This window comes from Pipistrellus hanaki (assembly GCF_964339955.1).
Source record: "Pipistrellus hanaki genome assembly, chromosome: 4".
NCBI lineage: Eukaryota > Metazoa > Chordata > Mammalia > Chiroptera > Vespertilionidae > Pipistrellus > Pipistrellus hanaki.
Window position 1 is genome coordinate 30,436,256 of NC_140506.1, and position 288,358 is coordinate 30,724,613.

Here is a 288,358-nt window from a genome sequence, read left to right on the forward strand (position 1 = left end):
CCGCCGCCGCGGAGCCTGGGAGGCAGCACCTCCCTCCGCCCGGCCCCCTCCCCGGCTCCCCTCCCCTCCCCGCCCCTCGCGCTCTCTCGCTCGAGTGAGTGTGGCGCGGCGGCGCGGGACGCAGCCTCGGCCCCCGTCGCGGCCCCGCGAGCTCGTGAGGAGACGCAGCCGCCGCCCCCTCCCGCCCTCGCGCCCGCCCTCCCTCCCCTGCGCTTCCCGGGGGAGCCGCGCCGCCGGGAAGAAGGACAAGGAGGGAGCGGAGGCCCGGCGGCGGGAAACCGGGAGCGGGACAAGAGAGCGAGTGGTGGGGAAGGCGGGGCGGGGCGGGCCGCACGGGAGGACGATCGGGCGGCCCGACCGACGGCCCCTCGGCCCCGCGCGGCGGCGGCGGCACGGCGAAGGGCGCGGCAGGCGCGGTGGAGACAATAACCCCGCCGCCCGGCTGCTCCGGGGACGGCGCGGAGCCGGAGGCGGCGGCCTAGCGCGGCCGCGATCCCCCCGCCGCGGCGTCCGTGCCCCCCGCGGCCGGGCCCCGCCGCCGCCGCCGCCGGGAGAGCCGGGCGCCCGGGCCGAGGCCGCCGCCGCCCCCTCCCCGCGCGGCGCTGGTTTTCCGGGTTCCCCCGGACCGAGCAGGATCCCGCCGCTCGCGCGCCGAGGCCGGAAGTGAGTTTCGCACGGTAATTCCGGGCGGTGTCACGAGTGAAAAGTTTTTTTTTTTTTTGGTTTTTATTTTCCGGCGGAGATCGTCGTCGGGGCTGGGAAACTCCTGCAAAAGTCGAGGACCGGACGCCAACCCCTTTCCCAGCCCCCGCCCCGCCGCCGCCGCCGCCGCAGCCCGCGCTCCCGACCGACCGACCGACCGACCGCGGGAGGCCGCCGCCCGCATCCGCTCCCCGCGCCCGAGAGGCCCGGCCGCGGCCCGGCGGCGGCGGCGGCGGAGGAAGTCATGTCTGGCGGAGCCCGGAGAGAGCCGCCCCGCGACGCCGTCCGGCCGAGAGGTAACTGGCGGGGCGGTGTGTGCGAGCCTCACGGCTCCGGGCAGGAGGGAGCGTTGGTTCTTACTTTTCCTCCCCGGGCTGTCCTCGTCTCTCCTTTGCGGTGGTCGAACTGGGTAGTGTTTTAGGTGCTAAAGAGGATAATGGGTCCCCCCCGATCCCACCCCCACCCAGATCCCATCCCCACCCCCGGCCACCTCCACCTCCACCGTCGGACTCCGGGATCTCAGCAGAGGTCGCCCAAGAATGCGGTGGGACGAAAACTTGCAGGCAATGGGAAGAAAGGCTGCCTTTGTTCGGCGCTAGGTCCAGAAGTTGCACTTTTCCGGAATACATACACAGGGCACATACGTATTTTTTTTTATTTGTTAAGTTGCTGAGCCTGGCGCCTTCTGCTGCGGGAGAAAGTTAGGTAGGCGGCTGGCTGCAGCCAGGGCTTGGCTGCTGGTGAGATGGCTGCCGCGTTTGTTCATGGTGTGACCGATTATCTGGCGTTTGCGTTGAATCCTACATACTAGTTTGTTTTGTTTTGTTTTTTTGTTAGTTCTAATCCTTATACATATGTCCCATTGGATTTTTATAAGCAAACAGACAAAGCCATTCTTAATTGTTTTTTCTAGATAGGTAACATATTTCTTCAGGATCTGGTTCCTTTCAGGCATTCAGAACCTTGTAATAATCGTTCGGTTAATTAATGGAAAGCAGTGTGTGCTGGATTTTTCTGTGTAATTGACTTAGTGGGGGGGGGGGAGGAAGGAGTAGTGTTATGGATAAAGAGAGTTATACTGAAAAAAGAAGAACTCTTGTAAAGTGGGTGGGTTTGTTAGGACTTCTCTGCAGCTGAGAACAACATACAGGAAGGGAAGTTAAGACGCTTGAAATGATTTCCCTGGGAATCCTGCTGGCCGGTCAGCAGCTGTGCTTTGGTAATGGCACAGTGTTTACATTTTTGTGTTCAACCTAAAGAACTGACAGAGGCGCCCTACTCTGGGGGCAGGAGTCAGTGAAGCCCGGGAGACATTCCACCAGTCAGAGCTACGAACACTTCTGCACCAGTGGGCGGTCTTCACCATCCAACTAGTTTTGTTCGCAGCAAACAGCGAGTGTTTCTTCAGTGGGATCTTTTAAAGTTTATCTCCCCCCCCCCCCCCCCCACTTTTGAGGTAAAAGGAGGTGAAAGATAATACGGTGCCTTTGATTAGTTATTCTATAAATTTTGATATCCTGTGGGTAGGTATATCTTAAGTATACATTGTTTGGTTTGTCCATGCTTCCCCAAGAAAAACTGTTGGCTTAAGTTCAAAGAAAAAAAAAGGTCTTAAAGAGCAGGGTCAAATTATTTCACGGCTTGTCCTTTGTTATTTAGTAAGTACATTTCAGAATGGAATTCTTTTTTAACTGTTTGTTAGTGTATATTTCTATTTTTCCCCCCTCAGAGCTTAGTTTCTAGGGGGGGGAAATTTTTTTTTTTTTTTTTAAGTTGGTAAGATTTGGGAGCCACTCAGAAATTCCTTTAAGCCAAAGTAGCCTTATCAAGGAATTTAAGTGCATAACTGGTCTACTTTATGATTTTGGAACATATCCGTAGGCAGGGAAAGGTTATTCTTGGGCACCTGAAAGAGTGGAACAGAATAGATGGCATTGAACCCCAGTTTCCTTATATGGCCTATTGTTGGCCTCCGAGCAACAAAGCCTTAATGGAGCAAGTCTTTTATAGAGAATTATCACTTTCCGAAGATGTTTCTCTGCACTAAGTAAATTTTACATATGAAAAGTATTGCAGCACTCAAAGCAGAGACACGTTTTTTGGAAGCGAGATATTCATCGTTGTAGTTGCCATGAATGCCTCCCAGCCCCTCCCCCTGAAAGGAAAAATTTACTTTGTGGATTACTTATTTTGTTAGTTTAACACTGAATTAACGTAATGAATATTAGGCCTTTTATTATTGTCACAGTGTAAATATTTTCAAAGCCTTGTTTAAATGTGACAGTGGTTTGCAAAAAAATTTAAAAAGGTGATAAAGTATTTCAAAATGACTTTAAATTTTGGATATTCTTAGTATTTGTGTGGGTTTTCTTAGGGTAAATAGTCAGATCTAGAGTATTTCCAGTATTTGCTTATATTGCATAAAATTACATTTAATAGAACTGTTTTTTGAAGGTGCTAGTTTTCAATAGTGATAAACTTAATCCTTCAAGTAATTAATTCAAATATGATGTCAGTCAACTGTTTGAGAAACTGTAGCAAATTTCTCATGTATTTTTCTAGCTTACATGGAAAACAACATTTTATTGTATGTAATAACTATACACATTTTACATTTATCATCAGTAAGTCTCTAAAATTCAGCTACTTTAGAAATATTGGTGCTGAGCTCTTGATAGTAAAGAATATCATACTTTAATAAACCCATTTAACTTTTCAGAAAATTAGATGAACATTTAGGCACTTATCTTAAGTATCAATAATTGCTTATAGATAACCTTTTTTAGAGTTTTACTGGTTTTGGATGGCAAAGCACTTTTTTATGTAATTGTTACTTAGCTAGAATTTTTTAACATGTTTCTTGCTTTTGACTCTTTCCCATCCATTTCTGTTACATGCTTTGTTTTTTTCTGGGAACACTGGATAAAAGCCCTAAAGATTTCCTGTTCTGACAACATATTGTTCACAATAGGTTATTCCGTTTTTGAGTGCATATTATTTGCTCTTAAATAGAAAATGTGTACATGAATTGTTGCTCTATTATATTTGCTTTTGAATTTTCTAAGGAAATAAGCCCAGCACTTCTGCTTTTCACTAATCTTTGATTTATTCCACATTATTTGCTTTTTTTTTTTTTTGGTGCCTATTATCACTAATTATTGAACCATACTACATTCATGTTTTGGTTTACCTTTCTATTTTATGTTTCCTTCTTGTAAGAAAAAAATCTTTTCCACTTTTTTTTTTTTTTTACTAATTCCTTTAGTTTCCTATTTTTAGTTAGCTTCATTTACTTCTTCTATTTTAGCTTTATTTACTTCCCCTATTTTCTCTATGTTCAGCTGATGTTTCTTAATTATATTTTGTCCTTCCCCTCTTCTAAACTTTATTAGTCCATGTTTATCACCTAAAAAAAAAAAAAATGTTTAAAACAGGAGTAGATAAAGTTTATTTTGTCAGCCCTGGGTAATTCTGAATATCCCATTTGCATTCCAACTCAGTTTATATACCAGTATTTTAATCCGGTATTTATTAATATGTTTTGCTTTTATTTGTACTTTTGCTAAGATCAGGTTGTTATGGACTGAATATCCCATTTGCATTCCAACTCAGTTTATATACCAGTATTTTAATCTGGTATTAATATGTTTTGTTTTTATTTGTACTTTTGCTAAGATCAGGTTGTTAAGACTCTACAACCACCTATTCTTATTTTATGTGTTTGGCCTCTTAAAACACACAAACTTTTTATCTCTGTACCTACCTTCTGCATTTTGTTCTTTATCTTCCAGTCTTATCTCTCAAAGTTAGATGTCTTCTCTGTCAGTGTTCCTAAAATTTGAAATTGCCTTTCTTTGTCTGTTTTTATGAAACAAGCACAGTGAATTTTGTTCCAAGTGCCATTGGATGAAGAAGGCCTTGCCAGGCTTTATAAATAAATGATAGCATGTAAGACAATAAAAAAGTTAATAAAAGAAGAACCTACTTACATGGAGGTTATTTCTATGACTTTAGGTAGAGGATGTAGTAGAAAAACTAGAAAATAAAAAGACATCTAAGAAATCAAAACAGGCATAATGATGTCTGAGGACTTCATTCACAAGGCCATCCTTACGCAGAGCCCATTTAATTTTGTACACAGTGTTTCCTGCCTTTTTGGTGTACCAGATGGGGTGAGGAGACAGTTTGACAGCATCATAAAGTAAAAAAGACTGAAAAGCATCAAAAAGGAACAAAGACTGAAAACTTTGAAAACAAGGTAGTCTTGGACAACTTGCTTTGGAACACAGTGCTTTATGTATTTCATTTGTCCTTAAAAAGAGACACTATTATAGCATAGTATAATTAGAAGAAAATAGCCCTAAGGTCTTGGGATCTCCTTATATTCTTTCAAATTACTGAGAAACACCAAGTTTGGTTTATGTGGGTTATATTATATTTCCCGTATTAGAAATGTTAAAATTTGAATTTAAAATAACAATAAACTATGCATAACACTATCTTAAAAATAACTATTTTTCAAAACAAATTTTAAGCAAAAAGTGTGGCATTGTTATATATTTCTGCAAGGCCCTTATGCATGGTTGATTAGAAAACAGCTTGATTTGTCATATTCACTTGTACATTCAATCTTGCAATATGTTTTGGTTGAAATATATAAAGAAAATCCAACATTATACATATAGTGTTTGAAAAGAAATTTGAAAATTTGATCTTATTGTACTTAGTATACCTATCACGCTTTTGTTTTTTCCTCAGATGTTAGATTTTGTTGTGGTGGTGGTTCAAGTTTCATGTTATGGTCCAGACTATACCATATTGGTTATTTAAGTATATTTCCTCCACCTAAGTGAATCCCTATTCTTCTGGCTTTGGTTTATTTAGCTAATGGTATTTGGGTTCCTTGTCCTCTAACACGTTTCTTGTCCCTCAGGACATAATATTCTCCTGTTTTCACAATTATACTGCCCAAGTTTCTCTACCTACAGTATAATAGAGAGCTGTGGTGGAGGCCTTAAACATGGCAGCTGTTCTGTGGTTTTATTACCTGGCTGACTGCCCGGGACACACTGCTCCCAATCCTCCTTGTTAAGAAAACTTACCCTTCTTTTGGAGATCCCACTTTATGCTTGTTTTGTGTATCTGGTTCCTCGGATGTGTTGTGCTTTATTATCATCCCCCTCCCCCCAGCCCCCAATTCATTTTGTATTAGCTAACCCAGTGGTTGGCAAATTGCGGCTCTTTGGCCCCTTGAGTGTGGCTCTTCCACAAAATACCACGGCCTGGGCGAGTCTGTTTTGAAGAAGTGGCGTTAGAAGTTTACATTTAAAAAATTTGGCTCTCAAAAGAAATTTCAATCATGTACTGTTGATATTTGGCTCTGTTGACTAATGAGTTTGCCGACCACTGATGTAACCAATTCCTTTCTGTTCTCATCTGTGGATATACCACTCCCAGGATTTTAGTACTGGTATAATTTTTTTTTTTTGTAATTCTTTTTTTCATCTTTTAAAGTTTGGAGCAATAACATATAGGAAAGTTGGAAGCATAGAACAAAGAACATTTTTGTTCTGAACTACTTGACAGTAAGTTGTCCACAAGAAACATCGTTAACCCCCAATACTTTATTTCCTACAGTAAATAAGGGCGTTCTCATACAGAATTACTTCGTAACAATCAGAATTAGGAAGTTAATAAAGAATGCATAGATTTCACCAGTTGTGTCCCATTCTTTTAGAGCAAAAGGATCCAGTTTAGAACCATGCATTACATTTAGCTGTCATATTTCTTTAATCTTTAGTCTGGAACAATTTCTGCATTTACTTCCAGGGTCTTGACACTTTTGAAGATTATAGATCAAGTTATTTTGTAGACTATCCCTAAATTTGCACTTCCCTGATATTCTTATGAGTATATCTTTGATTACGTTTCATGACTAGATTTGTATTAGATCTTCGACACGGTTATCCTGGAAGTGGTACTGCATTCTTCTCTTTGCATCTTACTAGGTTGTAGGTAGTTCCAGCTGTCCACTGCTGTATTCATTGATTGTGTGTGTAAGGGTTATAACTGCTAGACATCTATGTGAAGGTAATCTCAACTCATTTGTAATTAGATATTTTAGGATAGTTTTTTTTTTTGAAACTGCAAACATTTTCTTTCTCACCAGATTTTGTTGATTCACTTGCTTACACATTTATTTACCTACTAGAGGCCTGATGCATGAAATTGATGTATGGGTAGGGTCACTAGGCATGGCTGGCGATCAGGGCGGATTGGGGCCTTCTGGCTGCTGGCCAGGGCCTTCCTTCGTTCCGTGTCGCCCCCTGGTGGTCAGCACATATCATAGCAAGCGATCAAACTCCCGGTTTCTTGGTCAAACTCCTGAGGGGACACTTTGATATTAGCCATATATATGATTGGGTTGTACTCCATTATCTTTTTTTTTTTAATCCTCACCCAAGAATATGTTTTTATTGATTTTGTTTGTTTTTGAGAGAGAGAGAGGCAGGGAAAGGGAAGAGTGAGGGGGAGAGGCAAAGAAGAGGTGGGGGGGAGAGAGAAGAAGGGGGGGGTTGTAAGGGGAAAAGAGGCAGAGAAACATAGATGTAAGAGAGAAACATCAATTGATTGCTTCTCGTATATGCCCTGAAACCTAGGTATGTGCCCTGACCGGTAATCGAACCTATAACCCTTTGTTTTATGGGACAACACTCCAACCAACTGAGCCACCCCGGCCAGGGCTCCATTATCATTTATTTTGATTAAATTGTTCAAGAATCAGTACTTTTGTCCACATGGATAAGTTTCTTATGAAGATAATGTTGTAGCTCCATTTTAGTGTGAGTACAGTAATTTTGATGCAGCTGTATTTTTCCGTATTGAAGTTACGTAGTTTGCATAATCCCAAAGTTTGGACCATGTGTCTATCCTCCTGAGAATGATGTCCTTGGAATGCCAAACCTTAAGAGGAATTCTACTAGTAGAACCTTTGTGTATCTGGTGGTGGGATGTGGAGGGTAGGTTGTTTTTGTTTGTATTAGCCAGCAATAAACCCGTAATCTAAAAATGAATCTCCTTGACAAGGCTAACAGAAAAATATTTGACTTCCCCATCCCTGAAGATTTTGGAACTGGTTTAAGAGGCATACTGGGATATCTTTTTGTGACTAGAATAGACTTACTCTCAGTTTTCTAGGAAAAGATAAGGATCCTGGCTGCAGCAAATGGATTCTTTGGGTGCCCTATTAATCTCTGGAGACTTAAAAAGCTTTAGTTAATTGTTCTGAGGCTAACTGCAGAATAGCAGAGACTGTGGATAGTAGATACAGTTAGATTTGTTAGATACCTGATATATCACCATAGTGTCCTACTTGCTCTTTCTTTTGAAAACTCTGGGAGTCATCTTCGTTTTCTGCCTAACCTTATTAAAATTAATACGATTTCTAGCAAGTCTGTCTTTTAGGTATTTATCGAGTGAAGATACTTTAAGGTAGGCTAGGAAGGCTGGATATGGTACAATCCCATTTCCCAGAGATACTCTTGTTAGTGTGTTTTGTATTTTTGGATATTTATGTGCATTACAGCATAACTGCGCATGTATATACATGTACATTTATAAGTATCTTTAAAAATGGGAGATTTATATATAAGGGAATTTAGTGTGTGTGTGTGTGTGTGTGTGTATGCGCGTTAGCATTAGGATTGTTTCTAGGTTATTATGACAATGCTGCACAGAATATGGGTTTATTTTTTAAATATAATTTTTATTGATTTCAGAGAGGAACGGAGAGGGAGAGAGAGATTGAAACATCTGGGATCAGAGAGAATCATAGATTGGCTGCCTTCTGCATGCCCCCTGCTGGGGATCAAGCCCACAAACTGGGCATATACCCTGCTTGGGAATCGAACCCTGACCACCTGGTTCATAGGTCTACTATCCTCAACTACTGAGCCATGCATACTCACAATTATAAACCTACCCATAGACATGAGAATGGCTTCTTGACTTTTGTGGTTCCTTAACTTTTTTTTTTTCTTTCTTTCTTTGAAAAAAACAACCCATACTAATTGTAAACATTTTTCTTGAACTGCTTAGTATTTAGTGTGATGCACAATAATAATTATGTATATCGTTAACAGTTATTTTGGTCTTTTATTTGATTATAATAGTAAATTCTAGTTATATAGTTTATATAGTTTATATAGTTTAATAAATATTTCCCAAGAAACCTTTGCCACTACTTACACCCTAGGACTTGTTTTTGTTAATTTTCATGTTTCATTGACCTTGGTATTGTCCTTAATTGTAATATATTTAATAGATGATTTAGTATAAATGAAAAATATATTCTCCAGAATGCTAATATTTTCTTCATATTCAGTAGATTTTATCACTGAAAGTGACTTAGAAATAGTCTGTTCACATAACCTCCTTCCTTTTCTTTTTAATTATCAGAAGAGGAAACTATTGGCCCAGAAGAGGAAGTGAAATCTTAGAGGTCATCTAGTTTGTTAGCGACATAAACGAGATTAGAAAAATAAATTCAGGTTTCCTAATTATTGGTTTTCCTTTCATATCAGCATTTTCCTAAGTATGTTATGAAGTGTACAGTTTCTTTGGAATAGCACTGTTTTTTATGTGCCAAATGTTCATTTTTATTTTACTTTATTTTGTACCTCCTTTCAGTTCATTTCTCCTCCTGTCCCCCAGCTTCATTGAGATATAATTGACATATAATATTGTGTAAGTTTAATGTTTATAACATATTGAATTGGTGTACTTTGCAATATGACTACCACCATTGAGTTAGGTATCACCTCTTATTCCACTGTGTCGCATAATTGCCTTTTCTTTTTTTGTGGTGAGAATATTTAAGATCAATCTGTTAGCCACTGCCAGGTATTGTGAACTGTATTTGATCCCCAGAAATATAATTTGTTTGTTTTTTTCTTTCACAACTACACTTCTAACTGGAAGCTAGAATAGCACTATTTTCCAAATGCTTTCAATAGATGTTATATAAAAAAAAGTTTTGAGTACATAAATAAGGAAATCTTGTGTTAATATACTTTTTTCCCTCTTTGGCAGATGTCAGTTCTTCATAGATGATTGTTTTAAATTTTAGAAATAACTAGAATAACATCTCAATTTACAAAAAAATGTTAGCATCAATATTTGAGCCAAAAAGTTCTATGAAGCCCTGGCAGGGTAGCATTGTCCCTGATATCCCAGGTGTGGGTTCAATCCCAGTCAGGCCACAATACAAGAATTAACCAGTGAATACATAAATAAGTGGAACAAGAGATTGATGTTTCTCTCTCCCCCTTCCTCTCTCAAATCAATAAATTAAAAAAAAAATTCGCATAAGACTTATCCTAAAGCAGTATGTAATTTATAATTTTAGGTTTTAAAATATATACTTTATTTTTAATAGTTTCATCTTCATAGGAAAATTGAGAAAGTATAGAGTTCCCATAAACTTCACTGCCCCCATTTTTCCTGCTAATTTACATATTTGTTATAATTGGGGAATATTTATTGGTACATTATTAACTCACATTATATTACATTTCCTTTAGGGTTTACTATTTGCGATAAACATTCTATGAATTTTGAACATGTGTAATGACATGTATCCACCATTGTTAGCTAGAATAATAACTATTCAGTGGTGGTAAATGTGTGGATGAGTGAAATTAAAGGAGGAGAGGGAGGAATTGGAAATACTTTGTTATAAGGTATTTGAACTATTTGAGAAAACCAAATTGCTTTTTTACTGGCACATATTCAGAAGTAATGTAAAATTGATGTTCAAGTTACCTATATTGAATCTTTGGAAACTAATTTTTAAGGAGATGATAAACTTTTGGTAATTTGCATTAACAATTTCTGGAAAATTTAAATGTCCTGTTTTATATCTGAGAAACAGGCAGAAGTGTAAGCATTCTCTTCTCTGATTCTTTAGTAAGTCTCTTTCCATCACCATCTATACCTCCCTATAACCCCTCCCCCCCCATCCTGTTTTTCCTCTGGTAATCACCATACTGTTGTCTGTGTTTATGAGGTGGGTTTTTGTTTTTTTGTTGTTGTGTTTGTGTGTGTGTGCGTGCGTTCGTGCGTGTGTGTGCACGAGTCTGTGTTTGCTTGAACACATAACATAAATTTTACTTTGTTAACTTTTTGTGTTTCCACTTGGGTGGTATTAAGTACACCTTGTGCCAATCAACACCATTCATCTTTAGAACTCTGCATCTTGTAGAACTGCAAATTTTTACAGGTTAAACAATAGCTTCCCATTGCTCTCTTCCTCTCAGCTGGTAGCACCCACTATTCTTTCTCTCCATGTGATTGTGATTACTTGAAGTGCCTCATATAAATGGAATCATAAAATATTTGTCTTATTTTACTCAATGTCCTCAAAGTTCATCTGTGTCAAAATTTCCTTTTTGAGATTTAGTATTCCATTGAATATACCTTTTTTATTTTTATTTTTTGCTTAATTCATCTGCCGAGGACAGTTGGTTTGTTTCCATGTTTTAGTTCTTGCTTAGCATCACTTCGAATATTTCTTGCCACTCCCTTCTGGCCTGCAAAGTTTCTGTTGAGAAATTAGTTGTCAGTGTTATAGGAGCTCCCATATAGGTTACTAACTGCTTTTTTTCTTGCTGCTCATAACTTTCTCTTTTTGTCTTTAACATTTGGCATTTTGATTATGATGTGCCTTGATGTGGGCCTTGTTTGAGACACTGTGCTTCCTGGACTTATATGTCTGTTTCCTTCAGCAGGTTAGGGAAATTTTCTGTCATATTTTTCACATAGGCTTTCAAGTTCTTTCTCTCCCTTCTCCAGTGTTGGTACTCTTGAAGTTGTCCCTATGATAATGAATGTTGGTACTCTTGAAGTTGTCACAGAAGCTCCTTATACTATCCTCATTTTGGGGGGTTCCTTTTCTTTCTAAGTTGTTGTTTTGTTTTGTTTTTTGTTGTTTTTTTTTAATTTTTAGAGCAAGAAAGGGAGAGGAAGAGAGAGAAACATAAATTTGAGATATTAATCAGCTACCTACTGCATGCCTTCCACCAATCCCCCTAGGATTGAGCTCATAACCAGGGCACCTTTTAAATCAAAAAGTGTCACCTTTTGGTACACAGGACAAGGCTCAACCAACTGAGCCATACCAGCCAGGGCTGGGTTCTTTTTTCTTTTTGCTGTTCTGATTGGATGTTTCTGCTCCTTATCTCTGTCAAATATCTGATATGATCCTCTGCTTCACCTTCTTTACTGTTAATTCCCTGTAATGTATTCTTCATTTCTGACTGGTTCCTTTTTGTTTTTAGTTTTGTTTTTAAGTTTTCTATTTCTTTGTTGAAGGTCTCACTGAGTTCAACTACTGTTCCCCTGGTTCATTAAGCATCCTTGTAACCAGTGCTTTGAACTCTGTTTAGTAGATTGCTTGTCTCCATTTTATTTAGTTCTTTTTTGGAATTTTGTTTTTTTCTTTCATTTGAGACATGTTTCTTTGTCCCTCATTTTGGCAGCCTCCCTGTATTTGATTTTAAGGAATTAGGTAGAGCTATAAAGTGTCCTGAGCTTGGTAGAGTAGCCTAAAGTAGTATGTGTTTCCTCCCCATTCACCTGAGTTGGGCATTCCAGGTGTCCTTCTCCCCCATCCCCCCATGTGCTCTGTGTGTACCCTCCTGTTGTAGGTGACTGTGAAGCAGGGCCAGCTTGCCACTAGTGCTGGGCCTGAAGCTACTTATGATTGGTATGAGCATACCAAGGCAACATGCTGCTTGTTTGAGAGATTTTAGAAAAGTCTGAAGCATTCAAAGACAGGCCCCTATACATGGAAAGGCCACTGGAAACTGCTTGGGTCAGTCATCAAGTTGGGTTTGGCAACAGTGATAGCCAGGTTGATGGAGACTCAGTTAGGGCACCTGTCTACCAGCTCTGTGGGGAAGGGCTCAGGGAAGAAAAAAAAAAAAGCCCTCTGCCAGTACTTCTGTCTGGGAGAAATCTGCCTGTCCAACTGGCATCCTGGTGCCAGACAGTTCAGTTCTTCCCTGTATGTCTCTGGTTCCCTCTGGGAGCTGCAGCCTCCTTGCCTGGGCCCTTTAAAAGGAACATCTGGGACTCCAGCATCCCTCTGTCTCATTCACCCACAATCCCCACTGGTTTTAACAGCTAGAATTTATAGGGTCTCTTCTTCTTGGCACTGGAACTGAGGACTGGGAGGTCTGGTGTGGGGCTGGGACCCCTCACTCCTCTGGGGGGTTCTCTGCAGCCCAGATATCCCTTCAGATATTTATGTGGGTGTGGGACCAGCCCCTCCTACCAGCCGTGATGTGGCTGCCCCTTTATATCCTTAGTTGTAGAACTTCCTGAACAGAAATGGTGGTTCTATGTGATGGTGGTTCTACAGTTGTAATTCTGATGTGGTGTGGGAGGATTCTAGTATTGTGTTTACCCTACACCATCATCTTGACTGGAAGCCCCCTTTCATTCTTTTAATGAGTTTTTTACAGAGCAAGATGTTTCATTTTATAAGGTCCAATTAATTGGGATTTAAAAAAAAATTTCTTTTACATTTTCTATTAAATTATTATTTGTGTACATATTTTAACATTGTCCCCCCCTCCCATTCATACCCTCCCTCCCCAGAGTTTTGTATCCATTGGTTGTACTTATAATGCATGTATACATGGGATTTTTTTTTTATTGTGCTGTTTTTAAATATAAGATGCTTTCCTTATCTCTGTATTCTGAAAATTTTCTCCTATAAATTTTTCTGAAAGTCTTAAAATTTTACATTTATTTTTCTTGTAGTCAGTATATTAAGGAGACACCCATAAATTTCAAGAAATGCTTAATTTCTGATACTCAGTTTTAAGTTTGGGAACATGACTTTTGGTTGATGTTAATCTTCATCTGAGGATTATTTTTCCATTACTTTTCAGAGAGGAGAGAGGGAGAGAGAAACTTCTATGTGAGGCAGACATACTGACTGGTTGCCTCTAGTATGCATCCAGACCGGGGGAAAGGAGTAAACCTGCAACCCAGTTATGTGCCCTTGACTGGGAATCAAACCCGAGACCCTTCATGCATAGGACTAGTGCTGTAACCACTTAGAAACACTGGCCAGGGCAGTACATGACTTTTAAACTACAATTCAGGCTATTTATAATAATTTGTTATACTATCAGCATTCAATCACAATTACTTTGAAGCACAGGTTAAATAGTTTAAAGCAGTGGTTGCCAACCTTTTGGACCTCACGGACCACAAAGTGGTCTGCGGACCACCGGTTGGCAACTGTTGGTTTAAAGTAAACCTGTAACATAATCTAAAAAAAATCTTCATGTCTTGGACATGCAAATTGCCCATGTAAAGTATCATCACTCTTAACTTCTAAGTTAGCCTGTGTAGAAGTCACTACTCTGAGGCTTATCATGTTGCAAAGAGAAGGTAAACATGTAACCAAGGACTTATACAGTTACTATATTTTTAAAAAGATGGCATAGAGAAGGGATTCATAGGTGAAATTCTACAAGTGCAAGCCCTCAAGAAGCAGCTTATTATGATAAACCCCTTCTTTTGAAAGGTATCATTTCTATCACTGAAAGCCCAGGGTAAATTATATGCCATGCCATCTTCATATAACAGTTGAGGCAATAGAATAAATGCAGAAGTATCACAATAAATCCCACTTAATGCAACTATACAGACTAACACTTCTCTACAAATTAAGTTCTTTGTCTTCTGACTGCCAATTAAATTAAGGGTTATAGACCAAAGTCTATTCATATACCTAGCATTTCAGTAAGCTATTCCATGTACATAGTCACCCCTAACTGCCTTCCCTTACAGGCTTGATTGCCCCCAACTGCGCTCCCTTGCAGGCCTGGTCCTTCCCAACTGCCCTCCCCTGCTGGCCTGATCGTCCATAACTGCCCTCCCCTGCTGGCCATCTTGTGGTGACTATCTTGTGTCCACATGGAGGCAGCCATCTTTTACCACATGGGGGCAACCATCTTGTGTGTTGGAGTGATGATAAATTTGCATATCACTTTTATTAGATAGGATAGAGGCCTGGTACACGGGTGGAGGCCAGCTGGTTTGCCCTGAAAGGTGTCCTGGATCAGGGTGGGGGTTCCCTTAGGCTGTGGGGCAGCCTGGGTAAGGCGCCTGTGGTGGTTTGCAGGCTGACCATGCCCCTCTTTCCCCCGCTCCCCGGCAACCCAAGCGAAGGCTCTGGGATTTGGGATTTATTTATCTTCTATAATTTAAACTTTGTAGCCTTGGACAGAGGCCTGAGCTGGCCAGGGTGTGAAGGAAGCGTGACTTCTTCCATTGCCAGGGAAACCCAAGCCTCCTACTTGCTCTTGATTGGCTGGTGGGCATAGCTTGTTGGTGTGGCAGAGGTATGGTCAATTTGCATATTGCTCTTTTATTAGATAGGATTATGGTTCTTTTTTAAAAATATGTATTTTACTGATTTTTTACAGAGAGGAAGAGAGAGAGATAGTGTTAGAAACATCGATGAGAGAGAATCACCGTTCAGTTGCTTCTTGCACACCCCTACTAGGGATGTGCCAGCAACCAAGGTACATGCCCTTGACCAGAGTCGAACCTGGGACCTTTCAGTCCACAGGCTGATGCTCTATCCATTTAGCCAAACCGCTTTCAGCAGGATTATAGTTCTTAACTCATTCACTACTGCATATAAGATGCCAACAGTGAGTTTTATTCACTGGCCCCTTTAAGAAGTCTGATACTGAACACCACTTCTCTGATAAATTGGCATGCCTTCATTTAGTATGCACTTGATGACTCTGTTTGACAATCAGACCTGGATGAAAGGTGATGACTATGGTTTGGTTATCAAGAGCAGCTGTGGCTTTTTTTTTTTTTTTTTTTTTTTTTTAATATGGAACTCTACGAATTTGTGTGTCATCCTTACACAGGGCCATGCTAATCTTCTCTGTATTATTCCAGTTTTGTATATGTGCTGCTGAAGCAAGCACAGCTATTAGCTTTTGAAAGGCACACAGTGCTTCCACCAGCTATATGTCCATACACACAGAAAGGTCATCTCCTTGTCTATGAAAACAGCATGACCCTTCTGATCTAAAATAGTGATAAAATTTCCTGGCTCTAGTCTTGGCTTTTGGTGTCCTTCATCATGGAATGTTACCTTCTGGTCATCTTTCATACCTTTGTCAAATGTAAACTTCTAGAATCTTCTTCTCTCCAACTGTCTTCCATCCATTGCAGCTTTTGCATCTGTCTCCAGTACATCTGGCCTGGCATTCCATGGCACACAGACTGAATTTGCTAAAGGTCCCATCTGAGGAATTCTCATTTGCATCCCAGTACCTCTGAGATTGGGCCAGTACTCTACTGATCCTTTCTTCTCACCTGGGTCTTCACATGTGTTACAAATCATACTTGTTTGCTGAGCTAGTTTTCTGGTTGCACAATTATTTAAATCTAAGGTTATTGAGAGCTGATGCTTCTTTTTATCTGCATCCTTCCTCCTCCTCTAAATATATCAAAGATGTCCATGGCAGAGCCAGAACTGCCCCCTCTCCACCTTCTTTAATAGCCTGTTCTCCTTTGTTACATAATTCCCTTTTCTTTGCATTAGAGCAGTGTTTCCCAACCTTCTCTCATGATGAGAATCACCTGGTGGAGTTGTTAAAACACAGATTCCTGAATCCCAACTAAGAAGTGCTAAACTAGAATTTTTGGGAACATATAGGTAAAATTGCATACTTAACTAGTGCTCTAAGACAGATGTTATATACAGAGCACTAAGTTAGGTATGCAATTTTACCTATATGTTCCCAAAAATTCTAGTTTAGCACTTCTTAGTTGGGATTCAGGAATCTGTGTTTTAACAACTCCACCAGGTGATTCTCATCATGAGAGAAGGTTGGGAAACACTGCATTAGAGGACACTTCTTAACTTAAGAAATCTATTTAAACTTCTCTCCTTCATTTGGATTCTTATCAGGTGGTACTTCAAGGCCAGCTTCCTGTAAGCCTTTTCAGTTCTTCTTGGGTGGCATTGGGTTTGACTCCCAGAAAATCATAGTAAGTGGTTTCTTTTACCATTTTTGACAGGCAGTGAGCAGTCCATGGCCAGTGTAGGGGAGTGGGAAAGAGCCCATTGCTTTGTGAGTTTGGGCAGCCGTGCTCCCATTGAGCATTCTGGAAAGCTCCACGGACATTTTACATTCAAATCTGTGATCCATTTTGAGTTAAATTCCAAATAAGGGGAAAGATTTAGGTTAAGGTTTTTTTTTTTTTTGTTTTTGTTTTGCCTCTGGATATCCAGTTGCTTCAGCACTGTTTCTAAGAAAGGCTGCATTTTTCCTCTGTGGAACTGCCTGCATCTTTGTTGAAAATCATTTGGAAATATTTGCGTGGGTAGGCATTTTTTAAAATAAGGAAATGTACAAAATAGAAAGTAAAAATCACATGCAATTCCACCCCTCTGAGATAATGATAATCTTCTATCTATAATAATAAAAGCGTAATATGCTAATTAGACCGGATGTCCTTCCGGATTACCTACTGGACGAAACTGGGGCTGCAAGGGAAGCCTGGGTCCTGGGTGCTAGAAGGAAACTTTGTGCATCAGGACTCTAGTCTACTAATATTTTTTTAAAATATATTTTATTGATTTTTCACAGAGATGAAGGGAGAGGGATAGAGCGCTAGAAACATCGATGAGAGAGAAACATCGAATAGCTGCCTCCTGCATACCCCCTACCTCGGGGATGTGCCTGCAACCAATGTACATTCCCTTGACCAGAATCGAACCTTGGACCTTTCAGTCCGCAGATTGATGCTCCATCCACTGAGCCAAACCGGTTTTGGCGTCCAGTCTATTAATATTTTGTTGTATTTCTTTCTAGTCATTCCTTAAGCCTGTGTGTATGTGCATAAGATGATATATTTTTTTGTTTTGAAAAACAAACTGTTCCTAGTTTTTTGTTCTTTTATTATGAGCAATTTTGTTTTATGTAGCTCTGCTGTAATTTATTATTGATGAGATTTTCTAGTATTTCCATTTGTTTTTTTATAACATAATATTCAACCCATAATGAATAGGTTCTCAGTTTTAACTTGTTAAATTAACTTAGACATATTCATCATTTACCTTAAAAAAGACAAAACTCTACTTTTTGTCTAGTCTTTAACCTATTTTTGCCAAGCATTGCAGTATGTACACAGGGGTCTTCAAACTACGGCCTGCGGGCCACAGAGGAGTCTGATCCGGCCCGCCATGTTTTTTGGGCAGTGAGCGCAGCCGAGGTGTTACAGTAGGAATTAGTAGTTCATATAGTCCGGCCCTCCAGCTCTCTGAGGGACCGTGATCTGGCCCCCACTTTAAAAAGTTTGAGGACCCCTGTAACTAGTACAATGGTCGGCAAACTCATTAGTCAACAGAGCCAAATATCAACAGTACATGATGGAAATTTCTTTTGAGAGCTAAATCTTTTAAACATAAACAAGTTCTAACGCCACTTCTTCAAAATAGACTTGCCCAGGCCGTGGTATTTTGTGGAAGAGCCACACTCAAGGGGCCAAAGAGCTGCATGTGGTTCGCGAGCCGCAGTTTGCCGACCACTGTACTAGTATATAGTACAGTCTTGGGCACTTCAGAGTAGAGTATTTCTTTGGATTGTATAAGGTGAAGAGATTTCGGTGTATCAATTTACAGAGCACAGTTCCTTTCTATGCTTCAGATATCTATCTACCTTGTCTACTTCATAAGGAGGAGCAAGGATTTGAGGCAGGTTTCTGGAGATTCTATTCTCCTAGCTTTAGAAGTTACATAGAGCAACAGCATTTACACATCTACCTTGTGCTAAGGACAGTTCTAGGCTCCTGGGAGAGAACAGATACTATATGAAGTCCTGCTTGATTATGTTGTAGGCTATAAATAGCACCACTTTCATTCTAGTAAGGGAAGAAACCGAGACATTCTTTTCTTTTGTCAGGATCCATTGTGCCATATGGCCTATTTATTTATTTATTTATTTTCCCAGGAGAGCTAAATTTTATTGGATGCTTAACTTTTAGTATAAGTGCTCTACTGACAGGCCTGAAGAGGCCTATCACTGAGTCCTGTCTCTCCTCACCTCTGGAGAAAGAATCTGCTTTAAGCACGTCCTCTTCCCCTTTTGGGATTCTTTCTTTTTTTTTTTTTTTTAATTTTTAATTTAATTTTTATTGTTTGAAGCATTATAAATAGTAGTACATATGTCTCCTTTTTTTTCCCCCTTGACCTCCCCCCAAGCCCCCCACCCCACATATGCCTTCACCAGCCTCCTCCCGCCCCTCCCCCCCAGTGTCCTGTATCCATTAGTTATGTTTGCATGCATGTAAGTCCTTCGGTTGATCTCTTACAGCCCCCTTCCAACCTCCCCTGCCTTCCCGCGGTGTTTGACAGACTGTTCAGTGGTTCTTTACCTCTATAACTACTTTTCCCCCATTTCTTTAAAAAGTCTTGCAACTGAAGACTAGAAATAAACATAATAACAAAAAATGTTGAGTCCCAATTTCAATGTCCAACAGTTCTGAGACCCAGTTTCAGTGTCAAATAGTTCCTTATGTGTACATGTCAGCAATGATATCTGGATGATGGACAGATGGTGGCAATGCAGGTCCATCCTCTCTGGTTTGGTCCTGGGCAGCCTGCGTTGATGCACAGCTGCTGACTGCCAGCGTGGCCAGGCGTCGTCAGCGTCTTCCGTCCCTGGACTGTTTCTCCTTTTGTCTTGGTGGTTGGAGCAGACCTGACAACTCCTCTCTGTTGTAGGAATCCCCATGGTCTTGGAGTAGTGTTCTGAAAATATACAAACGTATTCTCCACCAAAAGTTAACAAAGGAATCTTTTCTATAAAATTGACTTGGGATCCTTTTTATTTTTGCCCAAACGATTTTCCTTTGGCTTATTTTGACGCCCATGTGTGATTTTCATAGGTGTCTTGCTGTTACCATTAAAAATGAAAATTAATTTTCTACAGTAAAAAATTTCTAGATGTAATGTACTTACCGGATATTTTTCCTTACATGATATTACCCTACTATCCCTCCTTTTATTTTAATGGATGCTTTTGTAAATTTTGTAATGCCGTCTTGATAACTTTAAATTTTAAGTTTTTGTACAAAAATAAGCCAGCCATGTACTCAGTTGCCAGCCCTTTCCACGTGTTCACCCCTGTGCCTCTGCCTTCTGCACCTTCTCTGAGTCTGTGTGCTTTTCTCTTTCCTTCTGGTTGTGGAATTTCCACTCAGCCAGTCCTTTTAAAAGTTTTTTTTTTTTTTTTTTTTTTTTATTGTTTAAAGTATTACATATAGTAGTACATATATCTCCTGCTTCCCCCCATTTATCTTCCCCCAGCCTCCTCTACCCCTTGTCACATGCCCTCATGCCCCTCCTCCCCCCAGTGTCTTGTACCCTTGGTTGTGATGTGGTCCTGGATGATGTCCATTTTGTCTTTTAGTTGTAGTTTTGAAGTTTTTGTGAGGCCTCTTTATTTATGTAGTTAGCTTGCTGTGTAACTCCCTAAGTCTGTTTGCTTGTTTGGTTGGCTTGGGAATCTTTTGAAATGATACTTAAGGGCAAACTTTAAAAAAAAACAACCAAAAAAAAAACCTGTCATTTTATTTGTTCACTATATGATGGAATTATTTAAATAAGATCTCTGTATGTTCAATTTGACTATTTTGACTATTGTTTTAGTATCTTTTTAAAAATAAGATTTTAGGTGATTTTTAATAGGATGTGAATACTATAGTTAATAGGATTGGAAAATCATCCAAAAAAGGAGTGAGGAACTACGTAACTTTTAAGTAATTTAGCTTCATTGCTGTGATAGAACATCTGATTCAACTAAGCTTCCTGTGAGCCAGTATTCTCATTACCCCAAATAAAGATACATCACAAGTTCTTTAGAGGAGATGAAAGATTTTTTTAGTGTTTAAATTATAAATGATTTTCAAAATGTCAACTCCCTTATGAAAGAGCTGCTGAGTAATGAGTGGATAGTGTTGACAATAATTCAACAGCGTATATTCTATAGCTCTCAGGCTCTTTTTCATAATGATTTTTTAAATAAAAAAAGGATACAATATATAAAAACTCAGCAAAGGTGGATTATATATGACAGTAGGCAACTATGTCCCAAATAATAGATTTTTAATATTCTAACTTGATCTAAGGGTATAGTATTTTCAGTCTCCCTTAACCATTATTGTTCTAGTTTGCACTTTTTCTAGCTGAACAGAAGACAATTTCAAGGTTTTGTTTTCTAATGAAAAACTAGCATATCAAATCTATTTTGCTTATTGATGCTCTGGGAATCAGTTGAGGAAATCATATGTGTTTGTTTATTATTATGTTAAGAAAATTGAAGTATTTACACCTGACTAAAAGACTGTTTCTTTTCTTTAAAAGGGTACTTGTTATTGTAAAGCCTGTCATTTTTCTAGGAGGCAAGTGTAGATCTGCTCCTAGCATCTAAATGCAAAGCTTGACTGAGACCACTAACAGCACCAAATAATGATACAGATGATTTTAGCTTAAGAGATTTTCAAGATTTCCATTCTTGAAATAAACATTTATATGTCTGTTATGAATAATGTCCTTATTGTTCCAGGAAATGTCAAATTTTAGACAGCATGGCGTCCCAGTTTGCTTGACTGAATTAGGTTAAAAAAAAAAAAAAATCAAAACTCAACAGATAATTGATAGAGGTGACTAAAGGTGAGCTAGTATTCAACACTAAATGTTGGAATAAGCGTTACTGACACAGATCAGAGATGGTAATGTACAGCCATTCCTTTTTTTCATAATAAGTTAAACATCAGGTTCTAGTTACTTTAATAGACTTGATTTTTTTTCAGAGTAGTTTTATGTTCATAGCAAAATTGAGTGTAAGGTAGAGAAATTTCCCATGTATCCTTTGTCCCCAATATGCATAGCTTCTCCCATTATTCATTTAACTCTAACAAGGGGAACCACAATAACAAATAATTATCACCCCAAAGTTAGTGGTTTATTTTAGGGTTCACTCTTCATGTACATCCTATGAGTTTGGACAAATGTATAATGACATGTATTCATTATTATGGCTTCACCAACCTAAAAATTATCTGTGCTCTGCCTGTTCATCCTCTCCCCACCCCAACTAGAAACCTCAGATGTGTCCATAGTTTTGCCTTTTCCAGCACATTATGTAATTGTAATTATATGTATGAAGCCTTTTCAGAATGGCTTGTTTTTTGTGTTTTTTTTGTTGTTGTTGTTTTTACTTTGCATTTAAGATTCCTCCATGTCTTCCTGGCTTATTAGCTCATTTCTTCTTAGCACTTAATAATCCATTGTATAGACTTATAGTTTATCCATTTGCCTTCTGGACATCCTGGTTGCTTACAAATTTGGGCAATTCTGAATGAAACTGCTATAAACATTCATGTATAGGTCTTTGTGGAGAGGTACATTTTTAATTACTTGATATAAATACCAAGTAGCATGATAACAATATGTTTAATTTTCTAAGGAAGCACCAAACTGTCTTCTAAAGTGGCTGTACCATTTTGCATTCCCACCAGCATTAAATGAGTTTCTTGTCCTCATCATCATTTGATGGTATCAGTGTTACAGATATTGGCCAATATAATAAGTTTACAGTGCTATCTCATTGTTTTCTGATGACATATGATGTGGAACATCTTTTCATATGTTTACTTGCCATCTCTATATCTTTGGTGATGTGTTAAGATCTTTGACCAATTTTTTAATTGGATTGTTTTCTTATTGTTGAGATTTCCCTTTTTTTTTTTTTTTTTTTTGTATTTTGGATAACAATTATTTATCAGATGTGTCTTTTGCAAATACTTCTGCCAGTCTGTGGCTTGTCTTATTCTCTTGACATTGTCTTTTTCAGAGCAAAAGTTTTGTCGTTTTAGTGAAGTCTAGTTCTTTCTTTCATGGATTGTGCCTTTGATGTTTGTATCTTAAAAATCATCACCATACCGAGTCATGTAGGTTTTCTTCCACATTATCTCCTAGGACTTTTATAGTTTTGTGTTTTACTTTTAGGCCTGTGATCCATTTTGAGTTTATTTTTTGTGACAGGTGTAACGTTTGTGTCGAGTCATTTTTTTTTTTTTTTTTTTTTTTTTTTTTTGCATGTGAAAAAACACCAATTGTTGAAAAGGCTGTCTTTGCTCCATTGAATCGCTTTTGGAGCTGAAATATTTTAAAATTACACCTTCCCTCTGAGTAATTACTCTTTCAATATTCCTATTGAGAAAACAAACACACACATACACACACACACACACACACATTTGGGAGTCCTTTGCAATTAAACCTCATGGCCTGTGGATGATAACCCTTCTAAAATTTTAATACAGATATTCACATACCAAAGTGGATGACTGGAAAAGGCAACATCAGACACCTTTCTCTGAGAAAAGGTGACCACAAATTCATAAAATACTTCTGTGTAATTTTAAAATATTTTAGCTCCAAAAGCAATACCAATTTCAACCGTTTTCATCACATGGCACACATAAACTATTAAAATTCTGCAGTGCATCAAAAATATCTATTTTTGCTGATCTGACAAAAAAAGTTATAATTTTGATGCATTTACATTGGACTGTTACTTTTGTGTTGGCTGTTATATTTTTATTTGATAATCTAAGGGAGAAGAGGTCAGGGTCCCTAATTAAATAGTCAGGTATTGCATACTTTAAAAATTCTTGCGGTTAAAAATTGCTGCAATATAGCAAGATAACATTCTCTACTATAGTGATTTCTTACTAAGACTTGGTACTTCTTTAAAGCTCAAACATTGTTATGCTACATAACAACAACAATGGCAGTAGTTTTCTTTCTAGTGTTCATATATTTTACCAAAATATTTATTTCTTGCTTTCTAGCAGATTCTTAACCATGTGCCATTTTAACTATTGTCTGACTTTTTTAAATTAATTTATAGGCCGAAACCGGTTTGGCTCAGTGGATAGAGCGTCGGCCTGCGGACTGAAGGGTCCCAGGTTCGATTCCAGTCAAGGGCATGTACCTTGGTTGCGGGCATATCCCCGATGGGGGTGTGCAGGAGGCAGCTAGTCGATGTTTCTCTCATCGACATTTCTATCAATAGCAATCTATCCTTCTCCCTTCCTCTCCGTGGAAAATCAATAAAATACGTTTAAAAAAATAAATAAATAAATAAAATTAATTTATATTTTGTATCCCCTATCCTATCTAATAAAGAGGGAATATGCTAATTGACTGTCCCTCCCTCAAAGATGGTGGCACCATAGCCAATAAGGAGGGGATATGCTAATTGACTGCAATGCCCTCAAAGATAACGCCCATAGCCACAAGTTGGCAGTGTCCAGTCCCCTCAGCCCCGCCAAGGCTGCAGGCACACTGCAAAGCCAGGCTTGCCCTGCCCCAACTGCCTGCCTCTGGAGCACTTCAGCCCCTCCAGCCGCCCAGGGCCAGCCCGAGGTGCAGGCAAGCCTTGGATGGCAGCTGCTCAGCCGCCCAGGGCCGGCTGAGGCTTGTGCTGCCAGCAGTGGCAGCAACAGAGGTGTGGTGGGGTGTCACCTTCCCCTGATTGCCGGGTCGCCTCCCGCCCCTGAGGGCTCCCTGAATGTGAGAGGGGGCAGACCAGGCTGAGGGACCCTCCCTCCAGTGCATGAATTATAATAATAAAAGCATAATATGCTACATCCGGCATCCTTTTGGACGACCTTCCTGACAAAGCCCGGGCTGCGAGGGAAGTCTGGGCCCCGGGTGCCTGCCAGCAGCCAGAGGGAAGCTGGTGCCAGCAGCCAGGGGAGGCCTACTCTTGCATGAATTTCATGTATCGGGCCTCTAGTATTTTATAAGCCCTTTGAGTGCAGAGAGCCACATATTCTACTTAATATTCTCACAGCACCCTTAGTAGTGAGGAAGTGAATAAGTAGGTGACTAAATTATGTAGTTAAGAGCTACAAGAAAAAGTAATGCTTGATTAGTAGAAGAAAATTAAATTTTTGTTTTTCTTCTAGTCTCTACATATATGATGCTATTTTACTTAAAAAGTAAATGGGTCTTGAGCTTTAAAGGATGCTTAAGATAGCTTAATAGAATCATAGGTGCTATACCTAAAATATTCATCTGAATCCTACTAAAAATGAATCTCTTAATAGATAAGGCTTTTATCATGTGATATTTTTAAGCTTTACTTATAGGTGTTAATCTTTCTGTAACAAAGTGTTAATAGTGATCTGGTTTTCTTTGAAAGGTTTGTAATGTTTATAATCATACCAAGGCTAAGGTAAACTCAAAACAAACACATTAGCATTATAGAAAAATGAGGATTTCAAGCTATTCTTTTTTTGGTAGTTTCTTTGTTCTGTTCTGTTTTTCTGATTCCTACTTTGTTCTTTTTTTCTATTGGTTTTTTCTCTATTGCTGGTTTTTTTCTCTATTTCTTCTCTTCTCTAATTTAGTGGTTTTTTCTCTATTGCTTGTGGTTTTTTTCTCTATTGTGGTTTTTTTCTCTATTGCTTCTCTTCTCTAATTTAGGACAAAATATACTTCTAAAAAAATTCATCTAAAGAAATAAGAGCCTTCACCAGACGAATTTGCATTTTAATAGAGGTGTTTGGAGAGGGTCCAAAATAAATAAATACTGGTGGCATTTGAAGCAGTGTGGCACAGTGTCCAGAATCCTCAAATCAGGTCATGCTTTCCAGTAGGTTGGGCTCAGTTTCTAGGGTGGTATACACACTGCATAAAAAACATGCGAGTGGCTTTAGCTGGTGTCCTGGTATGTTTCCTTTTTTAAAAGCTATTTTTCAATTGAACTATAATTCACATGCAGTAGAATTCACCTGTTTAAAATGTACAGTTTGGTATTTTTAGTACATTTGTAAGGCTCTGCAACCATTTTTACTGTCTGTAACTCCTAAAACATCTTATTATCCCCCCAAAAACCCATACCTATTATTAGCCACTCCTGTATCCCCTGCTCCTAGACTCTGGAAACCACTAATCTACTTTCTATTTCCATTAATAATTTGCCTACTCGGAACATTTCATAAAAATACAATCCTGCAATATTTGGTGTTTTATTTCAGGTTTCTTTTTTAATTTTTATTGATTTTTAGGCAGAGGGATAGAGAGATAGAAACATCGATGAGAGAGGAAATACCATCTATTGGTTGCCTCCTACCTACCCCATACTGGAGATTGATCCTGAAAAGTGGGCATGTACCCTAATCAGGAATCAAACTATGATCTCTTGGTTCCTGGGTTGACACTCAAACCACTGAGCCACCACAGGCCAGGCTGTGTCTGGCTTTTTACCATTGCATAATGTTTCCAAAGTTCATCCATGTCATATCATGTATCGCTTTTTACAGCTGAATAATCATCCATTGTGTGCATATACATTTTATTTATCTAATCATTAGTGGATGAATACTAGATTGTTTCTACTTTTTAGCCTCCCTGGTTAATTCTGTTGTGAACGGTAGTTGCTGCAAGTTTTTCTTGAAAGCACGTATTTTCGATCCTTGGTTATATACCGAGGCGAGGAATTGATGGTCATGTAATTATGCTTAACTTTTTGGAGGAACTGCCAAACTATTTTCCAAAAGTGATTATATCAATTTACATGTCCCTCTGTGATGTATGAGGGTTCCAGTTTCTCCACACCCTCCCTGACACTTGTTATTGCATGTCTTTTTCATTATTGTCATTGCTAGTTGCTGTGAAGTTTTATCTCATTCTGGTTTTGCTTCATATTTCCCTAATAACTATTGATGTTGAGCCTCATGTGCTTATTAGCTATTCCTATATTTTTGAAGAAATGCCTGTTCACATCTTTTGCCATTAGTTTTATTTGTTTTTTTATTGTTGAGTTTTAAGAGTTCTTTATATATTTTGGATACAAGTCTCTTTTCAGATAAATGATTTAAAAATATTTTCTCTCATTCTGTGGATTCTCCCCCTTCCCCCCTTGTTTGCTAGATAGGGTTGATACTTTTCAAATTTCAATGGGAATGTCTCTGGTAATTTCTTCTGTTTTCTTGAACATGATGCTAATAGTTGGTTGGTTTGTTTTTAACTGAGGAAATGTTTCTAGTTTACTAAGATTTTTTCAAGAATGTTAGATCTCGCCGAAACCGGTTTGGCTCAATGGATAGAGCGTCAGCTTGGGGACTGAAAGATCCCGGGTTCGATTCCGGTCAAGGGCATGTACCTTGGTTGCGGGCATATCCCCAGTAGGGGGTATGCAGGAGGCAGCTGATCGATGACTCTCCTCATCGATGTTTCTAACTCTCTATTCCTCTCTCTTCCTCTCTGTACAAAATCAATAAAATAATTTTAAAAAATTAGATCTCTTTTGGCAGTTTCAAGAGGGTTCCTCCACCCCCACCCTTCATCTATTTGTGATTTTTAGTAGATTTTTCTCATGTTTATTCATTTTGGCATTCCTAGAATTTATTCTCCTTAGCCATATGTGGTATTACTACTACATTTGAGTTTCTCCTCAAATCTATACAAATGTGTATTTATGTTAATTTATGGATATTTGATAGGTGCTGGTATTTGAATTATGTTGACTGTGTATCATGAATTGGGAACATAATGAATCTTGTGATTAAATTCCATTCCTTGAAAATTTGCAAGTGACAGTACTGAGTGATTGGGACTAGCGCTAGGTGTTGACAGTGGGTGCAAACAGTGGCTCCAGTGCCAGCTATGGGTGCGAGTGGGGCTGGTGCTGGCAGTGGGTGTGAGCAGCAGCTGCCAGCCCCGATTGCCCCTCAGGAGCAGGAGGGATGGAAAAGCCCTGAGGGGGGCATCAGGGCTAGCACCTGCTGCCAGTGCCGAGTGATTGGGGCCGGCAGCGGGTGCCATGGGCAGCTCCAGCACCAGCAGCAGGTGCAAGCAGGGCCGGTGCCAACAGCAGATGCAAGCGCTGGGCGGGACTGTGGTATACAGGAGCGAAGAATTTTCAGTAACCACCAGAGGCTCACTCTGATGACAGCGACCTGTGCCCCTCCTTGGTCTGGTGCCCCGTTCACCTGCTCCACCATCCCCCTGTGGCCGATGCCTACCATGTTCCACACTCTGCTGCCTGCTACCGACACCCACCATGTTCCTTGCATGCCCCCTGTGCTCAGTGCACATCTTAGCAACTGGTTGTTTGGTTGCTCTGCCATTTGGTCTATTTACATATTAGCCTTTTTGTTTTAATGTTTTATTGATTTTTTACAGAGAGGAAGAGAGAGGGATAGAGAGTTAGAAACATCGATTAGAGAGAATTATCGATCAGCTGCCTCCTGCACACTCCCCACTGGGGATGTGCCCACAACCAAGTACATGCCCTTAACTGGAATCGAACCTGCAGGCTGACACTCTGTCCACTGAGCCAAACCGGTTTTGGCTACATATTAGCCTTTTATTATATAGGATAGTGGAATGAAAAATTGTTTTCTGTAAAAATAGGCTCTCTTGTTCTACAAATGATGTCATTCTTTTGAAACTGACATGGAGATTTCTGAAGATTTTCTTCTACTTTGAGCAATTTTCAAAGAATCTTGAGTTTTGAGGGTGGGGGAAGAATCTTGAGTTGTATATCTAATTAGAGGTCTGGTGCACAACATTCGTGCACTGGGGGTGGGGGTTCCTCAGCTTGGCTTCTGGCTGAGCGGTGCTCCCCTGGTAGTCAGTGCACATCATAGCGACCGGTCATTCTGCCATTCTATCGATTTGCATATTACGGTTTTATTATATTCCTCCTAAATCAGAATCTCTTAGAAGGTGTGGTAATATAAAATACTCTACATGAATTTTATTCAGTTAGTTCCACCATTGCACCCCAGGTTTCTGTTTTCCTTCTCATGAGCAGCTTTTTTATTGGTGAGAGATTTTGCTAGGACTGTGTGAATTGTTGCCTAAATTGCTTTATAAAAAAATTTCAATGGGCTCTTCTCTTTCGTTAACTAGATTATTTCCATCTGCCTACAGAACCATTGTTGTGACTCATTCTTCCCTCACTGCTGCTCTATTTTTCTAATGTCCTCCTTAGCCAAACAGCCTGAGTTGTCCATATCTGTTATGTCAAGTTATGCTGTTCTTACTTCTTGAATCCCTTCCAGACCGTTTGGTCTCCACCACTCCACAATAAATGATCTTGTCAAGATAATAACTTTTGCATTACTATACAGTGGTAATTCTCATTAACATACTAGTAGCTGATAACTTCTTAAAACTATCTTTTTTCTTTCTACATTTATGCTCTTGATGCTTTCACCTAATTTTATTGCTTTAAATATCATCTGTAAGCAGATGACTTCCAAATCTATATCCTCAGCTTGGATCTCTTTCCTCCATCTCTGAACACCCATATCCAACTGTCCACTCAGGATCCCACTAAGACATGTCAGGTGTTTTACACTAATGTTTCAAAGCACAAGCTCCTCTCATCTCCTCTCCAACATGCTCCTTCCATGGTAGTCCATCTCAGTTTTATTAGCAGTTCCATTCTACCAGGCTATCACATAAGTGGGAATATGTAGAATGACAAATTTAGTGGCCATCCTTTGCTTGCTACATACAAAGGTATTGTTTGTGGCATGTACTATAGAATTTGTGGAGAAGATTAAACAGCTTAGTAGTCCTAAAAACTACTTAGCATAGAGACAAATACTCTGTTACATTAGAGTTATTCTATAAAACTTCAAAACACATTTATTAATATCTCTGAAATCTTAAGAAAGATTATGATGTATATGCTTTTTAATGCCATTGTTTTGGGTTTCAGGTTATCTCATTTTGGAATATGTTGGTTACATGTATAGAAAATTTAGCAATGGTTTAAGCAAATAGAAATTTTGTTTTTTGTTTTTGTTTTTGTTTTTTTTTTTTACAAACTAAGAAATCCAGAATTATATAGTAGTTAGCATTGCTTCAGCTAATTTTAACAGCAGTGCTATTAGAAACTCCATAGCTGGTTTTGTGCTTCTACACTGTCAGACTTATTGATTTGGTATAAATCCTCTTGCTTTTGCTGACTTTTATGGTTTTAAGATGATGGTTGTATGATAGACATTACATTCACATCTAGTCCTGGATATAGAAAGCACATTTAAAAAAAATTTTTTTTTAATAACCAACCCTCCTCATTCCACCTCCAAAGCAAACTTCTGAGTGTATGTCATTGGTCTTAATTGTTATCCATTCATTGCCTTTCCAACCTTGGAAAGCTTAAAAGTGGGTATTTAGTGGTCTCCATTACCAGCCTGAGAGAAGGAAAAACTGGAAAGGAGAAATAGAATCTGATAAGCAACTAATACCTTCTGCCAAATAAAACCATCAAAAACTACTAAATTTCTATATAATTGATTATTAGCATTTATTTGCTTGGAAAAACTTGATCATTTCTCAGTAAGTTCATATAAATGGGATTATAATGGTAGGTTGAGAGATATTTGTTATTTGCTATAGAGCAAGACTCTAGATAGCTTACAAATGAATTAAGAATAATCCAATGACTGACTGAAAAGTTAGTCATTTAGCCCTAACTGGTTGAGCTCAGCGGATAAAGCATTGACCTGCAGACTGAAGGGTCCCAGGTTCGATTCCAGTCAAGGGCATGTACTGTTGTTGTAGGCACATCCCCAGCAGGAGGTGTGCAGGAGGCAGCTAGTCGATGTTTCGAACTCTCTATTCCTCTCCCTTCCTCTCTGTAAAAAATCAATAAAATGTATTTTAAAGAAGAAAAGTTAGCCATTTATTTGGAAGTTAGCAAGTTTACATGTGTCAGTTTACACTGGTGAATTTTTGAGAATTTTATTTTACATTTTGAGGTAAATAAGAAATTTAAAAATATGTTCCTTAGAGTCATAAAGATCTAATTTTTGAGTTAATTTTTGTTTGTTTGTTTTCATAGAATGTTGGCTCAATTAAGAAACAGCAGGGAGATAAATTCAGCCAAGTGGTAAGTGGCTTTAATTTTTGTTGTTGTTATAAAGTGTTTTGGGGGAAGAAAAAGAAAGTGTTTTGGCTTATTATTATGCCTTTTTTTCTTGGATCATTCCTCTTCATTTGATTAGAAAATTTTTTCATCTACCATGTTGTCTGATTTATGAAGTGACTCTTGCTTATCACAACACTAAAGTTCTAATTAGTAGTCCCCATGTTGATCACTTCCTGTTCAGACCAGGCAAGGTTTTCTCTCTTTGGTTTGCTTTCTTACTATATTGTGTAATGGTGGATCTCTTTGTGTATTGTCACTCACTTATTTCCTCCTCTACCCTCAATAATTAAGGTTCCCTTATTTTCAATCAGCAGTATTTAGTCTGCTGAATTGGGTTCATTTTTTAATTGGCTCAAGGCCCACTGTATTCAATCTGAAGTATAAACTGTTCTCTTCATAGCCTCTGTTCACAGAAAGTTTTCATTTGAGATATAAACTCTTTTTGTAGATTCCTAGAGCTATGCATCTAATTCCTTTTCTGAGTTAATTGTCTCTACTGACTTCTGCAGTTTCTGAACATATGTCTGGGACATGATCTATTCATGATTTGCAATAGCATTCAGTAAACTTTACTGAATATTTGTTGACAAGATTTTTATTACTCTATTTATTTAGTATAATTGACATGTTAATTTGAGGTGTAGAATGTAATGATTTGATATTTTGTATATTGCAAAATGATTACCACAATAAAGTTAACATCCATCACCACACATAGTTACAAATACTTTTTCCTGCGGTGAGAACTTTTAAGATCTATTCTCTTAGCAACTTTAAAAATGCAGTACAGTATTATTAATTATAGTCATGATCCCCATGAGACAAAGATTTTATAGAACATTTGATGTTTGATATCATAGAGTAAGGGAAGAGAAAATTTTCCTTAACTATCTCTGGGTCCCTGGCTGCATCTGAAAATTAAACTAACAAAGACAGATTAACAGGAGAAAAGCATACACATTTATGTAATACTAGAGGCCTAAAGCCCAAAATTGTTACAAGGGCCTCGGTCCTCATAGCCCTGGCTTCATCCTGAAGGTAGTTCAGATGGTCATTTTGCTGTTCGGCCATCCAGTCTAATTAGCTTATATTCCGCTTTTATTATTTATAGATAAGTTATAAATGGCATGTGAGCCTTCATATAGAGACAAAGACCCAAAGAAACTGATTTTAGTGTGTATTTCTTTAAGAGAGAAAAATGGGGAGTGGAGAGACAGACAGACAGACAAACAGGCATGGGTTCGTTGTTCTACTTATTCTGCATTCATTGGTTGCCTCTTGTATGTGCCCTGACTGGACATCGAACCCAAAAATATTGAGATGGCACTCTAACCAACTGAGCTACATGGCCAGGGCCAGAAGTGCTTGAATTTAATTTGAATGTAATATATATAAATTGTATAATACAGCAATGTTAAATGCATTTCATTGAACGTAGGTGAGGAGGTATTTATCTGTGATACATAAATTGTGATAAATGCATAATTTGTTTTGAAAAATTGTTTTAATATGTATGTTTTTCTTTTTGTTAATATGTATGTTTTAACTAAATTTATTGTTATTTGAATATTGCAGTGTCTAAAAATGACTACAAAACGAAGTTTGTTTGTGCGGTTGGTACCCTGCCGATGCCTACGAGGGGAAGAGGAGACTGTCACTACTCTTGATTATTCTCATTGCAGTTTGGAACAGGTTCCCAAAGAGATTTTTACTTTTGAAAAAACTTTGGAGGAGCTCTATTTAGATGCTAATCAAATTGAAGAGCTTCCAAAGGTACGTTCATACTGTCTTTAAAGGATTGCCTTGTTATTTTTATACCTAGAAATATGATATTCCCAATGTTGCTATAATGCTGCAGTTGTATAAGGTACCCCCTAAAAATATATGCAGACAATAATTATAAAGGCAGTGTTTATTAAAGTACATTTCATTTTCAAAATTGAGCTCAGCTATTGAAATGTGTATACTTTTTTGGGGACACCCTGTATTTGTGTGCACTGTTTCCATTTTTTTTGTTTGTTTGTTTAATTTTATCTTAGGGTATGCTGCACTATATATATATATATATATATATATATATATATATATATATATATATATATATATATATATAATATATTCCTCAGTCAAGGACATACTTAGAGGAAGGGAGAGGTGATAGGTGGGTGGATGAATGGACAGACAGACAGACAGATAGATAGATACATGTATGTATATATGTGAAAGAGAAACATTGATCACTTGCCTTCCATATGCTCCCAAACTAGTGATCAAACCTGAAATCTAGATAGGGGCCCTGACCAGGAATCGAACCAGCAACCTTTTGATGCACCGGATGCCACTCAACCAACTGAGCCACTCCAGCCAGGCCCATCCATTTTAAAAATAGAATTTTTAACCTCTGTCTCTTTATGTTAACTGCTTGAGTCGTTGTGTAAATAACTGAAGGTGTGGTAATATACACCTTTTTGTATTTTGTATTTAACATTTTGTATTTAATTTCAGTTTTGTTCTAGCCACTAAGATAGACAATAAGACTACACAATTTCTGCAGCCAATAAATTTAACTATAATAGACTAAGAATTGAAAACATCTATCCTACATTATTATCATTGGGGATAAATTGGCATTTTTGTTTGTTACATTTTAATTTAGTTGTTAAACAGCTTCTTAGAGATAGCATTTTGTTTACCTCATTTCAGTTTGTTTGGAAAGGTTTTGGAGGACTTAATATTTCTGAAATGTAGAAACAACTAGAAGGAGAAGTTGGATTGTTGCCATGAAATGTCTCATCTTATCTACTTGATTAAAACTTTTTGTGACTACTTTTTCCCTTAAATCTTAATCCTCTTTATTCTCTACTCAATTCTTCTTCTTTTTTAAATGCAAAAGCTGCAATAGCTTTAATTTAATTGTTAGAACCATTTGCCACCCAAACAACAGTACTTTTCTAACTGTTGGTAGACACATGAGTGGCTTAAAAGTCAATTTAATATGTGTGCATTTCTAAATAATAAGCTATGATTTTTACTGGCAAATTTAGAAAATAAAAACATAGCACACCCAGTTAAGCAATTTACAGATAAATGATAAATAATTTTTTATTGTAAGTGTGTCTTATGCAATATATAGGACATACTTTTACTAAAAAGTTATTATTTACCTGAGACCTAATTTAATCAGGCATTTTATATTTTAACAGCAATGCTAACTAATGGAATAGAAAATAGAGTGTGTTGTATGTATCCATTGTTACATGCAAAATTTTAGATTTGTGTCTGTGTGTATACCTACTGGGTGGCAGTTTTGAAAAAGGAAGGCTTGTATTTCAGTGGCCATTAGTAAAACAGAACATTTTAAAATCCATTGCCATTCTAGGTTGTCTTATAAAGAAATCATATATAGCTATGGTTAAAATATTAAAGGTTGTGAGTTTCCCAGCTGGTGTGACTCAGTGGTTGAGTGTCAACCCATAAATCAGTTGGTTTGGTTCCGAACAGGGAACATGGCAGGGTTGTTGTCTCGATCCCCAGTGTGCATGAGTTAGCTGTTTCATTGATGTTTCTCTCCCTCTCCTTTCCTCTCTGAAATTAATAAAACATTTTTCAAAAAATGTTGTAGGTTGCATGTTCATGAATTATTTCCCTATGTTGTGATCAAGTGCTGTGTAATGTACTTTTTCCATGTTGTTCTTCAGCAAATAATTTATCTTTCTTAGCCAATTCTCCTAGAGGATGTGGAAGACTAAGATTAGTTTCTTTCTCTAATCACCACCAGTGGGGTATCAATCTAGGGATTGTTGAAAAGAGAGAGGCTTGTTATGATAGTGCAAATAACTGAATCACTTATACTTACCATTTTTCATTTTTGGAAGAATGCCCTTCTTAAATAGGGCTTATTCATAATGCCATTCTGTTTTTCTAAACGACTTTACTTTGTTATAACAGTTTTTTAACCACAACAATATTAACAGGAAGGTATACAGATTTCCCATATACCTACTCTGTCCTCACACATGCCTCCACCATTATCAACATCTCCCACCAAAATGGTACATTTGTTTAATTGAGGAGTCTGCGTTGAAAAATCATAATCACCTAAAGTATGTAGTTTACATTAGTTTTCACTCTTAATGTTACCTATTTTGTGGGTTTGGACATAGGTATAATGAATGTCATATATCCATTATTATGGTTTCATACAGAGTATTTGCAATGCCCTAAAAATCTGTGCACAATACAAGTTTTTGTTGTTTTTTTGTGTGGAACTTAGAAGTGGCCCACTTACCTATTTCTTTCGGTAAATATATTTTTAGGTCACATTTAATTGTGATTTTAGCATAACAATATATTTGCCCCCATACTTATTTGTCCTCCCATACCAGAATTCTATATTTTGAGTAAATTTTAAGTTGATTGCACTTACTTAAATTTAATTTATGCAACCTTTCATTTTGGAATAAGGGTGTTGAAATACAAGTTCCAAAATTTACAATATTTTATAGCCACTTATTTTTTTACTACCTCAATAGAGAATACAACCATATTCTCACTTAGTGCATTTTGCTCAAGGTAGAAGTGTTAGGATGTAAATCATTTTGAGTAGGTTGATTTGTGTTCAGATTTATAAGAGCATAAAATAATAAGATCTTTCTTGGTATTTGTATAGGTATACTAAACTGATTCACTTTTAATAATACTGTTTATTTGTATAAAGGTTAATAAATGAAAAATTAAGGAAACTTAAGAAATGATCAAAGTCCTTTCTTCCCTTGTTTTAATAGCAACTTTTTAACTGTCAATCTCTACACAAACTGAGTTTGCCAGACAATGATTTAACAACATTACCAGCATCTATTGCAAATCTCATTAATCTCAGGGAACTGGATGTCAGCAAGAATGGTAAGATTCCCTACCCCACCCTAAGTTTTTGTACTTGGGAGCATGTTATATTATTAAGATTTATATTGTGTTTTAACAAATAAAAATACAAAATTGAAAAGTCATTATAATAATGTATTATTGTTTTAGTTTTCGCATATATAAAATTTATATAAGTGACCTATGAGAGCTTAAAGGAAAGTAGAGAATAAGTATAAAGAAAATGAGCCTGGCCGAAACCGGTTTGGCTCAGTGGACAGAGTGTCAGCCTGGGGACTGAAAGGTCCCAGGTTCCATTCCAGTCAGGGGCATGTACATTGGTTGTGGGCACATCCCCAGTAGGGGGTATGCAAGAGGCAGCTGATCGATGTTTCTCTCTCATCGATGTTTCTAGCTCTCTATCCCTCTCCCTCTCTGTAAAAAATCAATAATATATATATTTTTTTTTAAAAATGAGCCTGGCCAGCATGGCTCAGTGGTTGAACATGGACCTATGAACCATGAAGCACATGCCCGGGTTGTGGGCTTGATCCCCAGTGGCAGGTGTGCAGGAGGCAGCTGATCAGTGATTCTTTTCATCATTGATGTTTCTATCTCTCTCTCTCTCTCCCTTCCTCTCTGAAATAAAAAAAAAAAAAGTACATTTTTTTAAAGTATAAGAAAATTAAAATGTCCTTTTAATTTAAATGCTGGGATACATGTATGTACATATTCATATATCCTTAAATTTATATATTTATTTATATTCATTGCCTTGTTGTTTGTAATGATGAGAAACTAGTAACAACTATGTTGTTGATTACACAGTTACAATACATATATCCATAAGAATGGATGTAATGTAGCTGCATCATTACTGACAAGAACGATTTAGTATAAAGGAAAAAAATTGTGCAGCATTATATATGAATTGAACTTGAACAAATTATTTAATTTATTGAGAGACCACTCTGTACCAAATACTTTATTAAAAGCTGGAAATACAATTAATGATGAGATGTAAAAAGGACATGGTCATTGTTCTCCTGTATAATCTTCTTTAGTTTAGTATACATTGAAGAGAGTGAAAGATCTATTCCAAAATGTTAAGTGCTTACCTTGGAATGAGAGAAAAATAGACACTTAAAAATTTTAGAATGAGCATGTATTTATAATTTATGAAAAAAGGAAATGTAATAAGGATAAATTCTAAATGCTCTACCCAAAGATACAAGACTTCAGTGAACATTTAATACTCAGTCAATAAAAGGCTAATATGCAAATAGACCAAACAGTAGAACGACCAGTCGCTATGATGAGCACTGACCACCAGGGGGAAAACGCTCAGTGCAGGAGCTACCCCTGGTAGTCAGTGCGCTCCCACAGGAGAAGCACTCTCAGCCAAAAGCCAGGCTCATGGCTGGCTAGCACAGCGACAGTATCAGGAGCCTCTCCTGCCTCTGTAGGTGGGAATTTAAAAAAAAAAAAAAAAAGTGCTCAGAGGAGCCTGACTAAAATTTGGTCAAGTAGAGAGTTTTTATTGCCTGTTTTCTGGCACTATCGATGATTTAGGAGATATAAGAAGGAAAAATATAAACTTAGTTATTTGTATTTAAATTGCCATTATTCCCTGTACAACAGAATTAGGAGGCAGGTACCTAGGACAGTCCTAAAAGCCAAAGGGAGCTTTGTAATATACAATGGGAGGAAGCTATTATGGATTCATTTTTTTTTTTCATCCAGACAACATTAACTGAATAATTCTGTCTCTACTCCATGTATTTAAATGAATGATTATCAATTAGCATTCATGTACATATATTGATAGAATGTCCCTACCCGGCTTGAAAGAAAACGAGTCTAATTGTGGAGCCCTGTAATAATCACTAGCTCTTTAGCATGGTAACTAGATAAGTAAAACTGGGAATTAGAATAATACATATCACTTGAAGTGGTGAACACACAATACAATGTGTAGATGATGTATTATAGAATTGTACCCCTGAAACTTATATCATTTTATTAACCAATGTCACTCCAATTAATTCAATTAAAGTATTTTAAAAATTAAAAATGAATAAAATAATTAAAGAGAAGAGATTTAAACTAAAAATAAAAGAATATGCAGCAGGAAGTAGTAGCACAAAAACATTCTAGAACTAACAATGTTAAGAAAGGTCTAGAAGCATAGGAGGAATTATTAGAATGTTATTCTGGTACTTTCTTTTCCTGACTTCTAGAATACTGGCACATAGTAGATGGTCAAGAAATAATTGCTAATGAAAAATGGTAAACACAGGGAGGGCTCTATGCAGAATTAGTGAGGGATAGAATAGTATAGTCCAATATAAATAATAAACCACCACATAACAAATGCTGGTGGTTTATTATTAAATAAATAATGACATATTAAATACGTCATTCCACGTATTATCATAGTAAAAGAAAAAAGAGAGAGGAAAGTTAATAATTGAAAGATCATTCATCAGATTTTTAAATAATTTAAAATTTTAGGATTCAGCCAAAGCCGGTTTGGCTCAGTGGTAGAGCGTCAGTCTGCGGACTGAAAGGTCCCAGGTTCGATTCCGGTCAAGGGCATGTACCTTGGTTGCGGGCACATCCCCCGGTAGGGGGTGTGCAAGAGGCAGCTGGTCAATGTTTCTCTCTCATCGACGTTTCTAGCTCTCTATCTCTCTCCCTTTCTCTCTGTTAAAAATCAATAAAATATATTTTAAAATTTTAGGATTCAGATGACCACTGATTTTAGAGATGCATGAGAGTTTCACATGTTCTGAGTGAGAAGTTTGAATTACCCCTTAAATTTTTCTGTATTGTAACATTTAATCATGTTAAATCTTGAATAAGATGTTGTAATCTTACATCTAAGCTCTTGTGTTTTCTCATTTTAGGTGTTCATATCAGTTCAGTCTAATAATATTCTAGTATATCTCAATATTCTGGATATTGTTTTCATATTCATTAGCTGTATGCCCTGCTTGGAAGAAGGCAGGAAACATTGTGGCATACTCGATCTGTGTTTCCAAAAGCTGTATTTATTTAAAAGCTATTGTTTTAAGATCTTTGCTTTTATATTTTCTTAGTTTCTAGTCTTTTGCATAGTACAGTATTTTTCAATTGGCCAGGTAGTATGTTTCAGTGATTAAAACCCTTTTCTAAGAACAAGACTTGGACTCTAATCATTACCTCTCAGTTTATTGTTTCCATTATATTGGGGAAGTAATCTAATTCTCAATTAGTCTATATATTATACTAGAGGCCCGATACATGAAATTCGTGCACAGAGGGGGGGGAGGGTGTCCCTCAACCCACCCTGCACCCTCTCTAATCTGGGACTGCTAGCTCATAACCACTCACTTGCTTGCCTGCCTCATTGCCCCTAACCATTCTGCCTGCCTGATCACCTCCTAACCACTTCCTGCCAGCCTGGTCTCCCCGAACTGCCCTCCCCGGCCATCCTGGTCACCCCCAACTACCCTCCCCTGCAGGCCTGGTCCCTCCAACTGCCTGCCCCTGCAGGCCCGATTGCCCACAACTGCCCTCCCCTGGTGGCCCTCTTGTGGTGGCCATCTTATGATGATGTGGAGGTGGCTATCTTGTTACAACATGGGGGCAGCCATCTTGTGATGGCATCATGCAAGGGCACTAGGGCCATCTGGGCTTTTATTAGTATAGGTCAGTGGGTGGCAAACTCATTAGTCAACAGAGCCAAATATCAACAGTACAAAAATTGAAATTGCTTTTGAGAGCCAAATTTTTTAAACTTAAACTTCTTCTAACGCCACTTCTTCAAAATAGACTCGCCCAGGCCATGGTATTTTGTGGAAGAGCCACACTCAAGGGGCCAAAGAGCCGCATGTGGCTCACAAGCTGTAGTTTGCCGACCTCGAGTATATATTATCAATATTGCCATTTTCCTGCCTGTCTCATGAAACTGCTAACCACATTTTGGACCAGTCTATGTATAGGAAGTATATAAATTTAAGGTATTATTATTATTCGTCATTATTTCTTAAGGAAATCATTTTTATTATCTTTTGTATTCTGTGATAAAACTGGAGTGTTAATTTATGAGTCTTTCTAGTAATTTGCTTTTTCCTTTTGTCTCTATGAAGTTTTGGTTTGTTGTTATCTTTTTAAAGCAATGAAAAGTTGGCCAAGCTGCTATCCTAAGCTTTTGCAAATAGCAACTGGTGTTAAAACAATTATCTGATGCATCCAAAAGGCCTATCTTCTTGAGAAGACTAATGAGAATAATGATTAAAACATATCAAAGTGGGGTGGAGAAAGCTTGTGGGGAGGGGGAGATAAAAGAACTGAACACTATATAGTTATTAATTCTTCCTGTATGTGCACACTGAATAAAAAGCCAAGAATTATAGGGCAGAGAAACTAGAAAGAATAGCTTAGATAAGCTATTTTAAAATGTTGTACCACAAGAATTTTTAAAACAAGCAATACCTTACTAGTCAAGGGCACTGATCTCTTTTCCCTTGGATGTCAAATAAAAAAATGACAACAGCCAACACAATAGCCATCTGGTGTGAATGAATCAAAATTATATCTATTTTTTGACACATCAGCAAAAAAACATTTTTGTGTGTGCTGCAAAATTTAAGTAATTAGTTCATGTGTGCTATCAGTTGATAAAGGTTGAAAATTATGCTTAAATCTTTCTGATATGGGAATTTACTTGGAACTTAAAAATTGTTTAGACTGGTTTCATGTAATAGATTCTTTTAATTTGATAATTATTTGTTCATTTTTTAGGAATACAAGAGTTCCCAGAGAATATAAAAAATTGTAAAGTTTTAACAATTGTGGAGGCCAGTGTAAACCCTATTTCCAAGTAAGTTCTTCTCTGTTGAATTATAAGTTACTTTTGTAAATTACTATCAAAACATGAATAGTAGTTTAATATACAACTATGAAATAGTAATAGAATGTTACTCTCTATATTGAAATGAACTTTTAGTATTAGTCTTAAATCTATATAAAATTTGTTTTAGATTAAAATGGAATATTTTAAATCTTTCTAGCCCCATATTTTGCAAAGGTAAAATTGACATTCAGACAGATAATGCAAGTGTTTTGCTCCAGATTTTACAGATGGTTAATGTCTAAAATGTGATTAGAATTCAGATCTCCTCACTCATTGTTGCTGGCACAAGATAAGAATGTCTTCCTTCACCTGCAAATCAAATGTGTGGCACACTCAGTCTTTTGAAAGTAGTAAGCTGAAAGGTCAAAGAGGGAAATACAACAAAAAGTAGGAAAACTATATACCAGAGGTCATATACATTCTTTTATGATGGTGATGGCTAACCACAGAACACTTTCCTGGTGCCAATGCTGTTAAATTTTGTAAAAATAGAGTGGTGAAGCAAAAGACGAGCAGAGTGAAATGAAACATAGGCTAGGATTGCTAATTGAAAGTTGAAACCAGCTTTCACATAGTATAGTAATGTACTTAATGAGTTTTTTTTTAAATACCATTTCTTTACTTGCTGTGGAAGATGGAGGAATGTGACCTAGGAGAGAAGGAAGATGAGTCAAAGACTGATGAATCTACTTCAAGAAAGTTTTGTACTTGATAAAATCCAGGACAAACATATAAAGATTGTTTTATCCTCATATGAAAATATTGCTCTTGCATCAAGTTCTAGATCTGTGATTTCTTTTGTAAGTCATAGGGAATACAAATTAAAGCTAATACTTAAGAAATTTTCATAGGGCTTTAAGATGTCATTGAGCTTTTATATAATTTTTTGTGCTAATTATAAAATTATAGGATATTTGATTATTTGGGGGTTAATGTTGAAACTGAAAATGATCTAAACCTGTAGTTATCAAATGGGGATGATTTTGCCCTAAAGGTTTATTTGGTAAATTCTGGAGACATTTTGGGTTTTCATAGCCTGTGGTGCCACTCTCCTGGCTTCTAGTGTGTAGAGCTAAATATCCAACAGTACAGAATATCCAGTAGTGCAGATGACAGCTTCTCACAACAAAGAATTATCGAGCTCCAACCGTCAATACTGTCAAGGTTTAGAATTCCTTATCTAGTCCTTTGAATTGATGTTAGCCAAGGAGAATTTTAAGAGTGCCTACAGATGTCATAATTATGTCTTAAATTCTGTGTATTGTGGCTCATTCATAGCTGACAATTTTGTGCAGATTTTATCTTAAAGACAAATATTGCCTTACTACCCTTTAACAGAGATAGAGATACAAGCTTTGAAACAGGTAAGTTATTACAAAAGGCAAATTTCAATTTCAGGATCACTTGAAAAAGTAAAGAGGGGACTATTATCTGTTAAGAATGTGTGTTGGTTAGACAGATTTGTAGATTTTAATAAGAGATTGAAATTGTATATGTGAATTTAACTTAAATTCTGGTATATTTTGTATAGGCTTCCCGATGGATTTTCTCAGCTGTTAAACCTAACTCAGTTGTATCTGAATGATGCTTTTCTTGAGTTCTTGCCAGCTAATTTTGGCAGGTAAATTACAGTTTTTTCTAAAACCTTTTCTTGTGAGCTTATGTAAAGTTTTTAAGACTACAAATTGCTTTAGTAATACTGTTAATTATAGTTTCATAGGCTCTTTTGTAATTATTTTTAAGCATTGTGGTTTTTAGTTTCTTCAGAACTTATTTTGACTTTGAATTTATTTTTTCCAAGTTAGCAATAAACAGTGAAATATTTAAAATGAAGAGTAATGTGAAACTTGAATTGTTTTTTAAAATATGCAAAAATATCCTGGCCAATGTGGGTCAGTAGTTGAGCATTGACCTTTGAACCTACAGTTTGATTCCTAATCAGAGCATATGCCTGGGTTGCAGGCTCAATCCCCAGTGTGGGGCGTGTCGGAGGCAACCAATCAATGATTCTCATCATTGATTTTTTTTCTCTCTCTCCCTTCCCTTAGTCTCTGAAATCCATAAAAATATATTTTAAAAATGTAAAGTATGCAAAAATAGAGTTTAAATGGGATAATTTCTGCATATTTGAAATAACTGCTTCATTCTTAGCATTTATCATACTTTAAAATCATCTGATTATTGGTTTATGTCTTCTCACTAGAATTAAAATTCTAAAGAAAAAAAATGTGTTTCTGGGTATTCTACCACATTGTTTCCTCCTCCCCCCAATAACTAAATGTTTTATAGTTCCGCGGTAATTTTTTTAAAAGAGAAGATGAATCACTACTATAAATCAAATTATAATTTTTAAATTAATTGCTAGAGAAACTGCTAGCCAACTACATGTTAATTTTAGAGTCTTCTTTTTTTTGTCTAAAATTAAAGAAAAATATCATATGATTTCACTTATTTGTGGAAACTTTAAAAAAATCCCAAACCTCCAAGCTTATAGATAACAGATTGGTGGTTCCTGTAGGTATGTGTGGGTGAAGGTGATAAAAAGGTAAAGACTTTCAGTTAATATTCAATTGTGCACATTGTAACTAACAGATAAGTCATGGTGAATAATATACAGTGTGATGACTATATTTAGTAATTACTGTATTGTATATTTGAAAATTGTGAATAGAGTAGATCTTTTTTTTTTTCTTTTTTTTGTTAATCCTCACCTGAGGATATTTTTCCCTTTGATGTTTTTTTTTTTTTTTTTAAGAGAGAATGGAAGAGCTGAAATCGGTTTAGCTCAATAGATAGAGCGTCGGCCTGTGGACTGAAAGGTCCCAGGTTCGATTCCAGTCAAGGGCATGTACCTTGGTTGTGGGCACATCCTTTGTAGGGGGTGTGCAAGTGGCAGCTGATCAATGATTCTCTCTCATTGATGTTTCTAGCTCTCTATCTCTCTCTCTTCCTCTCTAAAAAAATCAATAAAATATATTTTTTTTTTAAAGAGAGAGAGAGAGAGAGAGAGAGAGAGAGAGAGAGAGAGAGAAAGGGAATATGGAAGGGAGGGAGGGAAGGGGATAGAGAGAAATATCGATCAATGAATCAGTGCCTCCTGCACGCACCCTAACCAGACCAGGGAGTAAGTCACAAGTCAGGTATGTGCCTTTAACCATTGCCTTTAACCATGAATCCAACTGGAAACCCTTTGGTCTTCAGGCTGATGCTCTAACTATTGAGCACATCAGCAGGGCATGAGAGTAGATCTTAAAAGTTCTCATCACAAGAAAAGAATTTGTGATTATGTATGGTGATGAATTTTAACTAAACTTATTGTGGTGACCATTTTGCAATATATACAAAGATAAAATCATTACATTGTATACCTGAAACTATGATAATGTCACTTATCCTCCACTAATAAAACGAGAAACATGCAAAATTGACCATACCTCTGCTACAACCACCAGCCAATCTGGAGCGAGTATGCAAATTAACAAATATGATAGCAGTCATGGAGCTGGAATAAGCAGGTTTCCTCCTGGTGATGAAGGAAGCAAAGTTTCCCACCTGCCCTGACCGGCCCTGGCCTCTGCTCAAGGCTACAGAATTTCAATTATAGCCGAAACCAGTTTGGCTCAGTGGATAGAGCGTCAGCTTGGGGCCTGAAGGGTCCCGGGTTCGATTCCGGTCAAGGGCATGTACGTTGGTTGTGGGACACATCCCCAGTAGGGGGTGTGCAAGAGTCAGCTGGTCGATGTTTCTCTCTCATCGACGTTTCTAGCTCTCTATCCCTCTTCCTTCTTCTCTCTGGAAAATCAATAAAATATATTTTTTTTTTAAAAATTTTTTATTTCAATTATAGAAGATGTGCAAGAGTCAGCTGGTCGATGTTTCTCTCTCATTGACGTTTCTAGCTCTCTATCCCTCTTCCTTCTTCTCTCTGGAAAATCAATAAAATATATTTTTTTAAAAAAATTTTTTATTTCAATTATAGAAGATCAATAAATCCCAGATATCTCCTTCCAGCTGGCCCTGGCCTCCACTCAAGGAGGCGCTGGGGAAAAAAGCAAAACAAAACAGGAGGAGCTGGGGGCTTGGGTCACCAAGGTGTGTGGCCAGCCTGCAAACAGCCATCAGTCCCTCACCGAGGCTGGCCACACCCCCATGGGGTGAGGGTCCCCTCTGGGGGGCTTGGCCAGCCTACAAACAGCCCTTCACCCAGGCTGGCCTCACCTACGCTGGCCAGGCACCCCAGCGGGAATCCCTACCCTAAAGGGGGTGTGGCCAGCTTGAAAGCAGTCCTCAGCCCATCACCCAGGCTGGCCACGACCCCCCCCAACGGGGATCCTCACCCCATGGGGGCGTGACAGGCCTGTAAACCACCACAGGCCCCTTGCCCAGGCCGCCCCACACTCCAAGGGAACCCCACCCTGATCTGGGACACCCTTCAGGGAAAACCAGTTGGCCCCCACCCGTGCACCAGGCCTCTTTCTATGCCAGTGCTCAGCAAACTGCAGCTCACGAGCCACATGCTGCCCTTTGGCCCCTTGAGTGTGGCTCTTCCACAAAATACCACGTGTGGGCACACAGGTACAGTGCAAGTGAAACTTCGTGGTCCATGCACAGAAGTTGGTTTTCGGCTCTCAAAAGAAATTTCAATTCTTGTACTGTTGATATTTGGCTCTATTTACTAATGAGTTTGCCGACCACTGTTCTAATAAAAAGGTAATATGCTAATTAGACTGGGAGATCTTACAAAATACCTTCTGGACAAAGCATGGTGGTGGGGCCGAGGTAGAGGCAGTTAGAGAGCAAGAGGGGAGGGCAGTTGTGGGTGATCAGGCTGGTGGGGGGCAGTCATTGGGGGTAAGCAGATCAGTAGGGGGGCTGAGCAGGATGTCAATAGGGGTCAGTTGGAGGGGATCAGGACGGGGGGAGGGGCAGTTTGGAGTGAGCAGGCCAGCAGGGGGCAGTTGGGGATGTGCCCACTGGCACAGGGGGCAGTTGGGGGTGATCAGGCTGGTGGGGCAGTTGGGGTTAAGCAGGCTGGCGGGGGGGGGGCATTTGGGGGCAAGCACACTGGCAAGGGGGGGCAGTTGGTGAGCAGGCTGGCAGGGGGGCATTTGGGGGCAAGCAGGCTGGCGGTGAGGGGGAGTTTGGAGCAAGCAGGCTAGCAGGCAGAGTGGTTAGTGGCTATTAGGCAATCAGGCAGGCAGGTGAGTGGTTAGGAGCCGGTAGTCCCTGATCCCTGTAAACCAGCAGTAGGACATCCTTCAAGGGGTCCCAGATTGGAAAGGGTGCAAGCCAGGCTCAGGGGCACCCTCCCACCTCACCTCGTGCACGAATTTCGTTCACCGGGCCACTAGTATATAATAAAAGGTTAATGTGCAAATCGACCAAATGGCGGAGTGACCGGTCACTATGACACACTGACAACCAGGGGCAGACGCTCAGCACAGGAGCTGTCCCCTGGTAGTCAGTGCATCCTACCAGGAGAGCGCCGCTCAACCAGAAGCTGGGCTCACAGCTAGTGAACAGTGGAGGTGACAGGAGCCTGGACTGCAAGAGGGTGCAGGCGGGGCTGAAAGACCCCTTCTCTCACACACTCACACACACACACACACACACACACACACACACACACACACCAGTGCACAAATGTCATGCACCGGGCTTCTGGTATTTCAGTAAAGAAAAAAATAGTTCTGGGTAGTGTTGCAGCCCAATGACTACATTGTCATGCTCCATATATTTATATACATAAACATATTTGCATGTGTTTCTGCACATAAAGATAAAGGTTATATGCTTGTTGGATTCCTCTTCTGTATCTGACATTTGGACCATTTTTATTTTTATTGAAATATATTTGACACATAACGTTGTGGAAGTTTAAGGTATACAACATGTTCATTTGATATATTTATATACTATGTAACATTGCTTTGTAGCATTAATTAGTAACTCTGTACCACCTAATCTAATTATTTTCCCTCTAAATTTATTGGGAAATGCATCTTAGTAGTGTTGGAAGATATCTCCTTTTCCATGTCTCCTTGTGTTCCCTTATAGTTTTCTCTCTGAGCCAAGCTCTGGAGTTGAATTATTATTCAGAGATTCTTAATAATTTTGGTAGGTATTTTCATAGGCATAGAGTGCTCTAGGTTTGGAATTTAGGGACAGTCACTTTGTGCTGTGAATATGTCTGGAAGTATTTATTCCCCTCCCCCTCCAATAATTCTGAAGAGCAGAAATAGCCTTTTATTAGTTGGTATTCCTGTGTAATTTTTAATACAGTATTCTGCATATTGTAATTACACAATAAATATTGATTGCTTTAAAACTTCAGAGTATGATATTAACTTGTTAATTCTTTGTCTTTGTCACAGATACTTGATTTGTTTTCTTTGTTTTGCAGATTAACTAAACTCCAAATACTAGAACTTAGAGAAAACCAGTTGAAAATGTTGCCAAAGTAAGTAGAGGTGCTATACTTTGTAAAATTTAATTTAGAATTTTTAATTAGGTCCTTACAGAAATATTTACTTTTTAATATCTGAAATGCAAGTGCAAATTATTTTAAAAGACTGGCATTTGTGGTCATATTTATATTAGTTGTGGTCAGTGTAAAAATCTGTGCATCTATATTTGGCATCTATATAGTCTCTGGAACACAGTCTTGTGTGACAAAAGTCAAAGTAATAAGAATGTAAAACCCGCTTGAGTCCCAAATAAAAGTCCCAATTCTTATACCAGAACTCTTACATGGTACTCACTAGAGAAATTCAAAGGGTCTTCATGTGAAGTCTGATAACTATAGTTCTAAAAGCCTATCTGGTTTTCCAGTCTATTATAAATGAGAAATGAGGTGAGGGCCCCCTACTGGTAAGCAAACATCAAGAAGAGATGGCAGTCCAAGAGCAAATAAGATAAACAGATCTACAAATTCAAAATACACTGTGCAGTCTGCTCATTTATTGTAGAAATGTCCTAAAACATCCTGAATTCATTGCTACTTTTTTTTAATAAAGTTCATTGGAACCACTTTCATTTATTGTACATATTGCGTATGGCTGCTTTTGCTCTGCAGTGGTAGAGAGAAGTAGTTGTGACAGAAATTACATGTAAAGATTAAAGTATTATCTGCCCCTCTATATAAAAGAAAATTTTGTTGTCTCCTGTTACAATTTGTTTGTCAAAGTTAATTGTCACCTCTTCAGAGAAGTATCTCCAGTTTCCTAGGAATTAGTTGTTCTGTTTACTCAACTTCCGGGCACCATGTTTACTTAATTGTTATATGACTTTTACCACACTAGTCCCATTTATTTTTATACATTTCATTCCCTTCTTACCTGACCAGCATATGTAAATATGTATCTTGTGCTCATGTACTTATAGCTTCTTCCTTCCCCTAACCCCCATGACTATAATCTGAGGGCAAAGAGCATAACTAGGTTTTTTTTTTAATATATATATATTTTAATGATTTCAGAGAGGAAGAGAGGGACAGAGAGATAGAAACATCAATGATGAAAGAGAATCATTGATGGGCTGACTCCTGCACAACCGCCCCTGGGGACTGAGCCCACAACCTGGGCATGTGCCCTTGACTGGGAATTGAACTGTGACCTCCTGGTTCATAGGTCGATGCTCAACCACTGAGCCACGCCAGCCGGATGAGCATATCTAGTTTTGATTCACAAAAGACATCATGTATTCAGTAATTGTTTAGTGCAAGAATGATTGGCATTTTTATAGTGATAGTTGTGATTATAAATTAAGTGGGAATTAAAGTTGTGAGTATAAATTAAAGTGGGAATTAGACTAAGGTTTAAATATGTTACATATTTGGTATTGTTATTCTATCCTTAATTCAAAACTTGGACTTTTTTCTAAAAGGTTTGAATACTCAAAATGTAATTTAATTACTGAAATATCCTACAGTTAATATGATCTATCTGATCATAAGGACTTTACTGATTTTAACTCAGTGAATTTTAACTCCTTAGCTTCAAATTTGCAAATATAATCATTTTCTGTTTGTTTATTTATGACTTATGATGAGAACCTTGGAAGCTTTACAAACTCACATCAAATGTCAGAGCAGTGGGAAAGCTGTTTTAGATTCATAGTCAAGGGAAACTTAATACCATCTTAATAGTGGAGGGCATGTACCAGTAACACAAAGGATGTGACTTTTCCTTTGAGACAGAAGAGAAGATAAAAATGAGTTAAACACAAAAGAATTTTAGAGGTAAATATGAGGAAATTTGAGGGATATTGTTTCTACTTTCTTCTTGAAGTGGGAAGCTGGATCTTAAATGAAAAGAAAATGTAATAAAAATAAAATTGTGTGTCTTAGGTAGATTTTTGAGGAGGAGGAGTAGGACCAAAATTGCCAGTAGTAGCTAGCTACAACTTGACATTATGTATTTTAGGACCTGACATTATATTTCCTCTTTTTATTGAATATATGTGCATTCACATTTTCCTAAATCAGTTTTAAAACAACTTTCTAAGGATGTCATTTCTAATGCATTGCTTCTCTTTTTGTTCCTTCTTTTGTAACCTCCCCTTGTTGATATGATTAATTGGTACAAGTGAATTTTCGGTTATCTTGTCACAGCCCCTCTTTACTTTTCTGAAATGTCCACCTGATAACAGTATTATGGACCAAGGAGTTAAATATCATAGCTTCTAATCTTTCTTGAGAAAGATCCTGGAAACACCTTTTGCTTTGTTATGAAGCAAACTAGAACTGGCTTATAGATTTCCTGGGACAAAGACAGATAAGAGTAAGGGAAGTGAAATGTAGTACCTCATAGTATCTGAAAACAGACATCAGTAAATCTAAGTTAAATAAAGCAGCATTGAGAAAAATTGCTTTTGTGAGATGAATTTAATTAGAATTGATACAATGGCATATTTAAAATGAAAGCATTGAGGAAAAGTAATGTTAGGTTCATAACACAGTGACATTACAAGTATGATATGTGTTTTATATTTTTTTACTAAAAAGCCAGAAAAACATTTGTTAGTTTATTTACTAATTACTGTTTCTAATATGTTAAATTTCCAGCCATGATAGAATTGCACATGCACATTTTCTTTCATACTGTATTTTTACTGTAACTTTTTCTATGTTTAGAAATACCATAGTGCTCCAGCTACCTAGAGTATTCATACAGTAACTTGCTGTATAGGCTGTAGCCTAGGAGCACTAGGCTGTACTATATAGCCTGTAGGTGTAGTAGGCATAACTATCTAGATTTGTGTAAGAATACTCTGTGATGTTCAAATAATGGCCAAATCATCTAACATTTCTCAGAACATATTCCCGTCATTAAGTGAGACATAACTGTATGACGACTTCCTTTTCTTAGAAAACTATTTTTATTTTGTCAACATATGAAAACTATACATAAGTAGAGATTACATAAGAATGTTTTACACTATTCTTTTGAAAGCTTCCATGTAATTGATATTTTGTATACTTAATTCTTTATTAATCCATTGTGCACAGAACCATGAATAGACTGACCCAGCTGGAAAGATTGGATTTGGGAAGTAATGAATTCACAGAAGTGGTAAGTTCTCACCAGTCATACTGTCCATAGTCTTATATTTCATCAAGAATAAAATGTGAAAATTAATGTATTCTCTGAATTTTTTAAAGTATGAAATTGGGTAAAGATAAACACAATTTTGAGAGACAAGATATGAAAGTTCTTAACAGAGAAAATTAACCAGATAGAAACATTTGACAGGTGTGAGGATAAAAGTTAAAATTAACGAAAAACCCATGTACAAAAGTAACCAAAAGTTTTTAGGCATAGGGAGTAGAAAGTTTGAGAGATTGTAAGGGAAAACAGTTTCATCAGACTAGAATGCATGACAGAAAAGTGCTACTTCTGGACAAAATTCTCAGGGGTATTGCTTAGGAATTTATTCAGTGCTAAAACTGAATAAAATTACTTAGTAGCTAAAGGGAAAATATTGAGTGAAACAACGGTTATTGTTGAGTTGTTAGTGAGATCTCTGGGTTGTTTCTTGCTTTGTATACTAAGTGTACTATGATACTGAATAAAAAAGGAAAGGAATATGTAAGCAGTTCTTCAGCTTTAGTCATTTCTCCAAGAGAACTCAGAAGTTTGCCAGATATATTTTTTGAAGAAGTTACTTAAAATGTTTACATTATGTCTGTGAGTTTATTTTTTTTTTTTAATTGTGGTAGATTTCAAATGATGTGTTGAGAACAGGAATTCTGCAGCACTGCCAACTGCATGATTGCCCTGTGGATATTGTTTTGTACATTTGCTCACTAAATACACTCAGCTTCTCAGTGAGGCTTTGGGTACCTCGTTTTATCTTAAAGACTTTCATATTCTTATATTTTAATTGAAGGTGATTTATGATTGGTTTTACTGTGTGTTTTGGAAGACTTTACTGCTTGTGAAAAATATATATTCTATGCTTCCCAAATTAACTACTGTACTCTCTCGATATATGTTTTATATGTATTAAACTATTTCCATATTAACTTCGAAAATTCTTTTTTTTTTTTTTTTTTTAATATATATTGATTTTTTTTACAGAGAGGAAGGGAGAGGAATAGAGAGCTAGAAACATTGATGAGAGTTCTGGGGATGTGCCCACAACCAATGTACATGCCCTTGACCAGAATCAAACCTGGGACCCTTCAGTCTGCAGACTGACACTCTATCCACTGAGCCAAACCAGTTTCAGCTGAAAATTCTTAATTATTGTTTTTTTTATGAATCGGCAGCACTCAGAAATCATTAATTTTTGTACCATTTTGGTCTTCCAACAATATATATACTTTATAAAAAACATACTGTTAGAATTATAACAGGTAAAGCTCAAAAGGAATTTTTAAAATATCCATGTTGTACCTAGAATTCTTACCAATATTTATATGTTAAAAGTAAATCTGAATGATAGCTTTTTATATATTACTGATGTTATTATGGTGATTAGATATGTTGGTACACGATGCCTTCATAGTGTCAGTGATTGGACACAGGCTTGTGGGGTAACAAATACCTTTGAAGGATGAATTCAGAAGAGTCTCCAAGGGTGAATTGAATGCCCCTGGTCAAATTTTGCCTAAATACCAAGGACCACTGCAACTCTGATTGATCTTTTGGGTCCTCAACATTATATTATAAACAATCTTCCACCATGTAATTACTGGGAGTTTAAAATAACTGGGCCACTCGGTTGGAGTGTCGTCCATACACCAAAAGGTTGTGGGTTTGATTCCCCATCAGGGCACATACCTAGGTTGTGTGTTCCATCCCCAGTTGGGGCACATATGGGACACAACCGATTGATGTGTGTGTTCTCTCTCTCTCTCTCTTTCTCTGTGTCTCTTCCTCTCTTTCTAAAAATAAAAATAAAAATATCCTCGGGTGAGGATTAAAAAATAGTAATTTATAATAATAAAAGTATAATATGCTAATTAGATTGGACATCTTTCTGGACGAAGCCAGGGCTGCAAGAGAAACCCGGGTCCAGGTGCCAGAGGGAAGCCGGTGCCAGCAGCCGGGGAAAGGAAGGCCTGCTCTTGCACGGATTTCGTGCATTGGGCCTCTAGTAATAAAATAAAATAAAATAACAGAATGCACTTAACGTGATTATGCCATGGTTTATTTACCTTTCCCTTATTGTACGTTTAAGGTGTATGTTGCCCTACTTGTTTTTTTCTTTCCTCTTCTTAATAGCCTTCATGTTTTACAGGTGATGATTGAGAGTAGTTTTTTATTGTACTCTTGAAAGCAGTGGCACTTTTATTTTTTTATTGTATAAATACGTACATCTGTTATGTAATCAAAAGCTTACATGAATGTTATTCAGTCTGCTGTTAGGGATCATCTATCTTTGTGTTCTTCTGTAGTTGTGATATAGAGGGAAAGGCTTGACTCTCAGCTCTGCTTTATTTCCTCCTCATTTTTTAATTTTAAATTAAAAGTTGTCATTAGACATTCCCAGGGGCTTTTTTGTTTTCCCCCCCAAATCTAAACATCCAAGTAAATAATTGTATTCCTTCCTCTTCCTTCTAAATTCAAAAAGCCTGAAGTACTTGAGCAACTAAGTGGATTGAAAGAATTTTGGATGGATGGGAATAGACTGACATTTATTCCAGGGGTATGTATGTCAAATTTTAAATGGCTTTCCTTACTGTTCTGTATCCTTTGCAGTTTTATTAATTGTATACTTTGAAATCATTTTTACTTGGTGAAAATATGGATGGTTACTTAATTCTCAATATTATTAAATAGTTATATAAACAACTTTTTATTGTTAACACATAGTTAACTAAAATCAGAAATTTTTCACGATAAATAAACTTTTGTAAAATAGTCTTTTTTTAATACCATGCAGTGTGTCCTTCTCAGTGCACAATTGACTTTGTAACCTAATTCAGTTTGCCCATGGATTTGTTCAAGTAGAGTATTTTTCATGTAGTTTCTGTCTTATCAACTGACATTTTGTTCATTCCCACACCTAAAGCATAAGAATCCCTGTATGTGTTATCTCCCTTGTCAGTGATGAACAGCTGAGTTCCAAAGAAAAGTATATGTCCATTGCTGCTCTGCTGGACTAAAATTAGTAGAACTTTTAGCTTTATTACTGAATACATAACTAATGGTATATTTTTAAATTGTGTTTCCTCTCTCATATAAAACATTTAATTATAAGGTATAACTTGGTATTAGGTCCATTACCTAAACGTTTTACAGATTATTTACTGTTGATAGTCATTCGGTCTTCTTTTTTTACTTATAGTTTATTGGTAGTTTGAAACAGCTCACATATTTGGATGTTTCTAAAAATAATATTGAAATGATTGAAGAAGGAATTTCAGCATGTGAAAACCTTCAAGATCTCCTATTATCAAGCAATGCACTTCAACAACTGCCTGAAACTATTGGTTTGTATTGCTTTGTAATTCATTTAATTAATTTTTTAAAAATATATATTTTATTGATTTTTTTTTTTTTTACAGAGATGAAGGGAGAGGGATAGAGAGTTAGAAACATTGATCAGCTGCCTCCTGCACACCCCCCACTGGGGATGTGCCTGCAGCCAAGATACATGCCCCTGACCGGAATCGAACCTGGGACCATTCAGTCCACAGGCCGATGCTCTATCGACTGAGCCAAACTGGTTTCGGCTGTAGTTAATTTTTAATAATGTAGAATCTGAGAAATTAAGTTTTTGCCATTGTTGAGATAGTTTACTGTACTGCTGAAGTCACAAATCTTACTTAAACTTTTCCTAATTTACTCCTTTGTTGATGTTATTGTATTTTTTCCTGAAGGAACTTCATTTTTATTACTGTAATAAATTTTTTTTAAAGAGGTTAATTGATCCGATCTTGGTTTAATTTTTTATCATAGCCCTTAATCTGATAACTCTTTTCAGTCTTCATTTTAGACTCACAAACACGAGAGACCTGTTTAGCAAATTTTATGAGAATCTATTTATTCATCTAGTTGCTTGTCTGATGATGCATCAAAGGAATTAAATAATTTTGATTAAAGAATCAAAAAGTTAAATATTGGCTTCTTTGTGATGATTAAATATAAAACCAAAAAATATTTTTACATGTTTTTCCATTGAACTACATAGTGGGGTTTTTTTTAGCTCAGGTTACATTTTTAAAATTCCATAATTTATTCAGTATGTTTATTTTAAAATAAGCTCCATTTTCTTGCTTTAGTATTTGTTATTCATAGAATAGTTTGTTACACACCTATGAAAGCTAACTTCATACTACCATTTCTTTAATTTATTAATACCACATTTGTATTACATGTTTTTACTGTGCATGGCATTATTTTAAGGAGGAGGACTATAACAGTGAACAAAGCAAACAAAAAGTCCCTACTCTAATGATGCTTACATTTCAGAGGGAGTTAAATAGGTAAATATACACTAACAATTAAAAATAAATATATGCTAAGGGAATAGAGTGAAGGGGTTTGTATAGTATTGCCGGGTTAATTAAGAAAATTTTATGATTAATGTCAAATGTCATTTGTGCTCACATTAACTTGCTTATAGTTCAAGCTGGAAAATTGTGTATTATTTCTTCCCTCAATAGGTTCATTGAAGAATGTAACAACTCTTAAAATAGATGAAAATCAATTAATGTTTCTACCAGACTCTATTGGAGGGTAAGATTTTTGTGAATTAATAAAACTAGAAGATTTTACTTTAAAAAACATGCCATATATATTTTCAGATAATTGCATAAATACAGTACCTTCTAAAGGAGATTTCATAAACATTTTAAAAAGCAACTGATTGCAGGTTGGGTATATTTATAATAAAGATAAATCGATTTTTTTATTGGTGAAGTTTATCTTAGTGGAGACAGTTTTGCTAGTTTCATTAACTCAAGTTCAAAAGTTCCTAGGTTCTTAAGTTTTGGGTTATAGATAAGAAATATTTTTTAATGCATTTTTTTTTCTTAAAGGTTAGTATCCATAGAAGAACTGGATTGTAGTTTCAATGAAGTTGAAGCTTTACCTTCATCTATTGGGCAGCTTACTAATATAAGAACCTTTGCTGCAGATCATAACTTCTTACAACAGTTACCCCCAGAGGTACTGTATTCTAACTTCCTTTTGAATTTTCATTTTTTTTCTAATTATTTATTATAGGTATCTAGTATGGTTTTATTTTCTTTCAAAAATAATTATGTAACTAAGTTATTTTGTTAGCTACATTGGTTTACAAGAAATACCATAGTACCTTTCTTCATACATGAAAATTAATAAAGGGAAAATATAAAATTAATAAAGGGAAAATATTTACTATTATAAATAAGAAGAGTATTTTTCATAACTTTTGAAAATATTTTACTTATGTCTGTTTAGCAGAAAGCCATATTTCTGATCTCCAGTTTTATGTTTCTCTTTCAGATTGGCAGCTGGAAAAATATAACTGTACTCTTTCTCCACTCCAATAAACTTGAGACACTTCCAGAGGAAATGGGTGATATGCAAAAATTAAAAGTCATTAATTTAAGTGACAATAGGTTTGTAATATGTATTCATTGTTTTTTTTATAGGATAAATTGATTGGATAAAATTGAAGTTTCAAATAGAATTTTTATCTGAAATAATGATGTAACTTTACCTGATTTTAATTATATATATTTGTCACAGTTCTTTTTTTCTAATGTTTTTATTGATTTTTAAAGAGAGAGTCAGGGAGAGGGATAGAGTGATAGAAACATCAATGAGAGAGAAACATCATTGATCTGCTGCCTACTGCACACCCCCTAGGAGGGACATAGCCTGCAACCCCTGACTGGCAATCGAACCAGTGATGTCTTGGTTCCTGGGTTGATACTCAATTACTGATCCACACCAGCTGAGCTTCATGATTCATTTTGTGTTGACTTTAGTTATGCAACCTTTATTCTCTCCTTTATAGCAAACTTTTTTATTCCTAAAATCAGATCTTCACCTTAAAACTGCTATTGAGCAAAGCAGCTTTTAATGTAATCTGCTTTTTGTATTTTTCTGAGCAGAGGTGTGATTAGACACCCCTCATATAGCTTGAACAATGTAGCCAAGGTGTAGAGCAGATAGATCACGAGGGCTGCTAAATTGTAACAAAGTTTAAGGTAAGAACAATAATTTTCCCAGAGGTAAAGGTAAAATACAGTAGTCCCCCCTTACAGTAGTCCCTCCTTATCCATGATTTCACTTTTTGCGGTTTCAGTTACCTGCGGTCAATTGTGGATCGAAATATTTAATGAAAACATTCCAGAAATAAGCAGTTTATAAGTTTTAAATTGTGTTCTGTTCTGAGTATCATGATGAAATCTCAAGCTAATTCAGAGCATGAATCATCTGTTTGTCCAGCATATCTACACTATATATGCTACTTGCCCTGTTCATCACTTAGTAGCCCTCTTGTTATCAGATCAACTCTCGCCATATCACAGTGCTTGTGTTCATGTAACCCTTACTTTATTTAATAATGGCCCCAAAGCACAAGAATAGTGAGGCTGGCAACTTGGATATGCCAGAAAGAAGTCATCAAGTGCTTTCTTTAAGGGGAAAGCTATGTATGTATTGGGGGGAGCGGAGTGGAAGTAAATACAGGGTTTGGTACTATCCTTGGTTTCAGTCATTCATTGGGCTCGGGTGGGGGTGGAACTTATCCTCTGTGGAAATGGAAACTTCTGTAATGATAAAAGAATGTTTCCATAGCATTTTTACATTTTGTTTTAATCGTTTCTTATAAATTATTCAAAACAATCCTATGAAATAGTATAACAGGTATTCCCATTTTGAGAAAATTAAGACTCAGATTTAATGAGCAGTGAAAACCCACTTTTCTGACCAGATAGGATATTCCGACTTACTTTTTTTTTTTTTTTTTTTTTAAAGAAGAACCACTGCCTTAAAAAAATATATTAAATCTTTGTTTTAGCCCATACATTGTACCCTAAAACTAGGGCCCGGCCCTAGGTTCCAACAAATTGCCTTGGAAGATGGGTACAAAAGAGTAGATAAGTGTAAGACAGAAGGTTTATGTAGACATTCTATTTTAAATAGGATTCTATTCTAATTTAGCATTCTAATGAGTTTTATATTACTTTGTTTTTACTTGTTATAATGTTAAAATAGTACTCGAGTATGAAAGTGCTGGCTCACAATGAAATATAGATCAGTGCAGTTTCTATAACAAGCTGTCACTATGAGTGCTTCCTGTAACACTTTTTTCTCTATAAATACAAATAATACATCCAAAGCAGTTTTATGAGACATTACTTAATGTGTTCTTATCTTTTCATTAAGGTAAGGATAGTTAATATTAATTCTTATTAGATAATTTTTTGAGGTTATTGGATTATGCATTCCCCCTCGACCAAATTGATTCAATTGAAGAATTGTATCTTAAAAACGGATTCTTACAAAACCAAATAATATTTTGTTTTATGTCCCATTCAAAGATCTATATTGGGGTTTTTTTCCTGAATTAACTATTTTTCTCCTATTCTCGTATGCAGTACCATGACATTTTTTAGAAAACCATTCAATTTACTCTTGTTTTAACATTTCTCATGTTAAAATTTAATTTTTTTTTGTATATTTCCCAATAGGTTAAAGAATTTGCCCTTTAGCTTTACGAAGCTACAGCAGTTGACTGCAATGTGGCTCTCAGATAATCAGGTGAGCATTCTGATTTTGTAAATTACTGACGTTTCAATTGTTCTAAACAGTTATGTACTCTAATTTACATAGTATTATTTGAGAGCAGTTATACTGGTGAACACACATAAAAATGTATTATATTTTTTTAAAAATCTTAGAAAATATTTACATGCAGATAATTTTAGTGAAATATGTGTAGATTTTTAAATAGTAAATTCTGTGGGACCTGTCTGATTTCTGCTAAATCTATTTGAAAAACATATTATTAGGTTAGGAGGTCAGGCACAATACTCACTAACTTTTTAGTTTTTATAGTAATTCTCTATGGCATATATCTGTAGAAATTTGATAATTTAAATTATACTTCTAATTAAGCACTTTCTCATACTACCTTAAGGAAGTGTTTCTAAGTAAGGAATTAAGAGTTATACCTTGGGCTTTTTTTTGTTTGGTAAACATTTATTGAAAGCTTACTTCAGACGACGAACTACTCTGGAAGCAGGAGATACGTTGGTGAAGCAAATAGACTCTTCTTACATGCTATTGAGTTTACATTCTCATGGGAGATTAACAAACAAATATCTGTGTAATGTTTCAGAGCTAAAGAAAAATCTTGATGGGCATTAGAAGAGTACCAGGGTTGAATATACAATGTATATGCTGATTTTTCTCATAAAATAAAGCTTAATATTTGACTTTCAGCAATGCCTTATAATAATTTATCTAAAGCTGTATTTTCCTGAGGTTTAGATACTCTGGTCTCATGAGGTATTTATAAGTTCAGTAGTGATATTTGCTTCAGGGACTGTATTATGTCTCTCTTTTGAAGTATATTAACAACCCTTTTGTGTACTACAGTAAAGAAATCCACTTGTCTGTGTATCAGGATTCTCCAGACTTCTTAACTGAGGATCCCTTTCCACTTACCTCTTACTAAAACCCTAAAAGTCTTAAGTTGATGTTGATCCACACTTATGAATTGGACTGTAGTATTTACTTGTTCAGAAAATTAGGAAAGGAGATATTAAATTGATGATATCTTTGTTTTTATTATAGCTTGAACACAAGTGTGTCCATGTATTTGGAGCTCTTAACTATCTGATCTTTCTTAATTGAATTATTTACATTTGAACCTGATTTGAAATTTTGCAGCTGGATTCACAAAACAGGGCTCTGTCATATGTGAATTATTACAGTGTGAATGAGACATAACTCCCAATCTTGGGGACACTTAGGCTGTTAGTTAATAACACTGTGGTGGATAAATCATTGCTAGCAGATTATGTCAGGTGACTCAGTTTAGTGAAATTATCTAGTATCTAATATAGTTTCTTCATATTTGCATTGTTCTATTCTTGCTTTCATTTGTTAATTACTTCAATACAAAAATTATGGTGATGCGGGTCTTGTGTTTTTCTCAATTTGACAAAATAGTAAATAGTAAAACATATCTACATAGCTATAAAGCCTCCCTAAAAGTGTGTCCCAGATGTTTTACTACAAAAGAACAAAGTGTGGTGGAGAAGGTATGTGACAATGGTTTGACTATGAATTACAAAAATAAAGTAGACCTGAATATTTCACTGACAATGTATGGGAGTATATCTATAAGCAGTATATGCAATAACACAATTTTTCACAAGTCTCTCTGATGGCTTGAACAGAACAATTGATTATTCCTCATTCATTTTGCCGTTCTCACTTAAGAACCATTTATTGAACAACTGCTTCATGCCAGGCAAACTAAGGTCACTTTAATACAATGTGGTAAAGTAGAACTAAGGCTTCAGCATCAAAGAAAGGAAGCATAACTTGGGGATGTAAAGGCAGGTTTCCCAGGGGAGGAAATGCCTGCAGTGCATAATTACTTTTAAAAGAGTTATAGGGATTTAAACAAAGGAAGGGGGCCCTAGCTGGTTTGGTTCAGTGGATAGAGCATCGGCCTGCAGACTCAGGGGTCCGAGGTTCGATTCCGGTCAAGGGCATGTACCTTTGTTGTGGACACATCCCCAGGAGGTGGTGTGCAGGAGACAGCTGATTGATGTTTCTATCTCATGGATGTTTCAAACTTTCTATCCCTCTCCCTTCCCCTCTGTAAGAAAATCAATAAAAATATATTTTTTTTTTTTAAATAAAAATAAACAAAGGACGGGAAGAGTGTTCTTGTTAGAGAGAATATCATGAGCCTAAGTATTTACTGCTGAATCAGTCTAATATATTCGGTAACTCTACAAGTAGTTCATCGTGACTAGAGCATTACCTATTAGATGGAAGAATAGGAAATGAGGCCAAAGAGAAGTATACAGTGACCAGATCATAGAGCATGTTGGATGTTATGCAAAGGAGTTTGTATTATATTTCAAAAATGGTAAATAGATTTTATTTTCTTGCACATCAACTCTGATAAATTAATAAGTGTCTCTGAAAGATTGTTTTAAAGATTCTAAAGCTATATTCAGGCTCATTTGAAAATTTCTGTGATTAGGGTGACTGTAAGTTATTGTCCATAATAGGATAGGATACTTGATAGTGAAAGAGAGGCATATAGTCCTTGATTCATATATGTCTTCAATTTAAGAAGAAAAAGTGATACATGTGAGTCCGCCTAGAGGAGATAAGGAATCAGTGTCATACATGAGCAGGCAAATGCTCTGATCAGATTGATATTTTAGAACAGTAGTGGGGAACATCCGGCCCACAGGCATGTAAGACCTCAGAAATAATTTGTATGGCCCTGCCAAGGCATTAAGGGTGAGTTAATTAAATGTTTGAACTCATATAACAGGCAAATTTTAAAGTTGATAATTTTATATGGTCCACAAATGATGTTATAAATATTCAAATGGCCCTCGGCAGAAAAAAGGTTTCCCACCCTTGTCTTTTTGGGCTGTGTTATGAAAGATGGATTTAGCAAGGATGATCCCAGGTGTGAAGGCACAGGTGACTGGTTGGAGGGCATTGGCATACTTAAGACAACAGAAAATGCTGCATTGAAATAAAGTAATGAGAACAGTGCTAGGGAAGAGCCAGTATATTTAAGGCATAATTTAAAAAATCATGTCAGTACAACATTTGAAGAGGGCATATATGTGAGAAAAAAGGAAGTAAAAGCAAAAATGATCCTCAGCCAAAACCGGTTTGGTTCAGTGGATAGAGCATCAGCCAGCGGACTGAAAGGTCCCAGGTTCGATTCCGGTCAAGGGCATGTACCTTGGTTGCGGGCACATCCCTAGTAGGGGATGCGCAAGAGGCAGCTGGTCGATGATTCTCTCTCATCAATGTTTCTAGCTCTCTATCCCTCTCTCTTCCTCTCTGTAAAAAATTAATAAAATATATATTTAAAAAAAAAAATGATCCTCAAAAGTTTTGCTTGAGTGACTAGGTGGAGATTAATTAATACCACAACCAAAATAAGGAACCACAGAGGAGAAAATATATTTCTGTGAAGATGTTAAGTTCCAGTTACTGCATTTGAAGGACCCTTAACATTGAAGTAGGCATGTATAGAACAGTTTTAGTTGCCATGAGACCTTGGAATTTAATTTTAGACTATGATTTCTATGTACTTGATTTCTCCTTTCTTTTAATTTCTAACTTCCAGGGATTTCTCAAAATTCTTAAAGGCTTAATTTCCTTTTTCCCAGTATCATAATATATTTATTCCGTTTAACTTGTAAAAATTTTTATTAAAAATATTTGTGGCACAAGAAAAAATATAAGGTTTATCCCATCGTCTTAATCATTTTTTCTGTGGGCAGTTTCATGACTTTTATTGTTTTCTCAAAATTGATTATTTAAAATATTTTTAAATGCTAGGGATGGATGAATCCTGAGGACTACTACCATGTAAGTGGCAGGTGAGTTAATAGTATTAGAAATAAAGAATGACCATAGAGGTAGAAGGAAAACTATGTGGTGGTGGTTTCAAGTGAACCAACTAAAAAAAAAAGGAATAAAATCAAATACTTGGAGGCTATTGCTATTCAACAATGACTGGGTAATCAAAGAGATCAAAGAAGAAATAAAAAGCATTCTGGAAACAAATGACAGTAAAAACAGAACAATTCAAAATCTATGGGACACACAGTGAAAGTAATTCTGAGAGCTCTACAGTCAACCTCAAAAAAACAAGAAAATACGGTAATAAGTTATCTAACCCTACAACTTAAAGAATTAGAAAGAGAGCAACAAGAAAAGCCCAGAGTGAGCAGAAGGAAAGAGATAATAAAGATCAGAGCGGAGATACATGACATAAAAGACCAAAAAAAAAAACAATACAAAGATCAATAAAACTAACAGCCAGTTCTTTGAAAGGATAAACAAGATTGATGAACCTCTAGCCAGGCTCCCCAAAAAACAGAGGACCCAAATAAACAAAATCAGAAATAAAAGAGAGAAAGTAACAACTGACCCCACAGATACACAAAGGATTATTAAATAAATAAATAAATAAATAAACACCTGGTGCATGACACGTGCTCTGGTGGGGTTACTTGGCCTGGCCTGCAGGAAACCAGCTCTTCAACATCCCACATAGGCTAATGGGACAGAATGGAGAAATCAGAAACCAACTCAAGTCTTTATGCTCAGTTAATATTTGATAAAGGAGGCAAGAGCATACAATGGAGTCAAGGCAAGTCTCTTTAATAAATGGTGTTGGGCCGAAACCGGTTTGGCTCAGTGGATAGAGCGTTGACCGGCGGAATCAAGGGTCCCAAGTTCAATTCCGGTCAAGGGCATGTACCTTGGTTGCGGTCAAATCCCCAGTAGGGGGTGTGAAAGAGGCGGCTGATCGATGTTTCTCTCTCATCAATGTTTCTGACTTTCTATCCCTCTCCCTTCCTCTCTCTAAAAAATCAATAAAATATGTTTTGTTTTGTTTTGTTTTTTAATTAAAAAATAAATAAATGGTGTTGGAAAAATTGGACAGATACATGCAAAAAAAAAAAAATGAAACTAGACCACCAATTTCCACCATACACAAAAATAAACTCAAAATGAATATGTGACTTCAACGTAAGATGGGAAACTATAAAAATCTTAGAATAATCCATAGGCAGCAAAATATCAGACATAGCTCCTAGTGATATGTTTGCTGATACATCTCCTAGGACAATGGAAACTAAGAAAATAAACAAATGGGACTACACAAAAATAAGCTTCTGCAAAAGAAACATAAACAAAACACCAAGAAAGTCCACTGCATGGGAGAACATATTTGCTAATGTTACATCCAATAAGGGACTAATCTCCAAAATTCATAGGGACGATAAAAATAACCCATTAACAAAAGGGGCAAAATACTTAAATAGATACTTTTTGGAAGTGGACATACAGAAGGCCAAGAGACATATGAAAACATGCTCGAGTCACTAATCATCTGAGAGATGCAAATCAAAACGACAGACACCATCTCACAACTGTCAGAATGGCTATTATCAACAAATTGACAAAAGACAAGTGCTGGTGAGGAGGTGGAGAAAAAGGAACCCCTGTGCACTGCTGGTGGGAATTCAGACTGATCCAGCCACTGTGGAAAACGGTATGGAGTTTCCTCAAAAATTAAAAATGAAACTCCCATTTGACCTAATGATCCCACTTCTAGGAATTTATCCCCACTTCTAGGAATTTATCCCAAGAAATCAGAAACACCAATCAGAAAAGACATATGCACCCCTATGTTCATAGCAGTACAATTTATAAAAGCTAAGATTTGGAAACAGCACAAGTGCCCATCAAGCAGATGAGTGGATTAGCAAACTGGTACATCTACACCAGTGTTTCCCAAACTTCTCTCATGATGAGAATCACCTGGTGGAGTTGTTAAAACACAGATTCCTGAATCCCAACTAAGAAGTGCTAAACTAGAATTTTTGAGAACATATAGGTAAAATTGCATACCTAACTTAGTGCTCTGTATATAAAATCTGTCTTAGAGCTCTAAGACAGATTTTATATACAGAGCACTAAGTTAGGTATGCAATTTAGTTAGGTATGCAAAATCTGTCTTAGAGCTCTAAGACAGATTTTATATACAGAGCACTAAGTTAGGTATGCAATTTTACCTATATGTTCTCAAAAATTCTAGTTTAGCACTTCTTAGTTGGGATTCAGGAATCTGTGTTTTAACAACTCCACCAGGTGATTCTCATCATGAGAGAAGTTTGGGAAACACTGATCTACACAATGGAGAGCAGTATGCTAAGCGAAATAAGCCAGTTAGAAAAAGAAATATTATATGACCTCATTCATTTATGGAATGTAATGAACAACATGAACTGATGAACAAAAAGATCGAGAGAGAGAATCGTGGAACAGACTGTCGAACTTCAGAAGGAGACAGGGAAGGGTGATGGGATGTAAGAGATCAACCAACGGACTTGTATACATGCCTAAGAGCGTAACCAATGAACACAGACACCAGGGGGATAAGGGCATGTACTGGGGAAAGGGATGGCTGGGGAGAGGTCAATGGGGGGAAAAGGAGACTTATGTAATACTTTAAACAAAGAATTTAAATTTTTAAATAGGGAGTTGAATATAACAGGATAAATTCTGTTTAGAGGCCTGTTCAAATGAAATCTGACTGAGTACACAATACAATAGATTTTGTGTCTTAGAATTGTGCCCCTGAAACTGTATTAAAAAAAAAAGTCAATAAAAACGAAAAAAAATAAATGAAGTCTGAAATATATACATTATATTTTGGCAAGTTCTAGCTAATTAGTTACAACTAATTTAAATTTAGAGAGATGTCAAAACCCAAATTGAATAAGAAATAAATGAAGTAATTGAGCCATGTGATTGTTGATTAGACTGAGGGTTGAATGAGAAAAGAATTGAAACAAAGTAATTGGTAGTTTAGGGGTAGGGTGAGAAGGGATCCTTGAATATTAGAGAGCATGTTTTTAGGCTGTTGGAAATACACTGTGTGGAGAATGAGATTAAGGACAGGAGGGGCTTTGATAGCTGAAGTGGAATCTGGTAGAACCAAAAGCTCTGGCTGGGATTCTTACCTTGAAGGGAGCTTGAGTTAAAGTTTGTAAATGATAAAACTCTTGGAATGTAGCCATTTCTGAACTCTTAGCAGTTCTTGATTTCTATTTTAAAAAAATATTTATTGGTTGATTTCAGAAAGGAAGAGAGAGAAATATTAATAAGAGAATATCATTGATTGGCTGCCTCCTGCATGCCCCATACTGAGAATCGAGCCTGCAACCTGGGCATGTGCCCTGATCAGGAGTCAAACTGTGACCTCCTGGCTCATAGGTCAATGCTCAATGCCAGCTTGGCTTGAATCCTATTTTTATATTTAAAAAATATTTTAGGAGACATATGAAAACCTGCTCAAAGTCACTAATCATCCGAGAGATGCAAATCAAAACAACAATGTGGTACCATTCACATCTGTCAGAATGGCTGTCATCAACAAATCAACAGAAGATAAGTTCTGGCGAGGATGAAGAGAAAGAGGAACACTTGTGCATTGCTTTTGGGAATGCAGACTGGTGCAGTCACGTGGAGAACAGTTAAAGTTTCCTCAAAAAAAACTAAAAATGGAACTCCCATTTGATCCAGTGATCCCACTTCTAGGAATATATCCCAAAAAGCTAGAAACACCAATCAGAAAGGATCTATTCACCCCTATGTTCATAGAAGCACTATTTACCATACCTAAGATTTGGAAACAGCCTAATTGCCCATCAGCAGATTAAGTGGATTAAAAAACTGTGGTACATCTACACAAGGAGTTCTTACCATTTGCCATAACATGGATGGAGCTAAAAAGCATTATGCTAAGTGAAATAAGCCAGGCAGAGAAAGATAAATATCACATGATCTCATTTATGGAAAATAATGAAAAACATAAACTATTAAAAACAGATCCAGAGACAGAGAAATATTGATCAGAACATCAAACCTCAGGAAGGTAGGAAAGGGTGGGGGTAAGGGTGAGAGATCAACCAAAGGACTTGCAAGCATGCATATAAGCCTAACCAATGGACACACAACGGGGGGGAGGGGGGGTGGCATGAATGGGGTTGGGGGGTAATGGAATAAGGATACATGTAATACCTTAGTTAATAAAAATTTTAAAAATAGTCAAAAAATATTTTAGAAGATACTACCTTTTTTAGACTGCAATTTAGAAAATTAAGGAAGGATTTTCAGGCAACTTTGAGAACTGTTGAAATTAGTTACCACAAACTTGTAAACAATAATTTGCTAATTTGTGAGATACAGAAAAAGCACATGATTATAATGATTCTACATTGCAGCTTTGCCAAGCCAGGTGCAAGAGAAGGACATTGTAGGAAAGTGGTTGTAATGAGATAATGGTGAGGTACAAAAGGAGAAGCAAAGATAGGAAAGAATGCTGGTGACATAGTTGAACGTTCAAGGGAATGACAGTCTTGGTGGTGAGGTGCGTTGGCAAGTAATGTGAGAGCTGCCTAGGGTCTGTGTTGCCATACTCTGTGGCTGTCCTTTTCACTGGCCACTCCTCAGCTTCCCTTTTAGGAATTCTCCTTATACTTATCCCTTATGGTAGTATGTGGTGTCCCTCATGGTGCTCTAGAACAGCAGTCACCTACTGGTGGTCCACAAACCACTAGTGATCTGTAAGGTCCGAAAGTTTGGCGACCGCTGCTCTAGACTATGCTTTAATTTATTTCCCTATACTTTCCTCTTGGAAATATTAATTTACTAGACTAAAAGTATGGCTATGTCCTCTACATTTTATGTCTGTTGAATTACCCATGATTGTGGAAAAATTGGCATGAAAGATTTAGGATAGATTCATTCTTCTAGAAGCCGCTTGGATATGAGAAAAGGGCATAAAATGATAGAGGCAGGATTTATGTTCCTCAATAGAACAGGTGTTTATACTTAGGGAGATATGGATAATGATCTCACAGCATTTGTAGACACTAACTCACCTCCTAAGCCAGGGTTTATGAGATGGAGAATAGCAACCCATACTTGAGGAGGCTTCAGGGAAACCCTGTCTTATGAGAAGGAGTAGATCTACCATATCCATTGACTGTAGAGGCCAAAGGGAAGTTTTCAGTGAAGAAGGAATTTGAGATGCAGGGGAGTTTGTTTACTGTAGAACAAGGAGGGTCCACAGAGGAAATGTTTGAATGGGAGTAATATTATAGCTAGCTGCAGAGTTTTCACAAGAGTAAGTCGAAAAAAATAATTGATAGAGAGGCAGGAGCAGGGAGGTCTGGGTAGTTCCCTGCCTGTCTGGGATCGGCTTGGGTTGGTAGGATGTTAAGTCAGTAGGGTGGCACAAACATTAATATTAAGAAAATTGAAAACACCAGTTAGGGAAATAATTTTAAGAAAAAACGAGGTCCAAAATAATGGGCTTCCAGTTCCTTTGTTGAGTAACTTGTGATGTCATTAATAGAAACATTAGACACAGAGAAGAAGAGAGAAGCAAGTTACAATTTATTGTTTTAAATACTCCCTTTCAGTTGAAATAAACCTGCCTAACTAAACTAAATCTTCAAAATCATTTCTACAAAAGTATCTTCTTAAATGAGAGTAGTAGAGGGGGAAATACATTGAATGGAAAGGTTTATTTTATAGCTTATTAAATCATATGGTAAGTAATTATTGGATTGTGGATATGAGATCTTTTAAAACTATTGATAATCAGTGATAATTTCAATACAGTATGAGTTTGCTTTATACTACAAACTAAATTTTATATAGATTTCTATGCGGTCTAAAAGCAATGCTTAAAGTTTTATTATCTATAAATTTGTTTTTGTAATCTATACATTGAAGCATTATAGAAAAAAATGGTGAGTACTTATTCAAAAGAATTGCTAGATATGTATTTGCTTTAGGATTATTAAAAATTAAATGCTAATTTTCTTTCTGTAGTCCAAACCCCTGATACCTCTTCAAAATGAGACTGATTCAGAGACTCAGAAAATGGTGCTTACTAACTACATGTTCCCTCAGCAGCCAAGGACTGAAGATGGTAAGAATTTAAGAATGTGTTTAATATATATATATGTGTGTGTGTGTGTGTGTGTGTGTGTGTGTGTGTGTGTGTGTAATAAAAGGGCAATATACAAATTGACCCTAATGACGGAACACCCAGGAACTACGGATCACTATGATGTGCACTGACCAACAGGGGGCAGACGCTCAATGCAGGAGCTGCCCCCTGGTGGTCAGTGTGCTCCCACAGAGTGAGCTCTGCTCAGCGTCAAGCAGGCTGATGGCTGCGAGTACAGTCATGGTGGCAGGAGCCTCTCCAGCCTCCTCGGCAGTGCTAAGGATGCCCAAGTGGGCCTAAGCTGCAGATGGTCATCCCCTGACGGCTCCTAGGCTGCCAGAGGAATGTCTGATTGCCAGCTTAGACCTGATTCCCCTGTGGAGCAGGCCTAAACTCAAAGGTGGATATCCCCCAAGGGGTCCTGGCTGGACTGAGGGATCCCTCTAAGTGCACAAATTTTCGTGAACTGGGCCTCTAATATATATATATATTGTGTGTGTGTGTGTGTGTGTGTGTGTGTGTGTGTGTATTGAGGCCTGGTGCATGAATTTGTGCATTGGTGGGGTCCAGCCAGCCTGGCCAGGGGGAGGGGACATGGGGTATTGGCTGACCTGGCCTGCCTGCTGGTCGAACTCCTGGTCGAGGGGACAATTTGCATATTAGCCTTTTATTATATAGAATATACACTTAGTGGCCAGATTATTATGATTCAGAGATCATAATAATCTGGCCACTGTGTGTGTGTGTGTGTGTGTATATATATATATATAGTGGTGAAGATCTAGGGGGAGGCTACATAGGGGATGGGCAGAGGAGAAGTAAAGGGGGTGAGGGTGGAAATGGGAGACATCTGTAATATTGTCAACAATAAAAAATATATTAAAATAAGGATAAAACAATAATAATACTGGTAAATCACAACAAGTTTTGAAGTGAATTGTAAGTCTCCAAGACTTACTGGTTTGAAGGGAATTTGGAGAATCCTATATAATAAAAGGCTAATGTGCAAATTGACCAAACAGTGGAACTATGATGCACACTGACCACCAGTGGGCAGATGATCAATGCAGGAGTTGCCCTCTGGTGATCAGTGTACTCCCACAGGGGGAGTGCGGCTCAGCCAGAAACTGGGCTCACAGCTGGCAAGTGCAGCTGTGGTGGCAGAAGAGGCAATAGAGCATCCCCCGAGGGCTCCAGTCTACAAGGGGGCACAGGCCGAGCTGAGGGACACCCCCCCTCCTGAATTTCTTGCACCAGGCCTCTAGTTGGTTAATAAAGTTCTCTGAAAAATTGGATAATAAAGCAATGTCTCAGGGTTATAGATAGTGGAAGTTAGAGGTATCTGCATATAATGTACTTCCATAAATGATCCTTATAATTAAACAGCAAACATCTATTATGGATCTCTCTATTCTAAATCACATTTAGGTAAATGTTGGGAACTCATGTTAAGTGTTATGTGATTAGGATTATTAAACCAGGAAATATTTTGTTCACTTCTGTTGTTGGTTGTAGAATTAACACTACCCTGGATAAAGATACAATAGGTAAAGATAATCTGTAAAATTCTGAGTATTAATGTTACTTCTTCTAAGTTCTTAATTACATTTTACCAAGAAAGGGGAATATACCAGTTACTATTCCACAAATGTTTTCCAACAATTATGGCATTAAAGCCTTCGAAATTAAGGAGCAAATTGTTTCTGTATGTGTTGTATTGTGTGTGTGTGTGATGTTTATTATATGTGGCACTTAAAAATATAACTTTTATGTATTTTTCTTAAAAGTTGCTCACTTTTATAACCCCAAATTCATGATAAATTATCTCTCCCCCCCCCCCAGATTATCTCTTAATACATAGAGACACTAAAGAAAAAAATCAGTTTTATTTTTAAAATAGACTATAAGCAATTTACATAAATTCTTAAGCTTCAGTTTTCTTATCTTAAAATAATAAAACCTGCTTTGCAGGGGTTTTGTAAAAAATGAAAAACACTGGTTATAAAGTGCTTAGCAGTGAGACAAAATCAATTTGCCTGTTAATATTCTTACATTGTTTTGTCAGGTTTAGTACACAACTTTGAAATACTTAAATAGATTAAAACTAAAATAATTTCACTTTTGTTCCATAACTAGTGATAAATAATTAGAAAACTCATTACTTCACTATGTATGCTAATTATTTATTGCTTTTTGCAAGAAGAAATAAAAGATATGCTTTGGTAAGTTATTTTGTGGGTATATTTAATAAGATTTATTTTGATTAAACAAATGTTTAGCTTTAGAATTGAATTATCAAGTAATAGTTTCTCATTATTACTCTAAAATATAGTGGATTTTTTGTTTGTTTTTCTAGTTATGTTCATATCAGATAATGAAAGTTTTAATCCTTCATTGTGGGAGGAACAGAGGAAACAGCGGGCTCAAGTGGCATTTGAATGTGATGAAGACAAAGATGAAAGGGAGGCGCCTCCTAGGGTGAGTGTTCTTTCCTCCTTCAATATATATATATATATTTTTTTATTATTATTATTATTAATTTATTTTTTTACAGAGAGAAAGAGAGTGGGATAGAGAGTTAGAAACATTGATGAGAGAGAAACATTGATCAGCTGCCTCCTGCACGCCCCCTACTGGGCACTTGACCAGAATCAAGGTACATGCACTTGACCAGAATCGAACCAGGGACCTTTCAGTCCACAGGCAGATGCTCTATCTACTGAGCCAAACCAGTTTCGGCCCTCCTTTAAATTTGAAACAGAACTGCTGATACTTATTGGGTACTGTATACCCACTAGAGGCCCAAGGCATGAAATTCATGCAAGAGTAGGCCTTCCTTTCCCCAGCTGCTGGCACCAACTTCCCTCTGGCATCTAGGACCCAGGCTTTCCTCACAGCCCTGGCTTCATCCAGTCTAAATAGTATATTACACTTTATAACTACTGGCCTGGTGCATGAAATTCATGCGGGGGGGCGGGGGGGGATTTGCAGGATGTTCTGTTCTTCAACCTGGCCTGCTCCCTCTGAAATCGAACCCCTCGGGGAATGTCCAACTGCCGGTTTAGGCCCGACACCACCCAGCAGTCAGACATCCCTCTCGCAATCCAGGACTGCTAGCTCCTAACCACTCACCAGCCTGCCTACCTGATTGCCCCTAACCACTCTGCCTGCCAGCCTGCTAGTCCCCAACTGCCCCCCTTGCCAACCTGATCACCCCCAAATACCCCCCACCAGCCTGCTCGCCCCCAACTGGCCCCCACCCCCACTGGCCTGCTTGCCCCCAACTGCTCCTCGCTGGCCTACTCACCCCCAACTGGGCCCTCCTGCTGGCCTGCTCACCCCCAACTGCCCTCCCTCCTGGCCTGATCACCCCTGTCTGCCTCTGCCTCAGCCCTGCCACCGTGGCTTTGTACAGAAGGACTTCTGGAAGATCTCCTGGTCTAATTAGCATATTACCGTTTTATTAGTATAGATAGATTCTGTGCCATTTTGGGAGATACAAAGAAATATATTGTTTCATTCCTTTCTCTCAAGGCACTTGAAGTTTTACTGATTATGTAACGTGAAATAATTTGAGAACAATATAAAAATTATGTGATTAAAAGCCAGGTTTTATAGTGTATCTAACTATATGGGGGAAAAGGTTATTACTTCTCACTTCCCTTTTATTAATGATTTTTTATATGTATATTAGGAATAAAGAACGCTATTATAAACCTTTTGTTTCTTTTTGGGATTGAGAGTGTGTGTCAGTGGTAGAAGTAACAAATACCATTTTCCAAGTTACTTACAGATATAATTCTTTTCCCCTTATATATGCTAGCTGAACTTCAGAAATGAAAGATTGACCTTTGAAATGTTTGGTTCACTGCACATAAGACAATATGTAACTGTAGGAATTTTATATGTCGCTGGATTAATACCTAACTGGAAAATGTATTTGTTTCAAAGACAAGTGGCAATGTTGGCAATATCCACACCATATATGCCTCAAGTAAAATATGTTTTTGCCTGTTAAGTTTTTAAAACAGTGAAATCTATATCTAATCTTTAAATAGTGATAAAACCAAACTTTTATTGAGTCTAGAATGCTTTTAAAGGTCTATCATCTGTTTATTAAAAAAAAGGTCTAGCATCTGTTTTCACAGTTGCCTCTATGAGTCAGATATCCAGTGTAATTAAGATGGATCATAGATTGAATTTTGATGTATCATTAGAAATATTTATATTTTAATTTTTCCTCACTTTATTTCTTTAGGAGGGAAATTTAAAGAGATATCCAACACCATACCCAGATGAGCTTAAGAATATGGTCAAAACTGTTCAAACCATTGTACATAGATTAAAAGATGAAGAGACTAATGAAGACCCTGGGAAAGATTTGAAACCACATGAACATCAACAAGCTGTAAATAATGATGTGAGTGTGAAGGTTAGAAAACTCAATTCAAAAGAATTAAAATCTACTGTCAAGTTATTTTAAAATATTAAATGATAATTGATATAATTATACTTTTTTATACACTAAAATGTACTCTTAATATAAGACACTGTCTTATTTTCGGGGAAACGGGGTAGGCATGGGAGTGTCAGCATAAGCTTACAAAAATAATTATTTCCTGAGCAAAGAATAAGATATTGGATGTCAGAAAATTCATTGTAATGAAAACACTTCCCACCACCACCACCCATAATACTGATTTATTCTAATACGAATTGTAAGTTTATTACTATGACATACCATTGGCATTTCCTTGGGATATTTCAGAAACTACGCAAATCCCTAAATTACATTCTTTAAAGGGACTTTTTTCTCACATAGTGTCACAGAAACAATTTTTATTATGTCACTAGAGTTATTACACATTTCACAATGAGTAGGAAACAATCTAGCCATTCTGAATTTGACCATAGTGAGCTAAGTGACTCACTCATGACCATCAGTTTTGCAATTTCTAAGATGGATATATCCTCAGCTAAAGTGTGAAGTTTATTGGGGCTCATGGACCTTTGGGTACCTCGTGTCCCCCAAATCAGCATTTTATCTGAGTGCTGCAGATTTCTATGTTTAAAGTTCCCTTGATTTATCCAGGATAAGAATACATTAAATTACCTTTAAATTTTCATCTGAACTTTAACCCAAGAATAGATATAAAGCATAAGGAAAATGAGTTCTTTATCTTCTCTTTTACCTAGACTTCAGAAAGTACTCCTCTGGTAAGAAGCAAAGCCGATGAAAGAGAAAAGTTTATGATAGGAAACTCTATACAGAAGACTAATGAACCTGAAGCTGAGACCAGTCCTGTGAATCCACTAGTGACTACAAATATGAAAACCTCTGAGAACTTGAAGCATGCTAATCATGATGCTGTTTTTGAGGTATGGCTTTATGATTATTCTGGAATGATCATAGCAACTGAAAGAATTCAATATTTCATTGTTACTAAATGAAGATAGGAAAGACTTCATATTGATAGCAGAAAATATGCTAATGCATTTACCATTGAGAAATTTCATAATGTTTGCAATAATATAATATCACTCATTTACCAGTTTAAACTTACATTTTTTGACCCAGTGTACTCAGATATTTACAATGTAAATTAGATTGTGGCAATTATATTTGAGTTCTGTAAAATATATAATAATAATTGCTTTATTTCTATAACTTGAAAATGAAAAGGCTGCCCTAGGTACACTCTAATTATTTGGTTTATTTACCAGGGGTCCTCAAACTTTTTAAAGTGGGGGCCAGATCACAGTCCCTCAGAGAGCTGGAGGGCCGGACTATATGAACTACTAATTCCTACTGTAACACCTCGGCTGCGCTCACTGCCCAAAAAACCTGGCGGGCCGGATCAGACTCCTCTGCGGGCCGCATGTGGCCCGCGGGCCGTAGTTTGAAGACTCCTGATTTAAGCATTTATCATTGGTTATGAAGTATTTTTTTTCCTTGAATATCTGAAACATTTTTCCTTGGAGTTTCTTCTAGTAGATTAATCAATGAAAGCTGTAGCTTTTTTCTTTTTTCTTTTTTATTCTTTTTTTTTTTTTTTTTTTAAAGCAGCTTTATTGAGGCATATAATTCACATATGTAACTCACCCATTTAAAGAAAGGTACAGCCAAAATCGGTTTGGCTCAGCGGATAGAGCGTCGGCCTGCGAACTGAAGGGTCCCAGGTTCGATTCCGGTCAAGGGCATGTACCTTGGCTGCGGACACATCCCTGGTAAGGGGTGTGCAAGAGGCATCTAGTCGATGTTTCTCTCTCATTGACGTTTCTAGCTCTCTATCCCTCTTCCTTCCTCTGTAAAAATCAATAAAATATATATATTTTAAAAGATACAATTCAATGGTCTTTAGTATTCTAAAAGTTGTGCAGCCTTCACCATAATCACGTTGAGAACATTTTCATTACCCCAAAAACAAAGTTCATATTTCTCAGCTACCATCACACATCCTCTCCCATCTCCCTAACCCCTAAGCAGTTAGTAATCTACTTTATCTGCCTTTATAGATTTGGCTATTCTTGACATTTCATATAAATCTAACCATACAACTTGTAGTCTTTTGTGATTGGTCTTTCACTTAGCATAATGTCTTCTCTTTCACTTAGCATAATGTCTTCAAGATTATCCATATTGTAGCATGTGTCAATACTTCATACATTTATTACGTCTGAACAGTATTCCATTGTAATGGTGACTAATGGACATTTGGGTTATTTCCACATGGGTGTGATGAATAAGTCTGCTGTACCTATTTGTATGCAAGTTTTTGTGTGGATATACATTTTTTCTTTTGGGTAAATACTTAAGAGAAGAATTGTTGGATCATATGATAACTTATGTTTAATTGAGAAATTTCCATTTTTCCAAAAGGGGTTACATCATTTTATATTACCCTCATAAGCTGCTGGAGGTCTTAGAAAATGATAACTTGTAACTTTTAAAAATGAGATTCTAAAGGGTTTTTTATTTATAGGTACATTTCCCACTATGTGCCTACTAGCTCCAATTGGCTATTTAAATTTAATTTAAATTAAGTAAATACAATTAAAAATTTAACTTCTCAGTCACACTTGCCACATTTCAAATGCTCAGTTTGACACATCTAGATAGTTAGTGGCTATCATGTTGTTTGTTTGCTTGTTTGTTTATTATTAGAAGCATTTCAAATAGTAGTACATATGTCTCCTTTTTTCCCCTCTTGACCTCCCCCATCCTCCCCTGGCCCCCAGCATATGCCTTCACCTGCCCCCCCACCCCCCGCCCCAGTGTCTTGTATCCATTGGTTATGTTTATATGCATGCATACAAGTCCTTTGGTTGATAATCTTACATCCTCCCCTTCCCCCAACCTCCCCTGCCCTCCCACTGTAGTTTGACAGACTGTCCAATGGTTCTTTACCTCTATAACTATTTTTCCCCATTTCTTTTCTTTAAAAAATCTTGCAACTGAAGACTAGAAATAAACATATAATAACAAAAAATGTTGAGTCCCAATTTCAATGTCCAACAGTTCTGAGACCCAGTTTCAGTGTCAAATAGTTCCTTATGTGTACATGTCAGCAATGATATCTGGATGATGGACAGATGGTGGCAATGCAGGTCCATCCTCTCTGGTTTGGTCCTGGGCAGCCTGCGTTGATGCACAGCTGCTGACTGCCAGCGTGGCCAGGCGTCGTCAGCGTCTTCCGTCCCTGGACTGTTTCTCCTTTTGTCTTGGTGGTTGGAGCAGACCTGACAACTCCTCTCTGTTGTAGGAATCCCCATGGTCTTGGAGTAGTGTTCTGAAAATATACAAACGTATTCTCCACCAAAAGTTAACAAAGGAATCTTTTCTATAAAATTGACTTGGGATCCTTTTTATTTTTGCCCAAACGATTTTCCTTTGGCTTATTTTGACGCCCATGTGTGATTTTCATAGGTGTCTTGCTGTTACCATTAAAAATGAAAATTAATTTTCTACAGTAAAATTTTTCTACATGTAATTTACTTACGGGATATTTTTCCTTACATGATATTGCCCTACTATCGTTCCTTTTTTTTTTTTTTTTTTTTTTTTAATTAATGGATGCTTTTGTAAATTTTGTAATGCAGTCTTGATAACTTTAAATTTTATTTTTTTTTTTGCACAAAAATAAAACTGCTTTAGGTTCATTTCATTTTAAGCAATTTTACCATGAGATGCACTACCAATAGAAACTTTAGTTAATACTTTAGGAACTGCTTTTTATCCAATACACTTAAATTTTCTTGGATGTTCACTTATTTCTATTAACCAATTTAAATTAACCTGAAAATTTGACTACTATGTTACTGTCAAACTTAATACTCTAACAACAATCTTAGTTTACCCTGTAAATATTAGTGGAAAGGATTATTTACATTCTTGAGTAGGCCCTGAGCATTCCTGGTGCTAGGCTGGATTTAGATATAGGGCAGCTGCTGTCGGCCAAGTCTCTGCATGTTACGTGGGTCTCAATCTGAGCTGGGCCAAGTCTCTGTCTGTTACTTGGGTCCCGGTCTGAGCTGCGCATGGGAAGCGAAGCAGCCATGGGGGCAAGAGACCTCCCTCAGAAGGGCTGTGGATTCAGGTCCCTGCAAGGGGTGCGGTGGGGTGAGGGTCTGTGCCCCACCTCTGTTTATCTCCATGTTCTCTCCTGACGGCCCCGCTGCGACTGTGCCTATCTTAGGTTGTTCCTTCTCTGAGGAATCTTACCTGTCTAGTGGCTATCATGTTGAACCACATGAATTATTTCTATCATTACAGAAAGTTCTATTGGAAATCACTGACATTGATGCATAGAAATACTGACATTGTGGGTTTATTAAGAGCCTCTGTATTCCTGAAAATTTAAATGTTTTTAAAGCACGTCATCTAATGGTTATCCTATGAGCCAATATTTACTACAAGAATAAACTCATCTTTTGAATGTACTAAATGGGTCACATTATTTAATAAATTATTATATATAACCTAATATAACAGTCTATGAAAAGTTTTTTGGTTTGTCCCAGTGAAGTTATTACTCATTTAGTATAATTTCTATGGGTAAGGAGCTATACTGGCAGAATTTCAAAATGGGCAAAAATCATAATTAATTTATATTAGTAAATTAACATCTCAGTTCTTCTAATTCCTTGGAACCCAGTGATCCTTGGAGCAGTAAATTTGAGGATTATAGGAAGAAGAGTAAATTCTATCCCAGAATTTATTTTTATTGGAGCAAACTGTTTTTCTCTGTCAGGGATTGTGTTTTATGTATTTTTATTTATCTGGCACCTGGCATAGTACTAGACACATAGTAATCATTAATACATTTGAATTAAGGAAATTAATACGTCTGCCTCAGGAAATTATCCCAAAGGTGCTTTGGAATATTGTTAATAACTACCACAGTTTTATTGCTGTATCTTAAATTTTTTTAATCATATACTACTTTTAGTCACTGTTGCTATAAAAAGGTTTCATATATGTTCTAAATATTCTTTTCTCTTTATAAAGTTCTTATGACTTAATATTTATTCATTTAAAAAAACAATTTATTTTCATAAATGTTTTCACTCTTTTCTCTTTAAATTAGGAATCTGAAGAACTTTCTTCTGATGAAGAGATGAAAATGGCAGAGATGCGACCACCATTAATTGAAACCTCTATTATCCAGCCAAAAGTGGTAGCACTTAGTAATAGCAAAAAAGGTTAGCTGTGAAGGAAAGCACTAAGATTAGAAATGAGCAGAATAAAATGTATAATTGTTTTGTAATAAATTTCATTAAATGTCATTATCTTATTTAAAACACTTTTTAGCAACAATTTTTAAAACATACCTTTTTGAAAGGTCTTTTTCTTCTCTCTCTTATTTTTAAAGGAAAATCTTGATAGACCTTTTTTCTTCCCTCATGCATATCTACTTACAAGGACATGGATTTTATAGGGAGACAAACCTAGATTATGATTTCCGTTTCTACCACTTATTTACTGTATGGTCCTTGAGCAACCTAATTTTATCCATGTGTACATATCTAATTTGACATAAAATGAGGCTAATGAAGGAGTTTGTTTATATTAAATGCACTAGATTATTAAGTGTACTGAGATCTAGCCCAATACTGGATGTATAGTAAATGTTTGTTGTTATTTTATCTATCCCAGAATTTATTTTAAACCATTCTTTTTCCCAGCCATTCCTTCATTTAACATAAAAGGGGACTTGAAGGATATCTGTCTCTTCCTTGTACCCTTCCCTCATTCCTCCCCACTAGTGTCTGAACATCTCTATATTACCTCCACCAAGTATTGATCCAGCCATTGCCTTTATGGCATTAATGAAGTTTGCTTAACAAGGTGCTCCTCAAATAGCTTGGATTTCATCATAATAATGGTGGTAATATATGTTGAATACTTACTAATTGCTACTTGCTATATGCTAAATATTTTTCATGTTATCTAATGATCACAATTGTTTCATGATTTGGAATTGGAAGAAGGGGGCTAAATCTAGGAAAGAATTTGTTACATATAGTTTAACATTATTTTAAAAATTCATAATCCGAGACCCTAATACCTTAAAGTTGAATTAGAGAGCCCTGTGCTACTGTTTTTAACTATAAACACAATCTAGACTACTTGAACTGAAATATTTGGAACAGCAAAAATACCCTTAATTCGGATTAATGTAATCTCCTATGACTGTGTCTATATATACTGTTTCTATGATTTGGCTAGAGTTGAGTTAGTTAAAAACATTCTTTAGGGTTCTAAGATATTATGTGATCTTTTTTATCATTACTTTTAAAAATACTATTTATACTATACTACCTACCTATACTGGAATATGAATATTGTCTATTTCTGTCTATATTATTGTTACACATAAAACCATCTCACATATGAAAAATTCAGTATTCATGTACAAGTTTTTTAAATGATTTATAAATATGAAGAGAGAGCTGACCTTGTGAAAATTTCTTGATTTGTTTGGTGGTTGTTTTTTGATTGACTGCATTGCTTATTTTTATTGTCAGAATAGATAAAAACAGTTCCTTACATGTGTAATATAATTTCTCTCCAAGAAAAGTTTACTTACGGCTATAAACTGTACTTTGTAATTTTTATTTATTATGACTTTCTAAAATTGTAAATGAGTGGGAAAGCATATTTACAAAAACTGATAGCCTTAGAACACATCACATAATATAATCCTGTCAGGAATTCAAACTAATAAAATTCTGGGTAACCCTAACTTTGGTTATATTTTTAAAAAGTAAAGATATCTATCGTTATTTTAAAATTCTTTCATATTTGTGTGTATTAAGACTGAATTTTTATAGGTGCCTCTGGTTTTGTACTTATTTATAAATTCTTTACCTTATATGTTGAAGTCATCACTGGGAAGTATTTCACACAGGATTTTTGGTGACTTTATCAGTGGCTTCAGTGTTTTGTTTTTCTGTTTGTTTGTTTCAGATGATTCAAAGGATATAGATTCTTTATCAGATGAAGTTACACACAATAGCAATCAGAATAATAGCAACTGTTCTTCTCCATCCCGGATGTCTGATTCAGTTTCCCTTAATACTGATAGTAGTCAAGATACCTCACTCTGCTCTCCAGTGAAACAAACTCATATTGGTATTAATTCCAAAAGAAGGTTTGTAAATATCTTAACAAAATAATTTATTTGTACAAAAAATAGAGCTAGAAATGCTAATAAATACATATGACCAAAACAAAGGATTTCACAAATATTATAGAAGTGGTTCAGGTAGCATATGGTTTCTCCTCTACTTTATTACTAATTATTTAGCTTTTATAGATTTCCATTTTAGTTTTTTAGGGGCGGGGGGAGAAAAGTTTAAAAATATGTTCTAATTTTCTTCAGTAAAATGTTGAACAGTTCTAGATATTACACCATAAATAACCTATTTGGGGTAGTTCAATTAGAAACTGATATTTTTAGGATTAGAAATGCAAGATTATTTTGGGGCGATGCCATTAAAGGATTTATTTAAATATTTTTAATTAGTGATGTATCTTTGTCTTAGACCTAAATTTATAGGTCAACTTCTATGAAAAAGACTTTCCTACATGTTGAAATTTAGCTGAAATTTAAAACAAATATATTATTTGGGCTCCCAAAAAGTTTGGTTATCAAAGTACCATTTTACTTTGATGATTAGAAATACAACACGGCCGAAACCAGTTTGGCTCAGTGGATAGAGCGTCGGTCTGCAGACTGAAATTCTGGTCAAGGGCACATTGGTTGCTGGCACATCTCCAGTAGGGGGTGTGCAGGAGGCAGCTGATCGATGATTCTTTCTCATCAATGTTTCTAACTCTCTATCCCTCTCTCTTCCTCTCTGTAAAAAATCAATAAAAATATATTAAAAAATAAAATAAAATAATGTTTAATTTATTGAATAATAAAATTTTACTGATGTTGGGAAGTAGTTTAGTAATTTCTAAATCATGTTTTTTATGTAATGAAATAAAGACTAAGAAAGGGATATAGCTGCACCTCTGTGTTGTATTTCTAATCATAAATATTATTTGTCACCTAAGGGAAGATTAATACTAAGGAATATTTGTTGAAATATTAACCTATTTTTTGAAATACAACTTGAACACACAATTATGTTTTCATATTACCAAGCAGAAATAAAATGTTTTCTGTAATTTTGGAATGTCACCTTTAAATATTTCACAAATCCAATGTATTTCCCAAAAATTTACTTTCAGGTTTTTGTATGTTTTATTTGTTTGTTGGTTTGTTTTTGGTTTTGTTTTTGTGTGTGTGTGTGTGTGTGTGTGTGTGTTTTATTGTTGTTGTTGTTAACCCTCCCTGAGGATTGAGGATATTTTTTTCCATTGGATTTTAGAGTAAGAGGGAGGGAGAGAGGGAGGTATAGAAGGAAGGAAGGAGAGGGAGAGAAGGGGAGATGGGGAGAGAGAGAGAGAGAGAGAGAGAGAGAGAGAAAGGGAGGGAGAGGGAGGAGAGAGAGATATCACTGTGAGAGAGACATCACTGTGAGAGAGACACATTAATTGGTTGCCTCCTACATGAGACCCCACTGGACCCGGAATCACACCTGTAACCAAGGTAACATGCCCTTGACTAGGAATAGAACCCGAGACACTTTGGTGCACAGGCCAACACTCGAACCATTTAGCAACACCAGCCAGGGTTAATTTCAGTTTTGATCTTCATATTTTGTAGAACTATTGTTTAGTTCTTTATATCATTTCCTTATCTATATATTTGAATCTAATAACTTATGATAACTATGGCTAATAATAATAATGTTTCAGAATCTTACCTAATAATAGACAAACATGTAAATAGACTGTACCTCTGCTACACCACCAGCCCACCAGGAGTGATATACAAATTAACCCAACAAAGATGGTGGTTAATTTGCATACTTGGGTGCCTAATGATGGGGTGGGCAGGATGCAGGTGTTCTGCCCCACCCCCAGTTTCTCAGGGCCTCTGGGCAGTGTGGGAAAGCAGGACCTGAGCGGAAAGAGGTGGCTCCAGGGCTGGGCCGGAGTGGAAAGGCGGTGCTGGCAGCCAGGGAAAGAAATGAATATTTGTGCATCCGGCTTCTAGTTATTCATAAAAATGTTCTGTGTGTTTTACTCACCTGTTCAAATTATTGGCTCTTTATCTGTGTATCTTCCCATCTTTCAAGCATTTCATATTTTAAAATATATTTTTATTAATTTCATAGAGGAGGGGAGAGGGGAAAGAGATAGAAACATCAATGATGAGGTGAGAGAACCATTAATTGGCTGCCTCCTGCCTGCCTCCTATTGGGAATCAAGCCCGCAATCCAAGCATGTGCTCTGACTGGGAAAGAACCGTGACCTTTTGGTTTATATGTTGACACTAAACCACTGAGCCACGCCAGCTGGGCAGGCATTTCATATCAGCACATTTGTGAAAAGCTATACCAGAGAGGACACATAATTTTTTTCTTTATTTAGCTCAAACTATATTGTGACTAAGTGACTTATGATATTGATGAAAATTAATCTTGATTATAAATTTTCAGATAGTTTTACTTTTCTCTATTTAATATAAACAACTGGGCTTTATGATTTTTTTGATAACATTATTTTTGTTTTAGGCAAGAAGATGAAAATTTTAACAGCATTTTACAAAATGGAGATATTTTAAACCATTCAACAGAGGAGAAATTCAAGGTTCACGATAAAAAAGATTTCAACTTGCCTGAATATGATTTGAATATTGAGGAAAGATTAGTTCTTATTGAGAAAGGTATTGACTCAATAGCCACATCTGATGAATCTCACAAATTAGACCGTATCAATATGAATCTTCATAAACTTATAACCAATGATACATTTCAACCAGAGAGAATAGAAAGATCAAAGGCGCAGGATATGGTGCTTGGAAAGGCCTTTTTAAGCATTAATGCTAACGGACAAGCTGAGCGCTTGGAAAATGGAAACAAGTGTCCTAATCTGGAATGTGTAAATAAGGTGAATGGACATTCTGAGGAAACGCCACAGTCTCCTCGGAAGACTGAGCCCCACGACACTGATCCTTCTATTGATATGGGTATTTCCAAGAGCACCGAAGATCTCTCCCCTCAGAGAAGTGGGCCAGTTGGGTCTGTTGTGAAATCTCATAGCATAACTAATATGGAGACTGGAGAGCTAAAAATCTATGACATTCTTAGTGATAATGGACTTCAGCAGCCAAGTGCAACAGCTAAAGTCACATCTACTATTGATGGAAAAAATATAGTCAGGAGCAAGTCTGCTACACTTTTGTATGATCAACCATTGCAAGTTTTTACTGGTTCTTCTTCATCTTCTGATTTAATATCAGGTACAAAGGCAATTTTTAAGTTTGATTCAAATCATAATCCTGAAGAGCCAAATATAAGAGGCCCCATAGCAAGTGGTCCACAATCTACACCTCAGATATATGGTCCTCCACAATATAACATCCAGTACAGTAGCAGTGCTGCAGTCAAGGACACTTTGTGGCACTCCAAACAAAATCCTCAAATGGATCATGCCACTTTTCCTTCTCAACGCCTTCCTCGATCAGAGAGCACAGAAAACCACAGTTACGCTAATAAACATTCTGCCAATATGAATTTCTCTAACCATAACAATGTTCGAGCTAATACTGGATACCATTTGCATCCAAGACTTGGCCCAGGAAGACATGGGGAAATGTGGGCCATCTCACCAAATGATCGACTCATTCCTGGAGCAACTCGAAATACAATTCAGCGACAAAGTAGTGTGTCCTCTACAGCCTCTGTAAATGCTAGTGAGCCAGGTCCCACGAGGCGGGCCCAAGTCCCTGAAGGAGATTATTTATCATACAGGGAGTTCCATTCAGTGGGAAGAACTGCTCCAGTGATGTCAGGATCACAGAGACCTCTTTCTGCGCGAACATATAGCATTGATGGTCCAAATACATCTAGGCCTCAAAGTGCTCGACCCTCAGTTAGTGAAATACCAGAGAGAACTATGTCAGTTAGTGATTTCAATTATTCACGGACTAGTCCTTCAAAAAGGCCAAATGCAAGGGTTGGTTCTGAGCATTCTTTATTAGATCCTCCAGGAAAAAGTAAAGTTCCTCATGATTGGCGAGAACAAGTACTACGACACATTGAAGCCAAAAAGTTAGAAAAGGTAATTAAACATGAATTTTTTCATTCTCACAAATTTACTGATTTTCCTTTAAAAATTTGGCACTCGTTTTTTTTTTTTTTAATCAAGGTGAAATACTCTGGATTATTGAATATATAGGATGTCCTCAAAAATGTATGCGTACACTTTGAATAATTATAATGGCAGTGTTTATTAAAATACATTACATTTTCAAAATTGAGCTCTCAGCTGTTGAAATGTGTATACATTTTGGGGGAGATACTTTATATACTTATATTCTAGGAGTTTTTTCCTTGGTGCTGACAAATGGAGTTTCAAGTTCCCACTTGTCAGACTCGGAACAATTGAGATGGTAGTATAAGCTTTTCTCCCATCTCATACTCCCCCATATTTTTTGATAGGTTTACATTTATTTTATATATTTTTGTATATATCTTTTAGATTGTGCCTCTGTTTAGCATTTTCTGACCTCTTTTCATCTATTAATAATTGTTGAATATATATGCAAAAAATAAGCAGTTTATTGTACAGTTAACAGAAAAACAGAGGTGCTATAAGTATAAATATTTCATCTAAGATTTTTTCCCCAGTTATATGACTAACACTGTCACTGACACAGATGGCTTCTGGCATGGCATTTACTCTTCGAATTGCATTTGTGACCTATTTAAACTCACTTGTCTGGCTCTACTATAGTGTGTAATGTTTGTTTTTTTAAAGGAGTTACGATTTTTAAAATATCCTGTAAAACTGATATATTAATGTCACAGTTCTGTGCTCAAGTGTATAAGGCATATTCTTTCTTTAGGATTTAGCTTGGTACATCTCAGTGGATTTTACCCAAGAATTATCTTACCTCTGTTTATTAAATATTAGATACTATTGTTTTATAAATATACAACCTCAATTAGTCATTATTTTTAAAAATTTCTTAAGTCAAATTTTTCAGAAATAAATACCTAAAATATGATTAGTACCTTGTATCAATCCACATTGCATCTCTGCCTGTAATTGTTAGCTCTATGCAATGTTGTCCTCTCAACTTTAAATAACTAAGCCATCTCTAAGGTTAGGTAACTTCATTCTCATCTATTTTCATTCTCATCTATTTATTGTGTTTCAGCTATAACTTTGTACATACAGTTGAGGTTCTTTGAACTTGTATGTTTTTGCTGACAAGTTAAAGGAGAGGAGTAATATAGCTGTTTTATAAGTAAACTTCGGGTGTGGAACGGGATTTGAGGAGAGGCTACTGAGTTAAGTTGACTGGGTGATGAAGCATCTACTATTCATCCAGAATATACATGAGAGTGTATCAATGGAATTGAGGCAAAGCAATGAATTTAAGAGGCAGTTCTGAAATAGACTTCATAAGAATTTACTTTTGATTGTAATATTCCTGTAATCAGTCATTGAATCAAGAAATTAAACTTGAGATTGGTGCCTGGAATAACTGGTTTTGAGGAATGCCAGTAACTGCTACTGAACATAGAGGAGCAATAGCAGATTTGGAGGATGAGATGAGTTTATTTACTTTACTATACACTAACTATACTACACTACACTATACTATACTATACCAATACAATATTATACTATACTATACTATACTATACTAAATATTAATATTAGTTGACATCTCTGATGGCTATTCTCCCATTACTTTCATGTCTGACACAGAGTGCCTGGACTTTAGTAAATGGAAGCAAGTAGCAGCCACTACATTGTTCACTGTGCTTCTCTGCTTTTTACATTTAGAAATTTGCCATTTGGTTGCTTGGAGATACATGAAAGTAGCGTCTCAATTTTGCTGCCCACTGGTAATTTAGAAATGAGAATTTAAGTGAAACTAAGAAATGCACAGGGAGATGTGATGTACACTCCAAACTTGAAAGTAATGATTGACAATGGTGGAGGTTGATGAAAGATCTCTATTTGCTCCTCTGTAATCCCCCTCTCTCCCCCAAAAATAATTCTGATGTTATGGTGGACATTTGAAAAACTTCTTCAGGGAATTGCACAATGTCTTTCCTACCTTTAGAGATAAGTCCCCAAATCAAAAGTTGCTACTTTGCCCAGCTGGTAGTTTACTAATAATACAGAAATGGATAAGTTATTGACCCTTACTTGGTTTTGAAACCTTGTGGTAGTCACACCTCTCCCACTCCAACAAACTACCTAGAATTCACACATATAAAATAGATTTCAAAAATCTCAAGATTTATTTATAAGTAAAATTTAACAACACTGACAATGAATAAAATTTTTTATTTCAATGTTGAATTATTACTAAATGTCAGCATGTGCCCATATTATTAAATTAAAAAAAAATTAGATATGTAAACACTCAACCAGAAATGATTAAAAATTAACACAACATGATCATTTTCATGTTCATTTACTCTTATGCAACTGTTTGCATGTAATGAAAAACAATGCTCAGGACATTTGCCCAGCACTGGTCTGTTCAGTGTTTCCATGTGTTGTGATGGACTGCAGTTTTATATAAGTGTCTGAGCACAAACCTGAATTAAAAACCAGACCTGTTCTGAGCATAAGCTTTCTTATTCAATGAAGTATTTACAGAACGTCATATATGTTCAAAGATGACAATAAATAGGCTTTTTTTTAAAATCTACATGTCCTTAAACAAGGTTGGTCAATCCATTCAAGTTAAAAACATGTTAAAACAAACCATGTGTGTATGAACTATGTGTATAATTTTTTTATTTTTACATTCTGATCAGCTTTTTATGGAACTCTGACTTGCCCCTGCTAAATCTTTATCATGAAATGGTTTGGAAAAGTACAGGCCTAGCCTATTAAGTTAGCTCTTTCTTTAGTCATTACTTTAAAATCCACAAAATTAAAGTATACCTTGTAATTTTATAGATCAGTTTCATTCTGGAATGCCATGTTAATGTTTCTTAATAGTAGACATCAATTTCATAATCTGGAAAAGGTATATATTCCCTAAGAGTAACATAGAAATCCTTGTAATGTTTTCATATTTCTTCTTTACATATTTCTTCTTTTCATATTTCTTCTTTACAAGCCATGCTCAAAATGTGATTTCTCTCAGTTTTACCATCAGACTCTCAGTATTCAGGGACATGACTGAAAGCATAAACTTGAAAGAACAGCAGTTAATGACTCTGGAAGTAAAGAAGCAGGAATAATGAGAATCAGGCAGTGCATTTATTTAGGTACATTTTTCAGGCAGCCCTAGGATTAGTGAGTAGACATTTACATAAACTCAGTATTTGGAAAGATTCTATCAGTGGTTCTTTGTACTTAAGCAGCAAAAGGCACTACAAACTCCTAAAATATAATGGTTTTTAATATATATTTATTTGGATGGGAGAAAGTTTTTATATGTGCACTTTCTAGTTTTTGTCTTTATTTTGGTAATTATAGAGCAGTGGGAGCCTTTTAAATGTTATTGTATATCCTAAAATTCTGTGTTTATATTAAACTTTAGCAATGGCCGAGAGCCTAGTATGTTTTGCCCAAATATAATTTGTGCTATATTATATATTTAAACTCTGCATTTATTTAATAAGATAACTTTTATAAAACGAAGCAGACTCTTGAAATTTATTTTGATTTAGAAATAACTGGTTGTTGGTAAAATTTATCTTTAGAGAGGAATTAGTTTGTGTCCCATGTATAGCTGTACAGTTATATGTAGGTATAACATCAATTCCTGTTTTTTGATGTCTAAACTTGAATGGTAGGATTACATATAATTTGTGTGTATATTTGTATGTTGTCATGTTTCTATATGGTAAATAGTGCCAGTATCTCTCAATGGCACTGAAATTCCATGTTGCATGTTATTTCTGTGTGGTATTGGGCTTACTTATAAATGCATCTATACATAATATGTCTTGTGAATTTTGCATGCTACACTAATCTGTTAAATCTATCCCCTCTTTATTCAGAGCATGCTGTCAAGGTCCTTTAGTTCCAATTTTACTGCTGTAAGCAGCTTTCACTGTGGCAGCTCTAGGGATCTGCATGGCAGCCAAGGCAGTCTTGCCTTGAGTGTTGCAGACGGAAGAGGTTCTGGTGGGCACATTTTTCGAGTGAGTACCTGTAGTAGACCAGTGCTTTTAGTGAACCGAAGAGAAATAAATCCCACATTTTAATGTTTTGACATTTCTGGAAAATAAAATTTGCTGTGGGTTTAGCTCTTTTTACCTCCCAGTTCCACCATGGCTTAGTGCTAAAACGTGCTGATTTAGTCTTTATCTCTTAGGTTTCTATGGTCATAACTATAGAAACTCTTTTTTATGTAAAAATGGGTGAACAATAGAATTAACTGAGAAGGGTTAAAAATTATTATTTGTAGTACTTTTTCTCTTAAAATCAGCTTACTTTCCCTAAACTCAAGATTTTAAGATTGTGCCATATGTAATCCATAGAGGAGTTGTGGGGAACAGTAATTTTCATGTCAGTGATTGAGTATTGGCCAAAAAAAAGCACTAAGAACTAAGTGGAACTAAGTTTGATCATAAGTAGCTAAATATGATTAAAATTGAGGCTGAGAAATTGTAATAAGTACAATGAAAAGACAAAATGCAAATTCTTTATTACCCACATTTCAGCCATAGTCATTCATGGTGAAAATGAAAGGTTTATTCTTTTAATAGTGAAAATTAAGGATAAGGTGTAAGAATAGCAGAGAAGGAGAAGGAGCAGAACAACTCAGGCCTGGCTGTTTTAAGGTTTTCTCTTCCTAATAACTTCAGGTAGTAGCATAGCCTCCAAGTAAATTCCTCTGCCCCTCTCCTTCTATCCTGAAAAGACCTTTCTCCTGTATGACCTTGTTTTATCCCCTCAGTTTTGTTTCCATGTTGACTCTGCTTACTTTGAGGTGCTTTGCTTTTTCCTGAGCATCCACTCTCCCCACCCTCACCCCCTCTTAATATATTTCTGGTTTGTTCTAGGATAGGAGCTTGGCTCTAACTGTAACTCACCCATCTTGTTTTGCCTTCTGTCACCTGACAACACTTGGTTTCCATGTTATGTTCTAAGTGGCAGTAATCATTTTGTAACTTATCAGATTGAAACAGGGAGAAAGAAGGGTGATGGTTATTAAGCCCTGAATTTCTGGCACTATTCCAGCTGAAGTCACAAAGTAAAGACAGGGGCCTTTATTAACTCAGGGGTAATCTTATAGTCATCTGGAACAATTGTTCTTTACAAATTCTTATAGTAATATTTTTTGCTTGTTATTCTTAAATTCAGAGCCTTTGAGTCCTGTTGCATTTTACTTTTTCAATTATACTTGTTCTTTTAAAGATTAAATAAACATAGTTGAACTTTATGCATTCTGAAAGCATATCTGAAGAATAAAGTAAGAAAATAAAAGTTTTCATTGAATAAATACACAAAATTAGACCAAACTAAATCTAAAAATGCTAAGCCATGGTTTGAACTACCAACTAACTATACATGATAGATCTGTTGCAGATACAGTTTCTAAGATTACATTATCCTGTGGCATATCATAATGAAATAGATTCAGATTATTTTTCAACATGATGTAATTTGCATATTTATATTGCTAGCCATGTACTGTTTTGAAAGTAACAATTTCTCTAGTTTTCTCAAATATAGCTAAGTGTATTCAGAATGAAATTAAAATGAAAATTTTAGGTATCTTGCATCCCAGCATATTTTTAAGAAATGTTTAAGATAATGAAATTGAGTCTACTTTTAATCTAAAGCTGTCAGTGAGATAAGCTATAATATAAGGGTATCACTTGACATATAAAAATAGGAATTCTGGTTAGTTCATTTTAAAAACATTTCCTCAAACCAGTGCTTCTGAAAATATGGAGCTGACTAATATTAGTATGATAAAATTAGGGTAAAATAAGTTTTATTTAACAGTATGTTTATTGGTACTGCTCATCATTTATTATAAAAGAAAATCCTCCGTTATACTATGCTGTTGAAAGAGCATCAGGTAATTTTTTTACCAAAAAACTTTTTATTGTTCTCAACATGAGTATATTTTAGTTGCTCTTAAAATTTGGGACTCTTAATTGGATTAAGAGTGTTGCTCAAAGTATTCAAAGCTAGCTATTATTGTAAATAAAACTAAAAGCATTATAAAGAAATAACATTGTGTATCTGTATATATGTTTTATATATTATAAGAACAAACAGCCCTAGCTGGTTTGCCTCAGGGGATAGAGCGTTGACCTGCTGACTGAAGGGTCGCGGGTTCATTTCAGTCAAGGACATGTACCTGGGTTGTAGGCTCAATCTCCAGCCCTAGTCAGAAAAAAAAAAAAGAACATTTTGCCATTAACTTCGGAAGACGACTAAAAGTGCTAGTTTTGTTTTTGTTTTTTCAGTTTTATTGAGGTATAATTGGCATAACATTGTATTAGTCCAAGGTATATATCTTGATAATTTTATGTATTTATGTATGTATATATTGCAAAATGATTACCATGATCAGTTTAGTTAACATCAGTCATAAAGGTACTCAGATTGATGGCAGTTGTGATATTAATGTTTTATTTGGTTCTTCATCTTTCTGTAGCCCTATTTTTTTTCCTAATTTCTCAAGTGTCATCATCATTTTGGTTGTACATCTTAAAGATCATTACTTGTTTACTCTTTATTTTCCCCTAACTTGAAGCATCCCCAGACATCCTGTCCAGGAGATCCTTGTCAAGATGATATATTCATTTCAGGACAGCACAGCTACTCGTCAGCTACACTTAGTCACAAAGATGTTCCTCCAGACAGCTTGAAAGTAGGTGCTCAGGAACTAAAGTGGTATCTGTGAGCTTACTATGTTTGTGGTATTTGAACTAGAAATATCATAGGTGCTTTAACATTTAAAATACTTTTTTGAGAACTTAATTTCCTCCCTTGCTTAGTTATTAGTAGGGATTTATTTTTTAAATAATTGAGAAATAGAAAATTGTATTCTACTATTTTTCAATTTATTCCATGATTTTTTTTTTCTATACTGGTGAATTATTTTGTTGTATTTTTTTGCATTTCTATAGTATTACCTACTTGTTTTATTATTTGAATCAGAGGGATTTTGGCAGTCATGAGAAACCTATTTAAAGAGCTAAACTTGAACCAACCTTAAATTCTTCATTTGAGATTGTTTTACTATTACTAGGAGCATATTAAAATACTTTAAATGTAACTAAAAGTAATTAGAAAGGCTTCTGTATGTGGTAGAATAGATGATGGCTTATTCTTACTAATTTTATAGCTAAAGTGTCACTCAGAGTGACATTTGGTGTTTACTTTTCTGTTACCAATGCCAGATAGATAATTCTTTTCTTTATATATATATATATATATATATATATATATATATATATATATATATATATATTTTTTTTTTTTTTAATTGATTTCAGAGAGGAAGGAAGAGGGAGAGAGAGATAGAAACATCTATGATAATAGAGAATCATGGATCGGCTGCCTCCTGCAAGTGTGCCCTTGACTGGAATCAAACCTGGGACCTTTCAGTTCGCAGGCCATCGCTCTATCCACTGAGCCAAACCGGCTAGAGCGATAATTATTTTCTTTAGTATGCTCTTTTTCTTAACTAATTCCAGATCCTAGTATAACCAGATATAATTATGAAGCATAGTTATATATGATATAAATTTTTATATTGTTCTTGAGAGTAGAAACCCAGCCACATAACATTTAACTTCATATGTATCTATCACTTTTTGGTTTTTCTTTTAGTTGAACTCTGTTACCAGGTTTTTGTTTTGTTTTTTTTCATTTTAAAATCCATTGTATGTTTTATGTTGCTGAGTTTGTTTTATGCTTTTTATTGCTCTGAGCCACCTGTGTATTACACATAGCTTAATATATTACATGAGTACGTTTAACATTGATGTAGAAAGTCAGGCACTAACAAGTATCTAGGTGTCAAGGAGCCTTAAGGATGGGTCAGAAGTAATTATTGTCTGGAGAATTCTCCACAGGAGAAAAGTGTTGAGTCTGCACATAGGAAAAAAATGGTATAAATATGGAGAAAAGCAAGTGCTGTCTACCGAGTTGTGTGTAAATAATAAAGTAACAGTACAACTACTTAAGCACTCCTACGCAGATTAATCACTTCAAATCTACAGTGACCAAGTGGTAAATACCCAACAAAAGATTTTTCAGGGAATTCTGACATCTTTGTACCAATATCATCTGTCATAAAACACTCACATATGTGTCTAGTCTACCGAATTAACTAGCTTCTCAAATATAACACAGTGAAAAACAGGACTCTTAAAAAGTGAAAATCATCTTTACCAAAGTAAGGTTTACAAAGAAAAGCATTTCCAATTTTTCTACTTTTGGATAATTTTAGGGAAGTAGGGTTCAGATATTTCCCTCACAATTTTTCCATGGTTTCCTTGTAGATGAGGTCACCTTTTATTAATAATCAATAGTGATGTTTAAATGACTGAAGAGCTTAAACATATTTATTTCCTCTTCCAATCAGAATCTTTCACATTCAGATATTTACAATACAAATGTAACCTTATTTGCCAGAATAAGCTATTAGCCAAATGCTACAAAGGTGATTTTAAATTCAGATTTAATCTCTAAAAATGAAAGACGTTAAAACGAAGATAATTCTTTTAAAACACCAAAATAATCTCACATATTTTGTTTAGCATGTTTAGAAGTAAAAATAGTATGTCAAAGCTTCATTTTTGTAGTTACTATTATATGGAATTAATATTTAGAGAGTTTTTAAATTGCTAACTGATACACACACCATACTGCATAAATGAATTGGCTTATTAATTCTGGAAAGAAAGTAATAAAGATAGAAAAGATACAGGATTAGGAAGATATTTTAGCAAAAAATTAGTTTTAAAGAAAAAACATTGGCAAATGCATGTTCTATGTGCATGTGAGAAATTAAAGATATTATAGGAAAGGATACCCTTTTAATGGGCTTTCTATCATCAAGCACTCAGACAAGTTGAGAGTTAAAAGATAAACTTTTTTTAGTGTAAAATTTAAAAAAAAAAAAATAGTATAAGTGGCATGACACTGTGATTTAGAATGTTAACCTCTAGAGCTTTTGAAATGCTCCAAGAAGAAAATCCAACTATTTGTATTAAGACATCATTATTGGTCATTTTAAGACACTTCATGTTTTTCTTAGATGCCTTTGAGTAATGGACAGATGGGCCAGCCTCTCAGGCCTCAGGCAAATTATAGTCAAATACATCATCCCCTTCCTCAGGCATCTGTGGCAAGGCATCCCTCTAGAGAACAACTAATTGATTACTTGATGCTGAAAGTGGCCCACCAGCCTCCATATACACAGCCCCATTGTTCTCCTAGACAAGGCCATGAGCTGGCAAGGCAAGAGGTAAGAATGATCAAGAATATTTGAAATATGAGACTAAGCTTTTATTGTATTTTATAGGTTATTTAATTATTAGCAATAAATCCATATAGAATTTTAACATAGTTTTTTTTTAACCATTTTGTGTTTAAAGGACTTGTTTCCTGTTAAGTTTATAAAGTATTAAACTTTGTGGTTTATTTTGACTGTATGACTCCAACCCCATTCTCATTAATTGACGTAGGATATAGTGTTTTAGGCATGATTTGCTTCCTTTCCTAAGGTGGTTATATTCCCCAAACTGGTTAATGAAAACAAGAATTTAAGAATATAAATAAGCCATTAAACTTTTTTTCAATATATATTTTTTAATGTTGACAGTATTATAGGTTTCTCCCGTTTTCCCCCTAGACCATTAAACTTGAATTGGCATGTTGTGGTTTTCTATTGTTATTTGACACTCAGCTTGTAAACTTGACGTTAGTCTCCAAACTACTTTGAGAATTAAATCTTACAGATTACTTTTTTTTTTTTTAAGTCATATATTTTGATAGCTTATTGATAAAGTGATATTATTAGAAACTTAGAGAACAAATGCTTTATTCATTTTTGGATCTATGTAATGCCCAATAGACAGAGATGCTATGTAGTGTAGATGTTTCATAATTAGAAACTAAGAATGTACATGTTTTATGCTATATGTCTTTAAGACCTATGTCTAAAAAGTACAATAGGGTTAACATTAATTGGTTGCCTATTCTCATAAAATACCAATAGATTAAGTTATGAGCCTTGCTTTATAATCCTAGCTGTGCTGTTAACTCACTAACTCATTAACATAATATTCCATGTCATAGTTTCACTTCATCTGCCCAAATATTTGTTGTAGATGAATACTTACATAGTTATGTTTGTTACAACTTAATATACCAATATTTAACTATAGGTTTTACTGTGTTGCAACTTACCTTATTTTCATATCTCAGATTCGAGTGAGAGTTGAAAAAGATCCAGAACTTGGATTTAGCATATCAGGAGGTGTTGGTGGAAGAGGAAACCCATTCAGACCTGATGATGATGTGAGTTTTATTTATATATCCTTTGAAAAACTTATAAAGTTTTATTTGCTATTAATACCTCTTATCCTATATATTTAAAGCCTATATGCAAATTGACTGCATGGTGGAATGATGGGTTGCTATGACGCACACTGACCACCAGGGTCAGGCGCTCAATGCAGGAGCTGCCCACAGGCCCCAGGCCAGCCAAGGCGGGTGCCAGCAGGGCCCCCCCTCAATCATCCCGCCAGTCACCCTGCAGAGGGAGGCAGTTGGCGGCAGCCACAGGGTGATGGGGGGGGTGGGGCGCTGAGGGAGGCAACCAGCGGTGGCTGGGGGGGCAGGGGGGCAGGCCAGCCAGCAAGCAAGCCGCACCAGGCCATCCAAGGTGGGTGCCAGCAGGGGCCCCCAACCGCCCCACCCCCTGATTACCAGCCAGGCCTAGGGACCTATCCATGCATGAATTTTATGCATTGAGCCTCTAGTACATATGTAAAAATCTAACAAGTATTTCTGTAAATCTAGACAGACATCACCTTGTTATTTCCTTTGGTATTGATCAGCTTTTTGTTTTGAAATGTGATCAGTTTAATTGTTTGAGGAATACAAATTTAAACAAATATTTCAAATAATCCTCATACTGTAAAGTGATTTTTAACTTTGTAATTATTTTTCTGTACATCTCTAGAAGTAACTTCATCACTTAAACAGAAATAACTATGCTGAATTATCAGAGGCAAAAATAAAAATAATAGAGTTGGGTTGCCCTGTCAGTGTGCTCCGTGGTTAGAGCGCCGGCCTTCTCACCAGAGGGTGACGGGTTTGATCCCCATCCCTGCTCGGGTCATGGGTGGGAGGCAACCAATCAATGTGTCTTTCTCACATGGATGGTTCTCTCTGTATCTCTCTATCGCTTTTTCCTCTAACCCTCTCTTCCCCTCCTTTCCAATCTTTCTTGAAAAATCATTGGAAAAAATATACTCACTCTTTGGATGAGGATATAAAATAATAATAATAATAATAGGGTTGGTTGTCACAATGTGTGTTGGTTGTCCTTTCAGAGAGGACAAGGAGAAATCCTCACAATTAAATATTTGCATACTGAGGAAGATTGCTTCTTGATACTCTGTTATTTATGCATACTGCTTCCCATTAAATAATTTTTTTGTTGTTGTTAAAGGGTATATTTGTAACAAGGGTACAGCCTGAAGGACCAGCATCAAAATTATTGCAGCCAGGTGATAAAATTATTCAGGTAACTAAGATACATCTTTTTATTATTTTCTTTACTTTTTACTTTGTAAATAATCTGCCTTCTCATCAAGAAATTATTAAATGCCTAATTTGAAAATAAGCACTTTATGAAGTTTATCTTTAAATATTTATGGATAAAAAGAATGATATTTCCTATATGCTACTCTAATGCTTTAATTGTTTAAATAATTTCCACCTTGTACTGTGGAAAATCATACTGATATTTTTAATACGTGTTTGATATATTTTAGTTCAGAAATGGTAATGTCTCTAAAATAAGGTGATGAAAGAATTTTTGTTTAATTCGGAGAGTTACAGTAGTTAATTCATGAGAGCACTTAAAATTGTGTAGCTAGCACACAATAAGACCTCAATAAATATTTAGCCTAAATTATAGGAAATGGTGTTCTTGATCTGTTACCTTGCAACTTGGTGACTTCAGTCGCACGGTAGTGCGTACACACAACACTGACAGCACTGTGTCCTTGACAAGTGTTCCTGGCACTGGCTGTTATGTAGGAATCATCTGAAAATACAGGTTCCTTGATTCACCTTCAGAGATTCTATTTTAGTGCTCAGGTGTCTCAATGTTGTTTTCAATTGCCAAAATCATTCTTATTTTCTGCAAATAAATTACTATGAAATGTGTTTGTTTGTTTTTTAATATTTTTCTTTTTTCTTCTAGGCTAATGGCTACAGTTTCATTAATATTGAACATGGACAAGCAGTGTCCTTGCTAAAAACTTTCCAGAACACAGTAGAACTCATCATTGTACGAGAGGTTTCCTCTTAAGAACTGTGGACAAAAAGGGGAAAGGAAGACAGCAAGATTTATTGGAAGATATTTGCAGGGGAAATTAATATTTTGACTATTTTTATATATAAAGAAGAACTCAAAAAAAAAGTATTTCAAATTTGTACATTAATGAAATAATGGAACTTGTGGCTAGAGGGAAAGAACCACTGTACAGTATATAGGGAAAATTGTTGAATTCAAACCATATAAAACTTATTGTTAGGTTTTTTAAAAACATAGCAATCAAGGCTACAAAAACAAACGTGTGTTGTTTTTGTATAGATTGTAGGTTTATTTTTGGATTTCATACTGTAGCCCAGAGACAGATGGCAGAGCTAGCTGTCCCATAGCTCTTATGCCCTTATTTTTATTCAACTGATTATTAATGTTTTTCTGCTGAAATTTTTTTTTTTTTTTTTTTAATGTGGGCAAGAGATTTGAAGTGCTGGCTTTTGCTATGTGCATATTGAATCGCAGAGTGAGCAGGTGAAGGTGGTGCTGGTGGGTTCACTTTCCAAGGCCTGATTAAGTTAATTCCTGTAAAAACCTAAAAGCAAAGAATGAAAAAACAGCTATCTGTCCATGTGTTTTTATTAACAGAATAATGCAATAAAAATGTAATGTCTTTTTAAAGAAATAAAAAAGACGATGATTGCATTTTATGAGCTCTACAGGATCTATCCTCGTCATAAACATTGACTAGATAAATTTCCTACTGGTGATTCGATTTTCCATTTTTTAGTCACAGGAAATTTTTAACTATTGTAGATGTATGTCCATGTTTTTTCTGTGATACGAAAATACCTTGATTTTTTTTTTTTTTTTTTTTTTGGCAAATTATATTTGCGATTTGTTTTATAAGTAGTATTCCATTTTAATCTTAATTTATAATTTTTATTTTAAGCAGCAAAGGAAACTAAAATGGCCAGTTTTAAGATTGTGTTGCTATGACACAAAATGTAAGAAGATTTAGGAAAGCCTCTTGCTTTTGTGTGGCCTCACATTGCCTTGGTAAAGGAAAAGGAAAGTACGCATGGAGCTAGGAAACCAAAGCAAGTTTGTGAAACTGGCACAGTGATGGAGCATTGCTGTGGAGGGTTGTAGAGCAAAGGGATGGGTCCTTTGGGCCTACCAGTGTGTAAAGGTGTTCAAACAAAGGGCTGTTCCTACAGGTAGCATTAAATGTGAACTTGACACTTCAGAGTCTTTAAAGGGTTTCTAAGTGTATCAGTGTAATAGTGTTTTACCACCAACTGCCTTTGTTGTCATTGGTGTAAGAAATATTGGGTAGAGGTTTATTAATTTTGTTTATCCAAACAAAATTTTTGTTTTGTTTTGTATGTAATCAAATAAAAATTGAGTAATATGCAATGGTAAGAATGAATGCATGGATACTTGGACCATAAAAATGTGCCATAGAAGACCAATAACTGTTTTTATTCAAGCTGATCTAGAGCCTTTCAATAGAGCAATATTCAATTATTGCAATTCATTTTTAATTACTAAGAAATATAATTTTGGAATTTTTAATCTGTTATTTTTTGTTCTTCAACCTTGTTTTAATTAAGACTTTTATAGGACTAGCAAAAACAGCAATCAACATTATTTTGCAAAAGTGAGTTAGACTCCAATTCCTTTCTTGCTAGTCAGAGTCAATAGGTAGTACTTTCAAAAAGATGTGAACTCAAATATTGCACTTCTTTCAAGATGTTATCAATTGGTTATTGTACTGTGTATAGTTTTAATAATATTGATTGAAACCCTTTAACAACTCTTTGTAAATTTTAACTCATTTTTGTTGATTTTCAGTACTATTTACATAGGAATTGATTTTTATGGATATAGTAGAAGAAATGTGCTGTATTTTGATAAAATTCATTTATTGTATGTATTGTAATCCCTAAAAAAAGAATGACAAACAGCTTCTTTAAGATAAGCCTTGGTGTTTCTTTATTCATAGTTGATTTTAAAATATTTTGGCATTGTAATTTTACAATGTAATTTCAATACATGTAATTTTACATTGTATTTCACATCATCTTTAATTTCAATTTTTCAGTCAATATTCTGCTTTTGCTAGGAATACATAAAGTAGATATAATTATTACATTTTTCAACTACCTTGAATTAGATACATAAACTATAATTTTAGAAAAGGAAGTAAGCCACAAAGAACAATTGATTTGTCAATTATCTAAACTTGATTGTCTGCTTTTTTATTGAAATACTACAAGTGCGACAGGTATTATTGTATACACTAGTATTTTTTCTACTCTAGTTAATTTAAAACATCTTTTAATGTTCTTGTAACACAAAGTTGAATAAGGAAATTTTTGTTACCAAGAGGAGTAATACGATACATGATATAATGTTAAAAACTAATAGCAAAAAGTTTTGCACTTAGTGTAAATTAATAGCTAAAGTTCTCTTCTAAAATACTGGAAAGTTGAAATGAAATAAGAAGGGCTCTTCATTAGAACTTTTGGTAATGATAAAGTTTCAAAATTTAAATAAAAAGTAATAATTCAAATCTTTTGAGAACATAGAAAAACATTTTTAGTTTATATGAAATTGAGTGACTTGCAGTAAAGGCCTACACCCATAACAGACTTTATTTTAATAAGTATCATGTAGCAAACCATCAAAACTTATTTTTAGTAACAGTGTTTAAAATTGACTACCCTAAAATTTTAAACCATTAAAAATTATGTGTTAAGGGTAATTTACTCAGTACAGAATTGTATCCATAAAGCTAAAGTTTTTTTCTTATTCATTAAAGAATCATTAGTTTACTAAAATCCATGAAATTCTAAAATTCCCAACGTTTTTTTTCTGATCTTTTTGGACTTAAATGTTTATATACTTTTTAAAAATTTAAACACAAACATTGCTATAAATAGAACTAAACTTTTAAACATTAATTTGCTGTTTAAAAAAAATCCCATTAGCAGCTATGTAATATTTTTATCAATCAACATTTATAAAAAATTCCAAATTTTTATATATATTTAGATTGTTTTAGGTAACCACAATGACTAGGTAATAAACTAATGCTATTTAAAGTTGTGTGATTTTATGAAATTCAGGGTGAGAAGAATTGTTACAAAGAGAAAGATATACAATTATTTTTTTGACCACTGAGAAAAAATATTTCTGGGTATGGAGGAAGTATTGTATTTTATTTTAAAGGAAACCAGTGGAGCCGGGACCGGTTAGGCTCAGTGGATAGAGCTTCGGCCTGCCGACTGAAAGGTCCCGGGTTCGATTCCGGTCAAGGTTGCGGACACATCCCTAATAGGGGGTGTGCAGAAGGCGGCTGATCGATGATTCTCTCTCATCGATGTTTCTAACTCTCTATCCCTCTCTCTTCCTCTCTGTGAAAAATCAATAAAATATATTTAAAAAATAATAAAATAAAGGAAACCAGCGGAGTATGAAATACTTTTCAGTTAGGTTGAAATTGGTGAACAATCCAATCTATTTAGGATATTTTTTCCCATTCTTTTGAAATTCTTATAGCTTATCATTTTGGTTTAAGGTACATAGATTTCTTATGAAAACGACATTGAAATCAAAATTAAAATAATTTCATGTGTCATCAAAAGCATAAATACACATAGTTGATGATGTACAAAGGGGAAAAGATCACTTTTAAAAAGTAATAATAGATTATATAGGCAGCAAGTTCAAGCCGTTAGGTATTTCCCTTGTCTACACTAATAATAGAGAAATAAACAAATTGTACCTCCCCAATGCCCATCAGCCAATCAGGAGTGGTTGTGCAAATTAACCCAACAAAGGTGGGTTTAATTTGCATATGCTGGAGAGGCAGGGCAGGGTGTCTGCTATGAGGGGGAGAGGGAGGGGGTGGGGGGGGCAGAGAGAGCTAAAGGAGCTATGTTCTGGCAGGGAGCAAAGATTTTCAGGCTCCTGGACAGCCGGGAGCAAAGCCAGGGAAGGAAGGCCTTTTTTTCTTTTTTTTTTCTTGCACAAGTCTTCATGCAACGGCCCTCTAGTTTCTAATGAGAGGTTCAGGAAAGGTTGGCATGTTTCTTTAGCTCTTTAAATCTTAAAGCCCTGTGGATAGTAAGCATGGTTACTCAGTTTTGGAAAACTCTTAAGAGAATGATATCTTCTTTTTAGTACTATGCATTCTCTTTGTGAAGTTACAAAATAAAGTTTATGGTCTTCAAAACTGTACAGTCCCAATAACATCCAAGCATCTGAGAAACTCTAAACTGGGAGCTTAGGGGAAGCACCTCAGTAGATTCCTTGGGTGTTTCGTTTTGTTTTGTGTTAATACTTATTGTTGAAAGTATTACATATGATGTCCCCTTCTCCCCTCCTCCCCCCTGACTTCTAGCCCAACTTCACCCTCACCTTCACCCCAGGCTTTCATTACCCTATTGTCTGTGTCCATATGCATACAAGTTCACTGGCTGATCTCTTTCCACCCACCTCCCCTGCCTTCTCCCTGAGTGTTGGTGAGGATGTGGAGAAAAGGAAATCCTTGGTTTTATGTTAGAGAACTATAAAGCTGCTCCTGAACCTTCCCATAGAATTGTTAGGAAAGAGGCTGGCAAAAATGATCCTGCTACTATAATTACCTTTTCAAATAAACACCTAGGGAAAGTTTTTATCTCCCAATTGATTTCATGTGGCCCATCTAAGCTGCTCATTTGGCCCTCAATTTCAGGATCAAGTCTGAGAAGCTCATGAATGACCGCAAAAGGAAGAAATCCAAGCTATAAAATTATGCTCACCTCCCCAGCCCCACTCCCCTGAATTCAATAAAGCTAATTTCATTTTGCATGAAAATTAAGTCTAGAAATATTTTTCGTGATCTGACCTTCCTTTAAATCTATTCAAAACAATTTTGTTTCTCCAAAGCAAGGCTTTAGAAGCATTTATTTTATTTATTTATTTATTTATTTATTTATTTATTTATTTATTTATTTATTTATTTTGAGAGGGAAAGGGAAAGAAACATCGATACAAGGGTGAAACATGGATCAGTTGCCTCCTGCACATGCCCCAACTGGGGGTCGAACTTGCAACCTAGGTATGTACCCTCGCCAGGGAATTAACCCACAACCTTTCGATGCACACACAGGCCAACAATGCTCCAACCTGATGAGCCACCCAGCCAGGGCTAGAAGGATCTTTTTTCAAATGAGCTTTTCCCATTTCCTTGTTCAAAAACAAACTAAAGAGAAGTCAGGCCTAGCTGGTTTGGCTCAGTGAATAAAGTATCAACCCACGGACTGAAGAGTCCCAGGTTCGATTCTGGTCAAGGGAACTGACCTCAGTTGCAGGCTTGATCACTGGCCCTGTGTGGGAAGATAGCCAATCGATTCATCTCTCTCACATAGATGATGTCTGTCCCTCCCTCCCTCCCATCCTCAAAAATCTGTGGGAAAATATGCTTAGGTGAGGATTAACAACAAAAATAGAAACTAAATGTTATGTATTTTTAACACAATTTTGTTTTTAAAAAGTCAGGTCCAAAGGCAGAACCTTATATTTATTACTATTGAGTTTCACTTTGTAAGCTGGGGTTTACCATTTATTCCCATTAGGACCTTTCTGAATTGTTCTGCTAGCTAATGAAGTTGCTATTGTTTCTAATTCCTGCACTCAACAAATATGAGGTCATAGGGAAAATGCACCAGGATTTGCTTTTCATAATCCCTCTTGCATTCCTGTGTGGCATTCATAGGTTCTCCGTTTTAACAAGAGCCTCGCCCTACACGTGCTCTCGTTGTCTCTGTCCTGGAGATCTGGTTTGAATGGCAGGCACCAGGGAGATTTCCTCACATTTCAGAGGACACCCCAAGTTGACGTCACCCACATCTCCACCTCTACAAAGAAGGTCAACTCTCTCCAGCTGCTCCTCCTGCTGCTGCTTTTTTATTCACTCTGAGCAGGACACAGGCTACCCAACTGTCCCCTCCCCAGCTGTCTTGGATTGCAGATCTATTTAGCTAATACTGCTTGGGAAGTAAGGAAGTTATTTCTTAATTTGTGAAGCAGCTATAGTATTAGTACCTAGTAAATAATTATTGGGTGACAGTTACCAACAAGTTATCAAAAAAGAAGAATTCCCTTTTCACAATGTGTTTTTATAGCTGGTATCAGAGGAAAAGATGGTAAAATGGAGGATCCAGAGGATCAAAGGGATATGGTTGGAGAGGAGACTGACACCAGGCTGACGCCAGGCAGACTTGAAGCAAGAGCTGCTCTTCTGTAGACCTTGAAGAAGCTCCTTATCGAGAACTACCAATGGAGATGGGCAGCTTCTAGTAGCTGAGGGCCTTAGCTCTACAACTGCAAGGAACTGGGTTCTGCTAACAACCTGAATGAGTTTTGGAGAGGACCCCAAGCTCCAGGTGAGCGCACAGCAGCCTGACGGACCCTGAGCAGAGTTCCCAGCTAAGCATCGATGGACTCCTGACCATGAGAAACTGTGAGGTAATGCCCTAGCTGGTTTGGCTCAGTGGATAGAATGTTGGCCTGGGGACGGAAGGGTCTTGGGTTCGATTCCAGTCAAGGGCACATGCCCGGGTTGCAGGCTTGATACCCAGTAGGGAGTGTGCCAATCAATGATTCTTATTATTGATGTTTCTCTCCCTCTCCTTCTCTGAAAGCAATTAAAAAAAATTTTTTTTAAAAAAGAAAAAGTGTGAGGTAATATGGGTTGTTTGAAACTGCTAAGTTTCTAGTCACAGCAGTAGAAAACTAAAACAACTAGTCATAGTTCAGTTTCTACTGCCACTCCCCATGGGCCCTCCAACTCAGAGCTAGAGTGGACCCTGTCTGAGAGCCCAAAACCCCAGCCTTGGTTTTGTCTCTAAAATCCCATTTTTTGTTTGTTTTAGAATAAATCCCTTTATTACATGAGCTAAGACAGGAGGAAAGAGGATTTATTTGCCTTTTTGGGCCTTGATTTTCCTCAAATAGAACTCCAGCTCCCTGCCCTCGAGCACATAGGCATCTGCTCGGCCACAATGGCCTGGTCTTGAAGCGATGCATACAAGAAGCTTGCCCTGCTGGAACTGCTCCTCGAGAAGCCTGCTGATTTTGGCATTCTTTTTCCTTTCATCATATTTCTTCTGCATTTTCTTTTATCGTTTTTTGTTCAAAATCTCTTCCTCTTCAGGAGTCAGCTTGGCTCTATTCTTGGGGCCCAGGGGCAGTGACTACCGTGTTTCCCTGAAAATAAGACATCCTCTAAAAATAAGACCTACTTACAGGTTTCCTTCTGAGTGAAATATAAGGCATCCCCCGAAAATAAGGCCCCCCAGGCTCTGTCTCAGAATGAAAATTAATTTACAGTAAACTGGTCGCTAGGGCCGCCCCGATAATGTTCCAGAAGCTGATGACATGATTGTCATTGAATAAATGAATAAATTCTTGATACTGTAGGATTCACAGTTTGGTTTGTGTTGACAACTACTGTACTACTGTACTGTATACAGGTAATAAATTTCCTTTATTTTCTTTTAACAATAAATGTGTACCATATTCTTCTTCATGGAAAAATAATACATCCCCTGAAAATAAGACCTGGCGCATCTTTGGGAGCAAAAATTAATATAAGACACTGTCTTATTTTCGGGGAAACAGGGTAGCAGAACTCGCACCACTGTCAGTACGGTGTGCTGTCCATGAGCACAATGCAGTTCTTCAGTAAGGTCTTGGTGAGGACCAGTTCGTTGTTGGAGGCATTGCAGACAACATCAATAAGACTTGTTTTGCACGTACAACACTCTGAGCCCCAGGAGAAGTTTCCCACGTCCAGCCTCGAGGCGCGGTACTTCTTGTTGCCTCCGCGCACTCGGACTGTGTGGGTGCGGCGGGGTCCAATCTTAGTGTTGGCAGCAGGGCGTCCCAGCTCACATTTTTGCTTCTTATGGTAGGGCTTCCTCTTGCTCCCGGTCTTGCAGCACTTGTGCCAGTTGTCCCAAGAGATACCCATAGCTCGGTGCCAGCTGGAAAGAGAAAACGCTAGAACCCAATTTTGAAAGTCCCTTCCCCGTGCCCCACTCCACTCGCTTCGTTCAGACCCCCTGAGCTAATACTGGCCCTAATGGGACTTGTTAGATTTGGTGATAAGGGAGAGCATTCCATTCCCTTCTGTCAGACCTGAGAGCATCTAGAATACCTGGGAAAGATGTGAAACAACAAGACTATTGGTGGCATGCAAAGGATTGTATTCTGAGGGCAATAGTGAGTGATACAAGTAACTTGACTTGAACTTTATAAAGATCACTAATGTAAAATGGATGTGGTAGCAGTAGCTGGGGTAAACACACACACACACACAGTTACTGACATGTTTGGAAGGTATTGTAAAATCCAGAATAGAGAGAATATTGGCAGAAGCCATGATACTGGAAATGCCAGATTAATAAGATACAGTAGAGGGAGGAGGCAGTTAGATGGAAGAATTAAGAATGACTTCCAAGTTGTGACTGGATTTGAAGGATAGGTGTTGATGCTGCTAGTTGACTTCAGGAATAGTAAATGTCTTACACTTGCTTAATTTGGAGCATTTAAAAATCCCACCTGGTGCTCAGGAGAAACTGGTGAGAGAAAGATCCGAGGGCCTTCAGTCTGTTATTGTTTATGATGATAACTGGATGCCAGGAGCTAGTCTTCATGCCTTTTCTGAACTCTAAACTTGCCTATTCTTTGATATTTAAAATTTACACCACATAATTTAATAACAACTATTGATTCTCATATTGTTTTGTGTATTACTTAGTCTTATTTGCAAAACCATTGAGAACTCCATGATGGAAGAACCTTTTCTATCTACTCCAGTGTTCTGGATATGAGCAGGTACTCAACACAGTGGAAAGGACCACTTGTTCCCCTGGAATTTTACATTTCATCCACATAAGGAGAGAAAACAGGCCAAGAGGTCAGACATGTATGGGAAGTTGTGCAGGGTCTATTCGGCCATTGTAAAGGTGATTTTGGTTTTTACTCTATGGGAGAGAGTATAAAATGAAAGTGTGAGAAGCCCCTTGCTGACTTGCAGCATAATCAGCTTCGGAAACAAAAGTTTTGTCATGTATATATTAAAAGTACTCAACATCTGAGTCCAATAAATATTTGTGGATGATGAATAACTTCTGCATGTGCTGTTCAGATGGTGACACAGTATCATATAAATAGTAACGTTTCACATTAGCAATATTCCCTGGCATGAACATGCATTCATTGAAAAGCCACAGTCAACTGTCAAAAGTGAATCCTAAATTGGCTGCTTTGCCCCATATGAGGCTATGATGAACCTACTCTTGACGTTCAGAAAAAATAGTTATCTTCTGATTGGCAAATCCTGGTGGCATGTCTTTACTTGATTGAGGTGTTACCAGCACCATATGCTAGGCCATTAGCCAACTCCTGCTGCCATCAGACTTGTGTACTCTTTGCCAAAAATCCCATCTGTTCTCCATCCTCAGTTTCTTCCCAATTCAAAAGCATGTTTGTTATCTTTAGGAACAAAAACAAAAACATCACTACTATGATCATATTCGTAGTTTTAAAATGAATCGAACTTACCTGGTTAAGTTTTTCAAGTATTATTTATTGATAGATTTAGGCAACTGTATAGATGTCAGGGTACAGAAAATCAGCTTTTTTACCTCAATGTTTTTGAAAGCCTTCTTGCTACTGTGTTAAGAAAGTTGTATATAGCTGTATATAAACTTCCCTTTTTAATATATCTTTATTGATTTCAGAGAGGAAGAGAGAGGGGGAAAGAGAGAGACATCAATGATGAGAATCATTGTTCAGCTACCTCTTGCATTCCTCTACTGGGGCTTGAGCCCACAACCCAGGCATGTGCCCTTTACCAGAATTGAACCCGGGACCCTTCAGTCTGCAGGCAGAAGCGGTTAGGAGCAATCAGGAAGGCAGGCAGGTGAGCAGTTGGGAGCCAGCAGTCCTGGATTGTCAGAGGTATGTCCCAGATTGGAGAAGGTGCAGGTTAGGATGAGGGACATCCTCCACCCCCATACATGAATTTCATGCACAGGGCCTCTAATCCTATATACTAAAAGGGTAATATGCAAGTAGACTGAATGGCAGAATGACCAGTCACTTTTACGCACACTGATCACCAGGGGAAAGATGCTCAATGCAGGAACATCTCCCTGGTGGTCAGTGAGCTCCCACAGGGGGAGTGCCACTCAGCCAGAAGCTGGGCTTATGGCTGGCAAGCACAGCAAGCAGGCCTAAGTCATCAGTCGGACATCCCCCGAGGGCTTCTAGACTGTGAGAGGGCACAGGCCAGACTGAGGAAACCTGCCCCAGTGCATGAATTTCAGGTACCAGGCCTCCAGTTGTATATAATTAAAAACCAAATACAATATTTAAGATAGTTCTTTTGAAATTGACTGGAATATTTCATGAATATGCCTTTGAATTTACTAGGCAAGAAAGGCAGTTATTTTCCATACTAAATGGTTTTCTCTTGATTTCTCTAATATTCTTTATATTTTCATTTATCTGTAAGTTAATATAGCCATTTTATTTTTATTTTTATTTTTTTTATAAACAAAGGTTCATAGCAGCTTTATTCTTTTTCCCCCCCATTTTTTTAATTAAATTATTATCTGTGTACATATTTTAACATTGCACCCCCGTTCCCATACATACCCTCCCTCCCCAGAGTTTTGTGTCCATTGGTTGTACTTATATGCATGTATACAAGTCCTTCGGTTGATCTCTTATCTCCCCCAGATCTCCCTACTCTCCCCGCTGTAATTTTACAGTCTGCTTGTAGCTTTACTGTCTTTATATCTATCTTTTGGTTTGTCAGTTTACAATGTTCTTTAATATCCATAAATGAGTGAGGCCATGTGGTATTTCTCTTTCATTGACTGGCTTATTTCACTCAGCATGATGTTCTCTAGTTCTATCCAGGTTGCTGCAAATGATGAGAATTCCTTCTTTTTTATGGCAGCATAGTATTCCATTGTGTAGATGTACCAAAGTTTTTTGATCCAATCATCTGCTGACGGGCACCTAGGCTGTTTCCAGATTCTAGCTATTGTAGATTGTGCTGCTATGAACATAAGGGTGCATATATCCTTTCTGATTGGTGTTTCTAGTTTCTTGGGATATATTCCTAGGAGTGGGATTACTGGGTCAAATGGGAGTTCCATTTTCAGTTTTTTGAGGAAACTCCACACTGTTCTCCACAGTGGTTGCACCAGTCTGCATTCCCCCCAGCAATGCACGAGGGTTCCTTTTTCTCCGCAACCTCGCCAACACTTGTCGTTTGTTGATTTGTTGATGTTGGCCATTCTGACAGGTGTGAGATGGTACCGAATTGTTGTTTTGATTTGCATCTCTCGGATAATTAGTGACTTTGAGCATGTTTTCATGTGCCTTTTGGCCTTCCTTCTGTCTTCTTTTGAAAATATTCTATTTAGGTCCATTGCCCATTTTTTAATTGGATCATTCATCTTCCTTTTATTTAGTTGTATAAGCTGTTTGTAGATATTGGAGATTAAACCTTTATCAGTGGTAACATTTGCAAAGATGTTCTCCCACACAGTGGGCTTTCTTGTTGTTTTGTTGATGGTTTCTTTTGCTGTAAAAAAGCTTTCTATTTTGATGTAGTCCCATTTGTTTATTTTCTCTTTAGCTTCCATTGCCCTAGGGGCAGTATCAGTGAAGAAGTTCTTTTGGCATATGTCTGAGATTTTGTTGCCTGTGGATGCTTCCAGTATTTTTATGGTTTCCCGTCTGATGTTTAAGTCCTGTATCCATTTTGAGTTTATTTTTGTGTATGGTGTAAGTTGGTGATCTAGTTTCATTCTTTTGCATGTATCTGTCCAATTTTCCCAACACCATTTATTGAAGAGACTGTCTTGACTCCATTGTATATTCGTTCCTCCTTTGTCAAATATTAATTGAGCATAGTGATTTGGGTTGATATCTGGGTTCTCAATTCGATTCCATTGATCTATATGTCTGTTTTTGTGCCAGTACCAGGCTGTTTTGAGAACAGTGGCTTTGTAATACAGTTTGAAGTCTGGTATTGAGATCCCTCCTACTTTCCTCTTCTTTCTCAGGATTGCTGTGGCTATTCGGGGTCTTTTATTGTTCCAAATGAACTTTTGGAGAGTTCTTTCTAGGTCAGTGAAATATGCCTTTGGTATTTTAATGGGGAGTGTATTGAACCTATAGATTGTTTTAGGAAGTATGGACATTTTGATGATGTTGATTCTACCAATCCATGAACATGGTATGTTCTTCCATCTCCTTACATCTTCCTCTGTCTCTTTTTTCAGTGTCATGTAGTTTTCCATGTATAGGTCCTTTACTTCCTTAGTTAAATTTATTCCTAGGTATCTTAATTTTTTTTGGTGCAATGGTAAATGGAATTGCTTTTTTAGTCTCTGTTTCTATAAATTCACTGTTGGTGTATAGAAATGCCATAGATTTCTTGGCATTAATTTTGTATCCTGCTACATTGCCAAATTCATTTATTAAGCCAATTAGTTTTTTAATGGAGTCTTTTGGGTTTTTTATATACAATATCATGTCGTCTGCAAATAAGGATAACTTTACTTCTTCTTTTCCAATTTGGATGCCTTTTATTTCCTCCTCTTGTCTAATTGCAATGGCTAGTACTTCGAGTACTATGTCAAAGAGGAGTGGCGATAGTGGGCATCCCTGTCTTGTTCCTGTTCTTAGAGGGAATGGTTTTAGTTTTTGCCCATTGAATATGATGTTGGCTGTGGGTTTATCATATATAGCTTTTATTATGTTGAGGTATGATCCTTGTACTCCCACCTTGTTGAGAGTTTTTATCAGGAAAGGGTGTTGGATTTTATCAAATGCTTTTTCTGCATCAATTGATATGACTATATGATTTTTATCTTTCAACTTGTTTATGTGATGTATCAAGTTTATTGATTTGCGGATATTGTACCAACCTTGCATTCCTGGAATAAATCCTACTTGGTCATGGTGTATGATCTTTGTGATGCTCTGCTGGAGCCGATTTGCTAGAATTTTGTTGAGGATTTTGGCATCTATGTTCATGAGGGATATTGGCCTGTAATTCTCTTTCATTGAGTTGTCTTTATCTGGTTTTGGTATTAGGGTGATGCTGGCTTCATAGAAGGAGTTTGGAAGTGTTCCTTCCTCTTGAATTTTTTGGAATAGTCTGAGGAGGATAGGTTTTAATTCTTCCTTGAATGTTTGTTAAAACTCTCCTGTGAAGCCATCTGGCCCTGGGCTTTTGTTTGCGGGAAGCTTTTTGATGACTGTTTCAATTTCTTCCCAAGTCACTGCTCTATTGAGATTTTTAGATTCTTCCTGATTGAGTTTTGGAAGGTTGTATTTTTCTAGGAATATGTCCATTTCCTCCAGGTTGTTCAGTTTGTTGGAATAGAGTTGTTCGTAGTATTTTGTAACAATCCTTTGTATTTCGGCGGGGTCTGTTGTTATTTCACCTCTTTTGTTTCTGATTTTGTTTATTTGGGTCCTCTCTCTTTGTTTCTTGGTTAGCCTGGCTAGAGGTTCATCTATCTTGTTTATTCTTTCAAAGAACCAGCTCTTGGTTTTGTTGATCTTATGTATTGTTTCTTTGGTCTCTATTTCATTTATCTGTGCTCTGATTTTTGTTATTTCCTTCTTTCTGCTTACACTGGGCTTTTCTTGTTGCTCTTTTTCTAACTCTTTGAGTTGTAGAGTTAGATCATTTGTTACCATTTTTTCTAGTTTTTTGCAATAGGCTTGTAGGGATATGAACTTCCCTCTCAAAACTGCTTTTGCTGTGTCCCATAGATTTTGGATAGTTGTGTTTTCATTGTCATTTGTTTCCAGGATGTTTTTAATTTCTTCCTTGATTTCTCTGGTAACCCAGTCCTTGTTTAATAGCATGCGGTTTAGTCTCCATGTGTTTGATTTCTTTGGATTTTTTTCATTGTAGTTAATTTCCAGTTTTATGCCACTATGATCTGAGAAGATGCTTGATATGATTTCTATCTTCTTGAATTTGAAGAGACTTTGCCTATGTCCCAAAATGTGGTCTATCTTTGAGAATGTTTCATGTGCGCTTGAGAAGAATGTATATTCTGTGGCTTTGGGGTGGAATGTTCTGAAGATGTCGATTAATTCCATCTGGTCTAGCGAGTCATTTAGGATTGATATTTCTTTGCTGATTTCTTGTTTAGATGACTTGTCAAAGGGTGACAGTGGGGTATTAAAATCTCCTACTATGATTGTATTGCTATTAATCTCTCCCTTAATGTCCTCCAGCAGTTTTTTTATATATTGGGGTGCTCCCGTATTGGGTGCATATATATTTACCAGGGTTATTTCTTCTTGTTGGATTGCTCCCTTTAGTATTATGAAGTGGCCTTCATTATCTCTTGTTATGTCCTTCACTCTGAGATCTAGTTTGTCAGATATAGGTATTGCTACCCCAGCTTTTTTTTTCATTTCCATTCGCCTGGAAAACCTTTTTCCATCCCTTCACCCTCAGTCTGTGTGCATCTTTTTTTCTGAGGTGGGTTTTTTGTAGACAACAGATATATGGGTCTTGTTTTCTTATCCAATCCGTTACCCTATGTCTTTTGATTGGAGCATTTAGTCCATTTACATTTAAAGTTATTATTGATAGATACTTATTTGACGCCATTTTTATTCTATACCTCTGTGTTCCTTCTTTGCTTTCTATTTCTTTAATTTTACAGTAGACCCTTTAGCATTTCTTGCATTGCTGGTTTGGTGGAGATAAATTCCCTTAGTCTGTTTTTGTCTGTGAAGCTCCTGATTTCACCTTCACTTTTGATTGATAGCCTTGCTGGGTACAATATTCTTGGATTCAGACCCCTCCTTTGCATGACTTTGTATATTTCATCCCATTCCTTTCTGGCCTGATAAGTTTCTGTGGAGAAATCAGTTGCTAGTCTGATGGGGGTTCCTTTATATGTAACTTTCTGTCTCTCTCTGGCCGCTTTTAAAATTCTTTTTTTGTCGTTGGTGTTTGCCAGCTTAATTATAATGTGCCTAGGGGTCGGTTTTCTGGGGTTCATTTTGCTTGGGACTCTGCGAGCATCTTGGATTTGTGTGGGTTTTTTCTTCTCTATCTCAGGAAAGTTTTCTGTCATTATTTCTTGAAATACGTTTTCCATGTCTTCCTCAATTCCCTTTCCTTCTGGAATCCCTATTATTCTAATATTGTTTTGTTTTATATTGTCCCAAAGTTCCCTTAGACTTTCCTCCTGTTTTTTAATTTTTTTTTCCAGAAGCTGTTCTAATTGGGTATTTTTTTTCCATCTTGTCTTCTATTGATAGCTCGCTGATGCAGTCCTCTGCTTCTTCTAATCTACTCTTGATGCTTTCTATTGAGTTCTTTACAGTAGCGATGTCATTTTTAATTTCTTCTTGGTTCTTCTTCATTTCCTCTTGGTTCTTACTCATATTGTCAAATTTGTCTTCCATTCTTTTTAGACATCTTATGATCATTACTCTGAATTCTTGCTCTGGTAGGTTGCTTGCCTCTATCTCGTTTACTTCCTTTTCTGGTGAAGCCTGCTTTTCTTTCATATGTGGGCTGTTTTTTGGTCTCCCCATGATCTAGGGTGTCTGGTTGTATAGTTCTCTCTCTCCTGCTTTGATTTAAAGGCACAAAATACAACACAACCAGGTACAACACACAAGGCACTGAATGGAGATGTGTTTGCGATATTAATAACCACCAGTAAGGGTGACTAGCTAACAAAAACATACAATCAAACAAAAAGCATAGGCAAATCAATCTTATATAAAAAAAAAGCATACAACTTCAGTATAGTTAACATTCAACATACAACTCAAAGAGTTAGAAAGACTTTGTTTTGTTTTGTTTTGTTTTGTTTTTAGGACAACTGCGAGGGAGGTGTGAATGGGCTTGGAGCAGGTAGTTGGAAATTAGATATATACAAGTAGGGTGAAATTTTAGGAGGGGGTAGACAGAAGGAATAGGGAAAATCTAGAGCAGGAAAGGGTTAAGATAAATGGGGTGCCAAAGGAAAAGATCGGAAAGAGGGTGAAGGCATAAAGGTAAGGTTGAGATAGAATAAAGCTTTGGAGAAGGAAAGATAAAGACTGTAGAACAGTAATCCTGAAATAAAAAATAAAAAAATATATATATATATATATATATATATATATATATATATATATATATATATAATGAAATGAAATAGAAATAATAAAAATAAACAAAAGAAAATAAGATGAAAAAGGTAAATTAGTAGTAGTAATAATGTTGATTACGTATACAATATAATAATTATAAAGATAAAATCAAATGAGGAAAAAGAAAAAAAATATTTTCTTGAGTAAACGTTGCAAATAATGAAAACAAAAATAAAAAACAAAAATTTAAAAATTAAAAAAAATAATAAAATTTAAAAAATTTAAATAAAATTTGCAGTAATGAATGTCATTCGCTTCCTCTATTGTTATGATCCAGTCCTGATTTTTAGGCAGGTTTTGCTTTGTTTTTATTACACTAGACTCAATTTGTGAATTAGCCTCTGGGGGCAGTGTTTCTAGGTTGACTTCCCAGACCTAGAGCCTCTCCAGCTTTTTTTTTTTTTTTGTCCTCTCTGCAGCAGGAACTATGGGGGGGAGGAGGGGGCAGGTCCGAGCAACTGCAATCTCCAGCAACTCTCCGATATCCTTCCGAGCCAGATCCAAATGTGTTGCTCTTTAGATATCTCCCCTGTTAGGAGCCCCGTCCACTTTCACGGGTGACATCCGCCCAACAGCGGGGGCTTCTACTTGTAATCACCGCCTTGTCCTCCAGCTTCCGTGCGCTCTGTGCGCACAGGCTTTGTTTTCGCCCCGAGCGCTCTCCACCCTCTCCCTGCGAAATCTGACCTTTTCGCCGAGCAGTGGGGCACTCCTGTGAGGCCAGGTGTTCGCGCTGCCTGGGATCCACGTCCTGGGGGTCACAGCTGCTTGGTGGTCGCTGCGGCTGTGGATATTCAGGCCTCTGACACGATCCTATCTTTCTCTCAAGATGGCGAGGTTTCCCCGTCCAAGCCGGTAGGTAGCTCCGGGCAGGGACGTAGCCCGCGTGGGTGCTTCCCTGTGAGGGGTACCTCTGTCAGCGGCCCCCCAGCAGTTTCTTCTGGTGTTTGCTGTCTCCCAGCTTGCTAATAAACACTCACAGCTCAAGACCATCAGTTGCCCTCTCTTTCTGCTTCGGGAGAGAGCTCAGAATCCGCCCATCTATTCTTCCACCATCTTCCACCTCCTAATATAGCCATTTTAGAATTAAATTGAGATCATCTTGAATGTGTACACAAACACCCTCTGTGACACATAAGGTGACCTTTGGTTTATTATGATCCAACTCAAAGCCTGAGGGCTCTCCCACATGTCATCAGGAAGTTGTTTTTTGTTAGATTTACATTAGATCTTCTCTGACCTGATTGTAGTAAAGATGCTCCTGAGGCAGTTTCTAAAACAAAAAGGAAAAGTAATTTAGTTTGTTTTATTGTGCTCCCTTAGATTCCAGAACACAGTTAAATACTAGACATTTTAAGAAATTTCAGGAGGGACACCTGTGTGTTAAACCAGAATGTGGCCCTTTTCCATCTCTGACACAGTGGTCAGCATGTGTGCTGGAGAGCTGTAATCTTCACAGGTATCAAGAGTAAATGGAGTCTATTTTCAAGTCAATTTAATAATCTCTTAATGAGATGACAGTGACTCCTACTTCCTGGTTTGTCTTTTGGCAAATCATTTTCTGAGCTTTCCTTACTTTTGTTCACTTTGGTAGGTGATTTTTCAAATATAATGAATTTATCCTTAGCAAATTATCTTTAAATAAATTTACTAAACTAATAAAATTAGAGTCACCTTATTCTTTTTTAAATTTATTTTGCCAACACCAAACATGTTATCTATCTTCTATGAAAGGATGAATTAGTAACTGTTAAATTGAGTTGTGTCTTCAGGAAAGAACTTTCACCCCAGCTGGTTTGGCTCAGTGATTAGAGTGTCAGCTGGTGGACTGAAGAGTTTCAGGTTCAATCCTGGTCCAGGGCACAAACTTGGTTTGCTGGTTACATTCCGGATAGGCCCTTTTCAGTAGGCAATCAATTGATGTGTGTCTCTCACATTAATGTTTCTCTTTCTCTGTTTCTTTCCCTTCCACTCTCTCTAAGAATCAATGGGGGAAAAATATCCTCTGGTGAGGTTTAATAAGAGGGAGAGAGAGAGAAAGAATTGTCCCCTTAAAGGCATTTTACTGTCTAAGCCAGCACTGTCTAATAGGACTTGCTGAAATGGTGCACATGTTTTATATGCGTCCTGTGCAATACTGTAGCCAATAGCTATCCTAACGTGTGGTTCTTGAACATTGAAACATGGCTAGGATGTGGAATATGAAAAGGATGTCTGTTCTCCACAATTTTTTTCAGTGTCGTACTGGAGTTTCTAGTCAGGGTAATAAAAAAAAAAGACAAAACCAGTTAAAGGCATACATATTAGAAGGAAAAAGTTAAATTGTTCCTATTGACAAATGACATAATTCTGTTTGTACAAAAATCCAAAGGACTCAACTACTAAAACTAGAAAGCTCTCAAGATATAAGACCAATATATAAGATAATTTTATTTCTATATACTAGCAACAAACAGTCTAAAAGTGAAATGAAGAAGACAACCCCATTCCCAATAACAAAAAGAATAAGGTACTTTGTAATACATTTAACAAAGAAGTGCAAGAACACTATAAAGCACTGGTGAGACAAAGCAATGAAGATCTAAATAAATGGAAAAAAATGCCATATTCATGGGCTGGAAGTCTCAGGGTTGTTAAGATGGCAGTTCTTTCCAAAGTGACCTATAATTTCAATGCAATCTGTCACAATCCTAGAAGGTTTCTGTGTTTGTTTTTGTAGAAATGTTGCAAGCTGATCCTGAAGTTGAAAAGAAAATGAAAAGATTCTAGAATAGCTAAGACAATTTTGAAAAAGGATAATAAATTTGGATAGTTTATAGTAGCTGATTTAAAAACTTCTTATGAATATATAGTAATTAAGACAGTGTGGTATTGGTGTTAAGATAGATATATAGATTAGTTGAACAGAATTGAAAGACTAGAAATAAAATCGTTCAACTTATGGTCAATTGAATTTTGACAAAGATTCTCAGACAATTCAATGGGGAATACATAGTCTTCAACTAATGGTGCTAAAACAATTTGATGCCATGTTAAATAGGTGGAGGAGGAGAAAGAATGAAGGGGAAGAGGAAGAAGAAGAAAAAAAGAGGAAAAGGATGAAGCACAACAACATAAATTCTTACATCAAACTATACATAAAATTTAAGGATATATCAGAGGCCTAAAAGGAGGAGCTAAAACTAAACATTTCTAGATAAAGACACAAGAAAAAAATCTTTGTGACCTTGGGTCAGGCGAAGATTTCTTAGGTGTGGCAACATAACCACAATCCATAAAAGAAAACTGTGATAATTTGGACTTGAAAAAACAAAAAAAAAAACTGTTACCCTTTTAAAGACACTATTAAAAATGAAAAAACAAAACATTGATATGTGTTCAAAAATAAAAGAAGTTACAGAGTGAGAATAAACATTTGCAAGTCACATGTGTAATAATAGGATTTTATCCAGAATCAAGACTCTGCTCTAGTCCTATATACTAAAAAGGTAATATGCAAATAGACTGAATGGCAGAATGACCAGTCGCTATTACCCACACTGACCACCAGGGTGAAGATGCTCAATCCAGGAACTGCTCCCTGGTGGTCAGTGTGCTTCCACAGGGGGAGTAGATTCCAATATTTGAATTGGAATATCACCTGAAAAGATATATGAATGCTAATGAGCACATAAAAAGTTGCTCAACATTAGCCATTAGGAAAATTAAAATTAAAACCATAATGTGATACCTCTACATACCATTAGCATGGCAGTTATAAAAAAGGGTGACAATGCTAAGTGTTGGTAAAGATGTGGAGCAATGATAACTCTCCAGTGTTGGTGGAAATATACAATAGTACAGCCTCTTTGTAAAAACAGTTTGGCAGTTTCTTAAGAAGTTTAACTTACGGTATGAACCAGCAATTTTACTCTCAGGCATTTCCTCAAGAGAAATGAAAGTTGTACAGGAATGTTCATAGCAACATTAGTTACAATAGCCCCACACTGCAAACAATCCAGATGTCATCAACTGTTGAACAAATAAAATATTGAATATTCATGTATTAGTCTGCGATTAGCACTAAAAGGGAATAAATTACTGATAACATCTTCCTGGTGAACCTCAAAAACATTGCGCTCAGTGTTAGGAGCCAGATACTAAAGATGATGTGTTGCATAACTACTTTATGTATAATTCCCCCAAAAGGCAAATGTATAAAGAAAGGAAGCAGAGCATGGTTGCCAGGAGCTGGGGAGTTATTGGAGCTGATTCACAACACTATTGAGATGGTCTATGAATGTTTGCTGCTGAAGTTCCCAGAGCTGCTCTGTCACTTCTCTTTCTAAGATTTCTTTAGGCAATTCTTTCTGAAATTCCATTAAATACCATCGTTGTCTTCTGACATATTTTCTGTTTTATTTAGATTATCCAAAGTCTGTTCTACATATACCATAGTCACACCCCTTCTCAGGATTTGGTTGTGCAATTATTTCTTCCACTCCATAAAATAAACTTTCCATCTTTGTCTACTTTCTGTTTAAGCCAGCTAGAATAACTTTTTGTAATTAAAAAAGAAAAGTTATGCCAATGATGGGGCTCCAGAGCTAGCCCATTGGGAATATGAACTATCATAAATGAGAGTTCTGAATACAAAAAAGGTCAGGGCAGTGTGGGTTAGCACAGGGAAAGACTGAGAGAGTTTCTGCTTCATTTCTGGAAGCCCTATTTTGAAACACACTACTGCACCCATATCTACACTCAGGTGCACTCCAAATGCATAGCTCACACTCCTCTGATTCTTTTTAGTATAACCTATTAACTCCCCTTCCAGGGCTCTCTTTAGAATATATCAGCACTCCTTTAAAGAGGGAGCCACTTACAGATTCTTCCGTATATGAAATTACTTCTAAATTAGTCTCTACTGTCAAAAAATTAAAAAATATATATATTTTATTGATTTTTTACATAGAGGAAGGGAGAGGGATAGAGAACCAGAAACATCGATGAGAGAGAAACATCGATCAGCCGCTTCCTGCACACCTCCCGCTGGGGATGTGCCTGCAACCAAGGTACATGCCCTTGACCGGAATCGAATCTGGGACCCTTGAGTCCGCACGCCCACACTCTATCCATTGAGCCAAACCGGTTTCGACTCTATTGTTAAAATTTACTTTAAAATTTCATAGAGTGGATTCTTTGCAGATCTCACTTGTTTGAAAAGCAAAACAAAAAGTAAACGGAGACACCAAAATCTTTTCTTGTAAATACAGTACACACTCATCTGCATACCTTCACACCACAAGCATTCCCTGTCTGTCTGTACTCCCTGGAACTGCTCTCTCCAAAGTCACCTCTTGGTTCAACACCCATAAGATTTCTCTCTCTCTCTCTCTCTCTCTCTCTCTCTCTCTCTCTCTCTCTCTCTCCTAATTTACTTACTGGAGTTGACCTTCCTTATTTTTGGTTTCTGGTATGCTCTGTGAGCCTCCTTGTAAGAAGTCCTTTGTGTGCTGAAGCTTTCTTGTCACTGATTGTCTCATCTGAGAGGACTAGTGCTGAAGAAACATATGCAAATTGGGACTATGAGAAAGATTACAGAACATGGCATGGAGGTTGGAACTCTAAAATATCTCAGACACGGGCTTATGGCCAACATGGCAGAGTAGGTAAACGTGGTACTCACATTCTCCCAGGACCCCATCAAAATTACATCTAAGCTGCAGGACAACCATCATTCAGAATTGCCCGAAGTCTAGCTGAACAGAAGTCCTATAACTAAGGATATACAGAAGAAGCCATGTCGAGCCTGGAAGCCCTATCAAAAAAGCATTCAATTATGAGAATTTGTGTCCTACCCAAAATGGTTAATTTAAGAATTCATGAAGTATTCATCCTTCCATGAGTTCATATGGAGAAAATGATATCAAGAGGCTCTATCTTTTGGAAATCAAATGGGATTGGAGATATAATTTTGCTAACAACCAAATGCTTGTTTATTGTTTGCTTCCTGGACCAAAATAAGAGTTATGAAAGCCAGTTTTGTGTTAATTGGGAAAATTTGAAAATGGATTATGACAGTATTTTTAAAAAATATATATTTTATTGATTTTTTACAGAGAGGAAGAAAGAGGGATAGAGAGCTAGAAACATCAATGAGAGAGAAACATCGATCAGCTGCCTCCTGCACACCCCCTACAGGGGGATGTGCCTGCAACAAAGGAACATGCTCTTGACTGGAATCGAACCCAGAACCTTTCAGTCCACAGGCTGACACTCTATCCACTGAGCCAAAACGGTTTTGACATGACAGTATTTTTTTAATATTCTTGGGTAAAATAATATCATTGTGCTTTTCTGCGGGGGCCTGATGTGGCGGGGATCTCCAGATGAACAAACCGGTTCTAAGTGGAGGTGGCCAGGGATTGAGAAATAATAGAAATAAAGAGAGAAGACACAGAGATAGATTTTAAGCTGGGAGCTGGGAGGGCCTCCGACCTCCTCTGCTGGAGAGGCAGATGACAACCTCCTGAGCCACGCAGCACATCTATTTATTCTCCAATCCAACAAGGGATTTCACAGGAAAACAAGGAGCCTGGAGGGCCCAGGTTCCACCCACTCCGTCCTCCCGGAGGAACACAAGCCAGGAACTAAGAACATCTCCACCTTCCCAGGAATGCAACTGACATGACTCTGCCAATATCCCGGGCCCAATCAACAACAATCTAAAGAATGTCCAGGTGTCTTCCCAGGTGGCCCTCTACACTTTTCTATTTGGAGAGGAATGTCGAAATATCAAGGATGAAGTGTCAGAGTATCAAATGATTCAGTAAAAAAAGAAGTCTGAAGATAGAGCATATGTAATAAAACTATGACAATGGGGAATCTAGGTCAAGATTAAATAGGGGTTGTTTCTTTCCCTCTCCCCCAAGAAAACAATTAAATTATCTCAGAGGTCCAGGGAGGAGCAGTCTGACATTTCCCAGAGTGGCAGGACTAGGACAGGCCCAGGCTTGGGAAATTCTGCTGGGAGATTCATAATGGATGCAGCACTATGACCTTTGCTTCTCTAAACTGGTTCATGTAGCCGAATCCGGTTTGGCTCAATGGATAGAGCGTCGGCTTGGGGACTGAAAGGTCCCAGGTTCGATTCCGGTCAAGGGCATGTACCTTGGTTGCGGGCATATCCCCAGTAGGGGGTGTGCAAGAGGCGGCTGATCGATGACTCTCACATCGATGTTTCTATCTCTCTATCTCTCTCCCTTCCTCTCTGTACAAAATCAATAAAATATATTAAATAAAATAAAATAAAAAATAAACTGGTTCATGTAGCTTCCCCCCCCCCACCCCAAATAGTCACATTATATCTATCAATTGACAGATATTATCCTTGATTTTATCATCTTTTCAGAATTTGACACTTTTCATCATTCTCTTCTGACCACTCTTCACTTCTTCCTTAAAACTTTTCCTCCCAGAGCCGAAACCGGTTTGGCTCAGTGGATAGAGCATGGGCCTGCGGACTGAAAGGTCCCGGGTTCAATTCTGGTCAAGGGCATGTACCTGGGTTGTGGGCACATCCCCAGTAGGAGGTGTGCAAGAGGCAGCTGATCGATAATTCTCTCTCATTGGTGTTTCTAACTCTCTATCCCTCTTCTTTCCTCTCTGTAAAAAACCAATTAAAATATATATATTTAAAAAAAAACAAACTTTTCCTCCCAGAATAATCAACAGAAAACTCACAGGAGAGAACCCTGATACCCAAGGACCAAAAGTGGAGACTGCATAGAGACTGGTAAGAGGGGTAGAGGCACGAAAGAGCTGGCTGGAATCCCACAGACAACAACTGAAGTTCCAGAGAGATATCTCAGCTGTGTGTGTGTGTGTGTGTGTGTGTGTGAAGGGGGCCACTGAGAACTCTGGGATCTAATCCCAAAGCTGGGCTACCCAGCAGAGAACACCAAGCTGAGGAGGGTTCCCACATAACATCTAGCTGTGAAAAGCAGTGGGGTGCTATCTGCCAGGGAGTGGCAGCTGAAAGTTCGTACACCCTCTTTTTTTATTTATTTAATAAGTCTTTATTGTTTCTCCTTCCCCCTCCCCCCCCAAAAGCATTTTCGCTGTTTCCCTGAGTTGGTAGGGTGGCTTTATGTGTTAAGATGTCCTATATGGTTCAATGGGTCAGCCTCCCTGTTACCTGAGGTGGAACCTCTTGGTGCACCCTTTTGTGGACAGTGAGCTCAGCCTTGTTGTAGTTAAGTCTTGACTATTGTTGGTGTCACTGGAATTGACCTCCACGTAACAATTGGTTGTGAGGACACTCTGTGTCTATATGGAAGAACACTGCTGCGCTGGAGACATGCTTATGGGGCAGTACTTGCTTCAGTGAGACTTTGGTGCTCACTGAGTCTGCCTCTTGAATGTGTCACTTACGGATGTGAGTAGTTGAAATCTGGTGTCGTCTCACACTGACCACTAGATACACTAGCTTCTGGCTCTCCAATGGGGTGCAAGTCAGCTACTGTCTGAGGCCACCCAACAGGAAATACAGCGTGAACTACAGTTTTCTCCCGACAGCTTATGATTAAGTGATCTATAGGTATGACAAACCCCACCTTTTATCAGGGCTTATTATTCTGTATGCTTTTCTAGTCAGTCTCAGCCTTTGGTCTAGCAACAGTAAATCTGAATATTCTGGAACTCATTTAGGCTCTCAGACCTCTGCCTTTGTATATTCTGCATGCGTATTCTGGAAGGCCCCTCACTACTACTCCTCTCTCCTTGCGTGGCTAATTCTTACTTATTCAAGATTCAGTGCAACATCTCTCCTGGGAAGTTTTCCATTCAGACTAAGTTTAAGTGGCCCTCTTATGTATTCCCACAATCTGTGCTTATCCCTCTGGTAGTAGTTCTCAAACATCTTTATACTCTTGAAAAGTATTGAAGACCCTAAGAGATTTATGGATTGCAGAGATCTTTCCAATGTTCACATATCTATAACAATAAAAGCATACTATGTTAATTAGATGAGACAGCCCAACAACCTTCCAGATATCATCCCAGATGAAGCTGTGGTGGCAGGGGCTGAGGCAGAGGCAGGCAAGCAGAGTGGTTAGGGGCAATCAGGTAGGCAGGCAGACGAATGGTCCCAGATTGTGAGAGGGTACAGGCCGGGTGAGGGACCTCCCCATCCTATGCACAAATTTCATGCTTCAGACCTCTAGCTTTCTTATAATGTCAAAAGTATGCTTATTAACATTAGTGGTATTTACAGCAGAAAAGTCTTTAATTACTGGAAAACTCTCAAGCTCAAGGTGGTGGATGTAAGTTTAACAAAATTTGGATTTTTGTGTGAAAACACAAACTTACAAATGCTTATTCTGGAGACAACTGTTTTCCTTGGGCATGAGCAGAAATACTTAGCATTTCTTTACACATATTAAAATTACATGTCTGCTAGGGTGGAGACTTAATAAAATCAGTATTTCTTACTTGTCATTCTTAATTAGTTAGCTTATTATTTTTAAAAATATATTTCTAATGATTTCAGAGAAGAAGGGAGAGGAAGAGAGAGATAGAAACATCAATGATGAGGGAATCATTGATTGGCTGCCTCCTGCACGTTGGACAGAGCCTGCAACCCAGGCATGTGCCCTGGACCAGAATGTAACCTTGGACCCTTCTACCCGCTGAGCCAAACCTCTAGCTTATTTAAAAAATCTTACATTTTGTATGCGATGAGAGCAGGTGAAGAATACAAAATTCTGGTGTTAGTAGTTTGGTGCCACTGCCTTTATTCCTGCGGGAGTGCCAGCAGTTTCACCTATTGCTTTTACGCAGTCAGTGCAAATGTAAACTAAGAGAAAAAGGTAAACAAAGCCTTAATCTTATTATAAAATGGTTTGACCTTGTGGACCCAGTGAAAGTTGCCTCTAGGCCCCTCAGAGTTAGTTCTGGGGTGGCATTTTCACGTGCTTCTGTTGCACATACTGCCGTCACTTCCTGTCATCAGGTTGCACGTTTTCTACGGACCTTGTAACTGTTTTCTGTGTACCCCTCAGTGTCTGGTGTATAAAACAATAACTATTAATACCTGCGGAATGAGCGCATAAATGACATTATAAACAATGACCGCATAGCCTTGATCTTACTACCTCTGTACTTAATTTACACGTTTTGTAAGACTTTCCAAGTTTTTTTTTTTTTTCTTTCTCACAATTATGAGGCCGGCCAATTCTTTAATTAAATAGTTGGGGCGAGGGAGCTGCCTGTATATTAAAATGACGCGTTTATAGTTTGGCCAAGTATTTGATATCAGAATCATTTCTCTCCTGCAACAGCAGGCCAGGCTTTCCGTCCCCTAGTCCTCTCTAGCGGCCGGAAAGAGCCGAGTTTCCTACGTTTATAGGAGCACAAAAATGTGGCCCCTTTACATCCGGGTAAAAAAAGGCCCTACATCCCTTAGGAGAGAAGAGGAGCAAGAGCCCCTGCCTCACCGACAGTAAGCCCCAGGCCCTAGCCTCGCGAGATCAGCCGCGTTGCCAGAGCGACGCTTCCGGCGGCGCGCGCAGCCCCGGGAGCAGGCGAGTTGGGAAGTGGGCGGCTAGACCTGCCCGCCGCCGCCGGGAACTCGCCAGCGGGAGCGCGCTCGCGGCCGCGCGTGCTCCGCTTGTTTCCCGGCTCCGTCGCTGACGCGTCGCAGACGTTGGGGGAACCGAAGGGAGCAGCCGTGGGAGCGGGATGAACAGCGGCGGCGGCTTCGGTTTGGGCTTGGGCTTCGGCCTCACCCCGACGACGGTGATTCAGGTGACGAACCTGTCGTCGGCGGTGACCAGCGAGCAGATGCGGACGCTCTTTTCCTTCCTAGGAGAAATCGAGGAGCTGCGGCTCTACCCCCCGGAGTGAGTGCTCGAGCGCGGCGGGGGGAGGGGCGCGGGCGCCGTGGGGACCCGGGGGCCGGCGCGGACGGGGGCGCGCGGCGCGCGTCACGTGACCGCCGGGCCTTACCTGGGTGCCCACGTTTGATGAGGGCGGCGAGGGCACCGTGGCCCCACCTATTTTTTTTTTATTTTTTTTTTTGAGTCCGGCTTTGGGGGCTTAATCTCTGCACCGAACTCTTTCAAAGGCTGCCTTTTTTTTTTTTTTTTTCCTTCGTGCCTCCAGGGCTAGTGGTCGCCGCCGAATCCTGCCATTCGGGGTCTCCCCCTCCCCTTTTTTCCAGAACTTAAGATGGCCGCAGGTGGGCCCCGAACTGCGCTCCGGGCGGACGCCTGGGGCGCGATGCGAAAACCGCGGGGCCTGCGCCTGGGGACGGTCCGTTCTCCGGGCCCAGGGCCAGGCCGCCGCCGCCGCCGCCGCCGCCGGGGAGGCCGGGAATGGCTTGGGATTAGGCTGCGTTTGCCCTCGGGCGGCGTTCACATAGTTAGCATCTTCTCGGCCAGCTTAGCCGAGCCCATCCGTGCGGCTAGACATCAGGTCCAGCCAGCTTTTGGCAGCAGATTCATTTTCCCTCCTGGAAGGTCACCCTGTCCTAACCCTTCCAGAAAACGTATTAGTTGGTGCAGGATTATCTCTGCTGCATATTCTTTAAAAAAGTCCAGCTATGCCAGGTCGCGGACACTTCCCAAGTAGTGTGTTTTGAAGCAAGATTTCCCTTTTACAATACTTGCTACTCAGAATGTGTAAGGGGTTTATGGGTGGTTCTAATTCTTACACGCATAAAGTGTTGTGTGTTTTTTTTTTTTTTTTTTAATGATACAGCTTAGTCTCTTGAAGTCTTCAATATTTTGTTTATTTTGTCGAAATCCTGTGAAAGAAGGGAGAGGAGTTGCCCAGTATTTTTCTTTTTTAAAAAATTTGTATTTGACTTTATATATATATAATTGATTTTTTACAGAAAGGAAGAGGAGAGGGATAGAGAGTTAGAAACATTGATGAGAGAGAATCATCGATCAGCTGCCTCCTGCACACCCCCTACTGGAGATGTGCCCGCAACCAATGTACATGCCCTTAACCGGAATCGAACCTGGGACCTTTCGAACCTGGGATCTTTCAGTCCGCAGACCGACGCTCTATCCACTGAGCCAAACCGGTTTCGGTTGTATTTGACTTTTTGCTTTATTTCAGTGAGGCATTTAAATCTTTCTTTAGGTTTTCTGTCTATTTGTATATCGCGTTGCTACTTCCTAGGTACTGATGAAAGTTGGCCCAAAAAGCCCTCTACTTTTTGTTTTGAAGTAATTTATGCATACAGGAAAGTTGAAAGAACACCCAGGTTTCCTTCACCTGCGTTCATCGCCTGCCACAGTTGATTTCTGTCTGTCTACCCCTTCTCATCGCCACCTCTCCTCTTTCACCTTCCCCTCTCCTCTCCCACCTTCCCATCCTTTTAGAAGTATGTACACTAGTTGTAGACACCATAGCCATTCATCCCTCAACATTTAAGTATGTAACTCTTAAGAAAAGCGCACACTCCTACAATACCACACTATTTACATGCCCAAGGAATTTAACATTGATAAGTAATATGTTTATAGTTAAATTCTCCCAAATATTCTAATAACTTTTTTTCTTTTTAAAAAAAAATCTAGATTGTAATCAGACTCCACCCTTTGCATTTGGTTATCTCCTTTAATCTAGAACAGCCCCCTGTCACCTTTTTAAAAGTCATGACATTGATACTATGTCTTGTAGTTTGTTTTGTAGAATGACTCATAATCTGGGTTTACATAGATTGCTTCTACATGAATACATTCAGGTAGTACTTTACCAAGCATACTTTATAAGTGTACATACACGTACATCTTTGTTGACTAGCTGTGGCATATATAGCTTTGAACATCTTAACTTTCGAAAATGCTATCCATTTTAGCACTGGAAACTTCTTAATAATTGAGAAGTGCTTGGAGGAGTGCTGTATCCTGCAAGAATTGGAAACATGCAGTAAAGATATTTTGTATATAAATCTTTGTAAACTAACCTTGCTTGTAAGGTTGTGGTAATAAGGTATCTAGTAGGTAGAACTACACACAGAATAGTCCCCATTGTCAACATGGTACCACTTACATAGTTGAAATGTGGGCTTGGATGGCAACATGCTGCCAGTAATTATCTGATACTTGGTAATGAACTGTTTTTTGAAATCAAGTGTTAATTACTTGCCCTTTAAAAGTCAAAGAGAATAAAGAGCTCGTTATTTAAACACTAGAGGCTCAATGCACGAAATTTGTGCATGGGTAGGGTCCCTAGCTGCTGTCGACCACCTGCAGGGGCCTTCATTCTACACTGCCCACTGGTGGTCAGGGCACGTCATAGCAAGCGATGGAACTCCCAGTAGGTTGAACTCCTGAGGAGACACTTTTAATATTATGTGTATATATCTATATCTGTATATCTATATATGGTACATTAATACGAAATGTGTCACAAACTGTAATATATTTAATGAAACTAACAAATATAACACATATGGGACAGGCAAAATCCTTAACCAGTTTTTCATAAGTGCAATCCCTTATTCCTGTTTTTAAAAACATTGACATACTTTACTAACAGCATGTGTTCTGCTCTGTAATGAAGTCATTATAATATGGTCAATACATTACAGATGTGTTTCCAGGTTTGGGCTGAAATGGATAAAAATGCAATAGTAGTGTCAAAACCGGTTTGGCTCAAGTGGATAGAGCATCGGCCTTTGGACTGAAAGGTCCCGGGTTCAATTCCAGTCAAGGGCATATGTACCTTGGTTGCAGGCACATCCCCAGTAGGGAGTGTGTAGGAGGCAGCTGATTGATGTTTCTCTCTCATTGATGTTTCTAAATCTCTATCCCTCTCCCTTTCTCTCTGTAAAAAAATCAATAAAATATACTTTAAAAAAAATCCAATAGTAGTTGTATGGAAGATATACATTTGAGTGTTAATGACAGTATGAAATTTTTGCAGCAAGCTTTTTATTGAGGTATAATGTGCAACAGAAGAGTGCATGGATAAGTTTCTCTATCCCAAGTGAACATTTGTGTAACCAGCACCCAGATCAGAATTGTCTACACCCTAGCATTGTACTTCCCTTCAAAGGGTGATCCTGTCCCTGATTTCTAATACATTTTTAACATTAACACTGTTGATTTTTTGCTTGCTGGTTTTCTTCTCTCTGGTCTTCAAAAGTACTAATAAGGCAAAGTCTGTGAACTAGTTAAGTTTATTTAGTTAAAAAAATATAACCAATATAATCACTTTATGAACGTTAAAGAGAAATACCACCCTATCAAAACCTCTCTCCATTTTCATGTGTTTTCTTCAAGTCCTTTTTATATGTGTTTATTTTAATATGGTGTGATCAAAGGATTTTGCAAATAAGCATTTTTCAGTGCTTTACTTATAATATTTTACAGACGAATCTATTCTTAGTGTTTGTGTCATTGAAATTATATAATTGGAGATGTATTGGCTGTCTGTTTTGCTTTGGGTGTGTGTGTGTGTAAGTCTGGATTTTAGGGAGAAGCTAGCATGTGAAATGCAGTGGTGCCTCACACAACGAACTTAATTCGTTCCAGGAGCAAGCTTGTTATGCAAAAAGTTCGTTATGTGAAACGCGTTTTCCCATAACAATACATGTTAAAAAAAATAATTCGTTCTGTAGCATAAAATATGCCAAGATGACATAAAAAAAATATGCTAAGATGACATATTTTTATTTAGATACATCTAAAAACATAATTTTTTTTAAAAAAAAACACACATTTTTTTAATTTTAAGATAGACTAAGTAGAGTCTACCGAATCTTGCACATCTTCATCCATTTTCTGCTTTTTGGCCGATGGTTTCATGAAAAACCTGTCCAAAGCTCGCTGTGCGAGGCGTTCGTTATGCGAGGCACCACTGTGTGTGTACTTTTGATTGTCAACAATAATTGGAGGGCCTTCTGGCATTTATTGGGTGTCAGTCATTCATATTAGAAAGTTTTATACAAAGAAGAATCGTGCCATACAGAGGATCACTGGAACCCTACTGAGAACTCCTGTTATAATTCATGTGTCAGTATTTTCATACATAAAACTATGTACTTTGTCTATGTTTTGGTGATAGATCCTCAAAGGGTGTGTATTAATATAATAAAATATTGGATATAGTATTACCAACTTGCCTTTTAAAAAATTGTGCAGTGTCATCATGTTTAATGAAAGACAAAATAACCAGTTAGAGCCCAGGAAATTTAAAATATGCTCAAAAAGTTGGTTTGTGATTTCTGCATAAATCCTCAGAAATTCTGACTTAAAAACAACAACAATTGTAGAAAGTCCTTTATTTTAAAAAACAAATTCAACAAATGCGGTCAAAGTATAAATCACTATTTGGATACTGCTCCTTTCTTTAGAGACATACATTTAGAGCAAATGAAAAATGTAACACCTTCCAAAAAGTAAAAATTTCATTATAAAATGATAACTTTATTAAATTAAAAACATCTATTAAACTAAAAACATCTATACATACTAGAGAGAAAGCTTTACTTTTTATTTAATTTTATTTTTTCCATCACCATTTATTCCCTCTTCCACCTAGTGAGAAAACTTTAAACATAAGATTTGAAAACATCCTGATATATAAATACATACACATTTGTTTACTGAGCTAATTATATGTACTTATGCTTGCTACTGTATCATAGCCTATCATATTAAAAGTGTTACTACCTCTTCTGAAAAGCTCAAATGTTTACATTTGTATAAGTAACTATAAATTGATCGTTACTCTCTGTTTTAAGGAAGGTAATTAGAGATAAAAGTGAAGAAAATGCTTAAAGCAATGGTGTAGCCATATCTACTACCCATACTCCTGTGATAATGCTGTTCAGAATAGACCAGAATTTTTTCATTTGTTCCTGGCATGTTTTAACATGTAGTTGCTTTACTGATCAGACTCACATTTTCTAGTGATAGGGGTTTTTGAAGTGATAGGGGTTTCAAACAGGATATTTGGAAGTATATTTTAGTTTTCAACAGTGATTATTTAGGTTTTCATTCTTTCCCTAAAAGATCTGTCAATTTGGAAAATGTAGTTTTAATGGTTGTTTGTCAGATTCTAATTTTAGTCCTAAAAGAGAGTATACTGGTACTCACTGCAGTTGCTGCTAGGACTTTAGTAGCTGATTGTAGTCAGATTTTTTTTTTGGTTGCGAAAGACAAACAGTGCTATGCAACCTACCTCAATAAGAGACATTGAAAAAAATAGAGATTTCATTAAATTGAATAAAGACTAAAGTACAACCAGGCCTCAGATCTGGGACTGGGAATCAATAAGGTTTCAGCATCTAAGGTATAAAACCTCTCCTTAGAGCTTTGTGATCTCAGTTTGTTTCTGTGTATTTGCTCAATTTCTTTATGGACCTATTCTCTACTCATCTGGCATCTGATTCAAGCCCTGACTCAAAGTGACTTTATAGGCAAAAGAAAGAGAATCTGATTGTTGCTAGTTTGGTCAAGCCACCCAAATTATAGGTTGCTAGCTAGCCAGTGAAATGTGGCTAATCAGTTGTGGCTTACAGTTCACATCTGTTGAGGGTTTCACATGCTGAAAGTATGTAGAATGTTTTGGTAGCATATATAGGATGGGTACCTAATCATTTTCATATCTTAAAATGGCTTTCCAGGAAACTTGAGCCCTGAAGAAAAGTAGAATTGCCATTCAAAAAGAGAGTTGCAGCCGAAACTGATTTGGCTCAGTGGATAGAGCGTCGGTCTGCGAACTGGGGGGTCCCGGGTTCAATTCCGGTCAAGGGCATGTACATTGGTTGTGGGCACATCCCCGGTGGAGGGTGTGCAGGGGGCAGCTGGTCGATGTTTCTCTCTCATCGATGTTTCTTTTTTTTTTTTTTTTTTTTAACATTCCTGCTGTTTCCCCTTCTGTCTTCCTCCCCACACGAACCTTGGGTTTTTGTTTTTTTGTTTTTTATTTTTATTTTTTTTAATAAATTTTTATTGTTCATATTATTACAAGTGTTCCTTTCCCCCCCCTTCCCACCCCACCCTCTGCCCTTTCCCCACTCCCCATTGTCCTCATCCATAGGTGCAGTTTATGTTCAGTCTCTTCCCACATTCCCCTCTCCCCTTTTCCCCAAGAATCATCAGTTCACTCCCCTTCCATACCTCTGATTCTATTATATTCAACAGTTAATATTGTTCATCAGATTTTTTTTTTTAATTTCCTTGGTTTTTAGATTCACTTGTTGATAGTTACATATTTGTTGTTCATAATTTTTATCTTTATTTACTTTCTCTTCTGAAAGAACCCCCTTCAGCAATTCATATAATTCTGGTTTGGTGGTGATGAACTCCTTTAGCTTTTTTTTATTAGTGAAGCTCTTTATCTGACCTTCGATTCTGAGTGATAGCTTTGCTGGGTAGAGTATTTTTGGCTGTAGGTTCTTGCTATTCATCACCTTGAATATTTCTTGCCATTCCCGTCTGGCCTGCATGGTTTCTGTTGAGAAATCAGCTGACAATCGTATAGGTGCTCCTTTATAGGTAACCACCTGCTTAGCTCTTGCTGCTTTTAATATTCTCTCTTTGTCCTTTGCTCTTGGAATCTTAATTATGATTTGTCTTGGTGTGGTCCTCTTTGGATTCCTCTTATTTGGAGTTCTGTGTGCTTCCTGGACTTGTAAGTCCAATTCTTTCCCCAGGTGGGGGAAGTTTTCTGTCACTATTTCTTTCAGTATGTTTTCGATATCTTGCTCTCTCTCATCTTCTGGGACCCCCATGATTCTGATGTTGGATCGTTTGAAGTTGTCCCAGAGGTTTCTTACATTATCTTCAATTTTCTGGATTCTCTTGCCTTCTAGCTTCTGCAGAGGAGTGTCTTCTGGCTCTTTATGTTCCAAATCTTTGACTTGATTCTTGCGATCTTCTATTCTGTTTTTAGGACTCTGTAGAATATTTTTTATTTCAGACAATGTATTCTTTATTTCTTGTTGATCCCTTAGCATTTCTTGTTGATCCCTTTTCATATCCTCATAGGTCTCATTTATTTTATCGGCCTTTTCTAGGAGTCTCTTGAAAAACCCTATAAGTGTGGTTTTGAACTCTATATCCAGTCGCTTTTTGTCCTCCATTTCTTTCGTTTGTGATCTATTTGGTTTAGGCATTTTCGCAGGCAGCTTTCCTGATGGGGGCGGAGTTTCAGGGTGGAGCCTACAGCCTTGGCTTCCCTCAGCCCCGCCCTATGCGACTCCTGAGACTCAGGGTCCTTCAGTACTTGTTGCAAGCGCCTCTGAGAGAAAGGTGCCCTCGATTTTCGCCTGCTACCAAACAGTGTAAGCTCTCCCGCAATGGGCCCGAAACTGGGGTTCAGTTCAGTTGGAAGTGGAGTTGGAGGTGGCGTTCAGAGCAGTCTGGAGCCTGTCTCCTTCCCGCCAGGGCAGTCCTACGGCACAGCCGGCCGGCCCTTCTCTGCGCGCTGTGTGCGCGCCTCTGGGACCTCCTTTCGCTGCTTCCCCGAGTACCGCCTTACAGCCCAGCTCCCTCTGGATGAGCCTGGGTCCCCGGGGTCTGGCCTAGAACGGGGGTTCAGAGCAGTTGGGGGCCCAGCACAGTCCGAGTGTTTATCTCCTTCCCGCTAGGGAATGCCAGCCAGGCACTCGGCCTCCCTCCTCTCCGGCTCCGTCCTCTCCGCGCGCGCCGCGTGTCTCCGTACCTTGGGCTTTTACAGCTCCTCCGCGCTTCCTTCTGGTTTTCTCCTTGCTTCTCGTTGTAGAATTTCCAGTCAGTTGACTTTCCTGTAGTTCTGGGTAATGTCCATTTTATATTTTAGTTGTATTTTATTGAAATTGTTGCGTGCGGCTGCGGCTAGGTGCCTACCCGAGCAGCCATCTTCTCTCATTGATGTTTCTGGCTCTCTATTCCTCTCCCTTCTTTCCTCTCTGTAAAAAATCAATTAAAAACAAACAAACAAAAAAACACAAAAAGGGAGTTGCAGGAGACTTCATAAACAAATGGAACGTTATGTACAAAGGTGGCCCGGATGTTCTGGATGTGTTCTGGAAACCACAAGTATTTTTATGCCTGGATTTTTGGGTGCATTTAGATGATACGAAGAGAGGGTGTCTTTGAAGAAATTTAAGCAATGGAGTGGCATGATGACATTTAGGGTTTAGAATGATCACTGGCAGCTTTTGTGGAAGACCATTAATTAGGAGTTAAGATGTAGGCAGTTTGATTCCTCAGAAGTCATTGTAACACAGATTAGAAATGATGAAGCCTAAATTAATGCAACACAGTATTTAATGAACATTTGTATGAAGAAGGAAAGGTCCAGGAGGGAAACAATCCCCAAATCTCAGGAGTTTGATTTAAAAAAGATTATTTCTGCCCTGGACAGTTTGGCTCAGTGGATCGAGCATCAGTCTGTGGACTGAAGGGTCCCTGGTTCGATTCCAGCCAAGGGCACATGCCTGGGTTGTGGGCTCAATCCCCAGTGGGGGTGTGTGCAGGAGATAGCCGATCGGTGATTCTCTCTCATCATTGATGTTTCTATCTCTATCCCTCTCCCTTCCTCTTTGAAATAAATTTTAAAAATATATTATTTCTTATAAATTGTATGGTGGGGAACTCATTGTGGTCACTCTTGGGATGAAGCTGATGTATCAGCCACTCATATCTTGAATGTTGCTGGTCACTGGCAGAGGCAAAGAACTGAGCAATGGCCCTTAAAACTACTGAATAGTGACATGGCAGTTCTTGAATTTAATTGGCCAAAGCAATTTGCATGGCTACATTTAACTTCAAAGTACAAAGCAATGGAATGTTACCATGTAGCCTGAAGCAGATTTGGAAATATTTGGTGAATAGTACTAATTGTGTTCACATTAGTGACTTGCAGATTTCTGACTTGGGTAATGTGGTATATTTAACTGAGAAAGTATACGGCAGTGGATAGGACTGGTGGGGAAGGAGAAAGATGAGTTTTAAGATGAATAATGGTAGGCCCAGTGACGATCAAGGTGTAGTATTTTAGAAGGCTCTGGATCTGGGAATCTAGGGCTAGGAGAGACCTAAGTTGGAGACTTGGTAACTTAAAGGAATTAATTGTGGATGTGTGTATTTAACCTCAGTGCCACATACATGAAGTGCTTGGCTTAGCTGTTGAGTTGGGGATTGGGGGAGGACAAGTTGGAGTGGGCTGGCCTGAAACCTGAATTGGATGGCATTAGGCAGGAGTGAATTGAGTTGAGTTAGGTTGGGTGAGAAAGAAGTAGCACTATTTTTATATCTGCAGCTTTAATTAGCCTAGTTATGTTAATAATATGAATAGTTTCAGGATCTAAATGCAAATATATTTTATCACATTTTATATTATTTTTAAAAGTATTTGAGAAGAAGAGAGTGAAAGAGATGGAAATATCAGTAATGAGAGAGAATCATTGATTGGCTGCTTCCTGCACGCTCCACACTGGGGATCGAGCCTGAAACCCCGGGATGTGCCCTGATATGGAAATCATAGGTCCACGTTCAACCTCTGAGCCACACCAGCTATCACAGTTTTTGATCAACAACATAAATATGTATATTTAACCAGAATCAAGATGGATTTGTTTCTATATACTAGGAAAGATTTTTTTAATTTAAAAAATGATGAATACTTACTACTAAAATAGTATATATTAAGTTTGTTTTAAAATTCTTGGTTAATTGAATGGTAAAGGTTGATTGAAATTTGGAAATTAGATGATTAGACTTTTAAGTTCTATCTTTGCCACTTATTTAAATTTAGGATTATGATAAATGTCCTTGACCTGTTTTATAACTAAAATAGAGGCCCAATGCAAGAAAATTCGTGCAAGAGTAGGCCTTCCTTCCCCCAGCTGTTGGCACCTGCTTCCCTCTGGCATCTGAGACCCGGGCTTCCCTCCTCAGGCTGCTGGCCGGCACCTGGGACCCGGGTTGGCTTCCCTCCGGCCCCAGCTTTGTCAGGAAGGATGTTCGGAATGACGTCTGGAAGACGTCTGGTTTATTAGTATATTATCCTTTTATTACTATAGATTGCTGTTATTGCACAAGGCATATATAATATTTTCAAATGAAAAATTTTTAGCATGAAAAACCTTAATGTTTAAAGTATTGTATATTTATGTTATATACTAGGTATACCAGGTGTACTGGTTAATGCGGATTTTGTAATAAAAGAAAACATAATTTCAAGAGAAACATCAAAAGTGCTTTATTCAAAGTAATGTGCATTGCTGGCTACATATTTTCCCCATCTTTCAGGTAATTTGTGGATGCTGTCCCAATAGAACTTTTCTTGTTTTGAGTCAAACCATTCAGAGACCCAATTTTCCACTTATTGGTATGTTTTTAAGTGCTACTCAAAGGGCATGTGCCATCGATTGGAACAAGTGGTAATCTGAAGGAGCAAGGTTTGGTGAATATGGCAGATGGGTTAATACTTCCCAGGCATGTCTTTAACTGGTTGTGAAGTGTGTGATGGCGCATCGTCATGAAGCAAAATTACTTTGCCGTGTCTTCTGACACATTCTGGTTGTTTCACGATCAAAGCATGGTTCAAATTGATTATTTGTTGTCAGTAGCAATCAGTATTAATGGTTTCACCTGGTTTTTTTTTTTTTTTTTTTAAAATAAATTTTTATTGTTCATATTATTACAAGTGTTCCTTTCCCCCCCCCCTTCCCACCCCACCCTCTGCCCTTTCCCCACTCCCCATTGTCCTCATCCATAGGTGCACAGTTTATGTTCAGTCTCTTCCCACATTCCCCTCTTCCCTTTTCCCCAAGAATCATCAGTTCACTCCCCTTCCATACCTCTGATTCTATTATATTCAACAGTTAATATTGTTCATCAGATTTTTTTTTAATTTCCTTGGTTTTTAGATTCACTTGTTGATAATTACGTATTTGTTGTTCATAATTTTTATCTTTATTTACTTTCTCTTCTGAAAGAACCCCCTTCAGCAATTCATATAATTCTGGTTTGGTGGTGATGAACTCCTTTAGCTTTTTTTTATTAGTGAAGCTCTTTATCTGACCTTCGATTCTGAGTGATAGCTTTGCTGGGTAGAGTATTTTTGGCTGAAGGTTCTTGCTATTCATCACCTTGAATATTTCTTGCCATTCCCGTCTGGCCTGCATGGTTTCTGTTGAGAAATCAGCTGACAATCGTATAGGTGCTCCTTTATAGGTAACCACCTGCTTAGCTCTTGCTGCTTTTAATATTCTCTCTTTGTCCTTTGCTCTTGGAATCTTAATTATGATTTGTCTTGGTGTGGTCCTCTTTGGATTCCTCTTATTTGGAGTTCTGTGTGCTTCCTGGACTTGTAAGTCCAATTCTTTCCCCAGGTGGGGGAAGTTTTCTGTCACTATTTCTTTCAGTATGTTTTCGATATCTTGCTCTCTCTCATCTTCTGGGACCCCCATGATTCTGATGTTGGATCGTTTGAAGTTGTCCCAGAGGTTTCTTACATTATCTTCAATTTTCTGGATTCTCTTGCCTTCTAGCTTCTGCAGAGGAGTGTCTTCTGGCTCTTTATGTTCCAAATCTTTGACTTGATTCTTGCGATCTTCTATTCTGTTTTTAGGACTCTGTAGAATATTTTTTATTTCAGACAATGTATTCTTTATTTCTTGTTGATCCCTTAGCATTTCTTGTTGATCCCTTTTCATATCCTCATAGGTCTCATTTATTTTATCGGCCTTTTCTAGGAGTCTCTTGAAAAACCCTATAAGTGTGGTTTTGAACTCTATATCCAGTCGCTTTTTGTCCTCCATTTCTTTCGTTTGTGATCTATTTGGTTTAGGCATTTTCGCAGGCAGCTTTCCTGATGGGGGCGGAGTTTCAGGGTGGAGCCTACAGCCTTGGCTTCCCTCAGCCCCGCCCTATGCGACTCCTGAGACTCAGGGTCCTTCAGTACTTGTTGCAAGCGCCTCTGAGAGAAAGGTGCCCTCGATTTTCACCTGCTACCAAACAGTGTAAGCTCTCCCGCAATGGGCCCGAAACTGGGGTTCAGTTCAGTTGGAAGTGGAGTTGGAGGTGGCGTTCAGAGCAGTCTGGAGCCTGTCTCCTTCCCGCCAGGGCAGTCCTACGGCACAGCCGGCCGGCCCTTCTCTGCGCGCTGTGTGCGCGCCTCTGGGACCTCCTTTCGCTGCTTCCCCGAGTACCGCCTTACAGCCCAGCTCCCTCTGGATGAGCCTGGGTCCCCGGGGTCTGGCCTAGAACGGGGGTTCAGAGCAGTTGGGGGCCCAGCACAGTCCGAGTGTTTATCTCCTTCCCGCTAGGGAATGCCAGCCAGGCACTCGGCCTCCCTCCTCTCCGGCTCCGTCCTCTCCGCGCGCGCCGCGTGTCTCCGTACCTTGGGCTTTTACAGCTCCTCCGCGCTTCCTTCTGGTTTTCTCCTTGCTTCTCGTTGTAGAATTTCCAGTCAGTTGACTTTCCTGTAGTTCTGGGTAATGTCCATTTTATATTTTAGTTGTATTTTATTGAAATTGTTGCGTGCGGCTGCGGCTAGGTGCCTACCCGAGCAGCCATCTTGGATTCTCCCTCACCTGGTTTTGGAAGCGCATAATACACCATACCTTCCTGATCCTACCAAATGCAGAGCATTGTCTTCTTTCTGAAGCAATTTGGCCTTGATGTTGATGGTTGACTGGATCAACACATGATTTTGTGGGTTTGGGATTCTCAAATCCACTTTTCATCGCCAGTCACAATTTGATGCAAAAAATACTTTCTTTTGTGCCACCGAAGCAACATTTTACTGATGACTTTTTGGTTTTCCATTTGTCTTTCATTCAGTTGATGTGGCACCCATTTTCCTTCCTTCAAAATCTTTTGCATTGCTTGTAAATGATCGGAAATTACTTGCTGAGCAATGTGTAATTGTTCAGCAAATTGTTTTTGAGTTTGACATGCATCTTTATGCAATAAGGCTTGTATTTGTTGATCTTTAAGCTTTTCCGGTTGAGCTGGACGTTCTTTGTCTTTCACGTTGAAATCATCACTTTTAAAGTTTAAACCAGTGTTCAAAAGTATCTTGAGACTAGAGGCCCGGTGCACGAAAATCGTGCACAGTGTGTGTGTGTGTGTGTGTGTGTGTGTGTGTCCCTCCCTCAGCCCAGCCTGGACCCTCTTCAATCTGTCTGACCACCAGTCGGACATCCCTCTCACAATCCAGGACTGCTGGCTCCAAACCACTTGCCTGCCTCTAACTGATTGCCCTTAACTGCTTCTGCTTGCCAGCCTGATCACTCCCTAACCTCTCTCCTGCCAGCCTGATCGACACCTAACTCTCCTCGACCAGCCCAATTGCCCCTAACTGCCCTCCCTTGTCAGCCTAGTCACCCCTAACTGCCCTCCCCTGCCAGTCTGGCTGCCCTTAACTGTCCTCCCCTGCAGGCATGACTGCCCTCCTCTGCTGGCCTGGTCACTCCAAACTGGCCACAACTACCCTCCCCTGCAGGCCATCTTGTGGTGGCCATCTTGTGTCCACATGGGGGAAGTCATCTTTGACCACATGGGATGGCCATCTTGTGGAGTGATGGCCAATTTGCATATTACTTTTTTATTAGGTAGGATGGAGCATGTTCACCATAAGTTTCCTGAAGTATATGATAACTTTAAGCAGCACTTTTCTTCAACATTTTTAAGCGTAAAAATACCTATAATGTTAACACCTTCAGCAAATTTGACATGAAGTTGTGAAGCTTGCTGTCAGTACAACAAAATAGCATACGTATCAAATTGCATATATGGGCAGTTCTGGGGTTACATCGGACTCAACGTACATTGTTTCGTGATTATGTCGCCATTTACCTATACTAATAATAGAGGAATATGCATATTGTTCAGGATGCCATCACAGTAACAAGCAAACAGCAGGCTGCGTGAGGTGACGAGGTCTGCATGGGGCTTAGTAAGGGATGACCAAATGACTGAACAGCAGGCTGCAAGGGGCGACCAGGCTGGCAGGGGGCAGTTAGGGACGATCAGGCAGACAGGCAGGCAGGCAGGTGAGCAGTTAAGAGCCAGTGGTCCCAGATTGGAGAGGGTGCAGGCTGTGCTGAAAGGACCCCCTGCTCCCCATGCGTGAATTTTGTGAACAGGGCCTCTAATTTATAAGGAAAAAAAAGTTCTGTCATTTTGACATATGTACATATTGCTTTATGTTTTAATTTATTTATTTACAAGTGAAGGTCAGGAATTGTTATCTTTCTTTAAAATTTTTTTTTTTTACGTTTCACTTCATTACTGCTGTACATGTGCTCATGTGGGTGATGTAGGTGCTTACATAGGTGGGTTGTGACTTAACGGCGAAAATCTCATTATATGGCACTGCCATAGGAACATATCTCTGATGTAACCCGAGGACCTACTGTATATCAACATATGTGTAACTTCATCTAGTGAAAAAATATCCGCATTATTAACTAGTACATCTGGTATATATTTTGTTTAGGTAATTTTTTTCCTTGTTAAAGACAATAATTAAACACTAGTTAAAAATAATTATGGACAAGTTGACAAAATGATCATCCACGAATATAGTGTATTTTGCAGTCTAAAAAGGTAGATTCATATTATGGAGAAATTGCTTTAATCTGTGCCATTTCCTTTTTATTATAGGCTTGCTTAGATTGAGCTAAATCTTAGGACTTGAAGAGTCTTTGCTCTTTTGCATATAATATGTAACATTTTGTTTGAAATCTTTTGTCTGGAAAATCACAATGCCTAGCCTGAACTAGTCAACTATATACAAAAGACCTTAATTCCATGTTATCTCATTATTTCTAAGATTGTTAATGAAGTTTTTAGAAATTTAAATGTGTCAGGGAAGGCTTAGAAGTTGTAAAAAAATTTAAGTCTTGTGGATTGGCACTTTTATAAAAGTATTTTGCTTATTTATGTGGTTCAACTTCTTTGGGTTAAGCAGTTTTCACATTTTGCTCAGATTCATAATTTAATGTGAAGTTTTTACATTTAAAGTTTTTGCAAGTAAGGCTAAATAAAGGCCTGCTTAGTTATCACTAGTCTTTGCAGATAGATCATCATTAAAAGAGTAAATTTTGCTATTTCATGTCTTAATGATCTTTAGCAATAAACTTTGTAAGTCTTGATTCTGTAAAGATCTCAGAAAATTTTTTAGTGAAAATGACAGAACCAGCCAAATGTTTATCTAATTGTTTTTTGTGTTTTTTTTTTTTTATCTTGCAGCAACGCACCTCTTGCTTTTTCTTCCAAAGTATGTTATGTTAAGTTTCGTGACCGATCAAGTGTTGGCGTGGCCCAGCATCTAACTAACACGGTTTTTATTGACAGAGCTCTGATAGTTGTACCTTGTGCAGAAGGTTGGTACTCTACATGTTTTTTTCTATTTTAATCTCTATTTTGTCTGTTAATTACCTTGACTTTCTTAGAAATTGGCAAGCAGTACTCTGGCATGTGTGTATGAGAATGAAATTTGGAGAAGGAAAGCATTTTTACTAATAAAATATATTAAAATGGTTCATTTGTTACTTAATGTAAGTTTAAAAAATAAACATTAAAAAATTTTATAAATTATTTGGCTTCTCCAGTTTACATTGGCTTTCTGTAGTTAATTTGCAAGCTATAAAGAAAGCTTTCAGAAATAAAAAAAAATAAAAAAGGTTGTTTGGGGAAATTATTTTAAATGTGTAAATGAATAAGCACTTGCCTCTGTGTATACAATACCGTTTCCCCGAAAATAAGACAGTGTCTTATATTAATTTTTGCTCCCAAAGATGCGCTAGATCTTATTTTTAGGGGATGTCTTATTTTTTCATCTGCTAGGTCTTATTTTCGGAGAATGTCTTATTTTCGGGGAAACACGGTATTAGTGATATTACATAAATAAAAAAAGTGCACATTTTGCCAAATTGGGGTTAAGTGATATTTATGGTTATAAGAAAATATTTGTAATTGAAGCTTTAACGTATTCTCTTAAGGTTGCTATGCAACTGGAATTTACTTTTTTCTTCTGGCTTTTTTTTTGTGGGGGAAGGAGTAATTGAAGAAAAATCATGAAAAGTAAACTTCCTTCATCAAAGAAATAGTTGTTGAAGATTTGAACAAGGCTGAGGCCTTATAGTTACTCGTTAAATTTTATGACTTAACCTGCTTTAAGAGCTAATTATTACTAATATTTATTTTTTAGTAACTTCTATTTACAGAGCCACTCATATAATAAGCTGTGCCGAATTTGACAGTTATGGTGTGTAATTTTATCTAGAGCACTGACTATGGCATATGTACATGGATTTTAGAATTGGGTTATTTAAATATCTTTAAAATGTATTTTTACTGGTGGATGGTGGTAACTTTGCAACATAATTTTACCTGAAACAATTTAATGTACTTTCATATGTAATATTTTAAAACCTCTTTTAAAAACCAGGCCAGCATTAAAATAATTTATATTAAACAATTTGCCATACTTTTAAGGTTTTATGCTTATTTCAGAATGCTATTCTGAGATGTCAAAAACATTAATCAGATACTGTATCATTCTTTTATTTTTGAAGTCCCAGAATAGAACATTCTTTCAGATACATTTGAAAGTATTTTTCTTATACCTTGGGGTTAGAGTGGAGTGGGGAAGAATAAAAGTGGATTGAAGTTTATTATTTGCTATCTCTGTCCTTATCTACTGTAAGGAGATAGTGAGCCTAGAATTGGAGAGCCAGGTGAGGAAAGAGCAGTAATGGTTTAGTTCTGCAAACCAAGTTCATACCAATTTCACAGAAGTAAATTTCATAGGGGAAAAATCAGGTAGAAGGTTTATTAAGTGGGAATATTATATCATAAAAATGAGTCACTAGCAGCACCAGGTATTATATTTTATTGGCTCATTACTGAATTAGAAGGAAGAATTTTATCAGTTGTTGCTTTGTTGGAACCTTACTGTAGTCCCATAGAACCTTTTATTATAGTATTTGAGAAACCCTGGCTCTAATTTGTCATGAATGTTCAAAGTTATGGGCAGGTAGAGGTTTCTTATTTTGTTTGTTTTACTTGATAGAGATGAATAAATGCATTTTTAATATCATCTTGAGACCAAGTTTCACCTTTTTGAACATGAAAATTTAAATATTTTCATTGCAATTTAGTTATGTGCTTTAGAACAGCGGTTGCCAACCGGTGGTCTGTGGATCACTGGTGGTCTGCGGAATCCGAAAGGTTGGCTACCGCTGGTTTAGAATACTTACCTATAAAATAACTGGTGTTAGAAAAACGTTCAGACACACACTTTTCATTAAATAAAATATATCTGAGATAAATTTATAGAACCTAACGAATGCCATAGTGAGCCTTTAAAGATCCGATTATGCACTGCAAGCAAAGTAATAAAAAGTATTATATATTGTACCAAAAAAAGATAGCAAAGTGAATGTGAAATAAACGAAAGAAGGAGTTCTAGTGGAGTAAGTTCTATAAGAGAGATATACTGTGGTACTATAAACAGTGTTCTATTTATTTCATATTGCATTCTTTCCTTGATGTTAAAGAAATAGCATTATAAAAGAAATGAGAAAACCATAGAAAAAATTTTAGTTTCTTTCAATTTGCTGGGTTTAAAAAAATAAAATAGACATTGTGAATATGTAATGTTCGATGTGTAATAGTTTCATACATATCAAGCATTAGCTATTGTCAATGAAACATGCCATTTCAAAATAAATATACTTTCATTATGCTTGACCTCTTTTTGTTGTTGTGTGCATCTCAGATTTATTTTTATAAATGTTAACACTTAGAAAAAAAAAGATAAGGTCAGACATAACAAGATTGTCAGCCTAATCATCAGTCATAACTTTATGTCCACATTTTCTGGTAGATGGATTTTGACTATTAATTTGGTTTTGTATGTTTTCTCTATGTGATATTTGTGCATTATTAGATGACTAGACTGGCCAAGGCAGACCTGTTACACTTGCCTGACACTTGCCTGAGTTAGGCATTGTTTGCCATGCCACTAAACCTGCCGTCAAGTGAAACCTTCATTGGGGAAATGAGATCGGAGTCTGAACCGCAGAAGATGGACGCCCTGTCTCTGTTTTTTATTGTTTTACTTTAATTTCATTTCTTTTTCTTTATTTTGTCCCTTTTTTGTTTTTGTTTTGTTAAATCTCTTTCACTTTAACTTGTGAGCTGGTTTTCCAGTTCTTTGTAAATGGTATTCCATTAAGGATTCATAACATTGCATTGCAAGATATATGGGGAGATGATCAGCAGAGCTCAACCTTAAGATAAAATAAATGTTCACAGCAAATTAGGATACAGTGAGTATTAGGAGGCTGAGTGGGAATGTTAATTGGTGTTTATAGACTGATCAGGTACATTTATTTGTTCTTGAAACACTGATAAAATTATTAGAAACATTTTCTGACCTCAGTGCAACATTTTTACAGTTTTTTCTCCCAAGTGTATATTTCTTATAAAAATCAATTGATTGCATCCTCCCTGCTAGAATTTTAGCCATCCAGAATCATGGAAAATAAGTTAATTTCTTATAACAATCTGGGGTAGAGGACACAAAGAAACTTACACTTTAATGATAATTACTGATTATAGAAAATAACATTTCCTTATAAAGAACTAGTTGCCTGTGAGGGGAATGAGTATTTGAGAAGCTATTAAATACATGTGTGTGTTTCTCTGTTTGCTTGAATTTTTTGTTGAGAAATATTCAGAGTTTACTATTGAATAGCTTCTAAATGGATTCTGAGATTTAGGACTACTAATTTAATACAGTGAGAAACATTGTTCTCTCAGTTGTCATTGAGTATAATTTGGGAAAAATGCTAAATGCTTATTGGTTTTATACTATTATATGCTAATAGTATTTAGAGGGTAAGTTTGATAGAATTCTATCTTGGAAACTAATGGAACTTTCTTTAAGTATCTTTAATAATGATTAGGATAAGAAAAAATTAGTGTGCTTACAGTTAGACTTTATAGTACAATACTTTTTTACTACTAAGAAAGGCAGTAGGAGTCAATCTACTGATGCTTTTTTTTTTTGAAGCCTACAGTGAAAGGCTTTATCATATTAAGTATTCAACATTTGGTTTGTGTTGAATACTCTTATTGTTTGTGTAATCTTTTTACATCTTTTGTATAGGTAATTTGACTTATTTGACAGTATATTAAATTGAGATTTTTAGATTGGAACATTAGGGTAGCAGAGCACAGAGTTTATATCCCAGGACTTCAGTTGATTTATCAACATGTGTTTAGGTTTTACAAACATTTAAAAAATAATTCCTATTTATAACAACATGCGTAATAGCAATATAAATAGTATAGTATATTTGTGGGTATACAGAAATATGTGTTAATACTAGTAACTATTAAGTATAAAATATTGTTTGATATTTTCAGTAAGGCCTACCTTTCATTTATCTCTATGCATGTTAAAAAAAATTGTTTATGCAGAATTTACACAAATAATAAAATAGCTTTGTTTTTGAAATTAGATTAATATAGATTTAGATGTTTCAAAGATTAGAAAAAAGTAGGCATTTATTAAAGCTAATGTAATTTGTTTTGTTCCTGTAAATAATTGTAACCATTTTTAAAAAAATATATTTTTTATTGATTTTTCACAGAGAGGAAGGGAGAGGGATAGAGAGTTAGAAACATCGATGAGAGAGAAACATCAATCTGCTGCCTCCTGCACACCCCCCATCGGGGATGTGCCCGAAACCAATGTACATGCCCTTGACAGGAATCGAACCTGGGACCTTTCAGTCCGCAGACCAACGCTCTATCCACTGAGCCAAACCGGTTTCGGCAATTGTAACCATTTTTAAAAGCAAGTTTTAAAAATCCATCTTGAATTCCATTTAGAGATATGTTTAGATAATATTGTTTAGAGATTTATCTCTGCATATCTGGTTGCTTTAAATAAGAGTTTTTACCACTAAAACCTAGCATGGTGCTTTTGAAAAATTTACTCCATGTGCTATTTTCAGTTTAATATGATTTATAAACTGTCTTAAATTACTTTTGAATTCATAATGGAAATGTGTAGCCCAAAATAGCTACGTGTAGTCAACTTTTTGTTGTTAATCCTCACCTGAGGATATTTTTTTTCATTGATTTTTAGAGAGAGTGGAAGGAAGGGGGAGATAGAGAAAAATAACTATTGGTTGCCTCCCATACCCACTGGGGATCAAGCCCACAACTTATCATGTGCCCTTGACCAGAATTGAACCTGGGATCCTTCAGTCCTCAGGCCGATGCTCTGTCCACTGAGCAAAACTGGCTAGGGCGCTGTAGTCAATTTTTTTAGGAGTAAATTTTATTTTATTTTTTGGGGGGGTGGGGGAGAGAACTGTAAGAAAGAGAGAGGGGGGACCAGGAAAAATGCATGGAAGTTGAAGTCCTTATTAAAATTAATTGATTAGAATTCAGTAATTAAATATCACAAATTTATGGACATATGTCAGAGTAAATTTTTAGTTTTTAGTCAGGAATTTTTTTCTTAGCATCTCCGAATATTTCAGTGTTATTATTAGAAGATGTTTATAAGCAACACATTTAGGGATCAGCTACTTCTCTTCAGATAAGTATACATAAATTGGTTCTAAAAGTCAATAATTTAAAAAGTTTCCTGAGATTAGGGAACTTGTTTTGTTAGTAATTCTAAAAAGTTTTAGCAATTTCCCAAGGCATATTCTTTAGACCTGGGTTCTTTTGAGCATTTCTGACATTGTTGGGAGGTGACTTATTAATTGAATGGTACAGCTTCTTTTTAAATTGAAGCTGATTTCATGCAGTAGGTGTTTGTTTTTTCTATCTATTTGAAATTAAATGGAATTTGTTGGAAGGGTTATCAAAATTGTTTGCACCACAAGTAGGTAGTTTAAATAACAGGATAGGGGCACTCAGTAAGGAACAAATTTCAATTCGCACATATTTGTTTTTTCTTTTTCTTTTTTTTGACTAATTTGGTTATTTGCCATTTCTGGGGATTAAACTTTAAAAAATGTTCTTCTTTTCTGTATCTGATGTTCTGTGTGCTATTAGTGATGCAGCCAACACGAACGGTTGTCATGTGTAACACAACTTTCGATCACCGCGAAAACACCGTCCTGGGAAAGCGTCCATGCTTGATATCGTTTGGTTCATGAACATTAAGTTTCCAGTACAGGTGACCCATAGCTCAAAGTGTTAAATAATTGTCTACATTATTCAATTTTTAAAATAATATTCCATTAATGAGATTGTTAGTCTTTGAAATTTTGCTCACTTTTATTTTTCCTAGTAGAGCAGGATAAAAGGAAAGACTTAAGTTGTAATTTATTTCTTTATACGGATCTGATAGATAGATTCATTTATTATTATTATTTTTTAAGTACAAGGGTAATTGTAAAATCATAGTGTAAAGTTTGTGTGGTGTTTCTGCTTTCTGTAATGTTTGAAACTTGCCTCTGCAGGTAAAATCCCAGAGGAATCAAAAGCCCTCTCTTTATTGGTTCCTACTCCAACCATGACAAGTCTGATGCCTGGTGCAGGCTTGCTTCCCATACCAACCCCAAATCCCTTGACTACAGTAAGTATTACATACCTTCTTCTAAAAGGGATGAATGTTCAACTGTTTAATCAGTTGAATAAAGGGCTTAGAAATTTTTTTATCTTGAACCTTTTTTATTTTAATGGAGAGAACCAAAATATTTACTTAATTTCCCCCCCTCAATTGTCACTTATGAGTACTTAAACTATCTTTTGGAATTCTGAAGTAATTGAAGAGTCATTTAAATTCAGAACTAAAATTGATTATTCATTAGCAAATCAGTTATTGAAATTCAGCATTTTAGACAACATGGTGAATTGAAGAATCTAGGTAACTATATTTCCCAATTCATGAGTACGACATTTATTTTAAAAATATGAACCGATTTGCAACTTGATAATGGGAAAAAAATATCTCAGAGAAGGATTTATCTGAGAAAATGTAACAAGGTAAAAACATGACAAAGTATTTTTTAATGAATTCTGTAGAATTAATAGTAGTTTAATATCTCCTTTGTGATTTCCGAGTAGGGTTAAAAAAAGATATGGCTGTTACTGTACTTTGGTTTTTATGTAAAAGATGGGGGTCATAATTACTTTAAAAGAGTGGTCCCGGGTTTGATTCCAGTCAGGGGCTCTCCGGTGGGGGGCATGCAGCAGGCAGCCAATCAGTGGTTCCCTCTCATCATTGATGTTTCTTCCCTCCCTCCCTTCCTTCCCCTGAAAGCAATAATAATAATAAAAAAAACCATTTTAAAAAAAGGGTCATTTTTCTTTGAAAACAAACTTAAGACAAAATATCACCTTAAATTGAGTTTTATCTAGCTTTGTGGTACTGGATTTTTAGGGAGTGAACTCATGTCTATGATTATAATTAATGTATCCAAGTTATAAAAGTGGGTTCTGAAACCTTGAAGTGCAAAATTTTAGGTCTTTCAATTTTACATGACATTGTTCTGATGGAGATCTGCATTGTGACTTATAGGGGGAAATGCTTTTTATTTTTTATTTTTTATTTTTATTTTTATTTTTTCGTATTTTAATCAAAACCATTTCCTCTGGGGGGGGGGAATGCTTTTTAAATTCAACAGTTGATCATTTGTATTGACCTTTCTAGAAGTTTTATTTTGGGTATATTTTGCTATATTTTAATTCATTGACTACCCCTGCCACCCTCAAGTATTTTCTTGCTATTTTGAAAATCCTTAGGGTTTATTTATCAACAATATAAAGGTTTTGTTGTTTAATTTGTTGCCCTTAGGGAGAATAGTTTCTTCTTAATTCATCTGTAGAGGATCTGTTGTTATAGAACTTAGTTTATGAAGAATAATTTTAGTTAGAAAATAGAAGAAAGGTGGCCCATTGTGTTTTAGCCCCTGGTTACCTCTCTTTTTTCCTTGCTCACTCTACTTCACCTTTGCCATTTCTTGGACATGTCAAGTATTATACATTTTCTGCCATAGGGTTTTTGTACTTATTTATCCTCTGCCTACAACTTTATTTTTCAGACATTAGAAAGGTTTACTTTTAAACTTTTTCTTAACAATGAAACTGTTCATCAGGTTTCTATTTAAAAGGGAGGCCAAAGTTTCTGTATAAAAAGGCAAAATGTGTTACATCTAGAGACCAGATCATCTTGAACTCTTCAAAGACCAAAGGGCAACTAAATATTAGCCCAGGGCCAGAAAGTAGATTAAAGATGGCAATTTTAGTATTACAGAACAGCCACATCCAATAGCACTTTCTCCCATGATGGAAATGCCTGTCTGTATCTGTACTATTGAGTGTGCTAGCCACATGCAGCTGAGCTATTAGGCCCTTGAAATGTGGCTAGTGTGACTGAGGCACTGAATTTTAATTAAAAATGAAAATCAAACTTCGTGATTTTTGATAACTTGAAATGGTGATGGTGAGCAACAAATCTAAGATCTGGTAGTAGCAAAATACCACAGATTATAATAAATGAAGAAAAAAAACCAGTGATGTGGTAGAGAGTAAATGAAGCCTCATATAATAAGGTCAGGGAAACCGTCTTAGAGCGAATAATTAAACTGATACTCGAAGAAGTCACCTGGCAGAAGCAGTGAGAAGAGCTTTCTGGGCAGGAGGAGCACTATCCCAAGGAGGGCCCCAGCTGGGTGGCTCAGCTGAGTGGCACATCATCCTGTACATCAAAAGGTTGCAGGTGTTTGATTTCAGGTCAGGGCACATAAGTTGTGGGTTCAATCCCTGTTTGGGCCAAGTATAGGAGGAGCCAGTTGACTTTTTTTTATATGGATGTTTCTCTCCCATTCTCTAAAAATCAATGGACAAACATATCCTCCGGTGAGGATTTTTTTAAAAACCCCAAGATTTGAAAAACCTGTGTGTTCAAGGTACAGAATTGCCATCAGTGTGGTTGAAGCATAGTGAGTGAAGGGAGGGATTGATAGGGTTTTTTAAGTCATGGAAAGGAATTTACCAGTAAATTTTATTCAAAGGTAATGAGATACATACCCTTGCCTGGAATTGAACTCTCGACCCTTCAGTCCTCAAGCTGATGCTCTATCCACTGAGCTAAACTGGCTAGGGCAGGTGTGCCTCATTTTATTGCACTGTGCTTTATGTCCTTACATGTGTTGTGTTTTTTTTGTTTTTGTTTTTTTTTTTAATAAATTGAAAGCAATACCCTGCAACAACCAAAAAGATTACAGCCCGCTCTGTTGTGGTGGTCTGTAATTGAAATAGCAATATCTCCAGGGTATGCCTATAAATAAGAGTCCTTTTTGTGGTCTGTTTAGTGCCATGTTTTTCACATTTTGTACATTTTGTTAATGATTTCACCATTTAAATTAGCTCCCAAATGTAGTGCTAAAGTGCTGTCTAGTGTTTCTAAGGGCTGGAAGGCTGTGTGATGTGGCTTACAGAGAAAATTTGTGTTAGGGTTCGTTCAGGAATGAGTTGATAGTGCTTCTGACTGTGAGTTCAGTGTTACTGAATCAACAATAAATGTTAAATAAGGTGTCTTTAAACAGAACATAATGTAAAACAAGGTTATATATTGGTTGATGAAAATAAAACCAGAGGCTTGTTAGGAACCTAGCCTTCTAATTTTCCCTAGTAGCAGTGATTCAGTATTCAACAGGTCAGTGTTTGTGGCAACTTGGTAGGACATAACTACTGCAGATAATGAGAATTCAGTAGGACATAACTACTGCAAATAATGAGAATTGCGTGTTTTAGTGTTAAGATTAAGAGTAGATAAAATATCCAGATAGTAAGAAATGCATTGCATTTCAAATTACATTAAAAACTACTGTGACCTCCCTCTTAATAATTCAGACATATCCCTGACTTAAAGTTAGGAGCCCCTAGTTTCTTCCCATTCTTGTTGAGTTGATCAATTCTTTTTTAAGATTAGAGAATGGTAATTTTTGATAGTAACCAAAAATGTGCTTTCCCCCCCTTCTTTTTCTTAATAGCTGGGTGTTTCCCTTAGCAGTTTGGGAGCAATACCAGCAGCAGCACTAGACCCCAATATTGCAACGCTTGGAGAGATACCACAGCCACCACTTATGGGAAATGTGGATCCTTCTAAAATTGATGAAATCAGGAGAACAGTCTATGTTGGCAATTTGAATTCCCAGGTAACGAAGACACTGATTCCCCCTTCTTAAAAATCATGTAGATTGATAAAGTAATATTTATGATTTTTAAAAAAAGAATATACTTTATTAAAATTTTACTTTGTTTCTTCAGACAACAACAGCTGACCAGCTACTTGAATTTTTTAAACAAGTTGGAGAAGTGAAGTTTGTACGGATGGCAGGTGATGAGACTCAGCCAACTCGGTTTGCTTTTGTGGAATTTGCAGACCAAAATTCTGTACCAAGGGCCCTTGCTTTTAATGGAGTTATGTTTGGAGACAGGCCATTGAAGTAAGAAACCCTAAACAAGAAATTTTAATGATTTTGAAAAACTTTAAAGTATTTTTGATGTAATTAAGGCCTTTTTTTTTTTTTTTTTTTTTTTCTTTTTAATAGTAATTGGCAATTTGTGGAAAGGAAGACTTTGTGTTAAGTATACTAAATGAATACCTGAGATACCATTTTAGCCTTTATGGTTGTATTTGAAGACATCTTATTTTCTATTTTATAAGGTCTAGTTTAATGTTAATTTTGGTTATATACCTTATGAAATGATCATAGGTATTTTTCCAAAAGCTTTAACAAGTCAGGTGAGCTTTGCATTATGACTGGACTAAAGGACAATTTAACATATGAGTTGAATTTATTTATTTACTTACTTAAAACAGTAATAAGAATTTTGGTAAATCCAAAATCCCAGGAAGAAAATAATATTAAATACTCAAATTATCTGAATCATACATTTTGAGTTTTAAGGTTGGCTTCTATCTTTGTTTGCAAAATGAGAAATTGATGTAGCCTATCAGATACTCTATTTTATGCAGATTATTGAGGTAATTACCTTAGTTATACAGTTTGATGAGGATTCTGCTTTAAAGGATAAGTAACTGTTCCTAGTGAATGCTTATCTTCTATTGTGGAAGGAGTGAGACTAAAGAAATTCTTCTATGTGCATCAGAGAAACCACTGTTGCCTGGTAGATAAAAGAGTTTTGTCAAATGCCTCCCACATTCAAAGCTGTGTTTGAATCAGCTGTGGTACAGGAGTGATGAAAATAGAGTACAGAATATACAGCTTCCCTTGCTCTTCCTAGGGTGCAGAAGTTATCAACAAATTCTTATAATCTAAGAATAGAAGTGATTGATTTTAATATTGGTGTCAATATTTTAATTTATTATAATTCTAAGCTGTGCAGGGGAAGCAGTTGTACTGGTCTTTAAAGTTGTTAAAGAAGTCAGCTAATATTCAAGTTTTTTACTCTTGCTTTTGGCTTTGTTAGCAAGAGATGAAGTCAGGTGGAAATGAGATTATGGTTTTGAGGTTGGTTGTGGTTATTCTGTATTTAGCTATATTACTCTTTAATGTGCTTTCGAGGTGTGGATTCATAAATGTATGCATCATGTAAAAACTTAATTGTTTCATGATTTGTGAAAGATGGTGTGTATTTGTGATATGCTAATGTTTTTAATTTAGAATAAATCACTCCAACAATGCAATAGTAAAACCCCCTGAGATGACACCTCAGGCTGCAGCTAAGGAGTTAGAAGAAGTAATGAAGCGAGTACGAGAGGCTCAGTCATTTATCTCAGCTGCTATTGAACCAGGTAAGGTCATAGTGTTGTTACATAGGTCATAGTTTAAGATCATAGAATTTTAGGACTGCAAGGAATTTTAGGAATTAATCTTGTTCAGTTCCTTCATTTTACAAACAAGAAGAATGAAACTCAAGAAAGAGTAAGTGACTTACTAATGTCAAAGGTCAAAGAAGTACTTAGCACATTTTTTCTCATGATACTGAATTGAGGCACATTAGCCTGAGTTAATCAGTTTTATACTTTAAGAGCAAAATTAATGCTCAAAACTGACTTGCTTAAAGCAACATATAAATGTTATTATGAGACTAAAAACAAGAATAAATATATTTAAAATGTGATGATTAAGCAGACTCACTTTTCATCAAAGTTTTAATTGTAAATATAAACAAGAGATTCTGTGAGCTAGGGAAAATACACTGTTTTAGCAAGGTAAAAGAACACTTAACTCTTCAAACTTTTGTGTTGCTAACTAAAATCTAAAAATCCAATTTAAAACTGTCTAGATGGTTTACATTTGAGCAAGTTTTCTAAAGTAGCACTCGGAAATTAAGCCTCAATTCTAGCAAAATAAATGGAGAAGGATTTAAAATCACTGTTACAGGTATTACAGACATGTTATAATCTTACATTATGGCAGCAACAAAATATTACGAACAGCTGTTTATAATCATCTGGTTTATATGTACTGCTGCAGGGTGGCTGCACTCAACGAGTTTATGCAATGACTTTCTTGGATGTTTCTGAAGGATAATTGCAGAGGAGGAGGATGTACAGAGAGTAGGCCCCTTGCACTATATGTGGTACATTCCACTTGTGCCTGATTATTAACTGGGATCTTTAATTGTTCTGAGCTTACACTGCAAAGTGGTTTTTTCCTCCCAGAGTCTGGAAAGAGCAATGAAAGAAAAGGCGGTCGATCACGTTCCCACACTCGTTCCAAATCCAGGTCTAGCTCAAAATCCCATTCTAGAAGGAAAAGATCACAATCAAAACACAGGTGAGGATTTCTGCTATCACTTTAATTTTTTTTGGTCTTGTATTAAAAATAGTTAAGATTTCTGAGTTTTTTTCTAAATGTCAGAATTTGAAAATCTCATAGAGTTCACCAGAAAGTATGGTTACCATGAAATATTGCTTTAATTATAATTAACTATAGTTGAAAATACAATTTTTAATGTCTTTGTTATTTCAATGAACTTTCAGTTTTAGAAGTTGGTTTTCTATCTTAAGATGCAATGTTTCTGATTTTTCTAAGAGTAAACTAGTGTTTATACAGACTGGCAGAAACTTTGCGTATTGAGAAAGGGAACCATGTGTATTAGGATGCTGATGGCTGATTGATGAAGTTGCTCCTCCCTCCCCCTTCCTACTCCGCTCAGGTGTTGGAAGTACCATCCCAGATCTTGCTATCCAGTCCTTACCTCTCTTTAGTACTTCGGGACCTGAAGCAGGAGTAACTTGCAGCTTTAGTTCCAACTATTGTATTGTGCTTAAGCTCTGTTTGTTTTGTTTTATTTTTGAACATAGCTCTGTTGCTTTTCTTTTTAAATCTGTTGTGTTTGACTGAAAGGGGATCTCAGTTATCTTCTTTAAGATGTGGAGGGACTGTTACTAAAATGTGGAAATGTATATAGTGGGTTCTAACTGCATGCTGCATGCACACATATACCTAGGCCTAAAGAGAAGAGGTAGAGAAAAGTGTGTGCATGTTTATGTGTGTGTGGTGTGAGGGTATTAGAAAAGGAGGGAGAATTAGAGAGGAGGGAACCAGTATGTTGCAGTATGTTAAACCTCACCAGCAAGCTCAGTGTAGTCTGTTTTTCTGTGTTGTTCAAAGAGATTGAAGCAATGAGATAGGAAAATACTATTTTTATGACTAATAGGGTATACTTTTTGCTATTTACTGGTTTATACTTCTCTTTTATTCTTAGTTTACAAAATCTCTTTTGAGATGTGGTTTTACTGTATTCTCCCTCCCTCGGCCTTACAATAAGCAAGTTCACATCCAAGTGAAGGAAGTTGTTTCATGTAAAAGGAATGACCAGTGCAGCAGAATCCAAAACTGGAGAAGGAAAGGGGTATAGAAGCAGTGGTGCTAGATTGTCAACGTTAGTATAGGTTGATAGATATGGTGAACACAAAGGAGGTTAAGGAAATACAGAATTGAATTGAGTTCATTTTGTGTTGATTACAAGAGCCAGGCTCCAAATCTAATACCTTAGTGGTTTTCTAGGCTAGACTAAAACCAAACTTAATGATTGACATCATTGTTTCCTTGATAATCTCTGGGAAGATTAATCTGTTGGGGCAAATATGAATAATGCAGGGGTTGAAGTGCTGACCACTTTAAGGTTTTTGCTCTCATTATTTTAAGTATATTTGGATATTTTCCCTTTGTATAAGGGTTAATAGAGAGGAGGATTGTTCCTAAACTGAAATTTGTTAATTATGTTTCTCATTCATGGAACTGCTTTCATGAAGGTCTAACTATGTAGCGTAATAAATTACTTATTCTTGGCCTGCATACAATTGACCCTTGAACAACATGGGTTTGAACTGCATGGGTCCACCTGTATGTGGATTCTTTTCAGTAAATATATAGCTCTCCATATCTGTGGGTTTAGGGTTTATGTTTTTAATCAACCACATTTCGAAGACAGTACATATTTTCCACAAAAGTGAGAGGCCTTATATAGGCATTGTTCCATACCATCCTATATAATAAAGCCCTAATATGCAAATTGACCAGTGGAATGACTGGTTGCTGTGATGCACACTGACCACCAGGGAGCAGACAAACTCAATATGGGAGTTGCCCCTGGTGGTCAGTGCACTCCCACAGGGGGAGTGCCGCTCAGCCAGAAGCTGGGCTCATGGCTGGCTATTGCAGTGGCCATGACAGGAACCTCTCCTGCCTCTGTGGCAGTGCTAAGGAGCAGCAAGCAGTAAGGACGAGGGGTCCCGGACTGTGAGAGGGAGGGTACAGGCTAGGCTAACACCCCACCCCCACCCCTGCACAAATGTTGTACACTGGGCCTCTAGTTTTGTATAAGGGACTTGAACATTTGTAGAATTTGGTATCTGTGGTGGGAGGGGTTAGTTCTGGAATCAATCTTTTGTAGATTCCGAGTGATGACTGAAGTTTTAGTGGAGTCAGAAGATTTTCGACTGACCGATGGGTCAGCATTTCAACCCCCGCATTGTTCAAGAGTCAGCTGTATATATACACACATAGACATATCTACATACATACACACACACACACACACACACACACACACACATACTTTTATACATGTTTTTGGTAAGCATATGCTATTTTTTACATAGTTTATAGAAACATATATGGCTTTTACTAAGTTCTTAAATACATAAGAGGATGATTTGAGTTTAAAGGGAAAAAAAAACAAAACCTACCCTTACTCAGAAAACTTAAGGATCTTGACATGGAAGTAACTTCCCCCACTCTAGTAGGGGAGAGGGATGACAGACTTTTCTTGGCTTTCCCTCCCCTGCTGAATACCCTTAACGCTAGCCCTGACCTGCTAGGCTTAGCAGGAATGTGGGTTGTAGGAGCCCTCCCGCACTCTTTCTCTTTTATAAATATTTTTATTGATTTCAGAGAGGAAAGGAGAGAAAAAGAGAGATAGAAACACTAATGATGAGAGGTAATCATTGATTGGCTGCCTCTTGCAGGTTGGACCAAACCTGCAACTCAGGTATGTGCCCTTGACCGGAATCGAACCTGGGACACTTAGGTCCACAGGTTCTGCTGGACACTTCAGTCCGCTGACGCTCTTATCCACAAAGCCAAACCAGCTATGGCAGGAGCCCTTTCTACGTTCTCACTGTCCTCAGGTGCTTCTAAAGCCACACCCTTCTTATTCCTTCCCCTCAGGAGGAGGAAGGTTTTTGTTTTTTAATCTTGGTTAGGACTGGGATGATTTGTTTAAAATTTTTCATGTGTTCTCATCAGGAAAGTGTTAGGAAAGATGGGTAGCATTCTAATTATTCTATTTTAAAGTTAAGTAACTTTTAAAGACCAGCATTTAATAACATTTTATGGCAAACAATTTATGGCAAACAATTGACTTACAAATGATTTTTGCAACATGATGGTAAGTTGCCCTTTATTCACTTTAATTTATAAATGCAATTTTGCACATTACTCTAAAATGAGAACTGCTAACAGTAATTTAAATTTTATCTTGGATTAGATTTACTTTTTTTAAAAGTCTTTCCTCTTATTCACTGCTTTTATTTTTTTTTTTTTTCTTAAATTAATCTTTATTGCTCAGATTATTACAATTGTTTCTCTTTTTCCTCCCATAGCTCCCCTCCACCTGGTTCCTACCCCACCCTCTATCCTTACCCTTCACCTCTCACTGTCCTCATCCATAGGTGTACAATTTTTGTCCAGTCTCTTCCAGCACCATCTACGCCCTTTAGAATTGTCAGTCCACTCCCTTTTTATGCCGGTGCTTTATTGGGCTGAAAAAAGCTTAGCTAAATCAGAAAGCAGGTCTAATTAAGCAAGTTTATTCTAGCTACACTAATAAAAGAGAAAGATGCAAATTGACCATACTTTCACAATGCACACCAGCCAATCAGGAGTGAGTATGCAAATTACCCCATAAAGATGGTGGGTTAATTTGCACACGCAGGCGCTGAGTGGTATTCCGCACCGCCCTAGCAGCTCTGGGCCTCTGGGCAGCATGGGAAGGCAGAAAGGAGGCTCCTGCTAGAGTAAAGGCAGTACAGGCAGCCAGGGGAAGGAAGGCTCATTCTTGCACGAATCTTTGTGCATTGGGCCTCTAATATATACTGTATAAAAAGCTAAGTTGACTCTCACATCTCTTTCTGGCGCCAATCACTAGTATAGTTACAAAATCAGGGCCTTACAAATCCCAACGTTTGGTTATATCTAGCTTTAACTCATAAGTAATGATGTTTATTTTTCTGTCACACTATACTGTATGTATTATGTATTATGACAAATAACACACAGCCATTTGTAAAAATTATTGAACTATGTAGTCACTACTCAATATTACAACTTGTCAAGATAAGTTGTAGTTCCAAGCAGTCATTACATGCAAGTCAAGAGTTAAAGACAATTTATGATGTGGAAACTTGGATCATAGGAGGAGTCATCTATTATATATTAAGCCACATAATAATTGGCAAAAGAGATTCACATCAGAAGAAGACATAATGCACAGAAGTGGCATTATTTTGTCTCCTGTTTTCACAGAGGTATATTCTGTTTTGTGAGACATTTTGGAGGGGGAAATAAAAGGAAAATAAATTAGCAAAAGAAAGCCACACCTGAGAATACTAACTTAAATTTGACACAAAAAATACTTACATTCTTTCTCTGTTTTTATCTTGGTGTTCTGGATAATGACCAATCTGATCAAGTTTCCATAAATAAAGTATTTTAGATAATCTAACTGAAGTACTGCATAATGGAGAATTTTAACATATTGATACATACTGTAGCATAGTTTTTAAAATTCTCTTATTTGAAAGACATCATTAAAAATTGAAACTCTAAGAAAAATTGACATTCTAACAATTTGTTTTTTTTTTAGGAGTAGATCCCATAATAGATCACGTTCAAGACAAAAAGAAAGACGTAGATCTAAGAGCCCACATAAAAAACGTTCTAAGTCCAGGGAAAGACGAAAGTCAAGGAGTCGTTCACATTCACGGTAAGTTTTTTGGGGGGGTTGGGTAGGGGAGGGCTTCATTTGTTAAAAATCTGTTGTGAGGGAAAGTAAACTTTTTCTGATTGTTTTTGTGATAATATTGGTTGCCATTGATTTGGATCTGATTGCCATTATGTCTCATGAAGTTTCTGTACTTAATTCCCACTGGTATTTGTTTTTATTTTATTAATTATTTATTTTAATCCTCACTTGAGGTCATTTTTTCATCAATATCTAGAAAGAGTAAAAGGGAGATAGGCAAGAGAAGAGAGAGAGAGAGAGAGAGAGAGAGAGAGAGAAAGAGAAAGAGAGAGAAACATTGGTGTGAAAGAGGGACATTGGCCACCTCCCGCTCACACCAAAACTGGTCCAGAGATTAAACCTGCAACCCAGGTAAGTGCCCTTGACTGGGAATGGAACCTGCAACCCTTCGGTGCGTGGGATCTAACGATTTAGTAACACTGGCCAAAGTGATATTTGTTTTATTTAGTAGTTTCAGTTACAACTGAGTTACATAGAAACTTGTTATATCTTATAGCTATTATAAATTGTTTTGTGTTGGTAATTATTGAGGAAAGAGAGGAAGGTCCTTTTGGAGAGTAGAGTTATTTCAGTTGTGAATTTACTTACTTATTTTTGTTTTTAAAGGGACAAGAGAAAAGAAACCCGAGAAAAGATCAAGGAAAAAGAAAGAGTGAAAGAAAAAGATAAAGAAAAGGAAAAGGAAAAAGAAAAAGAGAGAGACAGGGAAAAGGAACGTGAAAAAGAAAAGGAACGTAGTAAAAACAAAGATAAAGAACGGGAAAAAGACCGGGATAAGGATAAAGACAAGGAAAAGGACAGAGAGAGAGAGCGGGAAAAAGACCACGAAAAGGAGCGAGACAAAGAGAAGGAAAAGGAGCAGGATAAAGAAAAGGAACGAGAAAAGGACAGATCCAAAGAGATAGATGAGAAAAGAAAGAAGGATAAAAAATCCAGAACACCACCCAGAAGTTACAATGCATCAAGAAGATCTCGTAGTTCCAGCAGGTTTGATATGCTTAAAATTTTTTACCAAGGTGTTTACTAATGACAAATGAAAATAAGAATTTTAACTGAGGGGGACAAGATTTTCTTTACAAGTGGAATTAGTCCAATAATATCAAAACATTTTCCTTTTCAGAGTAAGCATTTCTCTAAGAGGGCTTGCCACATGATTGAATCTGAGGAGGAAGGATGGATGGTATTGGGCAAAATTATTTGAAAAGTTTTCTCTTTTGTGGTCCATTTTAACGTGGTAACACTAGCAGATGGTGCTGCTGCTGGTGTTTTTGGAGGGTAGAATGGCAGGGCAAAGTTTTTTTTTTGTTTTGTTAATATAGGTTTCAATTGTACAATTTTATTATATACTAGAAACCCACTGCACGAATTTGTGCATCATTGGGGTCCCTCACCTGGCCTGTGGGATCAGGCTGAAACCGGCGATCTGACATGCCCCAAAGGTCCTGGATTTTGAAAGGGCACAGGGCAGGCCAAGTGACCCCACTGGTGCACAATCTGGGCTAGGGAGGGACTCGGGGAGGGCCCGTGTGTGTCCGGCCCCTCTTGCTCAGTCCCAATTAGCCATACCTCAACAGCAAGCTAACCTACTGGTCAGAGTGTCTGCCCCTGGTGATCAGTGCACGTTATAGTGAGCAGTTGAGTGGCCTTAGCAGATCATTAGCATATCATGCTTTGATTGGTTGAATGGATGACCAGACACTTAACATATTAGGCTTCTATATAGGATCACCTGGATATCGCATTGTGTGTTCACCACCCAGGATCAAATCTCCTTTCACCACCATATATTTAACACCCTCTACCAGTCCCCTTTCCTTCTGGTAACCACCATATTGTTGTGTGTCTGAGCTTTTGTTCATTTTTTGCTTTCAGTTTTATATCCCACATATGAGTGAAATCATAGGTTCTTGACTTTTTCTGTCTGACTTATTTCACTTACCATGATATTCTCAAGGTCCATCCTTGTTGTAACAAATGGCAGGATTGCATTTTATGGCTGAGTAGTATTCCATTGTATTTTTGTACCACATCTTCTTTGTCCAGTCATTTAGCAAAGGACAGTTGGACATCACATCACACCTATTAGGTTGGGTATTATCAACAAGACAAGTAATAACAAGTGTTAGAGAGGTTGTGGAGAAAAGGAACCCTCATTCACTGCTGGTGGGAATGTAAACTGAAAATTTCTCAGAAAAATGAATCATAGACTCAGTAACTAACTATTCTGGATTTCTACCACCAAAATTTGAAAACATTTATTCCCAAAGATATATGTACCCCTATGTTCATTACAGTATTATTCACAGTAGATATGGAAAAGTAGAAAGGCCTTTTAAGAATTTAAATATAGAAGAATTGACCTCTTAGACTTCCGTATTTCTTTGGAGTGGTGTGGTAAGTTTTATGTGAAATGATTTCTAAAGTTGAGCATTAATGCTTTTTCATCTAAGTTAGTTTCTACTGCACTATTTTGTTGAATGCATGAACATTTACATTTTTTTTTTGTCAGTTTTAAGGATTTGTTTTTTCCTTAGTTCTGTTCCCTTAATCTATTAATAGGTACTCTGACACCAGGTGGAGTAGGTTGCCATAGTAACAGCAGCAAAATGAGGACCTTCATTGATTCAAGATTATGTAAACCTATATTCCATTATTCCGGATGATACTATGGCTATAAATAAGTAGAAGTTCTTAACTTGTGTTAAGCTATTTATTAAAATACATATTTTTAACAAGCTTTAAAGGTATTTTGAACAAAAATTTTCATAGAAAATAATTTCAGAAACAGGAATGTCTTTCTTTTTAAATTCTTTTAAAATATATTTTTATTGATTACAGAGAGTAGGAGAGAGAGAGAGAGAAAAACATCAATGATGAGAGAGAAGCATCGATCAACTATCTTTTTTATGTCCCCTACTAGGGATTAAGCACGCAACCCAAGCATGTGTGCTGACTGGGAATCAAACGGTGACCTGGTTTTCTTAATGCTAGTCTTTATTTAGATAATACAAGATAATTCAAGCATTTGAGTGCTTTTATTATGTGCCAGATTTTATGTCTCAGCAATTTTTCATGGATAACCTTAATTTTCTTTTTTTTTTCTTTTTTAAATATATTTTATTGATTTTATACAGAGAAGAAGGGAGAGAGATAGTTAGAAACATCGATGAGAGACAGTCATCGATCAGCTGCCTCTTGCACACCCCCTACTGGGGATATGCCCGCAACCAAGGTACATGCCCTTGACCGGAATCGAACCCGAGACCTTTCAGTCCCCAAGCCGACGCTCTATCCATTGAGCCAAACCGGTTTCGGCACCTTATTTAATTTTCAAAATAAATCTATGAGAAGATTATTATCATGGATGTAAAACATGAGGAAATTGAAGGTTAGAAGAAATTTTCCATTTGCTTTGTACTTTAGTATCAGAAGTACAGTAGCCCTTTCTCTTTAGAAATTAAGTTTACTTGAGAATTCTCTAATTGTTGGCTACTTGCTTTAAGAAAACTTGATTTAGAAGTAGACACAGTGATTTTAATGGTTCTGTGTCACATATTCTTTTGTGTTTATGTAATTTAGATACCGCTTTTCACAACACCAAATAATGTTTTTGATGCCATTTAGTTAAATTTGCTTTTTCTGATGTCTGTGAATGAAATGTTTAATTTTTTCTTGGCCCATTTTAAAGTCGCTTGATATTTAAGAAAGTTCAGATGTTCACATTCAGTGCTACATATATTCCTAAATAAATTCTGGGTCTGGAAAATAAATGCTTTTTAGAATGTTTCATTCTTTCAGAGGAGCTTGGTGAAGAGATACAATTTCTCAATTTTTAGCATTTTTCTGCTTTTCAATTGCTCTGATTTGTTTTGTAAATGGGGGAAACATTTCAACTGCTCAGAAAAATAGTCTACGTAATAGTTTTATTTCCAATATTCTCCTACTTTTTCTTTTTTTTTATTCTACTTTTTAAAATAAAATTTTGATATATAAAACTTATTTTTATTGATAAGTTTTTATTGCTTTGAGAGAGGGAAAGAGAAACATCCATTGGTTGCCTCTCTTACACCCCCTCCCCACAACCAGGAATTGGACCTACAGCCTTTTTGGTGCAGGGACGATGCTCCAGCCAACTGAGCCATCTGGCAGGGCAATGTTTAAAAACCTTTTAATGTTTAAAAGTTACTATCAATAGACGAAGAAAGGGAAGGAGAAAATATTTATTGAGTACCTTTTATGTGCTAAACTTTATCCTTGGTACTTTACTGGTATTCTAAATCCTCGTAGCAACACTGTAACGCTTGAGTTATTTCCATTTTTCAGTTGTAAAAGCAGGTTCAGGTTAAAAGCAACATGGACCCCAGTTGTGCGGCTGGTAAGGTGTGGAACTAAAATTTAAATGTAATTCTAACCAACTTAGTTCTTCCTACTAGAGCCGCCCCCTTCTTTTTCAACTATTTGGTATTCTAGATTGCTATCTACGTATTCAGCCTTAGCTCTTACCATCAGTTGGTAATTATTAGATATCCACCTGTACATAGTACTTCCTGAACAGTCACACTGAGCAAGAGGGAGCCCATTTTGTGTATACTTAAAGTCTGGAATACACAGATGTTCTCAAGCTATGGAAAAAGTGCTTTGGGTTCTTGTGCTCTGTTACTGAATAGCATTGATTTAATGGAATATTGTTATCTATAATTTCTTCATCAGTAAGAAGTATAATTTTGGGGTAACCTGGAAATAAAGTTGGGTAATGGAGGAGAGAGCTTCAGGTAGAGTTGGAATTGATTTATTTGTGTTCTCAAAATTTTTAAGTTATTTTGGTCTTAATATCTATTATACCACATCTAAAATGTTATTTAGGTTTTATTTTATAAATGAAAACATAGAATGTTTTATTAACCTAGAATCAATTTACTGAGGTGGTAAGAACAATTTGAATTCTATAAGGTTGATTCTTTCAGCTATATGGCCAATGGCCACTAATTATCAGAACTCCTTGTGAGTTAGTTAGATACATTAGTCATTTAATAACTATATCTCATCCTTGAATTATGGACATCTTGAAATGTATTGTTTCTAAGTAGACATTACTAATGAAGTAATTTAGAATATTCATATTTGCTAATATGTTAAGCAAAATAATTTTTAATAAACACAATCTTAGTAATTATTTTTACTTTGTCATATTTAAATCCATGGTTTTAAGTATTTTACTTATCTCTAAGCAACTCTGCACTTCATTTTAAGTGAATAGAACAACAGTAATGAAATGGTAGGAGTTGGGAGGGCAAAGCATAAGATGAGTTAATGTAAATACATTTTTAGAGATACTATGAATACTTAGGTCTGGAAAGTTCACATTTTGCAAGCCAACTTATTTTTCTTGAAAAAGGCATGTTAGTGACCTTATTATAAAATAATCCACAGTGGGGCAGCAAGGAGCTAGATGCATGACAAAGGATCTGAACAAAACATATTTTAGGTGCTAAGGAAGAACATATCTAAGCAAAACATGTTTTAGTTGTTAAGGAAGAACATATCTAATTGAGAGAATCTGAAACATCCATTAATATATATTTTTTTAACTCAAGAAATTATTGTTCAAATAAACAAGATGAGTTGGAGGTCCTATATCCTTTCTAATATGAAATGTTAGATCTTTTTATTAATCTGTAAGATTTATGGTTCATAATTTGACCTGCACTAAAATTGGATAATAGAATATTATAAGCTCATAAAGGACATGTGCTTAAACTGGCTTCCAAAGAATACTGGTCACTTGAGAGCATTAAGGACTCTTCTGGTTTTGTTTATTTGAATTGCCCTTTATTTACTAGAGGCCTGGGGCACAAAATTCATGCACTGGTGGAGAGGGTTTCTCAGTCTGGTCTGCACCCTCTCACAGTCTAGGAGCCCTCAGGGGATGTCCAACTGATGGCTTACACCGTGTCCTTAGCTCTGTCACAGAGGCAGGAGAGGCTCCCACCACCGTGGCTGCATTCGCTAGCCACAAGCCCGGCTTCTGGATGAGTGGTGCTCCCCCTGTGGGAGTGTGCTGACAATAGGGGACAGCTCCTGTGTTGAGCATCTGCCCCTTTGTGGTCACATCATAGCGACCCGGTCGTTCTAAGGCCAATTTACATATTAGCCTTTTTATTATATAGGATTTAAAAAATCTTCATTGTTGAAAGTATTACATATGTCCCTTTCTCTCCCTCCTCAACCCTCATTAATCCTCTCAGCTTGCCTCACTCCAGGTCTTCACCATTCTATTGTCTGTGTCCATGGGCTATGCATATATGCATACAAGTGCTTTGGTTGATTATCTCCACCCACCTAGCCTTCCTGGCCTTCTCTCTGAGATTCTACACTATGTTCCATGCTTCCATGTCTCAGGATTCACTCCATTCGTCAGTTTGTTTTGTTAATTAGATTCCACATATAGGGAGGTCATGTGATACTTGTCTTGCTCTGACTAGCTTATTTCACTTAGCATGATACTCTAGATTCCTCTATGCTGTATCAAAGGGTAAGAGATTCTTTTCTTGCTGCATAGTATTGCATGGTATAAATGTACCAAACCTTTTTTATCTACTCGTCTACTGATACGAATTGCACTTTATTTAAGTTGCTGTTATAAATGGCATGTCTTTGACTTTCAGGGAAAGGCGAAGGAGGCGGAGCAGGAGTTCTTCTAGATCCCCAAGAACATCAAAAACCATAAAAAGGAAATCTTCTAGGTCTCCATCCCCTAGGAGGTAGGTTGAAAGTATGTGCCCATATTAAGGAGGAATCAAGGGGGACAATTTTCTTTTCAGCCTATTTTTAAAACTTTATATTTTTGAATGAGTTATATGTAATACATTTGCATGGTTCAGAAATCAAAACCATATAAAAAGTTATACAGTGATAGGTCTTAATTTTCACCCTTGTGCCCACATACTCTGTTCTCATAAGTAATGACTATTCATTTTTAGTATAACCTTTCAGTTTCATATACACATACAAGGTGAGGACATGTAGTTATTTTCATCTTTCTAATAAAAGACAGTACAAAATATACACTGTTGTGATCACTTCACAACCAGATCTTTCCATATTTGTCAGAGTGCTGCTTTATTAATTTTTTCAACTGCATGGACTTCTTTTGTATGATCGTACCTTAGTTTATTTAACTAGCCTGTGGTAGAATGGGCTTTCTTACATTTTCTGTTCTATACAATATTGTAACGAATCGCTTTGGACTTAGTTCATTTTGTAATGTATAAGTATGTAGGAAAATTTTCCCGAAATGGTAATGTTGGCTCAGAGGATTGTGTTTGTAATTTTAAGAGTTTTCCATATTGCCTTTCATACAGATTGACAACACCCTGTACTTTAGCTGTGCATGAGAGTGCTTGTTTCCTACAGCTATAACAGGTTATGTACTCAAGGTTGTGGCTTTTTGCCCACTTAATTGATGAGTAATTATACCATCATAGTAATTTTAGTTGTATTTCTCTTAAAAATAAAAGTGATCATCTCTATATTTGAAGGCCATTTCCTGTGTATTGTCTATATATTTTGCTAGTTTTCCTATGGAGTCTGTTTTTTAATATTTTCAGAAGCTTTTTCTGTACTGGTGAAACTATTCTTTAGTGATTTGATTTCAAGTATCTTTTCTAGTTTAAAAACTTACCCTTCTAAGTTAATGTTTCTAGATTGACCACCCTTACTAATGAGGTAATTTAGAGTATATAATTTTGCTAATTTGTTAAGCAGGATAGTTTTTAATAATTATTCAGTAACTGTTTTTTACTTTGTCATATTTAAATCCCAGCTTTTAAATACAAATGTTTTTTATTTTTATATAACTTAATTTTTTCTATTTGACTTTTAGATTTTGTCATAAATTTAGAAAGGTCTTTTCCTATTCCAAGGTTATGATAGAATTCCCCCATTGTTTCTTCTTCTACTTTTATGGTTTTATTTTTACATTTATATCTTTGATCCATTAGGAGTTTATACAAATGTACCATCCAATTTTATTTTATTTTTTCCAAATGCTTCACTGTTGTCCTAATATCATTCATCAAAAACTCAAATTTTTCTAATACTAGTTTGAAAGATTGCTTTTGTTATGTACTGAATTTTTCTATTTGTGTTTATTTCTGGGCCTTCTAGGCCAGCGATTTTTATCTTTTTTCATCTCATGGCACACATAAACTAATTACTAAAATTCTGCCCCACACTAAAAAATACATTTTTTGCTGATAAGAAAAAAAAATAGTATGGTTTTGTTTCAGTCATATAGGATGACTATTGTGTTGTGTTGGTTGTCATTTTTTTAATTTGACAATCTAAGGGGAAATGGTTGGTGCCCCTGACTTAATAATCAGGTATTGCATGTGTTAAAAATTCTTGTGGCATACTGTTGAAAATCACTGTTCTGTGCTGTTGGATTGGTTTGACTGATGATTTTTATATGGTTTTAATTATTCAGATTACATAGTATTTCATAATAGTTAATAAAGCCTATTCTTCCCCACACTCCCCATGGCTCTTTTTTTTAGCTTTCCTGACCATGCTTGCACGTCTATTTTTCCCTTTGAACATGAGTCAGTTGTCTAGATTTTAGAAATAAAATCTATTGATGATTTGTATTACTGTTATGTTACATTTATTAGAGAAAATTTATAACTAGCTTTATTAATACATAAGACTTTAGGAAGATGAATCTTTCTATTAGGAACATAGTATATCTTTCTGCTTATTCAGGCCATCTTTAGTGTGTTTTTATTGTTTGTTTCATACAGATTTTGTGTATTTTCTAAATTATTACACATATTTTACTTTTATTGTTTTGTTAATAAGGTCTTTTCTTTCATTACATTATCTAATTGGAGGTTGGGTTTGATTTTTGTTTATTTTTTTCATTCCTTTATTGGTAAGTCATAGTTTTTTAGTTGGTTTTCTAGGTTTAGGAAAGATAAATTAATAAAAAGCTTTGTCAAGAGTGTAAGGAGCATGTTCCCAGCAGGGGCATTTTGTTTATTTGCTTGTGGGCTATTGTTTTTAGGTGAGAATAATGAAAGACATAGGATATTATAGAGGTAGCCATAGTTTTATGGGGGAAAAAAGCTTTGCTTATAAAAGTCAAGACTTCTCTCAGTTTTGAATTCAGATTAGACAAAAAGATATATTTACAAAAAAGGAGCACAATTACTTATCCCATTGGGGGAGTGACCAGCCTGCAGACCACCACAGGCCCCTCTCCCTGGCTGCCCCACACCCCAAGGGCACCCCCTTGATCCGGGACACCCTTAAGGGCAAACCAGCCGGCCCCCACCTGTGCACCAGGCCTCTTTCTATACTAATAAAAGGGTAATATACTAATTAGACTGGAAAAATTGGATGTTCTTTTGGACAATGCCATGGTGGCGGTGCCAAGGTAGAGGCCAAGAAGGGAGGGCAGTTGTGGGTGATCAGACCAGGATGGGATGGCAGTTATGAGTGATCAGGCTGGTGGGGGGCGGGGCCATTGGGGGTAAGCAGACTAGCAGGGGGCTAGTTGGGGGTGAGCAGGCCATCAGTGGGTGACAGTTGGAGGTGATCAGGACAGTAGGTGAGGGGCAGTTTGGAGTGAGCAGGCCATCAGGGGGGCAGTTGGGGGCAAGCACACTAACACAGGGAGCATTTGGGGGTGATCAGACTGACAGGGTGATCAGACTGACAGGGGCATAGTTGGGGTGAGCAGGCCGGCAGGCAAAGTGGTTAGGGGCAATCAGGCAGGCAGGTGAGCGGATAGGAGCCAACAGTCCTGGATTGCGAGAGGATGTCCAACTGCTGGTTTAGGGCTGATCCCGGTAAACCGACAGTTGGACATCCTTTGAGGGGTCCCAGATTGGAGAGGGTGCAGGCTGGGCTGAGGGACACCCCTCCTCCATGCATGGATTTTGTGCACCGGGCCTCTAGTATGTGGGTGTATATATATATTTGGTTTCATTTTACCCTAATTATAGTAGCTAAATAAACTCTCAAATGTTTTAGAACTAATAAATTGACAATACTAAATTGTGTTTTATGTGAACACCTGGTTGGTGCGACTCAGTTGGTTGGGCATTATCCTATGCACTGAAAGGTTGTTTCAATTCCTAGTCAGGGACATGCAGGAGTCAGCTGATCAATGTTGCGCTCTTTTATCGATGTTCCACTCTTCTTCCTTTCTCTTGCTCTAAAAATCAGTAAAATCTATTTTTAAAAAAAAATATATTTTATTGATTTTCTTACAGAGAGGAAGGGAGAGAGAGAGAGCTAGAAACATCGATGAGAGAGAAACATCGACCAGCTGCCTCTTGGGCACCCACTACCGGGGATGTGCCCGCAACCAATGTACAGGCTGTGGGCCGGAATCAAACCTGGGACCTTTCAGTCCGCAGACCGATGCTCTACCGCTGAGCCAAACAGGTTTCGGCAAAACCTATTCTTAAAAAAGTAAAAAGTTAAATTAAAAAATGTTAATTGGAGTGTGGGTTAGAGTAGGTCTCATTTATGTTATTTGATCAAACTAGGTTACTGATATGCTTATTTACAGTGCTTTAGTGTTAAGTAAGAACATTTCGTCAACAAAATAGCTGGTATTTCATTTCTTAGACGTTAACTGACATATTACCAATATTCTTATAGCAGAAACAAGAAAGATAAAAAGAGAGAAAAAGAAAGGGACCATGTTAGTGAAAGAAGAGAGAGAGAGCGTTCAACCTCTACAAGAAAGAATTCTAATGACAAAGATGGGAAAGAAAAATTGGAGAAGAACAATACTTCACTTAAAGTAAGCAATGGACATTCCGATAATTAATAATTGAGATTGTTCTTTATTGCATAGAAGTAGTTTTAGGCTAAAAGGCCGTTGGGGATAATAGTGTCTTGTATGTTTTTTGTATTCTTTCATATTTGTTAAATTGACAGTCTTTTTAAAACTAAATTTTTAAGGGATAGATAGATAAGAGCTAATTAAAATTTAAACAATCACATTCTCTATTTTAGAGAATCATGGAATGGCATATAGTAAAAATTTTAGACTATTCATGGTACATGTAAGAAATGTATTTGATATTTATATTCAGATTTTTACTTGATGCCATTTTCCTCAGTATATTTGTTTCAACAAATATGACAGGTGTTCTGTCATTATTGGGTTTGTAATATATACTGAAATTAGGTTTTTGAATTAGATAATTAATGGAAACCAAACTCTACCAAGTAACTTTTTGGGATAAATATTTTAAGAACTTAATCAATTATGCTATATTGGTATAATTTGTATTTGAACATCATGAGTTCTGGAGCTTTTATCATACAGTTTTATTTACTCTCATACTGATAGAAGTTTATCATTGTCAATAACATGCATTTCTTGAGCACTTACTATGTGCCAAGGACTATTCCCCATGTTCTCATTTAACTCTTCTTTAAGTTGAGGGCAAAACATGGATGTTCTTGAACAGTTTTCTGTATTCCCTTACTTTTGCTTCTTTGGTTTCCAGATTACAAATCTATCCCAGTGTCTTTGGGAACTATTTTACTCTTTCAACAGGTTTGTCACACTCTTTGAAGTCAGTGAACAACACTTATTGAACACTTCCTTAGGATTTCTGTTGATCTGTTTTTTTCAAATTTAATTTCCATGGATTGCCCATCTTTTGTGAGAAGTGCAAAAGACATGGATACATGTTTGCATAACCTATTTATATGAAATGGTAATGGGAGAAAATAACCCAGTTTTATTAATTCACAATATATAAAATTACATATTTTAGCCGTAAGCAGATGTAGTAACAGGCAACTCTTGAGAAAAATATTAAATGTATCTCTCAATATTCATTGTAGGAGAAGGAGCACAATAAAGAACCAGAATCAGGTGTGAGCAAAGAAGCAGATGACAAGGATGCACCAAGGACTGAGGAAAACCAAGTACAGCAAAATGGGAATTGTCAGCCAAATGAAGAAAACCTTTCTACCAAAACAGAAGCCGTATAAGACTGACCAGTGCACCTCTGAATGCGCGCCGGAATAAAATCCAAAGCTTTTAATTACTCTTAACAAGATGTTAAATAATGAAGAATCCATTTGAGCATAAAGAGATAAGCTAACAACTTTTCTAGTTGTTAGGTGGCTTTGTGGCCATCTTGTTAGTGAGTAAGAAAAGAAAGCATGGACATCATGAAGATAACTGATAATACCCAAACTCATCTTCTAAAACCTGTGCATTTCCATGGTGGCTGACACACTTGTCCTGTGGTTTGTTAGTGTTTGCCAAGAACCATTATAAATAAATGGGACATCAAAGATCCAAATTTGTACTCTTCACAAAGACTGGAGATAAACATTGGAGGCTCTTTTAAAAAGTGTTAGTTACTGAATTTTGTATTGTTTTACTTTTTTTTTTTTTTTTTAAATTTCATATATACATATTGATGATGTGCTTGAAATTGGTGCAAATACATACCCACCCTTGTAAGTGCAGAATATGTAACAAGTTTTAACACTTAACTCCACAGGATTTATAGTGCTTGTGTTAAATTCTCACTATTGTGTTTCTTTTTCTCACTGGATAGGACAACAGCTTTTCTTTACAATACTTTTACAGATTCAAATTCCTTAAATAAGTGGATTAAAAAACAACTGACAATGCATGCTACTACTGTTCTCTTTCAAAAGGATGAACAACTGTGTTGAATACTAATAATTAATGTATTAGTATTCAGTGTTTAGAATCCTTGGGTTTTCCCACAAAGTAAGCACTTCTTTTTTAACTTTCTTGTCACTTCCAAGCTTATTATGAATAATATTGTGTGTATTGTCAGCAGTAGATGGCAAAGGTGTCATTATAAAAAGAAAACTTGGGTTTTTAAAGTGGGCTATGGGAGCACAAGCTGAAGCTTTAGTGCCTTCTACAATGTGGTATACTGTTTTCTAGAATTTTATATGTACTAGACATTTTCAGCTCATATGGAATTTAGATGGATATTCCATTCACTCCCATAGAGAAGTGTGCAAGTGATATGTCAAAAGAGCTTCTTACTTAGTTCACCTAATATAAGAGGGAAGTCCTCTTTTTCAAGAATGACTTTAGAGCTTAAAACAACAGTGCAGTTTTGGGACCATCAGTTGTATACTGTGATCACTGAAAATGAAGCATGTTCTTAATTTACTTAAAGCAAATCCTTTAGTTGTCTACATGGGATGGCCTTAATTATTACCTCTCAATCATCTTCTCATAAATGATGTGCAGAAATTGAAGTTGAAGGAGAATACATGAGGTTGTTTTATGTTTAAGGATTTATTTACTTGATTTAAAATATAGGTCATCCATCATTCTTAGGTTCACTTTTTCTAGAAAGTATGCAAGCAGTAAAACGACAACATTGCTAATATTTCCCCACCACCCAAAAACATAACTCATAGTTTCAGAACTCTTTTCATTATTGTTATATTTCCAAAAAAGATATACTTTTTAATTATATTATTGAAAAATTAAGTATAATTATTTTAATACAATCTAATACAATCAAATTACTCAGTTGCCTTACCTCACGGGAAGAGTTACTTATAGATTTCAAAGCTGGGTAGCACATCAGTTATTTGGTTTCAACTTGAGTTTTCTTTTAAGGTTAATACTATAGAAACTTAAGTATTGGGTGGGGAATGGAAAGAATTGTCCTTATTGCAAATAATGAAGCCTGGTTTGATTATGAAGCTGCTTAATTCCTCTTCATGTGTCCAGAATTACTGTGGTATTTTTTTCCCTTTTTGTCACTGTGTACATTAAATTTTTTGAAAATGCTTTACTATGTAAAGTATAGATGGTCATTTTAATCCTTCAACCACATACGGTTGGCTGGTAAACAGCTTATTCTAATATAAGAATGCTTGTATGGTGACTATGGAAAGATCGTGAAGGAGTACGTATGTCTTGCATCAACAGCTGTCTTATTTATGATATGTAAGTAGAATAGAGCAAATGTTTGTTATTTTTAGTACAATTTCTTAATAAAGCTAAGTATTTTAGAGGAAAGTATTTGTTATGCATTTCAAAACAGCATCTTAGTTTTATTATTTTTTTAGTTTCTATAAAAATTGTTTTGACATGAAGGATGCATGTTTGGTGTGGTGTCTATAAAACAATCATTTAAAGTTTGAGTGTGTTCTTGTATTCTGGACTCTACTAAATGTTTGTAATGTTATAATTAGCATGTTTAATTTGGGTCCTGCTACTTATTTTTCTTGCCTATATTTATTCAGCTTTACAATAATGTAAGACTGATTTGTAAAAGTTAGGCATAAGTAGGAACACGAGATCTGGAGAAAGTGAAATAATTTTCTTAAATTAGAGCTTATATAAGGAAAGTGTTCTAGATCTATAGGTGTGTGTGTGTGTGTGTGTGTGTGTGTGAGAGAGAGAGAGAGAGTGTGTGTGTGTGTGTGTGTGTGTGTGAGAGAGAGAAAGAGAGTGAGTGTGTGTGTGTGTGTGTGTGTGTGTGAGAGAGAGAGAGAGAGAGAGAGAGAGAGAGAGAGAGAGTGTGCGTGCACGAGCGGGGGTGGGAATTCTTGTTCACACATGACAGCTGAAATGTTTCCATTTGTTTATTATTTTTTCAAGGAATTTGTTTTTTCCTTTAAGATTATTCTTATTCATCCCAGGTAGATGTTGTCAGAAAAACTTGAGGTAAGGCCAAGATGACAGCCATTATATACTTGAAAACTCCTGTAAATATCTTTTTTGGTTTGATCATATGGAGAGTACATACACTCTGTTCTTTAAATTGTAATTGCTCTTCTTCATTCTGGACAAATTCTGTTGGTCCTTTTGTTCTTTCTGTCCAGCACTGCACACTTAAATGGTAATAATATAAGATGGCTCTTCATAAGGCAGCCAGTTTCATGTGAGAAAACAAGTATAACTCCTTCTGCAACCATCTCCTTAGTTATTTTTCATCTAATCTAACATGTAATTGCAAACACTAGCCAGCTTGTGATTTTCTGTTTAGAATTACTTTATCAAGAGGTAAAATGCATGCTATGTTGATCTTTAGAAGTGTCAGAGGCTTAAATTTTGGCATATTCAAAATTACATTTAGAATTAATATTTTGTCAAGAATATCTTATGATATTAGTAATTTTCATGACCCCATTCATTCTTATATATGTCGCTATTTTTATTTAAAACTAAAAAAACCCCAAATTTTTTTAACTGAAGATAATGTTCAAATTTAAGGGATACACACACACACACACATATCATGGTTATATATGTATTCAGTACATATATATAGTAATAGGCTTTTAAAAGTTTAAAAATTTATTGGAAATATGATTTTATTTAAATCTTCAGTAGTTGGTATAGCAATTAGAATGAGTCCTTTTGGAGGGATCCATTGAATAACAACATTTCAATTAGTCATTTTTTATATTTTCACTATAAAATAGTATCTGAATTTAACTGGGCCTTGATATAGAGCCATTTCAACAAAGTATGTTTCTTACATGTTTAATTTTTGTTTAATCTTTGCTGCTTAATATACCTAGTACCTTCTTATGTTTATTTACTAATGCAATATTTATTTAAATTGAATTGTTTATTTTCAGATTGCAAAAGTTAATGCCCTTAAAAGGGCTAAATTGTACTTCTGGAAGCAAGAGTCCAGTGTAAATGTAATAAAATAATACTTTAAAATATAATGGACTTCCCTACTTAATCTTGGGTTTGTGGGTTAATTTGTTTCTCTTAGAACATTTTTATTGATAATTCTGCCTAAAGACTGATACATTATTTTAAAAATAAAAGCTAAAGCTATTAATGACTTTTGGTCCATATTCTGTTAAGTTGGATTTAATAAATAATAGATTTTTTCCCATTTCACTTTCGGGTAATTTTATGGTTGTTGGCAATTAACTTATTAGTTTATATCTAATATAATATTTCTTAATATATTATTTTTAAAAGCAGGTTTGTAGCCTGTTGCCTGATTGTTAAATTTATTTGTATCTAGCTAACATTTTCATTTTGAAAATTGCCACCTTTTGGGAAGCTTCACATATTTTACAGTAAATATTTTCCCAGGACTGAAACGAATAGTTCCCTCCATTCTTGATTAACATTTATTTGCTAGACAGATATTTTCTTTACTACAGGGCATCCCCCCAAAATGTATACACAACCTAACAGCTGATAGCTCAATGTTTCTTTTCAGATTTTACCCATTGGAATTAATAATTATTGAAATTGTGCCGTATTTTCCGGCGTATAAGAAAACCCCCTAATTTTACAGTTAAAACATAGGTTTAGGCCTATATTCGCTGTATAAGACTACCCCCCACTTCAAAGAAAAGACTTACTTTGCCGTCAAGTTCTGCAGGTAATTTTTGTGCAATTTTGGTCTTTTGCCCCCGATTTTCGGTTGACCTTTTTTCGTTTCAAAAGTCGTCTTATACGCCGGAAAATACGGTACACTTTTGGGAGGTGGAATACCCTGTATATTAAGTTCAAATTCATGAAAATCACTCTGAAAGACTTACAGTTGAGATTTAGTTCTATCAACTTAAGGTTACGGGTAGGCAGAAAAATGTTGGGGAACAATCTACAGAATTCCCTGATTTCCACAGGAGTTTCACATTTTGGTCTACTGTAATTGTATAGGTAGTTCAGTTTAATGGTTAAGTAGTACTCTCATAATCTTAATTGGGTTAATACATAGGGTTCTTTATACAATACTATGAACTATAAAGGGAAGAGTTTAAAATGTAAGCAGGAAGGTGCTGTATAGGTGGTGTGTGTTTATGTGAGTAGGACTACTAAATGATACTAGAAAAGGTTTATCAAATGATGCTGCTATTGTGTTGCTATATTTTTAATAAAATGGAAATCTTAAAACCTTGCCAGTCTTGAGTACTAATTTCACTTATTTCTGAGACATTTATTTGTATATTTACATCTTAAACTTTACTCTCTTTATAGTAAATCCATCTTTGGATCTTAAGAAAGGAGGAAGGACAAGATTTGGCAGGACTCTAGATCAGACTCTTCCCAAGTGCCAGTAACAACCTACAGTGGAGTGTCTACAAGGACTGATTCCTTGCAAGATCATAAGAATTCATTTTCTTAGAGATTCAGGGAATTCACTCAGACAGTAGCTTGGACCCAGTGGGTCTGGTCTGCTTATGGCCTGGAATCCAGGTGACTCAGGGGCAGATTGAGGTGGTCACATCCAACCTAGATGTTGCCCACGTGCAAAGGAGAGGTCTTATTTACAGTACCATGGGAGCTGGATCTTGCCTGCCTTTATCTTTGTTGTTCTTCAAGCTCCTACTAATTGCATGGTGTGGGAGTAAGCAAATTTCAGAAACCTGAGCTGAGGCTGAACTGATATGCACCCTAATCAGAATAATAAGATTATAGAACAAATCACAAAACTAACCATTTAAGCCAAATTAAACAAACTAGCAAATTAGACTGTTGTCAGGTTTGGAGTATGGTGATATAAGACCAAGTAGAATTTTGAAATCATATAGCCAGTATGTTTGGTCTGAGAGCTCCCTAGATTCTTGTGTGTGAAAGCTCTTCACTCATTTAAAAAAAAAAAAAAATATATATATATATATATATATATATATATTGGGTCGGCCACTAAGTAATTGCGTGTTTCACACATATATGGCTTCAGTTGAATTTTTAGGTTTGCAGACGTAGTACAAATGTAAAACACATTTTGTTATTTGATAGTTGGCTATTCAGCTGTTAATCAGTAAAAAAAGTTTTTTGATCTGTTTTGTAGTTTTTGTTTGGCGTTCGTTGAAAAATGGAAAATCAAAAGGAACATTTTCGTCATATTTTGCTTTTTTATTTCCGCAAAGGGAAAAACGCATCGCAAGCTCATAAAAAGTTATGTGCTGTTTATGGTGACGAAGCCTTAAAAGAACGGCAGTGTCAAAATTGGTTTGCCAAATTTCATTCTGGTGATTTTTCACTCAAAGATGAAAAACGCTCTGGTCGTCCAGTTGAAGTTGATGACGCCCTAATCAAAGCAATAATCAATTCGGACTGTCACAGTACAACATGTGAGATTGCAGAGAAGCTTCATGTATCACATGCATTCATTGAAAATCACTTAAAACAACTTGGCTATGTTCAAAAACTCAATACATGGGTTCCTCATGAACTGAAAGAATCACAGTTAACGCAACGCATTAGCAGCTGCAATTTGCTAAAGAAACGTAATGAAAATGATCCATTTTTAAAATGACTGATAACTGGCGATGAAAAATGGGTTGTTTACAACAATATCAAGCGGAAAAGATCGTGGAGCAGGCCAGGTGAACCAACTCAAACAACATCAAAAGCTGATATTCATCAAAAGAAGGTTTTGTTATCAGTTTGGTGGGATTACAAAGGATTTGTCTACTTTGAACTCTTACCACCCAACCGAACGATCAATTCTGATGTCTACATTGAACAACTAACGAAATTAAACAATGCAGTTGAAGAAAAGCGGCCTGAATTGACAAATCGAAAAGGTGTTGTATTCCATCATGACAATGCAAGGCCACACACATCTTTGGTCACTCGGCAAAAATTAATGGAGCTTGGTTGGGATGTTTTGTCACATCCACCATATAGTCCTGACCTTGCACCATCGGATTACTTTTTGTTTCGATCTTTACAAAACTCCTTGTATGGTAAAAATTTCAATAATGATGATGATGTCAAATCGTACCTGATTCAGTTTTTTGCTAATAAAACCCAGAAGTTTTTTTAACGTGGGATTATGATGCTGCCTGAAAGATGGCAAAAGGTCATTGATCAAAATGGGCAATACATTACAGAATAAAGTTATTTAGTTCCATAAAAAAATTGTCTTTGATTTTCTTTAAAAAATCCGCAATTACGTAGTTGCCGACCCTATATATATATATATATATATATATATATATATATATATATATATATATATATATATATATTACAGAGAGGAAGGGAGAGGGAGAGTTAGAAACATCAATGAGAGAAACATCCATCAGCTGCCTCTTGCATACCCCCTATTGGGAATCTGCCCGCAACCAAGGTACATGCCCTTGATCAGAATCGAACCTGGGACCTTTCAGTCTGCAGGCCAACGCTCTATTCACTGAGCCAAACCAGTTTCGGCCTCCACTCATTTTTAAGAACAGTGATAATATATTAATAAAGTGATAACAATAATGCAGAGTATATTCTTTAACTGTGTCCTCTGAACCAAGAAAGTCTGGCAACCTCCCAAAGGAACTGTTAAACCCAGTGAGGTGGGAATAGGGCTAGCACAACCTCTGGTGCCTTTGCGGGAGTTAGGAAAAGGTGCTGCCTCTGGGTGGTGCAAGCTTGTGGGTGCGCAGCTTGACAAGAGGAGCTGTTTGGAGTTGAGGCTCCCTTGTCTTCCGGTCTGGGCATCTTTGTGCAACGAACAGACTGCAGCTGTCCGTGGGCTCCTTCCTCCAGCCCCAGGCTGCCTGGCCTGTTTGGCAGGTAGAGGGATTGATCAGAGACATTTATTAGCTTAAAAAAGGATGAAAGCCCAACTCTGAAACTCTGTCAATAAAAATATGTAAAGGAATAAGAATAAAATGTACACAGACAATGGTAGTATAGAGTTTGGAAAGATTTTGGAAATGAACTACTTTTCCCCCTTCCTACTCTTTTAACAGACTTGGAACCCCAAAGCTCAAAGAGGAAGCAAGTAGTAGCCCCAGGTCTCACCAAGTGTAAGTAGCAGGGTCTGGTCAGGGCCTGAATGCTGTGGTGCTAGGCTGTGTTCCTCCCATGCATGACCTAGGACTTGACTATCAACAATTTCCTTAGAATATTTGCTAGTTTTATAAATTGAAAATTGGGGAGAATCCAAGATGGCTGCTCGGGTAGGCAACTAGCCGCAGCCGCACACAACAATTTTAATAAAATACAACTAAAATATAAAATGGACATTACCCAGAACTACAGGAAAGTCGACTGACTGGAAATCCTACAACAAGAAGCAAGGAGAAAACCAGAAGGAAGCGCGGAGGAGCTGTAAAAGCCTAAGGTACGGAGACACGCGGCGTGCGCGTGGAGAGGAAGGAGCCGGAGAGGAGGGAGGCCGAGTGCCTGGCGGGCGTTCCCTAGCGGAAAGGAGATAAAACTCCGACTGTGCTGGGCCCCTGACTGCTCTGAACCCCAGTTCTGGGCCAGACTCCGGGGACTCAGGCTCAGCCATAGGGAGCTGGGCTGTAAGTCGGAACCCCGGGGTAGCGGAGAAAGGAGGTCCCGGAGGCGCACAGTGCGCGCAGAGAAGGGCCGGCCGGCTGTGCCGCGGGATTGCCCTGACGGGAAGGTGACTGGGGCTCCAGACTGCTGTGAACGCCACCTCCAACTCCACTTTCAACTGAACTGAACCCCAATACCGGGCTCATTGGGGGAGAGCAGAGACTGTTTGGCAGCAGGCGAAAATCGAGGGCACCTTTCTCTCAGAGGCGCCGGCAGCGAGCACTGAAGGACCCGCATAGGGCGGGGCTGACGGAAGCCAAAGCTGCAGGCTCCACCCTGAAACCCCGTCCCATCTGTAACTGCGAAATGCGACAACAAAATAAATCACAAACGAAAGAAATGGAGGACAAAAAGCGTCTGGATATAGAGGTCAAATCTACGCTTATAAGGTTTTTCAAGAATTTCCTAGAAAAGATGGATAAGGCCTATGAGGATATGAAAAGAGATCAACTAGAATTAATAAGGAGTCAACAAGAAATGATAAGGGATCAACAAGAAATAAAGAATACATTGTCTGAAATAAAAAATATTCTACAGAGTCCTAAAAACAGAAGGGAAGATCGCAAGAATCAAGTCAAAGATTTGGAACATAAAGAGCCAGAAGACACTCCTCTGCAGAAGCTAGAAGGCAAGAGAATCCAGAAAATTGAAGATAATGTAAGAAACCTCTGGGACAACTTCAAGCGAACCAACATCAGAATTATGGGGGTTCCAGAAGATGAGAGAGAGCAAGATATCGAAAACATACTGAAAGAAATAGTGACAGAAAACTTCCCCCACCTGGTGAAAGAATTTGACTTACAAGTCCAGGAAGCGCACAGAACTCCAAACAAAAGGAATCCAAAGAGGACCACACCGAGACACATCATTATTAAAATTCCAAGAGCAAAAGATAAAGAGAGAATATTAAAAGAAGCAAGAGCAAAGAAGGTAGTAACTTATAAAGGAGCACCTATACGATTGTCAGCTGACTTCTCAACAGAAACCATGCAGGCCAGAAGGGAATGGCAAGAAATATTCAAGGTGATGAATAGCAAGAACCTACAGCCAAAAATAAGCTACCCAGCAAAGCTATTACTCAGAATCGAAGGCCAGATAAAGAGCTTCACTAATAAAAAAAGCTAAAGGAGTTCATCACCACCAAACCAGAATTATATGAATTGCTGAAGGGGGTTCTTTCAGAAGAGAAAGTAAACAAAGATAAAAATTATGAACAACAAATACGTAATTATCAACAAGTGAATCTAAAAACCAAGGAAATTAAAAAAAATCTGATGAACAATATTAACTGTTGAGTATAATAGAATCAGAGGTATGGAAGGGGAGTGAACTGACGATTCTTGGGGAAAAGGGGAGAGGGGGGCGTGGGAAGAGACTGAACATAAACTGTGCACCTATGGATGAGGACAATGGGGAGAGGGGAAAGGGCAGAGGGTAGGGTGGGAACCTGGTGGAGGAGAGCAATGGTGGTGGTGGGGGGGAAGGAACATTTGTAATAATATGAAAAATAAAAACTTATTAAAAAAAAAATAAATTGAAAATTGGATGAATTTTTTACCTCTAAAAGGCCACTTATATTACAACCCATCTCAAAAATACAGATAAAAAAATAATTTCTCTGATTCAATGATTATAGGACTTCGAACCATCATTATTATTTAAAAAAATATATATTTTATTGATTTTTTACAGAGAGGAAGGGAGAGAGAGAGCTAGAAAGGTCGATGAGAGAGAAACATCGACCAGCTGCCTCTTGCACACCCCCTACCGGGGATGTGCCTGCAACCAACGTACATGCCCCTGACCGGAATCGAACCCGGGACCTTTCAGTCTGCAGACCGATGCTCTACCACTGAGCCAAACCGGTTTTGGCCATCATCATTATTTTTAAAAATAAATCTTTATTGTTCAGATTATTACAGTTCATCCCCCCCTTCCCCCCCCCCAATAGTTCCCCTCCACCTGGTTCCCACGCCATCCTTTGCCCCCCCCCGCCCCCCCCTGCCTCCCCCCCCCCCCCCCGACACACACAAACACTGTCCTCATCCATAGGTGTACGATTTTTGTCCAATCTCTTCCTGCACCTTCTACAACCCCGCCCTGGGGATTGTCAGTCCACTCCCTTTCTATACCCCTGATTCTATTATATTCACCAGTTTATTCTGTTCATCAGATTTTTTATTCACTTGATTTTTAGATTCACTTGTTGATAGATATTACTTGTTGGCACTTTGTTGTTCATAATTTTTATCTTTACCTTTTTCTTCCTCTCCTTAGGGAATACCCTTCATTTCATATAATACTGGTTTGGCGGTGGTGAACTCCTTTAGCTTTTTCTTATCTGTGAAGCTCTTTATCTGACCTTCAATTCTGAATGATAGCTTTGCTGGATAGAGTAATCTTGGTATAAGACTGACAAGTGCAGGTTCTTATAGGTTCTTGCTATTTATCACTTTGAATATTTCTTGCCACTCCCTTCTGGCCTGCATAGTTTCTGTTGAGAAATCAGCTGACAGTGCTCCCTTGTAGGTAACTAACTGTTTGTCTCTTGCTGCTTTTAATATTCTCTGTTTGTCTTTTGCTCTTGGCATTTTAATTATGATGTGTCTTGGTGTGGTCCTCTTTAGATTCCTCTTATTTGGGGTTCTCTGCACTTCCTGGACTTGTATTTCTTTCACCAGGTAGGGAAAGTTTTCTGTCATTATTTCTTCAAGTAGGTTTTCAATATCTTGCTCTCTCTCTTCTTCTGGCACCCCTATAATTCAGATGTTGGTACACTTGAAGTTGTCCCAGAGGCTTCTTACACTTTCTTCATATTTTTTTATTCTTTTTTCTTTTTGTTTTTCTGGTTGGGTGTTTCTTGCTTCTTCATATTTCAAATCTTTGACTTCATTCTTGGGATTCTCTAGTCTGCTGTTGAATCTCTGCATATTATTCTTTATTTCAGTCAGTGTATGCTTAATTTTTGATTCGTTCTTTTTCATATCCTTGAGTTTCTCACTAAATTTCTCAGAGGTTTCTAGAAGATTCTTGAATAATCTTATAACTATGGTTTTGAACTCTATATCCAGTATTTTGCTTTCATCCATTTCTTTCATTTGTGACCTGTTTCTTTGCCTCTGCATATGGCTGCTTCCCTGTATTTGTTTCTACATTATGTATTGGATAGCTGCTAAGTCTCCTTGAGTTGATAGAGTGGTCTTGTATGATTGGTGTCCTATAGGGCCCAATGGCTCAGCCTCCCCAGTTACCTGAGGTGGACACTCTTGGTGCACCCCTTTGTGGGCTTTTTTTTCATTCTTATTGTAGTTAACCCTTGATTGTTGTTGGTATCATGGGAGGAATTGACCTCTAGGTCAACTGGCTGTGATGACCAGCTGTGTGTACACTGGAAGATCTGTTGCACAGGAGATACCCTTATGGGGCAGGACTTGCTTCAATGGGACTTTGGTGCTCATTGAGTCTGCCCCTTGAGTGTGTCTCTTATGGATGTGAAGAGTTGTAATCTGGTATGGTCTCACTCTGACCACTGGGTACACTGGCTCTTGGATCTCCAAGGAGGTGCATGGTCAGCCACTGGTGAGCACACTGTGCCTCAGGGCAGGTAGGGGAGGTACAGGGACTCAGACTTGAGAGGCCTGGGTTGTTTCTCCAAAGGTTCTTGAGGAGAAGTTGGGACTTGGGCTGGGATCTTACAACTGGTAGACATGCCTTTGTGGCCTTCCATGGCCAGATGACAGAGGCCAGCCAGAACGAAGACCTCCGATCTTCCCAGGGAGCAGGCCAATTTCTACTTTTAGGAGGTTCAGACTCATGCACTCTCATGTAAGCTATGGGTTTGAACACTAAATATTTTAGGGTTTCAAATGCTCCATTTCTAGGCTTGGAACCATAAAGGGGTGAAGACATGAAGTGTTTCCAGGACAAGTGGCTAGTGTAAACACGGGCACCAGGAGCTGCTTCTGGAATTTTCCACTTCTCTCCTGAGGGCCAGGGACCCAAAGAATCTCCAAAAAATCAATTAATTTCTCAGGCCCAGGATTGCTGGGCAGCTAGTTCCACCCACAACTTCACAAGATGTTAAACCTCCGAGGTCAGAACCACAGAGATGATCACTGCAGTAGAAGGAAGCAGCTTCCTTTGCTTCTTTTCTGCTGAGGAGCTCTGAGACCCAGCCTGCCTTCTGTACGTATGGACATGCATGTGCCTGTATGTGTGTGTGTGTGTGTGTGTGTGTGTGTGTGCTTTGCAGAAGGGCTTTTCTGAGGTAAAGTGGAGTTCATGAGCCGAGACGGAGCTGAGCTGTCCAAATTGGTTTCAGCTGACAGCCTTTGTTAGTGGAGGCTGCACTCCTGCTATATGTCTTGTTATTTTTTTTCATTTTCTCTCTGAATCCATTTCTTAAGCTTGGGGCCTCAAAAATAACAAGCTTTTTAAATGACTGAGTATGCTCTCAGGCTCCATGGATCCCAGCATCCCCCTTCTGCTCTGAGCAGTACTCTGGGCCCCCGTTTTCCAAGTCCGATAGAACAGTGGTGGGGAGCCTTGGGAGGAGGGGAATGAAGGCGGGAGGGTAAGAAAGGGGAGGTGAAACAGTGGGTCAGAGTCACAGAAAATGCTCACCAAAGGCGGCAACCTTCTAGAGCATTCTTTAGCAATCTTAGGATCGCACTTCAGTTTGGATTGCTGAGCAAATGCCTTTTGGAAACGGACGCCTCTTGGGCTCTGGCTCACTGTCTCCTGAACCACGCACGGCAGGGCACCAATAGGAAGCTGTGGGCATGCCCTCAGATGTGACTCTCGGCAGAACCAGAGTCAGAGTGTAGTGCAGCCCAGGTGAAGGGAAATAGCACAGACACTGGGAGAACTGCAAGTCCAAGGTCACAGTGATCGTGGGGCCTTGGGGACGTGGGGATGGGAAATATAAGGATGGCATTGGAAAACTGACTGACATCTGGCTGGTCCTGCCAGGCTGCTGGCCTGCCCTTTGAGACCAGAACAAGAGGGGTGACCTGCAGCTCACCAGGCAGATAGTAGAGCCACCCAGGCGAGTGCTGAGGACGGTGCAGGTGCTGAGGAAAGCAGGGATGTTAGAATGTTCTCTTTGCTCGAGAGAACCAGAGATACTTCCTTAAGGATAAGGCTAGGAGGGCTGGGTGTTTCCAAGAGGCTCAGGGTGGCTGCTGTTGGCAATAGGCATGCTGCTACCGAACTGGCCTCCCTGGTACCAACGGGATGGTCACATCCCATAATGGCAGACATAGTGGATGGAGCTAACCTAACTGGTGGGGGCAAGTCAGCGCTGGTTTATAATGATAAAGACCCTATGGCTTAAGACTTGACCTCAAGAAGGCTCCCCTCCTCCTGTAGCCTCTCTTTCAGTCCAGAGCGCCCACCAGCAGCCCCGCCTTGCACTCCCACTCCCACTAAGTCCTGCTCCGTGGGAACACTGCTCCCCCGTGAGAAACCCTCTCCACCCCCACGCTATGCCTGGGTTCAGGCGCCATCCGTGCTTGTTTGGGTTATGCTAGGAGCCTCCTGATTCCCTCTTTCTCTAAACTTGTCACACTCAAGGCTGCTCATGCCACTTCTCTGCATATACTTTCATAGGCTTTCAGCTGCCCTCAGCAAAGCCGACCCCCCCTCCACCCCTCCACCCCCCCTCCGCCTCCAGAATGTGCATGCCAGCGTGTGACTGAGCTGGCCTTGCCTGCCCTCCTCCATCTCTGCACTCCTGCTATCCAGACCTGCCAGGCTGTTGCTGGCCCATCCATCCATCCTGATTCTCAGTCTCAATGCTTCTTCCATTTGGTCTTATTGTTCTGGTCAACACTTGTTCCCCTTTCAAGTCTCAGCACTAGCAACATCTCAGTGACACTTTCCTGAGGCTCCCAGAGAGAACCACTTCCCTCTTGTGTCCCCACTGTTCCCAAGTCATCTCCCTCTCATAGTAAGTCTATTGTGTCCCAAGGTACCAGCTCCAGGAGCAAAACCTCACAGTTCCTTTTCTGGTTCATAGCCGTGCCTTTCCCTTGTGCCCTACTAGGTGGAAGGGGCCAGGGAGCACCCTGAAACCTCTTTTATGGGAACACCGATCCCATTCACGAAGGCTTCACCCCTAGAACTTCAGCGCCTCCCAAGGCCCACCTCCGAATACCACCATCTCTCGGGGGCGGATTTTAACATGACTTTTGGGGGGATCCTTTCATCAGACCATAGCAAGTGTTGTAACCAAGTGGTGAGATCCTGTTCCTTTCCCTGTGCACGCAGCCCAGCCCCAAACATTCTAAGGCAGCAAGAACTTCTGGCTTCAGAGAGAGAGCTGTGGCCTTTAGGAATGGGCATGCTGTTCTCTGAGGAGGCTGCCCACACAGCCCCAGGACAAGGCAAGCATCGCACCATTTATCATAGAAATTGATTTTTATCCAGCATGTATTACTAAGACAGATCCATCTTACTTTGATCTTGGAATGTGCCGCCACACAAAAATCACAACAAGTGTTCAGCAGCAAGGTCAGCCAAAGGTACTGATGCTCAGAGACGTGAGTGGTTTCATTCTGATCTCAGCGAGAGTCACGAATGGCTCTGCCGTTTGCACAAAACTCCCTCCAGCCATCTCAGCCTTGTCTTGTGTGTCTTAAGAGCCAGCTTCAAGCCGAAACCGGTTTGGCTCAATGGATAGAGCATCGGCTTGGGGACTGAAAGGTCCCGGGTTCGATTCCGGTCAAGGGCATGTACCTTGGTTGCGGGCATATCCCCAGTAGGGGGTGTGCAAGAGGCAGCTGATCGATGACTCTCTCTCATCGATGTTTCTAACTCTCTATCTCTCTCCCTTCCTCTCTGTACAAAATCAATAAAATATATTTAAAAAAAAAAAAAAAAAAAAAAAAAAAGAGCCAGCTTCAAGACCTACCAGCTCACAAACCTTTTATTGGCCATTAGTCCGATCACTACACTTGTCGGAGGCCCTTAGAAATGTGGGTTGTAGCATAGTGCTCATTCCCACTTGCAGTACTTGCACACTTTCTCGTAAAGACCTGTTTTTGAATCGTGTTCATGCACGGGTCTTCCCTCTGAGCTGAGCTTCCCACGGGACTGTGTCTTACAGCATTCACTGCTTTCCTCACCCCTAGCACAGTTTGCAGCTCACAGCTCATGGTCAGAGCATACTCACTGGTGAGCGAAAAGCAGAGTTTGTAATCTATGTACTATCGAGAATAATAATCCCATAAAAATTACAATAAGATTGGGTTTCTCAGACATCTGCATAGTGGCTTTTCCATTTCTTTCCTGTTTTCTTTTCAAGTCCAGCCCTTGTAGTAGACAATCTCCATTACATAAACCTGCTCAATCTAGCTTTGGACCCAGTCATAGCCCTTGATAAACAGAGCTGTAGTTGGATAGAAGAAGAAAATATGTTTCCTTGAACTGGTATATAAAATCTATACTTTAGTATCTTTGAGGCTGTCTGGGGAGGTTGATCACGCTGACTATTTGGGACATTAGACTTCTTTGGATTATAAACGAGGGTAGAGGGACATCCTGATAACGATCCTTCCTTTGTTAGGTGGGTGTTGTGTCTGGGGGTGGGTGGGATCACCAGGTGTTATTGGAAGTTACTGTGACTTTGTCCTATAAGAAGTTGTGTGCCACCCAGCCGGTGTGGCTCAGTGGTTGAGCATCGACCTATGAACCAGGAGGTCAGGGTTCAATTCTGGTCAAGGGCACATGCCCAGTAGTGGGGTTAATCCCCAGTAGGGGGTGTAGAGCAGGCAGCTAATCTATGATTCTCTCTCATCATTGATGTTTCTACCTCTCTCTCCTTTCCATTCTGAAATCAATAAAAATATACTGGGGGGGGGGGGGGGGGAGGGGGAGAGTGTGTGCCATCCCCTATCAATTTGGGTTAGAAATTAGCTGGGGCATTGCTTGGTTCACATGGAGTAGGACACAATGAGGTCAAAAGATCCTACTCACCAAGTGGCTCCTGAACTTCTTTACATTATCCTCCGACTTAGCATGGCTCTTGGGAGAAGAGGTCCTCGCGGCTGAAAGCAAATCAGTGCCCTTTCGCACAGGCTTTCTCCGTCCAGAGAAGGCACAGCGTCTGATGTTCTCCTGGAAAAGTAGTCTCTTATCGTTTAATCTTCATGCTCCTTTGATGATGGAGAGCAATATTTGCAGGCAACAGTGCTCCACCTTGCTGTATTGAATAATTCAAGTGTATTGTTAACCAGCTTGATAGAAACCACACACACTCAAACATTACACTGGTTAAAATCATATGAATTTCAAGACCCTTAGAGGGCAGACTGGGACATTTTAAAAACTCTTGAGCAACATGTGTGTAAACGGAATGGTAAATTCCCCCAGCTGTTATGGAAATGCAGCGATTTGTATTAATAATCTGCCTGGATGCAGATTCCTGAACGAGCTCTGTGTTTTTACTTATATCCTCCCTTGTATATCGGCAGCTTGTCCCGAAAACCCATCAGGCAGCCTTAACCCTAGGGAACACGGATCTCATTTTTATCCACAGCAAGACCCTAGATGTGTTGACAAGGAAGGATTAGATGGAGAAAATTAGAGCTGAAAAGGAGAGGGAAGATGGGAGAGAGCTCTAAAGAAGACCTTTCAGCCAGGCACCTCTGGGTCCTTCAAACTTGCTGTGTCTTCTCTTGACAGCTCTCTCACGAAAACAGGCTTTATTCTGGACTCAGCTCTTCTGTGTGCTGCTGATTTAAAGGGCCAGGAGGAGCAGGAAGACTGAGCAGGGTGCTTAGTCAGAGGAGGGGAGCCGGGTAGCAAGGGATCTGGGTAACAAAGAGGCTGTCTCCAAAAGCACTGGTTTTGCTGGAAATGAAGGTCTGCTATTGGCAGTATACTCACTAGGGCCCTGTGCTGTTGCTGCCACACCCCATGGAGGAGGCCGGGGCTCAGAACAGCCTGTTCTGCGGGCTCTCACCTAGATCACAGCCCGCACCAGCCAGTTCTCTACAGGGCTCTGAGGTGAGTTTAAATGAGGAATCTTCCTGAGAGGCATCTGCGTTTTAATTGGGAACCCTTTAAAAGAAAGAGAATTCTTTCCATTGTTTTATAAATATTGTTTCGTAAGTATAACATACATGCAGAAAAGTGTCCACGTTTCAAGTATACGCCTTGAATTTTGACCAGACAATGTCAAACCCAGATCAAGACTAACAGCACCTGTGCCACATCTGGATCCCCCTGTTGTCAAAGGAGATGGCTTTTCTGACTTCTATAACCACAGGTTAGTTTCCTGTGTGCTCAATGGCTTTGTAAGGTATATACTTCTTTAAAAAATCTGGTTTTGTTTGCTCAACATTACATCTGTTAGAGTTATCAATGTCGTTGCTAGTAGCAGTGTTTATTCTTTTTCATTGCTGTACAGTATTCCATTTATAACCCTCTCAGATTACCCATTCTACTAGCAACGAACATTTGGGTGAGTATTCTTAAAACATGTTCTTTCATCTCCATATGAGCATTTCTTTTGGGCACATACCTAGGAGTGGCATTGCTGGGTCACAGATGTTGCTGGCAGCAATCTCTCTGGGCAGTTTTGACACAAACAGGGCGCCGGGCATCAGATATGGACAAGTTTCCAAAGTAGTTCCACCAATTTACATTCCCACCAGCAGTATGAGTGCCAGTAGCTCCAGACCTCACCAAAATGTGGTATTGTTACATTTTAAATATTTGTTTGTTTTGATTTAGCCATTCTGATGGGTGGGTGATGGTGTCTCCTTATGGCTTTAATTTGCATTTCCAGGTGCCTGAGCATCTTTTCTTAGATTATTGGCCATTTGGGTAATGATCTTCTGTGTAGTGCCTATTCAATGGAGAATAGATGTCTTTGGGTGTGTATTTATCCACATATCACATATGTATATTATAGGTTGGTACACATAATTTTTAAAAGCATAATTGGGATTATGTAGGGCATAATTTTGCTTTTCTTCCAATGATGGGAATGATTGCCTCCCATTTATCAAAACAATATATAAGCCACCTGGACATCCTTACCGTAGCCCTAAAAACGCCATACTGTAGGTACATGTCATGCATGGCTTACCTACCCAGAGGCAATGTGCCCCTCCAGTGTTTTCAGAAACATGTGAATATTTCTCCCATCATTGTGTTTTCCCGGGTAGTGGAGTGTCTTTAATTTTAATGAGGTGACTCCTGATGGCAGGTCTGGGCGGGGTGGGAGGGCAAACAGTGCTGCTATCCCCAGTTCCTCGCTGGACTGTGGGAACAAAGTGTCTATGTGAGGAGACTTGTTGGCTAATCAGATGGTATTGAAGATCTAGCTGCAGCCAGTTTGCTCACCATAAGGCAATGCATCTGAGTTCAGCCTGTGGCCTGCACATAACCTCATCATGTGGGCTCTGGGATGAAAGTGAGCGTTGGATTCAATGCTTGTTTTGTCTCTGAAATGCCCAGAGGGCCCTCCATTGGCTGGGTGCTATTCTGCCTGGGCAGTAGCTTTGCAGATCACACTTTTCTGGGAGCGCCTGACAGAGGGGGAGGTCCGGTGGAGTGGTGTCTCCAGCCTGGTGCTGGTGGGGGCTCCATCTGGAATGGGGTCCAGCCCTCTGCCTGTCCACCGGGTCAGCAGGGTGTAAGTCGGCAGCGCCGTTGAGAAGAGAGCCTGACATGGCTGCAGAAACGTGCTAAGCTGAGAGTTTCCCCCTACATGTCACTGGGAGGCTGTGGCCGAGGTCTCTCCTGTGGTGGACGGGACCTTCTTCCTCTTACCCCCTGTCCCCCAGGCCAGTGAGAAGACACTGTCCTGCCTCAGTGTGTGGGGCCGGGACAGTGAGGGGAGCTAAAGCAGGGGCTCTGTGCCCAGTGGAAACATCTCATGTGCTGGGCTCAGAGCTCCGGGCGTCTGGGGGAGGGCTCTGCCGCTGCCACATGCGTGCATACCCCAGGGCTCTTGTCAGCAGGGGCAGTAGGTGTGGGGAAGCCCCTTTAGTCTGAATTTCTAACAATTTCCACTGAATTTCTAACAATTCCTAATGCTGCTGGGTCTGGGACTACAGGCTGAGCAGTGAGGGGCTAGAGCAGAGGGTCTCACTGTGTGGGCCACCCAGCAGCAGCAGCACCCCGGGGAGGGGGGCTTTCTCAAAATGCAAACTCTTGGCTGAACCCCGGATGTATTGTCACAGGAACTGTGGAGGTGACACCCCCCCCCCCCCTGCCCCGGCAATCTGTGTTCTAACAAGCTCTCCAGGTGATTCTGATGTTTGAGAACCACGGGGTTAGGGCATAGGCCCACTGTTTAATCTGATGCCACCAATTGCTAGTATGTTTTCTCTGGAATAACAGAAGAGAAACTTTTAGAATATCCAAGAGTCTGTGGAACGGCCAAGGGTGAATGGAAAGTTCCTTGAGCGGATCACATCTAATCCTTCCTGACACCAGCTGCCCGCACCTGCCGCTCCCGTTTGGCTAACAGCTGTGACGGAAGAGGAGGCAGAAAGATGTTTATTGTGTTCCAAAGAAGTTCATGTTCACTTCTTAAACCTCACATGGCATTGAGTGTTATACCCGAAGAAGTGAAGGTTCCTCTGCTCTGACTCCCCCCATTTCCTGCGGGAAGTAACCACTGCTCTCAATTTGACATGGAACATGAGACCTCTTTTTTAAATGGTTATTTTTAAAATTGATTTCTTAGAGAGAGAGGGAGAGAAAGAAGGAGATAGAAACATCAATGATGAGAATTACCTATTGACTGCCTCCTGCATGCCCCCTATGGGGGATCTAGCCCACAACCTGGTCATGTGCCCTGACCAGGAATCGAACCTGGGACCTCTTGGTTCCTGGGTGGACACTCAACCGCTGAGCCACACCAGTGGGCTGCACCGTATTTTTGTTTTTGCACAAGTAAAGGATTATACACAGATACGCTATAGAGTCTATTTTTAACTCCAAAAGTTATCACGCCCTGCATATTGCTCTCCAATTTGTCCATCGCATCTCACCATCTTCCACGGGGACCACAGGGAGCCAGCTCTGTGGTCACCCATGTTGGTGTGGAGATGCCTTGCCAGGGCTCTGCCTACGGGGAGCTCCCTGCCTCGGCTGGGCCACACTCTGTCTGAGACACCAGCTCCCTCTGATGTTGCCCTGGAGAGGGGTAGTTAGCATACCGTGTCTCATCGCCCGCTTCTCCTGCCTCTGTCCTTCTTTGTACACCCCGCCTGTTGGGAAGGACAAACCTGTCTCCTTCCTGTTAATAGGAAAGCGTCTGGGGTCACCCCGAGTGCATTCTATTGATAGAAGGAGCCCGGTGATCTGACCGGCTCCCTGAAAAGGAAGGGCATCAGGCCCAGCTGGCAGCAGCCCTCCGGGCAGTTTTAATGCGAACAGGTGGAGTGCGTTTTGTTGGATAAACCAGAGGAGGAGGCTCTAGGCAGAGCCTCCAGAGTGACTCCCGGAACAACTCTGCAGAACCAGCTCACTGAGGATGCTGGGGGCTGCTGGAGGTCGGGAAACCTGTCTCGAGCACAGGGCTCCGGCCTCAGCCCGCGCGGTGTGTGCCCTGTGTTCTGCCAGTGGAAAAGCCACCGCCCCGGGGATCTGCAAACCTCCTGTGGTGCCTGCTGGGCGGAAGCCAGGTAACGGGGAGCCTGAGATCTAAGGGGATCGGGAAAATGCCATCTTGTTTGCCAGTCTCTTCTGTGTGCGCAGGGCTACCTGGGGTGGGGATGAGGCTGGGGATGGGAGTGGGGGTGGGGGTGGGAGTGAGGGTGGGGATGGGAGTGGGGGTGGGGGTAGGGAGTGGGGTGGGGATGGGAGTGGGGGTGGGGGTAGGGAGTGGGGTGGGGAGTGGGGTTGTGGAATAGAGATGTGAGGCACGATGTACACACAGAACAACCAAGGACTAGATAGGACGAAGATAAAACTATGCTGTTTAATATTCCCCCAGTACGGTGGTATTTCCACAGCCTTAGCATTTAAATTCTCCTGAGTGCTCTGGGGGTCAGAAGTGTCCCAGGCATTATGGAAAGTGCTGCATCCTTGGTTTGTCCTCCACAAAAGGCTCATCTCCAGGCCAAACCGAGGTACTAAGGGGACCTCGGGATAAAAAAGGGCTGTTGCCCAGACCTTGGGGGCTGTATGGCCTAGCGGGGACTCATAGGAGCCACCTAATGAGAATAGTCATGGTTAAGCATTGACGCTGTACAGTTTTGTGGTTGCTGTACCCACATCATCTCATTCTTGCCTCAGAATAGTCTGGCAGGTGAAGGTTATTTATCCTTTTGACAGGTAAGCCACCCGAATTTCAAAGGGGTCACAGCTCACACATGGCAAGGTTGGGATTCGAACCCAGAACTGGTTCCAGTCAAAGTTAATGCTTTTTTCACCTTATCTCACTGATTCCCGCCTACGCGTTGGAACACAAGCACACATTCAGGCTGATTGCATTTTTACAAATTTAAACCAGGGACTCGAAGCTGTGGTCTCTGGGTCCAGTGGAGTCTGCCGCCTGGTGTTCTGTAAGCAGAGGTATTGGAGCGGAGCCACGCCTGTTTGTTTACTGTTGTCTACACACCAGCACGTGCCACCACAGCAGCAGTGCCTGAAAAACAGGAAATAGTTACTCTCCCAGCCTTGTACCGGGTGTGCCCTGATTTAAACAATGTCGAGCAGATTCCTTTTCATTCCTTATCTTTCAAATAAGAGCATCACTAACCAAGTGTCTGAGGACCTAATCTCTGGTGGAGCCTCTGAGGGAGCTCTCCCAGGCACACTCAGGCCCGTGAGAGGAAAGTCCGCAGGGAAGAGCACACCGTCTTAAGGAAACGGGTGTTTGAGTCCCGGTCCCACCACTTACTAGTTCTATGGGCTCTGAGAAATGGCTTAATCTGTTGGTTCTCATTTATCCATGCATTAATTCGAAACCATTTATGGAGTACCTACTGTGTGCCTGTCATCATTCTACATGTTGGGGACAAAGTAGTGAACTAAACACAAAAATCCCTGGTGCAGTTGGCATTCCACCAGGTGGAGGCAGACACTAAAAAAAGAATGAGAAACGTGTAACACGAAGATGACAGTCAGTGTCACGAAGGAACATGAGACAAGAAAGGGGACAGGAGATTTCAGGGCAGGGAGAGGGCGTGTAGACAGGCTGCAGTGGTAAGTTGGGTGGTCAGAGAAGCCCTCCGTGAGAAGGTTTGCTATTTGAGCAAAGACCAGAAGGAGAAGGAGAAGGAGTAACATCTCTAAGAAAGAAGGGTCAGGTGAAGTGAGGGGAAGCACAGGGCCTGGGCAGAGTGTGTGGAGCACGTGGAGGGAACAGCCCAGAGGCCAGGGGGCCTGGAGAATGAACTAGGGCGCACCGGGAGAGGAGGCCTCATGATGCCGGGGACCCTCCCATCCAAGGTCCTGTGAGTTACTGTAAAGACGTTGGCTTTCACTTTGAATGTGATGGGAAGCGGGTACAGAGCTTTTGAGGAGAGAAGGACATAACCTGATTTATGTCTTAAGTCAGGGGATGGGGGAGATCTGGCCATATGAGACCTGTGACACCGTTTGGTCTGGCCCTGCCAAGGCATCAAGGGTGTGAATGAAATGTTTGACTAAATAGAGCGGGCTAATTTTTAAGTTGGTAACCTTGTAAGGCCCTCACACGATATTATAAATAACCAAATGGCCCTTGGCAGAGGAGGGGTTCCCCACCCCTGCTTGAAGCGGTCCACGTGGGGTCCTTGGTTGGGAGGAGCCTGGAGGCGAGGAGGCTCCCGCAGTGATGCAGGTCAGAGAGAACAAACCCACATATTTAAATCTTAAAAACAAGATTCCCATCCACAAAACGAAGAGCAATAATACTATGTGCCTCATTCGGTGAAGGTAGGTTAAAGGAGGTCACACAGAGGCAGACATGTAGCGTATGCCTGGTATCCAGGTGGCACTTCAGACACATTTGCGTTGTTTTTAGGCTCATGGTCATCACGCTGAGGCTCCTGCCGTGGGTGAGTCCCTCAGCCAGTGAGGAAGCTGGGAGAGGCACGGGTGCTGGACCGGCTGGGGGCGCGGGGGTCTGCCAGGCGCCCACCGGGACTCCCGGCAATGGGCACTGACATCTCCGTGTGGCTCTGTTGTTCTTTACTGGGTCTGAAGGGGCGTTGCGTTTCTCTTCATATTGTATTGGGGAGTGCTATCCTAAAGACTTGCTTGAAACGGGGACTCACGCTCAGCGAATGCCAAGGGTCTCCGTTGGCCTTTCGGTGCCGTCTGCTGTGGCAGCCCCTCCATCTCCCTGACCTTCTCCACTGACCTCCACTAGCTTGCTTTTGTCCGGTTACTCACTCAGTTTCTATTAGGACCGATCTTGAATGTGAGCAGCCATGCATTCACTTCTGGGATAGGAATTCTAGTTCTTTCATTTAGAATGTGTTGGCTTACGTATCCGTCTGAGCGCTTGTGGATAAACGCGGGCGTGATGCGAAGGTGTGCCCTCTGTGGCATGCTTTAAGGAGATCGTATAATAATTGTGCTATTGACGAGAAAATGTGGTGCGTGCTGGAATAATCCTGGTTCGTACTGAGAAATCCTGAGGACGCTGTGTACATTACCGAGTCTGTAATGTATTATGGAAGAGGCGACCATTGTAATTCAGATCACACGAAATTGCAGCGAATGCAAGGTCGCCCGAGACACCTCCCACCATCTCCTCCGCCCTGCTTGGGGCTCAGAGAGTGCTGAACTGTGGGTGGCGAAGGCTGATTTTCCTGATTTCTTGCTTTGTTGCTGTGAAACTTGCTGTAAAACAGGAGGGGCACAATTTGGGGGAAATAAACTGCCATGGAGCTGAGGAGCAAAAGCCCCCAAGGCAGTTTTGACGTGACTCATAAATAACACACAGTTTTAACTTGGGAAATATATGACTTTAGAAATTCTTTGGGTAGGTTACTGATGATATTATTTGATCAGTTTCTTCCAATTTTTCCTATCAGACGTTGAAAAGAGCAGATAAGTGACTGTAGACAGGTGTTTTAAAGTAGATTATTTAAAAAAAATATTGGAATTTTTATGCCTACACTCTAGTGACAGACCAAGTTTCTGAAGCCAGGTGACATTTCCTTATTACAGCATTTATGAATCACAAACAATGAGCCTACCATTAAAACTCTTATCAGGATTCATGTTCAATTACTATTGCTCTTGAAAGGGGCGTGGAACATACTGGTTGGCCCCCTGTAGAATATCATGGTGTTTGTCACTTTATTCACTCTTAAAGGATTTCATGGCAAGATACATACCATATTATTTACTATAAGTGAATTTTAAAGATACATTGTGAAATATTGTGTGGTCACTATGAAACAAAGTATACTGAGTCTTAGAACAGGAAAATGTGAGAAGTTATCGTAAGTTATCACCTTGAATTGCATAGAACCATCTTTTCCTTGTGAAGAGCAGTCCATTAGGGTAAACATGATATTATAGAAGCACTGAATTTTGTGTAGGGAAAGATTGCATCGTCACAGACTATGAAATGTAGAGTCTCCATTTAACTCGACACTGAAAAATAAAGAGCGATTCTGCTTTGTTCCCTGATCTCTTGCCCTGTGTTGGATCCTGTTTCTCAGACGTGCTGGGTCATGGCCATTCAGACAGCTCCTAGGCCCCAGTGGGGTGACTTACTCAGCAGCTTTCTCACAAGCTGTCGAAAGAGAACAGACAGTGTTTATAAATGTACCTCTGGCGCAAGATCCAACTGGAATTGGGATACCCATTCACAGTTTTCCTATGGGCTTATCAAAGCTGGTGCCAGCGTGAAGGCTAACGTTGCAGTAATCCCAGGGGTTCAGCCACCATTGGCTCCACACAGAGATCCATCTACCCCCAAGAAGACAGTGTGAATTCCAAGTCTAATTCCGAATTCCTGTCCCAAAAACACAGCTGCCATTAATGTGAGACTTGACATTCCTTCTTCAAAACCAGGCAATTATAATCCCCGTGGATTACTTAGGATGTACACTGGGAGTTTTAAGACAATTGCTTTCATTTCCTCCGTTGGATTCTCACCTCCATGCCTTGGCACAGGCTCCTCCCTCTGCCCCATCCCCCCTCTCACTAGTCTTTCTCCTGGTTTGTTTCTGCTTGTCTTTAGGACTCAGCTTAGAGGTAGCGTCTCCAGGAGCCTCACTTAGTTGCTCTTCCAGACCCCATGCTCCTGCTAGTGCAGCCTTTCCCGCTCTCCTCTGGAACTTTGGCTTGTAGAACTGCCTCTACCAATTAGGTTATAAATTATATTTTCAGTACTTTAAAAATTGTTTCTTTTTTACATTTATTTATTTTTTGTTTTTGTTTTTAAATATATTTTATTGATTTTTTTACAGACAGGAAGGGAGAGTGATAGTTAGACACATTGATGAGATGTGCCCGCAACCAAAGTACATGCTCCTGACCAGAATCGAACCTGGGACTCTTCAGTCCATAGGCCAATGCTCTATCCACTGAGCCAAACCGGCCAGGGCTCTTTTACATTTTAATCCTTAATTCATATTGATTTTGTTTTGGTGTGAGGCAGGGCTCTGACTTTATTGTCTTAACATTTACAGAAGAATCCTTCCCTAAACCTTTTTCTTAGTGATGCTGAGAAGATTAATCACTACATTTTTATTGAGGGATTACTATGTACCACCTGCAGTGGTTGATGCTGGGGAAGAGAAATGAATAAGATACTGCTTTGACCTCAAGAACCTTTCATTCTGTTGTAAAACACCTAAATACTACCAATCATTAGATAATATGAAATAGCCGTTTTTGTAGGTCTTTAATGGTCAAATATTGACAATTTCATATGGTTTAATCCAATCCAAAATAAACACAATGTGTTGTTAACTTGTATTTCTCTAAAAAATGGAGCCCAAGACAAAGCACATGCACAGAGGTACTTTATTTGGAAATGGATCCAGGGAGCAGTAGTAAGGAGGTGTGGGGGGTAAAGCAGGGAGGGAGAGAGAAACAATATGGGAGGATGGTTTGGAGCTGGCCACTGCTCAAGTCACTGGTGCTCGGTTGCTGGAACTTCTGAGGAGCTTTATGACAAAAGGGGAAATTTTATCCATGAGCGGCCCAGTGGTGTTTCTTCCAGTTGGCCCAAGCATATGTCCACTGCGTGCCTGTGGCTGTTCCAATCTTAGATTCAGAGAAGGGCTGGGCCAGCAAGTGAGAGGCAAGTCATGTAGGCTGAGGAGAGGGGCCGCCAGATCACACCGGCATGAAGGCGGTTGACGTGAGCTGGGACTAGTTGCATCAGTGGTTGGAGTAAGACAGGAGGCTGAAGGGATGCGTTGGATGCAACATCAGTGGGTTTAAGGAGGAATGGTTAATTCTGTGGAAGCTTGGCTGGGAAGGAATAGGGGTAGTGACTAGGGAAACAGAAAAAGGGAGGATTGAGTTGAGTCTTCAAGGACTCCTTGGTCCCCTCTAGGCGGAAGGTTGCTGGGAATAGGTCTTCCAGGTAGAGAGAGCAGCCTAGGCACAAGAGGCAGGAGAGAACATAGCACATTTGGGAAACTTGAAGTAGATTGGTATGTGGGAGGTAGGTTGTGGCTGGAGAGAGAGAGAGAGACAGAGGTGTATCTCTAGAACATTGTTATATATAATACAAAACTAAGTTTATCGTTCAGCACTACTCTAGATGTCCACATGTAGGCAAAAGGGTTGGATCACAAACTATGGCCATCATCATCTTTCTATGATACTGTCTCACTCACATTAGTGTCCTGCTCAGAAACCTTTAGGGACTCACCCATGTTTTATGATAAGTTTTCAATTCTTTGCCTGGAATTCAAGACTCAATGCTTGCACCCATGCCCTAAATAAACCCACTGTTCAGTCAACCTATTTTATATGGGTTTTAGAATATTTCCTTACACTAATGAGTATCAACATTGGTAGTGTGATATGCACTGTACTAGGCACTTAATACTATACTCTTTCTAGTTCTCATAAGAACACAGCATGGTTGGCTATATTATCATTCTTACATATAAGACAATTTAGGCTCAGTAACTCACCTAACTTTGCACAGCTAGTAAATAGCAGAACTAGGATTTGAACCCATTTAGCCTACTTTATTCCCCCACCACACCATACTATCCCTGTCAGTAAGAGCAGTTCAGCTTCTGCTGGTTCTGCACCTGCTGCTGTCCCTCCAGTGGCGTGGTGTTGAATGTTTAACAACTGGCTTTCTCTTTGTAGCTCTGACATGAATGTTGGTTGATATTTTTATTTACATTAATCAATATGCCAGAATTTCACTGTTTATTGATGACATGAGGGGACTTCTTTGCTGAATCAACAATAATTTTCAAGTGCTGGAAGATGTCTTCAATTGTTTGGTGTCATTCACAATGTAATAACTACCAACATGATATAATTCAATGTTCAATCTGCATTATTAATATTTTTCCTTAAGTTTATACAACCAACTAAACAACAAATCCAGCCCTGACTCCTAGCACTTGCAGAGTTCTGCTAATCCTCACCCAAATATATATTCCCATTAATTTTAAGGGAGAGTAGAAGAGAAAGGGAAAGACAGAAACACATAATTTGGTTGCCTCCTGCACAAACCCCGACAAGGTCCATAGGCTGGTGCTATATCCACTGATCCAAACTGGCTAGGGCAGTGGTCGGCAAACTCATTAGTCAACAGAGCCAAATATCAACAGTACAACGATTGAAATTTCTTTTGAGAGCCAAAATTTTTAACTTAAACTTCTTCTAACACCACTTCTTCAAAATAGACTTGCCCAGGCCATGGTATTTTATAGAAGAGCCACACTCAAGAGGCCAAGGAGCCTCATGTGGCTTGTGAGATGCAATTTGCCAACCACTGGGCTAGGGCATTTAACAACTGGCTGTCAATATTTCTGAAAAATGTTAACTACCAGCTCCCAGGAGACAGTGCGAGCTGGCTCCTGCAGACCTCCGCTTTTCCCCTCTACTCTGACCCAAATTCAACCCAATCTTCGAGGTCCAGCCGAAATTCAACTTGCTACAAAACCTTCCCTGTACACCACCAGGCCTTCTTTTCCACAAACACTTCAATCTTTTAAACTGATACCAGTCCTTAACACCTGTTATAATATTGTTCAGTTCCGTCTTTTGTTTTTAGTTCATCTCTTTCACCAACAATATGGTCAATTCTGTGAGGTGGGGGTTGGGGGGAGGGTACTTGCTTAGCAGCCTCTGCATTTTCTGACAATACTTAGCAGCATCCTTACACCTGAGGTACTTGACCTTCTGCTGTTGATTTAGTTGCTCTTTGGATAAATTACCCACATGCGGTTGTACAAGCTCCATTTGTTCCCGTCTCATAAAGATGAGCACAAAAATACAAATCAGGTTCCAGGCTAATGGGAGTTCATTGTGTTTGCATAGCTCATACCTCACTGACTTTGGGGGCTGCAAACCCACTCAGCGTGACCTGGGCATGCACTGCTCAAATCTCCAGACTCAATTTCTTTGAAGAGATCGTCCTGTGGCCCTCAGAGACCGGCCAGCCCACGTCCGCGCATCATTACTGCATGGCAGTACTTGCCTCCCCTGAGTCACCTCTTCCTTTTCGTATGCGGGAGTTGTGTCTACCTGTTGAATTTTGCATGAAAACCCAATGGACAGAAGCTCTGTGCTGAATTCTATATTTTGTTCCTTGCTGAGCTTCCATGAATATAAAACACCAGCACAAAGGGGGAGAGTCAGCAGGTAGAGATCAACACTATCCATATTTAATGGAAAGGGAGTCTGAGTTCATAGATGGGAAAACCATGTTAGAAGGTCAAGTTCAATAACTTGCCCATCTTGCTGAGTGAGCTTCTAGCAAAAAAGAAATATGGCAAATCTTCTTGGGTTGTGTTTTAAAGTAGTACCATCATTTTAATTTCTAAGGAGAAAATGCAAACAAGTAAGGGATTTAATAGCAATGAATAATAAGGAAATTTCCCTTACCTACAAAAGCAGGGACAGGGACCCACATCCTTCACAAGAATCTGAGCTCTCCTTTGAATTAATGTTTTGGGTTTCTTTGGATATAATCCCAAAAGAGAAATTGCTGGGTTTTTAAGGCAGTTCCATTTTTAATTTTTTCTTGAGGTAAGTCCATATTGCTTTCCACAGTGGCTGCACCAGTCTGCATTCCCACCAGCAGTGCATGAGGGTTTGCTTTTCTCCACATTCTCGCCAACACTTATTGTTTGTTGATTTATTGATGGTAGCCTTTCTGACAGGTGTGAGGTGATATCGCATTGTGATTTTAATTTGCATTTCTCTGATGGTTAGTGATGTTGAGCATCTTTTCACATGTCTATTGGCCATCTGTATGTTCTCTTTGGAGAAGAGTCCATTCTTGCAGCATTACTTGCAATAGCCAAGATTTGGAAGCATCCCAAATGCCCATCAGTAGGAGAATGGATTAAAACAAAGCTGTGGTACCTTTGCCAAATCCTTCATCAGCTCTATCAATTCAGAGAGAAAAAAATGAACACAATGTAATACCCTCCCACTACCTCAGGTTTCATGAGATCAAAAGAATTCCTTTCCCCATTTTGTTTGTTCATTTATTTTGTTTCTTAGATTCCACATATAAATGAAATCATATCTTTTTTTAAAGGTAGTTTAAAAAATATATTTTATTGATTTTTTACAGAGAGGAAGAGAGAGGGATAGAGAGAGTTAGAAACATTGATAAGAGAGAATCATCGACCAGCTGCCTCTTGCACACCCCCCACTGGGGATATGCCCACAGCCAAGGTACATGTCCTTGACCGGAATTGAACCCGGGACCTTTCAGTCCGCAGGCCGATGCTCTATCCACTGAGCCAAACCGGTTTCGGCTGAAATCATATCTTATTTGTCTTTCCCTGTCTGACTGGTTACCAGATGGAGGGGCGTTGGGGGACTGGGTGAAAAAGGTGAAGGGATGAAGAAGTACAAATTGGTAGGTACAGAATATCCACTGTGATGTTAAGTACAACATAGGGAATATAGTCAATAATACTGCAATAACGATGTATGGTATCAGACTTATTGGGGGATCGCTTCTTAAGTTATATGAACGTCTAACCACGATGCCATACTCCTGACACTCACATACTACCCTGTTTCCCCCAAAATAAGACAGTGTCTTATATTATTTTTTTCTCCCAAAGTTGCGCTAGGTCTTATTTTCAGAGGATGTCTTATTTTCAGGGAAACACGGTAGTAATGTCCAATGCCAACTGTAATTGACAGAAAAAGAAAGAAGTCCTCTGACAGCTGTACTCAGTCGCTGGTCTTATCATGGAGAGTCAGCTTGTGGTTGGGGTTCTGTTTTTGTTCCAAAAAAAAGTTCGGATGGCCTTTTATATTGAGGTTGTGTTAAATTCATATATGACCTTCATGAAAACTGATATGCCAAAACATCGTATGTCTTTGTATTTCTTAAGTCTCCATTTGGGACGTAAAGAAATGCTTTCCAGTTTTTCTCATGTAGGTTTTGGACAGTTCTTATTAAGTTTGTACCTAGGTATTTTGTTTGATATTTTGACATCATAAATGAGCATTCCTTCTCATTCTAACTGGGCTTTGTTTGTATATATAGCACCTAATAATTTTTGTACATACATTTTGTAATCTGTTGTTTTACTATTTATAGCAACTCCCCATGGGTGCCTTTGGGTGTGCCAGATATAAAATAATGTTAGCTGCTGGGATATTGTTCTTGGTGGCTTTGGCAAGGACTGTGAAAGCCCCATGATAATGGAGTCTGGACATTAGTATTCAGCAAGAAGATCCACAAACCAAGTTATTCTTGCATGCGCCTCAGCATTTTTTATGATGTTACTTTGATTTTAGGCCAAAATCAGCCTCTGAAAGAGAATTCAGACAGTGACAGTATCAGGACCCTTTGTGTCTACAAATACACATATGTACACACTCACAAACTGAAATTGCTTGGCTGTCTTTCCTGTTTTTCATTTGAGAAAGAAGAATGTGTATGAGGCTTAATATAATAGAAAATGACATCAGACACCTCACCTATTGTTCTCCAAAGCTGAGATCACAATTTCTTAAATTTTGCCAACACTGTTCCCTTTTAAATGTCATTTTGTGCCTCTCCTTTGCTTCTGGCCTCACAGTAACTCTGCATTTGGGGGAGGGGGTGGGGCAGCTGGGGATCGGGATGGGGGAAGTGGAAGGCGGCCATCCCATGTTCTAACTTCCCAGAAAACAGCGGTACCCAGGCCTGTAGCTGGCTGAAAGGGCAGGGATTGGAACTGAGATTTTCTAAGTCTTCATGTCTATTCTTTCCCGCACACTCAAGTATCTTTCAACCCTTTTGTTACCATGAAAGCCCGTTTCTTCCTTGCCTTCAGAGGAGCGAGAACAGCAGCTCAGCACCCCTATTATAATATCCCTTCATCTCTATGAATCCTGCAATGTGTTCCCTTCCAGCTCCCCTCCGGCGGGTTCAATTGCCCTGATTCTGTGCCTCCGAGTTGATCCCCCCACCTCTTTTGTCGGTTTTAACAAAGGTGGTGGCTCTCGGATCCCCGCTCCGCAGAGCTCTGGCTCATTATTCCGCGACCTGCACGCCTCCTTCCGGGGAGAGCTCGGGAAGCCTGCGGGTTTCTGATAGGACTGCCAGCAGAAGCTCCCCGCCTCCCCGGAGGCTCGCTGATGAAAGCCGCGGCCCGCAGCGTCTCATTCAGGCAGGTGCCAGGCTCTGCTCATTCCAAAACCCTCACCTGGGAGCGGGGCCCTGCGAAGGGCCAGCTTCCCGCCCCAGGTTGGCAGGAGGAGAGAGGCTGTCAGGAGAATATTTAGAAACTGGGCGCCCCTGGCCCAACACTCCAGGTGAAGGGCTCATTTCATCCTTTGGGCTTGTTATTCATATACACACATGATCCCGACCGAGAAGTCATTATCGTACCCGAGCCAGCTTGGAAATTAGAGGCGTTAGATGCCATTAAGCAGAAGCGGTGAGATGGAGAATGAGCCCGGAGAGTTAGCAGCGAGGCCTGTGCTGTGGGAAAGCGCGGGCCATGCCAGGCACGCTTCGGTGGTTTTAAAGAAACGAGAGCAGGTGCCTCTTCTCGATTAGCATCCTTGCTGTCCTCCTGCCTCTTCTCTCTGCGCCCACAGACAGGGGCCAGGGGTGGGTGATGGGAGGGCGCCTCATCCACCCACCACTTGCTTTTCCTTTTCCTGGGATGATCCTCGGCTGAGATCGCTGTCCTTAGAGCACGTTGTTCCAAGACTCAGAGGAAGGGGTTCCTGTCCTTGTTGTGAGCAAAGTCCCTCTGCAGCTGAGCACCCGCCCCGCTCAGGGTCCCTGGCTATTCCGTCACCAAGCCCTCTAGGGGAATGTGAGAGCCCCAGCTTCTGAAAAGCAGACTCCCTTCAAGCTTAGTGTCATTTCAGGGCAAGACGGGAAAGTGGGAGGGGTTTGAAGAAGCCCTTTTATAAGGTCTTCGTCTATTATTTGTTTGCCAAGGATTTGGATAACGAGCAGGAAGAACCTTGTAGAAGAGAGAAACATGGTGAATAAAGGGTAAATGAATAAAGGCTAATTATGAGGCTAAGTGGGCAACAGGAGTCTATCTTCCCTAGTCCGAGGCATTCTGATCCGGGTTAAGTGGAGCCTGGTTAGAGAGGTTACGGTATGGCTAAGCTGGTGAGACCTCTGTTTCTCCTTCGGCAGGGAGGGGGCATTGTAAAGGGGTGTTTCAGAGCAAGAGTCCGATGATGGTGCGTGTGGAACGTGGTCTGAGGGGCAGCACTGAGGACCATGGGAAATAAGGACACTGACATCTATCATAAGGGAATTTGCTCTGACCTTTGACAAAAAGGAAGCTGTGGTGTAGTGGATAAAACACTCATCTGAGGATTAAAAGGCCTGAGTTTGAATGCTTATTCTGCCTTTCACTTGCTTGATAACCTCAAGAAGTACTTCTCTGAGTCTCTCAAGTCGGAGCTGCAAACCAGATCTGGCCCTTGCAGTGTTTGCATCTGCACAGATGGCCGACAACATGTTTTTTAAAAAAAATATATTTTATTGATTTTTTACAGAGAGGAAGGGAGAGAGATAGAGAGCTAGAAACGTCGATGAGAGAGAAACATCGACCAGCTGCCTCTTGCACACACCCTACTGGGGATGTGCCCACAACCAATGTACATGCCCTTGACCGGAATCGAACCTGGGACCTTTCAGTCCGCAGACCGATGCTCTACCACTGAGCCAAACCGGTTTCAGCGACAACATGTTTTTGTTTTTCACAGTCCCCACCACTCCCTGTTGCCTCAGATATAACATGCTTCACACTTTTATATTTCCAGGCTGGCATTTTAAGTGTAGGATCTCTGATATACAGCTTAAGATAAGTGTATCTATGTTTACCTCATTTGCTGTTGCCCACTTTAGATCATAAGTTCTTCGAATCAGGAAACTAACTTGTTTTCTTCTAGTAGAATGTTAAAGGCAAGTTAGTCGTTAATAATTACTAGTTGACTATATGCAGGTATGCAAACATAGACCCTTTTCCCTCTCATTGCTTCTTCCCTATTTTCTAGGAAATCCTACAGCAGTTAGAATCCATGTTTGGGGAATTACCATCAGTTTAGGGTTTTCTTAAACTTCTACTTTTTCTAATTCCAATTTGGACCTTTCACATATTTAGAGCCACAGACGCACAAGTACCTATGTTTGGAGAGAAATTGGATCTGGCCCCTGCACTTAATTTATAACAGTGCCCCGAGAATCGTGGGGAAGAGAGACTTGAAGTTAAAGTAGTGCAGGAAAGAATCCTAGAGCTACTCCGCTCAACACCTGCATTTTGCAGAGGGAGCCACTGAGCCCCAGATGGGGGAGGAGACTTGCTGAGAGCGCCCCCATCTCCAGGCCTGGAGCCCAGCACTCCATTGGGGAGTGCCTGGCTTCTGGGCGCAGTGTTCCCGGGATGTTTGTAAGAGGCTTGGGCCTTGTCTCAAGACATTCATTAAAGTTAATCAGATCTTTAGATTGACTGCTCAGACAGAGTTGCTGAATTTGCTTTTCAAAAATGAGGGTAGCGATGTTACGTTATAGAGCTGAAGACCTGTAGACTAGGTTGATTTTCCCAAAAGATTTGAGAGTCAAGTCACAGAAACCAGATGATTAAAAAATGTAAAGTTTAATTCAATTATCATAGAATTCCAAGTGTTTAATCACATTTTGAGATAATTGTTTAGTTATGGTAAATGCTTTTTGTTTTCATTTTCCTTTATTTTATTTAGTTATTTTATTGTTCTCAAGGGAATATAACTTTAAAATGAGTAAAAATGTTATATTGCATTTTCCTTTATAACATGAAATTTAATTATATTGCATTTAATTTACTTAACCATTCATCTAGAGACTGAATTTTTTAAGTGGTTTTTCGAGTTACTAGAAATAGAACTTCTTGCTTCCATAGTTCTCTTTTCCATTTTTTTTTTGCACCTCTTCTTACTTCTTTTTTCCTCCAAAAATGAATTATTATTTTTTTGGTAATATTTTTACTTATTTCAGGGAGGAAGGGAGAGGGAGAGAGAGATAGAAACATCAGTGATAAGAGGTAATCATTGATTGGCTGGCTCCTACATGCCCACTACTGGGGATTGAGCCCACAACCTAGATACGTACCCTTGACTGGAAATGAACCCAGAACCCTTCAGTCCTCAGGCCGATGCTCTATCCACTGAGCAAAACTAGCTAGGGCTGAACGTGACTCCTTCAGCATTATTTCCTGCTCCTAGGTTTGGAAAGTTGTAACTTGTTGGAGCTGGCCGAGGCCGCAGAGACCCTCTTGTCTCGGAGATGTGGCATTGTAAGGGGGGCTTGAAATTGTGTGCAAAATTCTGTATCCATGTGTATTTCTCTGGCTTGAGAGTCTGTCGGCTTCATCAGATCCTCAGAGAGTCCTTGACTCCCAGAGGTTAGATAAGTATCACTGATGAGAAAAATAATACCCAAGATGTCAAAATAATTCATCCAGTATCATATGACTGAGTAGTGGCAGACTCAGGAGTCGAAACTAGGCTTTTGGCTGCTTGGACAAGGCTGTTTTTTTCTGCTTCACTAAGGAAGGAGGCTTAGTTTCCATTTTAATGGAGTTGTTTATATACGGTTGTTAAGTCTTCTTAAATTTGTTTTCCATGGATGGCTAAGGAATTAGAAATGAATTACTAATAAAATATGATGAATTAAAACATGTTAACCAACTCGAACCAAAATGCCCTCTAAATTCCAAGTGCTCTAATTGCTTTTATATAAATTTCACACACTCTGAGTATGTCTGATAGATGTACCTGAAGACCGAACAGAAGAGGGAGGGAGATAGGTCACATGTGTTAGGGGCGCATAGTGGGGGTAAGCTAGGGAAAGAAGAGTGATAATTTCCAGACTAGCCAGTCATTTTTCCTCCCTAAATCGGATGGATGATGGAGGCATCTCCCTTGGGACCACCCAGGATTTCTTGAAATCACCAGAGTATGAGCTCTGCCCTCACTTTCTCTCTCATTCAAGGAAGCACTTCAGAAGGGAGAATCGCAACAACCCTGACATCCTTCTGTGAAGCCCTAAGGATGCTGGACTCACTGAGAGGGGCACCATGCCACGGAGCACCTTAGAAAGCCTACAGGCACCAACTCCCCATCTGAATAAGCCAGAGACTGCTCCCCACAGTACTCACACTGCCTCCGCCCACTCCTCACTGACGCCCTATCCTCTCAGATGCTTCAAGTAGTCCTGTGGGCTGCACAACCTAGGGAGGGTCTCTTATGCTCCCCCCCTCCCCCCTTTCAGGTTAGGGGTTTTGTCAGGGAGTAGAGATGTCTAGCTTTATTGTCCACGTTAATTTAAATTACCATCTTTTCAGACACAAATATCAACTCCTTCCCCATATTCCGATTGCGGCCAGCTCATTGATTGTGAACCACCGTGGATGGCTTTTAAATTCCTCTCTGAGCCGAGGTGCTGACTTCAGTGTGTACACAGGGAGAGACTTACTATTTATTTTTTCAATGGCGACAAAGATGATGGTTTAATCTTTCTCATGCTCTGCTGTAATAGAGATGAATCATGCCCAGGCAGTTTAATCAGACCTGTCAGAATGGAGGCTGTAATCCTCTGGATTCTGTTTTATTAGCGGCTTTTAAGGATCTGCAGCAACTCGGATAGCTCAGTTGGCCAAACAGCTTGACATCTCTTTCAAAAGAACTAAATGAAATAAAGGAAGGAAGAACAAGTGAACCAAGTCAGTGACAGAGGCCGAGGGCCGCCCTGGGCTGGGCCATGGTGCTGCCTGAGGCTGGAGAGGGAAGCAGGAGAGCCACGAACCCAGAGAAGAGCTGCGGAGGGAACAGGAAATAGTGCTTCCCAGCCTGGGCCCCCCACTGACCAGACCCTCCTCCCCAGTGAGGGGCTTGCCAGACCGCAGGTGGGTTCCAGGAGGACATTAAGGTTGGGTTGGTTCTGGGTTTTTCCTGCTCCAACACCCCCACTTCCTCTCCTGAGCACAGGTGGGCCTCAGGGTGACTAGGACCCCTATGGTGATGTCTTGGGTGGGATTTAGCTTTGTTGGGTTCCTAAGATGCCTTTCCCGCAGAAGGGCAGGTGATGCTGTTCACTCCTCCACTGGATCACCATTGTTCTGGGGCTTTTTAGGGACAGACAGTGATTTTTGGCATGAATAAGACCTCAGCAGCTAGTAGGGGCATCTCTTTCAATTGTCTGGGTTTTACCAACATTTCCTCAGTCTCCGGCTGTGGTGGTAACCATATGGCATCCTATTCTGGAGCACGCAGTGTTTAGAGGCAGCCTGCTATCCTCAGAGAGGGACTGAGGAAGAGTTTTTAACACACCAAGACCATTGTCTGGCCCATGGGGAAGACCATGTGCCAGCATCCATTCCCTCGGCGGAGGGAGGGAGCAGGATGGTGCAGGCAGGCAGGCTTAAGCAGTTGTGTTTTTTGGCCTATGGACTTAGGGTTAAAAGTTAGGCGGTAAATAATAATAAAGAGTCGGTGTCACCTTGTAAACCTCCTAACATATGGATTGCCTCTGTGATATATGAAGAAGTCTCGGCACCTGATGGCAGGAACTTGTTTGATTGACTTCCAGAGGTTTTTTGGCAGTAGTGTCTTTGATGGATTTCTAGAGATTTTTTGCACCATTGACATCAAAATTAACTGGAAGGGATTCTTAAACAGCCTGGCAGCCATGGCGCGCACGTGTGTGTGTGTGTGTGTGTGTGTGTGTGTGTGTGTGTGAAGAGTCTTACATATTTTGGTTTATCTCTTCCTGAAATATACACAGAGACTCAGTACAATACAACCATTCATACCACCACCCCAAACTAGCCAACCTATTGACAGAAGCCGGGAGGGGTTGGTGATAACTATAAGGCAAGTGAGGCAAGACTAGAAAAAACTACTCAAGCTTTAGATAGTTTCCAGAGCAGATGCCACCCCCCCAAAAAACCCCACAAAAACAAAAACAACAACAATAACAAAAAAAAACCCAAGTCGAGATATTGCACATCTCACCACCATTTGTCCTCTCGGTATGAGAACTTAGTTAGGTCCTATGTAACTTGAAAGTGATCAGTTACACTCTTTGGGTCCCCCTTCAAAGATAGAAGAGTACCTTCTTTTTTCCCCCAAGAGCCTGCCTCCCTTACCTACTTTTTATATCTTGGCAGAGACTAAAAAATCTCAAAATCACCCACACATGAAGTTGGTATGTGCATGCACACAGGCACACCACGGCACCTATATTCTGGGAGATGCAATGTCTGTGATTAAAGCAGCAACAGGCAGTCCTTGCAGCCATGCACACTGGGAGTTTCAGCCTCTCATATTCCACTGGCTCAAGTCTGAGAGAACAAGGAAGAAAGGGATGAAGTAGATGCCTTTACAGCAAATCAAACGTCAATTGATAAGAACCACACAAAAGGGACAATTAACGGGGAGAGTGGCATATCACACTGTTGACCAACTGAGTCGAGACAAATACTTCTCAAGGAACAGGAAACAGTACCATGGGGAACATGAAAATTCGTGCAGAGCAGGGGAAAGGATATAGTAACTGGGCAGCTCAGACAAAAAGCATGCCTTTAAAAATCATGTCCTACAGAATACAGACTGGGGCAGCCACTGTGGAAAGCAGTATGGGTTACCTCAACAAATTAAAACTAGAACTGCCTCCTGACTCAGAGATTCCACTCCTGGGAATTTATCCGAAGGAATCCGAAACAGTAATTCAAAAGAATATATGCACCCCTATTTTCATTGCAGCATTGTTTACAATAGTCAAGATCCGGAAACAGTCCAAGTGCCTATCAGTCGATGAGTGGATAAAAAAGCTATAGAACATTTACACAATAGAATACTACTTGGCAATAAAAAGGAAGGAAATATTACCCTTGGTGACTGCATGGATGTACCTGGAAAGCACTGTGCTAAGTGAAATAAGCCAGTCACAGAAAGACAAGTCCTATATGATTTCACTCATCTGTGAAATCGAGAAAACAAAATGAATGAATAAGCAAAATACAGACAGACTTTAAATAGAGAGTAGGCTGTTGGGAGTAAGTAGGGGGATAGGTGCAGAGGGGATTGAGAAAAAAAAAAAAAGGAAAAAAAAAAGAGAAAAGAGAAAAAACTCACAGTCATGGACAGCAGTGATTGCCAAGGGGAGGATTTGGGGGGAGGTGGATGAGGGTATTGGTGGGATAAATGCTGTTGGAAGACTTTACTTAGGGTGGTGAACACACGATACAGTGTATAGATGATGTGTTGTAGAATTGAGCACCTGAAGCCTGTATAATTTTGTAACAGTGTCACACCAATAAATTCAATAAAAAGGGAAAATAAAAAAATAAAAATCTATTCCCCTTAAAAGTAAAAATCATCTCCCACAGTACCCAGGAGGAAATTTCACAAACCTTACAGTAGTTGAAGAAAACTTGACCTCTGTGAATCCGAGGAGAAAGCCAGAAGCAAAATGAGCTGTAATGAAAAGAGAGCCAGATAAGATAAAAAAGGAAGTTAGAGGAATCAAGAGAGGATTGCTCACAGCTAGAATGCAATCGCAGAATTAACAATGATATTGAAGGCAGCAAGAGCAGAATTGAGGTGAAAAGAAGCTGAAGGCAAATGTCACATAATCTTTAAAGCAAGTATATACTATGAAATTAATAATAATCTGGATTTTGAAGTTCAGATTGTATTAATAAAAAAACTGGTAACAGATAAAAGAGATGAGGGAATGTGCTTAATTTTCTATCTTAAAGAGGGGCAAGTGGAAAAGTAAAAACACTTAGTTATGACAGAGAAATATAGGCTAAGGAATTATATTGTTCTTTCTCTCTCACCCCCACCCCAAAAACAGACCCAGAGAAAGAGAAAGTATCTTCTTTTTGAGTGTACTTTCTAAACTCCAAGGGCCCTTCTTTGGCCTCTATAACTCACTTCCTGAGCCTAGTTCTTCCACAGCTCACTTTTACTACCCCTGTAACTTTCTAAATACAATTTCTCTTACAATTTGGAAAGAAAAAAAAGAATTATTTCCAGAGGCATTAAATTAGTGATGTAAAAAACAAATTTCTAGAACCCTGAAAAATATAAATTAAAACCAACTAAACAAATATAAAACTAAAAAAAGGAAGAGTATAGATAGTAAAAGTCATAAAACTAAATGAACACCAAGAAAGTATAGAATACTGTGATAAAAAATAAGAACAACCAGATCAGTTATAATAATGTAAGTGGGATAAAATGTCACTAGTAAAAGTAGAGTCTCATTTTGAGTCAGAAAACAGAATCCAATCTTATGCTGATGTAAAACAATATACCTAAAACTAAATTAAGCAAATGTTTCACTGTAAAAGGATGGGTGTAGGCATATCAAGATATTGGCGGGGGGGGGGGGGGGGGGAGGTGGGGGGGAAGGCAGGGGATGGAAGCAGGGGATAATGCAAATGTGATAAGGCAGAATTTAGGAACAAATTAAGATTATGGGATACTTTATATTGATAAAAGAAATTGTCAAAGATATATAATTGTCATGAACTCTTATGAAACAAACAATATTGCTTCAAAAATATACAAAGCAAATAATGTTGGTAGAGAGTCTGAACAACATCAATAATAAGGGCTGCTCTGATATGTATACCTTCTTTTCCAGCATCCATGGAAATAGTTTTAAAATGACCCAAAATAGATCTTTCAAAAAGTAAAATAGATATTACAAAAACAAGAAATTAGTAAAACAGAAACTCCAACCAATAATAGGATTTATAAACACTTTGCTACACAACTTTCAAGTCCAAATGGAAAGAAATACTGCAAGTAAAAGTGGAGTCAATAAGCGTTGTTCCAAAGCCTCCTTATGTCCTTGGTCAGGATGTCCCACCTTAGAAAATTGTGGGGTGATTTTTTCCCCTCAACATCAGTAAGAAAACGCTAGAACAACCACAGTCTTAGAATGGTTTAAATAAGATTTCTTCTGTGCAAAGATATTCTGAGGTTTCTAAATATACCTTCTAATTTTACTAGGATGCAGATTTGGCCTTTTCTCTAATTAAAAAAATTACTTCTCTCAATGCAAAACCAAAAGCAAAACAAATAAAAAAACAAACAAAACAAAACAAAAAACAGATAAGATTCTATTTCCAAGCAACAAAGAAAACAAAAAACCCAAGTAAACAAATACCAGTCCTCGGACAAACACTGAAACACAACACAGAAGCACCTGCCCGCTCCCTATCCAACCTCCATCATACCCCTGTGACTTGGCATGGTGCAAGAGCTTGTTTGCATGTACATCCTTCCAGAGTGTCTGGTTTGAGTGGTCTCACCAGTCCCCCGCAGTTTTACTTATTGGCACCACTTGCCTGGCCCTATACGTTTGGATTTCTAATCCTTACTCAGCTCTAAAAGTTTAATAAGAGATTCTTATCTGCTTTTGGGCTAAAAGCATTACCCAGGCGTTGGCACTCACAGAATCTGCTGGCGGCCTGCTGGGGCAGTCTGACTCCCAGAGGGTACAGGAAGTTCAGCTGACACTGCCCTGGACAGGCTGCCGGCTCTGGGCTCTGCCAAAACCCCAAGGGTAGCGCTTCGGTCTGGGTTGAGAGATGAGTTAACTACATCTTCCTTGAGTAAAACAGAGAAATGGAAAGATTAAGCAATGCTTGATAACAGGTGTAGATTTATTAGAAGGTTTCAATAAGATTTCCTGTAGGCAATGGTATTCTGAAGTTCCTAAATATACCTCTTAGGTATTTTTAGTTCCTAGCTGTATTTGTGTTCATTCACCTATACTCATCTCCCTCTAGAAAGGATTTTAGGCAATTACTAACATTGTGGCATACTAATGGGTCTACCTCAGAGAAAAGCAAAAGAGAAGTTTAAGATCAATATGAAATCTGACTAAAAGCCAGTCTGCTTTTTAAAAAAATTACCTTTATTGCTGAAAGTATTACGGATGTCCCCTTTTTCCTCTCATTGACCCCTGCACACTACATCTGCCCTCCTGCCAGCTATGTATGAGCACCTGGACAGTAGTTCTAAACAATATCAACGACAAGATTCTCCTCCTTGCCATGATGGGCCACTCTACCGTTATTTTAAATACAAACTATATTTGAATCTATTTAAAGTAGGTGTTTTTTTTTTAAAAAAAAATTTATTTTTACATTGCTTGAAAATTGTATGTAATTTCATTTTTAATAATTTTATTCCAATTTAAATTGGAATATAGTGTCAATGCTTCCTTTGTCATAAAAATTTAATTTTAGTAAAAACATGTGATATCCCTATAAAAAATGGGATCGAATTGCCACAGGACTCTGCCCGTGACTTGCTTAGATAAATTGCCTGGGCAAGCTGTCTCTCTCTGCAGATTATTGATCAGACATCACCATTAGCCTAGTCCAATTTGCTCAGGTGAACACAGAGGCACTAGAAAAAGTAAAATTCTTGGCATGTGCTCAAGCCCACATTGAAAAACATGACGGGAAGCGTCACCCTAATTTATGTTTTTAGAGAAACTGTCATGTGCTTCTAGTGATGAGCAGAGCGGATGCTGTGCCACATTTAGACTCATAGTAAAATATTTGTTGGATGCATTTTCCCTAAAATGGTGTATGGCTGTAGGTTACCATCTGTATGCTTGTAGTCCTCTTTAAGTTAGACCTCAAAGCAAGTCCACGCATCTTGTCATGAGTTCTCCATCAGAGCGGGACTTCTATCTTCCTTGGAGACTAGCAGACGCCACATTCTCTTTATACTCTTCGGTGTCTGATTTCCAGAAGGCAGGCTCCAGGAAGGCAGGCTAATGTAGCCACATGACATGGAAGTCCGAGTAACCTGTCTGTGTGACTTTCTTAGGAAAGTGCTAGACTCTTCCCTAGTTTTTGGGAAAATTAGGATAAGCTAGACATTTAAAAAATATATATTATATTGATTTTTTTACAGAGAGGAAGGGAGAAAGATAAAGAGTTAGAAACATCGATGAGAGAGAGTCATCGATCAGCTGCTTCCTGCACACCCCCTACTGGGGATGTGCCTGCAATCAAGGTACATGCCCTTGACTGGAACAGAACCCGGGACCTTTCAGTCTGCAGGCCGACGCTCTAGCCACTGAGCCAAATGGCTAGGGCTAAGGTAGACATTTTAACAAAATGCAGCGCATTCTGCACACCGTTCTCTTCATGTTGAGCCACCAGCCCCAGTGATATCTCAATTCTGAAGAAAATCGAGTCTATGACTCGATTTCCAGTGTAAAATGACCCTCCCCTTCTAAGTGGAGTGTCTGCCTCTTCCTGTGGGCAGAGGTGTGTACCAGATCGGATGGGACCATGAGGGGAATTTGTGCTGCAAAAAGAGTGAACGTTGTAGGAGTCGACTGAGACCATACCAGCTGAAGTGTGGAAGAGAGACTTATTCCTTTGCTGTCCATCCTGTGCCCTCTGGTGAGCTGGTCAGTCACCATTAGGCGATGAAAGGAACCCAGAGGAAGCAGAAAGCAGATTGGAGCACTCAGGGGTCTTCTCTGTGGCATAACTCAGGCTAGGGAGAGTGGAGGGGTTTGCTTTGCGCAGACTCAGAGCGTGAGGACGAGGGTGACCCAGGCTCAGCACCGCAGCCCCTGAGGAGACAGGGAGGGTGCGGGCATGCGCGTGCTCCTCCGTGTGCTGTGGTGGACTTATCCCACTTGCCACAGGGGAGGGTTTGACATCTGAGCTCAGTTGTTAAGGCAAAACCTGCACAGAGTGTTTGGAAAGCCTTTGGAAATCTTCAATCAGAATGCTCCGAGGAGCATGGTGCATCTGGGAAAAGAGAGAGACGAATCCAATTCTACAGGCTTTCCCGGTTCCTTCATTCTGAGGGGAAAAAAGGCATAAAAAGCAGCCATTTTATAGCTTGTGGAGGTTTGACTTCGACAAGTTTTGGAAGGACCACAAAGGATTGGCACTGGGGTATAGAAATGGCTAATTCTCAGAAGGAGAAACAGGTAGAAAGGTTTTGAAACACCTCTTTAGGGGGCAATTATGCATGTGACTTGGTATAACTAGTGTATTCTTGAGGGTAATTCAAATCCACATACAGTTTCTTTGTCACCCCTCCTCTTTAGTGCTCATGTCAAAGCCCTTGGAAAATTGGTTCCCCAGTGTCATCTCACAGCCACATGCTCAGGCAAATGGTGCAATAAGAGTTATGTTAAAACCTTTTAACAATTGGCAGCGCAGACACTCACCAGTCAAATACAGATGCCACTGGCACAGCTGTACCCAGGTGGGCTGGCTGAGGGGAAAGAGGCATGAGCTAACCTTGGAACTTCAGAATGTCTTCATTAGCTACACCACCTTCACAGAAAACATGCGTTTGGGTACACGCACGCCTGCATGCACAGACAGACACATGCACATACACATTCTTCCAGGAGAGAAGTGAGATTTCTCAGAACCAGATTAAGGGTCAGGCAAGCCAAGGCAAGAATCTATAAAAGGCATTAAAACATCTCTGAAATAAAAAGGGGAATATTGTACCAGTTGATCAGAACTCCTTGCATTGCATAATTAAGCATAAATCAATTCCTTGTTGAAATAAACAGTATGTTAGTGCAGACAGTGGCCACAGAAGTCAGAGATTTCCAACAAGTTGTCGCCAGTGCTCTGAGCTGTCACAAACGGGTACACATGTGCTGCAAGGTATCGTTCCTCTCAGGCCTGATGGGGCAGGAGCTACTCAACAGCCTCATCCAGGCTCCTTGGTGGTAGCCTGAATGGAGCAGGACCTCACGGCTGCTCTGTGGTCCGCTCGGGTGTGTGTGTGTGTGTGTGTGTGTGTGTGTGTGTGTGTGTGTGAGTGTGTGTGTGGCAGACAAGATGAGTGTGCATGGCTCTCAGCTGATGTGCTGGGTGAGGTCAGCTGCTTGGCCTCCCAGGGCTGCTGGAGAGTGTGTGTCTTGGGCCCACGAGAGCGTGTGGAAGTGGGGCAGGTGCAGGGGTTGGATAGCGGTTCTCGTAGGTCTAGCTCCAGGTCCTGGCTCAGCTCTGAGCTAAGTGTCTGTATTAGTTTTCTTTTGATGTTGTAACTCGGGCCACAAGCTTAGTGGCTTGAAATAACACAGATTTTTTTTTAATCTTAAATTTCTAGAGGTCAGAAGTCTGCATTGGGCTTCACTGGACCAAAATCAAGTAAATCAATTGGCAGGGTGTGATCCTCCTGGAGGCTCTCAGGGAGGATTCGATCCCTGAGCATCCCAGCATCTAGAGCCACTTGTGTTCTTTGGCTCCTGACCCTGTCCTCCGTCTTCAAACCCACACACGGCACTTCAAACCTCTGGCTCTGCCCTCGGCTTCTGCTGCCACGTCTTCTCCCACTCTGAGGTTGTCATTTTGATGTATATGTACATATGTGTACATGTGAATAAACACACACACATGAATAAATATTTAGAAGATTCTTACATTTCAAAGTCCCAAACTCTGGCCCCTCTCTGCCTCACCTGAGGCACAGGACTGACAGACTGGGACATAGGTAGGCCTGCCTCCTTTGAGGGCTCCCCACCAATGAATGAGTTATCTCACTCATGTGCCATTTTCTACCTCACACCTTTGTCTACATCAAAGGTTATTGTGAAGGTTACAGGAGATAAGATGCACAAAAGCATTTGTCACAACTTCAGATGCTATAGGATCACTCAATAAATGTCACTTCCTTTCTCCTTCGAACTCTTTGTTAAGAAAATGATTCACGCCTCTGAGTTAGGCCTCCTGTTTTTTTTTTTTTTTTTTTTTTTTATGTGAAAAGATCCACTTTATAAGCAGGTGAACTGAAATTACTGATACTTTAATAGTTACAACAGAAAGAGGAGAGCAAGGGCTTCCCACAGAACCTGCGCCGTTTGTACGAACGACTGTGATGCCCGGCCAGCGGGGTGAGCTGAGCAGGAGCAAGGCGGTGTGCCCCGCCTCGATCTCTTTCTTCTCTCTTAAATGTGCACAGGCAGTCGTTCCAAACACATCATTTTCCAATAGGAAGGTCAGCAAACAGCAATTGCTGAAAAGCAAAAGCTGCCGAGTGAGCTCCGCCTTCCGCTTTTCTCAGGTGAAAGGCGGGGGGCTGTGTGGGGCAGGAAGCCTGGCACAAACACCAGGGCACGGGCCAGTTGCCCCTGCAATCCCATGCGGATTCAGACCGAAGTCAGCATCCCCTGGGACAAACATTCAGTGCGCCCCCTCAGCATTTGGTTTCCAGGTGTAATAAATGAGGTGGCAGAAGGTTTCAGGTCAAAAGGCCTGAAAGCCATTTAACGCCTGGATGGACATCAGGATCAGGTGACAGATGAATCATGTGGAAGCCAAGGCCAGCAACGGTCTCTTGCTGAAGTGACTGTCAGCACGGAGGCTCCAGTCTCCCCATCATCTCTTAACGCTGCAGAGTCCTGGCAGTTTGGGGGACACTGTGGGTACCCAAGGAGTAAGGTCTTGTAGATTTATTGTGTTGTGGAGTTTGGAATGACACAAACTATTCTCTACTTTGGAAATGTGCAAAACCATTATAAATGTTGATAGTGTAGAAGGATGTCTGAGTTTGCATATAGGGCATTAAAGACAAATTAGAGGATTAGAGGATTAAAGACAAATGTGTGTGAGCAGCCCCATTAGGTGCGGTAGCCACTCCTCACCTGTGGACAGGGGCGTCTGTCCTGGGGCCCTGGTGGCTTTGTGTTCTCTGAATGTGTCCATGCCGAGGAGCCCAGTAGATTATAAATGAGCAAAAACAATGAGGTCTGGGCTTTGGCATAAGTTTGCCAAAGGACTGGTACCTGGTGTCAGGATTTCTAGATTCTTGCTTCCTAGGGGAGGGGGGGAAGTGGGGAGAGGCAGTGGGAAAGGGAGGTAAAGAATCAAGAGTGATGCACCTATCAATAAACTCTAGCAATTAAGCCAGGGAAGAGAGCCCAGGGCAGAGAACAGAGACAGAAACTTGAACCTGAACTCAGTCTGACAAACTCTGTCTGTATAACCACCAGGAGGTGAGCCATTAGACAAGCTTCGTCAAAATGTGACTGGATCTGTCAGATGACTTTCTTGTGTAGTGAACTTGAGCCGCCACTGGTTGCTCTACCAATTTTCCTTCATCTTTACTCTATTTCAAAGTCAGAAGGGAGGAATGATTATGAATATAGTTGACTGTTGAAGCATCAAGCAGGGCATGAGTGATAATGTGGTATTTTCAAGTGCACATGTATATATATGTTATTCTGAGTATATGTTTCATGTGAGATGATTTTTATTATGGGTAAGAAAAACAGCATAAAGACCTCAAGAGGACTTAAGCACGAGAGATGTTTTTGGGGCCACATGACTGGATGCCCAGCGCTGGCTTAATCCGAGGTCTCCTGCCCCATTTTTCTGAGACCTTCTTGGCTTCGCTGGCCTCTGTGAGTGGCTCTCTTCCCGGGCTTATAGCATCTGGCCGTGTCTAGAGAAAGAGAGCAAGGGCTGCTTCTGAAAGTTCAGATGCTCCTGGAAAATCTTTTCTCATGTCTGCTAGGTCTGAATAGAGCCCTTCTGGAGCCACTCACTGGGAAGGGATTGGATGACATTACTTATGGAACTTTCTGGAGCTGGGAATGAGACCAGCGTTCCAACAGGGGCTGCTTGGAGGAAGCGTGCTTCCTTGAAAGAAGTTGGGGTTCTGTTAGGGAGGAAGAAGAGTGGGGAAGAGATACTTGAATAATGAAGACTGTGGGACAGCAGAGTGTTTATAGTCTTTTCCTGCTCTGACCCTGAAAAACCTCTCCATGCTGTTGACTTAACGAATGCCTTATAATTTTTATTCAATCACCACTTACTGAACCATTAGATCTGAGTTTGGTACCATGCCAAATGCTGGAGATACCAAGAATAATAAAAACATTGTCTTGTTCCTTGAAGATTTTGCAGTATGGTGGAGGAGGCATATTGGTGAACAAGACTATTATGAGAAATATAGGAGAATGTTGTTGACTAGAGATAAGGAGACACGTCATGAAAACTCAGAGACATGAGCAACTTAATCTATGTAAAAGGCATTTGCGGAGGAGCGCAGAAGTCTGGGTAGATGGGGGAGGGCATCCCAATCTGAGGGGACAACATGCACAATGGCACCGAGGCATGGAAGGGGGTGGGGTGTTCCAAAAAATATGACTACTTGTGTGGGCATGAAACTGGGTGAGCATGAGGGCGATGACAAGAGATGACGCCCCAGGATCCAGGTTGTGCAGAGACTTGGACCTGATCCTATACGTCATGGAGACTCAGGAAGTCAAGTAGATAGGAGAGCTGTAGAATAAAACTAGAAAGACTGTCCTAGTAACGAGAGCCTGAACTAAGGCAAAGGCCAAAGCACTGGAGCAGAGGGGGCAACTCAGAGGGAGATTCAGAAGGAAGGGGACTATACTATTCATTCCTTGAACAAGGTTATCATTTGGTGCCACTGTCTCCTTAACATACTGTCTGCTAAGGCAGGCCTCTACTAGGGAATGTCTTGGATTAAATGCCACATTCCCGCTGCTAAAGTTACTCATTGCATCTTACAAAAGCCGGCTTATGTTAGGAACCAATCTAAATAAAAAAGATACAAGAAGCTTGATGATGGCCTATTCTTTTCTATTCCTGCTGTTAGCATATTCTGCCATTGGATGTGATTTCTTTAGTTCTGGCCCATGGGGGATGGGCAAGTGAAGATGAGAAGTGCAACCCGCCCCTCTCCCTCCCCCCCACCACTCTACCCCACCAATAGGCCAGTTTGGTGACTTTATTTTTTTTTGCCATTCTACAAATGACACCCAGGAAGGCTTTCACATCTGATGCCACTAGATGTCACTAAAGATCAAGCTTCTTAGAACAACCAAATTGGAGGCTTTCACCACCACTGTTCTCCTCATTCTAGTAATATTTCAAACCTGTATTTGTACTGTATACATTTTCCACATCATTATTTTTCTCTGGATCTTTTACATCTAATGTGACATTTATTCCTGGGGACACAGCTTCCTCCCACTTAAGCCAGCTTATTCTTCCGATGGGCGATCACTCCTCTATGTGGCAAGTGAATCCCGCATTTCATTTACTATTAAAGTCAGTATGGTAAGCATTGTATGTGATTCCGTTTTGGACGTTGGTGGAATACGTGTTCTCTGACATGTTTTGGCTGATCAGGAGCGATGTGAAAAATGGGAAACTGTGATATGGGTTCCTCGGGAAGGATGATGCTCTCACAGAGACTACTGCAGCCATCTGTGGCCTTCACAGGGCCACCAGGTCAACCATCTGGGGAGAGTGGAAGCCCACTCTGGTTTAAAGACCTGCGTAAAGAAGGTCTTTGCTAAAACAAAACCCCATGCTTTGATGCTTTATCTTTAGTTCCTTTATCTTTCTCTAGGCGTCCTTGTCATGTTTTCTGTGACAGTCTCAGGGGACCGCGGCCAGAAGAATTTCTGTGCCTGGGGACTGTCTATCCACTTCAGTGATTCAGACGGTGGGAAGGAGAACTCGTGGTGTGTCCCAGAGGGACCCTTCGATCGTGCATTGGATGTTGATGGCTTTCTTTGTATGGAGAGTGGAATGCAGGGGTGCATGGATCACACAGCCTTATGACAAAACCTGGGCATTAAAACCGACTTTACAAATTACAGAGCGGTTGACATCTGTCACCGCACTGCATTCTCACAACAATGGTGAAGGATAATAGGATGGTGTTTGTGTGTCTGTCTCACAGAAGAGGAGTGGAGGCTCAGAGAGGGTGAGTGGCTTGCCCAACGTTGGCCAGATGTGAGGGGGCGGGGTTGTAATACTTGCCTTTCTAGGAGGCAGGGCTCTGACAACCCCCTCCCCGACACCAAGCTGCTCCCTGCAGTGAATCGTCAGGGAAATAGATGGGCTTCTAGCAAGGCCACTTCCACAAAGTCAGTAAAGAACCCAAGGCCTGCTGCTGGAGAAGTCAGGGCAGGCAGGAAGGAGTCCCTGGTCTGTCTGCTGCCAGCTGCCCACCTCCCCCAGGCACCTCCCCAAGGCTCACCATCCTCTGGACGATCTCTGATTGGCACTGCTTGCTGAGACTGCTGTTTGAGAGCTGCGGACAAGGTGGAGAGCGCAGAGGAAGCCTGTGAAAATACCTCCACCATGGCAGGTTCAAGATATAGGACTAATCACTAGAATAATCTGTAAATCTGTTGAGTGGGATTCCTTTTCTGATGAATAGAGACTTTGAAAAATACTGCCTAATCAATGACGACAACTGAGCTAATTTTCAATGGCAACTGATACTGGACTGAGAATGGAGCTGGAATTTCTTTGGATGTTAGACCTGAAGACCTGCCCGGTGTTATTTCAAAGAGAGGTCCTACCTGCAAAACCCACGTCTGTGAATTTCACAAACAGCTTGCTTTCAGGGTGCATTCTGAAATACCGGTCTTTCCGTCAGCTGCCTGATTATTTCTTAGCTCCGGCATGAGTGACATTTGAGAAATAGGCAATAATGTTTGCCTTCACTTTCCAGGGCTGGTTTGCAAGACTAGCCCTTTAGTTCTCATTAAAGCTGGTGGTTCTTGACCTTGGCTGCACAAAATTGCTTGGTGAACTTTTAAAAATTGCTGATATCTGGGCTTCCCCTCTAGCTGTTCAGATGTAATTGGTTTTGGGTGGAGCCTGGGCACTGGTATTTTTTAAAAATTAATTTCTTTATTGATTAAGGTATTACATATTTGTCCTCAACCCCCCTATTGTCCTTGACCACTGGTTAGGCTCATATGTGTGCACATAAGTCCTTTGGTTGATCTCTCCCTTTTATCCCCACCCTCCCTTTGAGGTCCAACAGTCTGACCCATGGCTCTTTATCTCTGGGTATGTTCTTGTTCATTAGTCTATGTTGTTCACCATTTCCCCTAGATGAGTGAGATCATGTTCTACTGGAAATATAAGATATTTTAAGTAAGCACCCTACACGATTCTAATGTGCTGCTAGGGTTGAGAGCAACACTCATGTCAGAGCATCCAAACTGGAGGACTTTTATAGAATGCCCTTCTCATGGTTATGGGTCACCTGGAGTTCTAATTAGCATAGCTTTCCATTCTGGTTTTTTTTTTTTTTTTTTTTTTTTTTTTTTTTTTTTGTGTGTGTGTGTGTGTGTGTGTGTGTGTGCATGTTTTAGAGACAGAAGTTTTTTTATTTTAAAATATATTTTTATTGATTTCAGAGAAGAAGGGAGAAGGATAGAGAGAGACAGGAACATCAGTGGTGACAGAGAATCATTGATTGGCTGCCTCCTGCATGCCTCCTACTGGGGATTGAGCCCCTAATCTAGGCACATGCTCTGACCAGAATCGAACTGTGGCCTCCTGGTTCATAGGTTGACGCTCAACCACTGAACACACTAGCTGGGCCAGAGACAAAAGTTTTATTCAAATAGCTAAGTGCAGATGTCCCCTAATAATAATTATTTTAATTAAAAGCTTAGTCATATTTTAGAGCTAAATTAAAACCCCTGCTCTGCTGTTGTTACTCTCCTGGTTCTGGCTTTTCTGACAGTAAACGTATTCTGGGCGCCTTCCTCCTACACTGAGATGTTATTTGTCACACAGTTTAACCCAATGGTTCTCAAAGGTTTATTTTCTTCTCTTTCTTTACCATTCATATGAGAATCATGTGGGGTGCTTGCTGCCATGCAGGGTTCTGGGACCCATTCCAGACCTACCTGATGGAGCCTCTGGGGGAAACCCAGGAATCTGCGTTGTGGCCATTGCTCCAGTTGTGGTGGGAGTCAGCACAAGTGCTCACCTGGTTTTAATTAGGACTAACCCCCTTTGTCCTGAGGGCATTAGTAAGTCAGTACAGACAGTGTTTTTGGTTTGTTTGTTTTGCAACTGCAAGCTTCTCGCCTTTGCAGCCTCCATCACTTCTCCATCAGACCATCAACAGCTTTTTGTACAGGCTGTTTGCTAATGATTCAATCCCTCCAGCATTCCTGACAAACTAAAAGGTCCCTTGTATCTTTCCTCAATTCTGTCACAAAGCAGAAAGAGAAAGAAGAACGAAGTAGCAGCATGATGTCGCTACTCTGCTTGAAAAACCCCATGATTGTCTATTTCCAATTAGCAGTTTCCCTGCCAGCTGGCCTCTGAGTATCTCCAAGCTTGCTCTGGTATCAGGTATCCAGCGGCTTAGTGTTTGCTGATTTATTGACATCAAATAGTCCCTTAATAAGTCTCTCTCACAGGATCAAACACCTCTGCTTTTTGGCATAATTTTCTCTGAAGAGTTAGGAGTTGCAAAGCCAAGCTCTACCCATGATGCTGAAAACTGGTTAATAGGGAGCACAGTGTCATTGTAAAGTAGCTGTGGGATGGTTTCTCCATGCACATGGCATCTTTCAGATCCCTGCTCTGCTATTGTCACTCTCCTGGTTTTGGCTTTTCTGTCAATAAACAGACTCTGGGTGGCTTCCTCCTACTTCTACTATCATACTTCTCTAAAAATCAGGATGCCTTGGATCCATCTCCCAATTACACTGAAGAATTAACGTGATGAGTTTTGAGTTAAAAGGGCCAACTGAACATTGAACACACACCAAGAGACTCTATTCCCACTACAAACATGTGGAAATGCCATAAAAATAATAAACTATTCAAAGTTAAATTAAAAGAAACCAAGCAGAAGTTTAAAAATGAGAGAGTCATTGCAATAAAAAGCCATGAGATGGGTTATAGAATAGGTTAGACACAGATAAAGAATTGGTCATTTAAAAGAGAAATGACAACTTTCCACATATATTAGTAAAGGGAGATTAAGAGTCAGAAATATGATAGAAATTAGGAGACATGGAGGATATGATGAGAAACTTTAACTTAGATCTACTAGGAACTCCACAAATAAAGAATAGAGATAATAAAAAACCCCCAAAGATTCAAAGAAGCAATGGCTAAATGTTTTCTAAATATGAAGACATAATGTTCTAGGAACAAAAAATCAGAATGCCAACAAGGATTGACAAGAAATGTGTCTTTCAGTGGATTCCACTGTGATAGCGTAGCAGAATATAAAATCCTGAAACCCACCAGAATTACTTCCAAGGCAGTGACCAACAGAGACTTCCCAAAAGTAGATGTGAGGTGACAAGGGCTGTTACACTGGAACTCTCTGAACCTGGAATTTTGTATTCAGCTCTAAGAACGAACTTAAGCCTTTTCAACCACTGCCCTATTCTTGTGGTAAATTTTGGTGGCCTTCAGTGATTAGTGGTGAGTAAGGTCCTTTCTGTACATATTACCATGGGGTCGGATGTTACAGTGAATCCAAGTCTCAGACCAAATTCTGTTTCATGCACAAACATTTTTGGTAAGAAGGCACAAATAAGTCTTGTTCTTATCAAGTCAAGGAATTTCTAGTTCTGCATCCTTTAGACATTTCTACTAATGGCTTGCATAAAATATTCCCTTCGAGGCAGGTATAACAATATTTTAGAAGCAGGATAAGCTGTTCTTCTTATTGGATCATATGACAGGGTCTTCACGGTGGAATACAGGTCAATAGGAAGCCCAGTGCTCCATAGGGAGGTAACCTGATGGGCTGGCCCAGTTCTGCACCTTATTCATGCAGGAGCAAAGGAGGTATCTGTACAGTATTTCTAATAATCCTATAGTTTGACCACCAATTATATATAAAAAAGATTTCTAAGGAATTATGCTAATTAACATGTTCTCTATGTGGTTTCAGATGGCAGTATTTATAGGGCTTGTAGAAGTTGCCTCTGAGTCTTAAATGGGATTTTTCAAATTCTAATTAACTACTCTTGGAGTGTTTATTATTGATTAGGGTAATTCTAACTTAACCAACCACGACCACATTAAAACAAGTGCATACTCATAGATATATGTCATGCTATCTCTGCTGATATTTTAAAGTAAGTTATAGACTTCATAACACCAGTCAAATGAAATTTTAGGAGTGAGGGCAAAATAAAGACTTAAGAAAAAACATTTTGCTCTTTTTCATTTCTTTTTAAAAATGTATTTTTATTAATTTCAGAGAGGAAGGAAGAAGAAGAGAGAAATAGAAACATCAACGATGAGAGAGAATCATTGATTGGCTGCCACCTGCACACTCCCTATTGGGATTGAGCCTGCATGTGCCCTTGGCCATAATCGAACCTGGGACCCTTCAGTCTGCAGGTTGATGCTCTATCCACTGAGCCAAACCAGCTAGGGCTCTTTTTCATTTCTTGCCCTTCTTCTCCTTCTCCTCCTTCTCCTTCTCCTTCTCCTTCTCCTTCTCCTTCTCCTTCTCCTTCTCCTTCTCCTTCTCCTTCTCCTTCTCCTTCTCCTTCTCCTTCTCCTTCTCCTCCTCCTCCTCCTCCTCCTCCTCCTCCTCCTCCTCCTTCTCCTCCTCCTCCTCCTCCTCTTCCTCCTCCTCCTCCTCCTCCTCCTCCTCCTCCTCCTCCTCCTCCTCCTTCTTCTTCTTCTTCTTCTTCTTCTTCTTCTTCTTAATTTTTTTGATTTCAGAGAGGAATGGGGAGGGAGGGAGAGAGAGATAGAAATACCAATGATGAGAGAGAATCATTAGCTGCTTTCTGCACGCCCACACTGGGGGTCAAGCCTATAACCTGTGTCCTGACCGGGAATCAAATTGTAACCTTCTGGTTCATAGAATGACACTCAACTGCTGAGCCATACTAGCTGGGCACAAAATAAGGACTTTTTTTTTTTATCATGAAAGCAAAAAGTTTATTCATGTTTGAAACTACATATAACTACCATGAGGAAGACCTTTTCAATCCAGGGTGTAATCCAGTTAGAAAGGAACAAGAAACATTTTTAATATATTAGAATCACCGCCACAAATTATTTTCATAATACTCAGTTTCAGAATCGCATACAATACAAAAAGAGAGAAAGGAGAGGGACCCCATCACACAGGGTGAAATATACAGAACTGAATACTAAAATCTGAATGCATCACAATTAGTCACCACTTTCTTTCTTTTCTTTTCTTTTTGAGAGGAATTAGTAATAAGATGAAAAACATTCAAAATGTTTAGGACATTTTTAAACATAGAAGAACTTGGAGCTTTTACCACTTACCTATCGGAAGAACTAATAAAGGATGTTCAAAGGCAGGAATGCAAATGAACCTGGAAGGAAGGTATAGGGATGCAAGAGCAAAATAATAATTTATATATGTGTTTAAAAGCAAAATGTCGCTAAAATTCTGGTCATAAACACAACAAAGGCTCAAGACTGGGTTAATTTGGGAGGGAAGTTAAGGCAAGCTAAGACTGGGGAGGTGGAATACAAAAATCAAATGACTGCATTTAGTTTAAAAAGTATAAAGTTAAGTATGTATTTTAAAATCTAAAGGGTAACGACGAGGGGAGCGTGCAGGAGGCAGCCAGTCAATGATTCTCTCTCATCATTGATGTTTCATCGCTCTCTCTCCCTTTCTGAAATCAATAAAAATATTTTTAAAAAAGAAAGGTCCACATTTGCTCTTGTCATTCCCTGTAGTTGCCTTTCTTGATGCTTCTCCTTGTATTGTAGAAATGACTGGGACTCTTCAATGGAAAGCTGTTTGCATCCTCAGAGCCACTCCTCTCGAGTGCTGACCTATGTCGGGGATGTGGGCACATTCTTTTTCTTCACCCTCTGGGGGTAAATGTCCAGCCTTCCTGAGAGTTAAGGTGGCCTTCATTTCTTGTCATCCCGCTGTCCCAGGGGACTGACCAGGGTTCCCAAAGTGCCTTTCTCCATGCCTCCTTGGCTGCTGGAGTGAGACTTCCCTATCACTTAGGCTCTCCCACAAAGAAACGAGTTACTGCAGAAAATGAGCGTCAGGTTGCTGGAGATGGCCATGCAGGAGGACCACCTGTGGCAGATGTAGTTAGGCTGGAAGTTCTGGAAGGTTCCTTTCCAGCTCTGAGAAGCAAAGATTCTGGGATTATTGGTGCTGGACCCTAGAATCAGGATAATACACGTTTGTGTATTAATAGGGCATCTCTCATGAACTCATACATGCTTCATGTAAAGGAGTCTGGGGTTTGGTACTGTGCAGATTGGTGAGGTATTTTCTGATTCCTCTGAGAGGTGTGCTTTCAGTCCAAAAGCAGCCCCGTGGCTGATGCTTCTCCTTGCATTGCAGAAATGCTGGGACTCCTCTGATGGAAAGCTGCTTGCTCTGCACTTAGCAAAAGGAATGAAATTCATTCTGAACTCTTTCATGATTTATCCAGAATTTAAACATATTCCATTGTTCATTGAAATCTAAGCCCATGTGGCATTTATTATATGCCACCTTGTTTTATGAGTGATTCTTGGGTGCACAGATTTTGTTTCTTCAATTCACGTATGAGCTTCTATAGATAGGAAGTGTGTCTTGTGCTCTGTATCTCCACAGGGTCTAGCAGAGCATTCTGCACAGGTGCTTGGTGGTCATTCATTGGCTCATAGCAAGAGCCAATATGGAACTTGGTAGAAATGATCAAGGTTAAGCTTATTTTGTAAAGATGATAGGGTCTTCTGTTAGTGGTGTTTTTGTTTTTTTTTAAACCCTCACCTGAGGATATGTGTGTTTTTTAAAATTGATTTTTAGAGAGGAAGGTCTGTAGTGATGTCAGTGTTGCCTGTTCCCATGGGCCTTTGGTCAGGAAAGGTGACTGTTCTGTGATACAAAATCGAGGAGCTGGACATGTGCCCCTCCTCACACAAGATGCCTCCAACAGGCATTTGTAGCCACTTTGAAATTCATCCGTTACTTCTCCCATTTAACTGTCACAATGACCCCGAGAGTTAACGTTCCTGTTCATTTTAGAGATGAGAAAACTGAGGCCTAGAGAGAGGTCTTGGGGCTTGCTCTAGGTCTAGTGGAGGTGGTGCTGTCTTACCTAAAATTTGTCGTTGCTGCCCTGGCTGGTTTGGCTCAGTGGATAGAGTGAAGGCCTGTGGATCAAAGGATTCTGGGTTCGATTCTGGTCTAAGGCACATAACGTGGTTGCAGCTCCCGGCCCTGGTTGGGGGCATTTGGGAGGCATCCAATTGATGTGGAATAAAAAAAACTCCCACACAAAACAAACAAACAAAATCCCCTTGTTGCCTTCCCCGAGATTCACAGTTCCTGTGTGACAGGCTCCTAGTGTTGGAATTGTCTACAATAGCAGTTCTATCACTCTTATTCATTTTTCTTTATCACTGGAAGTGTAGACCTCAGTCCATAAATAATGCATAAATTAGTATGTTGAACTGATCCCCACCCTTTCCCAACAAACCTTCAGTTCTTCTCGAGATCAATAAAGCTTAAAGAAAAGAAGAAGCCCGCTCAGCTTGCATGCGGATCAGGGGGCCGGGGTGGGGGGTGGGGGGCTGCGCTGCCACAGACCCACTCCCTGGAGTGGACGCTGTGCTTGGGGGCCCAGCTTTCTTGTCATTAATGAGCTGGGATGTGATCAGACATCCAATACCTAACAAGGACTGAGTTGGTGCACTGGGATCCACACTGCTGATTCGAGGCAGATGGAAAGAAGCATCTTTTTGAGGGCTTGTGTAAGGGGAGAGGCAGAGGGAGGCAGGGGTGTGAGGTAGTGCTTCCTCTGAACTGTGGCTATGCCAGGGGCTGCTGAACCTACCATAGGGGACAACAGAGATGAAACCACACAGATGAAAGTAAAGAATAAACAACCAGAGAAGAAAACAGCAACAATTCAACACAATCAGAAATCACTACTCATTGGCCCAACTCAACATCCGGAAAAAAACCACCCGCTAGGGAAGCCAGGGCTGCGGCCAACCCAGCTGGTGCAAAGTGGGAAAAGGCTCCCTTGCTGGGCACACGCAGCTCTAGATCTCAGGCTCCTTCGCCCCTCACCAGCAAGACCCTTCCAGCTGGACATGGGGCCTGTGGATCCACAGGCCATCCTGTCATGCTTCTGGCCTTTCCTTTTCTTAAGTTTTCCTTTTTTTAAAAAGGCCCAATAGATACTTTTTTTTTTTTTTTTTTTAAGGACTGTGAAACTGCAGCCTCTGAGATGATACGCAGATAAAAGATACCACGGGAATAAGAGCAGAAAAAGCTTTAACGAGAAGAGCTTCGATCCTGTTCAAAGCTCCTCCGCAGCACACCGAGGGGCCGAGCTGGCGGACGCTGGGTGACATGCCGTGGGTGACACGCCGTGTCAGTGGGCACGTGCTCGGGCTAAGGCCTTGTCTGATGAGCCGGGCCATTGGGGGACTTTTTGAACAGACCAAAGGAAAGCATCAAAAGGCAAATTGGAGTCAGGGAGAGAATGAAGAGCCCATGATCTCCGAGGGAGATTGCAGAGGTAATGACAAAAGCAGTTGGGTTTTAAAAGGGAGCTGTTATTCCAAGAAAGGTAATTTTGTTCAACTTTTTTTTTTTTTTTTTTTTTTTTAAATGGAAAAAAAGGATGAAGAGATCAGCACCAGCTAAACCATCACTGTCAGATAAAAGCTAAATCTTTCATTAGGAACCATTTCTCTGCACGCCCTTTTGACACTGAAGAATATATTTGATGTAAAGATTTGGGACTTTATAAAATAAACAAAACCACAATGTCATGTTTTATGGGAGAAGAGCAGCCATAAAACATGGGAGAACTTTCAAGATTAATAGTGTATTTTCCCTGCAGGAGCTTTGCTCTTTTTAATCATTTTTAAGACCCATACTTGTGAGTGAGTGCACATTCAGCAAACATAGGTTCGGAAAATGAGAGGGACTGCCTTGACCCCCTAGCGATTCAGGTACAAACTCCCACCCAGAGTCTTCTAGTGCCCTCAAAACTTGGTTCCCTGAACAGGCTTCTGGCCCCAGACTACTACTGAGACCTGGCCTTTGCTCTCAGGGGCCCCACTGACCTCCCTTCCACCTGTCCCTCTGCCCCGCTCCACCCAGCCACCTGCAGGTTCAGCATGCTCTTCATCCTGGGACCAGTGAGAAGGGAGAAGAGAAACCCTCACCAAGAAGAGTCAATCGCTGCTGGTCCTGATAGAACGTGGTGCTGCTACCAGGCTCCTGCCCGCCTTCTGCCATCACACCTCTCCTGGATCCCTCTTCCACCAGTCAGGATTGTGACCTGCCAAATTTGCCTGTGACTGGCATTGTGTCCCATGACATGACTCCTGCCTTCTGAATTCCCTAAGACTGTTCCCACCGCCCTGGCGACAGCTGTGCCACTTAGCTGGATCCCTGGGCCATGATTCTCTCTTCGCTAGCCTTTATCACCCTCAGCCTCTCTGCTGGCTGCTGGGTGTTCTCCCCCCCCCCCCCCACCACCCTCTTTTAAAAATAAATCTTTATTGTTCAAATTATTACAATTGTTCCTCTTCCCCCCACCCCATAGCTCCCCTCCACCTGGTTCCCACCCCACCCTCTGCCCATACCGCCCCCTCCCCCCGACTGTCCTCATCCATAGGTGTAAGATTTTTGTCCAATTTCTTCCCCCACTCCCCATATCCCTTCTTTCCCCTCCCCCTGGGAATTGTCAATCCACTCCCTTTCTATGCCCCTGATTCTATTATATTCACCAGTTTATTCTGTTCATCAGATTTTTTATTCACTTGATTTTTAGATTCACTTGTTGATAGATATTACTTGTTGTCACTTTGTTGTTCATAATTTTTATCTTTACCTTTTTCTTCCTCTTCTTAGAGAATGAATACCTTTCAGCATTTCATATAATACTGGTTTGGTGGCGATAAACTCCTTTAGCTTTTTCTTATCTGTGAAGCTCTTTATCTGAACTTCAATTCTGAATGATAGCTTTGCCAGTTAGAGTAATCTTGGTTGTATGTTCTTGCTATTCATCACTTTGAATGTTTCTTTCCACTCCCATCTGACCTGCATAGTTTCTGTTAAGAAATCAGCTGACAGTCATATGGGTGCTCCTTGTAGGTAACTGTTTTTCTCTTGCTGCTTTTGATATTCTCTTGTCTTTTACTCTTGGCATTTTAATTATGATGTGTCTCGGTGTGGTCCTCTTTGGAGTCCTTTTGTTTGGGGTTCTGTGTGCTCCCTGAACTTGCAAGTCTATTTCTTTCACCAGGTGGGGAAGTTTTCAGTCATTATTTCTTCAAATAGGTTTTCAGTATCTTGATCTCTCTCTTCTGGCACCCCCATAATTCTGATGTTGGTACACTTGAAGTTGTCCCAGAAGCTCCTTATGCTTTCTTCATATTTTTGGATTCTTTTTTCTTTTCTGGTTGAGTGTTTTTTGCTTCTTTGTATTTCAAATCTTTGATTTAATTCTTGAGAACCTCTAGTCTGCTATTGGATCTCTGTATATTATTTTTTATTTCAGTCAGTGTATGCTTAATTTCTAATTGTTTCTCTCCCTCCCCCCCCCCCCCCCATATCCTTGAGGGTCTCGCTAAATTTGTCAGCCTTTTCTAGGAAATTCTTGAAAAACCTTATAACCATGTTTTTGAACTCTAGTTTCCTTTCCTCCATTTCTTTCATTTGTGACCTGTTTCTTTGTCTTCACATTTTGGCTGTTTCCCTGAGTTGTTAGAGTGGCTTTGTGTGGTAAGTGTCCCATAGGACCTAGTGGCTCAGCCTCCCAAGTTACTTGAGGTGGATACTCTTAGTGCACCCCTTTGTGGGCTGTGTGCACAGTCTTGTAGTTAAGCCTTGATTGTTGTTGGTATCACTGGGGGGAATTGACCTCCAGGCCAACTGGCTGTGAGGATAAGCTATGTCTATGATGGGAGAACTTCTGTGTTGGAGACACCCTTATGGGGCAAGACTTGCTTCAGGGGGCTTTGGTGCTCACTGAGTCTGCCCCCCAAATGCGTCCCTTATAGATTTGAGAAGTTGTAAACTGGATGGCCCTACTCTGACCCCTAGGTACACTGGCTCTTGGATATCCAAGGAGGTGCTAATTTAGCCTCTGCATGAAGCCACCCAACTGGAGCTATGGAGAGATCTGCAGATTCTTCTTCTTTGTTTGGGTTTTGGAGGTGCCCAGATGAGGCCCAGCTGTGAAGCAATGCAAGCTGCTGTGGGGCATTGGGCCTTCTTTTGGATATTCTGGATCTCACTGACTCAGCTGCAGTTTGTTAGGTAAGTTTAATATTCCAAGGACCAGGCCATTCACATGCAAAAGCCTCTGTGCTCAGCTTGGATGGGGTAGGGTCTCAGGGCAGAGCAAACAGCAATGGCTTCCTGTCAGCCTTGCCCTAAGAGGCCCCTGGGTCTCAGTGTCCCACGGTAATTGCTGCAAGCATCTCTGAGAGAAAGCTGCCCTTGAATTTTGCCTGCTGCCAGATAGTTTCTCCCCGTATGAGTCTGGGTCCCCAGAGTCTTACCCGGAACTGGAGTTCAGAGTAGTCGGGAGCTTTTGTCTCTCTCCCAGTTGAGAAAGCCAGCTTTATACTCAGTTGCCAGACCTCTCTGCACGTGTGCCTCTGTACCTCTGCCTTCCACAGCTCCTGTGAGTCTCAGTGTGCTTTTCTCTTTCCTTCTAGTTGTAGAATTTCCACTCAGTCACCCTTCCTATGGTTCTGGATGATGTCTGTTTTGTCTTTTAGTTGTAGTTTTGAAATTGTTGTGCGAGCAGCAGTTCAGGTGTTTACCTATGCTGCCATCTCAGTTTCTCTTCTTCTGGGTTTCCTCCTCTTGCCTGAAGCTGTGTTCATTCTAGTCTCATGGATACATATGTTCCTCAGGTTACCAAACCACTGGTTTTGCTTATAAAACTCTACTTCAGTAAGAAGAGTCAATGGATCTTCATTGTAGAGCTCTGACATTAATACAACACAGACACACCCTCTGCTCTGTAGCTTAGACTCCTCATTCTCCACTCAATGTTTTCTTTTTTCCTCTAAAAGTCTCTATTACTCATAGTGTATGTTCCTTATAATTCCAATGTCTACATTGAAAGTGTGGCAAGCACTTTCTAAGTGTTCCCCAAGCGACTCTCATAGAAACCTTTGAAAATAATTATGATCTCTCATTGTTTGCTAAGATCATTCAACTGCATGAGCGTTGCCCTATAATGTTCTAGACCCAAAAACACATGGTTAATAGTTTAGTTACATAGGTCTCCCAAAATGAAATTAACTAATGGCTATTTGGCAATAGCCATGTGATAAAATTCTAGTAAATCTTGTTAACTTTTAAGGATGGAAAGGGAGATGTTGGTTGGTTAGAGTAGTCCCATGGGAGGAGCTGTGTTGTAAAAATTTTAATTTGGCGGGGAGGGGAGAAGAGATTCTGTAACAGGGTTGTTTGTGCCCTTCACTTTGATGATCTAATTCACCATCAGTTTTTATATGACCCAAACCAAGACTGAAAGTGGTCAATAATGCAACCAAGTACAGCTAACATTTTCTAGATCCAAATAATTTGGAATACAGCCTGCCAATTATTTTGAATGACTTACAAATTGTTTTTTTAAAAAATATATATTTTATTGATTTTGTACAGAGAGGAAGGGAGAGAGATAGAGAGTTAGAAACATCGATGAGAGAGAGCCATCAATCAGCTGCCTCTTGCACACCCCCTACTGGGGATATGCCCATAACCAAGGTACATGCCCTTGACTGGAATCGAATTTGGGACCTTTCAGTCCCCAAGCCAACCCTCTATCCATTGAGCCAAACCAGTTTCGGCTGAATGACTTGCAAATTGTTTTATGTGAACAACATCATGTGAAACTTCCCAATGTCTGTCTAGGTGTCACATGGTATCAAGTCAGATGGATATAAGTGAAGGAGCTGGCACCCTGAATTGTCTACATGGCTCAGCAAGTCAAGGACTTTGTGTGCACATCATACACCATGCTGACGAAATACCTCACCTGAACAGATGAGTCATGGAAAAGACCTTACAGCATGTGGCCCCACCTCCCTTTTACCACAGAAACCTCCCATGACAGCCCAGACAGATGATATCACAGCCCCGGTTTCAATTCTTCCACTGAAAGGAAACTTACTCACCATGCCTTTGAACAACCATAGACTTGAACATTCTATTGTAGAAAGCCTTAATGGTCAGAAACTGCTTCCTTGCAAGAAATTAAATATGCCTCCCTTTGGCCATATTTTTTTGTTCTCTACATCTAAACTTTCAAGTGCATTCACTTCATTTACACAACTCTAATAGGAGTGAGAGGCTTTCACAATTATTGCAAGGGGACATGGATTTTTTGAAAAATGCCCCAAACCCCTGACTTAGAGCTGATATAGACGGGGTAGGCCCCTGCCCCCCTCACTAATTTCTGTTCTCCCTTCCTCCTGAGATGGGTGTAGCTATTTTTACTCCCCCTGCTCATGGCTTGTAGTTCACTGATGCTGATGGATCGGAGTCTTGGCACACCTTGCAGATCAGCTTCTGGGACCTTCTCACCCTGTGCTCTCTACCCAATATTCAGCCCCTCTGCAGACCACTTTCTTTAAGGTATCTTCCAATTCTTGCGGCTCCTTCAAATGACCAGGGGTCTTTGTCCACCCCAAACCATTTCCCTCAGGGAAGTAAGTCATTGCTGTCCCTATTTCCACAGAGTCAGCTCCTCTGTGATGCATTCCCTTTTTACTCTCTCCCTGGCCCATCTTTGGTCTGGTTCCTGATCTGCTATATTTGCTTGGTCTGATTCCCTTGCTCCTCCGGTAGCTGCTTACAAGTCTGAGGTTGTCCGCAGCTAATCATGCTGGTTCTGTTTATCTAGGTCTCCTGTGCCTCTGGCAGAAGTGCTTCATATACATTATCTTTAATTCTTTCAGAAACACTGGGTGGTAAGTATTTTTTTTTTTTTATCCTCATTTTATAGACACAAAGTGATTTGGCTAAGGCCACACAATTTATCGATGGTAGAGTTGAGATTAGATTGATTAAAAAACCCATGCTCTTCCCATTCACCACCTGGTCTTTGAAGGCACAGTTGTGTCTGGTTAATTTTTGCGTCATCTGCAGGGCGTTGTACACAGTGTCAGCGTATATCTTAATGGCAAGGTTTATGCTGGGAAAAGAGGCAGAGGTGACACTGGAGGAGATGAGGGGCTCAACTCCAGTCAGTGCTCTGCTTCCTGCAGCACCCCCGTGCTGTGTGTTTCTGAGCAGCCTACAGAAGGAAGGCCGCTGCAGCCAGGGCTTCCTGATTCCTGGGCCTTGATGTTAGGGGTCCCCTGACTCACGCCTGATTTGCACGTCTTCCTGCCTCCCACAGACACTGAGCTCCGACCAGCAAATGCATTGTCCTAGGTGGTCATCTGCCGAAACCTTCTCTCTTCTTCTTTGGTCAGGGATCTGGGCTGACCATGTAGAAAGTAAGCAGCTTGCTCTCCTCTCTTTCTCCAGAGACCCAGTCAGAGCATGTCTGGCTCAGCCATCTCTCTGCTCCTTTCCCTCGGGTTTCCCCCTGACCCCTCTCAGCCCTCCAGAGGGTGTCTCCCCAGCAGAAGAGAAGCCCCATTGCTGTCTCCAGGAAGAAGAGGGAACACAAGAGGATAGTTCTCCAATGATGTCAATAATTCTACTTTCCACTCTTGTAAGGCGAGAGGGGCCTGGGAGGTGATCAGGGTCCTAGGTGAGGCCTTCATGTGTGGCCGAGGCCCTGTTTTATGCGGAATCAGAGCCCTTTCCTCTGGGTGCTGCAGGAAATGGGAACGGCAGGTTTGGTCAACACTGTAGAATTTATGCAAAATAAAGCCTCACTGCTCTCCTGCTTCCACACGCAGGACAAACACACACCCTTCACTGTGCTTAATACATGTGCTCCGCGTGGACAGGCATGTGGCCCAAAGCCTCTGTCTTGGAACATTGCTGTCACCTCCTGGGCCCCACAGCTTGGACACTTCATGAGACGGGCTCTTTGTGACTTGGATCTCGTGGCTGCCTGCCTAGCCACGCTCCCCGCGTCTCCGAGTCTGCCCTCTCCGTTGGGAGCCCCGGTTCGCAGTCACACTCATGTTCCTCTGGACGGGATTAGGTTAGTGCCATTGTGCAGCCTGGGCTCTCACTTAGCCAGGCTCCTCCCCGCCGGCTCCTAATGAAGAATAAATTGAGAGGACTCCCAGGAATATTCTGCTGATTCTTGCTGTTTGGAAGGAAGGAGGTTGCGTTGGCAAATCTCATTTTGAAACCGTCACTTCTACGGCCAGAATATTCAGCAAGACAGGTTTTTACATAAGTAATGTGGACAACGGATTGGATGGGCCTGCCTGGCCGTGGGGATTACCTCTTTGGAATCACAATTTCAGCGACGAGATGCCAAGAACACTGCAGCTAACTGGAGTTCCCATTTGGAATATCATATTCTCTCGAGTCTGTCTGCGTGAGCTGGTTCAGGTTTCATTGCTGTTTTGCTCATCTCTGTTCCCTTATTTAGTAGCAGCAGAGGAAGGAAAAAGGCTGCTTTGCTGGTGTTTATTTGACTATTGAGGCTAATTGTTCATTTGCTGAAAAGAACAAAATCAAAGACCAAGGGTGTCTAAAACATTGCTGTGTGAGTGTGAGTGTGTGAGTGTGTGTGTGTGCACTTATTTCCATATGTGTTAAAGAATGAGATGCTATCACCAAGCTAAAAATAAAGACAAGAACATCTTATAAAGACTATTTCCCCTATTTCTTTTCAGCTGTAATTACATCTTTTATTCGCAGCTTGTTGGGAATCAGTTACATATGTCCACGCATCATGTGGCATCGTCATGTTTATCTTTCGATATATAATTGTGTTTGAAAGACAAAAGGGATGATCAGATTTCGGTAGCAAGTAGACAGACAGAATCAAGCTGAAATTTGAGATCACAGCTCCGTAAGTGTCTGACCGGGAGGAGAGAATTCTCTCTACTGGACTTGGTGCTCAGACAGTGCCTCCAAACACAGGCAGGCATCCACGGGCCACCAGAAAAGCATCTGTGTCCATGTAGGGAGGATGAGGGAACGGTGGGAAAAGATGGCCAGAGACCGCAGTGGCGGAGACTGCTGATGAAAATTGTGCATAGCTGAGAGAGCAAATCGCTCGCGTTTTTCAGTGATTGCACTGGATTCTGAAATTAAAACCAGTGGGGAGAGCGTACCTGCCTGAGCTTCCACAGAGCCGTTGGGTTTGTGGGCTTAGGAGCCCAGAGCATCTACTCTTCAAGCTCTGGAGCTCTGAGCCTGCCCTGCTGTCACTTTCCTGTGATTGGTGTTCTTGTTCTAGCCTTACCTGAGGCAGGTGACCTGGTGAGTGGGGGAGGGAGAAGGGGTGGAGCCTCAGGTGGGAAACCACAGCCCCGCTTGCGGGTTTTCTAAGTCTGGGAGGCATCACTCCTACTCCTCAGACTGCGCTCAGGGGTGATGAAAACTGTTCAAAGTGAAGAGCAGCTCTCGGAAAGCCTTAAAGATTTCTGACTTGATTAACAAGGGTTGGGTTCTAAAGTCAGCGTGGAGGGTGAAAATTGCACATATTTAAAATGATGCTGGATAATCCCTGAATCTGCCTTCAAAGTGTGCTCCAAGGTGCTCCAGGGGAGGCCGGAGACGCAGCCTCGTGGCAGGGACCAGCGTGCCTTGCCCTCGCTGCTGGGCTTGCTCTGGGGCCTGTGCTCCTTGGTAGACAGGTGGGAAGACTGGTATTCTCCTTCCAGTCTCATCGAGCCAGGCAAGCAGTCGTACATTTGCTTAAGGTAAACCCAAATAGAGTGCAGTTTCATTGCACCAATGGGTGGTCAGGAGATACGCGTTTGCCCAGTGTGGAAGAGAGAGGAGGCGAGGGAAGGGGAGTGGAGGTGAGAGGCAGAAAACCTCGGGGACTCTCTGTTTCGCTGGGACACATTTGCAGGGCCTCTAGCTCATCATAGGAGCTAACACACTGCCCTGAAAATGTGCTGGCACTTTATAGGTATTAATCGACTGAATACTCAGAATAACTCCATCAGGTGAAACTTTATCCTCCCATTTTATAGATGAGGAAACAGTGTCAAGCCCACCCACACTCAGCTTGTCCCTGCAGCAGCTTAAGATGATGATGGGTGTGGGCGCAGAGTTACCGAGAGGAACTGGAACTTTCAGCTTCTTTCACGGGGTGCGGAGGGGGCGCTGCAATGGGAGGATCTGCTCTGCTTGAACCGTGGGCTCAGCGGTGCAGCCCGAGTGAGCGGCCTTGCTCTCTGGGCTTTGGGCTCTGGCACAGGCTGTTCCTCTGCTTGGCACTCTTTCCTCCTTTCACCTCGGGCACTTTTACTCATCCCTCTCTGGCTCCTGAAGCTGGGGGAGGGTTCCTGCCCTGCACCCCCTCCTCCCTCAGTCCCTACTCACTCTGTCTCATCCTAGTGTGCTCAGACCATATCCAGAGGCTCTCCAGGATAAGGATGCTGGCCTCTTCCTGTGTCCCCATTGCCTTCAGCACAGGGCCTGCTCCCTGTGCTTAGTCAGTGTGTGCTTGGTGGATGTTGAGTCAGTAAAGAGCTATGGAGCATCACTTCCTGTCCAGGCTCCAAAACACAAGCACCTCCCACTTCACCTCGGTAACCTGTTTCTATAAATCAGATGTTCTGTATGAAAACGCTAACCAGAGCCTATTTCCTTTTATTTGAGATGGGGAAAATTACATCGTGTTGCACATCAACTCCAATCTTGAATCAATTTCTTAAAACATAATGGGAACATAGCTAGATACTTATATGTAACCAAAAGACTTATATCAGGATGTAAAGTGCTTAAAACATTCCTTCCTAATCCTAGAGCGGCTCTTTGACCCCTTGAGGGTGGCTCTTCCACAAAATGCCACCGCCTGGGCGAGTCTATTTTGAAGAAGTGGCGTTAGAAGAAGTTTAAGTTTAAAAAATTTGGCTCAAAAGAAATTTCAATCGTTGTACTGTTGATATTTGGCTCTGTTGACTGATGAGTTTGTTGACACTGGCCTAGAGCATTTATGTGGTCATTGATAAACAGCTGCTCTGTGTGCAGGAAAAGCTCCTCTTCCAGTGCCATGCTTTCTCTCCCTGGCTTTCTAGTACTTTCTTTTCCAAGTTTTTCTTCAAAACTTTCTCAAATGTTGGGGAATTTGACCAACACTAAACAAAAATCAGGTCAAAATTTCCAAGGCTTATGGGAGGGAATATGTTCAAGGCAAGGACACAACAGGCAGAGAATGGCTTACACATTGTTTTGTTTAAAATAATGCATTGAGTTTGAGGATATAGATGTAATTTCCCCCCCTAAAACTCATACATTGCCTGAAAAATATTTGATCTTCTTTCCTTTCTCCTTTCCATCTCTCCTTTCTTCCTGTTTCTTTCAAAGTAATTGATTCTATGAAATGTGGGTATGACATATGATGGGGTCTAGAATATGCCACTGTAGCATAAGGATTATTTTGAGTTGAAAGCATTTGAAAGTCAACAGATGCAGGAAGAAGCTTTCTCTGTGTTCACCTTGTCTGCCTACAAACAGAGCCTTATAGTAGATCCAACTGTCACAAAACCTCCTTTAAGGGAGACTGCCCAAACGGGGGAAGGAGTGACTCCTCTCACTGGAGATGAGAAGTCTGCACTGGATGCATAAACACTCCTTGTGAAACAAACCCCGTTTTCCATTAGCATCCCCAAGCATTTCTCAGCCATTCCTCCATGTTTACTGTCCCTTTAAAACCCAAGCGTTTGCTCTTATTAAGCTGGATATAAGCTCCCAATTCTAGCCCTTACTTTGAGCCACTTTCTTTGTGAGCTCTGCATACATTTATGGATAAACTTTGTCTTTTGTTAATTTGACTTGAGTCCGTTTAATTTGCAGGTCCCCAAATACTGAGCCTAAGAGGGCAGAGGAAAAGTTTCGCCTTCCTGATATAAAGGAATTGTCCATTAGGAAAATGTAAATTAGGGATAATTCTGCAGTGTGTGCCTTTATTTTAATACTTTGAAAAGGTCCACATATGCCGGCATGAACAGTGAGGCCACCATGGCTCACCTGTCAGTCCTCTAGGGGCCTGGGACCAGCACCAACTCTGAGGCCTTGAAACAGAGTTGAATCCCAGTTGGAAAATGGCTCTTGGCTCCTGCCATCCCTCCATCTCTCTGATCAACGGAGATGTCCACAATTCTTGCCTCATTAGTTTGATTAGGACAATAAAGCCTTTGTGATAAAAGCAACTATCTTACAATAGTAGAGCCACTAATACTGACTTTCCCTTTCTTTTAACTAGTAATAGAACCCCCGAATTTTAGCTGGGCAGAGAATGAAGACTACATTTCCCAGCCTCCCTTGCAGATAGGGATGGTACTATGACTAATTCTCACCAATAGAGGGTGAATGGAAATGATGAGTGCCATTTCCAGGGTGATGCTCACTTTTGGAAGCCAGAAGGCCAACAGAGATTCCCAACTTTGTCAAATAAGCAGTTTGTCCAGGATGGGCCCTGTGCAAAGTAGCAAGAGGTCAAAGTTGCACAGTTCACTTTCAGCGAAAACAGAAACATGCTTAGTTCAGTGCCTGGCATGAAGGAGGAGTTCAACAATTCATACATGTTGAATGAAAGAAGGGATACATAAATGGCTGGATTACATAGAAATCTAGATGCTCATGCTGAATGGATAGACAACTTAAAGCTGAAGATGGTCTTAGTTCAGCTTTCAGTGGCCCCATGGTTGGTTACAACTGTCACCCACACCTCTCCATTACCTGTACGAGATCCCTCTAGCTTGTCATGGTAGCCCCTCCATATTATATGTCCATGAATGGTGCCAATCCCACCTCCCTGTAATGTTTTGAGGGCCTATAAAAAACAGGGTTGAAATTAAGCCATGCTATTTTGTGGAATTTTCCAACCTGTTCTATATCACAGCCAGTTTCTTTCTGTTAAAAATTTATTTCCTGGACTCCAGCGTAAAACTCATTCCTTGCATAGCAAGAAGTGAGTACAGTGTCTTGAGGGTAACAATCTTTTCCTGCATAAGATAAAGAAGACAGGGCTCCGTTTGAATGAAGCCTTTCGGGGCCTGGCTTGAATTTTGCTCTCAACAGGATCAAGCCTTAGGGTGAAGCAACCATCCGCACTGGGGCTCCAGCCATCCGAGGAGAGAGATAAGCCTGACGCTAGTTAAAGGAGGCATTCCGAGCAGCTTGCCTATATCCTTAGATCGCTTGCCCTTGGATTTTTATCTTTTTTAGTTGGGGGAAAAAAAACATCACAAGGGCATGGGGCCTAACGGCATTGATTGTCTTGATAGTTTGTTGATTAAGTCCAGGAGATGCTGGCATCTGCAAATACATCTTATTAGGTGTGATCAGGCAAGTAAATTGTCCCTGCCCTCCGGCATGCTGCAATAATTACTAACAAGGAAAAGTTAATCACAGCCGGGCTCCCTTTGTCTGCATGCAAACCTCTTTCCCACCGTGGCTTCAAGGGGTTAGCTGTGAGCTGGGGAACAGGCTCTTTGAAAAAGAGCCTTTCCTTCCAGGAAAACTGTTCCACATATTATTATTTTAATTTAATTAGGTTTTAAAAAGGTTAACCATGACATTTTAATAGCTTAAGCTCACATTAATATTCTGAGAACACTGTTTAGCCCAGCCGTTTGCGATTCAAAATATGTTATTCCAGAAAAGGAATTGGCTGTTAGGACCATTACTGAAAAAATAGCTTTCATTGGATTAAGACGGGTATTTTGCTACTAAAGGGCAGTTATTGAAATAAAGCGCATACAAGAGATTGAAAAATGGTAAAGCCTTGGCCTGACAGTGTTTATCTAGGAGGAAGGGAGAGTGGGCAGTGTGTTTATGAAGATGATCCCAAAGGCAGCTAATGTCCTTCAATGTGCTGTGTGTCCTCAACCCAATGTTTTATTTATTTGCCCGAGCTCTGCTATCTTCATTAGGGAGTTTAGAGAGCAAAGCAAGATGATATTTACTAGCTTGGCAAACTAATAAACTCTGCTCGTGCTTCTTCTTTTGCTATCATGGCTACTTTAGACAAAGCCATTCTATATGCTAATGGATCCTGTGGGAGGGAGTAAAACACGCTTCCTGTAGAGGGAGGGGCCAGGAGGAACCCATTCTCACAAGCGTGTATGGCTCCACGTGCCCAGCATTGTGCCAGCTTTGTGGGTACAGAGATGCTGAAGCTATGGCCCAGCCCTCTGGACACCCACTATCAGCAGGGAGTTGGCATGGATTATACAGCTAAACCTCTCATTGTAGGGTGTACTAGGAGCTATGCCTTCCCCAGAAGCAGCACCGGGGACAAGTAATTCTTTTAGCTTGGTGGGTCTGGAGATGGCTGCAAAAGGCAGGGAGGAGCTGGGGCTGGAAGAACGAGCAGTAGAAAGATTTTGCCAGGAGGAGAGAAATCATGTGGGCAGACTACTGTTGAGACCACTGGCTTACCAAGTGTGGTCTCCAACCAGCAGCATCAACACCACGGGAAACCTGGTGGAAATGCACATCCCCAGGCCTCACGCAGGACCAGCTGAATCAGAAAGAAAGTCTCTGGGGCAGGGTGTGTGTGTGTGTGTGTGTGTGTGTGTGTGTGTGTGTGTGTGTGTGTGAGCAGTCATGTTTAACCAGCTTTCCAGGTGATTCTGAGGCTCCTGAAAGTTAACATGTGTACTTATGGTCCCTCTGGTCAACTGGGAGAAGTCAGACTTGACCAGAGCTTTGAGTTTGTTGGGGTTGGGGTGGAAACATGGGGTAACAGGCGGTGAGTTTGGAAAGGTCAATTGGGATCAAATTTGAAGGAAGGGAGGGAGGATATTAATATTGATATTAGATATCTTTGTGGGTGAGTGTTTATAATCATGCTGGCGCTGGTGCCTCGCAACAGGGACTGATTTGAACCAGCTTAAACAAAAGAACATTTATTGAAAAGTTACCATGATATCTCATTGCTACCCAAAAGAGAATTTAATAACCAGGTCTCAGGAAGATGTTTATTTTTCTTCCCCTATTTCATATCATTTCCCTAGGATAGATTCCCAGGTGTAAGATTATTGGTTCAAAGGGTTTGAACATTTCCATGGGTTCTGATATGTGTGGCCAAACAACTTCTAAATGGTGTACCCATATAGGAGGTCACCAGCATTGGACATAAACACTGTAACCTTATCGAGATTAATTCTGTAATTTCTAACCTGATAGGGGGGAATGGCACACCATTGTTGGTGTTGGCAATTAATTGATTGTTAATGAAGTCAAATATTTAAAATAGTTTATTTACCAATTTCATATTTACTTGAAAAGGAGTTTTTGTCCTTAGGTTAGCAGGAGAGGCTCTCCTCTTCTCTCCAGGGATTCAAGACCAAAGTGATTCTAGAAAAAAAACAGAGAGGAAATCTAAAGCTTTGGCAGCTCCAGAGGCTGTATCGCGGGGCACACCCTCAGTACTGTCCTCACTAGGACTGTCCAAGCCCAGCTCTGCCACTCACTGGCCTGTGATTTGCTCCCCTGTGAGGCCCAGTGTCATCTGGAAATTGGGAACAATCAGTCCTACCTATCTACATGATAGTTTGAAGATCCGAACGAGGTTGGGTACTTGAAAATGCTTGATAAACTATTAAAGCACCATGAAAATGTAAGACAGTGCTATTATAACATTGGCTTACCTAAATGAACAATCTCCATGAGGCCACTCCAGGACTTTTGCTGTTGATCTATAAGAATGAACATCCCTGGACTAGTGCTACTTTTTTTTTTTTTTTTTACTTTTCACACAAATGGGACTCAATTCATAGATGCAAATTCAACAAAGACCTGGTGGAGGTTCAGGTATTCTCACTCCCACCAGCAGGTAATGGGCTGCCCAGGTATGTGGGAAGCCCTATATTTCATACTTCTTGGGAGCTTAGTTTCTTTCTTTCTTTCTTTCTTTCTTTCTTTCTTTCTTTCTTTCTTTCTTTTTTTAATATATTTTATTGATTTTGTACAGAGAGGAAGGGAGAGAGATAGAGAGTTAGAAACATCGATGAGAGATAGACATTGATCAGCTGCCTCTTGCACACCCCCTACTGGGGATATGCCCGCAACCAAGGTACATGCCCTTGACCGGAATCAAACCTGGGACTTTTTAGTCCCCAAGCCGATGCTCTATCCATTGAGCCAAACTGGTCTTGGCTGGAAGCCTAGTTTTAACCCCCTCCTTGCCCCGCCCCCAACACACACACACACACACACAAACACACACACACACACTCCCTGCCTCCCTCCCTTCCTTCCATGGGCCAAGGGCTAGGAGTAGATAGTGAGCAAGAGCCAACTGAGCCCTCGCTATGGTGGAGCTCACATATTAATTCAGGAAATTGCACTGCCCAAGTGTTCCCAGGTTTGACACGGGTCTTTAGTAGACGGAACAGAGCTTTACAGCTTATAAGGTGTGTCTATAGCAATGCATGCATTTAATTCTGTCACCCACATCACGAGGAAGGCCGAGGGGCAAGTCCTTTGAAGTGAGAGGGCTTAGGCAAGCATGTAGCAGAGCAGGCTGTGGGCCAGGCCTTGTGGGGGGTCCCCAGAGCCTAGGTTAGTGCCTTTTCCTAGGTACCACATTCATCTGTCCTTTTCGTTGTCACATTTACAATGGGTTAAACTTAGCTGCCCTTGGATGGGGGACTGAAAATGATGAGATTCCCCTGCAGAATCCCAAGCCACCTGAAAACTGGGTTGGCTTTTGTGTGAAATGCAATTCCACACGTAATTAAGAAAAGAAAACCCGGCAGCCAGAAATGAAACAGGGAAAAGTAAAAAAGAAGTGCTGTCAGGGAAGTCCCCGCTGGCCCAGAAAGCCGGGCAGTGAGTCCACTGGGGTCAGAGGGACGGCCGAGCAGAGGGGGCGGTGGGCAGCTCTGCCTCTAACAGAAAATGTCCCCGCCAGTCACTGCAATCATGGGAGCCGGTTCTGAGAGATGAAGGGAGATAAGGGGGCCAGGTAGAAAGAGCTTGCAGAAAATGGAACAAAACCAGAAGATGGGATGGGCTAAAAAAAGAAGCTGGGGCAACCTGGGGAAGAGAGGCAGCCTGGGCCCTTAGCCTCTCCTCGCTGCAGAGGGAGAGAAAGGTGAGTGGTAGCCGACAGTCCACACCATGGCCAGGGAGGAGGGTCAGTCTGAGATTCAGGCGGGGATGGCACTTTGAGTCCCTCTCCTGAGATCCTCTGGCCATCGTGGCCTTGCGGTGGACGAGTTACCCACCTGCCGATCCCGTCCCCTGGACTGCGAACCCTCAGAGGGGAGAGCTGCTGGTCAGCTTTTACCTCCAGCACACAGCAGGGTGCCCTGCCACACCCAGGTGAGCCAACAGGCACCTGGGCTTGTGCTAAGTGATGCCCGCTACATTTTTGGTTAATATGTTAAGGTCTTCAAGCCACTGACATTTTTCTCACACAAAATTAAAAATACTATTCCGTACCGAATATTCTCTCCCTCCCATTAGGGAAGGAGCTTGGAACGGGACTTGGGGAATTGTTCTGTAGCATGACTTCACAGGTGAAACAGAGATGCGGGCTATTACCCTCTAATTCAGGCCGAGGTAATTTAAAGATAAATCCAAATCTCTGGGAAATTGCTTCATTCTCTGCCTTAATGGGAAGAAGGATTTGAATGTTGGTCCCTGAACCCAACAAGTAAGCTGGGAAAGTGGTAGAACTGGAACTCAAAACCAGCCCACTCAACTCCATATGCCAAGCTTTTCCCTTAGGCAGCATGGTATTGGTAATTACAACCCTTCCAGAAACATCATTCTCTGTTAACATATCAGCACTTAAGATCCATTCTTCATTCCTACTGGTAAACAAATATAGTACAAGGCCAGATCTTACTCCCTTCCTGGTCTCTGACATCTTCAATCCACTACTTATGCCCTCTCTACCTCTGTCCCTTTTATTAATGATTGTCCTTGATGCTTGGATTTACTTGCATCTTTGCACCTTGATAGAAGAAGCACAAAACTCCCTTCCATCACTCCCATGTCCCCTCTTAGCACTCGACATCTCTTGTCATAGTTCTCACTTGTTTGTGCATAGAAAGCTCTGTGGGAGCCGGATCAACTGCCTTACTCACTGTTGTACCCGGTATCCAGCACAGTGACTCACACATAGTAGGCCCTCTATAGGTAGAGGTCAAACGAATGAAGATAGGTGATATGCTTACACACTTCTAATTCACTGCTTCTACTTGCTGCCTCCCCTGGGCTCTTGGAAGACTTCCGTTTTAAGGTGAGGGAATTTGGGTTTACTAAGCCAGCATTATTGCCTGGCACATTGTGACCATGTGTTTCAGTTCTAGTAACGGGGTTCTTGCTTCAAACCTTGTTAACAAGCTTCTGCCTCTCTTCTCAGTCCTAGTAAATAGGTCCCTGCTCAGTCCTCCTCCAGGGAATAAGCCCTTCAGTGAGCCCAGGTCCTCTTGACTGAGTCAATGCCACCCTCACCACCTGTCCCTGATGCGGTTATGCCTCCAGCTTTAACCCATGGACTTCTCCATGCAGCCCGAATCTACTCTCCCTGAAACATGATACAATTTTTTTCTTTTTTATATAATTCTTTATTGTTGAAAGTATTACATATGTCCCCTTTCTCTCCCCCCCCACCCCCCCGCAGGCCTTCAGCACCCTATTGTCTGTGTCCATGGTTATACATACGAGGATTTTGGTTGCTTACCTCCCACCCACCCACCCACTCTTCCCTACTTTCCCTCTGAGATTCTACACTCTGTCCCATGCTTTCGTGTGTCTGGATAAACTCTGTTCATCAGTTTATCTTGTTACTTAGATTCTACATATGAGTGCAATTGTGTGATACCTGTCTTTCTCTGACTGACTTGTTTCATTTAGCATGGTACGGTCTTGTGTCCCATGAGGGGTGAAGGGTGAGAGGTGAGACAGGAGGAAGGAGAGTAGCCAAGAGGAGAGCCCCAGGAAACTAGGTCCCATACCCTGAAGGAAGAGGAGATTCTGTCATATTGGGAGTGGGTGACCCAAGCTTAGGATGGTGTGTGTATTTATTTCTCTTCTCATCCCCAACACCTGCCATACAGCCTGACATAAACAGGGCATCAGTCAGTAGGTGTTATGGAATGGCATGAACACATTTCAGCCCAAGCTCTATCCCTAATACCCTGTGGAACATTGAACTAGTCAGTATACATCTGGGTCTCCATTCACATCTGTTAGGTGTGAATCATGACTCTCATATTGTTTCAAGGACAAAATAATTTAATGCATTTGGGGATGTGATATTAATGGCCTCCAATATTTTTTTTTTTAGCATGTGCTTCTATTAGTAGGAAGTTTCATATATCCATCTGATTACATGTTCTATATATATTCACACAATATATATATTTTTTGATAATCCTTACCTGAGGACATTTTACCATTGATTTTTAGGGAGAATGGAAGAGAGAGGGAAAGACAGAGAGAAACATCAATGTGAGAGAAACACATCAGTTGGTTATCTCCTGCATGAGCCCCGACCAAGGCCCGAGTGGGGGAGAAACCTGCAACCAAGATATATGCTTTTGACCGGAATTAAACCTGGACCCTTTGTTCTGCAGGCCAATGCTCTATCCACTTAGCCAAACCGGCTTGGGCTACGCAATATGTATTTCTAATGGATGAGGCAAAGATAGATATCCTGTAATCCAACAAATAATTTTGTGCACCTTTGGGGTGTGCTGATCCTGCTTGGGAGATTATGACTTTAAAGTCTGATAAACCCGGGAGAAAAGATAAGATGTTGAACTGCTTTTACTGGCAATACTTCTGACACCCAGTGCTTTGTGTCTTTTCTAACACCACGTCAGCTCTCTGACACCAGCTGGGAACCTACAATCCATTCCATTTAGACACTATCTGCTTGACATTAGTGTCAGGTCCTACACGTTAAGGGCTTAGGCCCATAAGAACACCCCCACTTCAGATGCTGGTCACAAGGCTCAGAGGGTTCCCACACTCCCCCTCTTTAGGTGGGATAGTTTGCTAGAACAGTCTACAGAACTCAGGAAACTGCTTTACTGACTCTTTCTGGTTTATTATAAAGGATATAACTCAGGATCAATGATGGGAAGGATTCCCAGGGCAGGCTGTGAGGGAGGAATGCGGAGCTCCCGCCCTCTCGGGCTCAGCACCTTCCCAGCACCTGGATGTAGTCACCAATCTGGAAGCTCTCCAAACCACATTGTTCGGGGTTGTAATGGAGGCTTCATTACACAGGCTCGGGTCATTAAACCATAGCCCATTGGTGGCTGAATGCAATCTGCAGCTCCTTTCCCCTCCGCAGAGGTGGTGGGGGCTGAGAGTTCCAGCCCTCTGATCACATGGTTGGTCCTTCGCAAGACTAGCTAGGGGCTCATCAAGAGTATCCTTATTAGCATAAACTCAGCTAAGGTTGACAGGGGTTTGCTTATGAATAACAAAAGATGCTCCTATTACCTTGACCACTCAGGACATACTAAAGGTTTTAGAAACTCTGTATCAGGAATCAGAACGAAGACCAAATATATGTTTCTTATTATATCAGATGTCTGTGAATTGCTGTTTGTATGAGCATTTTAGTGGGCAAGAAGTAATGTGCATCACTACTGATATTTGTCTGGTCAATAAAGTACATCATCTCAATAAAAGTACACACCACTCCCCTCCCCCATCCCATAGGGTCCAATAAAGTTCCTTTCATATTAAACGTTAAAATGCTGATCATAAACATTTGTGTTTTTTTCTGAGTTGGCTTTCAAGCAGAAAAGGTTGCTCACCACCAGTTTAATGTCACTAGTAACCACATGTGTTTCTCGGGGATGTAAATTCTTGGTCTTGTTAAAGCAAAATGCTCCCTCGTGTACTATAAACAGATGTTGTGGAGACATTACCCACATCAACTGAGAAAACTTCACTCTTCTTGCTCGTCAAAGGAGTCACAGTGGCAATAAGCTGGAGTTCACCCGTTCCTTCATTTAACAAATGCCTACTGAGTGCTAGGCTCCTGGCTAGTCCCTGGAAACAAAAGATTAAACATGAGTGATGTGGTCTTTGTCTTCACGGAGTTTACACGCTAACTGTAAGGCAACAACAAAGGAAATAATGACAGGTAGGGTGAATTTATGCAGAAAGGCTGCTGGTGCTGAGACGGAGAACTCTGTGTGTATGTGTGTGTGTGTATGGTGGGGTGGGGGGTGGGAGGGAGGGAGGCTGGGAATGTCCTGAGAGGCCAGGAAGTTTTTTGGAGTGCCATGTCAGCCTTGCAGAAGGCTGAGAAGCCTAGGGAGAGAGTCTAAGCAGGTCTGGTGTTTGCTTCAATCCCAACAGCTCTACCAGAAAGACAGGTGCCAGCATGCACGCACACAACCAAACCACAGGGTAACTGCAGACACAGAGAGGACCCGACTCGGGACTCCCGAGCGACGTGCCCACCCGTGTTCTCTGACACAGCTGTGTCTCTTGTCCATGTTCAGATGGGAGAAAATCCCTTTCTCCATTCTTATTCTATTTAAGTCTGGTTATCATGTAAGAACTAACGTTTACACATCTGTTCATTTCCCCATTATAGACTCAGTGAAAATGATGGAATCTATTGCCAAAACCAGATTTTGATGTGCCCATCCTTCTCTGAACCCAGGTGCCTACGTTTGTATGGGGCCCTCACTATAGGGTGAGGAAGGGTGAACCATCAAAGCTAGTGTCACAGGTGAACTACAGGTGCCAAACCAGCAGGTGGGCCTGGGCTGCTCAGGGCCACTTGAACGTCTATGGTGTCTTGATGAGCCATCCTTTAACACTGGAAATTCAAAGCCTTGCTTAGAAAGATAGACATCCGAATTTGGCTTTAGGGCCAGGGTCCCTGGCAGTCCTCCAGCACAGTCCCTTCTTATAAAGACACTAGTCATATTGGATAAAGGGCCCACCCACTCCAGTATGACCTCATTTTAATGAATTAATCTGCCATGATTCTATTGCCAAGTAAGGTGCATTCTGAGGTGCTGGGGTTAGAACGTTAGTGGAACACAGTTCCCAAATCTGGTCTCTGAAATAAGACTTAAAGCACCCACTCTCCCCAGCTCCTCTTCTACCCCTTAGTCCAGGCTGCTGTCAGCACTCACTCGAACTGCTGCTCTAGCTCATGGAGTTGGATTCGCACGTCTCATGTGCAGAAATGTAGCTTTTCAAATGTTCCGTTAGCTCCACTGGATTTCTACCTCCAGTCACCATGGTGACTGATGCAGGAAGCTCAATCTTGTCACACCCAGGTCAGCTCAGTGAAAGTCAGTGATTTCTTAGTTGACTTGGGTTTAAGCTCAGTCATGTTCGAGTATTTCTGCCTCCCTCCCTGTCCCTGGCAAGGCTTGGGGGCACAGCATGGGGCAGTGGCACTGAGGAGGCATCCGGATTCCTGGCCACTCTGGGATGACATCCGTATTCCCCAGCAAGATCTGGTCTTGATCGTGGGCTTGTAAGTGATGACACCCCCCCCCTCCCTCCTGCTGGTATTTGCTGAAGCAACCTGGGTGCATATCTCAGGACCATGCTGCCATCTATTCTGCTTCTTAGACTCAGCAAAGCTCTTTCCCTGGAATCTGGGGGGATTTGGTTACTTTTCTCGTAGCTGCTGGTATGTCCAGGACCCTGGGAGGCTGTGCCTTCTGGCTCTGGGGCCTCTCCACTTTGCAGAGCGATTGGTCCTCTGTGGTTTAACTGTAGGGTTTGCCAGTGTCCCAGAGCTCCGGGTGGAAAGTCAGCACATGCCTCTTTTATCCCTGGATTTCCTGAAACATATTTGAGAGTTCAGTTGTTTTCACAGGACACACTGTTGAGTTGATTGACTATCATTCCTTTGTCTGTAAGATCTTGAACATCAAGCTTCCTGTTCACTTTTGAATCCCCTGTACTTAGCACAGTGGCTGACAGGTTCTAGGTGCTCAATAAAGTGTCTGTTAAGTGAAGGAGATTCTCCAGCTGTCTTCTGGAGAGAGTGTGTGGCAACTAGTGGAGGATATGCCTTAGGAGTTCCAATGTCATGGGTAAATAATGGGCTTTGGAGGCAGAGCAGACCTTCCTTCAGATCCCAGCCCTGCCATTTGCTGGCTGTGCTGCCTTGGGCAAGTGACGTTTGCTCTATAAGCCCAGGTTTCTCAGGCATAGACGGAAAACCACTTGCTAGGTGGAGATTGGGTGTAAGTTAGATAATGCACCGGAAGCACTTAGCATGACTCCTGTTGCTTACGTAAATGCCCTGGAAGCAGCTGCTTTGGTTATCACTGTGCTTTCCGTAGCTTCTGTGGACCTCAGAACGTGCAGATAGAATGAGCTCTGTGAGCTCTGACAGAGGGACCAGTGCTGCAGGGCCTCAAGTCCACAGTTGGCTGATCACGGAGTTGGGTTCATCAAACTGACAGACTCTGGAAGGCAGATGTGAGAGCAGCCAGAGCTGACGCCTCCACCCCAGGATAAGAGATGGTCATCCTGGGTTTGATGCCCATGTGCTGGCTGGAAGGATGCATGATTCCAGCAGCTGGTCAGACGTTTAGATAGAGGGCAAAAAAGTTACCTTGGTTGAACACAAAACCACTCCTTTTCCTTAGAGGGTACCAGACAATGGATCTGAACTTCATTTTAATTCCCAGATGCAGCAGAGATGGCTCTAGAGGTTTAGGCTGTGGGGGAGGGAAGAGGTGTATTTTCCTGGCAGGCGTTTGGGATTTAGGGTGTAAGCTGCTCTGTGAACATGGATCATGTGCTCTAATTACGGTATTAAAATGGCAGGATCTTGCTACCTCCTCTCCTTTGTTTTTTTTTTTTCCTCGCCAGCATGGGGTGGGGAAGTGGTGACATCATTATGTTCTGTCTCTAGATCAAGTGGGTGCCAACCTGAAGACCTGCTCCTACTTTCCCCAATTAGGTCTCACTTCGTTGGGGAAATTTTCCAATGTGCCATTCTATTATGAGCACAGCGCTTTTATTTTTATGGAAGAAACCGAGAGGAGTCTAGCAAGTCTGAAATGGCAGGCAAGTTGGCAAGGAATACTGACCTCCTTGTTTCTAAAATGCACCAGGGGAAAATAAAATCACACACGGGTAGGACCCACACACCAAAAATCAATCTTACTTTTCAGAGTGGAATTCAATGGAATGAGCAGTAAAACAGGAGGCTGAGGCCCAGGCAGCTCCAGAGCAGTGGTCACCTCGGTTCGCTGTTTGGAAAATGGGGCAACAACGATCCCAATGAAATCAAAGTTTATTAAGTTCCCAATAGCAGTAATTGACAGCATTGTTTTGAGCCTGTTGTGCCAGGCGCTGTTCTTCACAGTAACCTTCGGAGGTAGGTTTATTATTCCCATTTCACAGGTAGAGAAAACTGAGGCAACGGGAAGTTCAAAAAATTGCTCAACTTTGTGCAGCCTGGCATAGGTGGTCCGAGTCCTGGACCGAGGTGGTCTGACTCACATCAGCCTGGCCCTCACCGTACTCCCATCTGGCCGCCAAGACCCTCGCAGGCCGCTGGTGAGGAGGACGAGGCTGCCCTCTGCTGGCAGTGAAATGAAGTGGTTCTGGAAAAGTGCTGGGAAGATTTCTGGGAAGATTTCCTCTGTAAGCTTTCAAATCTAATGTCAGCCACCTGATGAAGTCTTTCCACACATGTCTCTCTTTCTCCCCCCCCCCCCACCTAATCTTAAGCAGAGAGTACAAAAAATGACATAACTGTTATGCTCCAACAAATTTAACCTAACATGCATACGCTGTGCCACAGCTGTCCAAGTGTCTTGTCTGCATGATTGTCCTCAAGTCTCCTACCAAGCAGAGAGACAGGCACTGATTTGACACCCACTTTTTTATAATAAAACTGGGGCAAAGCAAGTTTCAGTGACTGGCCTTGGGCCCAAGAGTCGAGGCCAAGTTTGGATTTGAGCTCAGGCTCTGGTTTCAGGGCCTGTCCTGGTCCAAAGTTCTGAATTATGACCCAGGGGAACACTCAAGGTGCATGGCAGCATGGGGAGTCTTTACTCTGTACTGAGTCTGTGCCAAGCTCTGTGCTCACTCAGTCCTTTCCACCAGCCCAGGGCTTAGGTACTACTGTAATTCCATTTTGTTGCTTAGGGAACAAAGACTTAAGTCAAGTAACTTGCCCAACATCACTCAGCTAATAAGTGGCAAGAGTTGAGGTTCAAATTCATGTCTGTAGCACCAAAACTCATGCTTCTTCAGTTACACAGTCCTTCCTTTTAACGCGGGCCTTCAAAGGTTGCTGGTGATTGGTATGGAGGCTGCCTTCCTGGGGGGCTGGGCACGAACTCCTTGGCTGTCGTTGTCCTGTTCCACAGATTCTGCCTCCCCCAGAGTCACAAGTCTAGGTCTCTCTCTCTCCACAGTTCCCTGGCTGGGTCAGATGAGCAGAGGCCCAGAGTGCTGGCTGGTATTATATCCATTTCAACACCAGGTTAAGCCTGTTGTCTGGGACATGATACCACAGCAGGGAGCAGAGAGATTGATTTGAGGTTGATACAGACACAAAGGACCAGTCCAAAGGGAGTCAGCTGGCTAACGTCCAAGGTCAAGGCAGGTGAGGACCCATGGGCACCAATAATCATCGGAGGCAGGAGTGGGGCTCGACATTTTTATTATTCCATATCATAGATATTCCATCTTGTTTCCTTCGTGATGGCAATGCCCCTCTTTTACAGTAAAGTCTGAAAATGCCAGAGGATCACTTTTTTCAGACTCCTTTGCAGCTAAAGGCAGCTCTAGAACACAGCCACAGGTAGAGAGACGTTTGGGGAAGTCCGTTTTCTTTCTTGATGAAAAGAGGAAGAATTGACTACATGGTATTTCCATTCAGCAGTTATTCCTGCTGGGTGTTCAAAGGACAGGGTGATATAAATTCAGTACCTGGCATCATTAGTTTTCTTGGCTTTTTGTATGTTAAAACTGGTATTTTTCATTGGTACAGTATTCCTATAGTTTCTTACTGTTCAGTTAGACTATTCTTTAGTAGGAACTAATGCTTCTCTTCTAAGTCTATTCTTTTAGCCACTTTCAAGTGTACAATACAATTATGTTCACTTGAGTCCCAGAACGTACTCATCTTCTAACTGAAAGCCTGTCCCTCTGACTGCCTTCACCCATTCCCACCTCTCCCCCTCCTGGCAGCCACCAATCTGCTCTATGAAGAAACAAAACTTTACATTTTATAATATAACCTGATTTTTATTTCCGACTTTCCCTCCCCACAACACACACACCCACACACTCCTGGCATGGTTGGAACACTCTGACTTCCCAAGGCGAGGCCTCATTCAGTCCTTGGAGACGGACCCACCAGCTGTGGCTTGTGAACATCATGGTCTTGATTCTCATGGTGCTTGGGTGTGGTGATTCTCAATGCTTCTGTCCTTTTTTCTATTGCAGGACGAGAAGCACTGGCCTGGCCCATGACGAACTGCAGGGTGAGCCCGGGTGTGCAAATGCTGGGCGGACACTGAGAGGCAGCAATGAGAGAGCAGGGTGTGAGGAAAAGCCAGGGAGAGTTTAGAAGTCAAGAAGACTCAGGAGCTTAAAGCAAGTGGTTTTCGAAGTGTGTACTTATATGGAGGAGAAGCCAAGGAGAGCAATTCAGTTTTGATGACACGCAGTTCAGACTTCTAACACTGAGTGCCAACTTTGAGAGAGGATTTTTTACTGCGAGTTGACAGTTAGTAAAAGCATGGAAGGACTCTGGGAAATCACAGTGCACGGGCTGAACCAACGCTGGCTGAAAAGAAGGGACTGGCTCATTGTTATTGGAAAGCAGGCTCTCTGTGTTTAATCATCATTCTGCACCTGAGAGCTGGATTTCCCATTGATGTAATTAGAGATACGTTTTCTAGAGAACGTTTTTCATGTCGAGCAGACAATGGCTCTAAGGAAGAGGGAGGGTGGAGCCTCCTGGGGAGAGAAAGAGTGCCATGTTGATGCAGCGAAGGTGGAAACTGGATTCAGCAAGGCACCCTCTTTGCACCAAACATTACTTCCAAAGCTTCAGCCAGCATGAGTTAGGTTTTGAAGTGTAGTTGAAACCCTGGCGTTGATACCCCTTGGGATCTCCAAATGACTTGGCTGTGGAGAAAGTTTGCCTGTTTAGTTCAAGTTCATTTAATATCTTCCTCGCTCTCGCTCTCGCTCTCTCTCGCTCTCTCTCTCTCTCTCTCTCTCTCTCTCTCTCTCTCTCTTCCCCTCTCCCCCTTCCTCCCTTACTCCCTCCATCCCTCCCTCCCTCCTTCCCTTTCTCCCTCTCTATACTAGATGAAAGACACACAGTCTCTGTCCTTACAAGGAGAGAGGAGAGTAAGGGGACAATGACAATACGGTGTGCTAAACGCTGTGAAAGAGGTAAGATAAGAACAGGAAGCTGCAGAGCACACAGGATGGGTACCTAACCAAGCCCGGGATGAAGGCCACCAAAGGCTGTCAGGCCATAATGTCTGAGAAGAGCTTCATGAGAGCAGTTATCACACCTAATTACTTGGTTGAAGTGCTCCTTGGAGCTGATGCTTCAAATCTGTCTCTCTGTTTTGCTCTCTCCTTAGGGATCTCCTAGCCCTTACCTTTTGATCACCTTTCATCCATCACAACTATTGTCAGTATCAGCAGAATCCTGGCTCCAACCCACTTTCTCATCCCCGATGGTTCCAGCTGTGACAATTGACCATAGTTAATCTGCTTTGGTCCACAGCCTGGGAATGTTTCCATTCTATTCCACGCCCCAGTCCCCAACCATCCAGCACTCCGATCTCAGCTCCTGGAGTTGAGCCTGGTACTAGGATGCTTACAGGACCTGCCCCATGCTCCCAGTCATGGTTCCACCCTCACTCTGACATCACAGCTCACTGCCATTAGCCTTTCACTTTCTCCAACTAATATTGCTTTTGAACATAGTTGTGCCTCAGGATGGACCACAAGTGCCATATTTTCTCATGTTGGGAGTGACCAGCCCTGCAGCGAAGGCTCATGTATGAGGCTCACTGCCTAGCTTTGCCTCCTCAGGTGCTCAGAGCGCTGACTGGCTGCTTAGTGGATTCTTTTGCTTTAGCCAACTTCATTTTATTCCTATCATTCTATTCATTACAGTTCTAGATTATGTCTTTTGCGTCATATCACATCAGTTTCCAATTTTGGAGAAACGAAGCCCCAGGTTGGGGGCCCAGTCCAGAATCAAACAAGGCAGTTCAGCTCCACAGAGGTCCCAACCCCCAACATCTCCCTGGAAAGCCTCCTGGGTCTAAAGCCACCCTCTGGGGAAGGGCCACAATTCCCCACCCAGTGGCCCTCCTCTGGTCTCTGCAGAGCTGAGGAAGAAAGATTCCATCCAGAGAGCAGAGAGTTCAACCAGCAGAGCTACGTAGAAGGCTAACCCCTATTTTTGTAAAAACTACTGTTTGAAATTCTCTGCTATTAGTTGATCCCTTATTCTGTGAGTCAACTCTGTTATTTTTAGACGGTCCCTTACTCTGTAAATTAACTTTGCTTTCTAGCTGCTTGAATAATAGGGAAGATAAACTGGGCTGTCTGACCTTGTAGGCTAGTCATCTGACATAAGGTCTGGAAAAATCCTTATTTAGGAAACAAAAGGGGTAGAAAGATATAAATAGAAAAAGCTTCCTCCATGTTCTTGCTTAGAATTCGATAGACATCCCCCCCCCCCCCCCCGAGCCTGCCTATGTAATAATAATAAAGTGGAACTCCATCTCTCTAAGTGGTGCTTAGTTTTTCTCTGATCTTCTGTGACGCTACTGGACATTGGTGACTTTTAAAAGGCCATTTAGGGTATGTGCTAGTGTATTATTGATCAGAATGGGTCTCTGGCCTCTCTGCTATTGGCCAGGTCTCCAAGCTGCAAATATTACAAACTGAGAGGGATGTGGCTAGAGTTTCTCTATCAGTCCTCCGTATACTCATCTTTGTTATTAACTTTATATACCTACACTATTATTGATTTTACTTTTTTTAAAAATCCATGCAGAAAATTATGAAGACAAGGACTTTCACCTTGTCCTAATCAATAGTACTTGTGAAACTATACTTTGGGTACTATATTGCTCACATTTTTTTCTGAGGAACATTAAACGTATTCAGAATAATTATAATAAAGTAGTTGCTTGTGTACAAATGAAATCATCTTACATAGCTCCAGGGGGACACACACCACACTTTGTAAAACACAGAGACAGAGGAGCATCACCAGAAGCCTTTTATTTAGCAGACTCACCTCCACTCAAGATGGGGCTCCCAGAGGGTTCTCCGTGATGCAGCTGTTCCCGATCTTTGTCATTGTGGAAGCAAGGTCACTTGGCCACACACTTCAATTCTTCACAAATGACTGAGACGTCGAACCCTCTCAACCAACTTGATATTTGAGTGCCTCCCATGTGCACGGTGCCAGGTGAGGCACAGTGGCCGGGGCACTTGTGGCCCTCCCTTTCAGCAGCTCTCTTTCCCTGAAAAGCTGCAGGGGACAACAGCCGAAGAACATAGGATTCAAAGTTCCATCTGCTGCATGTGCTGTTAATGTCAGAAACCCCAGTGAGGAAGCCTGGGGCTCAGGGTGGGGTCTAAAAGGGACTTCTCTCTCCCCTGGAACCCAAACTGTTTGACCACTCACCAGCCACTTCAGAGGACAGAAAATGAAGCAGATGAGAGAGCCTGGGAGAAGAAAAGAGAGAGAACTGGGTGGCCAGACTTCCTCACGTCCATTCATACCTGCCAGGCTCAGAGAGGAACATTCAAGCGCAGGAACTTTGAACCCGCTGTGACCTCCTCCCTCAGTGAGCAAGGACTAGTCAGGCCTGGAATCTTCAGTGCAGAGCAACCTGCAACCCTGCCTGGGGAACAGGAAGAAGGGACACCGGAGAGGCTGATCTGTAGAAAGTGGCATCGAGGGAAATTCCTGAAGGGTGAGAATGCTTCCAAATGCATGGGTAGATTTAAAGTTTCATTTGGGGACAGAAATAGTGGTTCTTTCGGCCATCACGTCTGTGGCCAGCCTCCACTGTGTATCCCAATACAAATTAAGTCCATAAGTATCCTCCATAGAACAGTAGCATGGTATGATCCCTGCAGTAACCTCCCCTAGGGCCAGGTTCCTTCAAGAAAGTGCCTCTGTGAGATGAGACTCTTTGATCAACGATCTCCTATAGAACAAGGAAAGTCTGAGGCTTTAAATAAGCTGGTTGATGTGCATGGCCTGCAGTTTGAGTTGAAATGCCATCTCTCCAGTGGACGTAGTGCTGTGTGATTATCTCCTGGCTGCATGTATGTCCTGTAAGCCTGTATTTGGCAGTGTCACTCGGCAAGAGTCAGGACCAAGTTCATCTGGTCCCACTTGAGGAGGAGCCCAACCCCTGTCCCACAGGCCAGCCTGAGGAGTGGAACCACAGTGGGTGTCGGCCACGATTCTTCCACCCACTGGGCTGGGCTGCTCTAAACGTGGCCATGGCACCACTGCCTCTTTTACCACCAGAAAGAGCATCATTCTGCCTAAAGTGGTCAGGAATTGTAACCCTGAACTCCCCACTTCATCTAGGTACCCTTCCCTCTCCTCTCACTGGGTCTGGGGGCACAGGAGGCACAGAGGAAAGCGGCCTTGGTTTCCATCCACAGGGCGAGTCTGGCTCACTGTGCAAACTCCCATCAGAGTAGAAGAAAGAGGACCCATTTTATTTCTACCACAGGGTTGACTAAATCGCTCCTTAAACAGATGAGGGCAACATGGGCTCTGCCACTAATAGCTAACGTTTCAGACCACAGCAATGACGAGTGGTGCTTCCTATACCCATGAGAGACACACATGGAAGTAGACTGCAGGCTAGCAATTGCTGAGGGCCGCTGGAGACATCTGTCACTTGACAGACACAGTCTGAGAGACATGCTCCACCTCACGTCGCCGCATCCTCGAAGCAGCAGCTGCATGTCCATTCAGGCTCTGGGAACCAGCGTGCTGATGCTTCCAGCGCCCAGAGAAAGGTTCTACCAGGGAAGCCGGCGTTAGGGTTTGGAAAGTCCTGAGAGTTGATGCAGCAAAAGGTCATTTTTGCACCTGTTTTTGTACCTTTTGCATTTCTGATTTTGAAATCGTTGCTCATTATACAAATCAAGTAACATTTCCTGAAATTCATTGTGAGGAGAAGTTTCTTTGATGAAATTAAGTTACTCATTTTCCCAACAAACTTTTATTGGCTGTCTATTGTGTGTCAGGCACTGGGCTAGGTGTGGGAAAATGGGTGACCTAGTATTATTTTCTTTTATTTGACATAAGCACTATATAAGCCAAGGTGTATTCCGTTTTGCTATATCTGGCAGGAGCACCAAACTAAATTGAGCGTTCAATTTAAATCAATGGCCTCTTTCCAGGAACAATTCTTTTATACCTTCCTTATTTTTACTATTGGTTAAAACTGTATTATGGCCCAGCCAGCATGGCGCAGTGGTTGAGCATCAATTTATGAACCAAGAGGTCATGGGTTTGATTCCTGGTCAGGGTGCATGCCAAGGTTACAGGCTTGATCCCCAGTAGGGGATGTACAGGAGGCAGCCTATCAATGACACTTGCATCATTGATGTTTTATCCCTCTCTCCCTCTCTAAAATAAATAAAAATATATTTAAAAAACAAACAAAAAAACTATATTATGAAAAGATACATTTCAATTTAAAAATTTTCTTATGGTAGAGCAAAGTTTATAAGGAGTGGGCAAAAGTAGGTTTGCAGTTGTGAGTACATGAGACAGTTTATTATTTTTTAAAAAATTATTTATTGTTTAAAGTATTACATATAGTATTACATATATCTCCTTTTTACCCATTGGCCACCCTCATTTCCCAGCACATGCTCTCACTCCTCTAGTGTCTGTGTCCATTGGTTATGCTTATATGCAAGCATACAAGTCCTTCGGTTGATAAATTTACAATAGCCAAGATTTGGAGATAGATTTTTCTTGTATTATTTTTTAATTATTGTATTATTTTCTATATGAACAATGGTGAACCTACTTTTGCTCACCCCTGTATAGTTTTTGTTCTCAAATATCCTCCAATTTTAGTTGTAGGTGTGACCACTATTAACTATGTGTTGTGTATCATCCCAGCTAGTACATGCATGTGCATGCGCACACACACACACACTTGTCTTCCATTCTAGACACCTTCCTTACACACACACACTGACATATCAAGGATGAGGCGATTGAAGTTGTCCACTCCGGGTATAAACAATAAGAAGGCATATTGCTAGAAAAGTTGTAGAAAATAATAAAATATTGTAAAGGTCAGTCTGGTTTTTATTAACACCATGCACCAGCAATTCTAAACAATGTCAGGCATAGAATACTCCCCCAATGGGTAGATCCTTCTCACTGGCCCAATTTCCCCATTGCTGTAACACTGAAAACACATACACACAGGCATCTGCATACATATGTGTATATACATAAGGAGGCAAATGTGTAAATGATTAATATATATCCTTTGCAAACTACAAATGGGATAACATTATGCATTATTCTTATACTATTTTTCTTTAATTTATATTGAACTTTATTCACATCATATCTTATATATTCAGTTCTTTCTTAATGACTGTCAGATATTCTATTATGTGAGTATACAATAAATTTATTACCGAGGCCTCCTATGTTTTCACTATTAGCATTGTAAGTAGATTAGTTTTGAAATCCAGACTGGTAGTCTATTCCTTTTATTATGTAGATTGATCTCATTAACATTTATTTTTTATAACATATTTATTGCACATAATTTTATCACTATTTATTTGGTCATAGTATATCTATATTTTCTGTTTATATTGTTGCCTTAAATATACCTTTTATTCATAATATTTAAAACTTTGATACAGTTTAACTTCTAATTCTTGCATTATCCATGTTTCACAGTTTTATTCCTCATCACGAAAGAGGAAATTTATATTTCATGTTTCCTTCCAGCTTCTTCTCCTGTCTCACTTATTATTATTAACTTTTATATTACCAAGATTTATAGCATACAGAGCTGAGCTCTGGAAATGTAATTATATACCCGTGGTCACCAACAATCCCTTCATCCATGGCTTTTCTGTTCACATGACTTCAAACTCTTTTACTTCTCTTTGGGTTGGCTTGATTTTATCTTTTTTTTTTTTTTTAAAGAAGGATTTACGTGCTATGTTATAGCTTTGCAATATTAAAACTATCTGCTACCTTTAGACATAAAGCAAATATTTTTTCTTCTTTATTGATTTCAGAGAGAAAGGGAGTGGGAGAGAGAGAAACATTAATGATGAGGGAGAATCATCATTAATTGGCTGCCTCCAGCATACCTACCCCGCACAAGGGTATCGAGCCCACAACCCAGGCATGTGCTCTGACTGGGAATTGAACCGTGACCTCTCGGTTTATAGGTCGATGCTCAACCACTGAGCAACACTGGCCAGGCAAGAAAATATTCTTGGGCCACACATATTCTCCATCAGAATTCTGAAGCTATTGTTTCACCAACTTCTTGCATTGAATGTTGCCATGGAGAAGGCTGAGGTTTTCAACTTTCTCCTTTTGGGGAACATGCTTTTAATATCTGAATGACTTTAAGATTTTCTTTTGATTCTTTTTTTTAAATTTATCTTTATTGTTGAAAGTAATACAGATGACCCCTTTTTCCCTCCCATTGACCCCCTCCATCCTGAACTCCCCTTCCCCCCAGAACTTCACCAAACTGTTGTCTGTGTCCATGCACTATGCACATACGGATATTGTTCTTCGGTTAATCTCTTTCAATTCCCTTTTTTCCCCTCTCCCTCCCCTCCTAGATCTGTCAGTCTGTTCCATGTCTGTTCCATGCCTCTGGACCTATTTTGTTCGTCAGTTTATTTTGTTCATTAGATTCCACATGTAATTGAGATTGTGTGATATTTGTCTCTCTCTGTCTATAACCAGTAATTCTTGCCTATAACCTATGTCTGTTCAATCTTAAAGTGCAGGACTAGGAGAATTTGTGATAATTTGATAAAACAGGAAAGAAAATTATATGAGTGAAAATGGTATCTTGATAGCTTCATTCTCTCTCTAGTTCCCTTCCTACAACAGGGAATTAAAACCCAGAAGATCCCCAAGTGTGTTCTGCTTCAGTCTGTCAGAAGGTTGGCTTATCCAGCTGGCTTCCCTCTGTACTTAACATGTTTCCATAAAAACATGACCGTTGCATCTAAGACAAAAAATAAAGTTAGAATATCCTATAGATTAAACAGTTTCTAGAAGGGTTTAGATCAGTGGGTCTCAACCTTTCTAATGCCTCAACCCTTAATACAGTTCCTCATGTTGTGGTGACCCACAACCATAAAATTATTTTTGTTCTACTTCGTAACTGTAATTTTGCTACTGTTATGAATTATAATGTAAATATCTGTGTTTTCTGATGGACATAGGCTCTACAGCAGCGGTTCTCAACCTGTGGGTCTCAACCCAAGGTTGAGAACCACTGGTTTAGATAAACATTTGAAAGTTTTAACCTCCCTGGGGGAGGTTTTAAAAACACCAATCTTGGATCTGATCTCCCAACCTTATATTTATTAGCTTCCATTCATGAATATAAGTATAAATTTCTCCAGGGGGTTACTTGGAATGCTTTTCCTGGTGAGGTAAGATTCTTTCCCGTAGTGCTTTCATCTGGAGTAGACCTCGGTGTGAACAGAGTCCCCACACAAAGCATCTACACAGCCTCTCCCTGTTGCAAATCCGTTGGTAATGGAAATGAGGGATGGTGGGGCACTTATTTAAAAAGATCCATGCCTGGCACTGTGCCAGACATTTTCCATGCATTATCTTGTTTAACTTCGACAAACAAAAGGATGAGGAAGTTAGAGCCAGATGCCTGGGATCGAATTCTGACTCTGCCAACTTGAATTCTAGGCGAGATTGTTTAACTCCTCCCCGCCCCTACTTTCTGGTGCAGAAGATGGGGACAAGGGCAGCACCCACAGGGACAGTTGTGAGGAGTAAACGAGGCAATACGTGGGGAACTCCCAGCAGGGGGTCAGGAACCTCAGCCTTCATAACATGTCTGATTATGTTCGTGCTATTGTGCCTTATACTTCTGTTTTATAAACAAGGAAACTGGGACCTACAGAGGGAGTGCCTTTTGCCATGTCACCCAGCCAATAAAGTGGACCCGGGACCTAGACCCTGGACTGACCAATTGCAGTGGCTAAGCTTAAGTGGGATATTCTCTAACGGTTTCACCACACTCAACATTGAAGCTCAAATTTGGGGCTCAGAGTTCTTTGGGGATACTGTGTGCTGTAACAAGACAAAATGCCTTTGAACTTCTACATTTAATAGATGCATTCCTGGGAATGGTATTCCTGGCTTTCCTTGGCTTTCATTCGGTGAATAATTTTGTGACTGCACCTTTCTTTCTTAGTGTCTTCACTCAAAGACTCATAAACACATTTGAATCCTAGTTTACTCTCTGGAATCTCTATTATTCTTTCAGAGTTTTCATCCATTTACTACGGAATTAAGCCTCAGCTAGAGTTACTCATAGGAGAAGCTCAGAAACCATTTGCCAAATGTCACCGGGGATTGCACTAATATGTGTCCCTTTACCACTTAGTTGGTGAGCTCTTAAAATGCTTTGCTGAGAAGAAAAGATTGTTTGATGTAAGCCCGCATAGGTATTTATGTGAAAGAGTTGGTTTTGTTTTTCTTTTTAGAAGTGTGCAATTGTATGTTGTGATAATCCTATAGCTTTTGCTCTTTAAACATTTTTAAGAATTATAATGCTCAAAAGAAATGGAAGCACAGTTGATTCTCATTATTTGAGGCAATTATGTTCTATAATGTTGCTGCAGACACTGAATTAGTGAATATTGAACCATATTGAAATACGGGGTTAGGTTCCTGTGAGCCTTCGATCACATTTTCGTCAATCGATGAATGCATAACTTTGCTTTCGGTGTCTGTATAAAGACACCCAATTTAATAGTGTTGACTCATTAACATTGAACTCATGGCCAACAGCTCTGTAACTCATGCCTGAACCAAGCATAGCTCACATGTAGTATCTTCTTTTTAAGGTACATCACTGCCTACTTGTGCCCAGGAACTCCAGTTAGCACTTCAGCACTGCACGTGGGGACCATTTTACACAGCGCAATAAACAGCACAGAAATGCAAAAAACGTGGCACTAAGCAAACCTCGAAAAGACGCTTGCTTGCAGTATGTGAGCTGACACAGAGTGTCATCCTGTTCGCTCTCAGCACAGGGGACATGTGCTTTGGGCAATTCAAAATTGTCACTGCTCTGAGCACGTGCAGGAAGGACTGTGAAAGGGCACACATTGATTTTTGTGGTTACAAACGCATCTTAACAAGTAGGCAAATTTGCGCATAGGGAATCTGCAAATAACGAGGACTGACTGTATTTTGCTTGCAAAATGTCCCTTTTTGCCCAGCTTCAAGTTTTAATGGGGAACTCTGACAGCTTAGTTGCATAAATGGCCTACACACTGGTCTCTCTGTATTAGGCTCTCTGCCCTGCAGTTCTTGGTCCCCTCTTACTTTCATCCCAGGCTTGGCCATGTGACTTAGCTTGGTCAATGGGATGTTAACAAACCTGTTGAAGTGGAAGCTGGAAAAGCACATGCATACTTCCTCTTTCCCTCTTGGAGCCCTAGGCCAGCCTGCAAGGGGTGTGAGACACATGGAGGAGAGCTGAGTTGTCTCAGAAAAGGGCATTTTAGCCCAGTTGGCCCTCTGGCTGACAACAGATGCCCCACTAAGCTCAGGCAAACCTGGCTTCAATCAGCTAGCCCCTCCACCCAATCCACAAACCAGGAGAAATAACCAGCAGTTTTTGTTTTAAGCCATTCAATTTGGGGTGGTCTGTTTTGCATCATTAATGAACTGATACAGGAACTGCAGCATCTCCGGTTTTAGTTTGGGGCCTTTGGCATTCTAGGTCCTCTGGAAGGGCATCAGGCAGCTACTTGCTGAAGGTCAATGCCGGCCTCTCCATCACGTGGGAGGCTGAAAAGGAGATCAATTATTTCAATATAGACCAGGGAAGAAGGAAGAAAAAGAATGTTTAGGAGAGAAGGGCATGAGATTGGGGTAGAACCGAGAGTACAGTTTTCCATATCTTCCTCCCCAGCTCTTAATGATCAGCTTCCCATTCTTTAACGTAACTTTGGCTTGGTTAAAACACAACCTAGTTTTTAAAACATTTCTTTCACTGGTAATGGTGGTTATTTTATGTATTTTACATGGAAAGAAAAAAATAAGGCAGCCAGGGAAAAGGAGGGGTAGAGGAGAATGAATTATGTACAGAAAATAATTTCTCTCGTTTCAGCCTCCGAACATGGAGGGAAATTCACAAGGGGTACTAGACATCCATAACTACAGTATTTTCTTCGAGAAAAGCTGCTGGCCCCAAGGCATAATAAAAGTTACACTTAAAGAATACCATAAACCTTTTAAAAGTCACATTTTGAATCAAAATAATTTTCTTATGAAATATTAATTCTCACAATGAGTTGTAAAATATGGACACAAAATAGCTTAGGCTATTTTTATTTCAGGCAATAAAGCTCACATTTCTTAGAGAAAACGACAGCCACTCCAAGGGAGCTCCCAGAATCAGTGAGTGAAAATATGCGTCTCAGCTGCCCTTGGATTCTGTTCCAGCGTCTCACCCCCGGCTCCTGGGCAGCACCGGGCTCTGTGCTGGGCTCTGCTGGGCTCTGGCCCAGGCTGGCAGAGGGGATGCCAAAGCAGAGGGGGGCCCAGAGGGTAACTTCAAGGTAACTTCCCCGTTCTCCTGTGGCTCTGAACTTTCCTCCTGGACACTGGCTTTTAAGAGTAAAATGGTAGATCTGAGCTAAAGACACAAATCAAAGGCAATTATTTTAAAATGTAGAAAAAATTTTTTAACTCACTTATTAAAGAGATGGCCCTAAGTAGAACTGAATATTGTATAATTAACTCTGAAAATTACCTTGTGGAAATTCATGCTAATGTAGTACTTTATAGTTAATGTTAAAACGATTATCCATTTTACTGTTGGGAGTCTTGGTATGACAAATATTGGTTTTAGGATAGATTCCTGTGATAACATGCGTCTCTGGAGTCAGACTCCTCAGGTTTAAATCTTAACTTTACCCCTTACAAAATCTATAATTTTAGGTAAATTTCCTAATTTCTTTGTGCCTCAATTTCCTCATCTGTCAAGTGGTGGTAATAATATTACCTGCTTCTTATGTTTGCTGTGTGAATTAATGAGATGATATATCTAAGTAGTTATTATTGTCAGTTGTGTAGGCCTTTGCAGCCGCAGCCTTGATCCCAGCTTCGATCCCGCCCTCACAGCCATGGGCAGCTGCCTCAATCGCACGGCTGCAGCCCTAGCTTTGTCCTGGAAGGATGTCTGAAAGGATGTCTAGCCTAATTAGAATATTATACCTTTATTATTATTGATTATAGACTGGAGGCCCAGTGCAGGGTGGGATTCAGCCAGCCGGGCCCCAATTAGGAGGAGGAGACAGCGGGAGATTGGATGGCTGGCCTGCCCCTGATCAGGGGCCTGATCAGGGCCAGGCTGGCTGGGGGGAGAGGCCAAGGGATATTGGCTGGTGGGCCCCAGTCCCGATTGGGGTGCGGAGACACTGTGGGCAATGGGCTGTCCAGCCCCGCCCCCACCCCTGAATTGGAGGGTCTGATTGGGGGTGAGGTCAGCAACTGGGGGAGGAGCCTTGGGAGGTTGGCCTGTTAGCCCCACCTTGATTGGTGTGTGGAGGGGTTGATGAGGGGTGGAGCTGGCTGGAGGGAGGGGCCACACGCAGTTGGTGGGAGGTGGGGGGGGGGCTGATCTTGGTGTGGGGGGCAACCAGAGATGGGAGTCAGCTGGGGAGAGGCTGTTGGCCAATAGGGGTGGGGCAGGCTGATCTGGGGTAGGCCACCCTATCAGGGTGGGAGAGGCTGATCAGGGGCGGGGCAGCAAGGGGGAGGGCCTGCAGGATGTTGGCTGACTGGCCGCACCCTCCAATCTGGCCCATTCACTGCTGCAGTGGGTGTCATAGGGACCGGCTCTTACTGTAGCCATGGCATTGCTTTATATATATATAGATAAGTTAGCATCAACTAGGAAGCCAAGGCCTTCATCTGATATTTCCCAAATCCATTCCCTGACTTGTCCCTAATGTTGGTTCCAGTTCCATCAACATTCACTCCCTCCTCTCGTTTTCTCCGAGTAGGGGAATTTCCGGTATCACCAGGAGAGTCTCTCCCTACCAGACATACCGCCCTCATGTGAAATTAGCAGGAATCCTCCCAGGTTTGGCTGGTCATGCCTCATGCAGCTTCTTTGTCTGGGACACCAGAGGCAATGGGGATGGATCTTCCCGAAGACTTGAGAGCCCCACTCGAGGCTGTTGGGGGACCCCTCAGCAACTCTCCTCAGTTCCCTCCACTTTCCTGCTCCTCTCTGTCCCTGAGGGGTCCCCTCTGGTCACTGGGTGTGAGGAACCCTGGCCGGGAGGGCTGGGCCCTGGCGGGGACATTTCCTGAGGCTGTTTGAAGTATTTGTTTACATTTTTGTTGGATGTCAGTGTGCTGTACTGGAAAGTAGATGAACTATGTTTCTGTACACATTCGCTCATTCATATTTTCCCTACTTTACAACGACCTACTTGTGTGCAGCCCCACATCTCTGGGGGTTTCCTTCTCCACCCCAGGAAACCCCGTGCAGCTGGTGGATGCCAGGCCCAAGGCAGCTGAGGAAACGATATTTGCCTCATTTTCCTCTGGATGCCTTTTCAAATCTATTTCAGTGCAATTACAGTGCAGGGCCTCCGGCAACTCCCTCTCAGACCCACCGAGCAACCCCCTGATTGACTGTCAATAGATCAATTCTCATCTTGCCTTACTTAACTCACATGCTCTCTTGAGCTGCCATTACAGAAGAAGCACAAAGTGTGGGGGTCACCGGGCTAGGAAATCATTTGGAGCCGCACAATGAGGTGCAGTATGGAAAGGCCTGACTTCAGCTGACCCAGCCTCCAGCCGTAATTCTACATCGCCATCCACACTGACCTTCATCAATCTTTCCTCTTCCAATTAGCCCCCTCCCCCGCAGAACGGCGGCTGGCTCGGTGCCACGGCTCCCAGGAACAAAGTAAATTAGGAGTCGGGTCTCTGAGTCGTTCCTCAGGAAAGAAAAAAGTCCCCACTTCCAGAAACTAGGGTTCAAAACAGAGCAAAACAGGAAATGCTGTGGAGAAACAAAATGCATGTTCGTCTGGGGGAGACCAAAAGAAGGAAAGAAGACTGAGGCAGACTGTGCAATGCTATTTAAATGAAACCATAACAGCAATGGCTAATGTTGACTAAGCAGGTACGACATGCCACACATTGGGACAAGAGATTTCCATGTTTTAGCTTACTTGATTCCCATGACAACCCTATTCTTCATTAGAAGGACTGTTTGCTGACCATGTGCTCAATAAATAAGAAGGAATGTAGGTGTGCCAGGGGTAATATGTTCAACATGTTAAGCCTGTGCATGTTATTTTTCTCCCCCATAATGCCTGCCATCCATTCCCTCACACGTTGCCTCTGGGGAAGGGAGGCAGGGTTGTGGGATGTGATTCAGGAAGGTCAAGGATAGAAAGGAAAAAGAGGAGGAAATCCTATTCCTCCCGTCTCCAAGGATTGCGGAAGAGAAGGGGGTAAGAAAGGGTGAAAGACGTGGTGGCAACATGCAGATCCTGGCCTTGCTGCCTCTGGCCGGAGTCCAGGGAATACCGGTATGTGAATGTGTGTTCAGGGTGGGGTGAGTGAGCACTGTGAGGTCCAGGTGACAGAGAGAGCTTGTTGAAACATCTGGTGTGGGCCTCATGAATAGTGCCTTGAAGAATAAACCATAACCCTGGGCTGCCAGGCCACAAGGCAGGGAGAAACCCTGAGTGAGAACTCTGGAGCCTGGAATAGGTTTGAACCGATGTAGAGGTTTCTGCTGGTCAGCAGGGATGACTGGCTTTCTCCCTACTGTTCATTCTAAGTAACAGAATCCAAATTTAGGAGCAGAAGGACTATGTTGCAACTAGACGTGGCCACAGAACGGAATTACAGATGATGAAATGTAAGCAGTTTGATTCTGATATGGATCCTTAAAGGAAGCTGACCCATCAGAGATACACTCCCTTCCTTTTGTTTTTTTTTCTATTGCTTGGAGCTGGACACAGGGCAGGAGCTTCAGCTGCCATCCTGTAACATCAGGTGACCTTGGGCGTAGAAGCATACCCACCAAAGCACAAACACAGGCAATCTGGATCCTTGATGACTCCAGGGATCCACTTATTTTTTTAAGTGAGAGAAATGTAATCCTAAGATATATCCAGTCTGCTTAGAGTCAGATTGAGAGAGCAGGTGGGAGTAAGAAAGTGGACTCACAGTGATTGGGGGGAAGTGTAACTGTAGCTAAAGATAATGAGGCTGGCTTCTTAGTCCAGGAATTGAATGGGAGTCACAGATTTTAGGGGTTCACAGTTCCAATAAGTCCATGTCAGCAGAGGACGTCCACCAGGCCCTGATTTAGCCAAGAGAACAGACAGAAATATAAGAGGTAGATATCACAGTTAGATGGCAGGGGGCCACCCTGCCACGGGAAGAAAGAGAAGACCAGAGGAGTCAGTATATAGTACAGGGAATGCCCAGATGTATCTTAATTACACAGAAAGCTCCCAAAGGCCCACCATTGGGAGAGGAGACATGGGAGAAAGCGGGGCACTGCAAGATTGGGTGTTTATGTGAGAGCATGAACTAAAGAAACTGCTGTAAGTGTTGAGCTGATTGCCACTGGGTTGAATTATATTTTATTCCTTCCTTATATCCAGTTGGTAGTGGAGACTATAAAGAGGACCAGATCAGACACTGGAAAAAAAAAGATGCCAGCTACATGCATTTTATAGATGTGAGTGCAGTGTCTGCATTGGCTTTACCATGACAACAGCATTTTATCCCCGTTTCTAAACAGAGGAGGAAACTGGAGCTGGGAGAAACATGGCTATCAACTATGTTCACATTTAATATTTCTAACAAACTTGAGGTTTTCAGCTCGATCTCCTTTGTTCCAAAAGAAGGAGGACTGGTAGTGGTCATAGCCACAGTTCACTTGGTCTCCGTGTTCAGTGTTGGACAGTAGGTCAAACCAGAACCCATTTTCACAGCCTCTCCAATGCCCAAACTCCTTTCAGCTATATCATGCAGCATTTAGGAACTGAGTGATCTTGATTTGTCTCCAAAAAATATCAGCATATGGATATTAACCTATTATTATTGGTACTGAGACTATCAACATATACTTGATTTTTGAAATGATAACCAAAAGCCTGTAGATCCACACATAAAGTGGCAAAACTGAATCTCATAGGCTTAAAGGCTACTGATTCACCAGGGTGCCACTGAAACAAGATCATAGTGGCCAGATCTAAACATTGACCTTGGATCCTTGAGCAGTCTTCATAGTTATAATATTTATTATTCACACATTCATTCATTCATTCATCAAATATTTTTTTGAGTGCTTATAACAAGCCAGGAACAGACTGAGTGGGAAGAAAATAACTAGGAATAGCCAGAGGCTGATCTCTCAAGGCCCTAATGTTCATTTACTAGTCTGCAAACTTTCCTACCTCAAATATTCCAATTATTCCAGGAAATTCTATTTAATCCCCCAAATAGAGGCCATCTAAACACAAACGACTTGTGAACTTTTAGGGAAAGTAAAAAGATGTGAGGACTGTATATGTATCTCTTTATTCATTTCTAGAGTTTACTCCTCAAGCTATCGAGAAGATTTATATTTATGATTTATACTTTATCCATATATATATATATATATATATATATATATATATATATATTAAATGAGCATATTCTTTGACCCATAAATTCTAGGAATTTATGTTATGGATATGCTTACACATGTGCTGAAACATGTATACAAACATTTTTATGTATAATGTATATATTCACTGTACATTGTCTAAAATACCAATAGTCTGAAAATGGCCTCAATGCCCATGAATATGGAAGTGACAGAATAAATTAGAGTAGACAAAGGAATACTCTGCAGCCATTAATGGGAGTGAGGTAGAACTATAGCACTCCTTCTACAGATCTAACATGGAGCAATTCCAGCACACAGTGCTAAGTGGGAAATTCAAGGGACAGAAGTATGAATACATTGCTGCTATTTCAACAATAGACTATTGGGTGGAAAATTTTAGAGAGAAACAAAAAATGAAAGAGAATATATATATAAGAGCCAGTGTCTGTAACATCCAAAATGACCAAAAACTTGATGGGACACCAGGCTGTGCGCACAGCATGCTGAGCGGGCTGAACTGCTGACCTCTTGGAGAGAGGGAGGCGGGGAATTGCAGCAGGGACTTGCACAAGGTTGCCTTATGGCACCCTCATCCATTCCCGACCGACCACTGTGACTCCAAGCCAGTGAGGACTTCTCCAGGCCCAGCCCTAGGTCCTTGTCCCCATCCCAGGCTTGAGAGCACCAGGCAGGGGCGCCTGGGGGTTTGGAAATGCAGCGCAAAGGGCCAGCATGGTTGGGGGGGGGGGGGGAGAGGGCTGTGTTTATATTGCCAAGTTCCCCACTTCTACCCCTGCCCATGAATCCCTCCTCCCTCCCCTTGGCAGCCCAGCTCCTGCCTATATGCTTGCTAGGCAGGCCCCTCCCCCTGCACATCTGGGCCCCGAATAGCAGTGTTGTAGAGTGCCTTCCAAGGTTGCACAGCTGGCCCCCCACACAGCTGAACTTGAAGCCAGTGCAAGATTCTGCAGGGGCGGTTGTGCCCACATTGCTTAGACACAGTGATTTGGTGCATTTGGATGTTGGTCTTCGAAGAAGAAGGGGAGGCCCTACAGTGCCATTTTCCCCATGCAGTGGTGATATCAGAGCTCTGCAGGGGTCAGGACCAAGGATGTGAAGTTCTACACACTGTCAGGGCTTGTGCATTCCTTCACCCTCTCTCCCTAGGGTGCCCACTCCCCAGAACCTCTGGCCACAAATGTCATATTAGCACCCTCCTCACTCCTCCCCTCCCAGCAGTCCCTCTGACTCCCTCCAGCCTCTACCACACCACTTCTAAAACACCTTTCACATTCTAACTGGGTAGATTTGGGTAGATCTGTCCTTATTCCCTAACCTCATGAGCTCTCAGGATAGTGGGGAGTTGGGATGATGCACTAGCCATGGGCCCCACTGAGTGAAGATGAGCAGACCAGGGATGGGGCATCTCCAAGAGACACATGTTGGTGATGAGCTTTGGCTGTTCTGGGTGAGCAGAACCGTGGAACATGGAACCAGAAATTGGACAAGATTCTGCCAAATTCCTGCCATCTTAGCATTTTAGAATCTGAGTATAGGGAAAGACTGCAGAGAGCAAGACCCAGTCCTCTACTCAGTGTTCCACATTCCTGACCTGCTCGCTCAGCATCTGCTTGCACACTTTAAGTGGTGGATGTCTCACTACCTAGGAAGGAAGTACATTTCATTTTGGGTCCCTCTTCTACTGTCACCTAAACTTATCTCCTTGTGACTTCTAGTTAATCCAGAGTCTACTCATGGGTAACACAGAATAATTTAATTATTTCCCAGATGATAAGCCTTTAAATATTAAAAAGGAGAAACCAGGTTCCTCCCTGTCTTCCACAGTCTCCTATAGGCTCATCATCTTTAGTTTCCTAGACACTCATTTGGACACACTATTTTATCAAAAGAGTATTAAAAAGTGGACAAAGCATAGGTTTTAGAGTCTAACAATGGTTCATAGCCAGGCTCTGCTTGTACATTCACCTTGGAACATCAGCGTTGTCCTTTGAAAATGGGGATAAAGCACTATAATGGGACAGTTATTATTGTCTAAGTTCAGGCATTCTTGACTGGTTCAGATTAATCCCCATCTGTACAGGCATAATGTGGGCTTAATGGTTCCAGCATGATCCAGAAGAAAACCAAGAATGATCTTGACCACATGTTGGGTGGCTTCTAGTGAAGTGAAGTTCTCCTTGGATCTTTCTCAAGGACCGGCCAGCATAGTCTCTCAGGATAGTGATGGGTACTGCTTTCTTGAGGGGGGGTTTCTTCTCTGAATGCTCAAATGGACCTTTTCACAATGCTCCATCCTCCCCACTATTCCTGGGTAGAGATCTCTGTTTTCTTGGACAACTCTTCTTTGTTCAGCTCCCAGGCTCCTCGGCACAAGAGTTCAAATCAATGGAGAGGTAGGTTACCTCCTCTCAGTAAGTGGAATGGGATGGGCTGACCCTTCAAATCTAGCTGGTGTAGTAAAGAAAGGAAAACACACACACAAGTTACATTTCTATATTAAAATAGTCTGAAGTTTCCTCACCACCACAGCAGCCACCTTAGCAGGTTATTTTGCGGGTCAGGGATGTGGTGCCAGCAACGCCAGCACATGCCCTGGCCTGGCCATGGAGGATGCTCAGTGAGTGACAGCCATTGTCCTCCCAAACAGTAGTTCTTTGCCTGGGCAAAGTGAGGTGGAAATATAATTTCCCTTAATTAGAGCCACCCTTCTTTCACTGAATCATGTTGAGGCTGCAAAACCATTGTTGGGACCTGCATTGAGCTATGAACTGACAGTGAGCTGTCATAACTAAACTCCTAGAGTTATATTTGTATATGAACCACATGCAGTTTAGTCAGGTCTCTCCTGTTCATACTTCCATGATTACGTTTAAAACTTGTGGTGCATAATTTTATTTTTAACCCTTATGTAATTTTGTTTCAGAACTCTCTACACCTTAGCTTTCTTATCTGAAAAATGAAAAATCTGGGCTTAATGATTCTGAAGGCCTTGTCCAGCTATATTTCAAGTTTGTGTTTATCCTTAGACTCTTTCAGAAATGTAACAGATCTCTCATATTCAACTTGTTTTTCAGGTCTGCCTCCTCAGCGAAGCTGGGACTTCACCTAAATTTATCACATTCTACAACTATGCTTATCTGGCAACTTCCAGTCCTAGGATCAAGGACAATACTTGGCCAGAGGTGATGACTAATTTTATGTGTTAACTTGACTGGGCAGTGAGGTATCCAGATATTTGGTCAAATATTATTCTGGGTATTATTTCTGTGAGGGTGTTTGGGGAAGGGATTAATATTTAAACCTATAGGTTGAGAAAAGCAGATTGCCTTCTCAATGTGGGTGAGCCTCATCCAATCAGTTGAAGGCCTGTGTGTGTGTGTGTATATATATATATATATATATATATATATATATATATATATATATATATATGAAGCCAGGCCCTCCCTGAGTAAGAAAGTTGTTTTGCCTAATTGCCTTTAGGTGGGATGTTGGCTTTTTCCTGCCTTTGGATGCCAATTGGAATATTGGCTTTTCTTGGGTTGCAAGCCTGCCAGCTTATAGATGGAAACCACACAATGGTTCTCTTGGTTTTCAGGCCTTCAGACTCCTAGGAAGCTAACTCATCAGTTCTCCTGGGTCTCCAGCTTGTTTATTCACCCTGAAGATCTTGGGATTTGTTATTTCCATAATGACATGTGCCAATTCTTCATAATAAATCTGTATGTGTGTGTGTACAGAATGATAAAAAGTAGGTTTACAGTTGTATGTGAAACATATGTAGTTTATTCTTGTATTAGTATTTATTAACTACTGTATTTTTCATACAAACAACTGTAACCCACTTTTGCCCACCCCTGTATATATACTGAGTGGCCAGATTATTATGATCTCTGAACACATAATAATCTGGCCACTTAGTGTATATACATACATATTTATATTAGAGTCCTGGTGCATGAATTTGTGCATGGGTGGGGTCCAGCCAGCCTGGCCAGGGGGAGGGGACATGGTCAGTTGGCCAGCCTGCCTGCTGGTCGAACTCCTGGTCAAGGGGACAATTTGCATATTAGCCTTTTATTATATAGGATATACACTGAGTGGCCAGATTATTATGTGTTCAGAGATCATAATAATCTGGCCATTCCATATATATATATATATATATATATATATATATATATATATATATATATATCCTTTTGGCTCTGTTACTCTGGAGAATCCTGACTAACACACCAGGAGAGGTCGCCATCTATATTGACTGAACCTCATCAATCAGCACACTAAAACAGGGTCAGCAAACTATGCCCCCCTGGCTTGTTTTTGTAAATAAATTTTATTGGAACACAGACAGCTATGCCCATATGCTTATGTACTGTCTGTGCTGCCTCCCCAGCCTTCACACTCTGATGAAGACATGAGTACTATGGCAGAGACCATCCATCCTGCAAGGCCTAAAATAGTTACTATCTGCTTTTTGTTATTGTTCTCAGAAAATGCTGGCTGACCTCTGCTTACAATATAGTTGTTTGTTCTATCCCACCCACTCTTGCTTCTTTTCTTCTTGATTTCCTTTTTCTCTTTATTGTCTATGTAGAGAATATGGGCCTTGTCCATCTCTGAACGTGGAGCCTTTAGCTCCAAGCTGGCTCCTGAGATGCTACCTAGAAATTGCTGTATTAGAGGAGAGGGACTATTTCTAGAACCTTTCACTGAGCCGTCTAGATTTCCTAGTTCTGCCACTATCAACTATAGGTCGAAATATAAGGAAACAGACCTGGCGTAGGTTGGGAGATTTAAGTGAGAGGTCAGAAAGAACTTCTCAGTGATACTGGTGCCCATTGTTCCCCTTAGAATTTTTGGAACTCTACTCCGAGAACCTTGGGATGGCCCCAGAGCAACCCATGGCATGTAGTTCAGGTGCGACTCTGTTCTGAGCTGGGAGGATACATGAGATCTGTGTTTTCCAAAACAGTGTGGGTTGCATTCAACAAAGAGCGTGTGACACTTTCAGACGCTATGTGGATCAGCACTTCTTATTTTAATATTAATTTCTTAATTTTTAACCAATGAAATAAATATTCCAATGTCAATCTTTATTAGAAAAAAATAATAACTAGCACACCTAAGCTCTACTTTTCTGGTCATTATTGCCTCGAATAGGGCTACATAAAAGTGAATCAATAGACAGTTGCTTTAAACTATTAAATGAATAAAAATTACAGGTATGACACAGAAATGGCAAAAATCTCAACGGTAGAGAAGACCACGGGAGTCTGGGGAAACTCGGGACTCAATTACAGGGCTCCTGCCCTTGCCTCTTGCTCCCATGACCTCTTTAAGGGATCTAACACAATTTAGATCTTTAAGGTCTCTTTCTCTCACGCACCGTCAGTGTGACAGGAGCGCCTGGCCTGGCTAATGTGATTTCAGGGATGCGGTGAGGAGGCCCCGCGGCCCCGCCTGCGGAATGAAGAGTTCATCTCCCGCAGCGGAGGCAGCTCTGGTGGCGGTGCAGCGAGAGGCGCGGCCCCTGATGAAGATGGAATGGCCAGGCCTGCGGAGTTATTAATGCCCGTGCCAGGTCTGCGAGCATCTGCAAGTGAAACAAAGTGAGATGCCCTTCACTTAAGCCCACGAGGACAATGAAAGCCAGCGTGCTGCTTGGATGGGAGCCAGAATTGGGCCTGTTGTCAGAGGAAAGAAATTCATTAGAGGAGATATCGCAGACCAAGGACTGAAGAGAGAGAGAAGAGGGCGGGGTTGGTCGAGCGACAGCAAATTAAAACGTTGCCTCTTGCTCCCGGGGTGCGAGGAGGTCCCTGCTTCTGGAGCAGATTTATCACACAGAGGTCTGAGATCATCTGGCCACACCAAGGGCCCATTTGCTTTCTGGAGGCAGAAGAAAGGGCTGCCCTGACGTCTCAGCGCAGATGGTGGAATTATGAATGGGAGGAGGCGCTGCCAACAGAAGGTCTCTAAAGTCCAGGGACAGGGAGCGAAATGAGAGTTTGGGATCCAGATGTTATTCAGATAGTTGGTGGACATTCTGCAGATTTAAAGGGGGCAAGGCAGGTCACCTTGGAGAGGGCCAGGAGTATGTGGTAATAGAAAGTGGTGGAGCCGAGGGCACCCTTTTAAAGGGGGAAGACATGCTTGGCACCAGCCCATTGGTTAGATGAGGAAATTAGGCTCTCGTTCTTCGATCTCCTGAGGTTTCCAGAGAAGCTATATTAAAAATATATAAAATCTCCCAGTTTAAAAACATTTAACTTAGTAAAAATTTTTTAAAATATTTAACAAAAGGAGGAAAGAAAACACCAGGCTGATGAAACAAAACATGCCCATGGTCTGGGGTTGGTGTGAAGGTCTCTATAGTAAGCAGAAAAATGGCCTCCTAAAGATGTCTATTCCCAGGACCCATGACCTTATGTTACACTAGAGGCCCGGTGCACAAAATTCACTCACTGGGGAGGTGTCGCTCAGTCCAGTCTGCACCCTCTCCAATCTGGGACTCCTTGGGGGATGTCCGATTGCCGACAGTTGTACATCCCTCTCACAATTCAGGGCAGCTGGCTCCCAACCACTCGCAAACCTAATCAGGCCTAACTACTCTCCTGCCAGCCTGATTGATGCCTAACTGCTCTCCTTCCTGCCCAATTGCCCCCAACTGCCCTCTCCTGCCATCCTGATCACTTGCAACTGCCCTCCCCTGCTGGCCCAGTAACCCTAACTGCCCTCTCTTGCCAGTCCGGTCACCCCCAACTGCCCTCCCCTCTTGGCCTGGTCACACACAACTACCCTCCCCTGCTGGCCATCTTGTGGTGGCAATCTTTGACCACATGGGGGCTGCCATCTTGTGGGCTGATGTAAGGGTCAATTTGCATGTTGCCTCTTTATTATATAGGATGGCAAAGGAGGATTAAGTTGCAATGGAATTGAGTGGCAGATCAGCTGACCTCTAGATGGGGAGATGGTCTTGTATTATCTTCTCTCGATGTAACCACAGTGTTCTTAAAAGTGGATAAGGCAGACAGAAGTGTCAGTGTCAAAGTGATAAGATGTGAGAAAGAATCAGTGCAACACTGCTCCAGGGAGAGGGCCATGAGCCAAGGAAGGTGGGCAGCTTCTGGAAGCTGGAAATGGCAAGGAAGCAGATTGTCTCCTACCTAGAGTATCCAGAAAGGAAAACAGCCATACTGATATATATATATATATATATATATATATATATATATATATATATATATATATATATATTTTACTCCAAAAAGACCTATTTTGAACTTCACTACAGAACTGTGAGATGATACATTTATGTTGTTTAAGCCATTATATTTGTTACAGCAGCAAAAGGAAACTAATAGTCTCTAGTTTCAAACTTCAATCTAGACATGGAACAGGGGAAAGGTATGTTCATATAGTGAAAGTAGAAAACACTGGAGAACTTACCCTTTATAATAATGGGGACAGGTGGAGAGAATGGCTGCTTGAATTCCTTAGAGACCATTTTGACCAGTTAAGCAGATGCATCTGATCTTTTTTTTTTTTTTTTCCTCCTAAATATATTTTATTAATTTTTTTTTTACAGAGAGGAAGGGAGAGGGATAGAGAGCTGGAAACATTGATCAGCTGCCTCTTGCACACCCCCTACTGGTGATGTGCCCACAACCAAGATATATGCCCTTCACTGGAATTGAACCTGGGACCCTTCAATCCACAGGCCGATGCTCTATCCACTGAGCCAAACTGGTCACAGTGAATGCATCTGATCTTTTAATTCTGAAATGCCCAGCCCTCTCTCAGGGTAGTTTTGGAGCAACGTCCTAGAGCCATGGTTGGCAAACTGCGGCTTGTGAACCACATGCGGCTCTTTGGCCCCTTGAGTATGGCTCTTCCACAAAATACCACGGCCTGGGCAAGTCTATTTTGAGGAAGTGGCATTAGAAGAAGTTTAAGTTTAAAAAATTTGACTCAAAAGAAATTTCAATCATTGTACTGTTGATATTTGGCTCTGTTGACTAATGAGTTTGTCGATATCTGTCCTAGAGGATCTGTAGGTCATTAATGCCTAGTTTATCATGATGGAGACCCAAGGTGCTTTCCAGTATCTATGGGATTGGCTGTATTTCTCAACCTCCCGTGCAGTTGGGTTGGTGCTACTTGGGCAATGGGGTGTGAGCAGACGTGACATTGGTTACTTCCAGGCCCGGCCCTTTAAGAAGTCCATACGATCTCCAGCTCTTTTCTCTTTGCCCACCACGGTGACTCTGGAGACCTTGAGTTACTGATGATTTAGATACAAGAGGAGGAAGGCTGTCACAAGCAGGAGATACACTTTATTTTCTTGAGATTTTTAGACTTGTCTGTGGCAGCATTACTTACTCATCAGTTAGTGAGTCCAAAAATGGACAAAACAAGATGGGGAAGTGATTGTGAAAAGATAAGTGACTTGGGAACCCAGGAAAGAAGATATCTCTGAAGTTCAGAATAGGACTGTTTGTTTTCCAAGTATCATCTGTAAACTACTAATGGGAACAGACGGAAGAACACTTAAGAGTAACTCACTCGGCCAGTTTGATTTCTGTTGGCCTCTGGACATGGTTCTACCACTAATTCCACCCAACTTATAAGCCACAGCTCAAATCTTGTTTCCTTCATGAAGCTTTACCTTATTGCCATCCAGATTAAAATAATCTCTCTTTAAAATTCTTAAGAGTACCTATTCCTGATATCAACCAGACATACAGTCTTGAAGTTGAGTTATTTGTATAACACATTGCTTTCCCATTTAACAAATTCCATTTTCTTGTCTGGGAAGCTCTTTATTTCTCCTTCAATTTTAAATGATAGCCTTGCTGGGTAAAGAAATCTTGGATGTAGACTGCCTTCCCATTTAAGGTGGACAAGACAGATCATATGCTTACAATATTCCTTTAAATCTTTCATACCTCCTGAGAATTTTCAGTGACATACAATCAGCATATTTGTTGTAACTTTTCATTGAAAAACACCTGTGCCTCATGCTTCAGTGCTTTTCAAAGCATAGGACAAGAATTGCTGGATATTGCAGAATTGAGCTGTGCTATGACCTGAGGGTAATTGAATAAGCTTTTTGAAGAAACTTCTAGGCTGTAATGAGGATGTCTATTGGAAGTCTCACGAGGGTTGCCATTACCTGGTTTATTAAAATGAACATACTGGTGAAATGTTTTCAGGCAGGAAAACATTGTAGCTGCTGGAATAAATCTCAAAATTTAATAATAAAAATTTATTTCTTATTTATAATAGTCAAGGCAAGTCAGTTTTCTTCAGCATGGTTATCTGTCCATCGGATGGCTCAGCTCTTTTCTAAGCCAGGCCTCCATCTGCATCCAGCTGGAAGAAGATAAAACAGAATGTGAAGCAGATACTCCCACTTTTAAAAAACTCTGGTCAGGAAATGACAGACATGATTCCAACTCACAGTCTATGGGTGAAAACCAGTCACATGGTCACATCTGGATGTCAAGGGGCCCGGTAATGTGATCCCTAAGTGCTTCCCATCACAATGTTTAGTTATGAACCAAGAGCATGGACTGTGTGTGTGGGTGGATGGCTAACCAGCTCTGGTGCACAGCTAGGGTCAGCCCAGCAGCTGTCTTCCAAATGTAGCCACTACTTAATTTGATTCATAAGGAAATATGGAAGAGTTCTGGAAGCAATTGGAGCGACAGAGGAAAACAGTGGAATAAGATAATCTGAGAAATAAGTCAAACATAAACAAAGCCCATCTGACTGCCTAAATGACTATCGTAATCTTTCAGGAGACGGAGAAAGGCCTCGCACAGGTCCTGGAGCCCAGGTATGCTGAATTCTGGAATGGGGAAGCCTGGGTGGAGTGTGACTCTTCTAATCTGTCTTCTAAGAGTCGTTTTCAAATTCCAGCCAGGGGGAGGAAAAAACTTGCCAAGCATTTCCTTCAGGACTGCTGGCCAGGTCGTGCAGCTTCTGTGAGGACCGGATATGGGAGAGAAGAAGCAAGAGCAGTGCCTTTTAGGTAGAATATTATCCTTTTTTTCCCTTTGCATTTTAACCTGTTCTCTAATTTGAACTTTGGAATAATTTAGTATGATAGGGAATATTACTACCTAATAGACTGGAAGAGCGAGGCATGGAAGTGACTGAAGAACTCACATGAGTGTCTGAGTTGGGAATAGACCCTAAGTCCCCTGAGTCTACATTCAAGGCCCATTCCATTACAATGCAATCTCCCCTCTGGGAAATAGTTGGCTTTAGGTAAAAATGAAAAGCTGGTCAATTCTGTCCTGAAATCTTCTAGGTTCTTTCTTCTATAACTTTTTGCCCCTCAGATAGCAGTTCCCCTATTTCAGTCAAAACTTGCTCTTATCCCATTGGTCATGCTAACTTGTACCTCTCCTAGAGATGTTGGCATTTTTTCCTAAGCTAAATACAGGGCAGGACAAAGGGAGGTTTATAGTTGTTTGAAAATAATATAATAATCTATATTAATAATTGAGTAACATGCTAATTGACCAAACCTTTGTAATGCTCACCAGCCAATTAGGTGTGAGCATGCAAATTAACTCCAACAAAGGTGGAGATCTAATTTGCATATGAAGGCACTGAGTGGCTGGGGTGGGCGGGACGCTTGCATCATCACCATGGCAACGACACAGGCGTTCAGCACCACTCCAGCTGCCCTGGAACTCTGGGCAGCATGGGAAGGCAGAAAGGCAGCTCTGGCCAGAGTGAAGATGGTGCTGGCAGCCAGGGGAAGAAAGGCCCATTCTTTCATGAGAGGGAGGTCCGACTGCCACCACAGAGATGCCAGAGGAAGAGGGGGAGAAAAAGGGGAGAAATACCTGTCTTCTCCCCTCTTCCCACCCTCCAATCTTTCCCCTATTGGCCATATCTATTCAGAAGCTCCGGGTTCAGAGAAGCTGAGAAATGCAGTTCCCTGAATAGAGAATAGAGCAAAAGAGGAGCAGAGTGAATATCAGAACAAACAGGTCCTTGACCTACACAGTGTATCCCCTTTGCAGCCTGGTATTTATTCTCCTGACATGAGGCATGTGTCATCTAAACCCAAACTGTTCTCACCTCCTTAACAAGGGGAGACCCAAAGTCCCATCAGTTGTCATTATTCATTTTAACACATGATTTCCAGTTGATATGATCCTTCCCAAAGGTATGGATGTGGCATCTCATAATCTTGTGGTCCCTTGAGTTAATTATAAAGCCAAATACCACTGGTACTTATCATAAAAAATACGGGGAGAGCCGAAACCGGTTTGGCTCAGTGGTAGAGCGTTGGTTTGTGGACTGAGAGGTCCCAGGTTCAATTCCTGTCAGGGGAATGTACATTGGTTGTGGGCACATCCCCAGTAGGGGGTGTGCAAGAGGCAGCTGGTTGATTTTCTCTCATCGACGTTTCTAGCTCTCTCTCTCTCTCTCCCTTCCTCTCTGTAAAAAAATCAATAAAATATATTTTTTTAAAAATAAGGGGAGAGGAAAGAAACAAGCAAGAATTGAATAATATGCACACAGCAAAATAGTGTATTCATGAGAGCACAGTGGATATTTATCACTGTTTCCTTCCACTATCCATTTCCTGTCACCTTCCCAGCCAGCTCTCCATCTGGTTGAGTTCTCGATCATGTGAGGTGACTGAAATCACAATTTCTAGAGGCTCTGAGTCTTTAGTGGCCATGTATTTATTGGATTGTTATATTATTCTACTGACTTTTATTTGGAAATAAAAAGAGGCATCTGAGGTTATCTTCTAAGCTCCAGTGATGGCCTCTTAGCATCCACCATGTTGTAGTAACACAATTTCCCCTTGATTATTAAAGTCAACACATTCTCTGTCTATCTGTCCAGTGACTCAAGGAAATCCAGATAACTAGCTGGAGGTCTTCCTTTCATCTTCCCCATGGAAGCAGCCATTTCTTGGGAGCAACTCCGAGATTGTAGGAACAGAAAGCAAATCTCTGAGAATGGAGCCAGTCCTTACCCTTTGTTTCCCAGATACTATGTCTACAGGATAAAAAGCACCAACCATTTTTGCAGCTGCATCCTACAGGACATATCTTGCATCCTATAGGACAGTACCCAATCTGTCAGGGTGTTGTCTCTCATCTGGCGCTGTGACTGGGTCTATAACAAGCCATTCTATCAGGCCAGCTTATTCTGGGCAATTGAGGTATGTGGTAAGGTCAGTGAATTCCATAGTGTAAAGCCGCTGCTATACCTCCTGTATTATAAAATGTATCACTTGCTTTGAATGTTGTGATAGATCCATCTAGGCCCTCTAGATCTATCAGCAGTGGACGGCAGAAGTATGCAAAGCTCATTATACCCAGGAAGCTTTGGCAACTTGGTGCAACTGATTGTAGGCAGTTGAATCCAAGGTTCAGTCAGCCAATCAAAGCAACTCTTGGAATGATTTCCAACTGCATGAGCAAGAACATTGTCTGGCGTCTTGAGTAAGTGTACCCTTATTGACATATGCAGCCTCACTTAATGTAATCTTCTATTCTTGGGCTGTCACCCTTAGAATCTGCTTGCCCAGCTGCTCTCCAGGCTCATGCCCATAAGAAGAGCAAAGTCTTACATTTCCTTTGGGGTAGAAGATACCTTTTCCCAGAGCATACCTTGCATTTTTCCCCCTCGAGTATAGTGGGATTGGATATTCTATTTATGGGTCCAGAGACAATAAGAACTAGTAACAGAGGGTCTTGAGGATAATAGTATTCTATTGCAAGGAGCTGCCTATGGTAAGATTATGACATTGCAGAGACTTAGGCTAGTTTACTGAGAGAAGGAAAGATGGATTGCTCCACGGGAAAGGGAGTCTCAAGAGTTTGTGGGTTTAAGATGCTGAGCATTGTCAAACCATCCAAATGTCCCCCTTTCAAGGCTCAAAGTCCCACTCCTTCTTAATATACAAAACACAGCTAGGTTTTGTATTCAGCTTATGATGTTATTCTGTAACGGGCACCATTAGATTTGGGGCCAAATCTCAGACATGTTTATCCAGGGCCACTAGAAATAAGAGATTCTTTAAAGACACCAAAGCAGCTCAATGGTGCTGTACCTGTACCCGAGCTTATAGTTTCCTGTCTGTAAGCTCTCAGCCAGCAGGCTTCGAAGCAGTCGGCCACATAACAGCTTATACTAGCTGAGTGCAGGAGGTATATGAGTTCCCAATGCCTTGTCTGAACTGGCACATAGTGCTGGGCAACCTTCAGGTGATAATTTAGGTAAAGATGTGGCCACTGCATGCCACGTATGACTTCCATTTGTGAGGAGATCGCCGCGATAGTCATGCTCTAACAGGTGAGCAACCCAAACCAGAATTCTGATTTAGAAGACCACTCCGAGAGCCACATCAACCAGAAGAACAGAAATCTCTTGAGTTGTAAGGTAGAAGGAATTTATAATAAGGTGAATGTACACAACACACTGAGCTGTGCACTTAGAAATGGTTAAGATTATTTTATGAGTGAATCTAGTACAGAGAACTGGTTTCATTAGATGGGAGCAAAGAGAAGAGCTGAGGTCACCTAGTGATTAGCAAAGTGGGAAGCTGCTACCATCCTTCTGAGAGGGACAGAGAACAACATTGACAAGCCTTCAGAATCAAGGTCATAGCCTTGAACTGAATCTGGTGGGCCTGTCACGTGGGCCCTGAAGCTGTGGAGAAGATGCCATAGGAAGCAGAGAAAGGCTTCTTTCCTCCCAATCTTCCACCAGTGCCTTCCATTGGCAGAGCTGACCAGGAGCCCATAGCTATGGAAGTAGATATGTATAAGCGCACAGAAAGGAGTCTGGAAGCATACTCCTTATCAACAAACCAGGCTGCATCTCTCAGGAAGGCTCAGAGGCTTCCAGACAGCCCCTCAGCAGAGCAACTCATGCCCTTGAAGAGAGCGCCAGAGGCCAGAGCAGAGACAGCTCTGGGTGGGCAGGTGCGCCCAGCAAGAGGAAGAGGTGAGGGGCCACTGGACCCTCCAACCCACATGGTCATGACACCCTGTCTCCTGCCCCAGGAGGAGCAGAGCGGCAATGCTGGCAAGACTGAAGGCAGACGAGGAGGGTGGCTCTGCTGCGTGGGCAGATGTGGATCCCCAGGAACAGAGGTGGAGGAGGGGGTGGGAAGTAGGGAACAGCTGACACAGACCCACCGCTGGCTGTGTGTCAAATTCCATCCCACCTGTACCCCTTGGGAGAAGGCAGGAGAGGGAGGCAGGACAGGATGCAAGCCTCAGACTATTTTGGCCCTCCTTATATTTGACTATGTCAGTCAGTGAGTGCCTTTCACAGCCACACAAATCAAATATTCCATCGGGTCGATGCAGAGCAGTCATTAAGCAGCCAGCCCTGGGGGAACTGGATCACCACTGCCTGGCGTCAAACGGGTGCTTTCCTGTCAAGCAGGCACAAGTCTGGCCAGGAAGGCACAGTTAGGTCACCACACAGACTCCACCAGAAGAACAGTGGCGGGCGGAGTTGCCCTGTAAACCCCAGGCTTCATCCTGCAGCGATCAGCACTCTGTCCTCATTGGATTATGCAAATATTCATATTTTAATGTAACAATGAGGCAATGGCTTAAACAGAATACATATGTCTGTGTGTGTGTGTGTGTGTGTGTGTGTGTGTGTGTGTGTGTGTGTGTCTTTCTCCTCTATATTTAAGGTATCAGGGCAAGGCAATCCTCAGCACTTTGCAATCCTGGGAGTGCTCGCACAGCAGGGAGGAGTCCCAGCTTAGACAGGGCTGAGAATTCTCCCTCCTCCCCGCCAGGGGTTTACTTACCCCATCCTGGGTTCCTCTGAGCAGGCCAGGAGCCAGGGACAGAAGCATGGACAGCCTGAGCATGCTCCCTCCCATACTGGCCCCAGCTCCCAGGGGAAGCAGCTGGCTCCTGGGCTCCAGGAGGACCAGGGGAGACATGGCCCAGCCCATGTTGGTGGCCACTGAGGCGGGTCATTGAGGCCTGCCATCTGCCATGCTGCCTTGGTCTTAAGGAAAACTCTCCACGTGCCACTGCTCATTCCTAATGATCTGTGTTGGCCTGGCTGGCTGGCGTGTTTATGCTGTGGCTGCCAGGCTGGTGGAGGTGGTTTTTTTTCATAAAGAATCACACATCTTTTAAGTGGAGTTTTCCTTTTGCCCATCATTTGTTTTTGCAAACATTTCAGGATTAATTGAACACGCTTCCCCTTTCCAACCAAAACACATGCTCGCCCTCCCTGCGCAATCTGGCAATCTTGGCGTCTGGGCATCTCGGCGCTCTCATCTCTGAGTCCCGCTGCTGACGAAGGGCTGGTCTCCAGTCACCTCAGGCCGCTGAGGTAGAGAAAATTGAGTTTCATTTCTGATTAGCTCTTCAGCTTCTGTCTCGGAAAAGCTCATTTTCTGTAAATCTAGGTTTGGAAATCTTCAGGCCCACCTGGAGTATGTAACTGCATATCTTTTGCTCATCTTTTTAATTACAGCCATGCTTTGGAAGCTTCATACAATGTGTCATGTTTTGAGAATGGGAACAAGGATGAAAGAGGCAGCTTTAGGCAGGCTTTAGAAAGTGCCAGCTAAAAATTGTTCTTCTCTAACATAATCTCACCGGTTAGACTCCACTGGAAAAAGAGAGGGAACCGAAATGATTGTCTTCCGTATTTCTACTATGGCCCATCTCATTTTAGAAAGCAAAGCAAAACAAAACAAAAACCTCTCTGTCAACTCCATCGCCATTCTTTTTCTCTTTTTGGGTAGCCTAATTCTGGCTGCTCAGAAGAATCACGTGGGGCGTTTAACTCTTACCCCCGTGGGGTCATCAGAATAACGACCTCCTAGTGATGTCCATGTCCTAATCCTGTGTACCGGTTCCCTCCCCTGTGACTAAGTTAGAGGGTTTGAGGTTTGGGGATTGTCCTGGATTATCCAAGTGGAGCCTAAATGTCATCACCAGGATCTTTAAAAGTGGAAGGGGGAGGCAGGAGAAGACGGGGGGAGATGTAATCACGGGAGAAAGGAAAGGACAGATTAAACATTGCTGACCTTGAAGACGGACACAGGGGCCTCTAGACATCGAGAAAGACAAGAAAACAGACTTTCCCTTGGAGTCTTTAGAGAAGAGCAGAACTCTGCTGACACCTCCCATTCACTCAGTATGGTCCTGGTTCAGGCTATTTTCATCTCTTCTTGAAGTACTGTGATGGCCAAAGCCATCACATTGGATATTCATACTCCTGTCCCCCTCCCCCCGCTACCCCCCAAGAAAGAAAGAAAGATAGAAAGAAAAGCCTTGATTTAACTCTCATACTTTAATATCAAACTTAAGTCAAAATGTATCATGGATGTAAATGTAATATGTAAAACTGTAAAACATTTAGAAAACAATATATCCCCAAAGCCAATATATAAATTAAAGTGGAATATTAAAAATATTGAAATAATCCAAAGAAAGTTGGAAAGTAAGAACAGAGCAACAAAATAAAATGAGAGACCTAAATTCAAGCATATCAATATTTAGATAAAGTAAAAATAATCTGAACACATGAAGAAACCCACCTGAAATATGAAGACATAAATACATGAAAAGTGAAAGGATAGAAAAAGATATATTGTGCAGACAGTATCAAAAGAAAGCTGGGTGGCTATATATTCTTATCAGACAAAGCAGATCTGAGAACAAGAAATATTACCAGCAGTAATGGGATATTATACCATGATAAAAGTATTAATACACCAAGAAGATATAACAATTCTAAAAGTGTGTTCAGAATTTGTTGTAGTTTGACAAAATAATAGTTGGTTATTTACTTTTTTAAATAGCTTTAAGATTGTAGGCAGAGCCTAAAAAAATGAGATATTCATTATTATCAGAAATAAAAAGTCACATTTTTTGTATCCTGTAATAGCTTTCAAAACAAACTCCTTGTTGTTTCTGCCAACAAAGCAGCCCTTGGAAATGTGTGTCCTCTGCCATCATACAGGGTAGGAATTTTGAGCAAATATGGCCAATGGCTTCTGACAGGCTGAAGCTGACCAAAAAGTGTGAGTGTCTGAAGCTGTAACTCAGGCCTGGAGTGAGCAATTATAGATGACCTCACATTTATTGCCCATAATCCCAGTTTACAGCACACTTTCTGCCTTCTGACTTAATTTCAAAAAGACACCTTTGGAAACCAAAACAATAGCCTTAGAGATCCTCTCAGGTCCTGGCTTCCACAACCCCTTCCTTATTGGCTACAGGAGGCTTTGGTGGGCGGTTCTTCACCTGACATTTCACTAGGAAGTATTTCTTCAGTGTTCTTCCTTCATGGCACGGAGGGTCATTACCTGATTCTGAATTCTTTATTTTCTTATAAGGTAAGGCGAGGATATAGGCCAGTGTGTCTACTGGCTTTTGACCCATCTGCCAGCTGTTTTTCTTTTTAAAAATATCTCCCTTAAGTTTATTTTCCCTGTATTCTTAAAAAAAAAAAAATCTTCACCCAAGGATACATTAAAAAAAATTGATTTTAAAGAAGGAAGGGAGGATGCGGGGGAGGGGGGAGAAGAGCAAAAGAGAGAGAGAGAGAAATGTGCGAAGACATTTCCATTGGTTGCCTCTTGCACATGTCCCAACCAGGGTGAGGGATCAAACCTGCAACTCAGGAACGTACCCTGACTGGGAATTGAACCTGATACCCTTTGGTGTTCAGGTTGACACTCTAACCACTGAGCATACTGGCCAGAGCCCCTGTATTCTTTTTGAAAAATTTTTCAATTACAGTTTACATTCAATATTATTTTGCATTAGTTTCAGGTATATAGCATAGTGGTTTGACAATCATATACTTTATCAAGTGTTCCCCCTTATATTTCCAGTACCCATCAAGCAGCATACATAGTTATTACAACTGCCAACTATTTTTCAAATTGCAGAGTAGAATATACGAAGGTAAGTGAGGAATCAAAAAGATGTTGGTAGATTGATGCAATAAGATAAAACCATAAAATTCTCAAAGAATAAACATCAAGTCCAATATTTATGTTCAAAAATCTATTTTATTAAAGTCAACTTCTAGGTGGCCACCAAAAGGAACCCCAATGACATTAGTAGCAAGGTCACTTTCTGAGAGTGAAGCTAGTAAGAATCACCTTAAAATGGATGAGGATAGAGAGTGCACATGTGCTCACAGGTACACACAAACCTACAGTTTCACTCATGACAATCAGTGCAACAATACTAAATAAAAGATAGCATATTAAAGATTAAATATTGCATGACCAAAGGGGCTTATTCTATGAATGCAAGGATATTTCAATATTTGTATATTTGGTAAAATATTTCACATTAATAGATATAAATAGAAAAATAATATTATTTCTATGAGTGTTGTAAGGCTTTTGAAAAAATTCAACACGTATTCTTGATTTTTATAAAGAGTTTCAATAAAATTGGAATCAATAGATATTACTTTATTATGCAAAACCCCAGAATTATGTGTAAGTGGAAGAATCCTATTAAAATCAGAACAAGGGAAGACACACTCTCATGAGTGTTATTTATCATGGTCTGGTGGTGTTCTTCAGCCAAGTAGAGGAGTTTAAAGCTGAAATAGAGGACATAAAATTATAGTTATTAGCAGATGACTATTTGCCTCAAGAACCCAAGGGAGAGTAAATTGAAATACTGTTTCAGTCAGGGAATTCAATGAGACAAGTAAACAAAGATCATATATTAAAATCAATAGCTTTCATATATGTTGATGGTAATTAGAACAACAGGCCCCCAGAGCAATTACAAAATACATGAAATACTTACGGATAAACAAGAAATGTGCAAGATCTGTGGAAAAAATGTTGAAATACTAGTGAGGATCACAAAAAGGAGAGTTGAACAAGTGAATTATATACTGAATTAATGTGTAGGAAATTGTAATATCATAAAGATACTAATTTTCTTTAAGATATGCTAAAATTATAATATACTTTCAAATAAAATACAAACTGAAAGTTGTTAAACTAAACAAAATTTATTTGGAAAAATAAACAATCTGGGAAAGCTATAAAAATTCTAATAATGAAAGGTAGTGAGAGGAGACTGTGCAACCTTGCAGCACTGAACTTTAAATAGACTATTAGAAAAAAACCCCAGAAAGTCTAGAAATAGAGCCTCATGCATAGAGAAATTTACTGTGTGATAACCACCGCTTCTCAGATTAGTGGGTGGGCTGACTGTGTTAGCACTCAGCTGCATGCTTAGCCTTCCAGGCTCCTGTGTTGGGAAGGTGCTGGCTGGAAGACAGTGCACTATGTTTTCAAGTTCCCGCACCAGCGTCCTTTGCTTAGGTTCTGTGAATGGCAGGCATTGGTTGGAATTGAGGGGCAATTCTCATCACCTGTAGGAAAAAGCCATTCTATGCATCTGGTGCTTCTTCTGGCAGCAGCAGTAGCATTTATGGCAGGCAATTTGGGCTCTACCAGCATTAAGGAGAGTGGTAGTGGTTTCCACAGAACCATAAAGTTTAAGTTCCTGGAACCCTGCTCAGTGTCTGCAGAGAGATTACACAGAAATCAATGACCAGACTACCAGCAGATAAGCACCAGCTGGTGGTTTCTAGTCCTGGGCACTAGCGGCTTTGTGATCATCAAGTAGTTAGTAATACCCCTTTCTTCCTTTGCTTCTTTTGCTCATAGTGCCTTTGTTACTAATTAATTGCATCAATTCCCTCTGCTTACAATAGTTAAAGTGCTTTCAGATTTCCTGAAAGAACACTGATACAAGGAGAAAATAGCACTTATTCAATAAATGATGCTAGTGAGTTTTGTAGTCAGCCTTTGGGGGGAAAATATTTGGTTCTCTACATCACACCTTATACCAAAACATATTTTAAATAAATCAAAGATTTGAATGTAGAAAACATCCAAATATATAAAAAGCCAAGGGCCGTCATGACCAAAACAACCGGACAGACAACCAAACAGTGGGCTGCGTGAGGTGCCCAGGCCAGCAGGGGGGTTAGTGAAGAATGACAAAACAACTAAACAGCAAGTTGTGTGGGGTGACCAGGTTGGCAGGGGGGCAGTTGGGGAGGGACTACCAAATGATTGAACAGAAGGGGGTTAGTGAGGGGTGACCAGTCCAGCAGAGGAGGGCTATTGGAGGCAACCAGGCCAGTGGGGTGAGCAGTTAGGGGTAACCAACCTGGCAGGGGGGCAGTTAGGGGTGATCAGACTGGCAGGCAGAGGTGGTTAGGGATAATGAGGCTTGCATGGGGGCAGTTAGGGGCAATCAGGCAGTCAGGCAGGTGAGCAGTTAGGAGCCAGAGATCCCAGGGATTGAGCCTAAACCGGCAGCTGGAGATCCACTGAAGGGTCCTGGATTGGAGAGGGTGCAGGCTGGGCTGAGGGGGACCTCCCCTCCCATACATGAATTTTGTGCACTGGGCCTCTAGAAAATAATAAAAATATAGAAGGAACCATGGCATATTTAAAAATATCTCAAAGGGAAGGTGTTTCTGAGGTGTTCCAGATACGTAACATATGAACAATTTAATTCCATAAAAAGTATTGACATGACACACAAAAAAAGTGCCAGCACAAAGAAAATCAACAAACAGAAATATATTTACATTGCATATCCATAAACACCAAAACCCCAATAGAAAAATTAAAAAAGTTTATAGAAAGGATATATGAATGATTCTTTTTAAAAAATACTTGTAATTCAGTAGTGAAGCATCTGGTCCTGGGCTTTTCTTTCCTGGGAGGTTTTGATTACTGATACAATCTCCTTGCTCATTATTGGTCTGTTGAGAATTTCTATTTCTTCATGATCCAGTTTTGGTAGGTTGTATGTATCTAGGAGTTTATCCATTTCTCCTAGGTTATCCAGTTTGTTGGCATTCAATGGTTCATAGTAGTTTCTTATAATTCTTTTGTCTTCTGGTATCAGTTGTAATGTGTTATCTTTCATTTCTGTGTTTATAGAATTGAATCTTCTCTCTTTTTTTCTTGTTATTCTAGACAAAGGT

At 40.0% G+C, this 288,358-nt stretch overlaps 2 protein-coding genes and 1 pseudogene across 20 annotated transcripts; 2 read left to right on the forward strand and 1 right to left on the reverse strand.

Annotated features, from left to right (window-relative positions):
- Window positions 1-513: 513 nt before the first annotated feature.
- Window positions 514-96,533, forward strand: ERBIN (erbb2 interacting protein). Of its 16 annotated transcripts, none has more exons than XM_084880800.1 (27): window positions 514-998; window positions 30,693-30,740; window positions 32,355-32,552; window positions 35,564-35,681; window positions 40,428-40,506; window positions 42,071-42,160; window positions 46,943-46,999; window positions 50,048-50,111; window positions 52,618-52,692; window positions 53,335-53,479; window positions 54,656-54,728; window positions 55,031-55,160; window positions 55,479-55,594; window positions 57,677-57,746; window positions 67,626-67,725; window positions 70,103-70,224; window positions 72,005-72,178; window positions 72,943-73,125; window positions 77,334-77,448; window positions 79,217-79,400; window positions 81,880-83,428; window positions 87,352-87,495; window positions 90,069-90,185; window positions 92,583-92,792; window positions 93,755-93,847; window positions 95,007-95,081; window positions 95,766-96,533. In XM_084880800.1, exons 3-27 carry the CDS (start codon window positions 32,364-32,366, stop codon window positions 95,871-95,873), a joined length of 4,380 nt encoding a protein of 1,459 aa, XP_084736926.1. In that variant the 5' UTR covers window positions 514-998; window positions 30,693-30,740; window positions 32,355-32,363; the 3' UTR covers window positions 95,874-96,533. The 16 variants fall into 16 exon arrangements, with proteins under 16 accessions (XP_084736926.1, XP_084736927.1, XP_084736925.1 ...); XM_084880801.1 differs by having other exon boundaries at window positions 728-998; window positions 92,664-92,792; XM_084880799.1 differs by having other exon boundaries at window positions 728-998; window positions 72,005-72,170; window positions 72,950-73,125.
- A 6,204-nt stretch (window positions 96,534-102,737) lies between these two features.
- On the reverse strand, window positions 102,738-103,854 carry LOC311621007 (small ribosomal subunit protein eS8-like; annotated as a pseudogene). Its single transcript has 2 exons — window positions 103,504-103,854; window positions 102,738-103,075 (listed from the first exon to the last, which is right to left on the reverse strand). The product of its transcript is annotated as a small ribosomal subunit protein eS8-like (transcript).
- An 18,794-nt stretch (window positions 103,855-122,648) lies between these two features.
- SREK1 (splicing regulatory glutamic acid and lysine rich protein 1) lies at window positions 122,649-169,069 on the forward strand. Of its 3 annotated transcripts, XM_084880810.1 has the most exons (13): window positions 122,653-122,974; window positions 138,290-138,423; window positions 144,128-144,251; window positions 144,538-144,653; window positions 148,075-148,239; window positions 148,352-148,530; window positions 149,713-149,843; window positions 150,717-150,831; window positions 155,429-155,548; window positions 156,194-156,574; window positions 162,253-162,348; window positions 166,256-166,400; window positions 167,459-169,069. In XM_084880810.1, the coding sequence occupies exons 4-13, from the start codon at window positions 144,591-144,593 to the stop codon at window positions 167,606-167,608; spliced, it is 1,545 nt and encodes a 514-aa protein (XP_084736936.1). In that variant the 5' UTR covers window positions 122,653-122,974; window positions 138,290-138,423; window positions 144,128-144,251; window positions 144,538-144,590; the 3' UTR covers window positions 167,609-169,069. The 3 variants fall into 3 exon arrangements, with proteins under 3 accessions (XP_084736935.1, XP_084736936.1, XP_084736937.1); XM_084880809.1 differs by lacking the exon at window positions 144,128-144,251 and having other exon boundaries at window positions 122,649-122,974; XM_084880811.1 differs by lacking the exons at window positions 122,653-122,974; window positions 138,290-138,423 and having other exon boundaries at window positions 142,927-144,251.
- The last annotated feature ends 119,289 nt before the right edge of the window (window positions 169,070-288,358 follow it).

What these genes read in the sequence shown, in the direction of transcription:
- ERBIN (XM_084880800.1), top strand. Translation starts at nt 32,364, where the DNA reads ATGACTACAAAACGAAGTTTGTTTGTGCGGTTGGTACCCTGCCGATGC. An exon ending in TTGCCAGCTAATTTTGGCAG is followed by an intron (nt 42,161 to 46,942) that starts GTAAATTACAGT and finishes TTTGTTTTGCAG; the next exon opens with ATTAACTAAACTCCAAATAC. An exon ending in GCAGCCAAGGACTGAAGATG is followed by an intron (nt 67,726 to 70,102) that starts GTAAGAATTTAA and finishes TTGTTTTTCTAG; the next exon opens with TTATGTTCATATCAGATAAT.
- SREK1 (XM_084880809.1), top strand. Translation starts at nt 122,814, where the DNA reads ATGAACAGCGGCGGCGGCTTCGGTTTGGGCTTGGGCTTCGGCCTCACC. An exon ending in AGATCACAATCAAAACACAG is followed by an intron (nt 150,832 to 155,428) that starts GTGAGGATTTCT and finishes TTTTTTTTTTAG; the next exon opens with GAGTAGATCCCATAATAGAT. An exon ending in AGAACAATACTTCACTTAAA is followed by an intron (nt 166,401 to 167,458) that starts GTAAGCAATGGA and finishes TATTCATTGTAG; the next exon opens with GAGAAGGAGCACAATAAAGA.